Source organism: Magallana gigas, chromosome 10 (genome assembly GCF_963853765.1).
Source record: "Magallana gigas chromosome 10, xbMagGiga1.1, whole genome shotgun sequence".
NCBI classification, from domain to species: Eukaryota; Metazoa; Mollusca; class Bivalvia; order Ostreida; family Ostreidae; genus Magallana; species Magallana gigas.
The window spans coordinates 34463157-34741794 of record NC_088862.1 but is presented as its reverse complement, the minus strand read 5'-3'; the positions used below and the strand labels follow the sequence as shown (position 1 = coordinate 34741794).

General features: G+C 34.2%; 14 protein-coding genes, 1 long non-coding RNA gene and 1 pseudogene across 24 annotated transcripts; 5 read left to right on the top strand and 11 right to left on the bottom strand.

Moving 5' to 3' along the window:
• Nucleotides 1–20449: 20449 nt before the first annotated feature.
• LOC136272021 (uncharacterized) lies at nucleotides 20450–30455 on the bottom strand (annotated as a pseudogene).
• Nucleotides 30456–59578: 29123 nt separating this feature from the next.
• Nucleotides 59579–131504, top strand: LOC117684003 (uncharacterized). The gene is made up of 5 exons (XM_066073058.1): nucleotides 59579–59780; nucleotides 63836–65533; nucleotides 65939–66859; nucleotides 127723–128649; nucleotides 129147–131504. Exons 2-5 carry the CDS (start codon nucleotides 63868–63870, stop codon nucleotides 129200–129202), a joined length of 3570 nt encoding a protein of 1189 aa, XP_065929130.1. The 5' UTR covers nucleotides 59579–59780; nucleotides 63836–63867; the 3' UTR covers nucleotides 129203–131504.
• LOC117684012 (uncharacterized) lies at nucleotides 69445–72372 on the bottom strand. The gene is made up of 3 exons (XR_010710006.1): nucleotides 72301–72372; nucleotides 71730–72017; nucleotides 69445–70181 (listed from the first exon to the last, which is right to left on the bottom strand). It is a non-coding gene; the product is annotated as an uncharacterized lncRNA (long non-coding RNA).
• On the bottom strand, nucleotides 74426–76093 carry LOC117684006 (pyridoxal phosphate phosphatase PHOSPHO2). The gene is made up of 2 exons (XM_034454465.2): nucleotides 75992–76093; nucleotides 74426–75344 (listed from the first exon to the last, which is right to left on the bottom strand). Exon 2 carries the CDS (start codon nucleotides 75342–75344, stop codon nucleotides 74601–74603), a length of 744 nt encoding a protein of 247 aa, XP_034310356.2. The 5' UTR covers nucleotides 75992–76093; the 3' UTR covers nucleotides 74426–74600.
• On the bottom strand, nucleotides 109512–113016 carry LOC117683738 (tripartite motif-containing protein 2-like). 2 transcript variants are annotated; one of them, XM_066073129.1, is made up of 2 exons: nucleotides 112726–113016; nucleotides 109512–111369 (listed from the first exon to the last, which is right to left on the bottom strand). In XM_066073129.1, the coding sequence occupies exon 2, from the start codon at nucleotides 110833–110835 to the stop codon at nucleotides 109666–109668; it is 1170 nt and encodes a 389-aa protein (XP_065929201.1). In that variant the 5' UTR covers nucleotides 110836–111369; nucleotides 112726–113016; the 3' UTR covers nucleotides 109512–109665. The 2 variants fall into 2 exon arrangements, with proteins under 2 accessions (XP_065929201.1, XP_065929202.1); XM_066073130.1 differs by lacking the exon at nucleotides 112726–113016 and adding an exon at nucleotides 111978–111992.
• A 1250-nt stretch (nucleotides 131505–132754) lies between the features above and the next one.
• LOC136272099 (uncharacterized) lies at nucleotides 132755–134352 on the bottom strand. The gene is made up of 2 exons (XM_066073059.1): nucleotides 134133–134352; nucleotides 132755–133849 (listed from the first exon to the last, which is right to left on the bottom strand). Exons 1-2 carry the CDS (start codon nucleotides 134164–134166, stop codon nucleotides 133512–133514), a joined length of 372 nt encoding a protein of 123 aa, XP_065929131.1. The 5' UTR covers nucleotides 134167–134352; the 3' UTR covers nucleotides 132755–133511.
• Nucleotides 134353–136365: 2013 nt separating this feature from the next.
• Nucleotides 136366–141203, bottom strand: LOC105338198 (pyridoxal phosphate phosphatase PHOSPHO2). Of its 2 annotated transcripts, none has more exons than XM_034454472.2 (2): nucleotides 141112–141203; nucleotides 136366–137193 (listed from the first exon to the last, which is right to left on the bottom strand). In XM_034454472.2, the coding sequence occupies exon 2, from the start codon at nucleotides 137191–137193 to the stop codon at nucleotides 136450–136452; it is 744 nt and encodes a 247-aa protein (XP_034310363.2). In that variant the 5' UTR covers nucleotides 141112–141203; the 3' UTR covers nucleotides 136366–136449. The 2 variants fall into 2 exon arrangements, with proteins under 2 accessions (XP_034310363.2, XP_034310362.2); XM_034454471.2 differs by lacking the exon at nucleotides 141112–141203 and adding an exon at nucleotides 137826–137933 and having other exon boundaries at nucleotides 136369–137193.
• A 16-nt stretch (nucleotides 141204–141219) lies between these two features.
• Nucleotides 141220–147779, top strand: LOC105343541 (cilia- and flagella- associated protein 210). Its single transcript, XM_011450937.4, has 9 exons — nucleotides 141220–141376; nucleotides 142237–142490; nucleotides 142983–143156; nucleotides 143519–143724; nucleotides 144172–144382; nucleotides 145014–145099; nucleotides 145445–145637; nucleotides 146025–146189; nucleotides 146702–147779. Exons 1-9 carry the CDS (start codon nucleotides 141331–141333, stop codon nucleotides 147056–147058), a joined length of 1692 nt encoding a protein of 563 aa, XP_011449239.1. The 5' UTR covers nucleotides 141220–141330; the 3' UTR covers nucleotides 147059–147779.
• LOC105343540 (post-GPI attachment to proteins factor 3) lies at nucleotides 147466–153658 on the bottom strand. Of its 2 annotated transcripts, none has more exons than XM_011450936.4 (8): nucleotides 153522–153658; nucleotides 152317–152734; nucleotides 151534–151683; nucleotides 151032–151094; nucleotides 150470–150531; nucleotides 150217–150353; nucleotides 149637–149841; nucleotides 147466–149009 (listed from the first exon to the last, which is right to left on the bottom strand). In XM_011450936.4, the coding sequence occupies exons 2-8, from the start codon at nucleotides 152632–152634 to the stop codon at nucleotides 148949–148951; spliced, it is 996 nt and encodes a 331-aa protein (XP_011449238.3). In that variant the 5' UTR covers nucleotides 152635–152734; nucleotides 153522–153658; the 3' UTR covers nucleotides 147466–148948. The 2 variants fall into 2 exon arrangements, with proteins under 2 accessions (XP_011449238.3, XP_019929015.3); XM_020073456.3 differs by lacking the exon at nucleotides 153522–153658 and adding an exon at nucleotides 153291–153400.
• Nucleotides 153659–154061: 403 nt separating this feature from the next.
• LOC105343539 (E3 ubiquitin-protein ligase TRIM56) lies at nucleotides 154062–157504 on the top strand. The gene is made up of 2 exons (XM_011450935.4): nucleotides 154062–154386; nucleotides 156032–157504. The coding sequence occupies exon 2, from the start codon at nucleotides 156039–156041 to the stop codon at nucleotides 157368–157370; it is 1332 nt and encodes a 443-aa protein (XP_011449237.3). The 5' UTR covers nucleotides 154062–154386; nucleotides 156032–156038; the 3' UTR covers nucleotides 157371–157504.
• Nucleotides 157505–160076: 2572 nt separating this feature from the next.
• Nucleotides 160077–164502, top strand: LOC105343538 (uncharacterized). 2 transcript variants are annotated; one of them, XM_066073616.1, is made up of 6 exons: nucleotides 160077–160095; nucleotides 160644–160709; nucleotides 161316–161463; nucleotides 162585–162809; nucleotides 163694–163913; nucleotides 164283–164502. In XM_066073616.1, exons 2-6 carry the CDS (start codon nucleotides 160661–160663, stop codon nucleotides 164484–164486), a joined length of 846 nt encoding a protein of 281 aa, XP_065929688.1. In that variant the 5' UTR covers nucleotides 160077–160095; nucleotides 160644–160660; the 3' UTR covers nucleotides 164487–164502. The 2 variants fall into 2 exon arrangements, with proteins under 2 accessions (XP_065929688.1, XP_011449235.3); XM_011450933.4 differs by lacking the exon at nucleotides 160077–160095 and having other exon boundaries at nucleotides 160530–160709.
• A 1029-nt stretch (nucleotides 164503–165531) lies between these two features.
• On the bottom strand, nucleotides 165532–199491 carry LOC105343537 (uncharacterized). 4 transcript variants are annotated; one of them, XM_066073617.1, is made up of 5 exons: nucleotides 193211–193378; nucleotides 192985–193109; nucleotides 190383–190630; nucleotides 168733–168795; nucleotides 165532–168070 (listed from the first exon to the last, which is right to left on the bottom strand). In XM_066073617.1, exons 3-5 carry the CDS (start codon nucleotides 190572–190574, stop codon nucleotides 167801–167803), a joined length of 525 nt encoding a protein of 174 aa, XP_065929689.1. In that variant the 5' UTR covers nucleotides 190575–190630; nucleotides 192985–193109; nucleotides 193211–193378; the 3' UTR covers nucleotides 165532–167800. The 4 variants fall into 4 exon arrangements, with proteins under 4 accessions (XP_065929689.1, XP_034310365.2, XP_034310368.2 ...); XM_034454474.2 differs by lacking the exons at nucleotides 192985–193109; nucleotides 193211–193378 and adding an exon at nucleotides 199123–199491; XM_034454477.2 differs by lacking the exon at nucleotides 192985–193109.
• A 2994-nt stretch (nucleotides 199492–202485) lies between these two features.
• LOC105343535 (RING finger protein nhl-1-like) lies at nucleotides 202486–207897 on the top strand. The gene is made up of 3 exons (XM_011450929.4): nucleotides 202486–202741; nucleotides 204029–204099; nucleotides 204422–207897. Exon 3 carries the CDS (start codon nucleotides 204452–204454, stop codon nucleotides 207545–207547), a length of 3096 nt encoding a protein of 1031 aa, XP_011449231.3. The 5' UTR covers nucleotides 202486–202741; nucleotides 204029–204099; nucleotides 204422–204451; the 3' UTR covers nucleotides 207548–207897.
• A 3617-nt stretch (nucleotides 207898–211514) lies between these two features.
• LOC105343534 (mitochondrial ribosome-associated GTPase 1) lies at nucleotides 211515–213029 on the bottom strand. The gene has a single exon (XM_011450928.4). It carries the CDS (start codon nucleotides 212956–212958, stop codon nucleotides 211987–211989), a length of 972 nt encoding a protein of 323 aa, XP_011449230.3. The 5' UTR covers nucleotides 212959–213029; the 3' UTR covers nucleotides 211515–211986.
• Nucleotides 213030–228466: 15437 nt separating this feature from the next.
• Nucleotides 228467–249303, bottom strand: LOC136272144 (prion-like-(Q/N-rich) domain-bearing protein 25). 2 transcript variants are annotated; one of them, XM_066073229.1, is made up of 13 exons: nucleotides 249068–249303; nucleotides 247208–247268; nucleotides 245572–245660; nucleotides 244992–245198; nucleotides 244517–244642; nucleotides 243202–243333; nucleotides 242948–243082; nucleotides 241199–241330; nucleotides 240511–240645; nucleotides 239999–240142; nucleotides 239665–239791; nucleotides 239419–239464; nucleotides 228467–235423 (listed from the first exon to the last, which is right to left on the bottom strand). In XM_066073229.1, exons 1-13 carry the CDS (start codon nucleotides 249090–249092, stop codon nucleotides 235196–235198), a joined length of 1587 nt encoding a protein of 528 aa, XP_065929301.1. In that variant the 5' UTR covers nucleotides 249093–249303; the 3' UTR covers nucleotides 228467–235195. The 2 variants fall into 2 exon arrangements, with proteins under 2 accessions (XP_065929301.1, XP_065929302.1); XM_066073230.1 differs by having other exon boundaries at nucleotides 247213–247268; nucleotides 249068–249292.
• An 8862-nt stretch (nucleotides 249304–258165) lies between these two features.
• On the bottom strand, nucleotides 258166–274599 carry LOC105343533 (rh5-interacting protein). 2 transcript variants are annotated; one of them, XM_066073227.1, is made up of 14 exons: nucleotides 274476–274599; nucleotides 271326–271415; nucleotides 270741–270801; nucleotides 269561–269649; nucleotides 267908–268123; nucleotides 267411–267536; nucleotides 265627–265758; nucleotides 265397–265531; nucleotides 262034–262165; nucleotides 259930–260058; nucleotides 259420–259563; nucleotides 259095–259221; nucleotides 258849–258894; nucleotides 258166–258556 (listed from the first exon to the last, which is right to left on the bottom strand). In XM_066073227.1, the coding sequence occupies exons 2-14, from the start codon at nucleotides 271369–271371 to the stop codon at nucleotides 258329–258331; spliced, it is 1611 nt and encodes a 536-aa protein (XP_065929299.1). In that variant the 5' UTR covers nucleotides 271372–271415; nucleotides 274476–274599; the 3' UTR covers nucleotides 258166–258328. The 2 variants fall into 2 exon arrangements, with proteins under 2 accessions (XP_065929299.1, XP_065929300.1); XM_066073228.1 differs by lacking the exon at nucleotides 274476–274599 and having other exon boundaries at nucleotides 270746–270801; nucleotides 271326–271405.
• Between the last annotated feature and the right edge of the window lie 4039 nt (nucleotides 274600–278638).

The window sequence follows — 278638 nt, the reverse complement described above, 5'->3', positions numbered from 1 at the left end:
TGTCTATATTTTTTTTAACGACAATAAAATTATAAATTGACATGTACAGAAACGCAAAATATGATGGAATTAGTAATTACTGGTATTATGCATATTTACAGATTATGTTCTAAAAACCTACAAGGCTTTACGTAATTCCGTGCAGCGGTTTGCGAGGAGTTGTGTCTAGAAACTGTTCATTATGTACTATATAAATTATAAATTAATGAAGTCGAATGCTTGTGGTTATATGAACATCTTCACAGTGTTTTCTTAACACCTACAAATGTAGTGGAACCCGTTTTCAATGTGATCAATTTTACAGTGAATAAATTACAAACTCTTTTGTGCCAGTATAAACTGTTCCAGCGATCAACCTCTATTGGGAGACGGTGAAGTTCGCAATACATGACATTGTCTTGGTAATACATTCATACAGACTTTGTTTTTAAAATTTCTGTGAGACTTTTACTAGAGATGTTGATATTACTGTCATATTCTTTAAACTTTTTCTTTATGGAAGCACTTTTCATGTTGTAAATTTACCGGGTGGCAGTAAATACAAAATTTACAACATCACAATCATGTTGTAAAGAACAGGGGCGTACAAGGCGTTGCATATTCTCCACTCGGAGCACTAAAGACAAAACAATTTCAATTCAAGTTAGAATATTAATAATTGACTTTGATGATTATCAAATGCTAAAATTTTCACAAACACCCTATCCCATATATATATATATATATCCTTGCACCTCTAGCTTTATGATCATATCCTTCTTTCTGTTTTTTCCTTGGTCTGTCTGCAACATCTTTTGCTATTCTAAAAGCATCCTTCATTCTGATTTTCAAGTTCTTGACATAATTGTTTAAACCTTTAAAAAAAATTTCCACAGACATTTAAAGCTAAATCTATAGGTATTCTTGGATGACGTCCAGACATAAGAAAGTATGGTGTTTGGCCTGTACGTTCGTGTCTTGTACAATTGTAGGCTGAAACTAATGGTGCTACATATTCTATATATATTTAAAATAAATAAGTTTATTTTGATTTTTACTATTGATTTATTAAAATGGAGTCTAGACCCATAATGGGTCAAATTTGTGATTTATACCAAAAAAAAATTTTTTTTTTATGAATTATTGCCAAACAGTTAAATTTATTCAACCATACTTTAATATGTCAACGTAGCTCAGTGTGATAGGCGGAGGCTCGTAGTCCATCCTTCTCCATGGATAGGGTGTTCGAATCGTATAGACGGCGTTTTATTTTTCATTTATTTTAAAAGTAAAACGTGCTTTGCTTTTTTATTAATTATGAGAAAAATATCTAATACCATTTCTATAATGACAACAATTACGTAATGTCGGATAAAAATAGCGCTAGCACAGATATGAAATCTTGCTGCAATGCTTAGAAAGCATAGAAAAACAAAGGAGATAAGTACCAGGTACATGATTGTATTATTGTATACTTCTTATTTGTCAGAGAATGCAGTTCTATATTATAAATGTACGTGTGCTAATGCACAGTTTCAAATGTAAAGTTTTTTATAATTATGTTCATATGCCATTTCAAAATCCTTGGTATAGGGGAGATTTGTCAGGCCTTGTACGCTCTTGTCCTTTTGTATTTTCTATGGTGTTCCGTGCGAAGGTGTGAAGGCGAAGGAGCGATACTACTATCGCTCCTCCGCCTTCGCAACTTCGCACTCTCGTCTTCGCACTTTTGCCTTCGCCTTTTTTAATAGCATTCAGTTAGTCTCGGTCGATTACATAGAAGTTGGTGCTAGCACCGTATTCGCCAAGGTTTTCCGATTAATCCATGGTATTATAGCTACGCATGCAATAGGCCATTGTGCTTACTATGAGTATTTATAAATATTTTAATGTGTATATAAATGACATATATGTTTACCATTGCTGACTATTCCTATTCATTATATACTCCACATAAAATGTAATGTCCGAATGTATACATATGCACTTCCAGACTCCCGTCTGTTTACCGTGGATCAAACACAGTAACATTCTAATTTCATTATGCGACACTCCTTGCTCATGTATGGATCTAGAGGGGGAGAGGGGGTCCGTCCCCAGTAAATTCAATATTAATAACTTCACACATGCAGTAAATGAGGAGAGATGGTCTGGATCCCATCCCCCCGGAAAGTTTAATTTTATTAATTATGTAAAATAAAATCTCCAAAATATGTCCCAGAACCGACCCCCCCCCCCCCAATATAATTATCCATCGACCCCCCCCCCCCCCCTCCCCCGAAAAAGTTATGGATCTGCGCGGGCTGTTGAAAATAAATTCTAAAAAGTTCATCGTCTGCCTCAGATGTCCTTTTATACAGCTAAAATTGTCTTTAAACGATAGAGAGCTCGACAATTATAAAAAGGCAAAGGCGAAAGCGCAAAGATGCGAAGGCGTGAGTGCAAATTCGAAGGAGCGATAATGTATCACTTTTTCGCCTTCGCATCTTTGCGCTTCGCCGTCGCATCTTCGCAATTTCGCTCCTTCGCCGTCGCACCTTCGCATTTTTGCCTTTGCAACTTCGTATTCTTGCACTTCGACCTAAAGGCGAAAGTTCGAAGGTCGAAGTGGCCCCATCGTAACACCATAATTTACTGCCACCCGGTAAATTCAAAATTTACAACATGACACACTTATCTATTTAGTATGGTGTTCCATCATCTTGTCTACCAATAGTATGCAGATGAGAAAAAATCGAAACCAAATCTGGAAATTAAAATGCTTAACTAATTGTGGTCCTTAGTTAAAACACTCTAACCTGACTACCTGAACCATGTATAATATTGTTATCTATCTGAACATAATAACAGACACATGGAAACTGTCATTTTGAGAAGCGCTGTCTGGATTTCTCTCTATATCTCAATGACACCAGAAGGAATCGAGGTTCTATTGTCTGTATTGTAATATCCATGATCACTCAGTGGTTGGTTGACCACAACATATTGTTTTGCCTCGGACTAGAATGTCGCGACGTCATTGGATGAAACGCGTCACGTGGCTGCCTTACAAATTTCTTTAAAAGGCAAGCGTCAAAATCTATAGGGCAACATGGCGGACGTAACGTTATTTGAACTGATTTTCTACACAAACGTTTGTTTACATATCAAACTTTAGGTCCTCGACAAAACAAAACACAGATTAGGTTTGTTACTGACTGTTTAAAGAAATTTGTGGGGTCGGTAAGTTTAAACAGTCAGTAACAAACCTAATAAGTAATATTGTCCACACCTGATTTCCTCAGTTTCAGCCCTACTCTATTTACATCCTCATATATACACTAGTGTCTTACCTGTTTCTCTACCATTATCTCGATATCCAATGTCTCTCTCCTGATGGTCATCTGTTGTGAGGTCCCCACTACTGGTCACACCCTCACACTGACTCTGGTGTGTGCTGGTCCCCCCACAGTCCCTCTCCTGATGGTCATCTGTTGTGAGGTCCCCACTACTGGTCACACCCTCACACTGACTCTGGTGTGTGCTGGTCCCCTCACAGTCCCTCTCCTGATGGTCATCTGTTGTGAGGTCCGCACTACTGGCCACACCCTCACACTGACTCTGGTGTGTGCTGGTCCCCCTCACAGTCCCTCTACTGATGGCCATCTGTTGTGAGGTCCCCACTACTGGTCATACCCTCACACTGACTCTGGTGTGTGCTGGTCCCCTCACAGTCCCTCTCCTGATGGCCATCTGTTGTGAGGTCCCCACTACTGGTCACACCCTCACACTGACTCTGGTGTATGCTGGTCCCCTCACAGTCCCTCTCCTGATGGCCATCTGTTGTGAGGTCCTCACTTCTGGTCACACCCTGACACTAACTCTGGTGTGTGCTGGTCCCCTCACAGTCCCTCTCCTGATGGCCATCTGTTGTGAGGTCCCCACTACCGGACACACCCTTACACTGACTCTGGTGTGTGCTGGTCCCCTCACAGTCCCTCTCCTGATGGCCATCTGTTGTGTGGTCCCCACTACCGGACACACCCTTACATTGACTCTGGTGTGTGCTGGTCCCCTCACAGTCTCTCTACTGATGGCCATCTGTTGTGAGGTCCCCAAGGACCCCACTACCAGACACACCCTCACACTGACATGTGCTGGATCCTCTCACATCTGTTTATATCAATAATATATACATCGAATTATCATCACTTATCGAGTTAGGAATATGTAATTCGATTGGCGGGGGGGGGGGGGGGGGGGGGGGGGCAGGGTGGTGGTAGTTGGGGGGGGGGGGGGTTCTAAAAAGCTTTGAAAAATAAGACAAACATGCTGCTGTTTCTTGGTTAGTAGATATAAAGAAAGTTTTGTTGATGTGGGACATTTATATTTCTTTATAATGATAATCCTTATAGATATACAATACTGTCTAAAAAGTATTATGCAAGCCAATAAGATTAAAAGATAAAAAATACTTACATTTTGTGAGAAAAATTGAACAAAGTAGTCCCATTTCTTTTAAAAAGTTAAGTTGTCTGTTGCGATACAATTTTAATCTAGAAGTGGTTGTGTTCCTTACTATCTTACTATAAGGGTTAAAAGTCGGCGTTTCTTGTCCTCATATTTAATAAGTTGAATGGATTATAAAGTGTTTTAGGAAGCCCAGATCTTGTGATAACCCCCCCCCCCCCCCTCCATGAACCTTAGAACCATTTTAATTTCTAAATATAAAGTTTTTTTTTTAGTAATTCCAGTGTTCTAAAGGTAATTTATATATTTCAGAGAAGACAGTTAAGGGATTGCAAATGTATACATATGTAAAACAAACGTAATTGGAAGTATTCGTGATTTACATGTATATCCCATGGGGCCACATCGCTCACCTGAGCAACAATGGACATTCAAAAGATATTGTGCCATATGGTCCCTTGTAAAATAACAAAAAATAAATATTGTAAAGTATTTGAATTTTAAACTTATTTTTGAAGATTTTTAAAAATGCACCCCCCTTTTTCTACATTTTCAATGTTTTCTCCGCTTTGAATAAAGACCAGTCTTTCATTATGATTATATTTGCCTTTCCATAAGAATGCTTTGTGCCAAATTTGGTTGAAATTGGCCAAGCAGTTTTAGAGAAGAAGTTTAAAATGTAAAAAGTTTACAGACGGACGGACGGACAGACAGACGGACGACGGACAAAATGGAATCAGAATAGCCCACTTGAGATTTCAGCTCAGGTGAGCTAAAAAAAAAACCTCCTCCACCTAAGATGGAGCTCTGCCATTCAGCAAACTGACTGTTAACTAGTTTGTTTCTGCTGTAGTGTGAGCATTGAACATGCATGATTGGTTCAAATGGCCACTGATTAATACAGCAGCATTTGACATAATACATAGTAGGGGGAAGATTGTCCAAACCTCTAGAATATAGAATGGCATGGTAAATTTCACATTGCAAAGTTACTAACATTAAGCATTGGTATCCCCCCCCCCCCCCGAATCCTGACCCCCAAACATGGCAAACAAAATTATCAATCGAACCCACAGGCATCTATCATTAAATTTTAACGATATTTTATATTAATTAAGGTGGCTCACTACACCTTTAAATATTTTCTCAAATCAGCAAAAAATTACTTGATTATGATAGATATCATAATGTATAAGAATTATGTAAGTCAAATAAGCAAAAAATGTCAATTTTGGACGAAAAATTACAATTTCGAAAATGTTATTCAGAAAACATGAACAAAAGCTCCAGTCTGATTCGAACTCATACTATCTGCGGTCCAGAAGCCTAATACTTTAACCATTGACGATATACAACCCAATCAAACGATATTAACAGATTAACAAAACATTTAAATCTCCAACTTGTGACGTAGTGTCTTAAAAAGTAAAAGTCTAGGTGTAGTGAGGTACCTTCAGAATATTTCCTATTCTATATGTTTTATCAAAGTGCAAGAAATTATCATACTACATTTATAAAAACAAATAAGCCTGTGCTCATAACACTTTGAAAAAGTTTTGTGGATTTGGCGCATCAACACCAAAATTGTATGCAAATAAAGGGCCCCTTGACTTTTATAAACTGTGTCTGAAGTTGAAGTTTATTATGACGAAATTAAATTCAGTGATTAAGTCATTCAAAGAATTATTCCATAGAAGTTTATAAGGCTGTTGTGGATAAAATCCATGATATTCAAGGTGACTTAATTTCTATGGATGACCAGGGTTATCGTGAAATGTCAATCCACATCAAGTTATGAAACTTGATCTGTGATCCTTAATATGATAACCCTTAAAAACGTGTCCATCAACAAAAAATGTCCCAATGTATTAGCATGTGTAATCTTGGCAGCTGTCGGAACCACCCCCCCCCCCCCAACAGAAAAAAAATTCACATGCATGTAGTAATGTAAATGAAAACAGATCTTGGACCCCTCTCCATGGCAAAGACCCCCAAAGACCCCCACCCGTCCCTTGCAATATATATTACAGTATATTACAGTATTTTAAAATATGCACTTTGTAGTCACTACTATGCACCTTTATGTAATTCTTTGGACATACAGAATTGTATGTCAAATTGTACTTTCAAGTTTAGGACATTGTGAACGAAATGATGAGAGAGAGAGAGAGAGAGAGAGATTTAAAATCAATATATGATATAGTATTACATTCTTTATTTTCCTATCATATCGCAGGTTCTATGGTATCGCAGTATTTCTGTTTACGTATAGAAGCACGCGCTAAAATTAACATTTGAGGTTGGGATATTTGTAGACATAGTAAAGAAAGACACGCTAAACATCACAGAGGAATATAATAGACGAAACTCTCAATAACATTAGTTTCTAGAAATATTTCAGTATTGATAGATTTTTAGACAAAATGATTTAACTACCGCGATATCATAGGACCAATTAATAGAGATAACATACCCTTGTAGAAGCTGAAAGACTCAACAATACAACAATCCTTACAGGTACAGCCAGGACATGTACATGTATACTGTTGAACTTCGATATCACGAACACTGATATCTCAATTACAATGGAAATGTCGAAGTTAATTGTAAGTCCCAAACACTTATTTTTTAAGTATTTTACCCTCGATATCTCGAATACTCTGATATCTCGAAGTTTCTAAACAGTCCCATCTAGTTCGAGATAACGAAGTTTGATTGTACTTGTCATTATACTTTGTAAATTATTTCCATGGACAGACAAATGAATAATATTGCACAAAACCCTATTTTTTATTTCCAGTTTTTACTTTTGAGAGTTATGTTAATAACAATAATTATACATCTTTTTTTTAATTTTTTGAAATAACATTGTATCTACAATGTAAGTATAACATTGAATCACATAAGATTACTTGCACCATAACCACCAAAACCATCAATCATTAGTTGCTATCAATTCAATGTTTTCAAAAATTCTAGAATTTCTAATCCGGAAGTCCAGTTTACGACCTGAGCTTGTATTTTCAGTCCATCCTTTCCTTCCTCTGATTCAGACTTCAACTTTTGGATCTTCTTCCAGAGCCTGTAGTTAATTCTCGGACAGACCACATCTTTTTCCGACAGTCGGAGTGCGGGACAAAAGTCGTTATTTCCGTCCCCAACCAGTACGACACACTTATATTATATTCCTTCCCGCTCCCGTGTTTCTTTATGATCCACCACTATTTGACCCTTACACAGGTTGACAGTACTTAGATCACACCAGTCCTGGGTGTGGTAATACTCTATAGTCAATCTTCCATCCGCGTCATATTTGGCAGGATTTGTATACATTCGGTAAAAAGCATTTTTAAGACCGGTTTCAGTTAAACTATAATCAATAAACTCCGAATTCGCATCGGAAACAATGATACATTCATGGCCTTTTTCGGCTATGTGTTCGATGAGTTCTCACATGCCATCTGTCAGCGGAATTTCATTCATGCATTCTCGGTGCTGTTTTCTGTAACACCATGTTTGTGGAGGTAATCGAATATAAGTCCCATGTATTGGGTCCAGCCCAGGTCACTGTAGGTTTCCTCGATCTCCTGGGGAATTTTCCCGCCGGGGGCCAGTCGTTTACAATACAAGTCACTATTATCATAAATCACCGTGTGATCAACGCGGGGGTGTTAAGGAAGCATATGGGCAATTTAGCGTCTTATTTTGAATGTTATATTCAAAATCGTGAAATTAAATAACAATTTTGAATACGATCAAAAACTTAGTATTATCCTTTGAAATAGATGTCAGTGCAATAAAATCGGGTAGTACATAACTGCCACATTGGTGCATTATCACGTGACAACTATAAATAGCTTACGTATATTCCTTAACATAAAATGAGATAGAACAACACTACCCCGTGGTTTCCAAAATAAAATAAACATACTAAGTGGAGGCAAAACATCTCAGTTTAATCAAAACTGCCGCTAGAATCCTATGTTTTTTTAATTCAATAGTTATTCACCCGGTTCTCGTAAAACCTTCCAAACTTTTATAAATTTTGTACGGAAAACGGCAAGTTGCATCAAAACAACACACAACATGGGATTCTAGCAGCACTTTTCAATTTAAGCATTGATCAAACAAACGATACATATAAAATTCCAAGTTCAATATATGCGGGGTAGTGTTGTTCTAGTCGGATTTTTATATCGTAAACAACGAAAGAGGAAAGCCTGGCCGAGAAATAAAAGCAAATTTACATACCTTTTAGCGAATGATTGATAAAACTACCATCTCTCCCAGTATTCTTATGTTCCATTTTCAATAAATCACACCACAATATTTTATTAGAGTTCTTAGATTAGTTATATTTTGAATATGTTTACAATGCTTTCCGATCAAATTCACATGACATTCAACTTTTAGTCATGACGTCATCAATGTGTAAATCTACGTAATACAAACTTATTTCTGAAAAAAAATTGACTTCAGTATTTTCATTTGCTTTTGGTCTACGTTTCGTTGCTTAGATAATTGAATACGTACATAATAACTAAGATTTGTGATTTCACAATATTACATGTAACTCAGAATTCATATGCTTCCTTAACACCCCCGCGAAAGTAAAAAACAAACAGGATTTTTTCTGAAGTCATCTGAGAATGAAAAGAAAATAAAGAATATTTTCAACATTTAAAATAAATAGCTGGTATTCATTAAAATATTCAATTTTTGTACACACTCTGTAACACTTATTTTGACTGCCATGACACTTTAAACAGTTTCAAACACCTAGTAAATAAGTCTTTAACATGTTGAACATAAATAATTTGAAAATATTTCTTTCGAAAATACATGTACTAGCTACTGCATTTTATGTCAAACACAATTTTAACATTATTTTCACAGTATTGATAGAAAAAAAATCACTTCTTACATGTATAAATGTATATTTGTCTTTTTAAAGGGACTTGGACACGATTTGAGATCAAAAATTTTATTTTTATTTTTTATGTATAAAATGGTTTACTGGAGCATTTTAAATGATTGACCAAAATATTAAATATTAAAGTCAAGGTACAAGCGAGATACAGAGGTAAGAATTGATAGTTATGTAAACAAAGCTCGAGTCTTATAGTTGTTTACAAAAAATGTAATGTAGAATTTACCATTTCTTAGACAAAATGACATGTAAAAAACAATTTAAACTAATTCAATATCTTCATAAATACTATTATCAACAAAAGAAAGATACATTTGATTGAAACTTACACCAATACAACACATATGTAAAAATGACTATATTCGAGCTTTGTTTACAAAACAAAGAATTATGAACTCTGTATCTTGCTTATAACTTGATATTTGAGTTTCAAATTTTGACATAGTATTATAAACTTCTATATTTATCAGTATAAACATTGAAAATGGAAAAACAAAATTTGAAAATTTTAAGTCAAATCGTGTCCAAGTCCCTTTAAAGTACAGACAGACAAAAACAATCTGAAAGCATACTTGTAGGCGTCGGAACTGGAGGGGGATGCTAGGGGAGGCTTAGTCCCCCCACACTCCCCCCCCCTTTTTTTGCAAACTTATACATAACCATAACCAAAGAACAGGGGCGTACAAGGCGTTGCATATCCCCCACTCGGAGCAATGAAGACGAAAGAATTTCAATTCAAGTTAGAAAACTAATTTTTGACTTGTATGCATTGTTTTCATTATAAATTTCACGATGGAAGTCAACATAGTGATTGTGCTTTTATTCTAAAAACACAAATTAAGCTGCACATCGTGTTTTGCCTAAATCTTGGATCATTCACTGTTCTTAATTGCAAAATTGGGTATAAATGGGTCCTGACTCCATCCTAAAAGTACTTATATTTAAAGAATAAGTTTATTTTGATTTTTATTATTGATTTATTAAAATGTAGTTTAGACCAATAAGGGGTCAAATTTGTGATTTTCACAAAAAACATTTTACTTTCTTAATTATTGTCAAAGAGTTAAATTTATTCATCCGTACTCTAATGTGTCAACGTAGCTCAATGTGACAGGCGGAGGCACGTAGTCCATCTTTCTCCATGGAGAGGGTGTTCGAATCGTATAGACGGCGTTTTATTCTTAAATCATTTGCCTTTAAGTAAAACGTGTTTAGCTTTTTTTATTGATTATGAGAAAAATACTGATCTGATACCAACAATTACGTAATGTTATGTTCTGTACATGAATATGTTATGTCGGATACAAATAGCGCTAGCACAGATATGAAATCATGCTGTAATGCTTAGAAAGCATCACATAAAACAAAGTATCAAGTACATTTATTATTGCATATCATTTATTTGTCAAAGATATATTATACATGTATATGTACTGATGCACAGTTTCAAAGGTAAAGATTTTTTATATGTTCAAATGCCATTTCAAAATCCAAGGTACTGGGGGATTTGTCAGGCCTTGTACGCTCTTGTTCTTTATTTTTTTTTTTTTTTTTTTTGCTTGTCAAGATTTTTGATAAGTTTACACCCCCCTTTCAATTTGCTTCTGGCGTCACTGAAAAGAATGGCAAAAATGTAATATTGAAACAATTTTCATTATAATTATTGTTTTAATCCTTAACCCTACTCTTCCCTCATTTAGATCAGGCATCCCTTTTTAAACAATTTAGCTTACCTTATGAAACTTTTAGATGCTGTTGAATAATATTTAATAAAGTTGAATCTAGACACAGGCAGTGTGTCGTTATCCAGAGCCTTTACACAACTGATCAAAAAGAAAATGAACGACCTTTATAAATATAACAAAGGAGGCCCATGGGCCACATCCCTCACCTGAGAAACAATAGGTATGATAAAATCAGCTTAATGGAGTCATAATACAAACTATCTGGACAATGTACAATAAAGTACATGTAGATCCTGTATAAATACAATCCATTTCTCCCCCTAGATATTCTTATGTTTATATTCATTAGTCCCTTTTCTAACAGGATGCTTTTATAGTCATATCACATGTTGAGTATTGCAGTTCTCAAAAAGATCCTTAACGATTGTTTAAACATGTATATGGGATATAAAGCCACATCAAACTCTGAACCTTCTTGTGAGGCCAAAGAATTGTCCTAGGGGCAAAATCTTAACAATTATAAAGACTCATCTGGCTGATTAGTTTCTGAGAAGAAGACTTTTAAGATTTACTCTATATATTTCTATGTAAAACTTATACACCCAACCCCCAAAATGTGGCCCCACCCTACTCCCGGGAATCATGAGTTTCACAACTTTGAATCTACACTACCTGAAGATGCTACCACACAAGTTTCAGCTTTCCTGACTGATTAGTTTCTGAGAAGAAGATTTCTAAAGGTTTACTCTATATATTCCTATATAAAACTTCGACCTCCCCCCATTGCGGTCCCACCCTACCCCCGGGGGTCATGATTTTCACAATTTCAATCTGCACTACCTGAGAAAACTTCCACACAAGTTTCAGCTTTCCTGGCTGATTAGTTTCTGAGAAGATTTTTAAAAATTTACTCTATTTATTCCTATGTAAAACTTCGACCCCCCATTGTGGCCCCACCCTACCCCCAGGGATCATGATTTTCACAACTCTGAATCTACACTACCTAAGGATGCTTTCTCACAGCTATTCTTGCTGATCTGTTGCTGAGAAGATTTTGAAAGATTCACTATATATATTCCTATGTAAAACTTCGACCCCTCCCCCCCTAATGTGGCCCCACCCTCAGGGGGTCATGATTTTCACAACTTTGAATTTACACTCACTGAAGATGCTACCACATTTTCAGCTTTCCTAGCTTAATGGTTCTTGAGAAGAAGATTGTTTAAATGTTCCACATTTTTTCATTAATTTAGAAATATCTCCCCTTGAAGAAAGGTGTGGCCCTTAATTTTCACAACTTTTAATCACTTTTGCCTAAAGATGATTTGTGCTAAGTTTGGTTGACATTGGCCCAGTAGTTCTTGAGAAGATGTTGAAAATGTGAAACGTTTACGGACGGACAGACGAACGACAGACTAAATGTGATTAGAAAAGCTCACTTGAGCTTTCAGCTCAGGTGAGCTTATAAAAACCAAAACAGACATTTAATGAAAGTTCCAATGACACACTATGAAAGTGAAACTAGCAGTCTTTATATTATATTAGTCATTCCTTATCAGTTTTGAAACCTCATGATTGTTTTTCATGCAGTTCTAGTTTTACTTTCCTAACATCGCATGTATGAGTCAAATAAACAAGAGTGACAAAGATTGTTAAAACTTTGATTTGCTTCAGACTAAAATGATGCGATGCTATGTCATCGCATCATTTTAGTCTGAAGCAAATGATGCGATGCTATGTCATCGGATAAAAGGCCTCGCCTTCTCTGAACTTAAGCGACCAAACTGATTTCTGTGACAAACTGTGTACATGTATGTATGCTGCATTTGCAGGGTGGTCAATATTTATGTCTTGTTTAAGACTTTTCTCTAAGGTATTTAAACCCTGATAGCGGATAATGGTATACTGGATTCTGCTGAACTAAATGAATCACATCTTTTTCTTATTATGCACTGAGATCCCCATCTATATCGGTGTAAAAAGAAGAAGAAATCATCCCTGAGTAATTTAAGGTATACATCCAATTCTTTTTTTTAAATTTGTGTTAAAACAAACTTTTTTTAATTTGAAAAGTTAAAACAATTTAAAAAGATTACTAAAAAGGTAAAAAATATTTATACCGTGGCACATTTGTTCTCCTACGATGAGCTTCAGCTCACATTAATTGGTCCAAAAAAAATCAACAGCAAAATTTTAACACAATGAAGCATGATCTCATAATTTATCAATTATCAACCAAAATACATCATGTTAAGTTATATTTTAAGAAAATCTAATGATAGTCATTAAACGAAAAAGACAAGATTTAACTTATTGATTTTTTACAGAGAATATTTTAAAAAATATTACACATTCTTCACATTACCTTCTAAAAAATTCACAAAATCTTTTTGAAATTTCCCAAATCTTATATGCATGTAATATTTTTATTTAAATGTCACATAAAAGCCACACATTACTTGTTTTGATTTTATGACAATTGTAATTATCCTGTGGTGAGCCCCCTCTTTCGAAATGTTAGCTGTACAATTCACCTGTAACGAGCCTCAGCTCAATGAACCTTTAAATCAAAATCAGTCTTTGCACAGTTTGGACAACCAAGACGTCTCCTGTTTTTCTTGTAGAAGTCCTGGCACATTTTTTTCTTTCCTTTAAGCATTCATATTATATAATGCCTATGGTCCAGTTTTTCTGAGGTCTAAGTACTCCTGGTAGTTTCCTTGTGTGGTTCCACGGATATACATCGTATATATCTTTGACATTGAATGGAGCATCACCCTCCTACAGGACCGGCACCAGCAGAAGCATATCTGAAGGACATTCGCACCACAACCGCTATACTTCAGGGATCATCTATTTAATAAGCAGTGCCCTCCGCCAATTCCAGATTCATGGACGGATCATTGTGTCAATGTATTTTTATAATTCAATGTAGAAAGGAAATATAAATCATTTAATATGTAAAGTCAGTATTTTTTATCATTTGAGGGTCGGGATCTTCTATTATCCCGAGGTCACTTGGTGATTTTGTGACATTAAACATTAATATTATGAATTTTATATTCTATTAATGAAAAAAAATCGTTTATCAAAATTTTCCGACTTAATTTTTGCCTTGTAGTCTCTTGAATATGTATTTTTCACCGTATTGTTGTACAGTTGTTTATAGAGACATTGGATGAAATTGAAAATTACTTTATAGACACAATATAACAATCACTACAAGTTATGAATTCGATCAAACTATATTATACATATTAAAAATGTTGATCCCTGCTGGCAAAACCGTAGGAAAAAGTGCAGTAGCACCCTCCCCCCTTCCGTAATTTCCCCCCAAGCTTTTTGACATTCTAATGGTTTTAATCATCGTTTGAAAATATATGACCTAAGGATTTGCACTTAAGCAACCCAACCATACTTTTAGTTCAGTACTTTATATCAAATATGTCATCTAAAATACCATTGATGTGAGCAATACTATACGGGAAAATTGATCATGCATTTAATAAAAAAAGGAACCCGACATAAATGTCCCTAGAAACCTTAGAAACAACAAGGTTGATGTTAAAGTATAGGGATGAAGATCTTTTCATACATTGATTAAAATATGGGGCGCTCTCAAGTGTATTGTTCAAGAAATGTTTTTGAATGCCAAGTTGAATTAAACTCTAACTAATCAAGGAGGCAAAGGTTCCATCAAGTCTACCCTAAAGATTGACACATTATTTGTTAAGCTATAAACTATCTTTTAGCCAAGACAATTCTTTTATATTTTAGTCATTGAATCTTCATAAAAAGCCATTCTCCTAAAGGAGGTCAATGAATCTAAAAGTAACAACGATCAACAAGCTCCCGAATTTTATATATGTAGTTTAAAAGTTGAACTAGATTTATGAATTGGAAGTTTAACTATACCCTATACAATTATCTTACAAATCAATGTGATCATTGACTATTTAGATTGAACAATCAGACATCAACATAATATGGTTTCTATGATGTGATTATTATATCTAGACTATCGAAATATATAAATGTATAATATAAGATTACTCCATCGCAGATTTTATAGATGCATGTATAGTACACAAGCATGATCCGGCCAGCGTAATAATAGTGCCTATACCTCAATACAAAGAAGATGGGGGAAGATATCCTATTTGGTTTAATCGTAAAATACAATTTCAAAAATGTGTTTCCAATTAAATTTGATAATGTTATGATGCAAGTTTGCAAAAAAAAACAATTTTTACTAGGTATATTTTTTTTTACAACCGATAAGAAAAAACTTTGTCCTAAGTTTTGGTTGTATCAAACCAACAACTTAAAAATCCTAATTCTAAATGGTTACATAATGCCTGGTACTTTAACCACTGAGTTATTTCAGTCACAACAGTTTAAATGCTACATGTATATGCGACTTTTGCCACAAATTTGCGGACGTTCAGTTGTTATATTTTAAATGTATAGTGGGCCATCTCTCAGTGATGTTGTTTTTGGGTATTTTTTTTACATCGGTTTATTCTCCGTTAGACCATATTTGGACAATGACACAAATATGAAGAACAAACTCAATCAAACATGTAAAAAAGGCATTCAAGCTCTAATTAAAAATGACATTATTTAGATTCGCATAACCCAGCTTGAATAAACATACTGCAAGTATTGAACATACTTAAGGTTAACCGTTGATTATATGTTAAGTATAAATTGTTTTGAAAGATTTCTTTTTAATTATCAGATTTTTTGACATTTTCGTGTGTCAGTATAATATTTGTCCTTATATAGGCATTCTACATGAAGGTTTATTGGTCAATCATTTCGCTTCAACAAATACGTCTTTTACAAAAAAACATTATTTAAGAAATTGACATATATTACATCAAGTAAATCTTCTTTCACTTAAAGCATATAAAAAGGGATATGTACTGGTAAGATGAATTTATTCTTTTTTTCAATTTAACGTTGATATCAGACCAAGAGTGAACTATTTATTATTATTCCTAAATGAATTACTTTGACATGATTCTAATGAAAACAAGACTTTTTTTTTAGATACATACACTACATCAGCAACTCATTCTTATAATATTTTATCATAATATTCCAACACTATAAACTGAAAAAATAAACATTGGTATTATAGTGTTTTACAATACAATATATATTTTAATACATACAATAAGTTACTATTAGTAAGCTTTTTCTGTTTTGTTTAGGTACTGTTTACTAGGATATTAACTCGAGGAACTAAATTTTGCTATATTCACTGAAATAAAAATTATGCGAACTTAACATCTAGTGAATAATTACTCGAATAAAATTAAACAAATCAGATAAACTGAATCATTTATCTTATCGTGAAACACACAAAACAAAATGTTTCCGTTTTAATGACATAACAGTATAGTTGACCAAGTTTAATAAAATAGTTAATTTTTCAAGAAAAATAATGGTATTAAGCGATCTATCATAATAATCGGCCATGGCTTTTGCTAAAATTAACTTTATAATTACCAGCAGGATAAAAAGCATGATTCACAAAAGACTTCCAAATGACTGATATGCTTTCATTTTGGGGGTTTTCCTCTACATCCAGTTTTGACTAAATCTAACAAAGCATACATGAGACAAAACTTTTTAAAGAAAATTTCTTTAAATATAGAATAATGAAACAACCAACAAGAATTGTGCGAAACCTTTCTTTATTATGCACATTCCTCCTATTGCATAAACTTTAAAAATGAACTGCAGTATGTAACCAAACATGGCACTGAACAAGTACCCAAGCCACGTGCGGTGATGCATGACTAATCCTGTCTGCCCGGTGTAATTTTTCCAATATAGAAGAGGGTGCACTTAAACAAACTATTATATTAACCGAACAATAATTATAAACGGGTATTACACAAAGCAGTGTTTTTATTGAAAAGTATTACATTAGATATTACTAAAATTGTTTGTCAACAAAATACAGTTTGAAAATGAAACAAAGTTAATTCTTTTTTCAACTGTGAGATAATATGTACCATGAAGAAATAATCATAAACTGTATTTTGTAAAATTCATTCGGGTTTGAATTCTATATTTTACGAAATTGATTTTCGCGAATTCATCAGTCATGATCTGCTGCAAAATAAAAAAAACAAATTGCGATCCTTTCCGACCGCGATTTTTATCTGCTCTACAGTAATACATTAACAATAGTAATTCACGATTGGGTGGATACATGAGTATTTGTATGTTTCAAGTAAATGAGTTCGAATTCGGAGATTTAAAAAAAAATACAGCTGTGGTATTAGTGGCTTAGTCTTAGCCTGTCTTAAAAGTTGGTCAACATATCGTAACATTTTGATTTGTGAGAAAAAATAAATAAAAAACACTTTACAAAAAATATCATATATGTATCTCTTGATATATTGATTTTATTGAGCAGATAAACAATCCAAAATGTAGAATGACATCAAGACCTTCTATACGTTTTAGAGCTACCAATTATTATACCCCCGCTCCAAAGGAAAGGGGGGTATACTGTTTTACCCTTGTCTGTCTGTCTGTCTGTCTGTCTGTCTGTCTGTCTGTCTGTCTGTCTGTCTGTCTATCTGTCTGTCTGTCCGTTCGTAACAAAAATTTCTGTCGCATTTATCTCAGCAACTATTTATTGCAGGTGCTTGAAATTTTTACACAGTATTTGTACAGGATTGCCATATCGTAGGATGTATTTTTGTACCAATCAGACATCAACTTCCTGTTAAATGACGACTTTGTTTATTTTTAGCCAAAAGTTTCAAACAAATTTTTGTCAAAGATTTCTCAGCAATTATTTATCGCAGATGCTTGAAATTTGTTTTGGCATGCCATATTGTGGGATATATTTTTGTATCAATCGGACGTCAACTTCCTGTTAAATGAGTACTTTGTTTATTTTAGCCAACATTTTCAAATACATTTTCCTCAAAGATTTCTCAGCAGCTATTTATCGCAGATGCTTGAAATTTTAACACACTATTTGTTAAGGCATGCCATATTGCGGGATATATTTCTGTACCAATCGGATGCCATCTTTCTGTTAAATGTTGACTTTGCTTATTTTGCATATTCACATCAGAGCGAGGGTATCACTAGTGAGCATTGGCTCACAGATATCTTGTTTCTAATGAGAATTGTTTTATCAAAATATAGAGTGTTGGGTGAAAAAAAATAAAATAAAATAAACACTGTAAGATAAGCTTGACATATATAGATATCACCAAAAAACTCTTGTCATTCATGAAAATAAAGCGAATTGAAGCTGTCACATTGCAGAATTTATTTTATTTATGTGGGAATATTCAAGTTTGAATGAATAACATGTACAAAGATCGTATCAGTCATTAACTTTTTATCAGGAACGGATTCACAATGTAGGAATTTTCTTTCCTTTTTATTTACTGGTATGGAATGGTCCTCATGCTAACTCGCGTATTCTTATCTGTGTGGCAGATTGTATTCTGTTACCGGGATACGGTATAAGTGATTGTTGGTATGAATAAAGAGCAGCCTGGAGGTTTCCTGTGATCTGTTGACCAATCCCCAGGATCTCCCAGGAAATGTCTTTGGCTGCACCAGAAACATATAGTCCCTGATCATGGTGGACTAGGACCTGTAGCTCATCTAGAGCAAATTGTGAATATATTCTATCAATGTGTCTGTAACACACGAACTCTAGGAAGTGTAACACCACAATACTGGGATATATAATACTCCAAAATCGTTTTCTTGTTCTGGAATTAGTTCACTGATATGGCCGATTTTATTGTAAAGTATAAAATCCATTGCCATCGCTTGTCTCATCTTTGTAGACCAGGATTGACCTCCCACGGCTTTTGTATAGCTATCTTTGTCTACATGTCTCCTATACATCAGATATGGTTTTGCTAACTTGACCTTGGTCATGTTTATTACTGATGCTGCTTCCCTGTATCTATGTGTTTTGTAATAATACATGGCAATATACAACCGATCAGAAATACACCCGAATCTAACTGCCAATTTCAGTATAAGACACGATATTTTGTCGAAAATGTACAGTTGTTTGGTTACGCCTTTGTTGGAAGACACATTCTGAAGAAGAAAGGCGGTGCACTGAAAGGTGAAGACTGCAAGATTTTGTAAATTGACAACTTCATAGTGTCAAGTATGATTCTACCAAATGTTCTATTGTCTTAATGGCTTTAATGTAGTTACGTGGGTCCCTTAGAATAAGAGTAAAGTAAAACCCTAGGGCAAGATCTAAATCATTCTCAACTTCAGACATTGATAACAGTACATTTTCATCAGTGCAAATCGAAGGTTTAGGATTGTACAGGACATCTATAATGTACGACCTGATAGAAGAACTCTGTAACAGACAGGCTAGACCTTCTTTGTACAGCTCATCTAATTGTAGAAACAAATTAATCTGTATTGAACCATATCTTATTGAATTTCTAAATAAAATCACCTAAAAGATTTGATGAGTAGCTGTCACCCTCTCTGACTTCTTGGCTCCTAGTTTCTCCACTCCTTTCACTCTTTAGTTTTTGACGTTGCAACTGGGCAAAAAGAAACCTAATTGTCTAATTGTCGTCTTGTAAAGTAACAAATGAATAGATTTTAATTATGAACAATTTCTATATATCTTTACTAATGAGAAAGTTTGATCATACATATACATGAATGTCTATATGAAGTTTAATACTGTAATTAAAATATGGTATATTTTGAGGGTTTTTTGCTGTGTAAGCTGAAAGAAAATTGGTATGAAATTTTTCTATATTATTTAAGAAATTAACTCAATATCTACACAAGTTATACGAGTATAACCTGGGTTGGGGCATTTACGCTTTATAATCTGCGAAGCAGATTATAAAAAAGTGTAAATTGCTCCAACCCAGGTTATATGAGCATAACTTGGGTAGATATTGAATTTATTCCTTATAATTAATTTGCTGTATAAATTGAGTCCGTTTTACTTTTAAAAGTGATAAATTAATCAGTTCAAAATTCAAACGTAACATCAAGAGGATTAGTACGTTTTTGACGTTGGTGCATTGTGACGTGCAAACCAGGTTACACAAATTTAACTATTTTTTTCTATCCAATTAAATGCCGCGTTGTATTGGCATAGTTTTAAAACTTTTTGCGGTTTGAAGTTGTTAGCTCATGATCAGTGCGAGACAAAAAGGTATTTCTGATCTGATAATTTACTGATGACGTTCGTGGTATATTGGAGAATAATGTCCGCGGCATCTCGTTGATCTCGGCAATAACTGTAGTAGAATGTATTAAAAAGGCTTACCTTTTGTTATAATTTAACAAAAAAATATCTACAATGTTGATTTATAAAAAAAAAGCTTTTGATTAGTTCATTGAATTTATTAAATTTTTAATGTCTCTTGATTTTTTTAATGGGACTTTCTGAAACTGTTGGCTGTCTCTTCTCCCCTGTCCTCCCCGCTGTGTTGCCCTTTGGATTAATTGTCATGGCAAGGGACCTTTGAAGTTTCAGCTGGTTCTCTTGGTAGCTGAACTATTGTTAAAACAAACTAGAGTTAGTTTGCTGAATTTATGATTATAAATGGTATTTTGCTTGGTAGCGGAAATATTGTTAAAACAAACAGGAGTTAGTTTGCTGAATTTATGATTATAAATGGTTTTTAACATTGCGGCTATGACATTTTAATAATTTTTTTAAAAACCTCTAATTCCTGTTAGTTTTAGTAACTGGTAGGTGTAGAAAAACCTGAAATTTTGATGTTGATTTTTATCATCATTGGAAACTCACTATAGATTAAATTTCATTCCTCTTGACAATTAAGAAATGAACGACAATGTTAAAAGTTCACCAGGATATGAACATGGTTGGTCAAGTGATCAAATCCTGTGAAGCCCACAGGGCTTCTCAGAAGATTTGACCATGTACCAACAAAGTTCATATCCCGGTAAACTTTTTCATAATGCTGTTATTATTTATATTTGAAGAAGGCAAACCTTTAGAATTGTTAAAATAATGGAGATTTTATGTTTACAATAATCCAACTGATAAGCATGTTCTGTGATCATTGTGACATCACGAAAAAGTTAACACAAAGTTGAAAACTTTCGCTACTCTTTAGGTTCATATAATGTTCATAAAAGGAAACATATTTGCAAATGTAAATATTGGATATTAAGGGGAATTCACTCACCTGAACTGATGAACAGTGCGTTATCATGTCGAGCCCCCAGTCCCCTGTGTCTCCCGAAATGTTCCTCAAGAGGGTCTTGACAAAACACCTGGCTCAAGATGTATGGCACACCTTGTCTCAAAAGATATGTTGTACTTTCGACAAAGGCATTGACTGCAAATTAAAAATGTATTAATGAATTTTGCATTAGAATATATTTACATATATGTATGTATTATTGTTTTCATGTAAGAATAACCCACTAATTTATTATCTGTAAATTGACTAACCTGTCATGACGATTCCTTCAATTTTCTGATGTGAGAGGACCATTTTGTTTCTCTTCTGCTTTGTAAATCCTGGCCTTGCTGTGACTGAGGCTTGCCAGTTACGGAAATAATACAGGAATTCGCCTCTCAAAAACTAGAAGAAATAACAACATTATGGTTTGTGTACCATGAAATATTACTTCTCGGGCCAAAATAGGAAAAAAATCATCTTAATAATATATGATAATATTTTCATACTATTTAATGAACATTGTTTGAACCCAGAAGTATTTATAAATATCAAAGAAATTGTGCAGAATAAATATATTGGGGACCAACTATACAGTCTATGTATACTCATCATACTCATAGTGTTAGAGTGACTGTTTGTCTATATTAATACCTCAAACCTGGGATCATAAGCCTGCTTGTATGCAGCAAGGTCAGGTTTCCGTGTACGTATGGCCTCATGAGTGACCGCCCATTCAAACAATCAAAAAACCTGTCCACCAGTTGGAAGAATTTGGAGGTCTCTGCCATCTCTGGGCCATAAAAGGCAGACATTACTCTACCAACAGACCTGCTTAACACCTAGACGTTTAATATAAGATTTATTGCTTAAGATTTCTGTATGTATTAAAGATCAGTATTTGAAATGAAGCCAATGATTAATATACTATTTTCTTTTTTAGCTGCTGCTAGAGCATGTTGGGAAGTGTGTACCTGTGCTGCTAGACGTACATTCATGGTCGATGAAGGAGTTAGATAAACATGGTCATACTTAACCTTGGTCCTGTACAACTATCCTTGCATGTCATCGTTATAGACTGTCTCTACATGCGACCATAAAATGTTTGAGTTGGTATTCTAAAATAGTTTGTATTAGAAGAATGAATAACCATAGGAAGGTGATAGTTGCATAATTGTAATTTCCTTTATTATTGGACTGGACACATTTAATTCAATTGCTCATTCACAGATATTTGGTACCACCGAGACTTGTGGACATTGAATCTTTTGGTTTTAATGAGGTGTGGGACATCAGAAAATAACTAGATATTTCTGTATTCATCGGAAAAAGGATTGTCGGCAAAGAACACCACATCTTCATTCCCTGTACTGTGCAACCTGTAAAGCCTCTGATTCGGAGACGCTTTGTCGCTGGTGGATGAGATCACCTAAATGTAAATATACCAGTTTATTTTACACATCAAAAGTATGATCTCAATATGATTTAAGTGATAGTGTGATACTGTGTATAGAAACTTAAGTATTCTTTTTAGGAAAATTTGATAAATCATTTTGCAAGCTGTTTTATCTTGATCTTTCTAGGAATTGAACCTTCAATCCACAAGTTATATCAATGTAGGCCACAGCTTTCCAAAGAAGGGGGAACAACTCATCAGCAGTTGAAGATCTTGTTGGGAAATGTCCAATGCTCATCCCAATCACCATGAAAACCAAGATATGGGTGGGAATTCGTTTTGTTTCATCCTACATATAAGATTTTTTGGAAAAGGAATTAAGCAGTTTAAGTGAAAATAAGAAGATCTAAGAAGGATATGAACAGAGGAAAAGTTAAGCATTCCGTCATGATTTTATTAACATTACGTTTCACATTACGTTTACCTCATCAAAAGTCCAGGTCTCTGGGTTGGTGAACCCTATAACTTGCTCACTTCTCCTGTCATATACAAGATCCGACTTGACTTTCATTTCATCATGTAGGAGACACACATACTTCTTCTCTGATGACAAGTCCTTGGCAACTTTTTTTAATTCCTTTATCCAAATAGTTTATTAAAAGATCAATCTTAATAACACTGAGTATTTTTTCTAGGCCATTTAGAAATATTTTTTTTTACTAAAACAAAAACGATTCTATATAAGCCATTTAGAAATATTTTTTTTTTACTAAAACAAAAACGATTCTATATAAGCCAGGACATATTAATCTGAGAACGATATTCACCTGAAAAGTCTCAGCCTGAAAACCAGATCTAGATTTAGGCTGGATAAAATTAGTGTAGTCACGAAGAGTAGCTCGATTTGGTAGTCTCAGGACTCCACTTTCTTTCAATGACTCATATGCTCTGGGACTTTGGCAACGGAGATAAATGGCAAAACGGATCATGATTGGATGCCATCTCATTCCTAATAATGATTAACGGTAATAGATTGATTAAACCGAAATTGCTAATTATAACGATATTATAACTATATCTTTCCTACAAAAAATATGTGTATTGCGGACAATGATCTAGCTATTGTAAACCTTTTGGACTAGTTGTAAATGCTTTCTTTTGTTCTTCCCAGAAAAAGTCCATCAGAGCGTTGCCAGATTTATAACTTTGAAGACTTGAAAAAAGGCCCCCTCCAACATCATCAGCAACGGGAGCTGTCTCACCTTTAATAAAAGATGAAAGTAATAAATTTTCCAAATTAACTTGATTGAAACAGGCATAGGCATTATAACTTAAAAAATGTAATCGATTAATAATGGATTACATGTACATAGAGGAATTTTGCGTATTAAATCAATTACTTCATGACATGTAATCGATTAAGAAATGATTAGTTGAATTTTCCCCCACTATAATGTGAATGATTCTTCTTCTGAATATAATGTAAAAACCCTTCAAGTTCATTTGGATTAGGACTTAACAAGGCATTTCATTATGAAAATATAAGACTTCATATTTCAATCTTAATAAGATAACAGTTTATAATTTCTACAACTTATGCATGTTCAAATGTAAAATTATAAGCAATCTTTTAAATTTAAACGAGGTCATAAACTTTGCAGTTTATGAGTTAGAGTGAAATCTTGATCTTGCACCTTCAACTTTCATATTTACAGATTAAATTTATTACTGTTTCTTTATATGAATGTATATGTTTATGGTGTATGCAAAACTGATGTTCATTTTTTTTTGGTCCATAATCTATTGAACCGCTTGGTTTTTTTTTCCATTGCAGACATTATTTTACTTCAGTTGTTTGTGGGACATGTTTCAAGGGGGTTTTAGGATGAAGCATATGGGGAGAAGCATTTTCCTCTGCATTCAGTGAGGTTTCAGGCTTTGAGCAAGGACCACATAATGCGTTGCCCTGAACTCCTCCTAAGCAACCATTGGCACGAATCACACTTTTGTTGGATGGTTTTCCGTCAATGACGTGGGTTGAAAAAAAAAAAAAGCGGTATCCCTGCGAACTTTTGATAGTGACATCTGGGCTGTCTTTGATCCCAGCGCATTTAGTTATTTTGTCTACAGCCGCCAAAAATTTGTTGACTCGCATTTTCTCCACTGATTTCTCAAATCCTTGGACCACCACCTCTGTTTTTGGAAAAAATTGCTAACTTGAAGCCAGTCCTTGGCTGCGTGTTACTAAAGGATTCCGTCTTATGGCCAAATTAATGAATGCTAATTTTTTTTTTTTATTATGCTTTATTTCACTTCAACAACAATACCCATTTACAAAAGCCAGATATCCTGGGTATTAGGAAAATTGGCATCATTATAATAATAATGAGAATAACAGAACAAAACTAATTTATAACAGGTTTGTCAAACGCTTTACCATATTTTTAAACAAAGTCAGGTTTGAAAATTCTAGCATGATATCCATATCCTTAAATAAAGAATTTTTAACAAATTGTTTTAATTCTAAACTATCTTGACACTCGTTTTTTATTCTACATCCCATTTTGAATTTGTATATCTTAAAAGCTATATAAGATATAATTGTATTATAAAACAATACTTTTGGGTTAGTTTCAACATAAAAACCAATTACAACATGTTTCCATTTAACAGTAAAATTTAAAGCATTGTTCAAATTATGCCATATCTGTTTGACATTATCACAATCAGAAATAAGATGTTTAGTATCTTCATTAGAGATGTCACAATAGTCACATTTTGCATTTTGTCTTATTTTACATTTTTGAAAAAAGAATTGGTACATATATCTCCTTTCTTGAATAAAAGGGTAATAAGGGATAGGCGTTGTGAAAAGGACATTTCCTGATTATCAAATACGGATAATAATACTTCATAGAATAAGGGGCCAATATGACTCCAAAAACATATATAGAACTCGCACGGTATTCCGTCTAAACCTGGAGACTTGTTTTTTTTTCATGTTAAAAACCGCTTCTTTACATTCGTCTATTGATGGTATTGTATCAATATTTTGTTTTTCATTATCATCTAGTGTTGGGCAATGTATATTATTTAAATAATTTGATATGTTATTGTCTTCGATTAACGTACTTTTATAAAGTTTTTCATAAAAATTACACATTTCGTTCAAGATTTCAGAGTTGGAAGAAAACGTCCCATTATCATTATTTATTTCATATATTGTATTGTTTATCTGATTTTTCTTTTCCATACTGAGGAAAAAAAATTCTATTCCTTTCACCTTGTCCTATCCACTGAGCTTTCGACCTAATTTGCGCACCTTTTGCTATTTGATTGTACATATCATCTAATTCTTTTTCAAGAGTTCTTTTTTCATTCATGTTAATTAGGGCACTTGGAAGATTTTCAATTTCTTCAATTTTATCTGTAGTAAGCTTAATCCTTAGTTTTATATTATTTTTTGATTGTTTAGCGTAATATATTGAAAAGTCTCGGATTTTTACTTTAAAATGTTCCCATCTTGAGATTGAATCTAATGATTTATCTAAATCCTTAAATATATCAATAATTCCTTTTTTGTATTCATCGTGTTCAAGGTGAGAAATGTTTAATTTCCAATACCCAGAACCCCGTTCTAATTTGTTAAGATCAGCACAAGCTTTTAGATATCTATGGTCGCTCATTCTCGTGTTTTTGTTACAGTGTATGTGTACCTGGAATGCGTCTGATAATCATATTTTTCGTCAAATCTAAAATTTCGTTACTAACAAATATGTAATCTATTCTGCTCTTAGGGCAGTTATCTGCATTGCACCACGTAAAACCATTTTTATCAGGATATTTATGTTTCCAAATATCAACAAGATCCAATTTATGTAAGATTTAAGATAAGCGTTCCTGTGATTTTTCATTTTTCTTTTCAAAACTACAATTAAAATCACCACACAAAAACGCTTTACTCCCCAGAATTGTATGCGTAGATTTAAAAGACCTAAGTCTATCAAAAAATTCTATTCTCGCTTTTTCCGTGTTCGGTGCATTCACATTAATAAACGTAATTAAAGTATCGTCAATTTTTACATTTACTAGGAGTATAATCTACATTAAGTTCTTTACGAAAAAGAATAGAGACTCCTCTACTATATTGAGAGTCAGAAAATGCATGTATACAGTTACCATTCCATCTGGAATCATAATTATCCTTATATTTTTCTATAAAATGAGTTTCCTGCAACAATACTACATCAAATCTATTCTGTTCTAACCATATATAAAACTTATTTCTTTTTTCATATGAGTTCAACCCTCTGACATTTACAGATATAATATTTAAGTTATGCATAGGTAAGTTCAATTAATCATTTGTTTATGTAATAATGACATAATTATATGATAACATACCTATTATACAGTCCACGTAGTTTTAATATGCTGAAGTCACTTAAGGAAGACCGCAACAGTTTATTTCTCTTCCTCAGAGCTCTCAGAATCAGGGTTGCATCCCGAGACGTCGCTGTCGGATGCAGTTCTGAGTTCCTTCAACATCTGCACAATGTTACGCTGTCGTGATTGTTCACGGTTGTTTTGTTTCTGCTTGCGGTTTGCGCTGTCGCTTAGTTTTCGTTTTCTAACTTTTTTTGAGATTTTTTTCAAAAGAACTCCAAGGGTATTTGATCCAGGCCAGTGTTCTGGTTTCGTATTTTGAGTTCCTTTACGGTCCAAACCTGACCCCCATTCGTTGTTAAATGTCGTCTCAACAAAGGTTGTGGATTGTTTGGCAGTCCGCAGTTTTTCCTGGAAGACTGGTACTTTGACGCACTTATTTTCAAGGATTTCTTCCATAACCGCAGTTTTGGTCGACTCCCATTGTTCATTCGTTTTTATTTTTTTTTTCATGTCGAAGGGCTGAGAGTGCGTCAGTTGCGTCTTTAATGTTGTTTGCGGATTCAAGATCCCCACATCGCACAGCTTTAGTGTACTGAAAAGCGTGTTCAGCAGACTTGTGTTTAATACCACAGAAATCCAGCTCACATGGAAAAAAATTGGACAACACGTCCTCTTCTCCACAGAAAGGGGTTAACAGTTTCTGCGGTTCATAGCGAGGACATGTTTTATCACCAGGGGTATGTCCTGGTTGTTTACAGACTTTGCAACAAGTCTCGGATGTGCATCTTGATCTGGTGTGGTTAGTTTTCCAACAGTTGGTGCAGATCAAGTTTTCTGTTTTTTTAGGTTGACCATAATGAAAAACGTTGCATTGACCACCACAATGGTTAATTCTAGGTAAATATTTACCGTCGGCCAAGGGTTCAACAAACATAAAGCGAGTGCCATTGAGAATGCTGGTCATTCTTTTTGTCTCAGGATGTCGTATTTTTTCGTATAAGATCTTGTTAACTAATTTAACTCCTAGTTTTTCAAGCATTTCAAGGACTGCTGTGTCGGCTACTTACAACGGAAGACCGCATACACGTATTTTCAGTGTTTTCTGGTCAGCGGTTTTGGCACCGGAAGTGTATGGATTGGTATCATAAAACTGATAAGAGATATTACTAATTTCTATTCCCTGCACCAGTAGTTTATTTCTGTTTTCTGTGTTTTTCAAATAAACACGCCAAAAATTTCTGTCTAGTTGTACACACAGCAGGTCATCACCAATGACCCGTTTGATTGGTTCGATCAAATCATAATCAGTAAACTGTTTCCCTCCAATTGACCGCAAGTCATTGTTCTTGAGGTATAACGGTTTACATGTCCTGTCAACCGTGAGTGAGTTAAAACCCTCAACGTCGCTTTCCGTCATGATTTGATTAGTACCGTTATTACAGTCAGCACTAGTAGCACAGGTAAGCGGGTGAGAATTAATCACCAAATAAACAGATAAACTCTTTATATACACTATTTACAAAGTACTATTTACAAAACCAGAATCATCAGGATTCATACACTCACTGTCTTGGAAACACATAAGAAATCAAATAGAAACACTTCTTTCATCTGAAAATGTCCCGAATTGGAAAACATTGCCAAAAAACACAGAGCGAAGTATAACGCGACTAGCTTGTTCCATGTCACGTGACTTTCTGAATTCTAATTAATAAAGGACTATTAATTTTTTTTACAAAATATGGAATTATGAAAATCAAAATAATTGTAAATATTAGGGCGTCCTTAAAACAATTTTTGTTTGGAATTGCCACCTGGAGGTTTCTAGACCAGGAATAGAAGAAAGGAGGGAATAGAAAAAAAATATTATTCTAAATCTGAAGTTTAACTAATTAAAAATCGGTTAAAAAAATCTCCATATACATGTATTTAAAAAAGAAATCTTTATTTTTTGGTAATAAAATTTATCAGTACATGTAAGGGGTATTTGAATGAGGTGGGAGGCAAATCGAACAAACAATTTTGTTTTGGCCTTTAATTTTCGTTTTTCATAAATTTTGTTCTTTAAAGATATTTTATCAGACTGAAAATATCTACAACTTTGTCGTAAGTTCTTTTTAAAACACAGTGGTGTTATTTTCAGTAAATACATGTACTGTATAAGTTGCTTATTATTATAAGGATGACTTGACAATAACAATACCACCAAAACGGACAGTGACCTCCAGGTCATCATTAATTGTCACCAGTTTTTCCATGGTTCCCGTGGATTGGTTATACTTCCCTAGGACCAAAGCATCATCTCTAACCTTTACCGAATCATTATGATTTTTTTCAAAATCTTTTCGAACCTCTGTAAGGAAGTAGTAAACAACTCTCTCAGGGACAATAGGGGTTGGGCGAGAGGTCTTAAATAGTATCAATATCCATGTTTTATCCGACTGTTGTATATTTTTTTAGATATATTTGCAACCGGCTCTGCCAACATTTTGTGTTTGTAGTTTCTAGAGATACAATAGAAAGAGAAAAAATATGTAGATAATGATGTTAATCAATTTTACTGGGTCTGGTCTTGCTGGGGCACAAGGTGTCTCTATGCTCTTTTTTGGCAGGTTTAAAGTTGGTAAGCTTCCTGTGATGAGCTTGTATCCATTGCCTATGAATTTATAAGATTAAAATTTAAACTGAATAAGTATACAGTCATGTAGTGTACATATCAGATAATATGGTGTTTTTTTAATAAATATTTTCAAAATTTGAAATAGTTTGAACAAATTCTAATGGACTAGTGTTTGGCAAATTTACCTCATTATTGAGAATGGTATATTTGATTTATCAAAAAGGATACGGTGCACCGTATGAGTTATTCCTCAGCTGATCGAGGTTTTCAGGAGTGCTGGCAAATGGTCTGGATTGAAGTTTTAAAAAATGCAGTAAATGATACAGTAACTGAGTTGCTTGAATAAAAATACAAGTCATATTCAGTACTTATATCAGTAACCACAAAGAAATATCATGCAATAAAAACCAAAGAAGACACTGCAACGCGCAGCAATCTGGAAAATACAACTTTCTGATAAATTAAAACATTAAACAGAACTGGTAATTCATACATGTGTTGAACTTCTTAACTTATTTACGGTGAAATGATAAATGTTTGTCCTCAAAATGAACCGAACAAATATGTGCAGTGTCTGGATTGAACGCTGCATCTGCCCTTTTAACTGCTAAAATTAATTTAGCTCTCCATTCTTTGTCCTTGGGGAAAGAAAAGTAGCTTATCCGCTTTCTTTCCGATTCATGTAATTTTGTTATGAATGTTTCGAATTATGGCAACCCACGATACAACAATGTTTGCCACCCATTCAAATGAATTGCCATATTGTTTACCTGGTTTCTAGAATCGGAAGATCATTTTTCATTCGGAACTCTGTTTTCGTAATGCGATATGGAAAGACTAGATGACTCCCGAATGAGTCAGCGGTCCCCTCGCTATATGTCTATGTTGTTACACAAGTCATGAGATGATACTGATGTTCACGTGTATCCGTTTATCCGTTTTGGCTCCTTTTAAATAAGGCTTAAAAAAGTTAAAACTTAGTTGTTAAAATCTTACTTAATTGATGCGAAATTAAAAAGGGATATATTTTTATTAAGAAGAAAAACAGAAGATAACAGGTAAACAAGAAACTGCATCAAATACCATTTTCCCTTTAAATTTGGATGTGGAAGTTTGTTTTTTTATAAAAACATTCAGATCAAACTGTGTTTAAATATAGACAGAAATTACACATTAATTCCCACGTCACGGTCTTCAATTCACTTGAGACATGCAGATTAAAATTTCATTCAGATTAATTATTTCGTAAAATCACTCTGCTGAGTAGTTGTACAAAAGTGAAAAAAAGGTAAAAATTTCAACAAAAAAATATATTTTAAATGATTTGGCAAAATGGCCACAAGAACAACTTTTTTTGGTAAGGTAGATTTTTAAAAGAAATGAAAGCCTAATATCTACGATCGCTAGAGTTAACAGATCGTCTGATTATTAGGGTCTTCCGTTTTCAACGGAAGACCCTCTTGTTATTCTTCGGTTTCTTTTTATTATTATTTTTTTTCTTTTTCTTTTTTTTCTGACTCCTTTTCGGCTTCATAACTCAAAAAGTTTTCAACTTATTTTAAAGAAACTTTCAGGGATTATGTGCAATTATAATGCCTCAAAGATGTCAAAGTTTCCATGACAACGTCACTTCCGTTATGACGTTACGTCATTTTTAAACTTTAAAAAAAGTCATTTTGTCCGCGACATTTCTCAAAAACGCTTTAAGATAGATTCTTGAAATTTTCTGTGGTTATGAATTTGGCAATTTACATGTGCAATAAGGCTGGAAATAAAAATCCGTCACTTCCGGTCGAAACCGGAAGTGAAACAAATTTTTCGAAAAAATGAATTTTCTGATCAAATCAAAAATGAACATGTATTTTATAGAGCTTATCAAGTTGAATCTTACAGTGAAATCCGTTTTAAAATCGGACGATGCATTACAGAGATATCGGGGTTTAAAAATTGATTTTTCCGGAAATTTTGTTTCCGCGTCCTTGGTTTAAAAAATAGCGTAATGTTCAAAGTAAAGTTAACTCGTACCAAAAATAATTGTTAAGTCTTACTTGAACACATTCGGATTTTTTTTGTTAAGTCGTTCTTGAAATCAGGAGGGGTTTTGTTAAATCGTACTTAAAATCATTCGGATTTTGTTAAGTCGTACCAGGAATAATTCGATTTTTTCATCTTTTTATTTTAGTTACTCTTGTTATTGGTTCAAGAGCTCTGCTTCTTACAGGAACTTCTAGCTTTACTTCCGACATTAACGGAAGACCCACTCGTTGCTTTGCAACGAGCTTTGCTCTAGTTCTTCAACTTTTTCTACTTTCGCCGATGCTATGTTTTGAGTTTTTTCCCCATTGGTAAACAATTATCGTCTGTAAATCAACATGGCAGCGAACTGGAAAAATATGTGAAGGCAGAAAAACAAGTAGTGATACAGATGTCAGATGTTGGATTTTAAAATTATCAAACTGGAAGAATCATTGGAATTAACAACAAAAACTGTGAGGTTAAGTTTTTAATTCCTGAAGCCCAGATTAATGCAAAAATCGCAACTCAAAGTGACTAAATCCCAGTTTAGAGTCCCCAAACGTAACGAAAAACATGCTATAAAGAACCAAAAAGCTTGATTTACTGCAAGATCAGAGTCTATTGTGTTAAATAAACGCCCTCTATGTCGCTTTATGTTTCAATAAACATCACGACTTATAGAAACCCAACTGGTATTTTCAATTGCATCAGACATTCATTAGCCCGGGTGATAATCTTGAAACATTGTGCGAGGTATTCCGAGTGAGTTCCGAAAGGAAAAAAAATGATGTAAACATGTCCCATTATAAATCTAACTAAGAAATCTGTTTTTGTTCCAAGGAACTTTTATGAGTGAAAATTTATTATTTTTCAGTGGAGATTTCTTGAATACATTTCCTTTTATCGATTTCTACTGGGTTTTTTTCTTTCACATGTATGTGTATTTTTTTAATCAAAAAGTGATAGAAGCAAATACTTGGGACAAATTATAGAAAAGATAACACTAACTCTATGTCTAATTAGTCTGCAAAGGAAAACAATATCAACACGAGTTTGGGCATCTACAACGTTCATACATTATTATCATTACAACAAGGTAAAAATGTTGAGTACACAAGTGCAAAGGTAAAACAATGAAACCCAAATTTTTCGTGACCTGGGAAGAATATATTATTGTTGTTGACATATCGAGTAGTCTCCCTTTATATTCAATACATAGCCTGTGAAAATTGAAATCGCTTAACGAAGAAAATTATAAAATTATACCTCTCCCTAGGATATAATACAAATACCACATATGTCTGCTAAGTCATTTTTACTTCGTTGTTAGAAAGAGTTGGTACAAAATAGTCAGATGATGTCGAGACCAGAATAAACGTCGGCCTTTTTGCGAACCCTTCAATGGCCAACTACTGTAGTTAGTTCTTTCTTTAATGAGATGCTATGTGACTGTTTTTCGATCATTTGAATTTTTAATATTCACTTCAGTCCACTTATTGAAATGTGTAATTTTTTTTATCAATGCCAACGCAGAAAAAAAACCTCGTTATTGAAGTAGATATTTTTGATAATGCAGATTTGGTTGATAGCACTGTGCCAGCCAACTTAAAACTTACATTTGTATCCAGGCAATTGATACCAGCTAGCTAGTTGTTTTTTTTACGATATGTTATATAGAATACTTGAAATTTTGTAACTGGTTAAATTGTGATGAATTGATGTTATTTTATTCAACGAACATTGTAAAAGAAACAATCACTTTTCTGTTGCAGGAATGTACATCAACATCCGGTCTATAGTCATACTGTTGTGGTTGAGGAGTCTGATTAAGAGGACGTAAAACATCCACACAAACTTAGTCCGCGTAAAAGTTTGGTCAGGAAAACAATATAATTATATAATCCGGACAATGGCTGGACAATGCAACATGTGGCATTGTACCAGATTTAATCAATCATGCATCACATATTTCACACAGCCAAGAATTTATTTACGCTTGCTAAAAATATATATCAGCTATTGATAAACATGGGAGTTTGTAATATGACATTCAGACATGAAGAAACTCGCTTTGAGAGATATGATCATCTGTTAACATAAAATGTAACCTATACCTATCCTTAAGAGTTAAATTGTACTTCTGTAGAATGTATGAACTATTAAACCTATGTATACACACAAATAACTGATATTTCCATGATTTATATTTGAACACTTTTTTTGGACAATTCTCGTACGAATTTGTGGAAGGGAATGTAATGGTTTTTTCCTTATTATTATTTTTATATTATTTTGTGTGTGTGTGTGTGTGGGGGGAGGGGGGGGGGTCTACGCTGTTTTTTAAAACTCCAACACCATAATTGTTAGTTGTATTATATTAATCTGAAATTTAGTCGTTAACCCTGTTGCTCTTTAGATCTGCACCGCTGTTAAAACATATTATACAAACTAGATAAAGTTAAACAATAAATGAGGACAGCTTTGATAACGTTATTTTAATGAAGCAATATCAAAAGAATCGGTTCTATATTATTTTCTTTGTTCGTGGGGAGCCAATATTTTCGCATTTAAGCATAAATAAATAATTGTATGGCTTTATATTATGCATGGTTAAGTAATAATTTTACTGTATAAAAGTTAAAATTTCAAGAGAAATGCAAAACAAGGAGAAAGTTTTGAGATGTTGACAGTTTGTTATTGTCATTTTTCCTGCATCAAAAGATGAAATCAATTTACAGAAGCTGCATAGTTAACAAAGAAGTGCGAGGTGTAATGTGTGTGCCAATATTGAATACGCAGAATGCTTGAATCTATGCATGCAATCTCCAATAATGCAGTTCATAAATTAATTATGTTTCACTCTTAGGTCAAAGGTCAGTGCTATACGTGAAACAATGTACAAGTTTAGTGATAAAACGCTCTAAATCAAGGATAGCTACAAATATATCATCATAACATTTTTTCAATTAGAGATCTTTTCTGCAGATGTCTTAATATAAAAGCTGAAGGTTAGAGTCGGTGGAATGTGTGCAATTTTCAGGTTTTCACCTGTCCTTTAGAAACTCGTGTATATGGTTCACGCATTGCAGTACATTTTAAAAGGACATTAACTTGTAATTAGCTTAACTGTGACAGTTTGTCAACTATAGAGCAACTTTCAAACGATAAACCCTTGCAGTACCCATTGCGACCTCTTAACAGAAATAATCATATTTCATATAGGAAAACGTATTTGCAAATGTAAACATTTTGATTTGTCCTTTCCGATGATATGATTTAAGTCATAAGTGTTGATAACGATGTCCGTATCATCATTGTGTGAACGATGCCGTTTATATCAAATTTGGTCATAGACGTTTGAAGTAAACTGGTTGTTATAAGTTTGAGAAATAAATGGTAAGATGTCCACAAATACGCGATTTTTCTCAATATGAACAAAGGGAAGTTATGCTAAAGCATAAATGTAAAGAAACTCACAAAACCAGGATATTTTCAATATAAATAAAGGAACTAATAGCATAAAATTTTACCGTCAGGATAATGGTGACATCAACACCTATCACAATAATACGGAAAAGTTCAAACACGTGTGCATGAAAAGTGCATAATAAGCACTTTAGTTTTATGATTATGACCCTTCTATTTAGATAGAAAGACTTTAAATGTGTACTATGCAGAACTAATGGTTACTAAACAATATCATTGTAAGTATCAATTATGTCGTCTCATATACTAGTCAACAGCAACGTGTCACTGAATGAAATAAAAGGAATTTTTGAGAACTTGATTTACGATAGATTTAAATCCTTGTTTGAAATCAATATATGCCCTTATATTTGAATTTGTCATGCTAGGACCACCGAATTCTAATAAATTGTAGTGCACATTATCTGACCCTATCAGCTTATCAGACGGTCTGCATGTAGCATCATTATAATTCAGTTTTGTATTCAATCTTGTCCAAGGTACGTGCGCTTAAAACATATTTAAATCCCATAAAAACAAGTTAAAATCTTAATAGCTAATCAACTGCCTGGTATAAATGTTCAACTAGTTTATCTTCAGGAACAAATAAAAATGTGATTTACAAAAAATCAAAATATATTGCATCTTATCAAGCAACAATTTACTGGACATTTATACCGGTTTTAAGTGGATTTTTTTCACATGTTCATTAAACATCTGCTGACAGGAAAACGGCCGGTGTCCATTTAACAGGGGTCGACGCTTTCTTAAGGGTTTATATATATATATATATATAAAAATAAAGAGAAATTTTAAAACACCCAAAATTGAGAAGTGGTTTGTTGTAAGGGTCGCTGTTTTGAGAAGTTTCGCGTTACAATGTTTTGCAATGAAATTTTTGTATAAAGAGGTTGCTGCCGGGGATAAATAAACCGGTATTGAGATGAAGCTTGCATTAAAGGGATGCATTTATTTAGAGGCTTCACTGTATCTTAATGGGATCTTATTTAATAAATAAACTGATCTTGAGAGTTGAGCGTTATTTAAATACATGTATCTGTGATACCGTTCTTATATATCTGTGTAATTATCTGGTTGATTGATAATAAGAAACGGTCGGTGTCAATTTTACACGGATATATAGTATTCTAAGGGTTTATTTAGAAAATATTAAAAAGGAATTTTTAAATCAGCCCATATTAAAGGGCTGCTGGTTACATGTATATGGAACGCCGTTATTGGGAAGTTTCACTGTACACTGTATGGTGTTACATTGAGGTTTATGTAGAAAGAGGAAACGGCCTGTGACTTTTTTAACCGACCGGCATTGAGGGGCACTGAGTTTAGGGATTCTTTTATTGATAGGTTACACTCTACCGAAATTTTATTTTTAATAACAAACATGATTCTTGTAAATGTGTTACCTTGAATACCTGTGTATTTTTTTAGATATAGTATCAATATAACAACAAAATAACAACATTAAACTTGGGTACAAGTTAAAATAATTGTAAGATGTTTGAGAAATAAATGACAATATGCTCATAATTTCACAGTCTTCTCAATATGAATTATTGGACAGTTGCATACAACTGTCAACGTCAAGTTAGGCTATTAAAGCAACAAAATATAAACGGCAAGATAATCACTAAAACCAATATTAATGAATAATGAAACAATTAACATAAAACGTTTATCGTTTGTATACGCGAGGGATCAACAACTATTAGAACAAAATGTATGGATGGATGGATTGATGGATGGATGGATGGATGGATGAACAGGTGCATAATCAGCTCCTTGGTTTTTATAATAAGGTATCTTTATTTAGATGCAATGACTTTGAGTGTGTACTATGTCCATGTAGAACCTATGTTGATTAAACGATATCTTTGTATAAATTAATACTATTGTAGAACATTATTGTCAATAGTAAGTCATGCAAAATTTAAAGTGTACGCACGCTAACTATGCTGAGAACTCGGTTTTATATAGATTTAAATCCTTACGCTACAATTGCCTGAAATAAAAGATCAAGTTGCTCTGATATGTGTTATACTAGGACGACCCAGTTCTACTGGTTGAGGTGCACATTATCTGACCTTATCACCTCATCTCTCTCTCTCTCTTTATTCTTACAAACAAAACAGATCTTACATACAAAAGAGACCGTCTGCGTCATCATTATAATTCAGTTTGGTATCATTCAGTCAATCATGCCCACGGTACGTGCAATTAAAACAATAGTTAAAACCCTTAGAAATACAAGTTTAATTTTTTACAGACAAACCAATTGGCTGGTGTTAATGTTCAACTCGTTTTGATTTTTAAACAAATTTCCATGTGTAACCTACCTGTGTAAAGACAATTGGTTGATTTCACCTAGGAAGTTGAAGATTTGTATCATTCAAGAAATATATTAGCTTAAATCATTAGGAGGATTAGAGCAGATCCAGAGACACGGTGCATGGTAAGAACTATTCCCTTTACATCTACCAGTTTATCAGCGGTTAACAGTAATGTTTTTTACTAACACTCTGCGTAGTAAACGTAAATAAATACATGTACCAAAGTAGACAAAAAATAGATGAGCAATGTTTAAAGTGAGTGAAGGTGCCATAACACATTATTTACAAGTTATGTGTATATGGTAACATTACGAATCAATTTTGAAGCCTACACAGCAAAATGTGCCACATATGTTTTACATATGTTGTGATCAAACATACGTATAACTCTTGTGTATCATATGTAAATCATGCGTGATTTTTCAACACATGTTAAACATGAGTTCAAAAACATATGGTAAACATGTATGTATAAATGTATGTATACATACACACATGTGTATAACATATGTTACTTTTCCCATATGTTACACATATGTTATACATGTGTTATTCATGTGTTTTTTTCTATACGTATTTCATACGTTATTTTAACACATGAGATAAATGTGTGAAAATACCTTGCCATTATACATGCGCGGATCCAGAAAATTTGTCATGGGATTCGGAGGGGAGGGGGGGTATTTGCAATAATTTACTATGAAAATTTAATAAATTTTCATTTTTCAGGAGGTGGGGTTGGGCCGAGACCCCCAATCCCCCTCCCTTTAGATCCGCGCATGTTCTACATGTTTGTAAATGGCTTAAACTTTACATGTAGTAATGAATGGATGTATAACTGAATTAATAAATTAACTGAAGCCATGAACTCTCTTTATAAATTGATTTAATAACAAATCCGGATTTAATCCGGAAAAGGCTTTAGTGTAGTCGTTTACAAATATACGTCACATTTTTACGTCATGGGAGCAGCAGATCAAGCTGCAGGGCGAATTAGCTAAAGGTAAGTGTTTTCATTTACTTGCATTTTTAAATTATATCACACAATGGCCGGTGGTAATAGAGAGAACATACCGGGAAAATTCGGGTTGAAAGACGATAAACGATCGACGTACATCATTGTGGTTTTAAAAAAGATCTACTGCAGTGCAACGATAGTATTGTTTTATGTTGATAAAAAAATTAAAAGTATAACATTAGCTACAGTAAATGAAATACCAGTGAGTTAAATACAATAGTTAAATCACACATTTATAGAATATTTCAGAAAACGAACGGCCGGTTACCCAGTTATTTATAGGTCTTCCAACGTGCTCAATACTGAACATAATTTTTCCGAAAAAAAATCTCAATTCAGCAGCTAACAGGTTTCAGTTGAATTAGGCTGATCAATTCGTATAGGGAGCATAAACTATTTGTTGATCTAAAGATATATTAAAATATAAAAAGTTGAAAAATGAAAGTAGCAAAAGAACTAGAACAAAGCCTGTTGCAAACCAACAAGTAGGTCTTGACTTCCATTTGCAGCTGAGTGAACAAAAAAGTCGTCTGAATTAAGTTATAGTCTTATCAAATGCTAAAGGAATCATTTTTTTTTTAAGTTTATAGGAATGCATCAATGGGACGGATGTAGGATATCAATTATAACACAGTGACAGGTGTCTCTCTAGATTTATAAAATGTAAGTACATATATCATGGAATTTCAATTCAAACATTATTTTAAATATAATTCTTATATTCATTATACTTTATATGTATGCATAAAATATGTCATTTTTAACTGTATTATAATATGCTTTGATACATGTAACACAAATTTATTGAAATATGTAACTCATTTTGATGTACACATGTATGTATTCAGCCATTTTGTGTAATATATTTTGTAGCAAATGGACGTAATATAAGATTTGTATGGATGAAGTCTGAAGACATTGTGAAGAACAATCTAGGATCAAGACTTGAGTTCAAAGATAGCAGAACAAGCTGCACTGTGGTTGCAATAATTGTGAAAAATAATGGTAAATAAATTAAGGTTCTGACTGTATAGTTTAATGTATAGTTTAATGTCAAGAATTTTATTACATTGACTATTTGTAAGTATTTAAAATCTCACTTAACACAACTGATTCAAGCTAATTAATTGATAGAAAAAAAATTCAATTAAAAGATATATTTTTGTATCATGTTGATCTTTAAAAAATCTTGTGTCTAATTTTGAATTAACATTTTAGAAAGAAGTCCAAACATCCTTTTTAAGAAAAACATTGAAAAGTAAGAAGTTGGAGTTGGGCAGAAATCTGGCAGCGAGGAATAATATCCTCATCAGAGGTAAACGTTTTATATATGTATATAATTGTTTCACTTTTCCGACTTTTCTATATAGCCACCAACTTTAGTCTGTCTGACTGTCTGTCTCTCTCTCTTTCTCTGTGTGTGTACTCCTCTCTCTCTTGAAGACGATTTAGAAGACTGAATTTGTAATGGAGCTACTTAAAATTAAATTTAATGTGATCTGAACATGTGTGTTATTGTAGTTCTTTGTTTCATTTTTGTTTTTGTAAAATCTTACTAAGTAATTTAATGTAAAGAATTTTAGTTTATTCCTTAGTACATATAAATGGGTAGATTATAAAATATAAAATTTGGTAAGCCACACATGTTAAACATACGGAAAAAAAAAACATATGTTGAACATACGTGAAACATATGTAAAACATGTGTTCAAATACGTATGTGAAACATATAGGGTGTTTTATACGTTTCACATATGTGAAGAAAGGTATGTTAAACATATGTTTAATATATGAAAAACATATGTTGCACATTTTGCTGTGTATTGCACAAAAGTTTCATAATGGATGATCGACAATAAAAGTGTACTTTTCTTATAACTTAACCCAAAAATAGCATTGGCTGCGCTGCATACAAATACATTTGCATGGTTAGCAAGTCCTTTCGGCATTTTCTAAAGATTCTAAAACCCTTCTAGTTTTGGCCATACAACTTGACTTACTTGACTTATTCCTGTTCGCTCCTTGGGGAGCATAGGGCCGCAACCACTCCTCGCCAGCGGACTCTGTTTTGGGCTACTTTCTTTAACTGGGCCCAGGTGAAGCCTGCCTCTTTTGCCTCTGACTCTACTGATCTTCTCCAGGTTTGCCTAGGTCTCCCCACCTTTCTCTTTCCCTGTGGGTTCCAATCCAGTGCCTGTCTTGTGATGTTTTCTGGGGATTTACGTAGAGTGTGGCCTATCCATCCCCATTTTCTCCTCTTTATTTCAATGTTGATGGGATCTTGTTTGGTCTTTTCCCATAGGCTTGTGTTTGATATGGTGTCTGGCCATCTGATGTTAAGAATATGGCGGAGACATTTGTTGACAAAAGACTGGAGTTTGTTGTTTATCGTTTTTGTTACCTTCCAGGTCTCCGAGCCATACAACAGGACTGATTTTACGTTTGTATTAAAGAATCTTGTTTTGGTGTTGATGGAGAGTGCTTTTGAATTCCAAATTTGACGTAGGGTGTTGAATGCATGTTTTGCCTTGTTGGTACGACTTTTAACGTCGTTGTCAGCGCCCCCGTCCTTACTGACAATGCTCCCAAGATAGGTGAATTTGTCGGTCTCTCTGATGTTCTCTCCATTTAACTGGATTGGTGTATTCTGTTTGTTGTTTATTCTCATCACCTCTGTCTTTTTAATGTTTATTTTTAGGCCAGTCTTTTCTGCTTCTGCTGTATACAAGCCATACAAGCGTAGTCGTAATATTTCGATGTTGCTTTAATAAATCGTTTCATTACAAGTATTACTCTACTTTTTAAAAATGGAATTTGCCTCTATGGTCGACAAGAAAGTTAATTTGGTAAATAACATGAATAATATTGGCGAAGCGAATTTGATCGATTATTTATTAGAATTGTTTTTGTGTTTGTAGTCTGCGTATATTGGTCTCTATTGCACTTCAAACACGTCCAAAAGTGAATGTCCGTAAATCTCGTGCTGACATTTGAATGCGGAAGGGTTTAAAGCAGCTTTAGCATCTCGGTGAATGTGCAGGATCAGATATATATTTCAAACTATCAGATTTATTTTGGGTGATAAATACTTCAAAATGTACCGTAACTACATGTGTATAACCATGAGTAGAATATTAACCACTAAAGACTGAACTACTTTCTTTTTGCCTGGCGAACGCTTTGAAAACTTCAAACTTCAAATATGTAAGAAATAAACAACGTTATTATGAGAACATGGCGTAATGAATAACATTTGCTCTGATGGCATATATAGTTGATATTCATAACGCCATTTTCACTAGATAATCGTTGTTTATTACTTGTATTTGTATTTTACCACTTGCAAATACCCTGTATTAGCCTAGACCTTGACATTTAGCTATTGCATCAAAAACATTCAGACTGTATTCTATCTTTCTAATTTATATATATTTGTTAACAGAATTAATGATATGTTATAAAAGTAATTCCTTTAAAATGTTATGTTATTATAAGACAGGCTTTAATAATAAATTATTCAATTCTGATTGTAACGCCTCATTTTATTGGCTAAACAAATTCATATTTATCATATAACATAACTTGCCTATGTCACAATAAGACGCGCGAGCGAAACGTATTAATCCGCTTGACGTGACGTTTAAATTTTGTACAAATAAACATATTTTAACTAATGAATGGACTTTAGTATCTAATTCAAAAAGTAGAAAATTAAATTATAAGGAAATACTTTAATTTCTACCTATGTTATACGAGTATAACATAACTTGGAACAGTTTACGCTTTTTTATAAACCGCTTCGCGGTTTATGAAGCGTAAACTGCCCTAAGTTATGTTATATCGTATAACATAGGTAGAAATTAAATTCATTCCTGAAAAAATTTAATTCTGGTTGTAACACGCTTTTTGATTGGCTAGAACATTAATTCAAATCGTATAAAGAATGTTACGTCATAGTAAAACTTACGTCAAAATCGTATCAATATGCCTGACGTTACGTTTTAATATTGTACAATTTTACGTCATTTTAAAGGTCAAATGGCCGTTTTCATCTACACTAAAGATTAAAAAACTTATAAGCAATGAATTCAATATTTATTAGTTTTATACGATATAAAATGGTTTGAAACAGTTTACTCTTTTTATAAACTACTTTGCGTTTTATTAAGCGTGAACTGCCCCTAACCATTTTGTATCGTATAAAACAAATAAATATTGAATTCATTCCTTAAAGACATCAATTAAATGGAGTTGGAAAAAAACCACATGATGTATCGTATAGTATGACGCCATAGTATACAGACAGAGCAATTGCGATTTTAGAAAAAATAATTGCATTTCCTCCGTATTGATCACTTACAGTGGGAAAGAACAATAGGTATGCAAATATACCGTATTATTGATTAATACACATTTATCCACCAGTCTTGAAATTGAATTGCATAAATTATACGTTAGTGGTAGCTTTAGCAAGTTGTTAAAGATATGTTAACTTGGTTCTGTACTTTGCACTATGTATGTTGTAAAAATTGAAAAACTCTACAATAGTTGATTATAACTTATTTACAGCTTGTTATCGATCATCAAAGTTGGAGAATATATCCTTTATATTTCTGTAAAGCCAAATCTATCTACATGTAATAAATATCACAACACACACCAAAACAGTTACATGTATATATACTCCACAGTTGCTTGTGGAAACAATAGCGTAAAATCTTACACGCTCCATTGAACGCAATTCAATTATCTTGTCTTTTTGGCATAATTATTTAAATTGGGAACAAATGCTACTAAAGTAGATTATTTACGTTATTTTATATAAGGATGTCAGGTTTAAACGCAGAGACAAGCAAATAAACCGGGGGGAGGGGATGTCCTTTAAAAAAAAAACCTTTGTAACATACATCATGTCTTACATAAAAAAGTATAAAAAATTATAATAATGCACAAAAATAATAAATTTGGTTTAAAATAAATTATTTTTTTATTTTATTATCTATTAGCAAATGTCTTAAGTTTTCCTTTTTTTGTGTGACGCTTGCACATATTTGAACACGGGCTTGTGTAATAGAGTTACATATCAGTCTATAAGGTTTGGGCCATGCTAAGTCATGGTCATATCCCTTATCAACTAATAAAACCATTATTAAACTCCTGAAACAACTAGAAAAATTCATACTATGTGCTACATGAAAAAAATAGTGGTTTTGTAATGTTATTTTAGTCGTACAAACTGGAAATAATATAAATATAAGTAATAAGAAATCGTGTTTTGATATTATTAGGTAATAATTTCGGTCGGACTGTGGTCAAATTTATTATAAAGCCCGACTAAAATTGGCACCATATAATACTAAAAAAATTATTCCTAATTCCTTAAGTATTTCCATATATACATGTACATTTATTACTCTTAATTGACTGAATCAGTTACAATTCCTTATCTAAATCACTCGATAGTATCGGTAACATTTTTAAAGAATAACATTAAGAGGAGCATGTTGTGTATAATTAATTCAAATAACGCATTTAGTATTTAAAGCCCATAGTTGTTCCAGCTACCAGCTAACGCCCTACAGAATATCTCATTAATTTTGTCAACTAACTTTCTACAGACGAGAAATTACCAGCTATTTTAATGTTTAATCAGAGTTCCATGGACAAATAAATTTTCATTAGAAAATCGGTATGTTCTTTTTTTTTAACCTTATACCGTACTGTTCTCCATGTACATGCAAATGATATGTTTCATTTGATTCAATATTTCTGTTTAAAACTAAAGTTATTACTTAGTGTCATTAATATCGGACAAACCAATATGAGTATGTTTATAACAAAATAATAATTAATAAGATAACGATTTCATTGTGTATTTAAAAATTATTTTTACTTAATCCCAACAACTTCTAATCTAAAGTTTAAAGCCACCAAACCAATAAACAAAGACAGTTTAAATTGATGTCTATGACGTCAATCTTAATTAGCTTCAGAACTCCTCAGTAAAAGACACCCCATTTATGTGATACCATCTTAGTCTTACTCATAATCGATACCAATCAGTTCTGTCCAAGGGAGATAAATTGACAAAACACAATGACTGTTTTGAACGATGTAAAAGATTAAAATTCAACCTCTGCTTTACGATAAAATCTTATACAGGAAATAAATGAAGCGTAAGGCCCATATCTTGAGCGATACTATAAAAACTTGTCCTAAAACTGATTTTAGTATCAGCAGTGTTGTGTACTGGAGCTTATTGATAAAGACAAGACATTGATGACACGAAATATATGCTGCTCGTTTTATTGAAGGACAATGCAGATTATTTGTAATTGACAAGGGAGTTGAATTAATATAATACAATGACTGTTTTAAATGATGTAAAAGATTTAAATTCCTCATGCAAAAACCCTGTCTGGCGTTAAAGATCATGTCTTCTTTTGCCGCAAATAAAGCATACGGCCCATACTTTGTGCAGTATTTTATGAACTGTATCTGATTCAAAATACTTCTTGAATTTATATTTGTTTAAATTTATGGAGTAGTAAGGAGACTGCAGGAACGAAGCATTGTTTTGGAAAGTGTGGGAGGGGAACAACTAATCCAAAATCCTGACAAGCAAAAAATAAAAATAACTAGACTCTTTTTGCAAAAGCAACAAAAAGGTCTTCCGTTTTGATATACATGTATCAATTTAACTGTAAGACATTGCTTCTCTCACATAGAAAAAAAAAGCGGATCTGATAATTATTGTGAATGATATATCCAGACGTTACTTAAATGTAAAACAACGAGAATGAAAAAGAAATCAATTTTTGAAGCACTTTCTGTGACGACCGGAAGTAACGCCGAACTAAACAAAAATGTTAACCATATGTACAATCATAAGTCAATTTTTCCTAAAAGTTTGGTTGTTCACTTTTGTGCCAAATCTGATATCTCCTTGAAACAATATTTTTGTCTCGGGATCGGAATTGGACAAACGGAGGTGATTTAAAAAAACAAAAAAATGGTATTTCTCCTACATTTGCTTAGCGTACATCACTGTTCATCAGGCTAGAAAGTCAAGAAAGTCAGTTAAACTTGTTAAAACATGATTTGTTTGAACCATTCCGATAAGAACCGGAAGTGACAGTTGACAAAATTAAAACCCGTTAAACACATCGCCAATCAAATTTTTATAAATTATGAAAGCTTCGTGTCTCAATCACTTACAGTGACAAAAATCTCGCGGACATCAAATTTGTAAAAAGAAAAGCTAGATAGAGATATTTAAATATCTCACCGTTTTTGTTTGCTAATTAAACATTATATAGATGACATTTGTAAGATTGTATACTGATATTTTAATTTTATGTAAAATGAATTAAATAAGAAAATAAACAATTTTTTGAAGTGCTTCCGGTTACGACCAGAAGTTACGCCGAACAAAACAACATAGTGTAAGCACATGTACATACATAGGTTTATCATCCTACAAAGTTTGATTGTTCAAGTCGTCACCCTTTTTTAGAGCTCTAGGAATCAAGGTTTTTTGTCACGTGACAGGAAACGGACAAATGAAAGTGCTCAATGTAAATTGTATTTAATATTTTTTTTTTGTACTTGGCCTTTTTACTTAATTGTTTATCGACTTTACTACAAATATCAAAGAAAAACAGTTAAACTGATGAACAGCTCTATTTGTTTGAACTCTTCCTGTGTGGACCAGAAGTGACGAAAGATAAAACGAAACCGGTTAAATACATCTTTAATCAAATGTTTATTATTCATGAAAGTTTTGTGCTTTGATCACTTATAGTTTTTGAGATTTTGTTTGTACAAAATGTATTTAAAATAAGCTACCTGAGATATTTGAGATATCTCAGCGGAAGTATAATTTTGTTGTTGATATAACATCGCATTGATAACTTATGCATAGATTTATACTTTAATATTTATTTTATGGAAAAGGAATTTTATGTGAAAAAGTAGTTATTTTTGAAGTGCTTCCGGAGACGACCGGAAGTTACGACGAACATAACAAAATAGTTTAAACACATCTACAGCTACAGGTCTATCATTCCACAAAGTTTAGATGTTCAAGTCGTCACCGTTTTTGAGATCTCGAATGTACAAGCTTTTTCAACGCGGGACAGGAAACGGAAGACCGGAAATGATTTTTGACAAAAGGAAAAAAACCCTAGAGATATTATTGTTTTCTATAAGACCTAAAAATTTCAAGAAGATCTATCCAGCCATCTCTGAGAGATCTTGTGGACAAAAAAAGGGGAAAAAAATAACTAGACTCTTGTTGCTATAGCAACATAAAAAGTATTCCGTTCCTCATGTATTAATCTGCACACAAAATCCAGTTATCTTGTAAACAGAAAATGGATAAATATATACATTTTGTCTTTCCTCAAAGTTTGGATGTTCAAGTTTTTGTTAGTTATAATATCTCGTTGAAAAAAGGTTTTTGTCTCGGGACTGGAAACAAACAAACAGAAGTGATTTAAGGTATATCACTCCTCATGTTTTGATTTCATTGCGCAGATGTTCATTATATTTTAAATGAATGTGATTTTATTAATTTAAACCTCACAAGAAGATCATCATTTCATAATTACACAACATTCGTAAAGAAAACCCATTTGAGTTCAAGAAACGAACAAGTTTTTGGGGGAACTATTTTCTCGTGCGGAAGGTTTTTTAGTCGAAAATGACAGAAACAAGCAATTTTATGAATTTTCAATATACTTTTCTTTTTATTATACTTTATTCATTATTCTCTTTTTTAACATTTGATAGGTTTGTGACATGTTCTATAGGTTCTCTATGACTTGTACTAAACTAAATTTTGAGTGAATGATAGACGTTTAGCATAAAATCATGCAAATATATAGAAAATGTCTGATTTTTTTTAAGCAAAATTTTGCAATAATTTTACCTTTGAAGCCATGTATCTAAAATTTGAAATCACTGACCCCCATGTTTTATTATGTCAAAATGATACTGAATACATATGTAGGCAAATTGGATTAATCTTCTAAAATTCTTGATATTCAAAATGTTTTTATTTCAAATCAAATTGTAACTATTATAAAAATTGTCTATTTTAAGTGCAAAAAGGTCATACAAACATTTATGCAGCTTCATGCAAATTTTTTTTCGTAATCCCTCTATTCAGTGTGACCATTGTACATAATTAAAAACAACATTTTAAGAAAAAAGTTTGCTTAATCAAAAATTCTGACAACAAATCCTAATCATGCTGAAATCGCATTTTAGGTGCAAAAAGATCAAATTTAATTGACCATATCTCAGAGGGATGAACACTGACCTCCCATTATCTTTGTATTATTTAAGTGTGTTTTGTCTACAGATTTCAATAGAATACTTCTCAAGAAATTCTTGATACAAGAACATTGAGGAGTGGGATACCTTAAGAAATGGAAAGTAGATATGTTAGTTTATTAATTTTACCTACGGTACGTTACTGTTCATCACAGTAAGATGAGTAAAAAGTTTTTTTTACAAAAGTTAAAAGTTTAAAAAAAAGTTCTATTGCTTGAACGCTTCGAGTAAGAACCGGAAGTGACGTAGAACCAAATGAAACCCGTGAAACACATGTTCAATCAATGTCCATTATCTATATAAGTTTTGTGTCTTGATCTCTCACAGTTTCTGAGATCTTGTGGGTACTTTGTTTTAAAAAAAAGAAGGCTACCTGAGATATTTGCGATATCTCACCGGGAGGAACTTGTTTTACCATGTGTAGATGACCTTTGTATTTCTATAGCTAAAATGTTACTTCAATGCTATATAACCAAACTATTTTTTAAAAAATCAAAATTGGGTGTACTTCCTGTGACGACCGGAAGTTACGCCGGATAAAAACAAAATTGTGTTAACACATGTATATGCATAGGTCTATCATCCCACAAAGTTTGATTGTTCAAGTCGTCACCGTTTTTGAGATCTCGTCGAAAGAAGTTTTTTTGTCTCGGGACAGGAAACGGGCAAACGGAAGTGTAAATTGTATTAAATATTTTTGGTATACTTGCTCTTTGTACTGTATTGTTCATCGAACTCACTACAAATATCAAAAGACAACAGTTAAACTGATAAACAGTTCGATTTGTTTGAACTCTTCCTGTGTGGACCGTGAGTGACGGTTGTCAAAATAAAAACGGTTAAACACATTTTCTAGTAGATTTTTTATGTTTAGTTAACATCGGAAAGATGACACATGTAAGCATTTATACTTATATTTCAATTCTCCGTAAAATATATTAAATGCGTAAAAGCATAATTTTTGAAGAGCTTCCAGTGACGACCGGATGTTACGACGAACAAAACAAAATAGTTTTTAACACATCTACAACTATAGGTGTATCATTCCTTAAAGTTTGGATGTTTAAGTCTTTATCGTTTCTGAGATCTCATTGTCCATAGCGTTTTGCCGCGGGCCAGGAAACGGACGACAGGAAGTGAATTTTGAAAAAATGAAAAAAGTGCCTTAAGATATTATTATTTTCTATCAGTCCTGAAAATTTCAGGAAAATCCATCCAGCCATTTCTGAGAAATCTTGTGGACAAAAAAAGGGAAAACAAAAATAATAACTTGACTCTTGTTGCTATAGCAACAAAAAGGTCTTCCGTTTCTCATGTTTTAATCTGTACAAAAAACCATTTCTCCTGTAAGCAGAAAATGGATATATTGTATATACTGTACAGGAATTCCTAAGAAATAAACAAAAGAAAAAGACAAAAAGTAAATTTCTGAGTACTTTCTGTGACGACCGGAAGTTTCGACGGATCATACAGAACATAGTAAACATATCTTTATACATTAATTTGTCTTTCCTAAAAGTTAGGATGTTCAAGTTCTTGTTAGTTATAACATCTCGTTGAGAAAATGTTTTTGTAGGTTTTTGTCTCGGGACCGGAAACGAACAAACGGAAGTGGTTTAAGAAATTAAAAGTATATATTTAAGTGCATTTACCTACGGTTCGTTACTATTCATCAAATTGAAAAAATGTTTAAAAAATATAAAGTTAAAAAATGAAAACTTCTATTGCTTCAACGCTTCGAGTGAGAACCGGAAGTGACGTACGACCAAATAAAACCCTTAAAAGACATGCTCAATCAAATGTCCATTATCCATTTAAATTTTGTGTCTTGATCTCTCACAGTTTCTGAAATCTTGTTGGTGCTTTGTTTTTATAAAAGAAAGCTAGCTGAGATTTTTTAGATATCTTACCAGAAGTAGAACTTTTTTTTTTTTTTCATGTGCAGATGACCTTTCGTATTTCTATTGCTAAAATGTTACTTCAATGCTAAAAAACCAAACTATATTAAAAAGACAAAATTGGATGTACTTCCTGTGACGACCGGAAGTCACGCCGGATAAAAAAGAAAATAGTGTTAACACATGTACATACATAGGTCTATCATCCCACAAATTTTGGTTGTTCAAGTCGTTACCGTTTTTGAGATCTCGTTGAAATAAGGTTTTTTGTCTCCGGACAGGAAACGGACAAACGGAAAAAGCTCAATATAAATTGTAGTAAATATTTCTTGTATAATTGCTTATTGTACATTATTGTTTATTTATCTAACTAAAAATATCAAAGGAAAACAGTTAAGCTGATTAACAGCTCGATTTGTTTGAACTCTTCCGGTGTGGACCGAAGTGACGGAAGACAAAATGAAACCGGTTAAACACATCTTCAATCAAATGTATATCATCCATTAAAGTTTCGTGTCTTGATCGCTTATAGTTTCTAAGATCTCACGGGAACAAAATGTGTTTTAAAAAAGCTACCTGAGATAATTGAGATATCTCACCTATGTATAGATTTATTCTTATATATTTATTTTGTGGAAAAGGAATATAATGCGTAATAATAATTATTTTTGAAGTGCTTCCGGTGACGACCGGAAGTTACGACGAACAATACCAAATTGTTTAAACACATCTACATACACAGGTCTATCATCCTACAGAGTTTCGATGTTCAAGTATTTGCCGATTCTAAGATCTCGAGGGAACACGGTTTCTTGACGCGGGACAGGAAACGGAGCACCGGAAATAAATTTGAAAACTAGAGGTACCGTGAGCAAGCTCACAATTGAGACCACCCGCTAAGGAAAAATTATAACTCATGTATTTGTTCTATCATAGAAAATATTTGATGAATCTATTTCACCGTCCATTTTTTATAAATAACAACTGCTCTATTTTTTAAAACTCTTAATGCTATATGAGTACACAAACCAATTTCTATTCTTTAAATTCCATTTTAGTTCAAGTTATCTGTTAATGCATGAGGACATTTGCATCCTAAGCAGCCACTTAATATGAACATTTTGAATTATTGGTATACTGAGCCCGATTTTTTTAAACAATGACTTTGAACTTCCTCAATTGACCTTGGGTCAAGGTCATGATACACCCTCAGGTTATAAGCAATCTTGATGTGAATTAAGAATTTCCAATATGTGTCCATTAGAAAGATATGGACTGAACATTAATTTTGCATTTTTCTGCCAGTGAACTTGGCCTTGCCCAAATAACCTTGGGTCAAGGTCGTGACACACCCTTAGGTCATAAGGAATCTTTGTGTGAGTTGAGAACTTCCAAGGTTTCTCCATAAGAAAGATATGGACCAGACATGGATTTTGCACTTTTTCTGCCCGTGACCTTGACCTTGCCCAAATGACTTTAGGTTAAGGCCATGACACACCTTTAAGTCATAAGCAATCTTTGTGTGAGGTAAGAACTTCCAATGTTTCTCCTTTAAAAAGATATGGACCGGACATGAATTGAACAGACAGACGGACGGACGGACGGACGGACAAGGTGATTCCTATATACCCCCCAAACTTCGTTTGCGGGGGTTATAAAAATGAGAAAAATGCCTCAAGATATTATCATTCTCTATCAGTCTTGAACATTTCACGAAAATCTAACAAGCCATCTCTGAGAAATTCTGCCGACAAAAATGGGGGAAAAGAAGAAAGAAAGAAACACAGAAAGAAAAAACACTACAATCACTATAAGGTCTTCCGTTCAAAACGGAAGACCTTAAAAAGAAACATTACAATCACTATAAGATCTTCCGTTCAAAACGGAAGACCTTAATAATAAAAAAAACCACATTATAATCACTATTAGGTCTTCCGTTGGAAACGGAAGACCTTAATAATAATAAAAAAACACAATCACTATAAGGTCTTTCGTTGTAACGGAAGACCTTAAAACATTACAATCACTATAAGGTCTTCCGATGTAACGGAAGACCTTAACTAGACAACATTCTAGACAACATTGCAAGCAACGAGGAGGTCTTCAGTCCGAATTTAGAATTCGAGATTTATGTTCGATCTTGATTTTGCTATTTAACAGCTAAACATAATTTAAAACATAAAACGGGGTCTACATTCTATGGACCAGATATTATTTTGTTTCAGGTGTAAGATTTTTGTTCAACAAGTGTTTAGGAATTCGTTAATATTCTTGAGATATCTAAAAAAAAACCGGGTCAGTCCCTTATCTCCATATTAAAGCCACTAAACCAAATTTTAAAGGTTGCATGTTTTTAAGTACATCATTTTGAGCATCTTTTCTTCTATACTGCATTTCAAAATAGTTTTCCTTTTGGAGATATAGGTGATTAAAGTTTTGGATTTTTGACCCTTAAAACCCCTAATTACGTAACACATGAAAAAATCGTTATGCTTTCGGGCTTCATAACTGTAAGTTAAACATATTTGCTTCTTTAATTCAATTAAAAAATATACCTCAGTAAAGCGCTATTTTAATTTTAAAGACATTTTGCTCAACAGTTGTTAAGAAACTTGTTACCGTTTTTGAGAAATCTGAGAAAAACATTTATGGGGCCGGTCCCTTATCTCCTTATTGGGGCCGCTGAATCAAAGTTTGAAAGCTGCATGTTTTTAAGTACATCATTTTGAGCATCTTTTCTTCGAATTCTATACTGCATTTCAAAATATTTTTTTCTTTTGGAGATATAGGTGATCAAAGTTTTGGACTTTTGACCCCTTAAAACCCCTAATTACGTAACACAAGAAAAAATCGTTATGCTGTCGGGCTTTATAACTGTAAGATAAACATATTTACTTCCAAAATTTATTACAAAATATCCCTCGGTTAAGAGCTATAGATAAAATATTTTAGATCCCTCTATGTCCCTCATATAAGGGGCCAGTCCCTTTTTCTTTGTATCAAATGAAAGATCTTGTAAATTTTAACGTTTTTAACATTACGTTTTTTAACAAAATATTTTCCAGAAAAGAGATAAAGAAAGAAAAACACGAAAATTCATGACTTTTTTTAGTCTCAATTTCCGGGTCAAGGCGAGCGTCGGTTCTTTTCGAGATGAAATGATTCATATAATAAGACCTTCATGCACAACTTCAGTCTTTTGTCTACCAACTCTGAAAATTTAAACTTTATATCTGCAATAATTAAAGAAAAGTTCCACCGACAAAATACCCCTATAAAAATCATAAAATCGACGATATCTCAAAAACGGAAGTGACGTCATCAATGAAAAAAATTGTCTATGGTCTTATTCATGAGAATGTAAGAGTTTTCTGTGTTTCACTGTGTTAAATTTCTCCGTGTTTTTCTGGGTATTTTTTTATTTAAATATCAGTATACTTCATTTAAAGTGATTGCTTTATTTTGGCCTCGAAATTTGTGGAATTATCGTTACCGGGCTACAGAACAAAGCAGTTGACTATAAAATAGGAGTGTGACTATAGTTAATAGCCATTACAGTGTGCAAACTGAACATAGAAACTTATAAAATGATACAACTCTATAATGACACCAAAAACTACGGGAACTCGGAAATCGAGAGGATGTAGATACATGTAAATCATATATTTCCTCTTTCTTGTAAAATCTACTTTCGTTTTGGGAGGGTCGGGGACGAATCGCCAAATGAGTTTAATAGAATCATTCATTATTACGAGTGTGGGATAGTAAAATTCCACCGAGGGGACAAGATTCACGATCTAGGACGAGGCTTTAGTGACGAGGCTTTGCCGAGTCCTAGACCGTGAATCTTGGCCCCTCGGTGGAATTTCACTATCCCACACGAGTATATAATGAATGATTATTTTTCTCGCATTATTTTACGAACATGCCAACATAAACGGTTGACTGGTACCGCCTAATAAAATCTAAATATTGTTTCTCGAATTCTGATTAAAAAAAATAAATGCACCATCAAAGAGATCATATCTCGAAATGGCTTACACATAAGTGTAAACTTAAAAAAATCAACATATTTATCAAAATCATTTTAACAATGTAAAGACGACTCTTTTTTAAACACATGCATACATGTTAAACGGTATTTAGAGTTATCCTTCCGCGTGTGGCATATAGTGCTAAGTCATAAAAAGAACAAACAACTACGTTTTAAAGGTATATTCAAGTTTATCAATTTAAAACCTTTAAAATGAAAAATTAAAAGAAGTGAATTAATTGTATAATTGTATCAAATACTTTCTAAAAATGAATGAATGTTTATTTCAAAACTGGGTCATGTCTTCGTAGGCTATGTGTTTGTTGTGGATGCTGAATCAAGTTTAAGTTAATCGGAGTCGGAGTCAATTACACGAATTCTCTTTCTTGACTGAACTGGGTTATTTGTGATGTTGACAGTTACATTCCCATAGATCTGTCCACCGCTGAATATTGATCCCATGGAATGGGAAGCACTTGCTGAAGAGGAACACTGTGCGACCTGATTATTTTGAGTTTCAATGGCGGCATTTTCAAAGCGTGATGGAACATCTATTATTGTAGACGAGGACGTGGTTGCTGCTGATGTATCAAGCCAATGAGTATTTTGTGCAGTGTTTGAAAATGGAACCAATGAAGAAGTTTTGCATGAGGATTTGGAAAGAATGCTGCTGATTGCGAATTTCTGTGTATCGTTTATTGTGCGGTAATTGTTCAGCGATTGAATGTTTTTGTGACCCGTTACATACACCTGTAAGGTGTCTGGGACATTCGAATCGGTCATCCTTTGGACCAGCGTTTTCCGGACACTTGTGTTTGTAATTCTCTTATCATCCGGTAAGCCAACATTTTTTGACATTTATTTCATGATATCATTTAATTTGTTAACACCTATTGGGCTACTAATGAACCATCTATCCTGAATTCTCGGCCGTTTTTCATTTGCAACGACTGAAATATAAAATGGGTCATCATGCTTGGAATAACCATCTGGCCGTTTAACTCTATGCAACACATAAGTTGAGACTGGGCATTTTTCAGGGTTATCAGGGGTTGCATACATGCGAGGGGGACATGCCCGGCTGTCGGTGACATCCACACCGGTTCTTGTTTTTGTTGCCCTTTCATTGTACTCTAAATAATCAAGCTGGAGTTGTTCGTCTCTTTTGAGAACAACGTCACCCCATTTCATTTTGTGGTGTTCGATCCCCCCTCGCATGCCAAAATAGAGCGTGTTATTAAACCACAAGGTGTTTATCAAAGAGGTGGAGGTCGCTTTTCCCAATTGTTCAGTGCAATAAAGTTTTTCTATATCATCAAGTGTTAAACAATCGGATTTTTTGGGTTTGTTTCCTCTCCCCTGTGCTTTTAAATCCTTTTGTTTTGCCTATAGGGCCTCTCTGCACTGCGCAAATTCGAAGCTAGAAATTAATGAATATTGGTAGCGGTGACGTTTGAAGTGTCTTTCAAAACTTCCCAACATCTCTGGTCTCCCCTTTCAATTCAAATTACTCACGCAAAATGTTTAAATGGCCCAGTGGTTTTCTTATTGTATTCGAGTTTTCATTTGCTTCAATGAAAGTTGACGTTTCAACGGGTTTGAATCTAACACTTGCATTTGCACCCTCCATGATTTATTGTTTACGACTGCAGACGATATTTGTTTACGTTTTAAAAGTAGTACCGGTCGCGGCGCAATAATACACAGTGTAAGACAGAAAAATCTCACACTGCTGTCTCACACTGGACAAACCGATCTCACACAGGTGATAATGCGAGAAAATGTATTCTCTTTTGAGAAGTGGACAGGCATAGCCTACATCCACTTCTCTTTGCAAGCCCTCATATTAACATGTAATTGTCGGAACTGAAGACGATCTATGTTTGACCCATGTTTCGACTCAAGTTTCCCTGACTTTTCGTAACAGACCAGGGACGTATGTACGAACGGGATAGGTAGCTTCTACATTCACCATGTATACTTCCCAAACTATCACACGAGCCTTTAAACGAGTTTTTAAAATTCGTCATTTGTATTATATTTTTCATTTCCTCTAAAACCTGTTAAAAAGGATAGCTTTTTCATACATTTTTATTCGTAAGTAGTGAATTGATTTAGATATAAAGAAAATGAACATCGAATTTTACGTTATCTCCAAAATTGGACAAAACGGGTCTCTGGGGTTTCAAAACTCTGTCGTTATTATGATCAGATGAGGGTTATAAGGCAAAAATTTTTTTATGTGTGTTTCCTATTTCATCAGATTTTAAAATAGGGTAGGTAGGTCGGCTTTCTTAAATGAGCTTTTCAGTTTTTCCCCTTTCCTAGCATATGATTTTTCTATACATTAATAAAATGTATTTTACAGGTGGAACAATTGTGAATAGTGACAACTGTTACAGAATTAAAGCTTTCTTAAATCTAAGATTAATTTGGAATGTATACGAAGATTTTATTTTCATGTAAATAGAAAATATAATAAATATGACAGCCACTATATTAACTGAGTATAATGCTCGCTACCACAAATATATTATATAGTAGTTATTTGTTCTATTTTCCTGGTCAACTGACAAAACAGTATACATTAATATCTTAATTGTAGGTGTTGAATTCAGAAACAGAGGAAATTCTGGTTGATAAGACAAGACCCTTAGAATTAAATCTTTTCAATAATTAAAAAAAAAAATGAAAACATTATTAATGGTTTAAGACTAATTTTCAAAATTTCATTTGCAACTGAAATGCAGCATTTTAAAATCATATTTATAATGTGAATAATTGTTAGGCCTATTCAAAGACTTACGATGTCTGCAGTCTCCACACCAAAAATATAAAAAAAACTTTGCCTCTGCTTTTTTCATGTACATCTTTATATTAATTTTGAACAAATCACTGCCCTACATGTAAAAACTATTTATTGTATTGATAATTTAGCTAAAATAACGAAGGATAACTTTCATCCATGCTGCCAATCTGCACTTAGAAATCTTTAAAACGCTTTGATGAGTGGTGTTTTCTATTGAATTGTTACAAGCATTTTTTAAACTCTGATTTGTAAAGACTCTATTGTTTAAACCAATTACGGTTGATAATCTGGATTTGGAATAAAAAGTGTTAGGGTCGGCGCATAAAAAATAGGGTCGGTCGGGAAACCGGAACACACATATTTTTTTTTTTTTGGCCTAAAGTACAAATTACAATGATAGAATACCGGTAATTTCAAGATAGTTTTTAAAGGTGTTATATCGATATATCAGGTTACATCGTTAAAATATGAAGTTAAAAATGACCTACAAAAGCACGTACCGCGTGATTTTGGCAAGACTTGTGAGAGCTGCCTATCCCGTTGATATATACGTCCCTGTAACAGACGTATTATTTCTACATTTTAAACATTTATGCATATATATATATCATAAATAAATCAACACTAACCCACTGTCAAATCATTTTCTCAACTTCTACATTCTGGCTTTAAATGATGAGATATAGGCTTGCTATAGGTGGTTTAAAAAAGTAGAAAATTTATAGTTGAAAAAACTGGAAACATATTGTTTTGATTTATTTGTCTTATAAATCAAAGAGGTATAAAGAATGGCTTTACAGTTTAAGAAAAATTATCAAAATACAAACGATTGAATAAGTAATTGTGTCATATAAAAAAAATCATTTTAATCTTTCTAGCATGCTATATTAAAGGGACTAAGACACGATTTGACTTAATATTTTCAAATTTTATTTTTCCATTTTCAATGTTTATATTGATAAATATAGAAGTTTATTATATCATGTCAAAATTTGAAAGCCAAATATCAAGTTATAGGCAAGATACGGGGGTCATAATTCTTTGTTTTGTAAACAAAGCTTGAATATCGTCATTTTTTACATTGGTTGTATTGGCGTAAGTTTCAATCAAATGTAACTTTCTTTTGTTGATAATTTTATTTATTAAGATATTAAGTTAGTTTGAATTGTTTTTTACATGTCATTTTGTCCAAGAAATGGTAATTCTCTACATCTCATTTTTTGTAAACAGCTATAAGACTCGAGCTTTGTTTACATAACAATCAATTCTTACCTCTGTTACTCGCTTGTAACTTGACTTTAACATTCAATATGTTGGTCAAACATTTAAAATGCACCAGTAAACCATTTTATAAATAAAAAATAAAGATATTTTTTTTGATCTCAAATCGTGGTCAAGTCCCTTTAATCAATGTATGTTAATTTAATGTTGAAATACAGATGTATAGCATAATTTGTCGCCTAAAGAGATGGTTTAAAAGGGAAGAAATACCACTTTGTAATAATGTGACTCACTATTTGTTTGCACATTGTAAGATTAAGTTGATTTAGTATCATTTTCAGCATTATTGCATGTATTGTTTTAAATAAGTTTCCAATTTAATCAGAAACACAAACATTTAATCTGCGCTGACCTAGATAAACAATGTGATACAAGAACTTTAAACCGAGAATGTAGGAGTTGAGATAATGATTTGTTAGTTAAAGTTTTCAATTAATAAAAAATGATAGGATTTTCATAGAGAGGCTGATGTGCTTTCGAAAGGTTGTACATATAGTTAACACTAATTTGAACTTATAACATGTATTTATAAACAAACAATGCATTATTGTTTGTGACATATATATTATGATATATTGTTTACTTTTTAGGTGTTTTATCCTCATTCAAGGTAGAACTAACTGATCCAGTTTTGGAAAAACATGAATAACTGTGGTATAGTATGAACATTAATTTTATTTAATCTTGATACAGTAGTAATTTATTCAGCTAATAAGACTTTCACAAGGGTAGTTGTGCCGTCACAAACAGTGCATTTTCCCGTAATTTTCATAAAACTGAACAGAAGACACCAATTCCTCAGTAGTTTTTTGAATAGAAAACTATGTCCGCAGCTGTCGCCCACGATGAAACTCACATTATAACTTTGTCATGTTATGAAACATAAAATATATTAAATAAATTTTGTTGTGGGCGACAGCTGCGGACACAATTTCCTCTTAAAAAAACTATGAGAAATTGGGCCATTTTTCATCATTTTTGACTTAATCTTAGAAATTTGCCAAAATGTTAAAGTCATAATTATTTTTTGAATCAAGATAAAGGTGTATAACTTGGTATTTTATACATGCATACGTGTTCAAGATAGCATATGTGTATTTTCATGAGATTTAAACCACTTTTGAATTTTAGGGCAAATATTAAAAGAAACTGTACCTTCTTCTTTGTATACATTATGTTTAAACTGTGATTTAGATAAGAGTTGACCTTCTCTGACACTACTTTAAAAGTGGTAATATTGATTGTATAGATCTATTAACTTTTTAATCAGCTGATCCCTCTCTTTTCTTTCAATAATATTATAAAATGATGAATTGATCATGGATTATCAGTTTAAATACAAAATAATCTTGATTGACTCAGATTGAGCTAAGTTTCTGGGACACTACTGCTTTTAATTACTGTCTCACTGATCAAGAAAAGTGAAAAGGGGAATAACTGATTTTTAACATGAAAGGAGTTGTTCCCCTTTTCACCTATACTTTAAACAAGCCAAGTTTTTAATAAATGTACAATATTATTTAAATATTTGTTCTTAAATCCTTAAATTTATGTTTAATATGTTTAATGAAGCTGGAAATGCACAGAGTTATTAATAATCTTGATTATTACAAAATAGTTCCAAACACACAAGTTAGATAAAGATTAGTGTGTTAGTAATTTACTCTCTCTCTCTCTCTCTCTCTCTCCTCTCTCTCTCTCTCTCTCTCTCTCTCTCTCTCTCTCTCTCTCTCTATATATATATATATATATATCAGTACTTTTGCTTTCCTATATGTTTTAATTGAAATTTGCTGTACAATATTACTTTTTGTTATACATGTACTGGTGTGTAGAATTGTGTGGTCTCTTTATAGGTTTTAAGCGTATGATACACAGAGATACAGTGGATGAAGTCAAGAAAAACAAAATACATATGTGGTATAGTATTCATGAAATTTTAATGTATATATGAATTTATCATTAGGCAGCTAATCTTTTTGTTTCTTGGTCACTCAGAAGACCTATTGCAATCTCTCGTCTGTCGTTGTGTGTCATTCATAGACATCATAGTATACAGCTTTAAATAGGTATGAGGGCAGTAGTCATTGTGTTAGCCCTGGGGTAAGAACTGTTGTCCGAGACCATAGACCAAGGTCAGCACAAACAATGTTGAGTCACGTTATGTCCGCCGTCACGTTATGTCCGCCGTCACGATATGTCCGCCACTTTTTTGAAAAAATCGTCACGTTTTGTCCGCCATCACGAAATGTCCGCCACTTTTTTGAAAAAATCGTCACGTTATGTCCGCCATCACGAAATGTCCGCCACTTTTTTTTTTACATCGTCACATTATGTCCGCCTCCTCATAAATTTCATTATTTTTACTTTTAATCGCCATTTAAAGTTCGATGTTACGAAATATTCGTCTACCTTAAACATAAATAATCTTTATTTCCGCCGTCACTGAACATATTTGCCAATAATTTTAATCAATAAGAGCGTCACATGATGTCCGCACTGAACATACTCGCCATTAATTTTAATCAACAATAGCGTCACATTATGTCCGCACTGATGAAGGTACACTTAAAAAACTGATCATGTTTTAAAATTAAATTTGTCGGCTTTGTAATGTGTTTATTTTTACTTTAAGATTAAAAGATAAAGGTGAAAATCAATACTACTTCTTATACGCAATGTCATTCCCCATTTAGCATTTAGGATCGAGTCTTTCAGGTAATCCATATCCCTCTAAAATTAATTTTAAAATGATCACGTGAATGAATCAACCAATAGAGAACGTGCTGATTATTGCACCTGGCCGCAGGTAAACACACGCATACACTTTGACCCCTGCTGCGACCCGTGACAGGTTGAAAAGAAGAATGAAGACTATCAGGTAAGTGCCACCTTATTAATATCGTCGTGTGTAAAATAATTAAAACAATTTGTGATTATAAGAGTTTATGTTTTATTAGTAACTTGATATCTTATCTAAGATAAAGCCTCATAAAATTTCAAGCATAATGTGAATGTTTATAAGGCAACGATTTCGTAACGGATCGTGTAACTCCAACTTCACTCAATTTATCTAATTTAAAACATTGTCACAATGCTTGCAATTTATAAAACAGTCTTTCTTTAGACAACTCATGATTAAAAATATGAATATTCACTTATCTTCTAATAGAAGGGATGAATTTAACAATCATTAAGTTATTATAATGTTTAGTCTTCCAAGACGTACGCTTTAATTTTCATTGTCTGGTTTTTCTTAATTTCTGTTTTTAAGTTTTCTTTCATAATTATAGTTTTTTGGTTTTTTTTTTTTTGATTTTTTTTGCCGATTGTCCACGTTAATGATAATGTAGTAACATTTTAAGAAAATGCAGATCTAATTGTTTCAAATTTCAATAGATTATTTATATTTGAAGTTTTATATATTATGAAAATTTACTAGTTTAGAAGTGAACGTAATGGCGCTAAAATCATTAAATTTGAGGTACAATTACAATGTCTTTGATTTAAAATAGTGATATTCTCGTGTGTTTGTCGAAATTGGCTTCATTGTTTCAAAATAACAGGTGTTGCAAATATATTGTACACATCCGGTATTGCCCAGTTTTAAAACAAAAGGTGTGAATCTCTGGTGTCTGTTGAAAATGGCTTCATTGTTCTAAAAACACAGGTGTTGCAAATATATTGTACACATCCCCCTTTTACCTGAAAGGTGGTCTCTCTGTATCGTTTGATGTGATTATGACATCCCCCACCCCACCCCGTCAAACAATGCGCCATCCCATACCAAACTCTACTTGCCAAAAACAATTAAAGATATTGGAAATTTATTTATTTAATTATCAAATGAATTTTTAATACAATGTAAAAAAATGTTGAAAATAATTGTAAGTAATAAATGAAATGTACTGATATTATTAATTAGAGAGACAATTTTACAGGTTGATAAAAATTAAGATTTATAAACGAAAGCCGTAAATTTAAATTAGAAAATAAAGTAGAAGTCTTTTCATTCTTCAGTTAAATTTCCACATTTTAAAAGGTATTTTAAAAAAAAAAAAAACATTGGAGATGGGGCAAAAATTAGAAGAAATAATGCTTTCGATATGTCAAGAGCCGACCGAGAATATTATATTACATGTAACGTTATGTATCATATATATTCACTTTGCCTTAATTTGTTTTTAATTTCTTACCAAGGAATTGACAAAATAACTTTTGCCCTCATCCTTATTTAAGGTTTGTTTTGTAAAACAAGGGAAAAGTAGATTTTTCTGGTAATGTCAGGGTTGGGATATTGTCAAATTATTTTCCCAATGGACAGTCAAATACTCAGCCAGGGTAAGGGGGAAAGCCAGTCATAGCTCACTGTCAAATACTCAGCCAGGGTGGGGGAAAAAGCTAGTCATCAGCAAATTGTCAAGTGACATCAAATATAATTGATGTTCTTATTTTTGAACATATTTGATAATAAGGTGAGAGTAAGGAGAAGAACAGTACATGTATAAGAGAGTAAATATTGAGAGAGAGAGAGAGAGAGAGAGAGAGAGAGAGAGATTAAAAGAAAAGAGAGACAAGGGCAGATGTTAAGCAGAGAAGAGGAGAGAGAGAGAGACCAGTGTCATAGAGAGTGGGTACATGTTTAACAGTCACTCAATCCCTTTTCCCATTTGTTCTCTCTCTTCAGAGAAAGTGGGCATGTATGAAAGCAGAGAAAGGGATATAGAAGGAATGGGCAATAAGCTTAGCAAGAAAAGTCTGAGATATATACAGAGAGAGAAGGAGAGAGAGAGAATGAAAGAAAGGAGGCAAGGATCTATGTTAAGTTAGAAAGAGGGAGAGAAACTAAAAGAGAGATTAAGTTTAGCAATGAAACTCTCTCTCTCTCATAGAAAGCAAGCAAGCATGTATGAAAGCAAAGAAATATTGAGAAAAGGGTATAGAATGAAAGAAAGAATGAGAAATGAGCTAAGCAAGAACATTCTGAGATATATACAGAGAAAAAGAGAGAAAGCGAATGAAAGTAGGAGACAAGGATATAAGTTAAGTCAGAGAGAGAGAGAGAGAGAGAGAGAGAGAGAGAGAGAGAGAGAAAGAGTTAAGCTATGAAACTCTCTTTCTCTCTCAGAGAAAGCAACCATGTAAAAAGCAGGGAAATTTTGAGAAAGAGGGATAAAGAATGAAAGAAGGAATTAGAAACATGAGATCAAGCTAAGCAAGAAAATTCTGAGAGAGAGAGAGAGAGATTGAAAGAAAAGAATCAAAGGTACATGTTAAAACTCAGAGAGAGAGAATTCTTGTCTGGAAAATGTTCTAGAGAGTAAGAAAAGGATAGATAGGGAGATAGAAAGAGAAAACATGATTATATGTTAAGCAGAGAAGGTCTCAGAGAGAGAGAGAGTGAGATATAATTCTCTCTCTCTCTCTCTCTCTCTCTCTCTCTCTCTCTCTCTTTCAGAGAAAGCAAGCACATATGAAAGCAGAAAAATATTGAGAAGGGATATAGAATGAATTAAGGAATGAGAAATAAGCTAAGCAATAAAAGTCTGAAATATATACAGAGAGAGAGAGAAAGAGAGAGTGAAAGAAAAGAAACAAGAGTACATGTTAAGCCTGAGAGAGAGAATTCTGTCTGGAAAATTTTCTAGAAAGGGATAGAGAGATAACAAGAGAAAACAAAATAGCATGTTTACTTAATAAGAATGAGTTCTCTCTCTCTCTATCTCTTTCTCCCTCTCTCTAATGTCAATCATATTTTGGGCCATTTCCTCAACAAGTTGAGTGTTTCTGTAACCAAAGCCATATTGATGAATCATTATATATATGAATCATTATTATCTTTGTAGGAATGATATATTATTACATTAAAGAAACATACTTTAAATGAAAACATTTTATAATAAATGTGATAGTTATATGTGGAAAGAATGTGGTTGACTTCATTTAAAACTGTCACTTTATTTTTAATTAAACAGGTTGTGATTTTGAGACCTAGTTCCTCCACACAATGGAAACAGCAAGCACTCCATGTAAAGTACATCAGTGTTCTAAGTGTCCGGGGGACACAGAGTACTATTGTGTATCGTGTCCATGTGATCTGTGTCCCCAGTGTAAAGAGAACCATGTAAAAGATCTCCAAACAATAGACCATGATGTTGTGTCATACTGTGATAAAATCAACTACATCCCAACACAAGAGATCTGTGTGAGACATCATAGCCATGTTTATACAAAGTACTGTGAACCTTGTCAGGTTCCTGTGTGTTACCATTTCACACAGCATAGAAATCACCGACAATTAGCCGTTACAACATCCTATAAAACAAAGCGACAACAACACAGAGGAACCATTCACACCATCAGAAGTGAGGCTCTATTTTACAGACCTGTTCTTCTGCCACGAATCAAAACTGATTTCAAAACCTGTCGCACAGAATTCTCCCTCTATCAATCAGAGATGTTAACAAAGGCCCAGACACTGAAGCATCTCATTGACTATATACAGAAAGATTTCATGTGTAATGTGTTCTGTGACTTTGATTTCAAACACAGATGTTTAAAACAGAAGAAAGAAATGATCATACATATTGTCAGCCTACAGAGATATGTACACATATATGAACAGAGGAGAGTCATCAGACCGCTACAATTCCTCTCCTCCATAAAGACAGCCCTCCCCCAGATACATCCTACACTCCACACCAGCCAGCTCTCCATGACTGAGTCACTCAACAAGGAGGATGTGATGGAGTCACTGAGTGCAATCCAAATCACAGAGAGAGGAAACCGACGCGTAGGAAACCAGTGTCTGCTGAAACTGACGTATGCTCCTGAGCTCCATCAATCTCTCACACTGACAGGTGTTGATGGTTGTTATCACATTTCCTGTGTGACATCAGACCGGGTCTGGGTCAATGATTATAGTAACAATCTCATGTTGACAGACACAACAGGTATCCCTCTACATCGTTTGGAGGTATCATGTAGTGATTTACATTATGGTAATGGATTACACACAGTGAACAGTGAGAGTGAACTGATTTATATAGATAGGAATTATAACATCAACAAACTGTCAAAGGATATGAAAACAACAACCACATTTATAAAGAGAACAGACTCTACATGGGAACCACTGTGTGTGTACTGGTCCCCGTCCACTGGGGATATACTGGTCGGGATGTATAGAGAGGAACAATGGATAGCCAAGGTAACCCGGTACAACCAGAGTGGACAACTCACACAAACCATACACGACAACACAGGACAGGGACTGTATATACAACCTAACTATATAACAGAGAACAACAATGGGGATGTCGTGGTGTCTGACTATAACTATATCCTTAAATATGGTGCTGTAGTGGTGAAAGAGCGTGGAGGAAGACATCGTTTCTCCTACACAGGACATCCATCAGGATCAGGACTACAGCCACGTGGAATCTGTACTGACGCGCTGTCACACATCCTGGTGTGTGATCATACAACCAGCACAGTACAGATGTTGGACAAGGACGGTCAGTTCCTGTCACATCTACTGACAATATTACAAGAGATGGGTGAACCATGCAGCCTGAGTTATGATGTCAACACTCACCGTCTCTGGGTCGGATCAGGGGTCAACAACAAGGTGTGTGTCTACAGGTATATCACCAGACAGGACGCTCTGACAGGTAAGTCTGAGTCATTATCATTGATGTAGTATATATAAGTGTTGGATATCATAAACGTTTCAAGTATACCTTAGTTATTTTTGTTATATCACACAAGTCATATTAAATTGTTAATTCAGTTTATATCTGTTTCATTGTGATTGTAATTCATATATGAGTTATATATCCATGTAATTGTTATTCATTATTACATCTATGTACATGTTACCAAATGTAGTTTATTCCTCAAACTTATTTAAATAAGAAGATGCAAACATTTTCATGTTTATGAATTTAAGATATACAAGAGAAATTCATTTAAAGTATTTAAATGAGTTTGATAATTACTTTAATCAGAGTATTTAATTAACTAAATATACTCCTTGTTACAATACAGGATTAGTACTCTATGTTTGATGTTTGTAGATCAAAGTCGTGTGATGGAGTCACTGAGTGGAATCCCAACCCCAGGGACTGAAAAACCACAGCAAGGAAACCCGTGTCTGCTGAAACTGATGTCTCCCCCCGAGTTACTTCACTCTCTCACATTGACAGGTGTTGATCGTTGTTATCACATTTCCTGTGTGACATCAGACCGGGTCTGGGTCAGTGATGATAGAAACAATCTCATGTTGACAGACACAACAGGTGTCCCTCTACATCGTGTGGAGGATTCATGGAGTGGTTTATATAGAGGATCACACACAGTGAACAGTGAGAGTGAACTGATTTATATAGATAGGAAATATAACATCAATAAACTGTCAGAGGATATGAAAACAACCACCACATTTATTGAGAGAATAGACTCTACATGGTTTCCACAGTGTGTGTACTGGTCCCCGTCCACTGGGGATCTACTGGTCGGGATGGGTTATATACATACATATACAGGCAAGGTAACCCGGTACAACCAGAGTGGACAACTCACACAAACCATACAACACGACAACACAGGACGGCGACTGTATAGTGTACCTGTCTATATAACAGAGAACAACAATGGGGATGTCGTTGTGTCTAACTATAGAGCTGTAGTGGTGACAGAGCGTGGAGGAAGACATCGTTTCTCCTACACAGGACATCCATCAGGATCAGGACTAAATCCACGTGGAATCTGTACTGACGCGCTGTCACACATCATGGTGTGTGATAGGATAACCAACACAGTACAGATGTTGGACAAGGACGGTCAGTTCCTGTCACATCTACTGACAGAATCACAAGAGATGGGTGTATCACTGAGCCTGAGTTATGATGTCAACACTCAACGTCTCTGGGTCGGATCAGGGGACAACAACAAGGTGTGTGTCTACAGGTATATCACCAGACAGGACGCTCTGACAGGTAAGTCTGAGTCATTATCATTCACATTAATTAGATATAGATAACTAAGACACACAGTCCGTGTTAATTATCAGTCAATAAGATACATGTAAGACATGTTTATCTGTGTGATTGTCAATATAAACAGCTCATTGTTACAGGGTTAGCTGTATCTACCAGTCATTGGGATTCATTTTTTGTTTGTCTAAATAAAAATTGAAATTGAATGTATTTTATAATAAGATGTGCAGTCACATGTCATTCTAATTAGTTAATTAATATAACAGGTCAGTGTAATTAATAAACCACATGTTAATATAGTGACACATGTATTTGTAATTTGTTTTGTTGCGAGTACAAGTTGAATGAAATGATCTAATTAATTACATAACTATTGAAGCATGTGTCAATGTAATTAGGTTAAACTTATTTGTAGATGTAGCTCTGTCTTATATATACTGTATGATGTTGATTCATCAATTAACAGCTAATTAATCTCTTGTTGTAGATGTACGCACACCCCGTCCTAATGAGGAGGCCATGTTCAGCTCATCAGCTGTAGAATGGAGATAGCTTGGATATTGACAGGTTGTAAATGTTTCTGTACAAATCTAGTCTGCTCTCAAAACCACACATGTTGTTTGTCACTTTGTTCAACATCTGCAGCTAAAATTGACCTGTGTATAATTCACATGGACTGTAATACTGACTCCTGTTTATATCACACTTTGTGATCATCCAAACATGGCATTCTGTTGCTATAAATGGAATAAAATGTAATTGAAATGAACCGGAGATATAAATAAGATAATAATTAATTAATAATATACTAATTAAATAATAAACACTTAGTGTTTAAATTTATACTTGTGTCTTTTTTTCACCATTAGATATGAAGAATGTTATGGAATTCATACAAACATTGTGGATTCATGACCATGATTTTCCATTTAAAGTATCTAACACAGTTATTGATGTAATCGGACAAACTATTTTCTGAAGAGACGGATACCAGTATCTTATTGAGTGACGTAATGGACCGTGTGTTTATAGCTCTGCACAAACTTATTCAGTGATGTAACGGACCGTGTGTTTATAGCTATACACAAACGTATTTAGTGATGTAACGGACCGTGTGTTTATATCTTTACACAGACTTATTCAGTGATGTGACGGACCGTGTGTTTATAGCTCTACATAAACTTATTGAGTAATGTAACGGACCCTGTGTTTATATCTTTACACAGACTTATTCAGTGATGTAACGGACCGTGTGTTTATATCTTTACACAGACTTATTGAGTGAAGTAACGGACCGTGTGTTTATATCTTTACACATACTTATTCAGTGATGTGACGGACCGTGTGTTTATATCTTTACACAGACTTATTCAGTGATGTAACGGACTGTGTGTTTATATCTTTACACAGACTTATTCAGTGATGTGACGGACCGTGTGTTTATATCTTTACACAGACTTATTCAGTGATGTAACGGACCGTGTGTTTATATCTTTACACAGACTTATTCAGTGATGTAACGGACCGTGTGTTTATAGCTCTACATAAACTTATTGAGTAATGTAACGGACCGTGTGTTTATATCTTTACACAGACTTATTCAGTGATGTAACGGACCAAGTGTTTATAGCTCTACACAAACGTATTCAATGATGTAATGGACAGTGTGTTTATACCTCTAGTCTGCTTTACACAGACTTATTCAGTGATGTAACGGAAGTTTTTTTGATAGCTTTACATGAACTGTTGTTTTGGGAAAATGATTTATCAGAGAACTGGTTTTTAATGAAATTTCTCATCAATTATACATGTATCGTGGTTTTACTTACATGTTGATTCCAAAATTTTATGTCTTCTTAATACAATTATTCAACATTGTACACCCATTTTCCCCCAATACCTTTATGTCTGTCAACTAGAAGTATTTGAAAATAGTTTTTGAGAAGTTCAAATACATACACTCATTGTACATGCATAAATGTTCGATCAATGTTTTAATAATTTAAAATTGATAATTATAGCTGATAGAAACGATATTGATCATTGAACTGAGTTAACATGAAATATAGGGATGACTAGCTTTTATAGATGTACATATCTACAGAATTCCACCTTAATTTAGTCAGTAAATGGCACATTGCTAAAATCTAATTCATCTGTGGCAAAGCTTGTTTAATTTGTTTACATTTATCCTAAATATTAAAAATTGAAGTATTAAGTAAATTTAATGTTGTTCGAACTCAAGTACAAAATGTTTCTATGCCCCCCCTTTACACAATCTGATTAAAATCAGCTGTTCTGATACGCTACCGCGTTCGAAAGTGGTAGCATATCAGAACGGCTGGTTTTAATCAGATTGCCCTGTACAACAACAGTTTATTAATGACATTTCTTGACATGAGAATACTATTGATTTTAACGTCATCTTTAAAGTCAAGTTAGCTTCTTTAACATTGGTGCAGTCTTTTTTGTGTGCACATATACTGCATTTTTGCGCTTCATGTTATGTTTTTTCCCAAGTAATCTTATTTATGATTCACATTTGATGTATATGAAAGTGAATAAAATACATTTAACTACCCATATAGTTATATCTTTTTATTAGTCAGACTCTGTGCAGTTTACAAAAGAACAAGGAGACAATAATGGATCAAAATAATCATCTAAGTATTGTGAATCTACCTCAGTTTGATGGTTTATCAGGTATAAAAAGAAGGATATGTATTTTATAAACAAAGTGATTTGATTTTAAAAGAGACATAACTCCTCAAAAATCTATCATATCAAATTTTCCTGCAATCTGACATGCATGTCTATACTGGTTTTTTTTAACAACAATAAAATTATAAATTGAAATGTACAGAAACGCAAAAACTGATGGAATTAGTAATTACTGGTATTATGCACGTTCACACATTATGTCCTAATTATATATAAAAAGGTAGTCAGAAGGATTTACAAAATTCCGTGCAGCGGTTTGCGAGGAGTTGCGCTTAGAAACTGTTCATTATGTATTATATATTAAGTATAAATTAATGAAGTCGAAGGTTTTTGGTTATATGAACATCTTCACAGTGTTTTCTTAACACCTACAAAGTTTTTTGGAATTCCATTTAGCAGTTTAAGATCCAGAAGAATTTTGCTTTAAAAAGGGAATGGTCTGATAAGGATTCTCAATCTCGTCATGCTTTGGCCCACCACGGCCCTTTACGGAGACGTCACAGCCGCCCTGGTGCCCGCTACACTCGCCTGGTTTTTTACATGAACATCCTTCTACTTTGCCGTGCCTTCGTTCATTGTTCTAAGACGTAATGCAGATTTCCTGAAAAGAAAGCGTGTTTTTAAACAGTTGTTGAATTTAGGATTATTTTTCACCACGTTGGGGTAGAATTTTATCTTAAAACGCTCATTTATGGTAGAAGTTATCAACAATACAAACATTTTAACATCCCCAACACTCGGTTCTCAGATCAAATCCTTTAAGAAAATACATACATTTGAAGTTCAGACTTGAGGCGGGACCAGGCTCCTCCAACTACTAAGAGTGCTATCTTTGAAATCAATTCATTTACTCTCCCAATCCTTAGAATAAATAGTAATGGGTACAAGTCATATAAACATATTTACATATACCTGTACACAAACGGTGAAACCGTAATAGCAAGCAATGCTAGATCATTATGTTCGTGAAGAATAGACAATCTCAAAAACTTATGAATATATAGATTTTTCATAGTTGTGATTCTACAACAAATTAAAGAACTATAGAGTCTATCATTGAACATTGTCTTTTCGTGCTAAGTTTTTCGAATCGAAGATAATATGTTACATTCTAAAAGGTAGTGGAACCCGTTTTCCACAATTTTACAGTAAATAAATTACAAACTCTTTTGTGCCAGTGTTGACTGTTTCACCGACCGACCTCTATTGGGAGATTATTCGAGATTTTCTTGGTATTCGATCATACGGACTTTGTTTTTAAAATTTCTGTGAGACTTTTATCAGAGATATTGATATTACTGTCATATTCTTTAAGCATTTTATTTAGGGAAGCAGTTGTCATGTTGTAAATTTTGAATTTACCGGGTGGCAGTAAATACAAAATTTACATCACAATCATATTGTAAATTTTGTGTTTTCTATGATGTTCCGATGGGGCCACTTCGACCTTCGCACTTTCGCCTTTAGGTTGAAGATGCGAGAGTGCGAAGTTGCGAAGGCGAGAGTGCAATGGCGAAGGAGCGAGAGTGCGAAGATGTGACGACAAAGCGCGAAAATGCGATGGCGAAAGTGCAAAGGTGCGATAATAGTATAGCTTCTTCGCCTTCGCAACTTCTCACTTTCGCCTTCGCATCTTCGCGCTTCGCCGTCGCATCTTTGCACTTTCGCACCTTTGCAGTTGCACTTTCGCTCCTTCGCCGTTGAGCCTTCACACTCTTGCACCTCGACCTAAAGGCGTAAGTTCGAAGGTCAAAGTGGCCCCATCGGAACACCATAATTTGCTACCACCCGGTAAATATAAAATTTAAAACATGACACACTTATCCATTTAGTATGGTGTTCCATCATCTGAGGAGGCAGATGAGAAAAAAAAATCGAATTAAAACTCTTACCTGACTACCTGAACCTTGTATAATATTGTTATCTATCTGAACATAATAACAGACACATGGAAACTGTCATTTTGAGAAGCGCTGTCTGGATTTCTCTCTATATCTCAATGACACCAGAAGGAATCACAACATATTGTCTGTATTGTAATATCCATGATCACTCAGTGGTTGTTTGATCACAACATATTGTCCACATCTGATTTCCTCAGTTTCAGCCATACTCTATTTATATACTCATATATACACTAGTGTTTTACCTGTTTCTATACCATTATCTCGATATCCAATGTCTCTTTACTGATGGCCATCTATTGTGAGGTCACCACTACTGGTCACACACTTACACTGACTCTGGTGTGTGCTGGTCCCCTCACAGTCCCTCTCCTGATGTCCATCTGTTGTGAGGTCCCCATCATCGGACACACCCTTACACTGACTCTGATGTGTGCTGGTCCCCTCACAGTCCCTCTCCTGATGGCCATCTGTTGTGAGGTCACCATAACCGGACACACCCTCACACTGACATGTGCTGGATCCTCTCACAACTGTTTATATCAATAATATATACATCGAATTATCATCCCTTATCGAGTTAGGAACTTGTAATTCAGGGGGGGGGGGAGGCTGGGTGGTGGTAGTGGGGGTGGGGTTCTAAAGAGGTTTGAAAAATAAGACACACGTGCTGCTATTCTTGGTTAGTAGATATTAAGAAAGTTTTGTTGATATGAGACATTTCTATTTTTTTATAATGATTATCCTTATAGATATACAATACTATCTAAAAAGTATTATGTAAGCCAGTCCGATTAAAAGTTAAAAAATACTTACATTTTGTGAAAAAAATTGAACAAAGCACTCCCATTTCTTTAAAAGTTAAGTTGTCTGTTGCGATACAATTTTAATCTATTAGTGGTTGTGTTCCTTAATATCTTACTATAAGGGGTAAAAGTCGGCATTTCCTGTCCTCATATTTAAGTTGAATGCAGTAAAAAGTGCTTTAGGAAGTCGAGAACTTGTCATAATCCCCCCACCCCCTCCATGAACCTTAGAAGCATTTTAATTTCTAAATATAATTTTTTTTTTTTTAGGAATTCCAGTGTTCTAAAGGTAATTTATATATTTCAGAGAAGACAGTTAAGGGATTGCAAATGTATAATACAAACGTAATCGAAAGTATATCCATGATATACATGTACAACAGTACGATCGATACAACCCCCCCCCCCCCCCCCCACACACACACACACACACATACACAAGATCATCATCTGATGGAGCTCTGCCATTCAGCAAACTGACTGTTAACTAGTTTGTTTCTGCTGTAGTGTAAGCAGTGGTGATGCACGATTGGTTCAAATGGCCATTGATTAATATACAACAGCATTTGACATAATACAAAGTAGGGGGAAGATTGTCCAAACCTCCAGAATATAGAAAGGCATGGTAAATTTAACATTGTAAAGTTAGTAAAATTAAGCATTGGTATCCAACCCCCCCCCCCCCCACCACCACCACCAAAGCAATCAAAATTATCAATCGAACCCACAGGCACCTACCATTAAAATATTTCATACTAAGGTGGCTCACTACACCTTTAAATATTTTCTCAAATCAGCAGAAAATTACTTGATTATGATAGATATCATAATATATAAGAAGTGTTTAATAAGTCAATTAGGCAAAAAAATGTGCAATTTTGGATGAAAAATTACATTTTCGAAAATTCTATTAGTACTCATGAACGAAAGCTCCAGGCGTATTCGAACTCATCTGCGGTTCAGAAGCCCAAAACTTTAACCACTGACCTACAATGATATACAACCCAATCAAATGATATAAATAGTTTAACAAAACACTCAAATATCCATCTTGTGACATAGTGTCTTAAAAAGTATAAGTCTAGGTGTAGTGAGGTACCTTCAGAATATTTCCTATTCTATATGTTTTATCACAGCATAAGAAATTATCATACTACATTTATAAAAAGAAATAAGTCTGTGCTCATAACCCCTGGAATAAGTTTTGTGGATTTGGCGCATCAACACAAAAATTGTATGCAAATAAAGGGTCCCTTGCCTTTCAAAAACTGTGTCTGAAATTGAAGTTTATAAAGATGAAACTAAATTCAGTGATCAAGTCATTCAAAGAAATATTCAATATAACTTTATATGGCTGATGTGGATGAAATCATTGATATTCAAGGTGGCTCAATTTCTCTGAATGATCAGGGTTATCGTAAGTGCCAGCACAAAAATGTCAATCCACATCATATTATGAAACTTGATCTTTGATCCTTAATGTGAATCTATAAAATAATAAACCAATAAATCCTTAAAAACTGTCAACCAACAGAAAATTGTCAACATCCCAATGTATTAGCATGTGAGGACCTTGGCAGCGTTAGAACCCCCCCCCCCCACACCAGAAAAAAAATATCAAATTCATATGCATGTAGTAATGTTATATAATGAGAGCAGATCTTGGACCCCTCTCCATGGCAAAGAAACTTATACCCACCTGAACCCCCACCCACCCCTTACAAAGTATATTTTGGAATATGCACTTTGTTGTCACTACCATGTACCTTTGTGTAATTCTCTGGACAAATAGAATTGTATGTCAAATTGTACTTTCAAGTTTAGGAAAAACACAGAGAGAGAGAGAGAGAGAGAGAGAGAGAGAGAGAGAGAGAGAGAGAGAGAGAGAGAGAGGGGGAGAGAGAGGAGAGGGAGAGAGAGAGAGAGAGAGGGAGAGAGGAGGGGGGAGAGAGGGAGAGAGAGGGGGAGAGGGAGAGTCTGTTATAACCATTATACATTCTTTAATAGAGATGAAAAGGCCCTATAGAAGCTGAAAGACTCAACAATACAACAATCCTTACAGGTACAGCTAGGACATGTACATACTCGTAATTATACTTTGTAAATGATTTCCATGGACAGACAAATGAATACTATTGCAGAGAACTTTTAATTTCAATTTTTACTTTTGAGATTTAGGTTAATAACAATAATTATACATATCCTTTTTAATTTGTTGAAATAACATAGTATCTACAATGTAAGTATAACATTGAATCACATAAGATTACTTGCACCATAACCACCAAAACCATCAATCATTATTTGCTATCAATTCAATGTTTTCAAAAATTCTAGAATTTCTAATCCGGAAGTCCAGTTTACGACCTGAGCTTGAATTTTCTGTCCATCATTTCCTTCCTCTGATTCAGACTTCAACTTTTGGATCTTCTTCCAGAGCCTGTAGTTAATTCTCGGACAGACCACATCTTTTTCTGACAGTCGGAGCGCTGGACAAAAGTCATTATTTCCGTCCCCGACCAGCACGACACGCTTATACTGCACCCCTTCCCGCTCCCGTGTTTCTTTATGATCCACCACTATTTGACCCTTACACAAGTTGACAGTACTTAGATCACACCAGTCCTGGGTGTGGTAATACTCTATAGTCAATCTTCCCTCCGCGTCATATTTGGCAGGATTTGTATACACTCGGGAAAAAGCATTTTTAAGACCGGTTTCAGTTAAAATATAATCAATAAACTCCGAATTCGCATCAGAAACAATGATACATTCATGGCCTTTTTCGGCTACGTGTTTGATGAGTTCTCGCATGCCATCCGTCAGTGGGATTTCATTCATGCATTCTCGGTACTGTTTTTCTGTAACACCATGTTTGTGGAGGTAATCGAATATAAGTCCCATATAATGGGTCCAACCCAGGTCACTATAGGTTTCCTCGATCTCCTGGGGAATCTTCCCGCCGGGGGCCAGTCGTTTACAATACAAGTCACTATTATCATCAATCACTGTGTGATCAAAGTCAAACACAAACAGGATTTTTTCTGAAGTCATCTGAGAATGAAAAGAAAATAAAAAATATTTTCAACATTTAAAATAAATAGCTGCATGGTATTCATAAAAATATTAAATTTCCGTACACTCTCTGTAACACTTATTTTGATTGCCATGACACTTTTTAAACAGTTTCAAACACCTAGCAAATAATTAGTCTTTAATATTTTGAATATAAATAGAAAATATTTCTCTCATTAATACAATTAATACATGTACTAGCTACTGCATAATATGTCAAACAAACTTTTAACATTTTTTTCTACAGTATTGAAGGAAAAATCACTTCTCATAAGTGTATATGTATGTTTGTATTTTTGAAGTACAGGCAGACAAGAAAAATGGGAAACCTGTGGTTTATTCTGAAAAGTTTAAACATACATGTAGGCGTCGGAATCGGCAGGGGGATGCTAGTGGAGGCTTAGTCCCCCCCCCCTTACTTTTTTTGCAAAGTTATACATAACCATAACCAAATTTTTTTTTTGCTTGTTAACATTTTTGATAAGTTTACCCCCCCCCCCCTTTTCAATTTGCTTCTGACGCCACTGAAAATAATGCAAAGAAACATTATAATTTTTGTATTCCTTAACCCTACTCTTCCCTCATTCAGATCAGGCATCCCTTTTAAAACAATTTTATTAGCTTACCTTATGAAACTTTTAGATGCTGTTATATTTATATGAAATGAAGTTGAATCTAGACACAGGCAATGTGTCTTTATCCAGAGCCTTAACACAACTGATCAAAGAGAAAGTGAAGGACCTTAATAAATATAATATATAAACCAAAACAGACAGTTCCAATGACACACTATGAAAGTGAAACCAGCAGTCTTTATATTAGTCGTTCCTTACAAATTTTGAAACCTCATGATTGTTGTTCATGCAGTTCTAGTTTTACTTTCATAACATGGCATGTATGAGTCAAATAAATAAGAGTCACTAAGATTGCTAAAATTTTGATTTGCCTCAGACTAAAATGATGCAACGTACGTCATTGGATAAAAGGCCTCGCCTTCTCTAAACTTAACCAGCCCAACTGATTTCTGTATACAGTTGTCAATTGTCATCACTGGGTGAAATATCTGGTTTTAGCGCTGCGGAAACCCTTTGGAAACTCTGCGGAAACTTAAGGTTACTTTAAGTTTCCGACAGGTTTCAGCACGGAAACTTCAAGTTTCATTAAGTTTCTGCAGTGCTGAAACTTAGGCTGTCCATTAATCCAAATGGTTTCCGCAACTGAAACTTACTGAAACTTTTTATATTTTTGCTTTCACAAAAGCTGAGCAAGGTTTCTACTTTATGTAAAAACAAAACAATTTCAAACAGTTCCAAATTTATTTTGTTCAAAAATCTGAAATTGTTTCCAATAATAAATAAAATACAGCCAAGATACAATAATGGAGAAACATCAATGTGGCAATTCCCTTATTATGGACTTTTATTTAAAAAATGATAAAATTGCACAAGAAAAAAAACTCCCATAGAAATCTTTACATTTGTATTTTTTTTATCTCGATTAAATGCCTATCAAATCTATCTTTAAAAATGCAACAAAGATCTAACTTACTTTTTTAAAATGCATTATGAATGCAATTTACAAAATAACTGCACGTACATGAACAAACAAAGAAAACTTCACTGTTACATGAACATGATACACTTGTCTCAATTTGTTTTGAACTACAATGAATATGTACACCATAAAATATTTTTGAAAAGTCTAAAGTATCCATCTTAAAAAAAAATATTTGAATATGTCAATAAATTCCAAAATGAGGTCATTGTGACCCACTTACAAGTTGGGATAAACCTTTTCTTTGTTAGTAATATAATCTAATGTTTTACAATAGAACAGGATTTGATATCATTTATTTGATAATCCATTAAGTCCAAAGTGAACTTTTCATTTCCACCCATGATGTACCAACTGATCAGATTTTAATATCATAAGCCTGTCAGTATTTAATAGATGACCCAGAGGGAGATATGAAAAGCTTGTTGGCCAATAAAAAGCTAACAATGGAACAGTCTGTCAAATCATGTGCAAAAATATGATGTACACATTTAATTAATTATGCTGATTGCAACACACTTCATTCCTGATGAATATTCTTCTTTACACACGGTTTACCTTCCTACATTTCACTACTTTACCTCCATTAATATTTTTAAATCCAAGACATGAAGTAAAATATACATTGTTTATATATGACAAGTATTACTACATGTACATGTATTTGCTTTTTGTAGCATGAATGTATAAAATACAAAGTTTCACTCAGATCATTCACCTTACAATTCTCATCAATACAAGCATTTTACTTATGATATAAAAGCTAATTCCAATTATATATTAGTTACATAACACAGATTAAAATAAAACCCACATGGAAACAACTTTCCATCCCAGTAATTTTGTTATATAAAAATTGTAATACATGGGGTATATGTTGTCTTTATATATTTTCATATACGACATAATTGAATATTGTTTGGTGTATTTTATCATTTCTATGAACCATGCATTCATCTCCTAATGCAGTGTTTTTACATTTAAGATTGGTTACTTAATTTTTCATATATTGCTGCAAATAAAAACTAAGTTATCAATAAATGTTTAAACAAAGAAAATGGAAAAAATAGTAGTTAACACTTATCAACTTGGAGGTGTGAGGATATATGTTACATGGAGTCTAATATTTTATGCAATATTTGCAAATATAACAAATTATTTAAGAAAATGAAAGTTAATATCTGCAAGGTCTAATCATTGCATGACAATCATTTAATAAGTCAAAACCATGTGATTTTCTAAGATTCTAGCTTACAGACAGACATTGTTATATACTGGTATTTGATCATATAAAAAAAAAGCACTTTTATAGTTAATAGGTTTTTTGAAATGAGAATACTTTACAGTTAAAAAGTCTTGTTCTGCAGAGGTTTAGTCGGGTCGAAGAGATGTGTCCATTCGAATCAATAAGGAGTGTCATTGGCTGTTGTTGATGTAACCCGAGTCATAGTTTATGGAAATAGGCCTTTTTTGGGGACTTTCGAGCATTGTCCAGACCGGTGAAGCTCTCATATGATCACATCATGGCTACAGCAGACTTAGTAGTTCTGGACAGTGGTAGCATTAAAATTCTTCTTCTTGCAATGAACATGTTCCTTTCACTGAGCTGTGTAGTGTTTGTAATTTACATTACGTATTCTAAGAGAGATAACTCTATGCTATCCCCTACTGTGTTGTGTTGGGTTATTGCCCCTGTATTATGTGTGACGTTGTTTCCGGTTTTAATAAAGGATATATTGCAAATGGCAAAGATGGCGTCGGGCATTTGAATTATATGCAACAGGAAAAGGGATAGAGGGTGCAGCTCAGGCAAAGGCTTTGCTTCTACATACAGCAGGTATGGACGTGCAAGACATTTTCTTTACGTTACCGGAAGGTACGGGTGATTACGTTTACGCAAAAGCGCTGAACGCTTTGGACAAATATTTTAAGCCCCAAGCAAATGTTCCCTATGAGAGATCTGTTTTTCGAAGCATGGCACAGTCCTCACAGGAGACTATTTAACAGTATATAACTCGATTACGTCAGCGTGCAGAAACGTGTGAATTCGGGAACCGTGACGCAATAGACGAGAGGATACGTGACCAGATTATCGACAAGTGCGTACGTCATAACTTGCGCCGTAAACTACTTGAGAAAAGTAGAGAACTCACTCTCGACCAAGTCCGTGAAATCGCCAGAGCTATGGAAGACTCTGAGAGACAAGCCACATCAATTGAAAATCAGCCCCAAGGAGCCAGTAGCAATGTTGTCAACAAGGTTAGTGTTCAGCATAAGATACGTTTTGTGAAAAAGACTAACAGTAAATGTTACGGTTGCGGTTATGAAAGGCACTTACGGAATGATCCTAGATGTCCTGCTAAGGGGAAAAAGTGTCGTAAGTGTAATGAAGTTGGACATTTTGAACGACAGTGTAAAACCAAAAACTGGAGTGCTAAGGGGAAACACGGGAGAGTTCATACCATCACAGAGCAGCCAGATCAAGGCGATGAGGACAAAGCTTACGCATTTAGTGTCCGTAATTCTGTGTTAGATGATGGCCTCGCTGTGAATGTTTGGGGTGTTGATCTCAGTATGATTATCGACTCAGGGGCAAGTTGTAACATTATGGAGATGCCGTTATGGAACAGTCTGAAGGACAAGTGCATCGAATGTGTTTCATCCAAAGCTGACAAGCAACTCTTCGCTTATGGAAGTCAAGAGCCCCTAAAGGTAGCTGGCATATTTACAGCAACCTTGAAATACAACCAAACCGTTATACCGGATGTGGAATTCGTGGTCATCGACGGGAAGGGACAGGCCCTACTTGGTCGTGATACAGCTCTACAGTTGGGTGTTCTACAGATCGTGCGCAGTGTTAGTAATGCCGTCAACGCAGATAACCGTTCAGTGTTTGATAAGTACCCTCAGTGCTTAAAGGGGGTAGGGAAGCTGAAATCGTTTCAACTAGAAATTCCAATTGATCCAGATGTTGAGCCAGTGATTCAACCAATGAGGCGGATACCGTATAGTTTGCGTGACAAACTCGCCAACAAGCTAGATGAACTGCTCGACCTGGACATCATTGAACGCGTTGAAGAGCCGTGTTCGTGGGTGTCGCCCGTTGTGTGCGTTCCAAAACGTTCAGGTGATGACATCAGATTGTGCGTAGACATGCGCCAGGCCAATACCGCCGTCAAGAGAGTTCGTCATCCTATTCCAACTATTGATGAACTTTTGCATGAAATGAACTCTAGTACTATTTTTAGCAAACTTGATGTTACTTGGGCATGTCACCAAATTGAATTGAAACCTGAATCACGAGAAATTACAACTTTTGTAACACACAAGGGTTTATTTAGATACAAACGTCTTATGTTTGGTATTAGTTGTGCCCCTGAAATGTATCAGAAGGTCATGCAACAAGTGTTGCAAGGTTGTGAGGGTGTACACAATATTATAGATGATATCATTGTACATGCAAGTAGTCAGGTAGAACATGATAGATGTCTTGAAAATGTTGTCAAAGTGTTGTATGAGAAAGGTTTTACCCTTAATAGGGACAAATGTCAATTGAACATGTCACAGGTTGTTTTTATGGGTCATGTGCTGTCTGGTCGTGGCATAGGTCCGGCGGATGTTAAAGTCAAAGCTGTCGTCGACGCGCGCGAACCGAAAACTTCAGCAGAAGTTCGTAGCTTTCTGGGACTCGTGAATTACAGTTCTAGATTTATTCCGGATCTAGCAACAGTCGCTGCCCCATTACGCGAGTTGACGCGAAAAAATGCAATTTTTAGATGGGGAAAATCGGAACAAGAAGCATTTGATGAACTGAAGCGTCGTCTTGCGGATGCCGAAACGTTAGGCTACTATGACAAATCTGCGCCGACTAAGGTCATAGCTGATGCTAGTCCCGTTGGACTAAGGGCGGTACTTGTTCAAGAGCAAAATGGTGAATTTCGTGTTATTTCATATGCGAGCCGTAGTTTGAGCGATACGGAACGTCGTTACTCTCAGACGGAGAAAGAGGCGTTAGCTCTAGTGTGGGCATGTGAAAGATTTCATGTTTATCTGTACGGCATAGAATTTGAGCTCCTCACTGATCACAAGCCGCTTGAGTGTATTTATTCTCCAAAGTCAAAGGTTTGCGCTAGAATAGAGCGTTGGGTGTTGCGCATGCAACCGTACAATTTTAAAGTTTGGTACATTCCGGGTCCGAAGAACATAGCAGACACGCTTTCACGTCTTGTCAAAAATGACATTCCGCAGAAGTCGCACGATATTGTAGACGACTACGTTAGGTTTGTAGCTGTAGAAGCAACACCGATTGCTGAAGATTTCCTATTACATTTTACCAATACCAGAATGCCAATTCAGTTATTTCCCAGGAAGTTATTAATACATAGAAAATCCCTCAAATCTGGATGGCAGTTTCTTATTTCTTACAGGTCTACTTTGAACACCAACAGTTTCACTACTTGTATCATTGGACATACTGACAGACTCAGTACTACACTGACTTTCTGAGTTTCAACTTACATTGGTACTTGGATATGTCTCACAGTTATCATCAACTCTCTCATCCTGTTCAATCAATTTTTGTTTATTTGACAAACAATTACGCTCTCTCTCATTGAATTTCTTTAAATGTGTAACATTTCGTTTGTACTGTACACCTTCATCTGATTCAATAACTACACTATTGCCTTTCATCTCAACAACTTTAAACGGTGATGCGTTAAATGGTGTGGATAATTTGTGTTCGCCATCTTGTTTAACAAGAACTTTAGCACCCGTATGAATATCGGAATCAACCGCTCTTCGACGTTTATCGGAATACATGTTGCCCTTTTCCTTCTGTTCCGCATCGCGATCGCGTACTTCAAGATCATCAACATTGTAGTCAAAAAGTTCAGGTAACTTTGTGCGAAGCTTGCGACCAAACAATAACTGAGAAGGACTAACACCAGTCGTCGTGTGCGGCGTATTGCGATACATCACAAGAAATTTATCAAGTTCCGCTTTCCAATCTCGACCTTCAGCGTGAGCAATTCTAACACGTTTCAGTATTGATCTATTTTGGCGTTCAACCTAGTTAGTTGACATGACCTAGTCATGTTAAATTTGGAATTTTTTTATTATGTCTTTGTCAACACAAGTTAATGATATGTGCCAATGTACAAATTAGTATGGCACTGCATATGTGTTTAATTGATTATTTTATTAAGTTATTTCATTTGGTACATAGTTGTATTGCAAGAAAGGAAGGGATGTAGTGTTTGTAATTAAGGTCTTCCGTTTCCAACGGAAGACCTTGTACTGATTCTGATGGTTCTTCTTCATTATACTTTTTCTTCTTCTAGACGTTTTTTAAATCCTCAATAACTTATTTGTTTGTCATCCGATTTCCGTCAAATTTTCACGGTATATTGTAAATTAAATAAGGTTGCTAGAGCACAAAAAGAATTGATATCGCAACTTCCAGTTTTGAGTTATTTCCCTTTTTCTAAAATTTTAGGGGCATTAGTTTCCAGACAAAGGCTCCGAAATGGTCCGTAGCAAATAATTTATAGTTAAAAATCTTTATTATTGACACTTTGAATATTGTCCTCTGATTTTTGTATTTAAGTTTTTTCCAATTATTCCACTCGAATTAATCAATCGAAATCTATGTTCTAAAAATAGCAAAAATTTTCTCATGGTTTAGCTTCGTAACTTTTTAGTTTGAAATATTTCCTAAATACATATAGAACAAAAGTTGTGCAGAATTTTAAGGGCTTTCATTTGACACCAATAAAAAAGGGCTGGCCCCTTCAATTAAGGGCCAGTAGCCCTTAAAAGGTTTTGCTGAATAACTCAAAAACGGTTAGGATTTCGATATGGCTGTCGCTGGAAAAGTTGTTTGTTGGGATCTTATAAAGGTCGGTTACAATGTTATTTTGTAAGTGATTTGTGTAGTGTGAGTGTAAAAAACTTTACATGTTAACATGTACCTGTTTTCATTTGGCAACTCAACGAAAGTCTTTGTGCTTAAAACTTGCATAAAGTCACCACAGAAAGTATGCTGGTTTATACAGGAGGCTTTAATTCATGAGAAAAAAAATTAGAACACATGCTGTTTTTTATTTTTTATTTTTTAAGAATTCCGAAGTTTAAGTCTTTGTTGCTTATTTCTTATGGTGCACAGTCCTTCAAGACGAGAATCAGAAAACAAAACATTCTTTTTCTTCTCTAGTAAAACACAAAATACGTATTGAAAAAAAAATTCTATGCATTACATTTTAGTTATCATACTGCATGCATTTAAAATCCACCTTGAATCAGAGCTGTGTGCGTATTATTACGTAAGCTATCCCTCGCCCGTGGCCGAGAAATTCGGTCACCATGGTCGCGGCTGGACTACCTAGCGGTAAGCGGTTATCCAATACACGAGCGTTGCGTCTCTCATATATGAGTTAATTTAGCTTCGAACTGAAGAATTGTTTCAGTTTTGATTACGTACATGTAAAGGTTTATTCTTCAATTGGATTAAACGATAGGGTGTCAATTAAAAAATCGTTCATTTAATTAATAAAAGCAATGCCATTCTCAATCTAATGCAATATCAGACATAAAGATCAATTGTGAGTAAAAAAAAAAAAGTTTCTATTTGATAGATTTTAGTCATTAAATTGCAAACTTTTTAAATCTTCCTAGGTTCTGAGCTGTGCGTGTGTATGCGTTCAATCGATCTTTACGTAATCTATCGTTCGCGCCCGTGGCCGAGGAAATCATCCGCGGCTACACTACCTAGCGGTAAACGGCTATCTAATTAAATACACAAGATTCGCACCCGCACACTTACATGAATATGAACTTGTTTGAGTTTATATAGCCGTAAATACACTGTACACTGTTTTAATTATATGTTATAAAAGTTTGTTCATTTTGTATCTGTTTAGATTAAACATTGGAGAATGAATTAAAAAGTCGTTCTGAAAATTAATAAAAACGATATTACTCCAAATCGGAAATACTCGTCAGACATATTTGAATGGTTGGTTTGAAAGTCTTAAATGTTTTAAAAACTGTACAAATAATGTTTTCAAACAAAAAAAAAAAAAAAACCACACACACAAATATTAAAACCTTTAAATAATGATTATCACTCGCACATGGCCGAGGATATCCCGCGCAAGTGACATCTTCTACATTTACCTTATCACGCGTGCATGTTTGGTATTTTGTATGAACGCAACTATTTTTATTATGTTTTCAACTATTATATTGGTTTAAGGTAAACAGATGAATTTATGTTACTCGTACAGTTGATTTAGCATTGATTTATACGACAACGTACAAGGTAATTTAAAAATCAAATCAAATTATGATCAAAGTTCCATGTTACATGTTTGCAGTAGGTGCTGGCACGATAAAAGAATGCCCTAAATTGAGGCATTCGGTGATTATTTTAAAGAATATTCAATTGAATTTTGAAACAAGTTTTGTTTAGATTCTATCGGTCATATATAAATAACTTCTGTAGTGTTTCTACATGGTCGTTCGATCATTTCATTGTGAAAACGAACTTATTTCTGTGTTGCCCTCCCACCGCCCCGCTGCCAAGTGCTTTTTTTTAAATTCCAGATCTGTCGAAAATCATTTGATAGTGACTTATTCTTATGTTTAACATTTTCTCCTGAACGTGTTTCTCTTTCCCACCCGTTTTTTTATTCGGTCAGTCTATGTAAATTTCAACTTTCTTTATCAGTTTTTTATTGCGTAAATTCAATCGCCACGTGCTACCGAAAATATTGTGTCGCTTCAGCGCACATAGCTCAGAACATATATAGCCCCAGGTTATTTATGGCTGCAAATCATCAATTGTTATGTAATTAATCAACAGTTCGCAGGGTGCTTTCTTCAAAGTGGTCAATTATCAAATAATAAGACTTTCATTTTCACATTAAAGGTGCGAGTTCATAATCTGAGAATCTGGCTATAATAAATTGACCTGTTGAACACGCTAAACTTCTATTATATATAGTTATGAACAGAATTATATATATTATAATAAAAAGTTTTAAGTCAAAAGTAATTTGTTCTTTGGATTAGATGTTATGAAACACGACTACATTATGCTATGCAGGCGGTCGCCATAGAAATCATCAAAGTATTGCAAGTGTGGACAGATTAGTTCACTTGACTTACAGACTATAATATAGTGACATACATGTATCTGCCTCCAAAAAATATATGCACTTCTCAAAGTTACACTTCAGTGAGATGGACATGTGTTCTTGGGGATTCTTTTATTGCTAATTATATGAAAATTGATTCTTATTATATGAAAATTGATTTTAAAAAAAAGTTTTATTGAAGTTGTGTGGTATGAGGTTGTCATGCAACTTAATTTACTTACATGGTTAGCTACAGCCAGTGGAATACTAATTTTAGGTCAACAATGAATACACAATCTATTAAAATACCAGAGAAATAGAGAAGGCAAATATTGCTTGTGACGTACGTAATTTTTTATATATATCTTTATGATAAAACAGAGAAAAGCAAAAAACAAAAACAAACAAAAAACCCACAAAAAACAAACAGGGAACTTGCATCAAATTTACTTCATGTACATGTTACCCCCAAATTCCGACCGAATATGCCCCTTTGTCACCTTTAATTTAAGTGAAAATAAAAACCGTAACACCTACATTTTTTCGCTTATTTTTATTGAAGTTTATCGTTGTTTTTTTTTTTTAAATACATACGTAAATTTTCTCCGAGAGAATTACTTATGATCCGATAAAGGAGAAAAAACTGACTTAAAAATAGGTATTTTGCATATTATTGTATCGTCGAGAGAAGTAATATTCATTTCTGTAAATAATGTCATTTAATTTTAAGTTACATAACGGTGTCTCTATATCAGATGTAAAATTTAGACGCTCACTTATGCATAAATTCTCCCGATGATCTTTCATAGCTGATTATTATTTTAAATGTTCAAGTCTACTCGTATTATCAAATAATATCAGCCCTGAACACATTTTTAGAGATGCCATCAATTTTGGCTATTTACCAAATTTTGACAGCACGCAACCATTTCAATCTTGCACATAGTCTTCAAAAAAATAAGAAAGATTTAATTACAGAAGTTACGTGTTTTTTATGCATGTTTTTGCGTGCATTTCCTTACATGAATCATGAATACATGTATATATATGAATTCTTGCTACCCTTAAAAATTTAACTCGCCATTAAACTTCTCATTGTTTAAACCCCTGTCACACTGGAGCTGCGTCCTCACGGCGATCCCGCTGCGTCATTGAATAATGTAAATCGCCATGGTAAACGAACTAGAGTCTCCTACAGCGCCGTAACAATGCAACGGCATCTTCGTTCGCCGCGGTGGGATATCCTAGAACATTTTAGAACGCCGTGACAGCACATGTGCACGCAGGGCACGCTGTGAACGTGTGGTAAAAACTCCTAGCACGTCATGAGCACTCGGCGGATACCCAGCGAGAGCGCAGTCAATTGCCAAGTAGAACTCTGTGGAAACGTAGTTGGGAGCTCTGTAAGGACGCCTCAGTCGCCATCAGGATGCCGTGACATTTTCAATTGTAAATTTCCTTGCGATCTACGAATTCCATGAATTTTACAACGCCGTGAACAAGCCCTGTGAACGCAACTTGGTGTGACAGGGCTTTAAAGAGTTTTCAAAACAATTACACAAACTGTGTTCGACAAATAGTTTTCCTAAAACATTTTCTTCCTGTCTTTATACAGGCTTTCAATCACAACACGTTTTTATAACAAAAGCAGAAGTGAAATTTTAGTCATTAGTCATTATAATCGTTTGACACCAAATCATATAAATTTTCAACTCGCAGCAACAACGGAAGACCTACTCGTGGCTTTGCCACGAGCTCTGCTCTAGTTTACATTACGTATTCTAAGAGAGATAACTCTATGCTATCCCCTACTGTGTTGTGTTGGGTTATTGCCCCTGTATTATGTGTGACGTTGTTTCCGGTTTTAATAAAGGTCTTCAATGACGAACCTGTTTTATTCATTTTCTAAATCTGGTTAAATCCGTGTGTGTAGCATACAAGGACGCTACAGGCTGTACTTTATGTCTGGTCTATTTATCTTAAACATGAATAATAAAGTTTCATTTAGATTTTTAAACAATAAAAATAAGTCGTTCAGCCTAACATGTAATAAAAGCATTCTGAATAAAATTCTGAATACAGAAGCTACTATGCAGTTGTCAGTTGCTGTTTAAACTATGTCATATAATGACTACAGTAGTATCTGGTCTAAAACGTTTCATTTTTTGTTTGAAGCTATGTTATTTTTATTTTTATTCAATTATTGTTTGTTGAACAATGGAAAAACTTATCAACAATAAGTGTGTTTCACCCCCCCCCCCCCCCCCCAATCAACCTCCTTTTCAAGAACTTAGACCTGGATTTCCCAAACATTACTACAGTAAATTATAAACATCCAACACATGTATAAGTTAATGGTGAAAATAATCAATTTCAAAGCCATACCTTGCGTTCACATCGCCCAGCTGGTCAAAACATTCACCCGAATCACCGACACACAGGATGCAACTAATCACCGGAAACGTTGCCTTTGTATGATGTTAATGCTGAAAAAGAAAAACGTGAACGATTTCCTTTTCCGGATTTAATTAATAATTTTTTTTCGTTACATTTAGAGTTTGTAAATTGTTTAATGTGCGAAAGATTCATTGTTCGTCTTGTTTACTAACCAAGCATTCATATATTAGGGACGTTTATATAATTATATATGTGTATACCCTGGATAATCTTGATTATCATGCATATAAAGTTGGTTAATGGTTAACTTGGTCAAAACGTATATTCAAAAGAGATACGGTAATAAAAATTAAAACGCCGAACCAAGTTTGAAAAAATGACGCCATCTTGATTTGATGGCGCGAGATCTCGTTTACAAATGAGAGATAAATTAGAGCCTTGAAAATGTTATTGGGAGTATCTATATTGTGAATTAAGTTACCTTGACATTAGTTTTTCGTTCCTGCATTATCTCCTTGTTGTAGAGGCTATTAATGCTTCTCAATTCTCCATTTTACAACAGCACCTTCTTGTCCATTTTAACCTTCGCTCGGAATCATAAAATGCGCCAATACTGACCAATCAGAACCCGCTAAATCTTGGAAAAGTGCATCTTGGGATAGTTTAAAATTAATAATGTTTAATCAAAATTATCATTTTTTACCGAATAGTATACTTTTTACATGTATATTTATTTTAAATAAGAACTGTCGGAGTCAGTATTTCCTGGTTAAATACGACAAAGTATTGGCGTGTGTTTGTTACAATTGTATTTCTAACACGTGATTAACCAAAAAAATATGGCCGACCGTTTGTTTACAAATGTCTAATGAAATTAAACAAGTTTTAATGAGACATATGTATCAGATTTTGTCTTTTTAACTATATTTTATTTACATGCACTGATGATTTTGCCAAACTAAATATGATAGAGCCATATATAGTTTACTGACAAGTAAGTCTTGACTTGTCCAATTTTCACCGCGATTCTAAGCACGGTCATATTCTTATTCAAAATATAGAGGTGTGAAAATATTATGTTCATCACAGAGCAGGTTCTGCATGAACACACAGAAATCACAAATATAATTAGATGCCGATCAATCAACGGGGTCCAGTTAACAGCGTTCACCCGTACGGTGAATTTACAACTACGATGAATTGATGGCAATTATTTTACAGTTAAACATGTGCACTGATTGGTCACGCGATGAACAGTACGTTAAGAATACTTATGAAATTAAAATACAAACGCGTTAAACAAGCCGGGAAGTAAGACGTACACGTCGGACTGATATATAAACAAAATATAACTTTAATTATTTGGTATACTTTCTACATCAAATGTATACGAATGTATAATCAAATTTAAAAAATGGGATGAAAATCACGTGCACCACGTACATGGCTATAGTGCTGGATTTTCAGCTGATTTTGTAATATAACGTATAACTTCAGTAAAATTATAAATAATGCTTATTATATCTTATAACAGAAACATGTGCATGTTTCATAAACATGTATCAATATCTGTGTTTACAGTACAGAAAGTAAATACAAAGTATAGAAATGCACGAATCACATAGGCGTCGAACCGGGGGGGGGGGGGGGGCTGGGGGGTGGGGGTCTTAGTGCAAAGTAAGACTTAACCAATAGGCATATAGCCCCCCGCCCCCACTTTTTCTCGCCGGAAATGTAATTGTTCCTAAATTTATCTTGAAAGATTGAGAAGTTGGAGTAATAGGCATACTAGCCCCCAACCCCCCCCCCCCCAACCCCCGACACGTATAAGGAATTTCATGATTTTGGGAAAAAAAATTGGGTAGGGAAATTTATTTTCGGAAGTATATAGTATAGGTATACCCCCCCCCCCCCCCCCACGGATTAGGATTTTCATGATTTTGGGAATTAGGGTTTTTTTTCCCTCAATATTTCTGAGGATTAGTCTAGCCCCCCCCCCCCCCCCACACACACACACACACTTTCAATTTGCTTCCGACGCCAGTGAATCATGATACAGTCATACATGCAGTAAAGTCTGAAATGCATGTAAATAATTAAACAATTATTATATTAGACTCAAACTCCAAGTGGGTTTTACTTGTTATTATCAACTGTAGAATTAAAAAAAAAATCCTGTGTACATGTGTTGGCGTGATATTAAAAAAGAAATGAATTAGCTCTAAACTTCAGGTTGTACGAATATTTGAATATTTGGTACGGTTTGTAAAAATTTACAACGACTTTACCTTAATTTGTTTGCTTAATTAGTTACTGTACCTCAAGGTTTATTCAAATGATAACTTATTGATTTAAGAAGGAGTCTTACAAAATATGCATATTGATTTATTTTACTAAATAATTATAATTTATTTATCAGTTTTACTAACTCAGGTACACACAAAAAAAAAAAATTCCCGCCGGGCTCCAGTTATAAACTCACGCTTCGTACTGTGTATATGTTATGTAACAGTCTTTTGTTCACTCCTGACAGAAAAACCCTGCAATCCACACAGAATATACAGGAAAATCACAGAGGAGGTCACCTGGACAAAAAATGTATACACATGTATACACGTGCCCGAGTACCTAAGATTAATGATTTCATCATATGCATTAAACAAGATCAGACATCAGTTTTTCTTTTCAAATTCAATTAATTACTTAGTAAGGTTCTTAATCGCCTTATTTGCCACATTTGAAGATAGTTACATGTATACATATAGTTTCAGTCACGCTGAAACCTTACTATACATTTTAGTATGTACGGATTCATTATCATTAGGATAGAATTAAACTTAAACCTGTTGAAAATAAATGATATCACTATTAAACTCAAATCAATTTTAGTAATAGTTTCAGCAATGCGTAAACCATTTGGAATCTTAACTTAAAGTTTCAGCATACTGAAACCTAGCGGAAATGTTCTGAAACTGATTGATATTTCCATAATAATTTACACAACTTTTTACATGATTCAAATTTAGTTTCCGCATTGCGGAAACCATCAGGAATCTTAACTTAAAGTTTCAGCATACTGAAACCTAGCGGAAATGTTCTGAAACTGATTGATATTTCCATAATAGTTTACACAACTATTCACACGATTCAGATTTAGTTTCCGCATTGGAAATCTTAGACTAAAGTTTCTGATGACTGAAACCTAACGGATACTTGCTGAATCGATATAATGGTTTCCGTATTGCGGAAACTATACATGAAACTTCAACTTCAAGTTTCAGCAAGGTTTCCATATAGTTTCAGTTTTGCTAAAACTTGATTTTTCATCCAGTGCATGTGACTCATGTTTTCTCTAAATTGTTTACACCCTGAAAGCAGATACTGGTAAACTGGATTCTGCTGAACTAAATGAATCACACCTTTTACTTATTAGGAATTGCGATCCCCATCTATATCGCATCGTTTCAAGCCACGGGTTTTGTGCCCAACCCGTGGCTTGAGACCATGGCGACGGTGAAACTATAACCATTTCCCATATCAAAGTGGAAGGCAGTTTTTAAGCAGTTCCTTAGCCCTCCATACTTTTCTTGGCAGTTGGATTCCCCTATATGTCTCATAATGAATATAAGCAGTTCCAGGCAGTTATTTTAAGCCTTCCAGTTTTCTAGCGGTTTTAAGGCAGTTATTTTGGCCTTATTTAAATGAGTTGATGTAAACTGGTAGAAACTGTTTGAAACTGCCAGAAACTGCTTGCCCATTTCCTAATATGGTTTTCATAAATGAATATGCATGAAATATAATCAAAATGAAAACTGCTAGGAACTGCTGATATCATCTAGGGGTTATATGAATAAGTTTTAACATTTTCAGGAATAAATTATTACATAAAGACATACATTTACAATATTGTACCATATAAGCCAACTTGAAGCTGCACTGCATGTGGATACTGCACTTAGCTAGCTTTTAGCATTGTAAATATAAATATATATTATTGTAAGACTTCAAATTACAATCATGACCTTTTAAGCTTCTCCCCAAGTTGTTCTTCAGAAGTTGTTATTTAAAATGTTTTCATGTTAGATACTCTCAGACCTTTGATTGACCATTGTAGTCTCAGCCTTCCCTAAGGGTCAATTCCCATGCATACACTCAGCAATATCTGATCTTATATACCGGTAAATTAAGCGATCTAACCAGACCATTATTAAAAACTATTCAATGAAAATTTATTTGAAATATTTTATTTACCTTAAGAGAAATATATGTAATATCCTTAGGACATATTAAAATCCATAAATTTATTTGAGTTTGCCCATACAGAACATTTTCTGTGGTGAATATCACATGCACTCTTAAATGCAGCTGCCCCTCATGGTACTGATACATTCAACATTTTCAAACAAACTTCCTGTTATCTTTGACCTTGATTCTGAATGGTCAGCTTTATCTGGCAGCGGCCAGTGACCCAGATTTGTAACTGGTTGGAAATGAATGATGCAAATCCCATGTGAGGTGTGTATTGACCTGCTGCTTATACTGCAAAGACTGCTAAGAAAACTGCTTAGAATAAATGCTTATACTTTTACCTAGACAGTTTTGACATGTCACTAAACCGTTACTGCTTGGAACTGCTTGAAAACTGCCAAATAATTTGAAAACGGCTTAAGTGCTGTCTAACTACTGCTAAAATAGGCAGTTCATTTTGCCATGGGTTGTGAACAAAATCGGGGTCTGGTCAACTTGTCAAGTAGTTCTAAACCATACAAAAAGGTACATAGTCAACTTATCAAGTAGTTCTAAACCATACAAAAAGGTACACAGTCAACTTGTCAAGTAGTTCTAAACCATACAAAAAGGTACATAGTCAACTTGTCAAGTAGTACTAAACCATACAAAAAGGTACACAGTCAACTTGTCAAGTAGTTCTAAACCATACAAAAAGGTACACAGTCAACTTGTCAAGTATTTCTAAACCATACAAAAAGGTACGCAGTCAACTTGTCAAGTAGTTCTAAACCATACAAAAAGGTACACAGTCAACTTGTCAAGTATGTCTAAACCATACAAAAAGGTACACAGTCAACTTGTCAAGTAGTTCTAAACCATACAAAAAGGTACATAGTCAACTTGTCAAGTAGTTCTAAACCATACAAAAAGGTACACAGTCAACTTGTCAAGTATGTCTAAACCATACAAAAAGGTATACAGTCAACTTGTCAAGTAGTTCTAAAGTCTAAACTGTGTAAAAAGGAACATTTCAAATAATTCTAAACAGGTTCTTTAATTTTATACTAAGTTTCCTTGTTCTGAAGCGTATAAAAAGGTACCACATGGACTGGTCCTTGGTCAGCAGCTGGTCAGTACCACATGGACTGGTCCTTGGTCAGTAGGGCCAGCAGAGACTTATCCTATCAGTCTTGTTAGGCTACTGTGATTCTTGTTTCCCTGTTAGTGTTTGAACTAGTGGTTCCTGATACCAAGAGGTTATAACATCTGAAATCACCAAATGCGCCCCTTGTTTATGGGGTCCAATGTTCGTGGGTAACTCTTGCCCTCAACTTTTTACATCCCGACGAACATAAACACAACCATTTGTTCAATATTTATCAAAATTATCCCGAATACACACCAATGAAATTATGTCCCCATGAACCAGGAAAATTTTGGCTACCCCAAAAAATTGACCCCCAAAAATGATTCCACAGAATGTATCTACCGAATGCAGGTAGTATATTTATCCAACTGCATTTCCTTTGGATGTTCTGTTTAGAAATCAATTTTAAGATTTTTTGTTCCCACAGCCTCCTTCCTACCCAGAGGTTGTGATTTCCGGGGGTGGATCAAGTAGTTTGACTCACCGAGAAAATGCCAAGTCAGCATTTCTGCCCCACAATGAGACGGTGTGGAAGAGAGCACTACACGCTTGGTAATGATTCTTACTTTGATCATTTATGTGTAACAGTATTCAAGCCTAGAGAGACAGACTAACAGACAAACAGACTAAGGTCTATTACAGACTCTCTTACATGGTCTCTCAACAGAAGTTGTGATAGCGAACCGTAGCATTGTGCGTCCGTTGTTTACTTGCCTTGACTGATTGCCCATTATGACGTCACTTTGATTTGGAGTCGCAAAGATTTATTTACGTCACCGTTTACAAATTAAAAAATCAGAGGCTATTATTTTGAAGTAGAGGGAATGTTATCTAGATATTATTCCTAGCCGGTCAATATTAAAAAAATATTGACCGGTCAATATTTTTCGTACGAGCTAATATTACAATTATTGACTATTTGTCTATATAGAGTTATATAGTGAGAATATACTACTGAATATAACAAATATATGTATGACATACAAACCAATACTGTGCAAGTTGGAGAACAATAATGTACTTTTGCTGTGATGAGAACCTTTATAAAAAGCCTCTCAACATACAAATGGTTACAGTAGCCTGGGTAATGACCAAAAATCTCCAGCATGGACTGAAACTTGCTGCTCATATTTCACCGAATTCAATACAGATTACAGTATTTTTTGCTGTAGGTATGAGATGGGCTCTCCAGGTGTATTACTGTGGACTAGTGTATTTCTTGCTGTAGGTATGAGATGGGCTCTCCGGGTGTATTACTGTAGACTAGTGTATTTCTTGCTGTAGGTATGAGATGGGCTCTCCAGGTGTATTCGAGGAAATTGTCAACAGTAGCAGTGAAGGTGAGAAGTTTGAATATATTAAATTATGAATTCTTCTGAAGTTATTTTGTTCATATACTAATCAAGAAAAATATTGGGGGGAGGGTAGGGGGGTTTAATTTTTGGTAATTTTACTATCTGAGTTTGAACATTGATTAACTATTGTAAAATCCATGAAATCTAACACACACATGTATATATATATAACTAAGTTTTTCTACTTTTAATTTGATTCAGAAATTTTTTTTCGGGGGGGGGGGGGTAATTTTAAATTATTAAATTTGAATTGTCCACATTGTCCTATATGCATATTGCATTAAAACATTCTTCTGCTTACGTACATGTAAATACCACTATAAATGCACCTACCCATATATATTTTGAAATCAAAATCCAAAAATTTGTAATTTCAGAAAAATTGTTTTATGCTATGATAAATATTTGCACCTGCAGAAAAAAACCCCCAGTTGTTTATTCATAGAATCATTTTAACAAAAGCTTGGATTTGGGGTAAATATGTCAAACAGCAATGTGACGTAGGCCTGTCTATTTCATTGCTGGACACTCAGCCTTAGCTTTTTGAAATCCACACGATTTTGGCTTTTGAGCTAAGACTATGCAATCTAAGATCTATGCATGTTTTTTTCACTCGAAACCAGCCTCATTTTTAACTTGTTTTAATGCAAGAAAAGATTCAGTTACAATGTATGTCCTTTCGAAAGTCCAAGGTCTTGTTACAGAGGTTCTGCTATGAAAACTGATGTTAGCGTAGCATCCATCCTCCATTGTTTTTTTCAGTCCCTGACTGGGTCGGTGTTGCTGCCAAGAAAACCTTGACCTTTGTTCGGTGGGCCAACTCCCTCCATGGTTCTATCTTCCCCCATCTCTCTGTGAGTAAAGGACTAGAACGCGTGTAATACATGTACAGTATAGGACTAGAACACTTGTAATACATGTACAGTATAGGACTAGAACGTGTGTAATACATGTACACTAGGGAAGTCCTAGGGACCAATGGATTTACTTCATTATATCTGTAATTTGTTATATCCGTATAACGAATTCGTAATTACTATAGCGAATTCACTATATACATGTTTTCTTTCACCAGACTATAATTTTTGCTAATTAAGGCTTAGAATAAAAATACATTACTTTGATGCCTTTCATAATCGGATGGTGAATTGAAAAATTTATGTGAAAAATAATAAATTCATTCAAACTATTATGTTAAATGGTAGTGCAAACTTTTTAATTTGTAAAGAAGTTTCTTTTAAAAGTGTTAATTTCGTTATTATTCACCTCTACGGGACTCAAAATCAGTTTGTTATATCCGTAAATTCGTTATATTCAAAAGCGTTTTAACCGTAAAATTTTGCAAAGATTTAATAAGAATTTTTACCAGGGACTTAAAAAAACTCCGTTTATATCTGAGAATTTGCTATATTCGTGTTTGTATTAAACAAGTTTCATTGTAGCTAGTATGTAGTGTGTTATTACTGTTTATGTAGCCTAAACTTGTTGAAATTTGAGAAAACATCTCTCAATTCTATCATGAACTGGTTAATGTTAAAATGATTTGACTGTCTTTCATAATCTTTGTTGGAAAAGTTGATATTTAAGTTTATGACTACAGTATTTGTTCTTTTTAAAGCTATACTGTGAAAATATATACATATGCATTGCTGAATATATCCATGGTTACTGTTATATAGATGTCAAATGAAGAAATCATTACCAAGTTCTCGGACATTGTGAACTGGTAAGTCATTAACAGGCAAGGTCAATATATTATAAAAGGGCAATTTTTCAGATATTGTAAGTAGCAAGAACTGGTAGGGCCATATTGAATTAACTCAGAGTCTGCTCACGTCTATTCAAATGGTTCTGCCAGACCGGGAGTCTAATTTTATTGCCTTTTGAATAAAAAAAATAAGCTTTGAATTGATATTTTAGAAAAATTGGCATTTAAGGCTTTACTTGAAATATTGGAAGCATTGGGAAAACAAGATCAATTCAAGAACAAATTTTGTTTTATGTTAATTGGCATACGCAATAAAGATATGGACAAGATTTGCAAATGTTATGAACATGAACTTCTGTTATCATTAAATGTTTACATCTCTGTCGTTATCTAGGTCTAGGAGTCCTGTAAAAGCTTTTGCTTGGCATCCTCACACCCTCAAATTTGCTTATGCCCTTGGAGACGATTCCATCAAAGTGCATTCTGGGAAGAGTGACCTAGTGCCCACGCTCAAACACAAACTACAGAAGAACGTGGCAGACTTAGCGTGGCAGTGAGTGTTCAGAGCCTTTATCTCTGTGTTTCATGAAATTATATCTAGTTAATTAACTGATGTGCATATCTTTTACATTAGAGGATTGACAATACTATTAAAGGGGGGAATGTGACAATTTAGTAGGTTCAAAATTTCTTAATACTGAAAAATTGATATAGCTTAAAATTTCATTTTCTAGAGTGATATGGTGGGGGTTATTTTTGAAAATTTTGCCACAAGAAAACTCAAAATCTGCACACTCTTAAATTATAGTACAAAATGACTGTGTCAAATGTTTGTCAGACTTACTTCGTTTCATTTAGACTTTTGAATTTGTTTGGTTTGGTTTCGTTTCGATTGGTTTTACTTTCGTTTCATTATGTTCGGTTTTGTATCGATTTCTTTTTTTCCTGGCAGTAGCCTGTCAGTCCTGTAATGTCTGTGTTGTGTTTTTAGGCCTCAGTCTGCCTCGGTCCTGGCAGTAGCCTGTCTGTCCTGTAAAATCTGTGTTGTGTTTTTAGGCCTCAGTCTGTCTCGGTCCTGGCAGTAGCCTGTCAGTTCTGTAATGTCTGTGTTGTGTTTTTAGGCCTCAGTCTGTCTCGTTCCTGGCAGTAGCCTGTCTGTCCTGTAATGTCTGTGTTGTGTTTTTAGGCCTCAGTCTGCCTCGGTCCTGGCAGTAGCCTGTCTGTCCTGTAATGTCTGTGTTGTGTTTTTAGGCCTCAGTCTGCCTCGGTCCTGGCAGTAGCCTGGAGTGTCAGTCCTGTAATGTCTGTGTTGTGTTTTTAGGCCTCAGTCTGCCTCGGTCCTGGCAGTAGCCTGTCAGTCCTGTGTCCTCATCTGGCACGTGGAGCCCACATCACTGGCCACCAGGTACTCATATCTCACCTGTACCTAGTTAACTTAAATCTCTCCTCCTTAAATCTTACCTGTACATTTTGTACATACCTAGTATACCTATAACTCACTTCAACATACCAGATGTGTTATACCATAAATGTAAATACCAGGTATGTCTATTGAAATTATTTTTTTACCTTTCAGACCGTCTACGAGTTCCTGCCAGGTGTTGCAACAACAGAACCACGCCCCCGTCACCTGCCTGGCCTGGGACCCCAGCGGTCGCATCCTCCTGTCTGCCTCGCCGGTCGACACTTCTTTAATGGTTAGGATACAGTGTTTGTGACATTAATACTGATCTAGACAGTACATACAAGTATTTTTATCCTCCTCTCGGATGGTTAGGAAATTATGTAATATAAGTACAGTACAGTACTGACATTGTTAATGAATGTGTTTTAATGTTTAACTTTATTTAAAATTTTGAATTTAATCCCTGCTAAAACAATGCCATATTTAAAGTAGTTTTTAGTAGTGAACATTGGCAATGTAATTTTGTTTAGATACTTATGATACTTATTATTACCTATAAGGTTAGTTACTGACTCACTTCGGAAATATATTGGGTTGATCAATCTCATAGATGGCGAGGCAAAGCCGAGCCGTCTATGAGATTGATCAACCCAACATATTTCCGTAGTGCTCGCCCAATTTAACTCATTAAAACTCTTCAAAATTTTCATCCTCACCTTTCAAATACTCTTTAAAAATTTTTGCTTCACCCATGTTTACTTACAATGTTTTGTTGCTATTCAATTTTAAATGTTTCCCCCTTTCCTCTGCAGAGATTTGAGCAAATTTCGACGTTGCTATTTTGTTCTGCTCCAGACAAAACAATGTGACGTCAATATTCTAAGGGCAACTACTCTAATTTTAAAGAATTTTAAAGAGCAACTACTCCAAATACTTTAAGAACTTACAGCATGTGGTTTATGTATCAAATACTACGAAATGTTGAAATGATTAAGCGAAGCGTCGGTTAATGATGGCCATATTGCCTAATATTATTTCTCACCGCATAAACATAGAGATATATGAGGTAATCACGTGCTATGTGTAAACCAATGAAAGATTGACATTTCAGTCCAAGGGAAAACTATTATTAATAATGACCATGTGATGATTGAACAGCATATATAGTCAATATGAAATTGTTAATGTTACAGCACATATGTGATTTTGATCAAATTATAGGCAGATATTGATACTATATTACTTTAATTAACTATCAATCCACATTGTATGTTAATATTGTGATAACGTTGTAGGCTTGGGATGTCCCCATGGAGACGTGTGTTCCACTTCGGCGGTTAGGAGGGGGTGGGGTCTCCCTCATCAGGTGGTCACCAGACGGATCCAAAGTCTTCTCGGCCACGCCTTCCCAGCTGTTCAGGTATTTGATGGGAATTCGCAGTGTCTCTATTTAAGTCCTAAGTTTTCTCTACTACTTTCTCAGCTGTAACTCCAGTGGAAGGTCTAAAACTAAGGTCCTTAAAATCTAAGGGCTTCATCGCCACATCTTCTTAAATAAGTAATTGAAGGAAAGTTACTTGAAGGAAAACTAACCTTAGGCCAAATGAAAGTGCAAATGCCAGAACTTATGTCCTTATTGAAACTCAAAGTCTTGTCTGCCACTTCTTGGCTGTACAGGTAACTACAGGTACAGGTAACTGATGGGAATGCTCAGTGTCTCTATTGAAGTCCACAGTCCCTTCAGCTGTTCATGTAACTCCAGTGGAAATTCTAAAACGAAAGTCCTTTCAGCTGTTCATGTAACTCCAGTGGAAATTCTAAAACTAAAGTCCTTTAAGTCTGAGTTCTTCATTGTCACATCTTACTTTTAAGTAATTCAAGGAAAGTCTGAAGTTATTTTAGAGAAAACTTACCTTGGGCCAACAATGTTATACATGTAAGTGCTAATGCCAGAACTAAAGTCCGTATTTTAATATTGAAACCAAAAGTCTTTCCTGTCACAACTTGTGGGCTGACCAGGTTATATCCCAGTGAGATTCCTTGGTGATGAAAGATGAAACTTAAACTTTTTATGTAAGACAGTACTGTATAATATATATACACAAGGACGAATAAACTACAAACAGATTTGTGATATTTTTTTTATAAATAGGGGTTGGTACGTGATCAAATCTTCCATAAAGCCCTTCAGGGCCGAAGGGCGTTATGGGATTTGATCATGTGACGAACCCGTACTTATATCCCAATGCACAACCAAAAATGATACCTTATTTCTTCTACTGATTAAAACTACTAACTAAAAATATATTTTAAATCCAGTATATTTCATATTGAAACAGACATTTCTCCTTTATACTGGTTATATTGAATTTCAGGGTGTGGGAAACCAAACAATGGACGTGTGAGGTCTGGACCAAATGTACAAGTCGTTGTAAGGTAGGGTACAAGTCATTGTAAGATAGTGTACAAGTCGTTTTAAGGTAGTGTACATTGGTACAAGTCATTGTAAGGTACAGTACAAGTTTTTTTTAAAGGGACTTGGACACGATTTGAGATCAAAAATTTTATTTTTATTTTTTATGTATAAAATGGTTTACTGGTGCATTTTAAATGATTGACCAAAATACTGAATGTTAAAGTCAAGTTACAAGCGAGATACAGAGGTAAGAATTGGTTGTAATGTAAACAAAGCTCGAGTCGTATAGTTGTTTACAAAAAATGTATTGTAGAGAATTACCATTTCTTAGACAAAATGACATGTAAAAACAATTTAAACTAATTCAGTATCTTCATAAATACCATTATAAACAAAAGAAAGATACATTTGATTGAAACTTACACCAATACAACACATATGTAAAAATGACAATATTCAAGCTTTGTTTACAAAACAAAGAATTATGAACTCTGTAACTTGCTTATAACTTGATATTTGACTCTCAAATTTTGACATAGCATTATAAACTTATATATTTATCAGTATAAACATTGAAAATGAAAAAATAAAATTTGGAAATTTTTACTCAAATCGTGTCCAAGTCCCTTTAAGTAGTGTACAAGTCGTAACGTTATTTTAAACAACAAATGGAAGAGAAATGCTAAGGGGAGGAGAATCAGGTGAGCAAATTAAAGAGACAGGGTGAGAATCTATTCTCTCTCAGTTGCTTTGTACCATAAAGGCACAGTGGTATAGGAGTCCGCTATAGGTAGGGGCATTATCAGTATTTACTCTAATCATGCCAAGTATGAAGTTGATCAAGGAGGCTGGATGCCCAACAAATTAACCATCAGATATACCCCTTTATTTTAGATTTTAGTGAGCAGTCCGCTGTATAATTTTTTTTTAAAGAAAAAATCCAGATATCTCTATACAGAGCTTTATGGAGATAGATATAGTAAAACATTGGCCATGACTGTTTAGCCCTGTTAGAAATATGCAATTTTCCCCACAGTGCAAAGTGAGCTCAATTTAACTGCATAATGCATCGGGCTACTAATTACTAATTACAAAATTAATGAGTATAAATATGTATTCAAGAATTATAACCCTAATGAAATGCATGTACATGTAACTCGCTTTCTCTCACAGGCGGCTTGTTGGAGTCCTTTATTTTACAGAGATAGTTATAGTCTAAGATCGCCATGACTATCCAGCTCTATTAGCATGATTAGAAATATGTTATTTACTACACAGTGCAAAGTGAGCTCTGTTTTACCTGAATCATGCATATGGCTGCTAGTGAAATGCATGCACATGTACATGTAACTCTCTCTTTTGTTTTCTTTGACAGGCGGCGTGTTGGAGTCCTGATGGTAGAACCTTGCTGTTTGCAACAGAATCTGAACCAATCATATACTCTCTTACATTTTCCACCAGCATTGATGATACGAGCACTGTGATTGGTGGATCTCAGTCAGCTGTTGTGTCTGTCAGCTTGGCAGAGGTGGATCTAGTTACAGAGGATGGGAACATTGTAAGGTAAGAACAGTAACTCTTCCTTAGTCCCAGCAGAATCTCTGAGTTTTATCATAATGGCAAACATATAGAATTTGGAAACATTTTCCAGTCATATATGGCATATTTTAGGGGGGGGGGGGTAATATTTTGCAGCAAAATATTGAACCTGAGTTTTGAAAATTGCATGTTGTTTTGAACCCAGATTCAAAATTTTGCGGAATCAAAGTTTTATATGACTCCCATCTAGGAGGTTTCAATGATTCTCATCCCTTCATAACCAAATCGAGGATAAGCAGCGACCCTATGCGATATTGGCTGGGAGAAGAATTAACTTTAATACCATTCTGATTGTCACAAATAACTGAGAGTAATTTTCATCTGTTGCTGATTGTGACATCATTGGTTGTTTTTTTTTCAGGGTCGGGGGACTAGTGCAGAGCATGGTGATGGACCGACACGGAGAGAGACTGGCGGTCACACTACACGGTATGGTACAGAACCTTTTTACACTGGAGGTCATACTACAGTACAGCTCACGAGTATCCCGACAAAAACACCGACCACCGTGTTCAAAAGTCCACGCTGAGCGTGGAAGTGTCGGTACCTTTGTTCTATTGTTCTCTGTTACGGCCACGAAACGAGAAAAAACACGGTGCGACACGGTGCAACGCGATGCAACACGGACAGTTACACGGTGTAACACGCGGTATTTACCTGTGAAAAAAGGAGGATTTAGGAATAAAACTTATAAAGAATAAAATATTTATTGATGTACGTAAGAGAATTAGAGAAAAAGACAAAGAAATAGAAATAAATAAATAAATAAATTTTTTAGGCACGCAATTTTCAGACGTATGCGATTGTTACGGTTGATATTTGTTGTTATTAAGAAGTTCTTAATTTGAATTTTAAAAAGGAAAATAAAGTGTTAGTGTTTTATTTGATCAAACCTTTATGTTGGCGATATCGATTTTTTTGTTCGTAATAAGAACAAAAAAAAATCGATATCGCCAACATAAAGGTTTGATCAAATAAAACACTAACACTTTATTTTCCTTTTTAAAATTCAAATACACTGTTCCATAAGTTTTTGTTTTTGTGTCAGTCCGTTTTTAAACGTAGTAGTAATCGTAGTTGCTGTAGATTGGCAGTTTCAATAGTGCATAGAATCATAACTGTGATCTTCTCTCACTTATACTCTATTCAACGATAACAAATCTAACGGGTTGTTGAAAACAACTGTACTTTCTCTAAATAATATAATTATACAGCTTTATATTTTTCAAATTTTCTTTCTTTTATACATATGTGTCATAGGCGTCGGAACCGGGGGGGGGCTAGGGGGGGGGGGGGGCTTAGCCCCCCCCCCCCCCACTTTTTTTGCAAAGTTATACCTAACCATTAGAAACATAGCATGATAGAGGGTTCAGCCCCCCCCCCCCCACTTTTTCTCGCAGGAAAGATTATTGTTCCTAAATTTACCTTGAAAGATTGAGAGGTTAGATTCAGAAGCATACTACCCCCCCCCCCCCCCCTCCCCCCACGGATTAGTAATTTCATTATTTTGGAGAAAAAAATTTTGGTAAGTAATTTTTTTTTGGAAGTATAGGTATACTCCCCCCCCCCCCCCCCCCCCCCCCCCCCCCCCACGGATTAGGATTTCCATGATTTTGGGAATTACCTTTTTCTCAATATTTCTGAGGATTAGTCTAGCCCCCCCCCCCCCCACTTTCAATTTGCTTCCGACGCCTATGTGTGTGATGTACTTGTCCATGTAGTACCGCACGGTACATATTCATAGCGCTTAGATTCCGTGGATCGGTACTTGATAATTTTTTATTTCATCTTTATAAGCAACTTGAGTTTAGAAATTATTTGTGTTCCAACAAACTACTCAGTATTGCAATAATTATGTTTGATTGTTTAATTATAGTCATATGAGAGAGAGAGAGAGAGAGAGAGAGAGAGAGAGAGAGAGAGAGAGAGAATACTGGTATGAGTTTAATTTTAAGTACATTTCACTTGTAATTCAGTGTAATAAGTTAGATTTATAGTTTCCCTTATATTGAACCATTTTCCCTAAAACTGCGATAGAATCTATGCAGTCAGAGTCCACGTGCTATCCCTGTCAATCAATTCAGCCCGCGAGATAGACCATGTGCTCCTTCCATGATAAGGAATAAATGTCGTTGTATTGTTTTTTTAAGTCCGCAAAATAGAAAAATATTTAACGATGAAGTATTTAGTGTTTGAAATGTTTAGTTTTTCATTCTTATACTGCATGGATGAGGGTTCGAATATTGCGCTGTAAAATCTCTCTCTCTCTCTCTCTCTCTCTCTCTCTCTCTCTGTACTTTTGTCTTTTGTGCAATCATTTTAGAATTATAAGAGTTCTATTTGTATGAATTTAATTCATTTATTTTAGATCCATGGTTTTAATAACGATTTCAACACAATGACTAGAAGTTTGTAAAGTATAGGATGTAATAAGATTTTTCGTTAAAATTTCGACGCTAGTTCACATCACACATATTAGATGGTTATAAAGTAAATAAAGTTGTGTTTGTTATAAATGCTTGCAAAAAGTTACCGATATTATCTCATTCATCTTTTTAATCAATCAGGTTTTTTTGTTATACATGTATGTGTACCCGGTAAATAATTTCTTATCGCAAGTTAATACTTTGTGAAATTCCCGCATTTATAGAGTTGCTGAATTCGGAATTGTTCTCCGGATCCACGCGCCGATAGTCTTACGTGTAGTAGTTTGTGTACACATCTACAGACAATTTTGTTGTTTGTTAGAGATTAGGAAAAATCATGGAACTAACAAAGTAGAAGTAAAATATATTCAGACCATACACACGACGGGTTGTGATGAGTTACCAAACAGGTGTCCGTGGAAAGGTGTGAATAACGGCATCTCGAGTACACCTGTTCAGACGTCCAAATATACACACAGTTTGTTGTAAATTACAATGACACCTAACAAGACAGACAATAACACCTGTTGTGTATAGAACCCAAGATGAAAGACAATGTTGTGTATCTGATCAGCTTCCGTACAGGTGTATCGCACGAGTGATTTTTTCATGGGAAATCACGGCGCCATTACCAGCTGTACGGAAATAAAGTTGAAAGTAATTTTATGAAATGCGGGTATATTTTTAGTACATGTACAATGCTTGAATATAATTTAACAAGAGTATGTACATGTATTTATCTATAATCTAAAATATAAAAGAGATTTTTTGTTTATTTATTGCTACATAAATAGCTGAAGTCCAAATTATTCGAGTCACCGGTAATATGGGGTTGTTAAAATTTACTACAGCACATCAACATGTTTTTAAAAAAACAAGATCTGAAATGTTTTCATTTCTCATTTTTAATTGGTTTAAAGTAAGGCTGTAAATTAATTAATTAATCAGAAAGCGTTTTCAGATATAACAGAAAAGTAAGACGTTTAAGCTCCCGATATTTTAATCGGATCGTCAGTTTCAACATCAAGCGTGTTTAGAAAAAAAACACGATGAATTAAATTGATTTGAATTTTGATTATATATCAATTGATTATTAAATATATTTGGTGAATTTATTTCAATTTATTTAAGAACAAATGAATTAAAAGGTACCCATTTACGTCGAGGTTTCAAATCACAAAAAAATAACTTCACGTTGACAGCCCCGACAATTTTCTGGGTCCGTGCAACTTAAGTCGACATTCATTTTTTTTTTAAATATGAAAAGGATATATATGTTTCAACCCTTGTTTAGCCATAATTTATTTATTTCTAAACAAACGCTATTTCTATCAACGTCTCAGGTAACGATACCCACGGAGTAACACAGTGGCCACGGAGTTACACGGGCGGCCACCGTGCGACACGGTGCTTTTTCTTGAATTTTCCAATACACATACACGGTGTCACACCGTGTACACGGTGCGACACAGACCGTTTTCCACCGTGTTTTTTACACGGTGGGTGTCGGGATACTCGTGAGCTGTACTGTAGGTTTAAAACTTAAAGACCATGAATAAAAGCACCGTCTTTAAATTTACCTCATCAGTGTACCCCTCTCAATCAACTGAGTTGAGGCCCTAGATTGGATGTTAGAAAATAATTTATAATTGTTCACTTGTCCTGTGTATACCATGTCTAGCGCTCGTGACGATCGTGCAATTTACTTCTGTCTTTTCATCCATACCTTGACGGTAAAATCCAATGTCTATTAGCACAATTTATATAATTCATTGTACAATCAACAATTTGTTTTTCCTTGTACATATACATATTTAAACAATAAAATGCTTTCTTTGGTGATTCATTCGGGATATGAAGGTAGCGACATTGCAGAAAAAATACATAACCCGCGTTAGTGGGTTATGTAAATTTTTTCTGCAATGATCGCTACCTTCATTACCCAAATGAATCATCAAAGAAAGCATTTTATTGTTTCTATTAACATCTTTCTTTAAGCCAATTGATAAATTGATTATGAAAATTAAGTAAAATTCACTAAATTACCGTTAATGTACGCAAGTACGTTAACTAAAAGAAACAGCCAAATCGCCTCCTGTGAGACTGAGAGTCTGCCGTCGTCATGATTATTTCGTGCAGTCCGTGATTTTTCCTAGGTACCATAGTTGTAGGACTCGACCAATCGATAAACTTGGCGTGTCAAGTTTGGTCCTGTCACTTTCTTGTCAGTTTCAGCCGCTGTAGATTTCGACCAATCAATAAACGGGGCGTGTAGATTTCAATCTGGCTGTTTCTATAGAGCTATGAATTAACTATAAGTTTCCGTAAGAAATAGATTGAATAATACTTGGTAGATGTAAATATATAAATATGATAGTTTTCAAGATCATCAGAAAAACTATAATAAGAGCGTTTTAACATCCCATGCATATAGACATGTATACACAGGCGAGCGTGTTTTCCCTTGGGGCTCCACCCCCCACCTGAACTGACCTGAGGTTAACCGACCAGTTGAAAACCCCGGTCTTTAAACAAGATATTTTCACTTGTTCTCATCAGAGTGTAAAAGAGAAGACCACGTGCAATTTACAACAAATTGATGGTCTGATTTGCAGCTAAATTCTTTGTTCACATAAAACATGTGTATAAGTACGCTGGTAGAGCTTGCAATGCTTCACTGATGTAGCTGTTGATATAAAAGTATTGTTGACATCATGGACACCATAGGAGTGGGTTACAAATGTTATAATGTATTGATGTCCTTGTTAATCTGTTTGTAGACGACAAGGAACAAGTGTTGCCGTACGTCGCCCTCTTCAGAACTCGAATTAACCCAATGCTGGAAATCACACCTTGGTGAGACCTCACAAATCTTTTCAAAAATTTATTATCTTTAATATCTCCCTCTCCCCCCCCAAGGAAAATGTTTCTTTTCTTACCAGGTTCAGTGGCATTCATTTCATTACGTCAAATTCTGTCACAATGTTGAATTTTACTGCCATTTTGATATCAAAAAATTGAAATGACTTTAGTGGTTTAAAAAATTGAGTCATTTTCATATTATCTGGTACAATCTTCCATTGGAAAAGAATTTTGAATTTTTCAGCTTGAAAATAAAATAAAATGTTTTGTCTTATGATTTATTTTACAAATGTGGGTGTATTTCTAAGTCGCAGTTTGTTGCTTTGTCTTTCAGTGGCTTGATTCAGGGAGAGTCTGGGGAATACCCGCTACATGTGTCATTCCAACCCAGTTTTGACAAAGGGGCTCTCCTGTCCATTGTGAGTGTAAATTACAGGTTTAAATCATGTAAATTAGAAATGTCTTGATTAATATGCAATTCTATAAAAAAAATTACAAACTTTACTCTGAGTTTCAAATTACTAAAAGTAGATATTTTAATAATTTGCACAAATTCATACTTGTGACATTAGTAACCATTCACTTTGTGCTTCGTTTGCACTCTGCATTCACTCACTATTCATAAGCGCCAACCAGATTCCATTCAGCATGCGCCCACAGTGTGCTCACCATTCACTCAGAACGTTTCAGGGACTGATCCTCAGTACATGTATTTTGATTCTGATTATTTTAGATCTGGAGTTCTGGCGTGGTACGATACATCCCTCTTTACTTCATTCCTAGTGAGGAGATTCAGAATATTCAGCACAGACACGTAGCCCCTCCCTCCCTCAACGGACAGATCCTCTCTCCCATACCCTCACACTGACAGCGTCCAGTACAGAAACCCACCCTTAAGGAACAGATCCTTTATCCCATACCCTCACACTGATTACAGAGATTATATAGAATACTAGTGATAAAAACAGACAAAATTCTTCCCTGTGTCATTTTACTGATACCGCTTGTCAAAAAGACTTATTGTATCCACCATATCCAACCATTGACCATGGATACTACTGCACAGCTTGTCTCTTCTATTCCCATAGTGCAAGAACCGCAAGTTATTGCCATACAGTAGGTTGATTTATGACTAGAACATTAGAACATACAAATCATGGTTCAAAACATGAAAAGAGAGACCCAGTTTTTGTACACGATGTCCCTGCCTGAGGCCCCCCACTTATACTTCCCCTCCTTGGCCACGTCATTACCCCCCGTCCACCAAGATCCCCATGCACCTGAAAAAAACATGCAGGTGCGACTTTTAACATTATTACATGTTCTTTAAAAGATCTGTATTTAAGGTTTGAATTTAATTAAAAGAGAGAGAGAGAGACAGAGAGAGAGAGAGTCCATTGTGTTACTCTCATAGTGAAACAAGCTCGGGCCTATTTTGTATCCTTGTGACTTCTGGGTTTATATTCTCATCAAGCACATCAGACTGTATTCAACATGTCAGTAATTGAAGCAGTGGCATTTATTAACGAAAAAGATGTTCTGATATTTATGCACTTTGTTCTAAATATTCAACAATTTGCAGCAATATGATTCACATTATAATTCTTTATTACATACTTAGTAATTAAAACAGTTTTTTTGCATATGTGATAAAGATGACATCCCAAAACTCATATCGGCCTCCGGGGCTGATACAGGTTATCAGCCCTAGGGCTGTCATACGGATCCGTATCTCACCCCTTGCCTTTTTTCCGTTTCGGCATTTGTGGATGTTTACAGAAGGAAACTAAAACATTTTTTACGTCGACATTTTTAAATGCAGTTGAACACTTCAGTTTTGGAGCAGTTAATTTTATACAACACTAGGAAATTCCGGTTCAGTAGCTAAATGTTTGGTAAAACAACAAGATCTCATATTTTATTTAATACATGTACAGACTACTTTCAAATAATATTTAAAATCAATTTGTTCAAGTTGATGCCTTTTTAATTTTTTTATAACTAAGTATGTAATAAATTTAATAATAAATACCCTTTTCAATATCAAAGCCTGTATCAGCCCTCGACAAATATCATCCCTCGGGCCTTTGGCCCTCTGGCTGATATTGGAGTCTTGGGCTGTTACTGGCTGTGATATGGAAAAGGGTATGTATTATTCTCTATTTATATTGTGGAAATTTGTTTTTCTTTATAAATCAGTTTCATATTTAGTTTGTATTGAATACATGTATATCTGATAGGTACAAAAAGTTTGTTATAGAAATAAAAAATAAATCAAATTCGTTTTAATGAATGACTGCATGGGGTTTAATTTTTTTCAAGATCTTCATAATTATATCAGACCATTGGACGAAAGATGAGGGTTCCCCAATGGTAGCAAAATTTGGAAGTGCACAAGTCTACAAAGTTACCAAGTTTGATAAAATCAGATTGATGAAAAGATACTGTTGCAGTACTGGTTAACTGAACAATTTATTCTGTAGACACTTAATGGTTTATTTTTCACATTTAATAAATTAAAAAAAAAGTTGGTCCATCTATACCCAGTAATATTTACATCTACCAAGTATTTCCTCTAGTTCTTACGGAAACTTAGATAATTCATAGCTTTATAGAAACAGATTGGTTGAAATCTACAGCAGTTGAAATTGACAAGAAACTGACAGGACAGAAATCGACACGCCCTGTTTATTGATTGGTCGAAGCCTACAGCAACCCAAGAAAAATAACGGACTGCACGAAATATTCATGATGATGTCAGACTAAAAGTCTCACAAGAGACGTTTCTTTTAGCTAACATACTTTTGTACATTAACAATAATTAAGTGAATTTTTCATACTCAATAATCAATATACAGTATTAGTTAAATATAAACAAAGACAGCATTTTATTGTTTAAATAACTGAAAAAGAGTTTATTAACATTTATTACAGGTTAATAGTCAGACAGTCAGTAGTGTTGGTATAACATGTATAAGGTATATACACTTATTCACACACAGAGTCACTTTGTCACTGTTTAGAGATTGACATGTATTTCATTACATATTATTTAAAGTTTGTTTACATGCAATATTGGATTTTTTTCACGTTTCCCGTTGCTATCTCACCCACAAAGAGGTTGTCTCTGGTGTCCACACATAAAGCATATGGACCCTGTAAGCGAAAGTTGTCAATGTAGCGGAGGAACTGTCCGTCCTGATCCAGGATGTGGATACGGTGGTTGTGAAAGTCTGCTGTCAGGATCCGACCCTGGCTGTCTGTTGTGATGCCGCCTGGACCAAATGATTCCTTGGTAGTAGAGGGAGGACCAGTGTAGGTAAACCGGAGTTTTCCGGCCTGGTTGACCACCACTACTGCACGGGCTTTTAAGTCTGACACACAGATATCTAGGTTCCTGTTTTCACTGATGTAATAACCAGACGAATAGAGAGGCCGTCCATTGTCATTGAATTGAATACATAGTTTCTCTGTGGAGCCAGAGTAACGCACAACTTTTGATTGTTTATCATCAGTGTTCATGACAACCAGGAGGTCACCAGAGGAGGTACTACAGACACCGCGAGGGTTCCAACCCTGTAGTCTGATCACTGTCTGTATCTGCGTATTCTTCACTATGTTCACAGTTCCATCAAAGTAATCAGTATAAACTAGATCCCCACTCCTTGTCACTGCTATGTCCTGTGGACCGTTCCCTGACTTGGTTTGGATTGACTTCACTGGTTTTCCCAAGAGATTATAGAGTCTTATAATATGATCATTACCACCAGTCCATATATCTTCATCACTCAGACAGGTCACACTAGTTATTGGGTTTTTTCCATTAGGGTATCCCTTAAACTCGGTGCTGATTTCCGTAATTATCCGTGGTACATCAATGAGCGGTCTGTTCGGAAGAGAGGACTCAGTACCGGGGGATTCCATGGTGTAGCCTTGTTCTTCTGTTTCGATAGATAACGCAGACAGAGAACCAAACTGTTGATAAAGCTGTTCTTTGTTTATCTTCTGAGGGGTAAAACTTGGTAAGGAAACTGTGAGTTTTGGAGGCAATCTTTTGAATTCATCATTCCTGGATTTATAGGCAGAGATAATGCTGACATCATTGGAGTTTAGTAGTATCTTTAGTTCAGCAATGCTCGTGGTGATTTCAGAAATGGTGCGTTTGATTTCATCCTCTTGTTTATTTAGGACAGCCAGGTGTTTGGAGTCCATTTCACCAAGATCTGATTTCATTTTCTGGATAACGATGTCTATTTCTCTGTGCAAGTCTTCTCCATGTTTGTCAAAAGCTGTTGTTATTTTCCTAGAGTTTTGAGACAGATCAGCTCTCTGAACTGGGAAGCTAACGGCTATTTCTTGATATTTAGGATAAATTGATTTCTCTAATTCTTGTAAATCTTTCTCTAAGACTTTCTTTTGAAGTTCTAGTGATTTGGCAATGTCAACAAATTCATGACCTTTGTGTTCTTTAGAAGAAGCACACTGCACACAGATAGGAATGTCACATTGTTCACAGTAAAGTACACTTATGTTTGAAGGGTGTTTTGGACATTTTGCAGTAGATCCACGCTTTTCAAATGGCACAACTTTGTGTTCTTTTGATAAATCTTAGAGATGTTCCCCCACACAGGCTTTACACAGATGTATGTGACAAATGTCACAGTACATAGGGGGGCCCGGGGTCTCACATAAACGACACCGTAGCACATCCTGGGCCCAAGTTCGTGTGGCCATAATCAGTCACCCGGAAGCGTTTCTAAGAAAGTTCTGCAATTTAAAAAAAATGAACACCTGAATGAATTGAGTCAACACAAAAAAATTCACTAGTTGAAGCGATAAATACATTTAGGTTTAGATTAGTCACACATATAGGTCTTGGCCTGTTTCTATTACGAAAAAACATTATGCAAAATCTATTGCTTCCTATTTAAAAAAATGATCAAAATCTAACATTTATTTATATTTAAGCAAGTTTTCCAGAAATATCCTGTTTGGAAGAATATTAATAGTCTCTCAAAAGATCCAACAAAGATTAATCATCTTATCAAATGTTTATTAAATGCGCAGATCTTGATGTAGGTTTGGTGTCCTTTATACACCATTTTCCTTCTGGGAAATTAAAATTTCTTCAATTTACAGAATAAAATTTCAATAAATATGCCTAGGAACCCCAACCCCTCCCCCCGGGAAAACGTAAATTATATCAATTGCGCGCTTTTATTAAATTATAACCAAAACCAATAAGGTCAAGAATATATTGGCGATATTACGGATAATTTCAGTTGTTTTAAACGTATACATTTAATAACAATTATAAAAACTTGTCCTTTCCACATAAACTTCAGTTAATGATACAAAAAACTATGAGAACAAACCTTTCAATCGCAACTAGATTTACCGAAATACCCGTGATTTACCGAAATGCCCGGTGAAAACACCGAAATACCCTTCAAAAATACCAAAATGCCTCATTTGAGCACAAATATTTAACATCATAGTTTGAATCTAAGTGTTTATATGTATTTCCCCAATTTTCAGTTTGATAATGTAAGTAATTTGACATAAATAGCGATTTTTAACATGATTGTGTAGACATTGGGTTAACATGGTTAAGAACGATAACTCTTGCATGAATTGCTTTTCAATCAAATAGAGGGGTGTAATTTTATTCCCAGAATAAAATAACTAAGAATTAAAAATAACAGTTTATCAGCTTTTATTTTTTAATATCATATAATAATTTGACATGATAATATGAAAATTTAATGAAAGACTTGTCTTTCTTGGAACAATTGCATTTTAATCAATAACCACGAAAATCGGCTGATTTATTCAAAAAATTAACTTTATATACAATAACTATCTATATAAAATACTAAACATACACTCTTTTTGGCGTAATAATGGGCATTTTGGTGTTTTCACCGGGTATTTCGGTGTTTTCACCGGGTATTTCGGTAAATCCCGGGTATTTCGGTAATTCTATGTACCGGGTCAAGAATATATTGGCGATATTACGGATAATTTCAGTTGTTTTAAACGTATACATTTAATAACAATTATAAAAACTTGTCCTTTCCACATAAACTTCAGTTAATGATACAAAAAACTATGAGAACAAACCTTTCAATCGCAACTTCTCGGTCATTTCCTGCAAGCTCGGAAAAAACACCTCGAATGTATTACCTAGGCGTCCATGACAACCCCCTTTTTTGTAAAACTTGAAATAGAACACATTTTACGATCTGTTGAGATGTGAGCTATACTTCATTAAAGTAAACGATACACACTAAAATATAATACATAAGCGACATACAAGACTGTCTAGTCGATACTTATTTTAATGAGAAGCGACTCCATTTGTATAAAATTCTGTATAACATCCGGTGTTTTTTAAAGTACATTCTTGGTGTTTTTCCGCGGTGCGTCGATTTACCCAAATGGACCCAAATAGAACGTAAATTACCCAAATGGAAACAAATGGAAATTGAATGGCATAATTGAAGATTTTAATTAATAATTTCAATCATTATTTTAAATATAATGAGTTTTTTTAATGTAAAAATTTCAAATAAAACAACAATTTCTGACCAAATGGAAAACGAATTTGATAATGTAGTCTTATCAATTATTTTCATGATTTAAATACATGATTTAAATTTTTTTTTCGAATTTATTTATTGGATTGTTAGCCGTTATAAGTAGTATAACGTTGTCTAGCTCTTGCCACGTTGAGGCCATCCTAATAGATATTTAAAGCCAAAAGAATAAATTGAAAAATTAAACATAAAAATTATAATTTCCGAGCAAAAAAAGATTTTTATGTTTTAAAAATAAAATATGTATTTTCAAATAATTATAATTGTTACTTAAAATTTCAAATGACCTTAAAAAATTTTTCAGTCCAAACATCGATTTATTTTAGAAATCAAAAAGTAATTCAAAATTTGATGCATGGAAAATGAACCACATACTGTACAAGTATAAGCGAACAAAAACTAACTTATATACATCTGTATTTAGAAGACAACTAAGGTACTTTATTTTCCAATATCGAAAATAATTATTTGAATTATATTGTTATGATTAAAAAGGTATCTCAAAATGATTATATATCAACAGTTATATTGTAGTGGAACCAAGGATTATCTTTCTTGATCTTGTATTGTACAGTCTGCGAGCGGTGCGTCGATTTTCCCAATTGGACCAAATGGAACTTAAAATGACCCAAATGGAAACAAATGGAAATTGAATGGCATAATTCAAGACTTTTTTTTAATAATTTCAATCATTATTTTAAATATAATGAGTTTTTTTTAATTGAAAAGTTTCAAAGAAAACATAAAACAACAATTTCTGACCAACTGGAAAAAGTATTGTCGTATATCCACGCAATGGTTGTTTTCTCTCACATCAACGTAAACGTTGTATTCCAGATGCAAACTTTGCGCTTCGTTCTTGAGAGTGGTTTCTTAAACGGAGTCTATTGCCGATGGCAGTGATTTGAGCTGAATTGATTTCTGACAAAAACCTTTTTTTGATTTGTCGTTCGTGCCTCTTTACTGAATGCGTTGTTACAACGCACTTTGAAAAATTACGCACTTTGAAAAAAATTTTCAAAGTGCGTTAATTTTGGGACTAAGTCATAGGGATGGGACGATCCACCGATGCACCGGTGCATCGCGGTATTTATTTTGACGATATTTGGATCGATACATTTACCATTAATACAACGATACCTTACCGAACTTTTTTTATTTTTCAAAAATATCCGAGCTTCATATATCCGCTATTTTTAGTCCGCGCCCCTAATATGAAAGTACAAAGATGGAGGAAAACCTCGTAAAGTTGTCAAAACTGTTAGGAAGCTAAATATGGAGTGTGGAAAACTTTTGGAGTACTTGTTTATGAAAAACTAGTGTACACGAGACTAAAGTAATTTGTAAATTTTGCAACGCTCATTATGAATATAACAAAATAACTTTGGACATGCGGTAATACATCGGCAGGTTGAATAAATTTTAAACTTTTATTCATGTTTTCTTTTAATTGCAAGGTATCGTGATATGTATCGTATCGCATCTCATGTATCGTGATACGTACCGAATCGGCTCAGTACAGTATCGTCCCAGCCCTACTAAGTCAACGCACTTTGAAAAAAATATTTTTTTTTCAAAGTGCGTTGATATCGTCGATATTAACGCACTTTGAAAAAATCGTCGATATTAACGCAGTTTGAAAAAAAAAATGTTCATGGTTTAGTGAAAATAGTTGATAGTTTTATAGACACGTAAAATAAATTATTGTTTTAACCTTGTTTAGCTTAATGTGATATATTTCACAAAAAAGAACTTAATGCATTCTCAGGAAACTTGAATTGATAAACAGTTTCTAGATGAGAATTTTTTTCTTTTCCCATAAGACAATAATTATCGCAGAAAAAAAAACAAAATTCGGGAGGTTTGAATTATCCAATATGACATAAACTTCATCGCCTAGCAATTGCATTTTCCTTTTTTGAGTATGCAGCAAATTTACCTTTTATCTAGTATGTTGGAATATGCCCGAACGAATATGATTTATATATATGAATAATAGAGATCAATGTACAATAAATTTCAATTAGCTTATTACAAATATGATGTGAAAAAAGAATACCTTAGTTATGTTTTTCAAAAACAATATGATCTTTTAGAAGACCAGTGCGAGAAAATTAACCCACATCCTTATGCTTGTTTTTAATTTTATAATAATTTAATGTTCGTTAATGTTAATATCCTTTTATTGAAGTGATTAATTTGATTAGAATACGAAAAGAGGGTTACAGTAACTGTTGAAACACATAGATTCTTTAACATACCAACGGAGAAGTTTTTGTTCGACCAGCACGTTTTTTTCAATAACACTGCTTGTACTTATACAGAGCATATTTCTTTTTCCAAACTTAAATGTTTACCCAAAGTTGCTGAATATCATATGTTTTGGAAGGAAAAATGAGGGGTGGGTGACCCTTATCCTGTAATCAATTAGATGATGCACTTGTATTTGACCTGTATCTTTGGTTAACCCTCACCCCCATCATCGTTCTAAAAACGTTAAGTGAGATTCACGAGTGTTAACAAATCATCATAAAATAAAAAAATTTAGAAATTCAGTTCCAGAATTTGTGATAAAATATTTGTTCAAAGTGCGTTAAGAGTGTCGATACTAAAAAATGTTGATGTACCTTCATAACGCACTTTGAATTTTTTTTTCAAAGTGGGTTAACTTGGTCCAAAATTTAACGCACTTTGAAAAAAAAATTCAAAGTGCGTTGATTTTGTCAAAAATTTGAATTTTTTTTTTCAAAGTGCGTAATTTTTTCAAAGTGCGTTGCCACAATGCGTCCTTTTCCTTTAGATGTTGATGGATGTATGGAAGACAATATTCTTTCTTTTTGTTTCATACCCGTCCTGAGAGGAATATGGGTCTCGTTTTTATGCATGGATTCTTAAAATTTCAGTAGGGCTCTCACAAAAATTCGTTTTTAAAGGCTTACTGGTAGACATCGAAAACTGCCTTCCGGAATTGAAAAACTTAAAATGTTGTTCAGAACGCGATGATCATCAAAATCAATTGGGAATGCTACAATGCATTTGCAACCCTAACGATTTCGCAAAGTTGTAAAAAAAAAAAAACAGTGATGAAAAAACACTTTTGAAAAAAAATTGTTTGTAATTTACAACACTTTTTTCTCCAAGCTTTATCATTTATCATGTTCTACTTTATTTTCTCCGTGCCATTTGAATTTCATGTAGAAACTGCATATGTATATGTATAATTTAGTGCATTTTTTTATCAGAATAAATTGATAGAAAATTACACGTTTTTTAACTTCGTTTTTAAAGCCTGAAAAACATCAAAATCAAATATAAAAAAAAGTCATAAATAGTTTCGCATCAAACATATAAACGCGTTTGCGTAAAAAAGCCCCGATTAAATTCGTCTTTAAACTATTTCGTCTATATGGTTGTGTACTTACTTTAACTAACCACGTGTGTATACATTTTTGGGAGTTGATTTTAATCAACTCTCCTATGCAGTTACTCAGACAAACCGAAAGTGAAACAGTGTTTGGACCTCAGCACAAATCATTGCTGCTTACAAGACTTAGTTCTTGAAAATGATTGATGAATTCGATGTATATATATAAATTCATATATCAAAAGAAATTCATTAACAACACAAGAAAATTGTTGTTTTAGAATTCATATCTATTTATTCTTCATCATATAATTGAAATTATTGAATAAAATCTTAAATTATGCCATTTAATTTCCATTTGTTTTCATGCGGGTCTTTTTGTTTCCATTTGGGCTCCATTTGGCTTAATTTGGGTCCATTTGGGTCATTTTACGTTCCATTTTGGTCCATTTGGGCAAATCGACGCACCCTGGCGTCGGCCTTTACAGGTATCACAACACTATTTCTCTGAAGGTTCACGTCAAAACATGGCGGACAGAATATAGAACCCAGTTTTTTCCTTTGATTTGAGGGTTTTTCCTAAGAGGTGGGTGCCCAATTTTTTTATGAGGTGTAAATTCAAGTATTTTGCTTCAGATGATATGCTTAAAAAAAATTGAGGAGGCCAAGAAATATTTTTAATTTTTTTTCATACAGAGTGGGGTGATTTGGCTCCAGGCATGGTTTTCAAGCACCTGGTTGACTTGGATGTAAACAAAGTCTCACGCCTTTGTGGATGGGTAGGTATTTTTTGGTACTGAAATGTACAGTAAGAATAGTACTTTAACATGTGAAAGGGAAACGTCTGGGAAGTTTGTTGTACCTGAGTGAGAGCAGTCTAAAGGTGAGTGGGTTTGGTAAGATTATATAGGGGAATTTAATAGTGTTGTGCAACCTTTACCTGACCCTAAAACGAAGTGAAAATGCAGGAGCGGGGGCGGGTACCAGACTAGTAGACTGGCGATAGAGACAGAGGACCAGTCTACCAGACTAGCAGATCGTCTGATTCAAGATAATGTAAGAGTTTTCTGTGTTTCTCCGTTTTTTTCTTGGTATTTATTTTATTTACATATCAGTATACTTCATTTAAAGTGATCGCTTTATTTTGGCCTCGAAATTTGTGGAATTATCGTTACCGGGCTACAAAACAAAGTAGTTGACTATAAAAAAGGAGTGTAGTTAGCCATTGCATGTGCAAACTGAACATGTAAACTTTTAAAATGATACCACTTTATAATAACACCACAAACTACTGGAACTCAGAAATCGAGAGGATGTAGATAAATCATATATTTCCTTTTTCTTGTAAAATCTACTTTCGTTTTGGGAGGGTTTGGGACGAATCGCCAAATGAAATGAGTTAAGGTATTCTCTTCTGAGAAATTGACAGGCATAGCCTATGTAACAGGTTTATCCGTTGATGTAAAGAAGAAATCAACACTCCTGTTAGGGTTCGAATAACGGGCTTTTATTATCATCACCAGTTATATAAATAGATAGATTTGACCCTGTAAAAACAATATAATTTAATTCTGGTTGTAACACGCTTTCTGATTGGCTAAAAAATTATTTTATATCGTATAAAGAATGTTGCCTACGTCATAATAAAACTAACGTCAAAAACGTATCAATACGCCTGACGTTACGTTTGAATTTTGTACAAATGTACGTCATTTTAAAGGTCAATTGACCGTTTTTATCTACAATGAAGAGTAAAAAAATTAAATTATAAGCAATGAATTCAATATCTATTAGTTTTATACGATATAAAATGGTTTGAAACAGTTAACGCTTTTTTATAAACCGCTTCGCGGTTTATAAAGCGTAAACTGCCCAAACCATTTTATATCGTATAAAACAAATAAATATTGAATTCATTCCTTAAATAACAAGTATGAATATACGACATAAAACACATAAACTTCAAGTAATTACGTATTGATGTACAATCAATATATTGAAGTAATTTAACTTTATAAAGGGAAATAACTCATATAAGTAAACTACAATTTACATAGTATCTCCTTTATATCAATTTACATGCATTTACATTTCAGTTATAAAACCATTGCTATAATTGTGTAATGCATATAATACATTAATGATATTGTAAGCATATGAACATACACATACCATTCTATGGGAATAGGCCCCATGTACAAGTTGAACCAAGTTCAATGCGACTCAATTGCAAGGTATATGTGCATTCTGTAATTAATTATACATTTATTACACCATCATAAAAGTAGTTTTAATTAAAACACATCTAAGGAGACTTCAGTTGTTATAACTATTTTAACTTTAACTTAATATTATTTCAAAAGTCTCTCTCTCACTATTCATTCAATCAGAGAAAGTGCAAAAGAATTATAAATATGATTAAATACTGATTTGACATTTAGTAGGAATATTATAAATGATATTAATATTAGTAATATTAGATTAACTTACCAAGAAGAGATGTAATTTGTCAAAAACGTCTGTACACCTTTATTACAGCCCGCTCTCTTCAAACTCTTGACAAAGATTAAACTAAAACCCAAAGAACTTTTGAAGGGAAATCGACCAACCAATAGACAAAGAAGAAACAAACTAAAACACCAATGAGATTAAGAGACACAACTTAACTTTGACCAAAATATAATTACTGCCCTAAAGGCAACTCTGGACCTTTCTACAAATTAAGTTGTCATGAATGAATGCACACTAATGTATTTTAAGATCAATAAAATAATTATAGAATCCAATATATATGCATTCAAAAAATCGTGAAAATATCAAAATGAAATGATGCATATGTAATATAGATGTACTTGTAATTAAATCATAGAATATGAGACTGCTACACCTACATCCACTTCTCTTTGCAAGCCCTCATATTAACGTGTAATTGTCGGAACTGAAGACGGTCTATGCTTTGACCCATGCTTCGACTCAAGTTTCCCTGAATTTTCTTAACAGACCGGGGACTTATATACTAACGGGATAGGCAACTTCTACATTACCCCATCTTCGCTAGCCAAGGGTTTTCGGTCCACTCACTCAGCTCCCCATAAACCCAAGGGTTTATGGGGAGCAAAGTCCACTCACTCAGCTCCCCATAAACCCAAGGGTTTATGGGGAGCAAAGTGGACCGAAAACCCTTGGCTAGCGAAGATGACATTACCCATGTCTACTTCCCAAACTATCACACGAGCCTTGACAAGCTTTTAAAAATTTTGTCATTTTTTATTAGATTTTTCATTTTCTTAAAAACTTGTTCAAAAGGATAGCTTTTTCAGACATTTTTAATCGTATGTAGTGAATTAATGTAGATATTAAGAAAATAAACATCGATTTTTACGTTATCTCCAAAATGGGACAAAAATGGGTCTCTTGGTTTTAAGAACTCTGTCGTTATTATGATCAAATAAGGGTTATAAAGTACAAATAACAATTATGGAATAATTTCAAGATAATTTCAAGATAGTTTTTTAAAGGTTTTATATCGATATATCAGGTAACATCATAAAAGTTAAAAATGACCTACAAAATCACGTACCGCATGATTTCGGCAAGACCTGTGAGAGCTGCCTATCCCGTTAGTATATACCGGTATATACGTCCCTGTAACAGACGTTTTATTTCTACATTTTAAACATTTATGCATGCATATATCATAAATGAATCAACACTAACCCACTGTCAAATCATTTTTTCAACTTCTACATTCTGGCTTTAAATTATGAGATAGCTCGCTTTATGTGGTTTAAAAAAGTAGAAAATTTATAATTGAAAAAAAACCTGGAAAAATATTGTTTTGATTTATTTTTCTTATAATTTAAAGATCGAGGTATAAAGAATTGTTTTACAGTTTAAGAATAATTAGCATACAAAAGAATGAATAAGTAATTGTGTCGTATAAAAAAAACCAAAAATCATTTTAATCTTTCTAGCATGCTATATTAATCAATGTATGTTTAATGTTGAAAAACAGATGTATAGCATAATTTGTCGCCTAAAGAGATGGTTTAAATAGAAGAAATACCACTTTGTAATAATGTGACTCACTATTTGTTTGCACATTGTAAGATTAAGTTGATTTCGTAACATTTACAGCATTATTGCATGTATTGTTTTAAATACGTTTCCAGTTTTATCAGAAACACAAACATTTAATCTGTGCTGACCTAAAAAAAACAATGTGATACAAGAACTTTAAACCAAGAATGTAGGAGTTGAGAAAATGATTTGTTAGTTTTCAATAAATAAAAAATGATAGAATTTTCATAGATAGGCTGATGTTTTTTCGAAAGGTTACATATAGTTAACACTAATTTGAACATGTATAAAGCAAACCATGTACCAGCATTAATGTTTGTGACATATATATTATGATATATTGTTTACTTTTTAGGTGTTTTATCCTCATTCAAAGTAGAACTAACTGATCCAGTTTTGGAAAAAAAATATTAATAACTGTGGTATAGTATGAACATTTATTTCCAATTATGATACAACAGTCATTTATTCAGCTATTAGATCTCTCATTATTTTCCCAACAATGGTATAAGTTGGATGAATTGATTGATATAAAGAACTAGGTACAGTTTCAGTCATATGTTGCCCTGTTTTAGAGTAATTTTTAAGAATATCACAAAAAATGGAAATGTAACATTTATCTACACAATAATATTCATAAACTAAGAATCTATAAATAGTTTACTGATAAGACTTTCACAAGGGTAATTGTGCCGTCACAAACAGTGCATTTTCCCGTAATTTTCATAAAACTGAACAGAAGACACCAATTCCTCAGTAGTTTTTTGAATAGAAAACTATGTCCGCAGCTGTCGCCCACGATGAAACTCACATTATAACTTTGTCATGTTATGAAACATAAAATATATTAAATAAATTTTGTTGTGGGCGACAGCTGCGGACACAATTTCCTCTTCAAAAAACTATGAGAAATTAGGCCATTTTTCATCATTTTTGACTTAATCTTAGAAATTTGCCAAAATGTTAAAGTCATAATTATTTTTTGAATCAAGATAAAAGTGTATAACTTGGTATTTTATACATGCATACATGTTCAAGATAGCATATGTGTATTTTCATGAGATTTAAACCGCTTTTGAATTTTAGGGCAAATATTAAAAGAAACTGTACCTTCTTCTTTGTATACATTATGTTTAAACTGTGATTTAGATAAGAGGTAACCTTCTCTGACACTACTTTAAAAGTGGTAATATTGATTGTATAGATCTATTAACTTTTTAATCAGCTGATCCCTCTCTTTTCTTTCAATAATATTATAAATTGATGAATTGATCATGGATTATCAGTTTAAATACAAAATAATCTTGATTGACTCAGATTGAGCTAAGTTTCTGGGACACTACTGCTTTTAATTAAACACTGTCTCACTGATCAAGAAAAGTGAAAAGGGGAATAACTGATTTTTAACATGAAAGGAGTTGTTCCCCTTTTCACCTATACTTTAAACAAGCCAAGTTTTTAATAAATGTACAATATTATTTATATTTCTGTTCTTAAATCCTTAAATTTATGTTTAATAGGTTTAATGAAGCTGGAAATGCACAGAGTAATTAATAATCTTGATTATTACAAAATAGTTCCAAACACACAAGTTAGATAAAGATTAGTGTGTTAGTAATTTACTCTCTCTCTCTCTCTCTCTCTCTCTCTCTCTCTCTCAGTACTTTTGCTTTCCTATATGTTTTAATTGAAATTTGCTGTACAATATTACTTTGTGTTATACATGTACTGGTGTGTAGAATTGTGTGGTCTCTTTATAGGTTTTAAGCGTATAATACACGGAGGTACAGTGGATGAAGTCAAGAAAAACAAAATACATATGTGGTATAGTATTCATGAATTTTTAATGTATATGAATTTATCATTAGGCAGCTAATCTTTTTGTTTCTTGGTCACTCAGAAGACCTATTGCAATCTCTCGCCTGTCGTTGTGTGTCATTCATAGACATCATAGCATACAGCTCTTAAATAGGTATGAGGGCAGTAGTCATTGTGTTAGCCCTGGGGTAAGATTGTTGTCCGAGAGGATAGGCCAAGGTCAACATCAATTTCTTACCAAGGTATTGACAAATTAACTATTGCCCTCATCCTTATTTAAGGTTTGTTTTGTCAAACAATGGAAAAGTATATTTTTCTGGTAATGTCAGGGTTGGGGTATTGTCAAATTATCTTCCCCAGGGACAGTCAAATACTCAGCCAGGGTAAGGGGGAAAGCCAGTCATAGTCAACAGTCAAATACTCAGCCAGGGTAAAGGGGAAAGCCAGTCATAGGCCACAGTCAAACACTCAGCCAGGGTAAGGGGAAAAGCTGGTCATAGGCCACAGTCAAATACTCAGCCAGGGTAAGGGGGAAAGCCAGTCATAGGCCACAGTCAAATACTCAGCCAGGGTAAGGGGGAAAGTCAAATACTCAGTCAGGGTGGGGGAAAAAGCTAGTCATAGACCATCAGCAAATTGTCAAGTGACATCAAATATAATTGATGTGTTGCTATTTTTGAACATATTTGATAATTAGGTGAGAGAAGGAGAAGAACAGTACATGTATGAGAGAGTAAATATTGAGAGAGAGAGAGAGAGAGAGAGAGAGAGAGAGAGAGAGAGAGCAGTGTCAGAGAGTGGATACTTGTTTAGCAGTCTCTCAATCCCTTTTCCCATTTGTTTTTTCTCTATCTCTCTCTCTCTCCAGAGAAAGCAAGCATGTATAAAAACAGAGAAAGGGATATAGAATGAATTAAGGAATGGGCAATAAGCTTAGCAAGAAATGTCTGAGATATATACAGAGAGAAAGAAAGAGAAAAAATGAAAGACAGGACACAAGGATCTATGTTTAGTCAGAAAGAGGGAGAGAAAGAGAGATTAAGTTAAGCAATTAAACTCTCTTTCTCGCTCTCAGAATAAGCAACTGTGTTAAAATCCGAGAAATTTTGAGAAATTGAGAATGAAAGAAGGAATGAAAAACATGAGTTCAAGTTAAACAAGTTGCTGTCCTTTAAAAAAGGACTACAATACGTGGACCATTTGCATGTGTTTCCAACGAAAACGTGAAAGCCTTAAGATTATCAGAGTTTCCACCGACTCTAGCCCTCTGCTTTTAACCACTAAATTTGTACGTTGTATTACGTATACATGTACCGGTATGTATAGCCCTGACTTTTTATCTCAGAATTATAGGGTTCATACTTCTAAAATAATTATGATCTATCTATGAATGAAGTTTGTGTGTATAGTATCAGGCATTCGGTGAATTCTACTATTTGCGCACACTTTACGATTCGCACTACTTTGTTAACTAGTATGCAGTGACAGCTTTGTGTAAATTAAAAATTTCATATTTTAATGCATTTTTCTTGAGATTTAAACTTTTCTACAGTGACATATTTATTCAATCATACTTAAATGCTTAAAAAATTTAATCGTGAAGTTCTCTAGCCTTGCCTACTATAAAAGTAAAGTTAAGTTACATGTGTATTCGGAAAACAACAAAACATTCATGATTGCAAATTATGCTATTTGATGCATGTTGTAGTTTCAGCATAACATTAACTTATAAAAAAATACTGATAGTTCATATCACATGCCAATCATTTCTTTAAACGTATACTTTGTTTCTATACTGTTTACCGACAACTTTACAATTACAGCGCCTTTGAACTTATGTGTGCATATGGCACGGAATCCTGATCCCGATTCAGATAAACGTGTGCTAGCCTGGTTCCCTGAGCTACCCATTAGGCACAGGAACCAGGCTAGCTCATGCGCAGGCTGAATTTTCCCCATAGCATGCGGTTTAACTTTGCTTATATATTTTCTGCGTGGACCTCAGGGTCCACGCAGCAAAAAAAATTTAAGGGATATACAGAGAGAGAGAGAAAAGAGAAGTTTCTCTCCTCTCTCTCTCTCTCATAGAAAGCAAGCATGTATGAAAGCAAAGAAATATTGAGAAAAGGATATAGAATGAAAGAAAGAATGAGAAATGAGCTAAGCAAGACAATTCTGAGATATATACTGAGAGAGAGAGAGAGAGAGAGAGAGATAAAGTTAAGCTATGAAGCTCCTTTTCTCTCTCAGAGAAAGCAACCATGTAAAAAGCAGGGAAATTTTGAGAAAGAGGGATAAAGAATGAAAGAAGGAATTAGAAACATGAGATCAAGCTAAGCAAGAAAATTATGAGGGATATACAGAGAAATAGAGAGAGAGAGAAAAGAGAGAGAGATTGAAAGAAAAGAATCAAGGGTACATGTTAAGCCTCAGAGAGAGAGAGAGAGAGAGAATTCTTGTCTTGAAAATGTTTTAGAGAGTAAGAAAAGGATAGATAGAGAGATAGAAAGAGAAAACAAGATTACACAGAGGTCTCAGAGAGAGAGAGAGAGAGAATTCTCTTTCTCTCTCGCTCTCTATCTCTCTCTCTCTCAGAGAAAGCAAGCACGTATGAAAGCAGAAAAATATTGAGAAGGGATATAGAATGAATTAAGGAATGAGAAATAAGCTAAGCAATAAAAGTCTGAGATATATACAGAGAGAGAGAGAAAGAGAGAGTGAAAGAAAAGAAACAAGAGTACATGTTAAGCCTGAGAGAGAGAATTCTGTCTGGAAAATGTTCTAGAAAGGGATAGAGAGATAACAAGAGAAAACAAAATAGCATGTTTACTTACCGGTAATAAGAATAAGAGTTCTCTCTCTCTCTCTATCTCTTTCTCCCTCTCTCTAATGTCAATCATATTTTGGGCATTTCCTCAACAAGTTGAGTGTTTCTGTAACCAAAGCCATATTGATGAATCATTATATTTATGAATCATTATTATCTTTGTAGGAATGATATATTATTACATTAAAGAAACATACTTTAAATGAAAACATTTTATAATAAATGTGATAGTTATATGTGGAAAGAATGTGGTTGACTTCTTTTAAAACTGTCACTTTATTTTTAATTAAACAGGTTGTGATTTTGAGACCTAGTTCCTCCACACAATGGAAACAGCAAGCACTCCATGTAAAGTACATCAGTGTTCTAAGTGTCCGGGGGACACAGAGTACCATTGTGTATCGTGTCCATGTGATCTGTGTCCCCAGTGTAAAGAGAACCATGTAAAAGATCTCCAAACAATAGACCATGATGTTGTGTCACACCGTGATAAAATCAACTACATCCCAACACAAGAGATCTGTGTGAGACATTCTAGCCATGTTTATATAAAGTACTGTGAACCGTGTCAAGTTCCTGTATGTTACCATTGCACACAGCATAGAAATCACCGACAGTTAGTTATTACAATATCCTATAACACAAAACGACAACAACACAGAGGAACCATTCACACCATCAGAAGTGACGCTCTCTTTTACAGACCTGTTCTCCTGCCACGAATCAAAACTGATTTCAAAACCTGTCGCACAGAATTCTCCCTCTATCAATCAGAGATGTTAACAAAGGCCCAGACATTGAAGAATCTCATTGACTATATAAAAAACGATTTCATGTGTAATGTGTTCTGTGACTTTGATTTCAAACACAGATGTTTAAAACAGAAGAAAGAAATGATCATACATATCGTCAGCCTACAGAGATATGTATACATATATGAACAGAGGAGAGTAATCAAACCGCTACAATTCCTCTCCTCCATAAAGACAGCCCTCCCCCAGATACATCCTTCACTCCACACCAGCCAGCTCTCCATGACTGAGTCACTCAACAAGGAGGATGTGATGGAGTCACTGAGTGCAATCCAAATCACAGAGAGAGGAAACCGACGCGTAGGAAACCAGTGTCTGCTGAAACTGACGTCTGTTCCTGAGCTCCATCAATCTCTCACACTGACAGGTGTTGGTCGTTGTTATCACATTTCCTGTGTGACATCAGACCGGGTCTGGGTCAGTGAATATAGAAACAATCTCATGTTGACAGACACAACAGGTGTCCCTCTATATCGTGTGGAGAATTCATGGAGTGGTTTATATGATGGTAATGGATTACACACAGTGAACAGTGAGAGTGAACTGATTTATATAGATAGGAAATATAACATCAACAAACTGTCAATGGATATGAAAACAACCACCACATTTATAGAGAGAACAGACTCTTCATGGAAACCACGGTGTGTGTACTGGTCCCCGTCCACTGGGGATCTACTGGTCGGGATGCATTATATACAGATATATAGAGGCTATATAGGACATGCAAGGACAGGCAAGGTAACCCGGTACAACCAGAGCGGACAACTGACACAAACCATACAACATAACAACAACATTAGGGGACTGTATAGTGATCCTATCTATATAACAGAGAACAACAATGGGGATGTCGTGGTGTCTGACATTATAGACTATGTGTCTGATGCTGTAGTGGTGACAGAGCGTGGAGGAAGACATCGTTTCTCCTACACAGGACATCCATCAAGATCAGGACTATGGCCACGTGGAATCTGTACTGACGCGCTGTCACACATCCTGGTGTGTGATGGTAATACCAAAACAGTACAAATGTTGGACAAGGACGGTCAGTTCCTGTCACATCTACTGACAAAATCACAAGAGATGGGTGAACCACATTGCCTGAGTTATGATGTCAACACTCACCGTCTGTGGGTCGGATCAGAGGACAACAACGACGTGTGTGTCTACAGGTATATCACCAGACAGGACGCTCTGACAGGTAAGTCTGAGTCATTATCATTGATGTAGTATATATGTGTCAGGTATCATACAGGTTTCAATAAGATCTAAGTATACTTTAGTTATTTTTGTTATATCACACAAGTCATGTTAAATTGTTAATTCAGTTTATATCTATTTCATTGTGATTGTAATTCATATATTAGTTATATATAATCCATGTAATTGTTATTCATTATTACATCTATGTACATGTTACCAAATGTAGTTTATTCCTCAAACTTATTTAAATAAGAAAATGCAAACATTTTCATGTTTACGAATTTAAGATATGCAAGAGAAATTCATTTAAAGTATTTAAATGAGTTTGATAATTACTTTAATAAGAGTATTTAATTAACTAAATATACTCCTTGTTACAATACAGGATTAGTACTCTATGTTTGATGTTTGTAGATCAAAGTCGTGTGATGGAGTCACTGAGTGGAATCCCAACCCCAGGGACAGAAAAACCACAGCAAGGAAACCAGTGTCTGCTGAAACTGATGTCTCCCCCCGAGTTACTTCACTCTCTCACAGTGACAGATGTTGGTCATTGTTTACACATTTCCCGTGTGACATCAGACCGGGTCTGGGTCAGTGAATATAGAAACAATCTCACCTTGACAGACACAACAGGCGTCCCTCTATATCGTGTGGAGGATTCATGTAGTTCTTTTTATGATGGTAATGGATTACACACAGTGAACAGTGAGAGTGAACTGATTTATATAGATAGGAAATATAACATCAATAAACTGTCAAAGGATATGAAAACAACCACCACATTTATTGAGAGAACAGACTCTTCATGGATACCACGGTGTGTGTACTGGTCCCCGTCCACTGGGGATCTACTGGTCGGGATGTGTTATAGACATACAGACACAGGCAAGGTAACCCGGTACAACCAGAGCGGACAACTGACACAGACCATACAACACGACAACACAGGACGGCGACTGTATAGTGTACCTATCTATAAAACAGAGAACAACAATGGGGATGTCGTGGTGTCTGACCGTTGTGCTGTAGTGGTGACAGAGCGTGGAGGAAGACATCGTTTCTCCTACACAGGACATCCATCAGGATCAGGACTATGGCCACGTGGAATCTGTACTGACGCGCTGTCACACATCCTGGTGTGTGATAATAGAACCAACACAGTACAGATGTTGGACAAGGACGGTCAGTTCCTGTCACATCTACTGACAGAATCACAAGAGATGGGTGAACCATGGAGCCTGAGTTATGATGTCAGCACTCACCGTCTCTGGGTCGGATCAGGGTTACACAACAAGGTGTGTGTCTACAGGTATATCACCAGACAGGACGCTCTGACAGGTAAGTCTGAGTCATTATCATTCACATTAATTAGATATAGATAACTAAGACACACAGTCCGTGTTAATTATCAGTCAATAAGATACATGTAAGACATGTTTATCTGTGTGATTGTTTTTCAAACTTAATATAAACAGCTCATTGTTACAGGGTTAGCTGTATCTACCATTCACTGGAATTCATTTTTTGTTTGTCTAAATAAAAATTGAAATTGAATGTATTTTATAATAAGATGTGCAGTCACATGTCATTCTAATTAGTTAATTAATATAACAGGTCAGTGTAATTAATAAACCAGATGTTAATATAGTGACACATGTATTTGTAATTTGTTTTGTTGCGAGTACAAGTTGAATGAAATGATTTAATTAATTACATAACTATTAAAGCATGTGTCAATGTAATTAGGTTAAACTTATTTGTAGATGTAGCTCTGTCTTATATATACTGTATGATGTTGATTCATCAATTAACAGCTAATTAATCTCTTGTTGTAGATGAACGCACACCCCGTCCTAATGAGGAGGCCATGTTCAGCTCATCAGCCGTATAATGAAGATATTGACAGGTTGTAAATGTTTCTGTACAAATCTAGTCTGCTCTCAAAACCACACATGTTGTTTGTCACTTTGTTCAACATCTGCAGCTGAAATTGACCTGTGTATAATTCACATGGACTGTAATACTGACTCCTGTTTATTTCACACTTTGTGATCATCCAAACATGGCTGTCTGTTGCTATATATGGAATAAAATGTAATTGAAATGGACTGGAGATATAAATAAGATAATAATTAATTAATTACATACTAATTAAATAATAAACACTTAGTGTTTAGATTTATACCTGTGTCTTTTTTCACCATTAGATATGAAGAATGTTATGGAATTCATACAAACATTGAGGATTCCTGACCATGGTTTTCTATTTAAAATATCCAACACAGTTATTGATGTAATCGGACAAAATATTTTCTGAAGAGACGGATACCAGTATCTTATTGAGTGATTTAACAGACCGTGTGTTTATAGCTCTACACACACTTATTCAGTGATGTAACAGACCATGTGTTTATTGCTCTACACAGACTTATTGAGTGATGTAACGGACCGTGTGTTTATAACTATACACAAACTTATTCAGTGATGTAACGGACCGTGTGTTTATAGCTCTACACAAACTTATTCTGTGATGTAACGGACCGTGTGTTTATAGCTATACACAAACTTATTGAGTGATGTAACGGACCATGTGTTTATAGCTCTACACAAACTTATTCAGTGATGTAACGGACCGTGTGTTTATAGCTCTACACAAACTTATTCAGTGATGTAACGGACCGTGTGTTTATAGCTCTACACAAACTTATTCAGTGATGTAACGGACCGTGTGTTTATAGTTCTACACAAACTTATTCAGTGATGTAACGGACCGTGTGTTTATAGCTCTACACAAACTTATTGAGTGATGTAACGGACCGTGTGTTTATAGTTCTACACAAACTTATTCAGTGATGTAACGGACCGTGTGTTTATACCTCTAGTCTGCTCTAAACAGACGTATTCAGTGATGTAGCGGAAGTTTTTTTTATAGCTTTACATGAACTGTTGTTTTGGGTAAATGATTTCTCAGAGAACTGGTTTTTAAAATGAAATTTCTCATCAATTTTACATGTATCTTGGTTTTACTTACATATTGATTTAAAAATTCTATGTCTTCTTAAGGCCTAAGAAAAAAAATTGTTCGTTTCCGCTTTCCTGATCGACCCTAGCTTTTACCCCCCGACTCAAAACTTTTTTAAAGGATTTTTGATGGAAAATCGTTTATTTTTGTTTTTATCCGATTTGAAAAAAAAATTACTCAAAATTTTGGTCACAAAAACGCTTGAAGCAGTTACTCTTCTCAAATCAGTGTAATTCAAACGTTTTTTATGTTTCCATGTGTTGTAGATTTTAATAATGCTCTCATCGTTGGCAGAGGAAGTATCTTATATATAATATCATTTTTGTGTTTTCTTTAGACCAGCTTATTAGTCAGGAATCATATTAAAAGTATTTCTCATTTTATACCATTCAGCAGTGCCAGTATCTAACCGGCATGTATGGATACTGCAATATTAAAGGGAAAAAAATATTTGAAAAAATAAAAAAAAATTCTGACGACCGACCCTACTTTTTTTCAGCATCAAAGCGGAAACAAACTATTTTATTTTTTGTTAGGCCTAAATACAATTATTCAATATTGTACACCCATGTCTTTTTCCTTTATCTTTATGTCTGTCAACTTGAAGTTTTTAAAAGTATTATTTGAGAAGATCAAATACATGCAACCATAGTACATGCATAAATGTTTGATCAATGTTTTAATAATTTAAAATTAATAATTATAGCTGATAGAAATGATATTGATCATTGAACTGAGTTAACATGAAATATAGGGATGACTAGCTTTTATAGATGTACTTTTATACAGAAATCCACCTTAATTTAGTCAGTTAAATGGCACATTGCTAAAATCTAATCCATCTGGGACAAAGCTTGTTTAATATATTTAAATTTATCCTAAATATTAAAAATTGAAATATTAAGTTAATTTAATGTTGTCCGAACTGAAGTACAAAATCTTTCTATGCCCCCTGTACAACAACAGTTTATTAATGACATTTCTAGATATGAGAATACTATTGATTTTAACGTCATCTCTGAACTGAAAGTCAGCTTCTTTTACAGTGGTGCTGTTTTTTGTGTGCACAGATACTGCATTTTTGCGCTTCATGTTATGTTTTTTCCCAAGTAATCTCATTTATGATTCACATTTGATGTATATGAAAGTGAATAAAATACATTTAACTATCCATATAGTTATATCTTTTTATTAGTCAGACTCTGTGCAGTTTACAAAGAACAAGGAGACAATAATGGATCAAAATAATCATCTAAGTATTGTGAATCTACCTCAGTATGGTGGTTTATCAGGTATAAAAAGCAGGATATGTATTTTATAAACAAAGTGATTTGATTTTAAAAGGGACATAACTCCTCAAAAATCTATCGTATCAAATTTTCCTGCAATCTGACATGCATGTCTATACTGTTTTTTTTTAACAACAATAAAATTATAAATTGAAATGTACAGAAACGCAAAAAATGATGGAATTAGTAATTACGCACGTATTATGTCATATTATGCCATTACGGTTTCACCGTTTGTATACAGGTAAATATGTTTATAAATATGACTTGTACCCATTACTATTTATTCTAAGGATTGGGAGAGTAAATGAATTGATTTCAAAGATAGCACTTTTAGTTGTTGGAGGAGCCTGGTCCCGCCTCAAGTCTGAACTTCAAATGTATGTATTTTCTTAAAGGATTTGATCTGAGAACCGAGTGTTGGGGATGTTAAAATGTTTGAATTGTTGATAACTTCTACCATAAATGAGCGTTTTAAAATAAAATTCTACCCCAACGTGGTGAAAAATAATCCTAAATTCAACAACTGTTTAATAACATGCTTTCCTTAATTATCAGGAAATCTGCATTACGTCCTAGGACGATGATGAAGGCACGACAAAGTAGGTGGATGTTCATGTAAAAAACAAGCGAGTGTAGCGGGCACCAGGGCCCCCACCCAGAGCGGCTGGGACGTCTCCGTAAAGGGCCGTGGTGGACCAAAGCATGACGAGATTGAGAATCCTTATCAGACCATTCCCTTTTTAAAGCAAAATTCTTCTAGATCTTAAACCGCTAAATTGAATTCCAAAAAACTTTGTAGGTGTTAAGAAAACACTGTGAAGATGTTCATATAACCAAAAACCTTCGACTTCATTCATTTATACTGAATATATAGTACATAATGAACAGTTTCTAAGCGCAACTCCTCGCAAACCGCTGCATGGAATTTTGTAAATCCTTCTAGCTTTTTATATATAATTAGGACATAATGTGTGAACGTGCATATACTGTCATATTATTTAAGCATTTTATTTATGGAAGCACTTGTCATGTTGTAAATTTTGAATTTACCGGGTGGCAGTAAATACAAAATCTACATCATCATGCACAATCATGTTGTAAATTTTGTGTTTTCTATGGTGTTCCGATAGGGCCTTCGACCTTCGCACTTTCGCCTTTAGGTTAAAGATGCAAAGTTGCGAAGGCAAGAGTGCGAAGGTGAAGGAGCGAGAGTGTGAAGATGTGACGGCGAAGCGTGAAAATGCGATGGCGAAAGTGCAAAGGTGCAATAATAGTATACATAGCTTCTTCGCCTTCGCGACTTCTCACTTTCGCCTTTGCATCTTCGCGCTTTGCCGTTGCATTTTGCACTTTCGCTCCTTCGCCGTTGCACTTTCACTCCTTCGCCGTTGCGCCTTCACACTCTTGCACCTCGACCTAAAGGCGTAAGTTCGAAGGTCAAAGTGGCCCCATCGGAACACCATAATTTGCTACCACCCGGTAAATATAAAATTTACAACATGACACACTTATCCATTTAGTATGGTGTTCCATCATCTTGTCTACCAATGAGGAGGCAGATGAGAAAAAAAAATCGAATTAAAACTCTTACCTGACTACCTGAACCTTGTATAATATTGTTATCTATCTGAACATAATAACAGACACATGGAAACTGTCATTTTGAGAAGCGCTGTCTGGATTTCTCTCTATATCTTAATGACATCAGAAGGAATCAAGGTTGCATTGTCTGTATTGTAATATCCATGATCACTCAGTGGTTGGTTGACCACAACATATTGTCCACACCTGATTTCCTCAGTTTCAGCCCTACTCTATTTATATACTCATATATACACTAGTGTTTTACCTGTTTCTATACCATTATCTCGATATCCAATGTCTCTTTACTGATGGCCATCTATTGTGAGGTCACCACTACTGGTCACACACTTACACTGACTCTGGTGTGTGCTGGTCCCCTCACAGTCCCTCTCCTGATGTCCATCTGTTGTGAGGTCCCCACCATCGGACACACCCTTACACTGACTCTGGTGTGTGCTGGTCCCCTCACAGTCCCTCTCCTGATGTCCATCTGTTGTGAGGTCCCCACCATCGGACACACCCTTACACTGACTCTGGTGTGTGCTGGTCCCCTCACAGTCCCTCTCCTGATGGCCATCTGTTGTGAGGTCACCATAACCGGACACACCCTCACACTGACATGTGCTGGATCCTCTCACATCTGTTTATATCAATAATATATACATCGAATTCTCATCCCTTATCGAGTTAGGAACTTGTAATTCAGGGGGGGGGGGAGGCTGGGTGGTGGTAGTGGGGGTGGGGTTCTAAAGAGGTTTGAAAAATAAGACACACGTGCTGCTATTCTTGGTTAGTAGATATTAAGAAAGTTTTGATGATATGAGACATTTCTATTTTTTTATAATGATAATCCTTATAGATATACAATACTATCTAAAAAGTATTATGTAAGCCAGTCCGATTAAAAGTTAAAAAATACTTACATTTTGTGAAAAAAATTGAACAAAGCACTCCCATTTCTTTAAAAGTTAAGTTGTCTGTTGCGATACAATTTTAATCTATAAGTGGTTGTGTTCCTTAATATCTTACTATAAGGGTTAAAAGTCGGCGTTTCCTGTCCTCATATTTAAGTTGAATGCAGTATAAAGTGCTTTAGGAAGTCCAGAACTTGTCATAATCCCCCCATCCCCTCCATGAACCTTAGAAGCATTTTAATTTTTAAATATAAAGGTTTTTTTAAGGAATTCCAATGTTCTAAAGGTAATTTATATATTTCCGAGAAGACAGTTAAGGGATTGCAAATGTATTATAATAATACAAATGTAATCGAAAGTATATCCATGATATACATGTACAACAGTACGACCGATACAATAACAGTACGATTGATACAACCTCCCCCCCCTTATACACACAAGATGTACGATTGATACAACCCCCTTCTCCCCCCCCCCCTACACACAAGATGGAGCTCTGCCATTCAGCAAACTGACTGTTAACTAGTTTGTTTCTGCTGTAGTGTAAGCAGTGGTGATGCACGATTGGTTCAAATGGCCATTGATTAATATACAACAGCATTTGACATAATACAAAGTAGGGGGAAGATTGTCCAAACCTCCAGAATATAGAAAGGCATGGTAAATTTAACATTGTAAAGTTAGTAAAATTAAGCATTGGTATCCAACCCCCCTCCTAACCAAAGCAAACAAAATTATCAATCAAACCCACAGGCACCTACCATTAAAAATATTTCATACTAAGGTGGCTCACTACACCTTTAAATAGTTTCTCAAATCAGCAGAAAATTACTTGATTATGATAGATATCATAATATATAAGAAGTGTTTAATAATTCAATTAGGCAAAAAAATGTGCAATTTTGGATGAAAAATTACATTTTCGAAAATTTTATTTAGTATTCATGAACGAAAGCTCCAGGCGTATTCGAACTCATCTGCGGTTCAGAAGCCCAATACTTTAACCACTGACCTACGATGATATACAACCGTATCAAATGATATAAATAGTTTAACAAAACACTCAAATATCCATCTTGTGACGTAGTGTCTTAAAAAGTATAAGTCTATGTGTAGTGAGGTACCTTCAAATATTTCCTATTCTATATGTTTTATCACAGCACAAGAAATTATCATACTACATTTATAAAAAGAAATAAGCCTGTGCTCATAACCCCTGGAATAAGTTTTGTGGATTTGGCGCATCAACACAAAAATTGTATGCAAATAAAGGGCCCCTTGCCTTTCAAAAACTGTGTCTGAAATTGAAGTTTATAAAGATGAAACTAAATTCAGTGATCAAGTCATTCAAAGAATTATTCCATGACTTTTTATGGCTGATGTGGATGAAATCATTGATATTCAAGGTGGCTCAATTTCTCTGAATGATCAGGGTTATCGTAAGTGCCAGCACAAAAATGTCAATCCACATCAAATTATGAAACTTGATCTTTGATCCTTAATGTGAATCTATAATATAATATACCAATAAATCCTTAAAAACTGTCAACCAACAGAAAATTGTCACCATCCCAATGTATTAGCATGTGAGGACCTTGGCAGCGACAGAAACCATGCAACCCCCCCCCCCCCAACACCAGAAAAAAAATATTATCAAATTCACATGCATGTAGTAATGTTATATAATGAGAGCAGATCTTGGACCCCTCTCCATGGCAAAGAAACTTATCCCCACCTGAACCCCCACCCACCCCTTACAAAGTATATTTTGGAATATGCACTTTGTTGTCACTACTATGTACCTTTGTGTAATTCTCTGGACAAATAGAATTGTATGTCAAATTGTACTTTCAAGTTTAGGAAAAACAGAGAGAGAGAGAGAGAGAGAGAGAGAGAGAGAGAGAGAGAGAGAGAGAGAGAGAGGGGAGAGGGAGAGAGAGGGGGGAGAGGGAGAGAGAGAGGGGGGAGAGAGGGAGAGAGAGAGTCTGTTATAACCATTATACATTCTTTAATAGAGATGAAAAGGCCCTATAGAAGCTGAAAGACTCAACAATACATCAATCCTTACAGGTACTGCCGGGACATGTACATACTCTTAATTATACTTTGTAAATGATTTCCATGGACAAACAAATGAATACTATTGCAGAGAACTTTTTATTTCAATTTTTACTTTTGAGATTTTAATTAGGTTAATAACAATAATTATACATCTTTTTTTTAATTTTTTGAAATAACATTGTATCTACAATGTAAGTATAACATTGAATCACATAAGATTACTTGCACCATAACCACCAAAACCATCAATCATTAGTTGCTATCAATTCAATGTTTTCAAAAATTCTAGAATTTCTAATCCGGAAGTCCAGTTTACGACCTGAGCTTGAATTTTCAGTCCATCCTTTCCTTCCTCTGATTCAGACTTCAACTTTTGGATCTTCTTCCAGAGCCTGTAGTTAATTCTCGGACAGACCACATCTTTTTCCGACAGTCGGAGTGCGGGACAAAAGTCGTTATTTCCGTCCCCAACCAGTACGACACACTTATATTGTGTTCCTTCCCGCTCCCGTGTTTCTTTATGATCCACCACTATTTGACCCTTACACAGGTTGACAGTACTTAGATCACACCAGTCCTGGGTGTGGTAATACTCTATAGTCAATCTTCCCTCTGCGTCATATTTGGCAGGATTTGTATACACTCGGGAAAAAGCATTTTTAAGACCGGTTTCAGTTAAAATATAATCAATAAACTCCGAATTCGCATCGGAAACAATGATACATTCATGGCCTTTTTCGGCTACGTGTTCGATGAGTTCTCGCATGCCATCCGTCAGAGGAATTTCGTTCATGCATTCTCGGTACTGTTTAGCTGTAACGCCATGTTTGTGGAGGTAATCAAATATAAGTCCCATATAATGGGTCCAACCCAGGTCACTATAGGTTTCCTCGATCTCCTGGGGAATCTTCCCGCCGGGGGCCAGTCGTTTACAATACAAGTCACTATTATCATCAATCACCGTGTGATCAAAGTCAAACACAAACAGGATTTTTTCTGAAGTCATCTGAGAATGAAAAGAAAATAAAGAATAGTTTCACCTACTATAAATAACTGGTATTCATTAAAATATTAAATTTCTGTACACTCTCTGTAACACTTATTTTGATTGCCATGACACTTTTTAAACAGTTTCAAACACCTAGTAAATAATTAGTCTTTAACATTTTAAATATAAATAATTTGAAAATATTTCTTTAAAAAATACATGTACTTATATAGCTACTGCATAATATGTCAAACAAACTTTTAACATTTTTTTCTACAGTATTGAAGGAAAAAATCACTTCTCATAAGTGTATGTTTGTATTTTTGAAGTACAGGCAGACAAGAAAAATGGGTAGCCTGTGTTTTATTCTGAAAACATACATGTAGGTGTCGGAATCGGCAGGGGGATGCTAGCGGAGGCTTAGTCCCCCCCGGACCCTTACTTTTTTTGCAAAGTTATACATAACCATAACCAAATTTTTTTTTTTGCTTGTTAACATTTTTGATAAGTTTACCCCCCCCCCCCTTTTCAATTTGCTTCTGACGCCACTGAAAATAATGCAAAGAAACATTATGATTTTTTTATTCCTTAACCCTACTCTTCCCTCATTCAGATCAGGCATCCCTTTTTAAACAATTTTATTAGCTTACCTTATGAAACTTTTAGATGCTGTTATATAATATGAAATGAAGACTTTGAATCTAGACACAGGCAATGTGTCTTTATCAAGAGCCTTAACACAACTGATCAAAGAGAAAATGAAGGACCTTTATAAATATAATATAAAAACCAAAACAGACACCTAATGATAGTTCCAATGACACACTATGAAAGTGAAACCAGCAGTCTTTATATTAGTCGTTCTTTATAAATTTTGAAACCTCATGATTGTTGTTCATGCAGTTCTAGTTTTACTTTCATAACATGGCATGTATGAGTCAAATAAATAAGAGTCACTAAGATTGTTAAAACTTTGATTTGCCTCAGACTTAAATGATGCAATGTACGCTATTGGCTAAAAAGCCTCGCCTTCTTTGAACTTTACCGACCCAACTCATTTCTGTGACAAACCTAATATGTAATTGTGTACATGAATGTATACTGCATTATCATGGTGGTCAATTCTCATGTCTTATTTAAGACTTTTCTCTAAACTATTTACACCCTGATAGCATATACTGGTATACTAGATTCTGCTGACTTAAATGAATCACGATTTTTTTCTTATAAGGCACTCCCCATCTAGAAAAATGAAACACAATAACTAATAAGTACTAGTATAAAAAATTTTAATTATATTCGCATTGATTAACATTTACATTAACACCTAATATTGTGTGCTAGCCTTTCAAAGTATGGTAAATAATTGCCATTCGCGACCTGTTCTCTGAATGTTGAAACGATCTAGTAAATCTTTTTGTTTTTTGTGATTTCTTTTTTCCGTGGCCCATCTCTGTATAATTTAAGGTAATACATCCAATTCTTTTTTTTTTAACTTGTGTTAAAACAAATCGTTTAATTTGAACAGTTAAAACAATTTAAAAGATTACTAAAAAGGTCAAAATATTTATACCTTTGCACATTTGTTTACCTATGATGAGCTTCAGCTCACATTGGTCAAAAAATTCAACAGCAAAATTTTAACGCAATGAAGCATGATCTCATAATTTATCAATTATCCACCAAAATGCATCGTGTTAGGTGTGACGGTCAGACCGGTTCGAATACCGGCGCCAGATAGCTCAGTTGGTAGAGCACTTGACTAGAGATTCAGGGGGCCCGGGTTCGAAACCCTGTCTGGTCTGTCATTATTTCTCCCATCCCGTTACATAGCTACCGTAATACTAAGAAAATCTAATTATAGTCATTGATATTCTACAGAAAATATTTTGAAAAATATTACACATTCTTTACACTAGTACTACCTTCTAAAAAATTCACAAAGTTGCATATCCTTTTTTGAAATTTCTCAAAACTTATATGTTTACATGCATGTAATATTTTTATTTAAACATTTAATACAATGAATTATATGTTCTATTAAGTTTATCAAAATTTTTTAACTTAATTTTTTGCGTGTTTTCTTTTGAACATGTATTATACCCCCATATTGTTGTACAGTTGTTAATGCAGACATTGGAAAAGTACTATATAGACACAATATACCGGTAACAGTCACCAAAAATTATGCCCTCAATCAAACTATGCAAGTGCAGTAGCACCCCCCCCCCCCCCTCTTTCCGTAGTTTCCCCACAAGCTTTTTGACAAATTTATGGTTTTCATCATTTTTTGAAAATATGATCTAAATATTTGCAATAAAGCCACTGAACCATACTTCTAGTACAGTACCGGTACTTTAAATCAAATATGTCATCTGAAATACAATTGATGTTATGTGATCAATAGTCTAAGATATTCTATTAAGGAAAAATTAATCATTTTAAAAAAGGAACCTGACATAAATGCCCCTGAAAACCTTAGAAACAACAAGGTTGATGTTATAGCATAGGGATGAAGATTTTTCATACCTTGATTTAAATATGGGGCGCTATCGAGTTTATTGTGCAAGAAATGCTTCTGAATGTCTGGTCCACCCTATCACTTTTAAGAAAAGCCCTATGAAGACATTAGCTCACTGCTCTTTAAAGCACCCTTATCATAAATATTTATATAATCAAATACTTATATAATTTTTAACTGGAACACTGTCTTCATAGTCATTATTAACTACTTTAAGCCTTAAATGTTTCAATTTGTCTTAAGGAAGGAGTCTTTTCTGTTTTTCGACTTGTCAAACGTAAATTTGATTAATTGTTCATTAAATCAAGATGAAAGGAAATTAAAATAGTATATTTTTCTTTCTTTTTTACTATCATACAACTTGGCATAGAAAAATGTAATCAATGTTTAGAATGGAACAAGGACTATATTTTTGGCGTAATATTGGCGTAGGAAAATATCACATGTTGCGCAATTCAGAATTGCTGCAGATTATATTTATATAATGAGTCTGTTTTAGCATTTTAAAAACAATAACAATAATGTTGGATTTTTTTTTACTAATGTGAACTAATAATATGATACTTGGGTTTTAGAATATGTTTTTAAAATATGATTTGCCTATCAAATAACATTTTTATAAGCTTTTTAAAGCGCCCATTCTATACATTGATTTTTGTGGAAAAATCACTAAAATCAGTTTTTCTCTCTTTTGAAACGGTCAATATATTAGCTTTTCTGTCAATTTATATCTTTAAATAAAGTCTTCATAATACATAAAAAATAGAAATATTTTATTATTGGAAGCATAAAAAAATAATCAAAATTTCTTCAAAATTTAAGAAAATTAGAGGAAATGCGGGCTAAGCAATATCAATTTTAGTATAAATATTTATTCCAATTTAGTAGTATAAGCTGATAGACACTCTCATGGTCTATGATTTCATTGAAGATTTGAATCTTCAAATCTTAAACAAATGTCTACAGAACTATAAAGAGCTACACTTATTTTTATCACTCTTTACGTTGACGAAAAAGGTAGTGACCTTGACCTGACCTTTATCCGAAAACAAAAAGGTCAAATTTAATCAAACTGATAGAATCATTAAGTAATATGATCCGTTTGACTGTGTCAAAATTTCATGCATTTCTTATTATAAGAAGTATGTTTGATAATTAAAAGACTCCTTCCTTAAGTTAATCTGTACCTTATCACAGGTACATGTAGATACAAAGTACCTAGGTCTTTAAGATTTTTTATTAGTTTTGGGAGATTCTCGAAAGTTCAGAGAAGATATCAGTTCACACACCAAGTATGCATGTGCATGATATGCAAAAGAAATATTACTTTTTTTAACCTAAATAGCACACATTTAAATTTAACATATGATATCTTGAAAGTTACAAAGAAATAAAAAATAATTCCAAAGACTCACTCTGATAACCCAGTTCTCTGACGTGTCACTGGCGTTCAGTGGAACCGAATTTTTGTGTAAAGTAAAAGTTGCGTAACATATCAATAACCGGAAGTTTATTTATTGTACTTTCAATTTAAAGCGGAACCGGAAATATGCGCTGGGTTACATGGCGTTGTTTGCTTGACAACAGTCATTGATCAGACATTTGCTGTCATTCTATTTCGCTTAGCGTAGATCATGGCAGCAACAGTGTTACACGGGAGGCGAAGGGGCAAAGAAAGAAGTATGTATTCACCCGTAAACCACATATTTTCATACTTTTCTTGCCAGAATGTTGTTGCTTTTGATTTCGCACTCTGTGATCGAAAGGGGGGGGGGGTGTTGTTATGCTAAGTACTGTGTAGGTATTCTAAAGTAATACTCTAAGTGTTTTAGCAATCTAACGATCAAAAGTGAATATGTTGACCGATATATCTTTTGTTACTTTTGGCGTTTCTTAAATATTCATGAACTATTACATATCTATAGCCCCAATAGCAGGTGCATGTAAAATTGTTATTTAAACAAATATACATCCTACTTTATATGCTTGGTTGTAATTTGTATGCTATAGTCTGTCACAGATCAGTCTTTCTACCTTGATCTTCGAGTTGACTTTATAGATGTCACAGTTCATATAATGGGAGGCATATTCAACTTCATTGACATTAATTCTACATATGTGTATATACTTTATGAGGACTCAGTATTGTTTCAAATAGAGGTTGTCTTTAAATGAGCAATGAAATTTTGGTCATCAAACTTTATATAATCTTCATGAAAAGAACAACTTAATTTGTGCTATTTCATATTGCATTTTATAAATTTGATAATGATATTTTTTCAAACATTTTTTTTTCATGAGATTACCGGCGTGCAAACAATTTAATATTCTTCATAAACAATTTGGCCATTCTAAGGCCTCACCATACATGTATATAAAAAAAAGAAGGTATTTAACTGTCCAAGCTGCATGTCAGTTGTTAATTTTCATAATCTTTAACCACCAAAAAATTCGATAAAATTGTGTTGTAAATATAAACATGGAATGCTTAACAGTCAATGCAATGTTTGGTAAAAATAACCATATCAAATATAACACAGGTACACCAGAGATGCCCTTTCCGCCCGATATGCAGATGCAAGGCACGAAAATGGGTCAGAGTGGGATGATCCTACCCAACGGTACGGACATCAGGGACGTCACGATCCTATCAAAGAGCGAGTGGAACCGGATTCAACAGGAACTCCACAAGCGACAGATTGAGGAGGAGAGAATGCGGAGGCTGCGGGAAGAGAAGGAAAACCGCAAACAGATGTCCAAGGAGATGGTCCAACACTGGGGAAACACCATCGCTGTAAGTCTCGCTTAATTACACCGTAAATGTTTGAAAATGTAAAAAATAAATTGCCTGAAACTAATCTAATTAATTGTCTAAGGTGATGATCCATGATGATGCTGTAAGTCTCACCTTGCAGTTTTTTGAAAACTTAAAAATTTTGAATTTTGATTGTAACAAATCTTACAAAAATTACTTGTGGATCAATGTATGATCTGCTCCCTAACTTGTGTAGCGAGGAAGCAAGCAGATCCAGCATGTTTAGTAACTTTTACTTAGATTTTTTTATGATTAGGTTTTTAAAAATGAATAAATCAGCTAGAAAATTGCTATGCAGATACATCTTAAATTTATAGAGTACGATCTATTTCAACCAATTTATATGTTAAGTTGGTTAATGTATTGTGATAATTCTAAATGGATGGAGGAAAGCAGGTCAGGAAGAAATCTTGGTAGCTGTGAATTGGGTACTTGTAGATAAGAATGCTGACAATTTTTTTATCATTACAGGGAACACGCACCAGGAAGTTAGAGGCGAGGAAACTCCGTGAACAGAAAGAGGAGGAGGAGAAGCAGGCCATTGATCTGGAGGAGGCCAAGTACCAGGCCCAGAAAAGGAAGGAGGCCATCGAGAAAGCCAAGACCCAGCAGTATTACCAGACAGACCGCGTCAAAAACTTCCACGTAAGCAAGTCATTGTCAACATATATCATCATGTCATAAAAATTATTGAAAGCTCCCAGTCCTTATCAATTAAGTTAACAGAGTAATTAAAATAGTCAAAACTTCCATGTAAGACAGTCTCTGTTAATTGTGACACCAGATAACTATAACAGCATAAAAAAATTCCATGAAAAGCAGTTTCTATCAATACAGTTACCTCCCACTTGAAACAAATAAAAACATAAAAAACTGTCCTAACCAATGCCAATAAAATTGTTCGTCATTATAAAAGTGTCATACACACTAGCTGTCATAAATGCCAGATAACTATAATAATTAATTTGACTAAAACCATAATAAATCTCTGTGTCTTGTATTGACAGAGTGCACTGATGCTGACGGAGGTCCTCAAAGAGAGAGAGGCTCAGATCGAACTGAAGAAACTCCAGGAGAAAGCGAACGAAGGCAAGGACGCAGAATGGCTTCAGCTGGCCAAGAGAGAGCATGAGAATGCGATACTCCAGGATCAGGAGAAGGCCCGGCAGAGAATCCACGCGACCAAGGACAACCAGCGATTCCTGTCCGCACAGTAAGGCAGCTCTAAATATAGTGACCCTTCAGTCTTGAGGAATGCAGATCAATATAGATAGGCACAATAAATATGTGCTTTCTAACTTGAAAGTTAGTTTAAATCCAGAGTTATTACCCTAGGTCTCTAAGAGTGCAAATAAAGTACGGTATTCCCATTTTGGGATTGTGGCAATAAAATTGCAGATCAAGTGAATATAATTTTAATGCCTACTCCTTCTTGGGATCATAAAGCCATTGACTTCCAAAAATGCCTACTCCTACTGTAGGAGCCAGAAGCAAATAAAGGAGAAGCATGAATAGCTATATCTTTATACATACAATAAATTTTAATGCAGCTATACTCCTGCCCTATCACAGATTAAGACATTAATATAATGCCTATTCCCATTCACAATTTTATGTAATGCATACTCCTATTCAAAATATTATATGTCTGATCCTGTAGGATCCAGGAACACATGAAGGAGAAACAGGAGGAGGTTGAGGAGGACCATAAGGAGGGCGACGAGCTTCAGAGACTGGCTCTCCAGTTCCACACCGAGAAAGAGCGCCTCGACCAAATCAAGCGCGACGAGAAGCTGCAGATGATGCGCGACAATGTGGCACAGATCAACGACCGCCGCGTCATCAAGAAAGTCATGGAGCAGCAGGAGGACGTAAGTGTCGCCATTGACATATCAATAAAATAATGTCACTCTCAATGTACCATAACACATACTGTATACAAGGAAATATTTGCCCCTTTCGCCCTTGTTGTCAGCAGACGAATTTAAGACTTAGCAAATTATAATGTCTCATATTATTATAAAATCAGACATCTATTAGACTAAAAATGGTAGGATCGGGCCATTTTTGTAGGTTAGGTCGGATTACCCGAAAAATTATTTCTCTTTAAATATACTAGATAAAATATCCACATAAAATATTTATATTTATAAAATATACTAGACTTTGACCCCTGCATGCAAAATAGATACATCAAATTTGCAAACCATGTTGACATTCAGAATACACGGAATTTTTCATATTAAACGCACTGAGTTAGAGTTATCTCCCGTATTTTCTTTATATAGCATCAAAAAAAAAAATGTCACTCTCAATGTACCATAACACATACTGTATACAGCAGGCAAATTTAAGTCGGGGCAAATTCAAATGTCTCATTTCATCTAGATAAAATATATACTAGCTGGTTAGAAAGTTCTCTTTGAGCACACACATTTTTTAAAAATGCTTCTGAAAATTACCCATGAAAGGTATAACAAAAATGTGCACTCTCTACTACAGGAGGAGGATGAAGAATGTCGCATTTTTGCTGCAGCGAAGAGGAAGATGATGAAGCTGAGGGCAGAAAAAGAACAACAGATTCACGAGTAAGTCAGCTAAACAGTGTGTCTTATACAGATCGGCAAAGTCAGTACCTATTGATTAACTGACACACAGTCTGCACCTGAAAAGAAGGTGACACACACACACTGAACGATGTAGCAGGAGCAGAGTTATGCCCCTTTAGTCAAGAAATATTTCATTCTGCTTTAAAACTTTGATCATGGTACTTCTATTTTTAGTAAATTATTAGAGTAATAAAATGTAACGATATGTAGTTAATATTAGTTCTACTAATATGGGTAGAGTAAAATTAATATTTTTGTACGAATTCTACGGGGGAAAAATAAAGAACATCTACATAATTATACATGATCAAAATCTTTTTATAGAGAGAAGCAGAGAAACCTACAGAAAATCCGCGAGAAACTGGCCGCTCAACTCCAGCAGAAAGTGAGCGACGAGGATGAACGAATCCGTAAAGCCGTGGAAGAGGCCGAGGAGAAGAGGGCGAAGGAAGAGGCGGAGAAGGAAGCGAAGATGTTAAAGGGGATGGAGGAGAGTGCTAAACATAGGAACAAGCAGGTCAGTCCGTCGTCTTGGCAACCATTACCTTCCTGATCTGGGAATCTTTTGATATATCACATCAAGTTACTGTAGATTCTTTATTTTACACGAGTACTTAATTCTATGATTCACCTGTTTTCCACTAAACTGCGAGATCATAAAATCGTGAATGTCAAGTTTTGATCTTAGTTTCATGTACCGTTAGTTTAAATACAGGATCTGAAAAATAAAAGCGAGATTTTAAAATTCGCGAGATGTTAACAGTGTTAATTTTTTGCTATTCAGTATTTAGAAAAAAAAGTACCTTTACTGTTCATCTTATTATAACTGTGCAACTTAGTCTGATACGCAGCTAAGGTCTGGTTTGAAAGTGAGCAAAGTAATTACTTGTCATGTTTTTTGAAGATGAGGGAAGCTGAGCAGAAGAAGAAGGAAGAGCGAAGACAGGAGCTGGAGATGGTGAGGATCAGACAGGCTGCAGACGAGATCTTCCGTCGTAACGAAGAAGAGAAACACCAGAGACGGAGGGAAGACGCTGTGGGTTTGAAGAACTTCCATCAGGAGCAAGTGGTAGGTGGATGATCCACACTCACAAAACTAATATACTGCAGATTACTATTTAAATGCAAAGATCCGATATCCACATAAAAATGCAAGATTTTTAAACAGCATACAGCTTTTATTATTTTAACAGTTGTGAACGATATGAAATTGTTACAAAATTTGGTGCTAGAACATTTTTATCTCCCAATTTGACACAAAATGGCAGAATCCCAAAATTAAGTGCTTGCGCAAAATACCGGTAACTAATCTATAGTACCCCTATTACTGGGTGGTTATTAAAGTTGAAGATCCATTGAAGCTTTTAACACTCTGATTTCAATTCAAATTATGTATTGGTTCTTAGATGATCAGCTTGTTTACAGAAGGATTAATTGAATATTTCAAAGAATTAAAGTTACAATTTTGAGCCATTAATTGGTAGAAAATTTTTCATGTATTTTCATAAAATAAAATGTCCACTTCCACAGACCTTTAAGATTATTTGTGCTTAATTTTTTTTTTACTATTCTTAACTTCAGAACTTGAGGAAACAGAAGGAAGCAGAGGCAATTCAGGAGAAGCTAGCCCTGGATCAGGCTAATCAGGCTCTACTGGCGGTGGAGGAGGAACAATTCCAGGAGTACGCGGGCCGAGTCATCGATCACTGCGAGAAGGGCGGGCGTAACGTGTACCCCCTCAGGAAGGCGGCCAAAAACGGTGCCGGGGGAGGGAAAGGGCCAGTATTTGAGGGTAAGGGAGGAATCCGACCCAGTTACATGGTCAATGATAAATCGGGAAAACAGATGCCCCACTACCAGCGGGACTCGACGGAGGAGACCAAGGAAAGCATCTACGGGCCGGCCAAGTCCAAAAAGAGGCTAGGGTTCGTGTGGTAGAGGACCAGTTTATGTGTTTTGTTAATGATTGCTAAAAGAGGAGGGGTTTTTTGGCTACATTGAGTGGAATGTGATGGATAATTGGAGAGAGAAAAAAAAAATGAACATTATAAAAATTGCACAACTTTTCAGACATATGTCATGCAAACTGCTGCATTTGTATCGTTTAATTAAGATCTGTGTGAAATTGTTCCCATATCGACATTTATAATTCTTTGTTGTTTTTTATGAGATTGTCTTAATAAGCTAGAATTGCAGCTTCTTGAATGGAACAAACAATTAGAAATGTCTTTAATATATCTATTACGATCAGATAAAATTAATACTCTGCATATTACAATGTATGTAGATACCCTAAAGGGAATAAAAGTTTTAACATAATGAAATTCCCTCAGGTCCTTGTCTGGTTTGTTGATCATAAGGATCGAATCTGTGATATATTTTCTATATAAGTTCATGATTTCGTATTTTAATATGAAGTAAACCGTCCATAATATGAATGTGCTAAAATGTAAAAGCTAGCTGTCAACAGGTACAAGTGGATTTATGAATCCCTGCAGTTATTTGTTGTCGGTAGACTTAACATGGATTCCAATGTCAAATGTCTGTGGCATTATTCACTAACTAATGACAAGCGCTATGTTACCTTTTATTTGTACATGTGTTTTATGATACATATTTGTGAAGTTTTTAAAGAATAAAACATACTATAATTTGTTGAGTACTGGTGTTGGTTTTTTTAAATGCATTAAAGAAATGCATTACCTTTTGCAAATTCATTTTTCCATAAAATGTTTCCGGTTACATGCAGTCATTGGGGCACCATATTAGTTGATCATTTTGGATCAAAGTAAAGTACCGGTACATGTACATCATACTCAAAATGTAATCACTGTTTAAACAAACCCAGATTGTACATCATGACTTGAAGATCAAAAGCTCTAACTTAAGCACTACAAAAATTGTGAAAGAAAAATACACTGTAAATTCATTATTAAATGTGAGAAATTAATATCTGCATAAAATTGTGAGAAACAATTCTCACTGATTTTAAAATATCACTTTTATATTTCAGACAATGTTAAACTGTTAAAATAATATGAAATCATTACAAAAAATTGGTGCTCCAGATTTAATATTTTCGCTATTTGATACAAGTACTCATGTAAACTAAGGAATTTACTCGGATACAAAAAGAATACAGCATTAAATTTCCATGTTTACTTCAAAAGATTAAGTACATCGCAATATGGAGTTATATCCCATACCTCCTTCAATTCTCAAAACAGTAGGAAAAGTCAATGAACATAAAATAACATGTACACTTCATGGAAAATAAATGATACTTAAAAATGTAAAACAAAAAACTAATATGATCACAAAGTTGAAATGTTCATCATAAATTATTAGTGAACAACAAGTACCGTACTTCTTTAAGTAAGATGTGCACAGATTGTAACACTAATCCTAATCACAGCATGGAACATATCCCTCACATACTATAGTTATACTATACTTAACAGTTAGATAAATTAAATCCTTTCCACGTTACATGATCGAAAGTGATACTCTAAGTGCATAAAATACATGTATTAATAATATCAAATTGGCACACTACTTCATATAAAAGTAACTTCACCAATAAACTTCAGTAAAATAGAACAATTTGCTATAGTTATAACACATGAACATTGTTTGGGTTGAGATATGAAAGTCTGCTGTTAAGTACTTTAAAAAAATTTACAAATTCAATACAAATAGGAAAGTGTCTCTGTTTCCAGTTAAAGCTACATTAGAAAGCTCCCTTTGTTTAAAGGTATAGCTGTCCAACATTCTCGGACCACTTTTCTGAGCTGATATGATTGAATAATGATACAGTATGATATATCTTCAGGGAAGTTTCTTTGAATTTTCCTGTTTAGCCAGGTATATTCCATCATCAATGATAAAACTGAAGATATAAAAAAAAAAAACCTCACATCAGATAAAACCTGAATGAAATAGAAACCTTTGGTGTTAGATATAATATATTTTTTTATTACTCCTGTGAGGGCATTGAGTATATAATACAGATAAAAAGTTCGAATCATTAATTTTGCCTTTGAGATATGAATATGGGAAACATATGTTAAAATCTAAAGTACTGTATTACCACATTTATCTGAGCACTAGCTCGAGTCAGTAAGATATAAAGATAACATTTTTCACAGTAGATGTGATTGTGGTTTTGTTCTCCCCTACTTTATGTGGCCCATTACGAAACTAAATACGATAACTGATAAATTAAAATTTTTAGTCTCTCTCTCTCCATCTCTCTCTCATTCTCATTCATTCTCTCTCTCCATCTCTCTCTCCTCTCTCTCTCTCTCTCTCTCTCTCTCTCTCTCTCTCTCTCTCTCTCTCTCTCTCTCTCTCTCTCTCTCTCTCTCTCTCTCCTGCCATTGATACAGTAAAGCATCCACTGACCATCCACGAAACTAAATGCGATAATTGATAAATTAAAATTTTTAGTCTCTCTCTTTCTCTCTCTCTCTCTCTCTCCTGCCACACTGATACAGTACATGAAGCATCCACTGACCTGTACCACAGAACTCCGAGTGGAACCGTCCCAGCATGCCACAGGCTGTGGGCATCAAACGTCCACCATATCGGGGGGAAGTCGAGGACCTCGAGGAGAAGGAGGACGTTCATCCCAACCATGACGGCCAGACACTTCCTGGTGTGGGGGAGGGTCTTCCAGTGTCGCCAGCACCATAGCAACCAGCCCAACAGGTTCACGAACCCTGCAGACAATACAAAAAATACTGATCCAAGCAGACAAATATAAGAAACCTATAAGAAAAAAGAAATTAAAACCTGCCCAAAAAAGTTGACACCAACCAAGTAAAGGTAGGTATAATGAATAAAGATAATAACTTTAATATTTTTGAAGAATTTTAATTCATTGGTAGGAGGTACATGTACCAAAATTGATTCACAGTTAGTATCTTTCTGAAAAATCAAATTCACATATACATTTAAACCTAACCAAATGTATATATTCAACAGAAATTAATAATATCAACACAATCATTTCCCACAGACAAGTACAGAAAACATGCCCACCACCAATACATACATACATACATATGTATGAGTTGTTGTCTATGTGTGCTTACCGACGCCGATGTTGATCTTCATGTTGTAGCCATAGTCAAACTTGATGGCGGCCAGGTAGTAGATGTGTTGTAGATAGAACAGGAGAAGAGTCAGCAGGACGAAGGCCAGGCGAGTAACATTCCTCGTACCGAGCACCCTGGTAATTCAGTTACAGGATTTATACTCAGAAAAAACATGGGATATTTACATGTTCAAATAATGGTAATTTTTTCAAATACCCGGTAACCCCCAAAAATTAAACTGCCCTCTTACCTGCATATTAAGGAACCTAAATTGGCAAGCACTAATGAGAATGCACAGAAATAATCCATTTTCTGAAAGAAGATATATTGACAATTCAAAACTTGCTACTGTGAAGAGACTAAGTAAGCTGACATAACAATTACCGGTAATTCTAGTACATGTAATTAGATTGGAAAGAACGCATTTTTACTGTAAAAACCTCTATAGGATGTCATCATTGTGAACAGGAAATTGAGCATATAATTATGTACCAGTGTTTTTAATGTTTCAAATGAATGGTGTATTTGCAGACTCAGAATACTGGTTTATAACTTCAGAAAATAATTTACATGCAATTATCTGAGAAATTCAAGCATATCAAAATTGTAACAATTGTCGGATATTTTGTGGATTTTTATGTTTAATAAATAATAATTGAACTATTCTGATTATTGATAGAGGGAAGTATTTTCTTATTTAAAATTGATATTGCTCATGAATTTTGTACGATTCAGTAAAAAATATAGGCCCCTATGAACATGCATGCAAATTTATTTACAATTCAGTTTGAAAAAACATGAAGAAAACTGACCTCTGTGAAGGGGAAGTCCCTGGAATGGAAAATAGTGGACCAGGTCCAGGCATGGAGGCCTATCTGATAAAACAAAAATCACCGCATAATTAACTACTGTGGAATCATAAGATTTCGTGGTGGCTCAATTTTCGTGGAATTTGTGGTTGCCTCTCATCCACAAATAAACATCCTCCACGAATTATTGAATATGGGTTATAAAGTCATATATCCTTTTGTAGGTATAAGATAATACACAAAATTACGTCCACACTTACATGTAAAACTTGAGCAATCCACGAAAATTGCACCCCACGAAATTTAATGATTCCACAGTATATGCACAAGTTTTTTAAAAGGCCACAACGCCTCTTTTGACACAATGTGAGGGTAGCCCAGATTCTACACATTAACTGATAACTGACAGCAACTGATAATACTTTCTGTGCTTGTAGTCAGACACTTGCTGACAGCATAATGGACTGTACGTTAAAGACTACCTACAATGTTGTGATACACTTACCAACGCCACCACATGCCAGACATAGTACAGTGGTGTGGAGCTGGGGACAGCCTTCCTGTAGGACAATATCCGGAGATGACAGAGGCCGTTCAATACGGAGAAGATGACGGACGCCGGCTCCTGTATACCAAACACACGCATAAAGGGCCACTGTGGAAAATAATTGTATTTCATACAATGTTGAATTTATACATCATTAAAATAAAAGTAATTATAGAAGCTATCAGGAATGTTGTATACATGCAGTCTAACTTGCTTTTTCCGCATGGTTTTATGTTTAATAGTGAAATACTGAAGTTTTCTCTCAAACGCCAAAAAATTCAATAGCCTAAAAAATTTCTTTAATTTTATATATTGTACGTGTCATCAGTTCAGCTGAAAAAAAAGTTACATTGCAATGACTCTGGCTTTTTAAGAAGAATTTAGAACTGTGAACCATTACCGGTATATGTAATATAAATGTATTGTAAAAATACTAAGATATATAGATTATTACATGGCAATTTTTATATCGCATAATTTTGCGCCAGCTGTTTGTATACTAGGTTGACGTCAACGTAACTTTTTGACGTCATACTCGGGGATCAGAGTTGAACGACGCATACCGAACTCTACGTCATAATAGCCGATGATTAACGGAAAGGGGTGTGATATAACATCCGAAGATTGCCGGAGAGGGGTGTGATATAAATCTTATATCACACCCCTAGGGTATATTTAATTTTCTTTAAGTATACGATATATAGAATTACAATATTTTCCTCTTGAAATATCTTAGCCTACCTTTCCATGAAACTGTGGAATAGCTATGTCGTCCTTTTGGAAAGCCTCCACAGTCTTCCACATGCACTGATACTCGCATTCATTTTCACAGCTCCATTGTAACTGTCCCTCAATCCAAGACTGCGTCTCCTGAAAGTGTTGGAGAGATGCCGTTTTCGTACAATTCTCATTCCGACAGGACCTAAGGCATCTCTGATAAATGTAGGATCGGTCGCCTAGTGACCCCTCAGTGAGATCCACATTTCCTAGAAACCACAACAATATCCATGGCAACATCCCAAGGGCATTCTGGGATATCTTCTTTCCAAGTTGAGCCATGGGTTGGTTCTAGGTTTCATTAAAGACATTCTTCTAAATATTACAAGGCATCATTTTAATTTCAGATTCTGTAATTTGAGGTTTTTCCACTGTTTGTTCACTGAAAAAAAATATTGGAATTTTTATTGCATTTGTGATAGCGTGTTTATGAAGGCTCAGTACTGCCGTGCTCCTAACCTCAGCAAGATTTGTTCAGACTGAAAAATTATGACAGACGTCTCATCTGAGACATCCATTAAAATTTTTCAGTCTTGACAAATCTTGCTCAGATTACCATGATCCTAATAGGACTAGTTAGTGGGTTAACCTTTAGCTCAGTCGGTAGAGCATTGGTTTTTAAACTGAAGGGCCCTGGATTCATGATTACCTGGGGTCATTCCACCTCTTCTGTTACACATTCACACATACTGTACAAGATTATAAATTAAACTGTCATCTCTAAGAATGTAGCCAATTCATATCCCCATTTCACCTCAGGTATTGACACTTCAGATTTGATTAATGATTCATTAAAAACGTTTAATTAAACGGTGAAACAGATCATTGAATACATAATCAAACAGAAAAACACGATAGAAGCAAAACATTTCAGAGACATTTGCATAAAAACTTATGGTTCCCATATAGCGCAAACTTGTATACATTATTCCAAATACCTGAATACAGTGGATCTTGCATGTCAATGTCTCGAAATCTCATTTCCTTTGGATTGCATTTTTTCAAGTGTAAAATGTTTATGGGAGTCTTAGTCCGAATTATCCCCTCATAACTTTGGTAAGATATTGTATAAGTTTCAAACTGAATAATTTTTATCCACATATTTGATTTGATGAGAACTTATATGGCTATTTTATCATAGTATATTACGCTGTAATAGTATGTCTCACCATGAAATCGCCAGTATTTTATGTAAAACGTGGGTTTTCAGTCGGCTTTCTGTATTAATATTAGAGTGACGTCCCTTGCAAACTCTTTAGAAAAAGAGAGTACAAACGCTGTATGAAACCAGAGGTTCGGAATACTGATACTTCTGATTTTTACATTATTTACAGATCAAAATTCAGGAGAAACTCGAGTAAATCGATAGGTCACCAAGGGTATTTTGTTTACTATCAAAATGAACACACTGACTGAGAAACAGACAATATGGATATGGAATCTTATCTTGTAATATTTACAAACCAAGATAAACCATGTAAACTGCTGTCAACTAAATATGACAATACTGTAAACGAAAACTTTTTATCACGCAACTTCATGTTCAAAACATTTTTTTATGTCTCTGATGTCAGTTGCAATAATCAAAAATGTGCTGATGCATGTGATGTAGATTGAAAGAATGTTCATGAAAGTTTAGGCATTCAAAATCATACACGTTATCTAGGGTGTATAATTTATATATTTTTTTTTTGAATTAAAAAAATCGTACACATCCCCTTAGGGTACCCCACTGTGAATTTCTCCCACGGCATGGGCCAGGGCTAAGGACGGGAGACTTTCACAAATGTTTCGCTTTAAAGTGATTTCTCGTTAGTGAGTCATTTCTGTTGGAGTAAGAGCCAAATGGAGAATCAGTGGTTAAGATAAGGATTGGCGAAAAAAAAATAACGTCTGAAAACAAAGGAATGTGCAATATGGAATAACATTATACATAGTGTATTGGGGTGTTGATGTGTATTGAGACGTACGTACATACGTACAATGTGTATTGAGACCTACTGTGTGAATTCAACGGTAGTCTACAGTTCAAAGGTAATTCAATCGAGATGTGGAAACAAGTTAAAAGATACATTGGGTTTTTAATTAATATGTAAATTTATGCAAGTTTCTGCAATGTTTACCTGCCGTTAACATGGTAGAGGATATAGTTTCCAGTCTTTTTTTATATTGATTTTAAGACAAAAAGATATTATACTTTTCAAAGATAGAGAGAGAGGGAGAGGAGAGAGCTGTTCATAAATCTGTCAGAGTCCAGTGTTTGGGGGCACATTAGAACACCTGATTCACAATATGTCAAGATGAGAAAAAAAACCACATGTATAAAAAGGGCGATTTATTTCCAGCCAAAACCATGCGTTGACATAAATATTTTTTGGATAAAAAATCGAACGTTTAACGGATGTTTTATAGGTGATATTTCTGAATGAGACATTTAGTTTAATGCGTTTATTGATTTTGTGCCTTAACATGCAAGTGTATGGGACACATGTGCAGGGCTTACTCGACTAACTACTGGAACGTTATTTGTACATATTCAGAGAAATTATATATATGCATATGCGGTTCCAGATAAGATTTTTTTTCCGGGGTTTGGGGATGGGTGGGGTTCCGAGGAGTATGTATATGTTTGTCAGGGAGTAAATTAACAATAAGAGATTAATAAGTTTGAATTTCTCAGGGTGTCCGGACCCCAACCCCCTTCTAAGTCCGCTCATCAATAATTATATTATATGAGACACACCTTATTACGGTATACATGTGCATGTATATATTACGACCAAAATTGCGCAAGGATTACAGCATGCAATGAAACACAAGAATTCTGGTCTTCAGAGCTATAATGCCACCTTTTGATATATTTGCTTTGAAAAATGGCTAGCACTGGATTTAAAGTTCATGGAACTTCTCGATGATAGACAGTCGAAATATTTTTATTGCGGGACTTGAATCTAATTGGAATTGGCCAGATAAGAATTTAAATCAACCGAGGCATACTTCAGTGGCTTTGAACTCCCTATAAACTACATTAGATGTGATTTATAAGATAAAGTACGGAACCATCATGCCTTTTACCCAAGTTAACCTAATAAATTGTGGCATGTCAATATGTACAAAACAAATCAGAAAACTATCATGACAATGTACAAGTCTGAAAGTTTTAGAGCTCGCCTTCACTTGCAGTATGGTTTAAAGAAATTTGATACTTCAATGCCACCTGTATCAGATACCCACGTTTTAGTAAAGGTAGTCAGGGGTTTTCGTATTTAAAGTTTTTCTAACTTAATGATAAACATTGTGATGACAACAAATGATGAAACTGTTCAACACTATTTCATTCCCAAAGATTGTAAAAGTGTCCCATTATTATTTAATCTTAATTGATATCATTTTCTTGTTGAAAACTTACGATATTGTCTGCATGATATAGCCTATGTAAATGGTATATTGTTTCAACATAGAAATGTTTTCTTTTCATCAATGACATTGTTATTTTTTCTGAAATTAATCAGTATTAATTAAAAAAAGTTATTAAATAACTGTTTTAACAGTAAACGCTTTTATCTAAATAATAAAACTGTTTGAAAATTATTTCTGAATGGCATTTAAATAGTTACAAATATTAATATTAGATTGATGAATATTAGATAATGTAGATTTTATTTTTATCAAATTTCAGGAGCGTGATGGAGGACGAGAAGATAGAACGTCTAAGGGAGAGAATTCTGCAGTGTCCGATTTGTATCGACGAATACAAAGACCCGCGAATTCTGCCCTGTCACCACACAGTGTGTTTGAACTGCCTCCTTGATTACGTCAGACATTCGTCATCATCGGGCCGTCTGTTCCGCTGCCCACAGTGTCGATCCGACATCTGTGTGCCACGCGGAGGGGTCAAAGATTTCCCGCCAAATTTCTACGTCAATTGCATTCAGGATGAATTAGGGTCACGACCTTATTTTGGGATCTGTGATATTTGCGAGCGAGACTGGCTCATTTCTCAGTACAGATGTGTGGACTGTGATCTTGATATTTGTAGGTTCTGCATTCACGAACATAAACTTTTCAAACACGGAGCCGGAAGGGAAGTCATGATCATGCGTATAGAAACTGGCAATATTGCGTCATTTATGGCGTCGGAGAAAGGCTGCGAGGTTCATTCTGGAGAGACATTACAAATGTTTTGTTGCACGTGTGAGACCGCCGTCTGCGTAACTTGCGTGTGCGAAGTCCACAAGAAACACGAAACAATGCCACTGGTAAAGAAATTGATGGCATCTCAAAAGGAACTTCAGTTTGACCTGGACGATTTAAAAGCCGAAGTGAAATCAACGCAAGATTCTTTAACCGAGTTACGCCAGCTGCGATCAAAAATCCACGAGAGTTCAGAGAGCACGATGTCCTCAATACGTCAACGGGCACGAGAAATTTCGATGGAGATGGATAAAGTCGCGGATGAAAAAGTAGAGAGGATCCGAACGACAACAGGCACAGTTCTACAAGAGATTGATGGTTACCTCAAAGAGATGGAGGGCCTTCACGACCAGGCAAAGAAAGGGTGTGGATTCCTGGAGGACCTACAGGAAGATGACGTCAGCTTGGAGTTGTTCGCTAGCTTTACCAAGTATAAGAAGGGTCTAGAAGTGGTCCGGAAGTCGGTGCAAAATAAATTGATAGTTACACAAACACCCGTTTTTGAACCAGGAAAATTAAAACAATTTTTTGGATTTCACTTGTTTCGCTTTGGAGACCTCCAGTTTCGAAAACAAAAATCGTTGTTTTTAAAACAAGACATAAACTTAAGTTTTTCGAGGTCTTCCAAATCTAAAAAGTTATGTTGCGTGATGAAAAAGTTGTTATACTTTTTATTTTTTGCACTTGTGGCTTCTGGACTGATAATTTTGACCAATGATATCCGGACATCAGATCACGTGTGTCTCGCGCAGTGGATTGGTTGGCTGTTCTTCTTGCACCTGACTGTTACCGGTGGTTTCGCTTTCTACAAATCAAGAAGATAACTAATAGCAATAATAAATAGCTAGTGCACATAATTATGCTTGTAAGAAAAACTTCCATTTGCAGGATTACTTCTGTATCTGATTATTTATTCTAGAATGAGATGATATATATTGCAATAAAATGTTTTATAATATTTTTTGATTAAAGCTATACACGCTATAATTTGCGTCAATTTTGAATAAAGGGGAAAATCTATGTGTTTGATTACTAATAAAAGTTACCTTTATGCTGTTAATTATAATGCTCAATTCGATCACGTAACAAATATATCAAATATTAAACAGTAAAAAATATTTATTTTCCTGCCAGGAAAGTAATGCCTCCTCGTGAATATCAATCTATCACGTGATATCGACAGCTAAATTTAGCCTATCATACCAAAACTGGTGAAGGGTCAACATCTTCATAATTGTGATAGTTTCACAAAGGAAAGGATATTTTCAGTAAAGCATAAATTTGTCCGATATACGAGTACAAAAAAAAAAAAAAAATACAAGCCTGTGAGTAGATGTGAATACTTACTTTAAAAAATGACGTAGACCTGTGTTTTCCCCCTATGTGCTATTTATAGATCCTATAAGTGTTAATGCAGAAGTAAGGGTATCGTGAATGACAAACGTATTTTACTCATTATACATGTATGTATTTCAAATTAACAACTGTTAAGCATATTAAAAATAACGTTAGATATTTAATTAGGCAAACAATAACGACCACCTAGTTCTCCGCGGACATGCGCAATGAGGTCGGTTTGCTCTTCCTTCATCAATATTCATGAAAAGGTATATTTTCCTGGCAGGAAAATAAACAATTAAAAATCTATATCTTTGTAACGAGATGGAATTCACCATTGTAATTTACAGATTAAGGATAACTTTTATAAGTAGACAAACACATGCGTTTTCACTGTCATTCAAAATTGACGTAAATTATAGCGTGTATAGCTTTAAGATTTATTAAAATGTCACAAATGATATAATTTTACCCCTTTGCCCCGAAAACTGCTGAACCACACTGAAAACAGTTATATCCCCCTTCCGGAAACAGTTAATGATACAGGGAATAGATAAATTTCCTGCCCTTAATTGTAAATCACCCTCACGTGCAATTATTCTGCATATTCATGTGCAAGACTTTGTGTTAAGTGTTTCACAATAGTGGCTGCAATTTCCCTTGAATCATAAGGGAATTTCAACAAGGAAATTGCAATGGCTGCGCGATGATTGTGAAAACTTATCGTTACGATATCGTATTACATTGAACCCGTCCTTTCATGCATCGTATATTTGTTGAAAATATTCTACAAACATGATGACTGGTCTAATTACTTCATTAAAATGAAACCGATACATGTGGTCTTATAAGAATTGATTGATTATCCATCCAGATTTTCTTTTAGAAAAGATTTAAGAATTTGTTTTAATAATCAGTCTGTATTTAAGGCTGGGGCATCGGGGCTAATAATTATGCTTTCTGTGATTATGTGTATAAACAATTATAATCATTGTAAAGTATAGATTAAAATTCCTTTATTTTAGAACTGTCAAGTAGAAAACTCCGAATAACACTTTACCAATGTTTTACTTTAAGTTATTGTAAGTGACAATTTCTTTCGCTGATTTCTCAACATTAGTATAATAGACCATCTGGGATATTTTTGTCCAACGTAGCTACATGTATATACCAATCCGTGACTACGACATTATTTGTTAAACCTGTATATATGGACATATATTTTGTGTACCACGCCCTACAACTGTCGTGAGGCTTTCCACTGAGCGTGTCTAGGTGAACAGAGAGGTTTGTGAACATTTCTTTACTGCTAAAAAATATATATATATATTTATAAGCATATTTTTCTTTAAAACCAAATTATAGAAATTTACTTGCTGAATAAAATATGTATTGATGGTATTCATGCAGGAATCATTTGGGGTGGTTATCAGAGTCATGACCCCTGGAAAACTAACACTCATTAATCCCAAACAGTTCATTTACCGAAAATAGAACCCCATCCCCTCCCTCGGCAAGCACAATTAATTCTCCATCGACACACCTCTTGAGAAAACTGTCCATTGATATATTGTTCTTGTATATATAGTGGTGTAGTTAGGGCCGCCCTGTACACGGTGACCAGTCATCTGTCCGATATCACTTGTGCGGAGGCACATATTCTCTTCCCTTTGCCCAATCTGGCTCATAATTTGCCTACAGAGTATATGTACATTTGGTTAAAGGGTATGCAGTGACCTTGAACCCAGTTTCTATTTCTAAGGTTAAGGTCATAGCAAATTTCTTTAAAAAGTCCTTCTCTTGATCACATCTTCTCTCCCCTTGGTCCAATCTGACCCATCCACAGAGTGCATTTGGACAAAGAGTGTGCAGTGACCTTGAATAATGTTTCTAGGACAAGAGTCAATATCATATCCGACCACGCGAAAAAAATGTAGAATATATTTACTCTCCTTTGGCTCATACTTCACATTAACAGGGCTTTGGAGGTAATCTTTAACCAAGTTTCAAGGTCAAATGTGAAGGCATTAGCAGATCTCTTAGAATCCAGTATTAGACCACATATTATTTGGCATTGTCTTAATCAAGCTATATTAAAGGGGCGTGGTCACGATTATGTACGGTTTACATGGAATTTAATTAGAGTTATCTTTCTTTGTACCACTGAAAGAACCACCAAGAACCAAGGACACACTGTCATATAATTACCGGTATGTATCAATATGTAAGCAATTTAAGATAAGCTCTTATATTTAAATTTCTGCTATTAAAAACAGAATTTTGAGCAAACTGATCCCACTATAATGATAACTTAAGAGATATGAGGCAACACTCAGTCCCCAACATGTAGTAGGTTCTTTTCAATAGGTCTGCCATACCCCTTTCCCTCCTATCTAAATCGATGCTGCATGTATGTATCTATAAATGTAAAAACTAAGAGCAAATCACATTTGCTTCATATTATAAAACTCTTTTTTAGCTTTTATTTCTCAATAAATAATCTTATTCAACCCTGTTGACTTGGGCGTAACAATAAACGATCTTGAAACTCTGTGAAATTATGAATAAAGAATGAATAAAGAAAACGTAAGTACAAGACTTAGTTCATTATTGAGATCAACGTTATAGATAAGTACTACGAGAGATAGCACCTGACAGTGGTCTGTACAGAATAAGGTCACCTATAAAACCTTTGTTATATCAGGTTTTGTATTGGGCCAACTTTGCCGGACTTCATTAGACCGTTATTTGTTGCCGGTGTTTCGTTTCGGTAACCATGAGGATCATTTTACTGACAGTTTTCCTGTTTGGTCCACTGGTGCATGGTAAGCCCGTAGTCTTTATATAGTTAATAGTATGTATGATCTGATTCGTTTTAATAATGCCGTATTATATTTTTACAGACAAGACTTTTACAGCTACGGTTACTGCATGCGCACAAGTTTATTTTGTAAAGTTATAGTGTTTGAATACTTTTTGGTTGACCTTGCCATTAAGTAGGAAAATACAAATCTGTACTTAGGCGCACTGTGAAGATCTGTCTTTTAATCAGGCCCCAGGGCCATAAAACGTAGACGAGCTCACTTTTGATCTCAGTCTCACTTTTCCACTATATGTTCCTTTTGTAAAAGTGAGACTTAGATCATAAGTAAGCTCGTCTAAGTTTTATGGCCCCGGGGCCAGATTGGTTAGAAAATGACTGAAATTTGACTGAAATATGACTGAATAGCAGATATATGCTATTAAAATTAAGTTAACTCAATAGCAAACCTTCACCCCCTTGACTTACATACATGTAATACTATAGTATTATATGCCATCTTGAGACTGAAATTTCGTAAACTATGATGTCTTGCATCAAGATCTTTCGTTTTCAATTATGCATTCCTGTTTAATTATATAGACCTAGAACTAACTTCTGATTTTAACAGCTGCAAACTTTGATGGAGGTCACCATGCTGGAACTGTAACCAGTCACCTGATTACTGAAGCTTCCGGTATATGCGCGAGCAGGACCCATCGTGACGTCCTCTACACCCACAATGACTCTGGAGACACACATCGGATCTTTGCCATCAGGTAAAGTCACAATGTGCACTCATAGGACTTAAATAATTTTCAGAAATTGTACGATTAAAAATATTAAAATATTGTCATATTTATTGATTTTCATTTCCTTTAATAATGCAAAGCTCGTTTGAATTTATTGGTCTATAGTTATGGTCTATAGCACATAACATAATCCCCCCCCCCCCCCCCCGTTGGCCAGATACATGTAAATTATAGTTACGGGTACTGTATAACGCTTGTAACCGTCTTCCTTGGAAGACGGTATAAAGAGTTGAAATAAGGTACAGTCTTGCACTTCCTCTTCTTTGTGATTGGTAGAAAACACATGATGTGAAAATTTACATTTATTTCATTGGTTGAAATACTGTACGGCGAAAGGGAGATAATTTTCCTGATGATCTTTTACACGTACGACTTAAAAATTTCGTAGATTTCAAATCTTCAAAAGTGAGAAAACGAAAAAGCTATACAAATTGCTAACAATGAAATTCAGCCTTCGATTTCTAGGTCCAACAAGTTAAAAGTAATATTCTATAATATTTATTGAAATTATTAGTCTGTCTTTTAGTATTGTTAATCAAATATTGATACAAAGAATGTAATTTGATGTAGTGTGGCTAATATCGGTATAGTTATTTGCACCTTAGATAGGTAATTTAAAAACTAATATCAGTTAAACAAGATGCTGAATGCAGTGGTATAACCTTGATTTTATCAAAATAATACGAGTCTACGACCCTTCCTAAGATCTCTTTTACCCTACTATAGCCATTCTCAACTTACTAGCTGGGTACACATTTCTTAATTTTAGACACGCTGGCTTAAAAGACACATAATGAAATAAAAAAAAAACCACTCGCCATGGTATGTAGATGAAGGTGACATTTATATAAAAAAGAATGAAACTGTCTTTAATATATAAATGTTGTTTTGGAATTGCTCCAAAGATTGTAAGCTTTTTTTTTTTTTAAAAAGCTAAACTTGTATGATGATTAACCATTCAACCCTTGGCACCACTTCTGGTGCCTGCCCAAGTCGCCTTTAATATTATTTTTAGCGCTACATTCTCCCTTTAATCGAGATGAATTATTCCCATACACTACAGTATTAGATATAATGGTCATTCACAGCGCTACTTCCGGCGCCCGCCTGGGCACGATCTACATTAACGGGGCCCACAGTCAGGACTGGGAGGACATCGCCTGCGGACCGTGCACCGGGGGGTCAGGAAACTGTGTTTACATCGGCGACACTGGGGGCAACGCCGGCGGGGACGCCAATACTATTTATAGAATCAGGGAACCCTCCAGTATCCATGACCAGAGCGTTAACGTTGACGGAGTATTAGAGTTCAGGTACGGCGTTAATTTGGTGCTAAGATGTGTTTATGTTCCTTTCTAAATTAAGAAAACAGCAAAACGTAGCTAAAGAGTTGCGAGGCTATTCCTAGTGCACAAATAAGTCAACCAATTAATATTTGTTAATCAAAAATGAATATATAAGGCTTACTAACCATGCTAATGCAAGTGATATCTCGTAGCATCGAGGACGGATGGTGCAATGGATTTGTTCAGTGACATTTATCTTGCAAGACAAAATGCCCCACAGCCTTTAAATTGGCCTATCAACTTTGAAAACAATGTTACGTTCCAGTGTTGTAACGTCCACCTAACATGTAACACCTGTGTGATGTCCACTTAACGTGTAACACCTGTGTGACGTCAATATAACGTGTATCACCTGCATGATTTCCACTATACGTGTAACACCTGTGTGACGTCCACCTAACGTGTTACATCTGTGTGATGTCCACTTAACGTGTAACACAAGTGTAACGTCCACCCAACGTGTAACACCTTTGGGACGTCAAAAAAAACAACCCGTTTAACACTTATGTGATATCCACCTAACAGACCCTGTAACAGCTTTGTAAAGTTTATCAAATGTTTTGCACCTCTGGGACGTCCACCAACCTAATCTGTTACACCTGAGTGACGTCCACCCAACGTGTAACGCCTGTGTGACATCCACTTATTTCGTAACACCAGTGTGACTTTCACCTAACGTATATAACACTTGTGTGATGTCCACCTAACGTGTAACACCTGTATGATGTCCACCTAACGTGAAACACCTGTGTGATGTCCACATAACATTTAACACTTGTGTGTACGTTCATCTAACATGTAATGCCTGTTTCCGTCTAACGTGAAACACCTATTTATACCTTGTCTTATAGCTGGGATCAGCACGATTGTGAGACGCTGTTGGTTGACCCCAGGGGCGAAGTGTACGTCGTCTCAAAGGTAGGCCCGGGGCACCACGGGAAGTTCGTGCATCTTCCCGCCAGTGCGTGGAACCAGCACCATCACGTGTGGGTGAATGACGGGGTGTATCTACCAATCACAGCCAGCAGTAACAGCCCGGTGGGCGGGGACATCTCACCCTCGGGGACAGAGGTAAGGTTCATAGTCACATGAAATACTGTAACAGTTAAAATAAAGTTGTTTATATATTCTTGTTTACGTAATACGAAAACTTTTTATAGCTTGCACGCTGTCAAAATTTATTCCCTAAAGTTGTAATGTTTTCGAAACTTTTAAAGATTTATAAAATAAAACCCAAATCTGTTAACAATCTGTGTAACTTTACAAATAATTCACAACTAGCTAACTGAAATTAAATTTTGCTATTTTATTAATGTTTGAAATATACAAGTTTAATAAGTCTAATATTCATAGAAATTAAAACTATATGACTTTTTGATTACGCCATCAGAGATGAAATTGTTTGTACACGTCACAGACTTCCTATTGTTTGTTGTCCAGCTCCTGTTGAAGACATACGGTCACGTGTATTACTGGTCCATCCCCGACCAGAACTACGAGGCCCACATCCACAACTACCCCCAGAGCCTGCCCTACCACGCGGAGAGACAGGGCGAGGCGGTGTGCTGGAAGGTGGACGGTAGCGGGTTCTACACGCTCTCCGAGGGCGCAAACTCCGTACTCTACTTCCACAGGAGGCTTTAGTTAAACCCCCCCCCCCTCCCAAAAAATAAATAAATAAATGATACTTTTATATACGAATTTGCAAGAGTTGCTGTCCATACTCTTCTTTACAACTCAAAGGTTGTAGGAAAGTGGAGCAGATAGTAAAGTCATGAAGCTGGTGAAGATGGATAAATAACAAATTATCCACGGTAGCAAAAATATATTTTAAATTTGTAATTGAATATTAAATGTTTAATGGAATTAAAATATATATTATATAATGTACATGTATCATCGTCACCTCGTAACAGTACCAGATTAAACGAAGTGTAACTGCATATAGTAAGGTAGTCCTGTTTTTCTGGATCATTTTTTAACAAATGCAATAACTATAAACTGAAGTTACGTTTTTTTTTTCTCACTAAAATGATATAAATATATGAATAACATTGATTGTTTTTAACCACAGGGTTTTTTTTTTAAATATCACAATACTTGAACGTTAAGCAGAGATATCATGGAATCAAAGGGAGTACGATTAAAAATAAACGGCTGCATTTGTAACAGACCTACGTCATCTGCATTCAGTACTTTCAGTACTTTGATTAACAATAAGGTGGAATAACATATCATCACAAAATAGCTGACCTCTGATCTAAACGACTTTTCGTTTATTTAAAAAATTTATCGACGTACTCCATAGCCGAATGGATAAAGTGTCGGGCTTGTCATCAGTACATCCCGCGCTCGAATCCCGCATGGGATTTTGTTCTTTCTTACTGAATTGTTTTGTTTTAGATATTCATTTTTTTATTCGCAAACTGCAATTTTTTCGTTTATTTGACATATTGCAGTTTATTTATCATTATATCTATCATAATCAAATCATTTACTGTTAATTTGAGTGACTTTTTCCAGGTGTGTTATCCACCTTAACATGCGGGGTTTGTTTTTTTGTGTCCATCCTTTACATAAATGAATATTCAATTACTTAAAATATAATTAAACCATATTAGTCATGATTTATTTCTCATTACAGGCAAAAATATAATTTTAATGCGATTCACAGGAAAGAACAAAGAAGCAGTTAAGCAAAGATATATTTTTTATTCTACAATCGTGCATATTGATTGACAAATTAATATTCATGGGGCGCATTTATGAAAAACGTGCAACTCATATAATATCATGAAATAAGTATCATATCGCATACGCATACATCAAATGATATGCATTTATTATGACAAAATGTACCATCAAATTGGATTTGACAGTAAACAAAATACAGTTCTATTACAATATTTCACCAAAAGATTACAATGTGCGTCATAATTATCCTTGTGTATTACATACTTCAATAATGTCCAAAATATATATTGTTTCATATCTCAATTAGTAAGTTAGAAAAAAACCCAGACTAGTATAACATAACTAAAGGAATTAACCCTATTACATTGGTAAAATGTTAAACGTTACCTTATTTATCACTGTAACACTGTTACATATTATCACATCAAATGGTTTATTGTAATTTTATTACAATATATTACACAACAACGCAGTGTAATCCTTTGGCATAGTGATACGTTTTATCTTCATATGTTGGTACGCTAGTACAACATTGCTACATGCAAGTACATTATTACATTAAAGCGTTTTATCGTTACCTGTCACATTGGTAGAAAAACAGAGTAGTTCGATCATCACATTAGTTCTATTTCTTCTGTACATGAAGTATTTTAACTTTATTCTTAGATTAAAAAGCAGTAATTCACTTGAAACTATTATAAATTCATCTTTTTTAGCTTTTCACAAAATTAAAGAATTCTTCCAAAAAGGGGGCACAACACGATTACACTGACATCCAGTGTATACTGTTATGATTTGTTACATTGTTATACATTGTAAGAATATAACATTACATACTCGTGTAATTATTGATGTAATATGTTACAGTTCATCTTTCTAAATACATCCGTTACATACGGTCAATAACAGTAAAAAAAAAAGAAAGAAATGATTTGAGACTGCTTGAAAACGGTTACCATAGCATAGTATTGCATGCACATATCTGGAATATAATTACAAGAGTATCACATTGTTTCGGATTCAAATTGTTTTAAAATTGTATATTTTGGCTAATTTTTTTTTTTGGACAACTTTGATTAAAAGTAAAAAAGTTTCTCTTAATCGCATAACATTGATTTGAATTATTTTACATCGCCTTTTTCGGGACTTTAACTTCTCAGACTATATATTCCCAGCATTACCTGGAAATCAATTTTGTACAAAATGTAAAACAAAACCAAATACTTGGTAATAAAATTGTTTTGAAAAATATATGTAAAAAGGTGGTATACGTGCAATTCAATAAGATATAAGAAGCCTAAGGACAGTTTCCTTTAATCTTCGTCTAAAATTTCCTTTTGAAATAACTCATTATTAGGATTTCAACCCCCCCCCCCTCCCTTTCAAAAACAGAAAGAAAAAGACCAGATTCTGAGACCCCCATACAATCAACAGACGTAAAATATAACTGTATACCATATATTGACTGATTTATGTATGCATGTTATGTATGAGTTCATTAATTTTGTAAAAATTAAATAAAGCGGGTAGCGAAAATAACGGGGCTCTACTTCTAAAATATCTACCTATACACATATTTTGGCAGCTGAAAAGCTATTTATATTGATTTGTATAAAATCCATAATTTTTTAGTATCTCCCTCTACCTCACCCCCCCCCCCTCTTTTCACCCAACCTTGATTGATGCTGGGTGGCTCCCGTCCTAAGGACCTCAAGTCTCTTTGTCTGCCACATGGCAGTGGGTGAAGCAAACTAAAGTAAAGCCCCACTGCGCGCGCATCTCTGAGCTTATTCCTCACCAGGAACATAATCAATGTATTAAAGTCTCTTTTCAAGTTCATAGATTGGAGGTGCGATATGGGTAATGTTTCCCTTCCCACACTTCCTTTCAAACGTAATGTCCGGTCGTCACTTAATGATCACATGTCGAGGGCATTTATAAGCGGAGTTTAGTTTTTTGAGTATCAAACTGTACAAAAATATACTCCTTTCACTAAATTTTCGTATAAACATCCATGTACCTGTCCTGCTGTTTTGTGTACTTCCTGTAATGTACAGCTAATGACGAGAATGATGGAATGTGAATAAACTGAGTCAGTTTAACTACAATATATAGATAATATATCTACAAAACTAGACTCTCTACTGGTTTTGATATGATGCTGTTAAATAACACAACGTACGCTACAAGGTATCCTCTCCCACAATCCCCTGCGCGCTGTGCTCTGGGATTTGGAAGAACGGTGACGTAGACTCGTCATGACGTCACTTTACGCGCACGGCAGATTTTTTGGATTTAACCTTGCAGAGGAATCTTGATGCGTGCGACGCCGGACTTTGGAGTTTCTTTGATTTGTGCTGAGTGGTCGTCTGCCGGACTTTCAAGATGGCCGACCGGCAAATCACACACCTGAGCGGAAGACAGCGCTGAGATACCGCCACCTGGATGGTCTTTATAAAACACTTCCGGCAGACGATTTTGTGGCCACATGGGAAGGTTTGCATAGTGGCCTTTGCTGATAAACACACGACGCACTGAAATGATACAAGGTGTTCCTTACTTTAAAGTCAGGATTTTATTTACCTCTTTTCTAAAGACATTTAAGGATATGTATCATATTTCAAATAGAATTCTTTGGAATTCCTTCTCGATCAAACAACACAGTAAGGAAAATAATAATCGTTTTCTGCTGAAATTGATGAAAGACCTAATATACATGTATATAAAGATGAAGCAAAATCAGTTCCACAAGTCGTCGCCATAGGAATTTTACGCATATATACATGTGTAGCTAGGAATAAGTTATTTATTTCATTATATGATTCATTAATTCCTAGCTAGCTTTCTGATTGGCTCATATCCAATTTTGAAAAAAAAACCCAGAACGTTATCAATATAACATTTAGAATAGAAATAGATCGTCCAATGAAATATCGCGTTTCTCAATTTGCATTGTTCGGCTATTGTTTCAACCTAAAAAAAAGTTTTGACATTTCAGTATTAATTCGTCACTGAATCATATAATACACGATAAACAATTATTGCTGATTTTTTATCAAGACGATGATTTAGCTACCCTCAACGTACAATATTCACCTCGCCTCCAGCTCGGTGAATACAATATTGTACTTCTCGTTTAGCTAAATCATCGTATTGACCCCAAAAAACAGCCATAATTGTTTAATGTGTGACAGACCTCTTCTTCGGCTGCCTGGGTGTGCTCCAAGTCGCTGTCGTCCAGCTTGGCTAGAAGTTTATCCTGAAAAATACCAACAAATGTGCAGCGTAAAGTAACTGTGTTAAGCATATCGTAGTAAATGTGTGTTAATTCAAGCACCTGATAGTAACTGTATGTTGCTGCATTTATTTGGTAGTAACAACATGCCACTGCAAGTATTATCTGATAGATTATCTGATGGAAACTGTGTGTTACTCTCTTCTCATTGTAACTGAGTGGCAACTCATAGTTATCGAGCTTTACTGATATTATAATTATATAGTAACTGTGTGGTTTCTTAAAACATTCTTAATTTATATGACAACTATTTAATACTTCAAGCATATAAAAATACCTGACGAGTGTGTATTTTAAGCATATATATAAACATTACTATATATATTACATTGTTATACTTTCATGTTAAATACTGAAATCTGATTGGTTAAGACGCAGTTAATAATATTTACTATTACCCTCAGCGTTAGCAACGCACTTGGCAACGGGTAACATTAAAAAATGTTACATGCGCGAAAATTATGTGCGTACGGTTCGCTGTAGAATTCACGTTATTCCTATATAAAAGCAGTAAAATTTTCTTAAAATTTTTTAAAAAGACATTCAGTATAACAAAATAAATAGTGCCTGTTTGGGAGGATAACAGTTGAAATTGACACCCCTCGAAAACCATTGTCAACCTCCGCTTCGCGTCGGTTGACAATGGTTTTCTCGGGGTGTCAATTTCAACTGTTACCCTCCCAAACAGGCACTATTTATATACTATAAGCGTCTAATAGTAACTGCGTGTATAACAAGCATTATGATACATGTACATGTTTTATTACAGTTACACATGTAGTAAGATTAGGCTGGCATTTATATATTGTTATATTTTTCTGTCAAAATATGATATTGGTACCGCACCAATTGGACAGACCAGACTACATTAAGTCAATATGTCTCTTACTGTACAGTGAATGTAAATGTTTGGGGTTAGAGAACTTTTTTCTTCAGGGAATTATGGGATATATGACGGCTTAGACCCGAGGACTGAAGAATAACAGGATATCCCAGAAGTATTGAGAGCCACTGGACGTATCGTGTTTATTCTTCCCAACTAATAAACAACGAAATATCTGTTTGCCAAAAGAACTGGAAAACAAAACGTATAATGATTTTGTTGGTCATATAATGGTTGAATCCCAAATGCAGCGCATGTCTGGAATAATGAAAAGGAATGTGTTGACTAGACGTAAGAAAACAAAACATGGATTTTTTTTTTATCCCTTCTACTCGATCCATCTTACAAAAGAGAAAACTCAGAGAAAATGTAATTAATAACATCATACATGCATGTACCTCGTGGAATCGTTGGACAATTATCAAGTCGATTGCAGATCTAGAGGCCATCCTATTATTTCCTTCCCAGAAATATTTATGTACCGTAGAGAGGTATTGTCATTTTATGGTTTAAATCAAAACGCTTCGTACATGCTTGTTGACAAAAATATTGTATTTACGAGACGTTAGAAAAACAAAACATGGAATCTTCCCTTCTACTAAATCTTACAGATGAGAATTTTCAGAGAAAAACGTCTAGAGGACCATCATTAAATTCATCATGCAATCATGAGGCTATAAAGTCAATGGTGGGGGCCTTGCTGTATTTTCTCTTCCCAAACATTTAGGCACCGTAAATTACGGTTTACACCTAAACGCGCCTCAAATGGTTGGCAACATGTATTCACGAGACGTTAGCAGGACAAAACATCACTTAGGATTTCTCTCTACTACTCAATCTTTTTAATGAGAATTTTCAAAGAAAATCAGATAGAAAATTGTAATAGAATAACATTACTAAGGTGGAATAACTTATCGTTACAAAATGGGTGACCTCTGACCGAAACGACATTTCGTTTTATTAAAAAGATTTTATCAACTGCAACATGTAACTTACTCCTCGGGCTTGTGACCCGTACATCCTGGGGCTTTTGTTGTTAGGTACAGATTTGAATTTTTTAGATATCAATTTTTAATCCACAAACTAGAAATTTTCCGCTTATTTGACATACGTACAGTTTATTTTACCATTGTATCTTTCATAATCAGATAATTTACTGTTAATTTGGGTGACTTTTTCCATGTGTATTATTCCACCTTAAACACATCATGCAAGTCAATAGTTGGTGATATGTACTCTCTTCCAAGACATTTATGCAACGCAGATTATGGTCTACACCCATTACTTCATTACGCGTCGTATTTGACGCTCCGTTATTGTATATCCATGCATGCAAACATGTATTTACAAGACGTTAGAAAGCAAAACATATTTCCCGCGTCTATTCAATCTCACAAATGAGAAAATTCAGAGAGAGAAAATGAGAGAGAGAGAGAGAGAGAGAGAGAGAGAGAGAGAGAGAGAAATGCTTAGAAGAACATCTTTAAATACATTATGCAATGGTTAGACTATATGACCAGTAGCGGCTGCTATTTATCTTTATCCCTGACCTTGTTTATGAAGTGATCTGCACATTACTGTCTCTGGATAGATGATCTTGTCTCCTCCCAGACAATAGAACTCCATGTTTATAGGTTGTTAACTCAAGTAACTGTCGCTGGCAACAGACCCAGGCGTTTTATGGGAAGAAAAAGGGGATACTTTTATTTCGATGGAAAACTTGGTCTTAAAGTGCTATTTTATTCTTGTTTTAACATGTTTTTTCGGTCAACTAGCGCTTATTATGACGTCAGATGACAACATGTTGGGAATTACAAAAATGTTTGATGCATTAACAAAGTCAGATAAGTCTGCCCAGAGCATATCATAGACATAGCTCCATTACTACAATTGCTTGAGCGGCAGACTTGAATAAAATGAATATGGACGTGTTCTTCTTTTATTCACATTCTCGCTAAGTCGCGCTCTGACCACTTTTAATATCTTGCTTTTTAATCAGAATAAATCACCAGTTTATCTTTTGACCTTTTAGGTTTTTGATTTAATTACCAATAGACTACAGTTGTATGCGTTGGCATTATTCGCCTGAGTTATGAATTTCCATGGAAACCAAAACAACTTACACGGTTAAGTGCTCACATCCATGTTTTATACTCTCCGGTAATTTTTCAAAGTATCAATGACCTTGGAAGCGGCCACAAATTGCCCCTAGCTCTCTACGACGGCGGAGTAATATGGCTCTATTTTTCTGAGCGCATGTAACGTTAATAGCTTTTTCTTGGTTCTATCCGTCTTCCGACATCGATTCATCATTTCCTGATCCACGCGGAGATGAATGACTCTCAGTATCTGAGCTGATTTAATTTTAGGAAAACTTATAACGCAATTGCCCCATTCATCATTAATTCCCAAAGCAGCCATTTCACTAGTTTCCAACATGTATAGCGCCAAAACATTTTGCCGAAAGCGGCAAAGTTTAAGTTGTGTTGTTTTGTTGTAACAGTTTATTTTATTTTTTTTATAAATAGTAAAATAATATTATCGCTTGCCCGCATATATTGAGCAGAAATAAAATTTGATAGATTTAATTAGGCAAAAAATAAAATAAACAGAAAGGTTAACATTCATATTTCAAACATTAAAAAGAGAACAGAGAAAGGAAGGTCAGATTGGAATATCGATATCTAGATGACGCGTCAAATATGCATTGATCAACTGAAACGTCAATGCTTTGTTAAATGCGCTCAAAAAGAAATTTTATTTCCTATGGGGATAAATATTTTAATGTTTCGTGTGGATTGAAATAATGTTACAGATCGCAGTATATTTTTAAAGGGGAAAGCCCAAATAATTCTGTATTGATTTTTGAACGGCAAATCTAGAGCGGACCGTCCACACTCTCTGTAATTGATTCTATAAAGGGGGAAAATGAACATCCATCGTACCCCCAAAATGGTCAAGAATGAAGTTAATCCCACGCGATGTTGATCGAGCGTCATAACTCTTCTGGTGCATTCTTTGATTACGGGCCTATATCTTTTTGTCTCCTGGCAATGCTCGTTGCAAACAAATTGGCACGGAATGAAATGAATCGGGATCGAGAATCAATGAATCACGCTGCATTTCTACAGATTTAAACATTAATTTTCTGTGTTTCTTCCGGTTTGTTTACACTTGAATTGAAATGTAAAACAGCTTTGCCAAAAATAGTAACGCAAAGACAACGTCTGCGGATTTTGTAATCACATCAATTCAATGGAAGTTGGACAGTTGTTCTTTGATAGAAAATAACTTGCTTATCAACCATTCGTACTCTTGCATTTCATCGGATCATTTTTAACATTATTCCTGTTGTTAACTTTGCAGATCCCATGTTCCCACAACTTATTTTTAAAATCTAGATATCATAAACATGTATATTTATGGAAACACTTCAAAATTAATGTAACTTTCCGACAAGAAAAAAAGAACATTCCCAAATGTATCAATTGGTATTGCATGTACATATCAAGGCATCCCAGACAACTTCCCTATGCATGTGCATAACGATAGAAATTACCTATAGTCTGTCCATAGTTATTGCTTCCATCACTTTTAGATGATTTTTAATAAAAATACACATACCTGTGAAAGAGATACAGCTAAAATCGATGAAATGGAAAATATCCAAGACATCTTCATTGACAAATTATCACTTTTCACTTATTAAAGTTACAGGAACGAAAACAAATTTCTTACGGAGATTTATAATGGGAAATGTTTTCATCTTTTCTCCATTCGGAAGTACCGGGAAACCTCGCGCAATTTTTTAAACGTTATCATTCGGGCATATTAATGGCTGATGCAATGCAAAATCCCCGTAAACTTTCTATTTTAGGATGTGTATGGAAACCTGAAGAGGTAGAGGGTGCGTTTCAAAACAGATAATCTGGACATTTTTCATATAGTAGATGAACGTAGTTTGAGCACAAATTTAATTATTATCATCAAAATATCAAGCGAAAAGTGGTGGAAGCAAAAACTCGGGACAGAGTTTAGTAACCTAGGACATTCTATCGTCTGTTTAAATTTAAGCTACTCTTATTTAAATCTAAAGTTATGACTCAAAAGATAAAAAAGACATTTAATTAACTAAGTCTTTAACAAGTACTTCAATTAATTTAATCCGCAGAGAAGCGACTATAAAATTAAAAAAATATATATATCTTAAGTTTAAAAAAAAAATCAATTCAAACAATTGGCGAAGTTCTTGCCTTTGGTGAGTATTTTGGGACTCTGTAGGAAAGGCTCGGGAACTTGGCATTGGTAAACGTTGCTGAGCATTAATTCAAAATGAAGAAACATAATCATAAGCCCACAAAAAATAATTAATACACATATGCACATGTGTAAAATGTATCCATATAATTATTGAAATGTTCTTTTGACAAAATTTGTGATTCAGTTCTGATATTTTTCTCCTGTAAACCAATTTAATGGAAAAAGGAAAACTGTTTGAATCCTTACAAATTTCCATCAGGGTTCGATTGATCTCAGCTTTTGATATTTCTGATAAATTGTTACCCTTTTCCTGTAAGTTTTTTAAATAATAACATTTCCTACAAATTTAATATTTAAATCTTTCAAATGTTTTGTTTTAGCTTGAAAGTTCAACGCGTTTCTTTGTTATAGAATTTTTTACAATGTTGGGTCAATACCTTGTTGACGAAAACTTGCTAAAATGAACTGCTGTAAAGCAGGTCAAACTTAGAGGCTTTCTAGTGTGGGATAGGCGCTGCAGTTATACCTACTACTTATAAATATACTGTGGTGTACAAATGTATATGTAGTGACGAAAGCTTTGAGTTCTATATTTCTTTACAAACTTTTGTTTACGTAAAAGAGTTTCCAATACTAATAGTTCAGACTTTTGTTTACGTAAAAGAGTTTCCAATACTAGTAGTTCAGACTTTTGTTTACGTAAAAGAGTTTCCAATACTAATAGTTCAGACTTTTGTTTACGTAAAAGAGATTCCATTAATTCATAAAGAAACAACAAACAGCCCATTAAGTTGATTAAACTTTCGAGCCAGTAATTAGTCCTGCTTTCTGTTTCAACTTTTTCGTGCCGGCTTTTGATTAACTTCTTACCATTCGCATATGTTTATTTGACATTTCACACTAGCTAATTTTCGGCAAGCAATCAGGTTCATGGTTTTCTGCATCTACAATCGCTCCAAGATTGATGAGCGCTCAACTCCAATCCCAGAAACCCCACAAAACGTGGAGAAAATTGGTATTTTGAGGATTTGGAAATTACCCACGTGGTTTCGGGGAAATTGCTGTAAGACAATTTCTTACCATAACAGGGAACATCAAATTTAGCAAGTTGCTTAAGGATTATAAGTAATTGACTCTTCTCGACCACCATGATAGCAATGTGTCCCTTTTTTTGCTGAAGATTAACTTCCAGGAATGAATTTAATAGTCCCTGACTAATTACTGTAAAAATAATTAGGACTTTTTGAGCTTTGAGGGACTGGGCACTTGCGTCCATTTTTAGAACATATGTAGTATTTATTCTCCGTTCATGAAGATAAAGAAAATTATTCCAATTTTAAGGCTGTTATAAAATTTTGAGGTGGATCTAACGGGTACTGAGTAATATGGTGACCACCCAGGTACCTTAAACCATCCAGCAACCTTAAACCACCCAACAACCTTAAACCACCCAGCAACCTTAAACCATGTTAAAGCACCCAGCAACTTTAAACCACCCAGCAACCTTAAACCACCCAGCGACCTTTAACCACGTTAAAGCACCCAGCAACCTTAAACCATCCAGCAAACTTAATCCACGTTAAACCACCCAGCAACCTTAAACCATATGACAACCTTAAACCACCCAGCTACCTTAAACCCTCAAAGTGATTTTAAAAAATGCGTAAACTTACATGAATATCTTAAAACTGATTATTCTATAGAATGGTGATTAAATAAATAATAAATCATAATAAATCAGTTATGTATCAAATCATAAATTTAAGAGAAACGTGCTTCTTAACGAAAAACGATAACTAAATATTCAGACGTAATATTTCATCGCGGAGTTTAAGCCTATCAAACTGAACGTTACAAATAGTAATTGAAATTCTTTTCCTGTTTTGGGCGTTTTAAGGTTGCTCACTACACCTTGAAATAGTTTCTCAAATCAGCAGAAAATTACTTCATTGAGATAGATACATGTAGCTTGATTAAAAAAAGAAGTATATAAGTCAAATAGGCGAAAACAAAATGTGGAATTTTAAATAAAAAAATAACGGTGTATATTTTCAAAAATTTAATTCAGTAAACATGAGCAAAAGCCCCAAGCGGATTCGAACTCATGATCTGCGTTTCACAAGTCCGTTACTTAAACCACTGAGCTATGACGATAAATTCAGCCAAATCGATTGACACAAACGGTTTAACAAAACTTTAAATCGCAAACTTGCGACGTAGTGTCTTAAAGGGGCATGGTCACGATTTTGGTCAAATTCAGTTTTACTATTTTTATTATTTAGAATGCTTTAGGAATGATATTCTAATGATCAAGTGAAATTTGAAAGTCAGGCGTAGAGTTAAGAGCAAGATACATGGGTCACAACACGTTGCCATGTAAACAAGGCTCGTGCCCTGTTTTTGTTTACATAGGGTCAATATACCATTAAAAAATCTTTTTCCAGCTGATTTCTCCATCTCATTATTCATTATAAGCATAAATAAACAGTTTTTAACATTTAACTTCCTCATTTTAAGTCTAAAACTGGAATTTTTACTTCAGCATCCAAAATGAAAACAAAGGATTTGTTTATACATGTATAACAAAGAATTGTAAGGTAAGCTCTGTAACTCGCTTAAAACTCAGCAAATAATGCTCAAATTTTGGTTGCCTATAAAAGATGTCTTACTGAAGCATTGTAAACATAAAAATCGGAAAATTAATTTTTGACCAAAATCGTGACCATGCCCCTTTAAAAAATTATAGATCTATTGTAGTGAGGTTTCTACAAAAACTTCTAAAAGGTGTTTTTGGTACTTATTTTTTGCATGAATCCAGCCCTAGGTTCTTACAAATAAGACACCCATACACTACATATCAATCTTCAGTGACCAGTGGATGAGTCACTTCCGGTATCAAAAACAGAATTTCAAATGCAAAGTTTTTCTTTCCAATAGAGGTTCTCAAATAACTATCAACAGAGAATATAAAGCCATTCAAACTCTATGAGGCCAGTTATGAAATAGAATAATTCTGAAGACGTCAGAATGGATGACTAATATTAATTTACAGTTTGTTCACTGCACGCCAGTTCTGTTAGGGACCGGAACAAGATGCAATAAAATATGGTAAAATAGATAATCTATACGTGAATGGGCGAGGATCTTCGGGCTATTAAGCTATTATATGAATACTGTTGCATCTTCTGAACAATTTCCGTTGCAACCCGAATCAGAATTCAAACTTTTAAAAATAACTTTTTTTTTCAATTGGCACATTACGTGGACTTCCGAATCTAATGCGTAATCAAAGTACTAAAAGTACTGAAAGTGTTGAAAGCAGATTTAATTCAAAGTATCAATTTTTTAAGTTACGTCATTAAAAAATCAGAAATATATCCAATAATTGCACTATTCTTAATTTTTAAGAAAGCATTATTCAAAGTTCTTTGTAGTTGCAGAAATGTAGCCCGATGGGTAAGTATTGGCTGAAAGGCCATACAGCTATATAGGCACAGTGACGTAATGTATTAACAAATGGCTCTGCTAGTTTTGAACTTCTTAATCTAATTTTCTGCGAATGAATTTCATGTCAATCAATTCATTAAACGTACAAATAGTTTGATAGTAAAACCAAAGCTTAGCGAATTTTTCAGGAGAGCTGACGTCATTGGTGCAAAATGCATCAACATGTTGTTCTTGTGGTGATACCACTTACAACCCCTGATAAGCTTTTATTGCATGACATCGCTTTAGTGCAACGAAGATTTTTCATTTAACATTTTTTTTTTGCAGTTCTCTCAAACAAGAAATTGTTCATGACATCACCAAGTTTCTCATCCGATTGCCATGCGATATAAAAATGAAGATCGATCGATCCGCGGCTCATTAGAAGTCCCCAGATGTCTTTCATTGATGTAAAAGAAATTTTCAATATGAAGGAGATGCATTGCAGCTGCAGCCAGCGTTTCTTGGTCACGCTTATGTTAAGATGTTGCAACTTCTTTCAGTGTTACGTAATGACAGTCTCTTAATTTCTGATCGGGGCGTTGAAGTTAATCTTTTTTTACGACAATCGAGAGGGATTGTGTTGCCATTCTAAAATCAAGAGATGATGAGCAGACGTACTCTATAGCTTCGGTGTTCGGTGTTTTTTGTTTTTCTGATCCTCAGTGTCTTCCTTCTCTCGTTATTCAACGAAATCCTAATCGATTATCTCAACTTATTTTCTAAGAAATTATCTATCCCCCATCCCCGCACAAAGATTTAAATTCAGGTAATTTCAGTTTCTTGTTGTCCGTCCGTTTCTCTCTCTCTCTCTCTCTCTCTCTCTCTCTCTCTCTCTCTCTCTCTCTTTTCTCTCACACACACACACTCTCTCTCTCTCTCTCTCTCTCTCTCTCTCTCTCTCTCTCTCTCTCTCTCTCTCTCTCTCTCTCTCTCTCTCTCTCTCTCTCTCTCTCTCTCTCTCTCTCTCTCGTTTCTCCCTGATCTTCTAAGCTCCTTTACACCTTCAGCGAATGATATTTGAAAAAAAATAATAATCAGAAACTACCATCAACAATTCGTAGATTACCCTTTTATAAATATAATGTACTGCTCAATAGACCTTGGGAATAATGTATTTACTAATTTATGACTTAAATAATTACAGAATTTATAAATTTGGTCGGGAGAGCTTGAATTTGTACAACCCAAAGCAGCTTATAACAGTCAAAATGTTACTTCTGGCGTAGGGCTTATAAATTTGAATATAAATTTATTATACAAACAAAACGTTCTACATACAAAATGAATACAACATTATAACATGTACATGTAATGCCACAAAAACATTATGATATGAATTGTTATTAATTCTCCGTTAATGCAAAATCTGTGTCACGCATGGCAACGAAGCATTCAATATTTCCAAAATTGATTTTATTTCCAAATGAATTGTTACTATGGGACACCGTTGTCATGGTAACAGATGCTTAAAAATAAATGACAATTTCAATATTTGAAAACACTTTGCAACAAAGACATTACGTAATTATCAAAATAAAAAAAAAACACGTGGTTATTGAAAGAAGGTAGAAAACAAATGAAATATGATCATTACGAGGCATGCAACATGAGGACTTTCAAACAATATGTTTGGGACTGACTTTTAACAGAAATAATTATCTAGTCGTTGCTATGGAGTTTTCAAATGTAAGAAGTTCTAAATTATTTTCTATGATACATACACTGTACGGCTATATCACAACGACATTCAAATTATTGAATGAATATTTCAAGGCAAGTTTGCACGAATAATAACAAAAAGAAGTGCATGTACATGTATCTATTTGAAGACGATGGCAACGGGTTTTCCCGGTTTGTCTGTTTTTGGTTTTTGTTTTTTTGGGGGTTTTTTTTACATATATTTTAATAACTATTTAACATGTCTATCTACATGTATGATACGTACTTTTGAAAAAAGGAAGGGTTCTTGAATTTCCATAGAAATATTTTTGAATAGGCAAAAATTGAATAAATCACAATTTTAAAATTTTCAGAATACCATACTTCCTATTTTAATTTCTACGTTATACAGAAATTGACAAAATAACAATTCTTACATAATTGTAATAAACTTTACCCTTTATAGCTTATATCTGCTTACTTTAAATTTCTTCTTGCTTCTTTTAACCTCATGCTATATAATACAATTGTTCATTTAACATTTGAGGAGCTTTTGATTTAAAATTGATATAAACTTCATTTGGGGGTGGGGGGTGGGGGGTGGGGGGTTGCATTTCTTTATAAATCACTTTTCATTAAAAAAAAAAAGTTAATTAACCATTTACGTATTTTTGGATATGCTCTTAACCATTTCCGTACTATTATTGATAATATCAATTTGATTTAAAGGAGAGCTCTTTAATTTTAAGGTGTTTTATAAACGTTCAAAATCTAAATTAAAAAAATTTAGACTTTTTTAAATGGTTAAAGGGTATACATATAATATCCGAAATTTTAGCGCAAATCTGCTGGTTAATATAATTTGCTGACCATCCAGTCTCCTGAAGGAGGCGGGGCGGTGAACAAATTAACCATCAGATCTACCTTAAAAACTGAAAAAAACTGAACTTTATTTATTTTACAACGATTGATAAGCAAGTTCTACAACTTATATTTATTTTAATATCTCTCGTTGGCACGGATATACCTTAATTGTTTATACAGGTTTCCTTTTGCTATAAATTACTATTTGGGAAAGAAAAAAATCCAACCAAATAATTAAGCCTTTAAATTTAGACATTTACTATATCTTATACAGCGCTCTTCTTCTAAAGGAGATAAATAAGGTCTAAAAATTGCCATGACTACCCAGCCCTTTTAACATAAGCAACTGTTCTTACCTAGTATCACCTGACCAGCAGTGCCTGTGACAATACACAGGACAATTATCGCGCGATTATTGACCCTTACTGAGTTATTAGCAACCGCCGATTGTCCATTTGTTCACGTAACACGTAGTTTGGCAGGTTTCTATTATCACTTTATTAGATACTTTGCGATATTCAATGTAGGAATCGCAATCAGCAAAAAAATAGGGTAAATACTATTTATATCTGATTATATCCAAAAAGAGTCGATTTTTTGTTTGTTGTTTGGTGGGTTCTGGTTGAGGAATTTATTACACTTTTCTCGGACTATCGCGGTTTCTTTTTGAATATATCACTTATCATACAATTACAATATAGCCTAACTCGCAAAACCTATACATGTATGTAGCAATTTTAAGACATACACACAGACCGAATTATAGAATTAACGCACTGACACACAGCACTATTCCAAACTTAATGTTACTATATACATACTTAAAGTGTGTGCAAATGCACGTACTTTCGTCGGTTTGTCTTTATGAATGTAAGTCTTACTGGCAAGGCTAAGACCATTATTTTCTTTAGATTGGTAAACTGGAACACAACTATTGTACCCTGCAAAACACTTGTACCTCAATCAGAATAAAGATACTTCAACCAGCACCGAAACGCGTTGAAGGTTATAATTTATTTAATTTTCAAATGATGCTTTAGGGCTTTTGGAAGCGTAAGTTATGTGGTACGTACAATTCTGTGATGGATATTCTCAAAATCCCTCTCCGTAATGGCTCCATGGTACGGTACCCGTCCTCGTCCGGTCTGATCCTTCTTGCTACTCTTAGAATAGGAATTCACAGAGGTCACAGAGTTTCCCGCCTTTTGTGGGAGTGTCGTCTGCTTTATCGTTACTTGTTTCCGTTCCTTGTGAAACATTGTCACCTTGCGCAGAACTCCGAGAAAAGAACTCATTCTCTCACCTGTGTCTTTTTTTGTCTCTTATATACAAGGTTCCAAAGAGGCCGCGGCACATCACAAAACCCCTCGACACCACGTGGTCTCCTCTGAGCGGTCGCTGTCCAATGCGGCCATGGTTTGGGTTTTTCGGAGCTAAACACTTGTTATATATATAAAGTAAAACAGTATTGATCCCCGATCATCCCCGGAGAGACAGAGAGATGCCGGCTCCAGAAGACGTGCTCGGTTCCACCAATATATTGCCTAATTTCACGTCTGCAGACTTTGTTCTTCTTCTTGTTTTTTTTCCAAAGGTACAGTAGTTATTCCGGCGGCGAGGGTTGCTGAGGTTGGGGTCTGTTTGATAAAGTTATCTATACGCCGTTGATTGGGTCGGTGATTTGTTTGTACACCGCGCGGGACCCGATCAATCACTGCTCATCGCTTGACTCCGCGGTCTCCCGATGATGAGGACTCCTAGAGCGGGGGACTCTTTTCATTAAGAGCTCCCCTTGACGTTGATTTTGCCCGAATGAAGCAGACGTGGCGAATTATTATGTAAATGAAACAAAATTTTCTTTGAGCGGACGACAAACATGGAAGTTTTGATAAACAGCTGTTGATCGGAGAAAGGCAGCCCTGCGCGAGTTCATTAAAGGAAGACTCCAGAAAAAAAATGGATGTAACTGCTGCCCTGTTTAGATTTTTTGAATGCATTGTCCTGTATGTCTGTCATCTTCATTGAATTGTTGTGTACTTTATGTTTTACAAATATAAAAGAAAGCAGAAAAGGCGAAACCGGGATTCCAAGGAAAAGTTATGCAGCTGATTTACATGGAATATTACATTTAAAGATATACATTTTGAGAAATACACGTATGTCCCGGATTATTAATAAATAAATCGAACATGGGAATGCGATCGGGTTGATACACTTTGCAAAACATAGTATTTATACAATTATCAACTAGATTAGATATATATTCTGAAATCCCGATTTTTCTTTTCTGTTGATAAAGTACATGAAAAATACATGTAGTATCCCCCACTTGTTTTCTATTGATTTTCTACATAACTTAATTCGTGATCAAAAATGTAACTACCGAAATAACAATTTCTACATTGTTTTTCCTGCCATCATTTACCGTGCAATATTTTATTACAAATATTACAAACAATTTTGAGAATAAGTACACAAAGATGATATATTGTCTAAAACTCGATCTTAGCCAGATATAGCGGCATCGGGAATAAAATGACTGGACCGTTTTGGGTTTTAGCAAAATAACAGGGGAAGTTTTCCCTCGGGATATTAAGGAGGCTCGATAACCATTAAGAAGGCCCTAACACAGTCTGGTTAACTCGTACTATGTAAACAAGTCTCTCGTAAAGGATACTATAGAAGTCAAGAGGAAAACAAAGAGTCTGTGTGTACTTGAATCAGAGCCCCGTTTTCACGTCATTACATCCGGCGTTACGTCTAATTGACACGGACAAAGTGTTAGACAAAAACAGCCGTAATTTCTGTCGATAGTTATTGGCCAATTGGACCGTATCCAGGGACACACTGCAGATGAAGGAAACGAGCTTCTTAATTCCGTTAGACGGGGTATAATTGATAGCCCTGCCCCACGGGATTTCTGTGTCTGAGTAACTTCAGTGGTCGACAAACGGCTTTTATAGAAAACCAATACTGTTTCTGTTTTGAGTAAAAACTTTAAGATAATTACGTTACTGGCCGTAGTTGGTAAGGAGGAAAGGAGGGGGGGGGGTCTAGTTTCACTGATCTGGATGCATTATAAATCGAGTTTGTTCTTCTGAATACAATTTAAAGGTTAACCGAATTTGGTCCTCGCTAGAAATGTGACTATACAATTAACTTTGCGTGCATATGAAGTTATTGAGAAAATTGAAAAAAAAAGAAAATAATGAAGAAGAATAATTGCAAACGCAGGCGCAAAACTGTTAACTCGGGAATATCCCAGGCCTGAACGAGAGACAGACGCCATCAGGGAGTTAATGAATTTGAAAACAGAGAAATATCTCCACGATCGCAGCTAGAATCTTGAGGCAACACATGACTGCATAAGATCAAATATTCAGATTTGGACTTTTTGGAAGATTTTAAGATAACAGAACTTTATCAAAACATTTAGTGAGAAAAATATGAAGAGCATGCGCAATGCCCGACAGTAAACAACAAGGACAAGAACAAAACACAATCCGTCCATTAACAGCCATGTATCAAACTTCTTTAATGAGAAAACAATCTAAATCATGTATTTATAATTATTAATACACTCGGTCTTTTATTAAATCAAATTAGAAATACATACAATTAGAATATGATCGTCTTTTTTTCTCACAATGCCGTTCAATTAAGTGTAAATGTCCATTAGGTATAGACAGACACAAGCAGGGATACAGTAGCTCTTATCGTGTTTTTGAGTTTATATTGTATATTTTGAAAAAAAAATAGCTATACATGTATAAACAAATATATGACAAACTTCGCGTGTAAGTTTCAATGTACACGCATTATAAAATGTTGATAAATTTATACACTTACTGTCATAAAATAAACACAACATGACTAATTAACATATTTACAAATAAATCTAAATTGCTCTGAAATTACTAAGGCGTACAGTTCATGTCCGATTTCAATTCCACCATTTTTTGCCTATCGCTCTAGCGGCCACTGAGTTTGATTTCTGAATTTTAATGACAATGTTTCGTGTCTAAATTCAACCAAATTACGGCGGATTTTTAAAGCTCGCAATCGTGTATGACTCGACAAGGTCAGGGTAATTACAACAACTAAAATGATTTGCGGCAATTTTACGACACTATTTTCCGGTCTTTTGAAGACATTACGGAAGTCGTTTAGGGACGACCAGGAGATGTAGCCCGCGTTTAATTGTGGATAATGAATTATATCAGTCCTTATGCAACCTTAATTGTACACGTATGGGAAATGAAGTCTATTCAGCCGTTTCGTGTAAAGTGGATTGATTTTTTACAACAGGCTCCCCTCCCCCACCCCCTCCCCGGCACATACACACACAGACACTTTTTTAACTCATATACTTGCGTTTGAATGTTTTAACCAAATAGCACAATTGCTAATGTCCATTCTGTGAAGGTCTTACAAATGTATCTTTTCTGTCATATTAAGGATATCTAAAAACCTCATTCGCGTAATTTTTTTTAAAGAACAATGTACATCTATATATGAAAATTGTGTTGCAACAAAGAAACGTTACAATTAAACTAAATACTGTAATATACATGTTAATAACTAATTCTAATATCAAACCATTAATCACAACCATTGACTATATTTAAAACGTCTCTTAAAGATGACTTCAATCCAGAATCTGCACAGAAAACTGAAATTTGAACCCTCATTTCAACAAGACTTCTGATCCATTGAGTTAACTGAAGTCCATTTTCGCCCCTTGGAGAATAAGGCGCCTCAATTTGGGAGAGGATTATATTAATTTTCTTAGAGTTATTACATTATTAAAAACTGGAGCCGAACGAAATCAAATTAAGACGGCGGTTTGTGTTCGGTCCTTTTTGAGAGTGTTCAGAGCACAGCCAGCAATTACCCATAATTCAGCACAAATTACCCATAATTCAATGGAGTACGCATTAGAGATCTAATAAAGAAAAAGTTATGAGCAGAAAATGAACTGGACGGAATCAATAAGTTTAGGTAGCTTAAGCTTGCTTCGTGTTCCCTCTAATTTAGTCGGGTTGACCAGCCACAACTTTCTTAATCAACGTAAAAAGAAGTAAGTATTACTTATAAAAAATTCACGTCAACACTTCAACATTAGTTAGATAGCACACGATTCATTTCCGTTAGCTACATCGAGCGTAAAACTGCGGGTAATTCCCAGAGTCTCGCTCTCCCCAGACCGCCTCGTTCTGGAGAGTCAAGGCAAAGTCTCGAGAGTCAAGTCTCGAGAGCGAGATTCTGTGGAAAGCGAGACCATTACAATACGTGTTGGCACAGTTTTCCTGGATTTGTTTGGGTCCCTTTCACAACCTAGAACCAGATTAACATTCGCGACGAATTTTTATCATAGGGAAAGTACTAATCACAAAGCAAATTACAGAAGTCAACAAAGTCACATTCCTGTACCTTTTTTAAAAATGACAATTCATAGAAATTGTCCCCGCAAAAAAATTACGAATCAACAGATGTGTATTTATGCATGCATAATCTAAACAAGTTAAAGAAATTCTTATGATTAAGGAAGCTGGCTGGTTAAGTTTATCAATCACATTCCTTTAAAGTTTTTAATATGAATTGATCAGATATAAACTATATAATTATCTTATTTAAAAAAAGTCATATTTTTCAGCTTTTGAGTTCGGGTATTTTCCTATATTTTTATACATAACTCTTCTTTCAAAGGAGATCAATACAGTCTAAAAATTACCATCCAGCCGTCTTTAATGATTCAAAAACTTTGCAGTAGTGCCAAAAATTCTATAAAAATAAATAAAAATAATAGTGCTATCACCGCAATCCTGTACACCGTTCTTAATTAATATTTGGACCGGGCCCTAACAGTCTAGGAACAATTTCACTAATAAACCGATAGACGGCGCTGATTCGGAAGAGTCTGAGCAATGAGATGAAATATTAGTCTGTGACGTGTGCGCTCTGATTTCAGCGTCTTTGGGATGCATGTGATTGATACATGCAACATACACATATTCAAAGATTTTAAAAAAAATCGACAAAATTTATATAGAAGGGTGCGTTATATGGGGAATGACGCTGTATCCTTATATATTCTTATTAAATCTCTAAAATACAAGCAGAGTAGAAAAAAACTCAGAATGGTACTAGTCTTTTGCTATCATATTTCTGCAGATTTTAAAAAATTATCTCACTCTATTTCATGGAAATGCACACGCCACATATCATGAGAGCTCTAACATGCAATGATCTGCCAGACCGGGACCAGAACTTTTTGGAGTTGGGCATCGTTCAGCGACATTCTGGGGGTTACGTTCTGTTTCCATCTAACGCCGCCAGGTCAATCAGAAACAATGGTGGTCAGTTAAACAGATCTAGACTGAATGATTGTGACCATTTTTAGAACCAAATCAATCTCTTTGAGAAGAAGAGCGACATGAAAAAAAATATTTAAAAATATCCTGATTTTTTTCTAAAAAATACAAATACTTTATGACTTAAGTTATTATCTCTAATTATATCTGTTGGCCTCCCTGTTTCCTTTAAGCCGACAGACAAGATAACTGACATATCTCAAAATTAAAACTGTAATGAGAGTATATTAAACTCGTATGTGACCCAATTACAAAATGACCCCAAAAAATAAAGGCGTCAAAATCAATGAGGATGAGACCACCAGTGAGGGTCTTCCTTATTAACGAGTTGTTGTCCCAGAAGGTCATCTATTTAACCAAACAAGTTTCTGGTCACTTTCAGTCTCGCGTGTCTTCAACAGTGCCAATAAAACAGCGACGCTCCGCGGTGAAGACCCCAGGGATTCAATTATCAGACGACAATATTTTATGATTCCCTCCTTCCGTTTTAATCCGATTTTTTTCCTGATTGCCGTGTAATTGTCAGTTACATGAAGTCGCCCACTGATGGAGGGTCGTCAGGAAATTATATATCTGTGTGGATCGATGGGGCGTGGGGAACTGTCGATACGTCAACTCAATTAAGGCGGCTGGATGGCCGTGGTCTTTTTAAAGACAATATCTATCTCCTTCAGAAGGAGAGCTTTATATAAAAAGATAGGAAAATATTAAACATTTTAAATATAAAGTAAATTGTATATCTGTGCGGTTCGATTGGGCGTGTGTATGTCGATACGGCAACTCAATTAAGGCGGCTGGATGGCCGTGCTCTTTTTTAAGACTATATCTATCTCCTTTAGAAGGAGAACATAATATAAACAGATGGGAAAATATTTAAAGTTTCATATATAAAGTAAATCAAAATTTTGATCATTGTTAAGGCTAACGCTAAAACAATCATAACTTAAAAATTTTGGTCGATCTGATAGGTAATTTGTTGACTATTAGGCCTCTTTAATGCTAGGGATCAAACAGTTGTAGCTTCAAAAAAAAATGGCCATAGAATTAACGTTGTTGATAATCTGGTGTAATTAGTCAAGTTAGACGCGAGAGAGAGAGAGAGAGAGAGAGAGAGAGAGAGAGAGAGAGAGAGAGAGAGAGAGAGAGAGAGAGAGAGAGAGCTATGACTCAGAGAGGGAGAAAGAGCTTTCAATTACGGCAACAATTAAAGAAAGTTGTGGAATTTGCCAGGATAGCAGCATTTAATAGAGAACAGTTATCAACTCTGTTGTCACTAAAATGTATAACACAGTAATTTTTTAACATTTTTTTTTTAAATGTTGCTTAAGACATGAACACATTCGAGTTATCTCTCTTTAGTTAGTTGTCTAGTCCTATCCCATTCATCTGGGGATTTATCGGTTGATAGGAAATTGTTGCAGTGCTGTGTTGTCAATAACCGTTTTACCAAACTAGATTAATATTAATCATGTAAATTCTTATATATTGGGATTTAGCGGTACATGTAATTACAGATCTGATTTTTTTTTTGGAGGGGGGGGGGGTTGTATAGGATAACATGTAAATACATGCAGTTGTTTTGTTCCATATAATGCTTTGATTGACAGTAAATAGATAGTCATTTTTTATTTTGTTCACTCACAGACATGCAGTTTCATAATCCGGTTTTTCTATTCAAACATCGCGTCATACAAAAATGCCAATACCATAACAGTCCATGAATCTATCTACTGATGTACACTGTATGAATTATACATTCGTGAGATGCTGGTCTACAAGATCTAATTTCTTTATACATGTTGATAAAGACAAGTGCATTCAGCTTTTTCTTCCATTGGTTTTCGAATGCTGTTTATGAAATCAATATAAATATAAACAGGTCCGTTACTCCAATTTCACCATGAAATACTTAAAGATAGTTTGTGAGTGGCCCCCGTACTTTTGTATTACATCCGCCCCCCCCCCCCCCCAACTCACCCCCACCCCCTTCTATTCCCGCTACTCATCTTATCTACAATTGTAGTAGCTGTAGATCTAGATTTTGGATCTTGGAGAATCATATCTAATCATCTTATCGTGTGTATGGAGTAATAGGAAAAGTGATCTCTACAGAATCAATACGAGCAAGCACCTGCTCCGTGGTTCATAGAACAAAACTGGTAGAAATTAAATAAGAAAATTGTATTCTAATTTTGGGCATAGAAAACATAACAAATTGCATGATATGTTAGAAGTCCTAAATGAACAATTAATAAATTACCATTTCTTGTATTAAATTGTAATAAATTACCTTTCGGAGAGGATTTATATAGGCAATGCCTGCTATCCCATCCGTTTATGTGATGTATTGCATAATAAAATATTGTTTAAATTAAATTAAAATAAATCACCATGCCTTATACCCGTGTGTGTAGAAACAGAAGATGTGCAGTACGCGAACGTGAATGCATGTATACGTATTGCTTGTTCACTGCACAGTATACGTGTACATCTGAGTAACTGTCTGTTTTATCACCATTGCTGTGGTTATAAAACGGTAATTAAGGCCTTGACTAAATTATTCAGGCAAGTAAGATAGGAAGCTTATAAAACAAGCACCTGTTCGTGAGCAAGTAAATAGAGAATACGTCAATAAATACAACTTTTTATAGATACATTAAAGCATAGCGGAAGTTTACCATAAAATAGTGCAATCTGACACCTCTCCCCCCCCCCCCCTCTCTCTCTCTTTCTCTCTCTCTCTCTCTCTCTCTCTCTCTGCTTTGTTTTGGTTTGACGATTGCATGCTCTAACTAGTTTGACACGGATCGATGACACTGTCACAATATCACTATAAGGTGGGGGAGTTACAGTTAAGTGATTCACCCAGTCGAACAAACTCAATAATTTATATTTCTATGCATACTCAAGTTCATTTTTAGGTTGAGTTAGAAAATAAACGAGTTCGTTCGCATGAGACAAACAATTTGCCGTAACTGCTCGGTTAATATCCAGGGCACACCTACATACAAATAATATTTTTTTTCTTTTCAGATTTATGAGTAACACTCGTTTTTATTCATCAATAATTATAATATCGATCGATTACTTTATTTTTTTTCAATAGGTTTTTCTTAGTTAATACAATGACAGTCATAATGATGAGATGTGTGATAAATAAAATCTAATGTTCTCTACAGTCCGACTAACATTGAACGCCTCCACGCTAGTTCCCTAGTTTTCACTGTATTTCGTTTTACACGGGTATCCGGAAAATTCAGTTTAAAAAAGAAACAACAGTAAACAACAACCAAGGTAATAGCTTGACATGTCACGTGTTAAAAACCGGGAAACTTATCGGGCTTCTCAGAAGATTTAGTTTAATGGGACTGGGAATAAAAACATTTTGTAATTAAGGGCTACAAAGACAGTGGTGTTAATTAGGTCCGCGAAGTGTTAGATTTCTTGAATCAAAACGTGTATTTCCTGTCATAATCTATACATGTAATACACTGAACGACAAGGCGATTTATATTCTACGCGGGTTTTCTTACTTTAATTACATTGTGTTTAGTGAAAAAAAAGACATGGAAAATTAATAGATGTCGTTTCATTAATACAACAAAAACTGCTGCTATCATTTCAGATTATAACCCTTTAATCTGCTTCATCTTGTAATGTTTTCCTCATTTTTACGTTATATTTACCTAGATACTCGCATATCATTAATGACCATCAAAGAACGAATTATATTTTAGGTAAATAGTTCCACAGTGTACTCCCGATTCATTAGAATTGGTGGTGGCTTAATTTTCGTCATACATATATTCGTGGGTGGCCCTTCCCCACAAATTTACATCCTCAACACATACAAATTTAGAGACTTCTAGTTATTTTTTAATAAACTGAAAAGCTATGCATCCACGAAATAAGATCCCAACAAACAGGTTAAAATCCACGAAAATTGGACCCCACGAATTCAAATGATTCCACGGTGTATGAAAAGTTGTTATTGTTTTATTTTAAATTAAAACTCTACTCACGATTCGTTTGTTAAGGTGCTCCAGCTCTTTCTCCGTGTTAGGTTTTCGAACAAAAACCGGGTCTCTTTTGCTACTCTCATGGAATTTGTAAAATAGATACATAACAGGCGCGGCCAGCACCGAGAGGGTCCGAAATGCTGTCGTTCGGAAATCATTTCCGGAATCTAACTTCCGGTATTTCGCTTGACTCATGCTGTGTCTTTTAGAAACGTATCACTCCCAATTACGGTAACATGAAGATAAGCATTCTGAAATTTTAAAGAAATGTTTCAGACAAGGTGTTAGAGTTAAACATGTAGGAAAATCTACTATATATATAAAATAGACGTAGGTGTTGTAAAATAGTACTTCGCAAAAATGGAATGCTAAAACAAAGTATAACAACTTTTTTATCGTTAAAGCATCTCTTCTGAAATATGAGTTCGTTGTTCAAAGGCCAGTGTTTAATTTCCAATCAAAAAACAATTCCATTTTCCCAGAGAATATAGAAATTATATTGAAATACAATCCAAAACTTTTGTTCGTCTGAACGGTTAAATCATATTTCAAAATGGATACTATAAAAATCGATTAGATAAAATGTTGGTCTTAAATTCCAACTTAATAATAAAGCCTAGCTTTCCATAAATTGCCAACTGCAGAAGTCTGCACATAAATAATTGTATTTCGCGACAGGGAAACAAGTGTCATCTCTGCCAACATTTCCATTCTCGGAAAGTTCTTTATCAAGAGAGCGACCCTTGTTTGAATTAATTTTGATTCTGCAAGGTACAGTTTGACCACAGTATGGGTTGAGACAAGCAGGCAGACGGATAGACAGATCGACAGACGGACAGACAGACATTTGGATAGACAGACAGACATAACTATAGATGAGGAAGGACCTGAATCCACCATCGTCGTTACATTTGAATAGGTTTCATATTGTAAATTTTGAATTTACTGGTTGGGTGCATGTAAATACAAAGCTGTCAAATTGTAGATTTTGTATTTGCACCAAACAATACAAATTTTACAATATGACAACTAACTGCATATTGTAAATATATTTAAAACCCACCCAGTAAATTCAAAATTTATAATATGACATGAGATTCGGCGGGGTTACGGTGGGTGGAATCGGGGTATGGGTTGTACATATAGGTTGTGAGTGAAAAAAATCTCTTATACTTATATATAAAAGAAATTTCTAGGCTGTAAATCAAATTCAAATCATATATTGAATTTTCATGTTGATTTTTTTTTCATTTACACCCACGCAGTAATTCAAAATGTATGATATGACACAATTAATTGAAGAATATTCATAAAATAACGGGTGTCAAATGGCCCAAGTCTCTCTGAAAAATTCTGACAAATCATTATACATGTAAAAGTATATTGATTGTTTTGAGAAATACGTAGTTTGAAAGATAGATTTATTTCAAAATTGTTAAGGCTGTATTCCAACAAACGCAATGCATAAGGTGCAGCTGCATAGAATGACAGGGTAAAAGTACACTGCTTATTTAATTTGTAAACATTTTAACTCCCTTTTTGTTTTCAAGTACATGACGTCAATTTGCGACGCAAGAATCGTAGATGTTTCAGGCATCAAATCAAATTTTAAAATTACTTTAAAACAAAGGTAAAGAAAATGTCATCATTCGATTCGACGAAGAAAATGTACACTGTAGTATTTTATGTACATGTACATGTATAATCACCTAATTAATTTAAACACAAAGGAAAAATAAAATCATTCGATTTGATCAAAAACATTACAAAATAATATTACATAGTTATGCATTTAATCAAGATTTGTAAAATACTTTGGAATTCATTCAAGTCGGATTTTACGTTGCATACAGCCAGATAATCTTTGCTAAACGGTTATCAATAACCATTAAAATTCATGAACTCTAACACCTTCATGCCTCCATTGTGCTTTTGAGGTTGCAAAAATAACCGTTTAATTGCCCAAAATAGAAAGCCTGGTCCCCTGATCAATATTCCATGAGTCGGCGACGTGTTTCTCCGTTTATCGGTGAATCATATCTTTGATGAATTGCTTTTAGCTGTGACTGAAGTATAGATGTTCTCTTTATGAATCATAGCTGTTATATTTATTGATCTGCACCACCCATTCCGACCAACCCCAACCCTCAACCACTACCCAACCCAACACCCTCTCTCCCTCTGAAAAAATTGTTCAACTCTCCATCACTATCCCTCAGACAGCAGGCTTTTATTAAATTGATACATGTATTTTATCAGTAAATCAAATCTTTGATGAATTAATTTTAGCTCAGACCTTTGAATCACTGGTCACGGTATGACCCATGGCTCTTACATTCCGTCATCTTTACCGCTACTTCCGACCCATCAACCCCCCCCCCCCCCACTCCCACCCACCCACATCATGCACATCACTCATTTATACTGCCCCCCCCCCCTAAAAAAATTCAACTCTCAACAAAATTCAGACATTAAAATTTCCTTAAAACAGATCCGCTCCGTGCCAACAACAATGACATATTTTAAGTTTAAGAGTTAAAATTGTTTGAAATATTTTGTATATCATTTCAATATAAGAAAACATAAAAATGTCGCTATGTCTTACCGGGGAAATGATCCAAACAACACTATGGAACCTAACATACGGGACACTGGCCACACACTCATTAAGAGCGCTGGACGATCGTGGCTGTTTCAGACTATATTAATTTCCTTAAGATGGAGAGCTTTCTATACAAAATATAGGTAAACATTCATATATTGAACCTATAATAAATTTTCCAAAAAAAATGTACAAAGTAAACGATTATGGCTAAAAAAAAATATCATACCTAAATTTTAAGGTAGATCGGTTAATGTGTTGATCGTCTCGCATCCTAAAGCCCCAGTAACCTTGTTCACTGACCATTCTACTCTGGTGACTATCTGTTCATTCCCGTGCCTGGGTTAATTGGTAAGTAAACAGGAAGATTGAATCTATACATGTAATTACACCATGCTTTACTGGGACGAATTTAACAGTGAATTATCTTTTTTTTTTAAATTCATTTGAGAGCCAGTGTGTGTTAGCTATAGTTTCTAGAATCGATCGAAAGTTAAGCTCACTAGAATCAGGAGAGACCCTCTGGAAAATAATGCCCGCTTAAAAATATTTCATCTCCGATACTTATAGCACCAACCCTCCGGGGAATTTCGCAAGAGCTAGAGAATTGATGAAAAAACGTTACTTAATACTTGGCGGTGCTTTTCTGTGATTTTTTTTCGAAGAAATCTAAAATGGGTTTTTTACTATGTGTCACGTGATCAGTGTTTATCGACCACTCATTAAACCTGAGCGTGAGGAGCGATCTGAAAAGATGAAATCTTAGCCGTCGCTCTCTGTAATAATGGCGGGTAGAAAGAGCGAGTGGATGCATCACTTGACTAGCGTGCTGCTCATCATCTCGGGATGAGTTTTATGATTCATATACTGTTGCATTAACTGGGACCTGTTAGGTAACTGTAGCCTTAGGAGACAGTACATTGCGAAAAGATCAACTTTCACAATGCGTTTATACAAGATAAATTGCTCGGGGAGGAATTTGTCATATCCGATGTAACTGTCACTAATCATGTTTCTAGAGTTTGTGGACCTAAATTGATTAGATTTGATAAACAAAAACAGCGTTTGTTCGTTAAAAAAGATATGTAATGAGAAAAATTTTGGTTAAGAAAAACAGTCACAGCAAAAAAAAAGAAGGAGAAAATAGTCATAAGAAGTGACAAGATTTCATCAAATGAACTTCATGAAAAAGATCGACCCTGGACGGTATCTCCAAAATGAGGAACGACCGAGAAATCAATGTCTTGTTTCTAGAATGTTGACTGTACACAAGAGAGTGAAATATAGGTCAATGTTTGTTTAGTGGAGCCATGCAACTACTTGGTTGATGTAATCGCCAATATCAAAGCGAGCAGAGTGACCACAATCCTTGATACAAGAGGATTGTAACCATGCATGCTGTTTCATAGGAAGGTTTAGACAAAGGGATATAACCTACTGTGAAATCATTAGATGGTTCAATTTTCGAGGAATTCGTGGGTACCTCTAATCCACGAAATAACATTCTCCGCGAATTAATAAATAAGGGTTATAAAGTCATATTTCCTTTCGTAGGTTTAAGATAATACACAAAATTACGTCCCCACGAACCTGTAAAATTTAAGCAATCCACGAAAATTCGCCCCCACAAATTTTAATGATTCCACAGTATTAACTATAGTCCTCTAAACTAAAAATGTAACAAGTAACGTGCAATAGCTGGGATAGAGGAAAGTAACCAACTGAATTGTATGTACATGGACATATACATGTTGGCAGAGAAATGTTCCCTGTTAAAATCAGGGGCTGTAATCAGAAAATGTAATCAGAAAAGAACAGGAGTGTAGAGAAAGTAATGTAATCAGTAACGAACAGGAGTGTAGAGTGAGTAATGTAATCAGAGACAAACAGAGGTGTAGGGAGAGGAATGTAATCAGAAAAGAACAGGGGTGTAAAGAGAAAGATGTAATCGAAACGAACAGGAGTGTAAAAATGGTAATGTAATCAGTAATGAACAGGGATGTGAGAGAGTAATGTTATCAGTAACAAACAGGAGTGAAGAGAGAAAAATGCAATCAGAAAAGAATAGGGGTGTAGAAAGAGCAATGTAATCAGAAACGAACAGAGGTGTAGAGAGAGTAATAGAGTAATGTAATCAGTAACGAACAGGGGTGTAGAGAGAGTAATGTAATCAGTAACGAACAGGGGTGTAGAGAGAGTAATGAAATCAGTAACAAACAGGAGTTTAGAAGAGTAATTTTATCAGAAAAGAATAGGGGTGTAGAAAGAGTAATGTAATCAGAAACGATCAGAGGTGTAGAGAGAAGAATGTAATCAGTAACAAACGGGAGTGTAGAGAGAATAATGTAATAAGTAATAAACAGGGGTGTAGATAGATTAATGTAATCAGAAAAGAATAGGGTTGTAGAAAGAGTAATGTAATCAAAAACGAACAGAGGTGTAGAGATAGTAATAGAGTAATGTAATCAGTAACGAAAAGGGGTGTAGAGAGAGTAATGTAATCAGTAACGTACAGGGCTGTAGAGAGAGAGAGAGAGAGAGAGAGAGAGAGAGAGAGAGAGAGAGAGAGAGAGAGAGAGAAAGAGAAAGAGTTAAATAATCAGTAACAAACAGGGGTAAAAAGAGAATAATGTAATCAGAAATGAGCAGGGATGTAGAAAGGGTTATGTTATCAGAAATGAACAAGGATATAGAGAAAGTAATATAATCAGTAACAAACAGGGGTGTAGAGAGAGTAATGTAATCAGTAACAAACAAGGGTGTAGAGAGAGTAATGTAATCAGAAATGAACAGGAGTGAAGAGAGAGTAATGTAATCAGTAACAAAGAGGGGTGTAAAGAGAGTAATGTAATCAGAAATGAACAGGGATGTAGAAAGGGAAATGTAATCAGAAATGAACATGAGTGTAGATAGAGTAATGTAATCAGTAACAAAGAGGGGTGTAGAGAGAGTAATGTAATCAGAAATGAACAGGGATGTAGAAAGGGAAATGTAATCAGAAATGAACAGGGATGTAGAGATAGTAATGTAATCAGTAACAGACAGGGGTGTAGAGAGAATAATGTAATCAGAAATTAACAGGGGTGTAGATAGATTAATGTAATCAGAAATGAATAGGAATGTAGAGTGAGTAATGTAATCATAAAATAACAGGGGTGTAGAGAGAGGAAGAGAGAGGAATGTAATCAGAATCTAACAGCAGTGTAGAGAGAGAGTGTAATTTAATTAGTAACGAACAGGGGTGTAGCGAGAGTAATGTAATCAGAAACAAACAGGGGAGTAGAGTGAGTAATGTAATCATAAAATAACAGGGGTGTAGAGAGAGGAATGTAATCAGTAACAAACAGTGGTGTAGAGAGAGGAATGTAATCAGTAACAAAATACATGTTGCTAGAAAGAACATATCAGGTCCCGGGGCCATAAAAGACGAACTTACTTTTGATCTCAGTCTCACTTTTTTACTATATATTCCTTTGGTGAGACAGATATCAAAACTAAGCTCGTCTAACTTTTATGGCCGCGGGGCCAAAGACTATGTACAGCGTGCTGAAGGTTGTAACAGCTTACATGACACCTCACCCACTGCTCATTTTTCTCTAAGTGGCAAATAATACACAGAGCATAATACAGGACTGTATACCTTACATTTATTTTGATTGCACTAAAATTGATGAGAGTGCCCGATTGTCGTGGCTATTTTTGGACTATATTAATATCCTTAAGAGGAAGAGGTCTATGTAAAAGTATAGAAAACATTCAAATTTCAAAGCTAAAATATTTGCAACTTTTCTTTACTAAATGATGGTATATAGCTAAAATATATCGTATATAGAAAACTTAAGGTAGGACTGATGGATGAGTTATTGACCACACAGCCTCCTTAATTGTGTTTGCTTTTATTACAAAATGAACGAAGTCTAGAAATAAATATACATGTATTTACATGTACGTGTATTTGTACATTGGAATACATGTAAATGCATGCTGTTCAGCGCTTCTTCCACAACAATTTTGACTATTATCATAAAAAAATTATGTTCGTTTGAGTCCAACAAATAAGAACAGTTCAAATTATAGGTAACAAACAAGACATCGTACGAAACAACCCTAACAGTAACACACTTATCCTTTATTACATATGATTTTGATTATACTGAAAAAGTTATATATCATACCATGACCATTTAAATATATAATAGAAAAAAAATATAGATATTTCATGACAGAAACTGATCAGATATAACCTGCACAAGTACTTCAAATTAAACATGGGTCATGAAGAAATCTAATACTGGAGGTAGACACCTGTATTACTGAGTTTTTGCAGGTAAATATTCCGCTGTGATTCTCAAAAACACGAGTGGCGTGCGGAATAAAACTGTAGTATAACTTATCGTACATCCATCCATGCCTTCTGTTTCATAATTAGGAAACATCTGTTTTAATTAATAATATTTCCGCGCATGTGGCGGCAAAACCTACCAAAATTTGAGAGAAATCAATGAATGGGCCCGCGGGGGAAATGTTTGGCGTTAAGATTCACGCGTCATAAGACGGGCAAACCTTAAAGCTCGTCAATAATGCATGGTGAGGGCTATACTCTATCGTAAACTGAACAATAGACATGATACAGAAACCAAGTCACAGACCCGGAGGGGGGGGGGGGGGCTATACTCTATCGTATACTGTACGGTGGCCGTGTACAGATACCAAGTCACAGACCGGGAGGGGGGGGGGGGCGGGGGGGGGGGGCTATACTCTATCGTATACTGTACGGTGGCCATGTACAGATACCAAGTCACAGACCCGGAGGGGGGGGGGCGGGGGGGGGGCTATACTCTATCGTATACTGTACGGTGGCCATGTACAGATACCAAGTCACAGACCGGGGGGGGGGGGGCAAAACTCTATCGTATTCTGAACAGTAGCAATGTATATATACCAATTCACAGACCGGGGGGGGGGGGGGGCAAAACTCTATCGTATACTGAACGGTGGCCATGTACAGATACCAAGTCACAGACCGGGGGGGGGGGGGGCAAAACTCTATCGTATTCTGAACAGTAGCAATGTATATATACCAATTCACAGACCGAGGGGGGGGGGGGGGGGGGCAAAACTCTATCGTATTCTGAACAGTAGCAATGTATATATACCAATTCACAGACCGAGGGGGGGGGGGGCAAAACTCTATCGTATTCTGAACAGTAGCAATGTATATATACCAATTCACAGACCGAGGGGGGGGAGGGGGCAAAACTCTATCGTATTCTGAACAGTAGCCATGTACAGATACCAAGTCACAGACCGGGGGGGGGGGGGGCATTTTCGATACAACATACACTGAATAGTGACCATGTACAGACCGGGGGTGTTATATTCCATCATATACTGAAAACCGACCGTGACACAGAAACCAATTCAAAGAACTGGGAGGATCCAGGGAGTGTTGGGCATGGGGATTTTATGGAAGAATTATGTTAGGTCGGAGTAGGTTATAGAGCGTTCAAGGTTTATGACTGTTTAACTTTTTGTTTGAAATTTAGCCCAAATTTTGATTTTCACACGTAAGGGGGGGGGGGGACATGTCCCATAGTCTGTAGGGTAGGGATGCGGCCCAGGGCCATAAAAGTTAGACGAGCTCATCTTCGATCTCAATCTTACTTTTACAACAGGAATAGTGAGACTGATGAGATTAAAAGTGAGTTGCAGTTCGTCCAGCTTTTATGGCTACGGGATCAGGACAGGGGCGGCATCAAATAAACGTGGAACGAGTTATTTAATATAGGGGTATGATAAGTGCTTTTTTGCTAAAGGGGGGGGGGCATGACCAGTTTTATATATTATTACTCATTCTAAAGGATAAAGGCATGGCTTCAAATGTATCAAAGTTGTTCCATAAAAACACTACTAAGGTCTAAGGGTACTAGAGGTATAATACCTAATCAATAATACGCACCCCTTAAACCCCCCCCCCCCCTATGCATCTTTCTCAATCCCCTCCACTATGCATCCCCTTACCCCCCTCCCACCCCAATCTACCTTCATCTCTCTCATTTTAAACTTTCCTTGACTCATACATGTACCATCTCTACATCGATTTGAGAATCCAAGGAAAAGATTGAACGAATAAACACTCACCTTTACCGACTTAACAAATATCCTGCGATACAGTTCGCTGCCAAAAAACCATACGCTGTATAAAGTGATATTTCTGTAGCAATACGGAACGATAACAGTTTGGTCAATTACAAGTTCCAAGATGATCCCGATATTTCCCGACTGCTCCGCAAATCCAGAATAAAGGGAGAAAAAATACTTCTTTGATAGAAATATCAGTTTCACAAAGATGGCAGAAGTTTAGAACACCGGAAACATATTGATGGAAGCAGACGACAGTGAGAAAGTTCCCGCGGCTTTGATTGATTGAAAATTACAAGAACATTTGATCAGAACAGCTTCTGGTGCGGTTCGGCGCTTCTAGCGGGAAATTTCATCGGATCGATCCGCGGGATCATTTAAAGAAGTCGGAAACGGTTAGGGCAGAGGTTGAGGTTTTTTCTGACACGTAGGTTTCGAAGACGTGAAGAAATATACGTTCAAAGAAATTACGCTTGGTAAATATGGAAAAGAGGCGGGATTTTCAGTACACGTATCACCTTGATATTATGGAATTATCGCCTTTAAATTATTTAACGGAAAATTAAAGGGGGGGGGGGGGGGGGGGTATCACAGCCACTAAGTTAAAGCATGTCGCGTAATAAGTTCTTTCAAAGTTTTTGTAGAGCATGGATGCCATGGGAAATATTGGGTAAAACAAAAGATTCATGAACATTTTTGTAAGTTCAGGCCCTGCATTGCATGAAGAGATTCCAATTAAGTTGTTCTGAGTTTGAAAGAAACCTGCAGACATGGACACATTACATAACTGGGTCCCTGCATTTTTCATTCTGTCCCGAACTGCTTTTGTTCGCATGCGTTTTACGCAGTTGGTATGTCAAAGTTGATGATAGTTATATTAACATTAAAGCATACAGCTGCCGTATTAATTGCAGAGGTATGAAGGGATGGTTTGGTTAATTAAGATATAATTATTAACCCCGGTGTACGAATTCCGAAACGAAACACTGAAAAATCTCAAAGGGTTTACAGTTTTTATAGGTAATGAACCTTAACTTACACGGTAGGCTTAAATAAGGTTTTTATCTTTAAAATTAACAATCAAACTCAATTATGAAAAGAATTTCAACTATAGCTGTTCTCTTCTTTGTATGCACATGTAGTTAATGAGTATTAGCACATGATAAGAAATTTATTGAATAATTTAAAATATTCATTTTGTAAATAAATATACAACAAATAGCAGATAGGTTTAGCTTATATAATCATATAACATTGAACTATAAAGAACTGATCAACTCCTTGACAAAATTTGACATGTAAAAGTCAATGTAGAAGATCAACTCCCCGATGAAAAAATATCAAAATATTTAAGGAACGATAACTCCGACTTCAAAATTTAGCAAAACAGCATTGCTATCATGTGTGGATCAACTCTTATAGAAGCACTGTGTGATTCAGATTCATGGGGGTCAGACTCCTGCGGGCGTTTTTATCACTGTAATTGTATGAACGGATCTTCACCTAACATTTATATCTGTGAAGCTGTTTAGCAATTAATTAATGATCCATTGTTACAATGTGCGTACTTTCTTTTGAATTACGTAATACAATAAACCAATTAAGATTGTGACGTAATTTCTTTCCGATTTTTATTATAAAATAAATCATAATTTTTTAAAACAGCCCTCTTTTGATTTCTTGATAATCATGTGTTAACAGCAACGTGCAAATAATTATAAGACTTTGCTGCTGATTTAATAGTCGTCAAATATTGCACAATTCGACAAATTTACATTCATGTGTGGTTATATATTGCATGAAATGTACATTGCTCCAGTGATTCAACGTGTCCCATACAACACATGCACGGATCTCTAACTATTTTATATAGAGAAGAGGGAGGGGGTGCCAATGGATAAAACTATAATTTTGTCGGTAACTTCACTAAATGATTGACATAATGATTGTAATTGGCTGAAGTATTTTTGCGCCATATACAGATAATCTTTTTGTGCTTATTAAAAAAAACAAAAAAACAAAATAGACTTAATTCAGACCCAAATTTCCATAATAAATGTAATTACTTTCCCATTTCAAAAAAAAAATAAATGCATGTCTGTACATTCAGATTTTTTTTTCTTCCAGCTACAGATTGAGTAAAATCGCGACAAGAAATCAGAAAGTTATTCAAACATTATTTAGCAAAAACTCACAAGCATATTTGTGTATGTACAACATTGGCATTGTAGTGAAGTGTTAAAAGCACAGCATCTGTGTAGAACTGAAGTGAGAGTGAGAGGTGGAAAAAGACAGGAGGGGGGGGGGATAAACAAAAAATTAAAACTGGTTTCTTACTTTTACATTTGTATATTTAACACATAATTCAGGATATTTGTAGAACGTCTTGAACCTATATGTCTTTATAGATACATGTATACATATTCATTCTAGATTTCCATTTTCTAATAGTACAAAATGCATAAAGTGTATTGATAGAAAAAAGCTTGATTGTAAAAAAGTATGTCTTACCTCTAAAATATCATCTCTCCATGACTTTATAAACAAAGTCAATGATTAATGAATTAACTTCTGATCGGGATTAACAGTGGATTAACACGATGCCTTTTCTTAAGATCTGTATTCCTTGGATTAAGGCTGGAGTATTTAATAGGTTTTGCAGACTGAAGCAGATCGCCGTAAGAATGAAAGAAAGACAACTCGTGTTATTAGCATGTAACCCGACATAAAAATAATAATTATTAAATGGAAAGAAAAAAAATAGAAATCAACGCATACAATTAGAAAATTTCATCAGAAAATCGTAAAAAGAACTAAAGAATGCTGAGTACAAAACAATGTCTGATATATTTTAGATTCAATTAAAACATTTACTACGCATTACATTGTGGGTTAGCAAGCATCAGTCCTACTCACGGTTAAAGCGCTATCAAAATATATGGGAAAATAAAAATATTAATGCATTTATAGATAATTCGATTCTTTCGAAATATGTTTATTCTAACATATTTCATCAATGACATCTACAGAATAAACAAATGAAACTTCAAAGACGGATTAACAGGTGTTACATGTGATGCTTATTGACAAGTACATTGGAATATGTGTAAATCATAAAAATGTATGATTTGAAACATTACCTTTTTATTTTATTGTCGAAGCAATAAAACTAGGATAATTTGAAAGACTAGTTCTCTCTCTCTCTCTCTCTCTCTCTCTCTCTCTCTCTCTCTCTCTCTCTCTCTCATAGATATAGAAATGAAAAAAAATGCATAAAAATTCTGATCTACGAACTCGAAATGCACCGAGTCTAAAAATAACCCTCACATCAGGAGCATTCCTTCGAGTTCATATATCTATCTACTACAATGTAAAAACAAAACAATCCAAAACTCCCAGCCAAGCTTCCGGACACCAATCTCGACTGTCCCGCAGTTAAACATACGTACATCATGCACTGAGCCAACGGAAGAGCACAGACAAAAACAAATTGAAATTCAGGGGATATATTTTCTCAACACTCGATCGCGGTATCTGGGAGGATTCCAGCGAACTGCATCGTGTCCGTTTTGGGAGATTCACTGGTGAAGGCTGAGAGAAGGATTCAACACCAACAAAGGTTTGAGATTTCTCCTCTTTTTTTGAGCAATGAATCATTTTCATTATTTATTATTTAGATATCATCAATTTGTTACAAGCACTTGATTTTAGAAGCTCACGTACAGATATAAGCACGTGCAAGAGTGGCTGGTGAACTAAAAAAAAATATCTCAAGCGTATGTCCTATATCAGCCACCAGCCACCGTGCATACGAGCACTGTAGGTTAAATTTAGGAGTTTTTTTTTTGTTTTAGTGCAGCTGCTTTTCATTTTGTAAGATACATGTTTAAACCAAAGAAATGACAATATACGTTTCCAATTGTACTGGGTCAGTTTGCTTCACTCAGAGAGCATAGATTAATTTGGACAGCTCCATTTACACGCATACATATGTTCATAGGAACAGAATATAATTCTGACGACGTCTTAATACACTATAAAGATTTTAGGCTAGAGGGCGATTACGGGAAAGTGTGTGGGGGGGGGGGGGGTGTCAGTGAATTTACAGCCTCCAGTATCATTTAGATATAAGATATCTTAAAAAAACATTGTTATGTTTTGGACACCTCTCGCCCAGGAAATAAAAGTTATAGCAGGATCCGCCCCTATCAGTGTATTACGTAATCATCCTCTAGTATCATTTAGACATGTGATATGGAAAAAAAGTTTTGGACACCCCTCACAAAAGAAAATAAAATTTCCAAGATCCACCCCCTGCGATCGTGAGTCGGCGTCAGAAAAAGCTCCACAATACACGCTGTCTGGTGCTCAGGTGACAGGGATATACCCTCTATCTAACGCAGGATCTCCGCTCCTGATATTTGACGTGCATGTCACGAGCATATAAGTGATGAATGCACGTACAAATCAAACAAGACATAGTTAAGGCTATTTTAACAACTAGCATGTAAAGTAATTCCGCCATCAAGGCATGAACGATGGTTTTTTCTGTATAAATATATATATATTTAAAATGTATTCTTCAATATATTGCGAATTTTGTATTAAGCTCCCCATCGTTGCAAACCAAACCCCTCCCTCTGTAAACATTTGGGTCGCTGTAGGCCTCTGCCAACTTTCAAACAAAAATACAACAGGCACTAACCACCCACAACAAAGGGATGACGTCACAGAGCGCTCGTCAATGTCTGTGGCCTGTGCTGTGGTGATGTCTGGCAATATATAATGGAAGTCACAAACTGCGCTTAAATGAGAACAAAAACTATCTCCGATTTCATTTATGTAATTATGTAAAGATCTTAATGATGTTTCAAAAATTGTTTACATGCATTATTTTATTTTTCAGATAGCAACTAGATATTTACTTTTTACATGGATTTCAATCTTGGGTCAATAATTAAAAACAGACACAATCAGGTAAATGTTCAGGAGGGCTTGATGGCCGTGCTCATTTTTAGACTATATTAATCTCCCTAAAAATAAGAGCTTTGCATAAAGATATAAAAAATAGTCAAATTTCAACGCAAATACTTTACTAAATGATAGTTTATGCTTATATACATGCTTATATACATGTAATACTTTATTATTAAAAATTTAGAAATATCTAATGGCGAATTTGTTTGCACCAAGTCTCCTTAAATCTGCCTTTTAATAAAATAATTTAAGTGCAAGAAGAAAATATAACAAAGACAGAATCTTCATAATGTAATATTTGTCTTTCTGTTCTTTTATCCAGATGAATATTTCTATATAGCAATCCGTCAAGATGGCGGAGGGCCACGCCTATTCGGCTCACCGGATAGACGAGCTGCTCAGGTGTGCTATATGTCTGGACAGGTACAACAACCCTAAACTACTCCCATGTCAACACACCTTCTGTGAATCCCCCTGTTTAGAAGGCTTGGTGAGGGGGCTTACTAGAACCCTGAAATGTCCCGAGTGTCGTGCGGAACACATCGTTCCTTATCGTGGTGTGTCCTCGTACCCAAATAACCTGACTATACAGAATTTCCTCGACCTTCGTCCAATCGATCCTGACGTCAGACCACCGGAAGTAGCTGGTGCAAACGAAGCAAGTGGTGATGATGCTTTTTTCTTTATCCCCAACGGGGCATGCTGCGCAGCAGCGGAAGAGGAAGAAGATGAACTGGAGGAGGAAGAAGAGGTGGTCCTGTCGAGATATCCCCGATTTCAAAATCGTATATCACACGCACCACAGGCGCCGCGGAGGCGGTGTCCGATTTGCTCCCGTGAAGTGGACATTATGCGGTGCTCTCACTGCGACCAGATAATCTGCGCCAACTGTAAAGACTCTCACATGGAACAAATTCATCGCGAGGTTTCTCTTGTTCTGGGACAGTTAAAACGAGGTGCGCCCCGACTAACAGATATAGCTGGTAATCTGGAACGTAAGATGGACGCGATTAGACAGAGAGTTGATTCCGTCAAATCGGATATAACCGAAGCTATCGAACGTTACATCATTGATTTGAGATCGAGGCAGCGTTTGCTGCATAACGAGGCTGAGACATTTCTTCAGGGAGAAATTCGAACTTTGACTTTGCAGAAAGATAATGTCGAAGTTGAAATGGCAATGTTAGCGTCTTTCGTTGAAACAAACGAATCACTTTTTAGGAGACGTTTCTTAGTTTTGCCAGATGATGACGTAATGGATTTGAAGCGACAGAGCGAAAATCTACTGGAAAAACTTCGGAGCTACAATGCAGACCGTTACCGCCTTCCGCAAGACAGATCGATCGAATTCAACACAGATGGGACTCGAATTTCAAACTTCATATCCAATTTTGGTGAAATAAACACATCCCCGCCGAGATTTTCGATGACGGATGAATCATCCAGTGATTCCTCTATTGAAAACACGCTCCCCGTGACGTCAGAAGCGACGAACTTTCGACCTTCCTCCAACCAATCCCAGATTCCGTTGACTCTCCCGCCATTATCTTCCACCCAATCAGCAGCTTCCTATCAACTCCCGACGGTTTCGTCAACGACAGCCGTCACAACGCAGTCCTCCCCTCACGCTGCGTCACTATATCAACAACAGTCCCTTCTAGTGGACGAGGAACTGCCATTCTTTGTCAACCAGGACGACCTCCCCGTTCAGTATTCAGACCCACCTTCCTTCGAACTTGAATATTCCCCGATATCTTCTCCACTTCCGGTGACAAATCAACCTATGTTCTTTAACTCTACGTCTTCATACCCCCGTCCCATGCACGGCTCCACCAGCAGTCAAGTGAGAACGTCCGGCACAACTTACTCTCAGTCGCCTCGTTTTGGACTAGACTCTACCTACCCTACGTGGACAACCTTGACAACATCCACAACAAGGCCGACGTCTTCAACGACACGATCAACGACAAACCCATCAGTTTACACGAGCGCGGCGTCCTCTGTCCCCGTGTCGTCTGCTTACGCCGGGGGCTCTGATACCTGGAGACTTCCATATTATGCAAGAGACTTTGACACTGATTCAGAAACAAGTAGCGAGGGAGTCAGATCTGCACGACGTTCACTGTCTCTACAAGAGAGAAGACGTCACAATCTGTCCGACACGAGGTTAGCCACGCTTCTTGGCGGCGCAACCCCCTCCTACAACAGCCACCACCCTCTCTCTGCTTCAGAAAGGCGGTTCAGAAGTCTAAGCACAGGGGCCTCGGCGTATAGACTGAACGAGGCCCGAGCACTGATCGCGTCCACGCGACAAGCTACAGCCGATCGTATCAGATCGATCGTAGAGGAATCGCACGATTCAACCTCTCCCAGTAGAATAGACAGGGGCAGTCCAGTGGAAAGGAACAGCAGTCCGACAAGAATAAGGTCCCTTAGTTCCAGTCCACGATCGCGCCCCCCTGTACGGTTCAATATTCACTATGATGATGGAGACGATTCAGACTCGTCCACTTCCGGTGAATTGTTGCTTGTGCGGCCGTCGGTGACTTTTTACGAAAACGAAAGCACTGTCGTTGCAAGTTCGCTTATAAGATACACGGACAAAGGAAGAGCGATATTTCAGGTTGGATCACGTGGAACCGAGCACTCTGAATTTACCTGGCCAAGGGGGGTAGCAACGACGTCCAGGGACAATCAAATCCTGGTGGCTGACAGCCATAACAACCGAGTACAGGTGTTTGACAACAGGGGACAGTTTGTGAGGTCGATCGGGAACTACGGGACAGGGGACGCGGAGTTTGACTCAGTGACTGGTATCGCTGTCAACAGCTTCGGACAGATCGTGGTGACGGACAGAATGAACCACAGGATACAAATCTTCGACCACAACTGGAACTTCCAGCTGACCTTTGGAGAGGAGGGTGTGGAACCGGGGCAGCTACTGTACCCGTGGGGTGTGGCCAGCGACAACATGGGCTTTATTTACGTGTGTGATAAAGAGAACCACCGGGTCCAAGTGTTCCAGTCCAACGGTCGGTTCGTCCGTGAGTTTGGCAGTATGGGACACAGGTTGGGATGTTTTGATAACCCCCATTACCTGGCGATAAGTCCGGACAACCGTGTGTACGTGACGGACAGCAACAACCACCGTATCCAGGTGTTCAGTATGTACGGCGACTTCCTGTACTGTTTCGGCTCCCATGGTTCACTCCAAGGAGAGATGAAACTCCCGAAAGGCATTGCGATAGATGGTCAGGGGTTCGTCCTGGTAGCGGACAGCGGGAACAACCGTATCCAAGTGTTCCATGGCGACGGGCGGTTCTACTGTATGTTTGGTTGCTATGGCAGCGAGAGCGGACAGTTCCGTGGTCTGGAGGGGATCGGTATCCTTGGTAACGGTGACGTTGTTGTGAGTGACAGGGAAAACCACAGGATTCAAATGTTCTAAAATGAAAAGTTTTTTTCGCGACCAAAAAAGTTGGTAATATTTTTTTTTCGTAAAATTATGTAATGGTTTCGATGCCAGCTTTCTAGCACTTTGATTAAGGTGCTTCAATGTGAATTTATTTTCACGGTCATGAATACATTGACAATGTATATGGATTCTAAGTGTGCCAAAATTTGATGTGTTGATGTGTAGTCTCAGGTCGCATTGTACCAGACAAGCTCAGTGAATGAAAGTCCGGTAAATTGTTTGCTTTGAATTTTAATTGGACTTTAAGATGGCTGGATGGCAACGTTAAGTTTGTGAGCTTTGTGTAAAAATATAGAATAATATTTACTTATTAAGTTTTAACGTTAAAATATTTAATTTTTTTCTTACTAAATGATAGTTGTCTCTGTTGATAGCTTCAATGATCATGTCCAAAAATTTAAAGTTGACCAGATGGTTAAGTCTCCTTAAATGGGGATTTTGTTTATGTCGGGAAAAGGGGGGAGGGGTGTCATGCATTTAATTTGTTTGAATAATACCGCTACACAGAAAATATATGAAATTAGATCATATAATTTTAAAAACATAAATGCAATAATTATTTTCATATATTTAAAACGAAATTTTCTAAAAGGAACGAGACTAAAACATATTATCCAAAGACTAAATGAAATCTGTGTTTTTATTCCACGATCATAAATGAATATATATTTTTGTATGTATGAATGGCATATACTTCAAGGGTTATAAATGATATACGCTATTTTACAGCGATGCATATTGGAGCCAGATTCCGTTTTCGGAGTCCCGACTAGACTGTTTATAAGTGGAATCAGATTGGCGTGAATTGTGATATTAATGGTCACGCTAATGTTACAAACAATTATTTTTGGGGATTGTTTTCATAATATGTAATCAGTTATATAAGTTTTTGAAAACAACAAGTAAAAGATGTTAGAATTGAAATAAAAAGACCTGCAGTTTTCACTTGGCATTCATTGTTGTGTTAACAATGGTTTATCTAATGAAATATAGAGAACAGATGCTTAACCGCATGCATTTTTTTCTGAATTTCATTCCTTGTTCAACATTTCTTTAATTTGATTTTTACTTTAAAATCTCATTTTGATATCTCTAGTTAAAACGGTGCAAAAATTAAAGAACTAGTGGATTTTATACCGATTCAGTACAAATATTTCACAGCCGTATGTTATCTTATCAAAAAGATGATATTAAAATTTTTTTTTTACATTTTGAAGATCATATGGCATCATGGTATTTCATTTTATATAAGTAATAAGAGAGAGAGAGAGAGAGAGAGAGAGAGAGAGAGAGAGAGCACTCTACACTATCATATTGGGTTTTAATGCTGTTTTAATATACATTTGTTTCTTTTCGCAGCATCACCGAGCAGTTTGTTGTCATTAACAGTGAAGTGAGGGTACTTTAGTTATAATCAAAAATGTTGCCTGTGTTCATTTTTGTGCATACTTCAGAAAGGATTGTTTATTTTTCAAATCATGTGTATATTAAACATACCTGTATGCATATCTATACCTGGTATGTACATTGTTAAATATACTCATCCAATAAAAGAGCATAACGAATTCGAAATTTGGTTTTAATTTTAGGTTTTAAAAAATCTTGGGGTGTAAGAATGTATATACCGGTATTAAAAACAAGTTAGATAGTATATTGAATAAATGAAAAAACATATACAAGTATACCCGATTGATTTTAGAAATACTGGATCAAACAGAAAAAAACACCCTTCTCCCTAAGTAGAATCCTTTTAGGTACATTTTCTTTGGAAGTTGCTATTTCCTTTCTCTTTTACCGAAACAAGACTAGTATAGAAAAATGATGTTTTGTTAATGTAAAGTTAAAACTTGAGATTTTTCGGTAAAATAATAATTTCTTATATATGTCAACATCAGATAATAAAACCCTTTTATCACAAAATTGCATGGAATTTTATCAACAAAAAAAATGTCACCTACAGGTATGCATTGTATTTGTTGATTCTGTACAAAAAGGTTAGAATCTGGCGGGGAACAAAGAAAGAGATACACCACCAATTTGTGTCAGGAAAATGACGCACTTCCTCTACTGCTGGTAAATACCAGGCATATACCGCATAAACAGATCTGACCTCTGACCTTTTTAATCAGGTTTCTCGCATCGATGCCAACAATTTCGTCGTGCCATCCACACCTGAATGAAAGAAAAGAGGTTATCTACTGCATCACCTAGCGACGGGCTGCATCTGCCTTCTGTGTCTGAGATTGAGGTCACATTCTTAATGAGTTTGTCGTTTACGGCCTCTGTCTAATTAGATCACTATTAATATGTTTATGCATCGTCTTTATAGATGACTACATTCTTGTGCAAGTACTTTCAATACTTTGATTTACTGTGTTATTGGTTTTTCAATAACTAATTCAAATTTGAATTTTCAAAACTAATCATATATACCTTATTTACTTATGTTGTAAACCATGGATGTCCAAGGATCATAGGGACCTACTTAAAAGTTCAATATTAAGTTATACATGTATATGCAAAATTCAGTAAAATGGCTGCATGGGGTAATCTTTATGAATTCATTTATCCTAGTCAAAATAGTATCTTGTTCTTTTCTACACTTAATTTATTTCATAGAAAATAATTCAAATTTAAAAGATTTTATTTTTGTTATTTTTAGAAAAAATGTCTCCCCCACTAAAAAAAAAATGGGGGGGGGGGGGGAGGAATTTGCAGTTCATAAAAATTCAGACCATTTCAGCTAAGAAAAATATTCATACTTAAGGTAACAATATTATATCAAACACAGACCTTCACCTATAACATTTTTAAAAAATTATTTCAGGTGAAGGAATTTTTATACAGAATTTTGAGATAAAAATAATTTTTTTTCTTTAAATTGAATACATCTATTACTTTTTAAACAATTATTTTGATATTACATTTAAATGTAAATTATGGTTAATATTTAACTTGATCATGAGTTTTAGGTCAGGCTTATCTATACATTGAACAAATTCAAAGGAAAATAAATCCCCATTCATATACACATTCAATGTAGAATGTTCAATTACTGTACAGTTACCATGAATGTATATACTATTTAATGTAATGGTCATTATCTTCATTTGACTAAATCTAATGATATTGAATTTTTACTCAATCCATAGTATAATGAGCCACAGGAAAATGTTAACAAATATAAACCTGACATCACTTCTTCTCAGGATAAAGTTTAAGAAAGATAGTTTTTGAGGAAATAAACAGCAAGTTGAAAATTTCACCGGAATATGAACTTGGTTTGTCACACGATCAAATCCTGTGATCAAATCTGTAATAAAATTCTCAGATGATTGATCACATACCAACCATATTCTGATATCCTGGTGAACTTTGTAACATTGCTGTTTATTACCTATGTTAACCTTTATAAAAGGTAAAACATTCAGAATTATTAATGTTTTTAAGTTTACAATAATGCAACCTTTAAAGGATAAGCACTTGTTCTTATAATTGTGACATTATTAAAATGTTCACACAGATTTGAACTTTTTCACTATTCTATTGGTTCATATTTAACAGGAAACTTGGTTGCAAATGTAAATATTTCAGATTATATGGTCATTGCTAAAAAATCTAAATGTATATGTGAGAGGAAACAACATTTAACTCAACTAGTATATGTAGTAAACATTAGAAGATTTCGCAAGGTGTCTTCATACTCAAAGCCAAGTTGAAAAAACCCCCATTACCTTGAAGAAAAGACTGTTTCAAGTATATTACATGGATAGACTTTTTTAAGATTGTTAACATTGTGACCATCTTAAAGTGTCTGACATAGAGCATATATGAGGAAATGAATATCAGCATTGGATTCTTTACACACTAATATTCATGTTGATATGCCCTTAACATCAACTAATGAATTTTAAATAAAATCTGTTCAAAATACAAAATTTATTTTTCTCAACCTCTTGTGCCAAAAAACATTGCAAAAACATAATCAAATATTTGTCATCAGTCAGGGGAATGCCTCTACATATTTTCTTCAGAAACATGAGCACTGCTTGTGTCCTGTCTTAAATCAATGTGATTATTATGTTAGAATCCTAGATGCAAATATATAATTATTACAAATCATAAGAAATGAATATATAATTTTGTAACACACAATTTAGGGCAGCAGCATAAGGAATCCTCAAATAACACTGGTGCTTTACTAGATCACTTAGATTAACACGGCAGATGTTAATAAATATTTAAACATATAAATCATGAACTTTTTCATTAAAACACTTAAAGCAGGGGCACTGCCCGGCCATGACAAAATTCTCCAATAACATGAATAACACAGGTCATGTACTAGATCATCTAAATTATCATGTCAGATGCATACAGGTATTTGTTTAGCAACACATGACAGACTTGGCTCAGCGGACACAGAAATCTTCCAGTAACACAGGTCCGAGCCCTCCCTCTCTGAACTGTTTTAACACTAGTGTGGCTGCTGCAACGTAATCGGGAAAAAACTGATGTTCCCTAGAGTCCGGCGATTTTATTCGTTTCACTAACTGATTCTCCTTTGCTACATGGTTAAGGAGAACTTTAACATTGTCAGTAGGTTCAGGTAGACCGAAATGTTCCACGTATCTAAAGTCACTGATTTTGTTAAACCAAAACAACATATAATCAGCGATAAGGTCCTCACCCACAACATGGTCGGGGAAACACCCACAGAGGGCCAACTTCATCCCCTCTTCTAGGTCGGAAACCTGTGGGGTCAGAATTCCAGGAGTGTCCATGAGAAAAACCGGGGGATTAAAATTGGCTCGGATTTTTCCTGACAGCACCTTTGTCACACCTGCAACAGCCCCGACCCGCAGACTCTTTTTCTTGATGGTTGTATGCGAGCGTCTTACATAGTTTATGAATGTGGATTTTCCTACATTAGGTACACCAATCACTGCCATTTCGTAGTCCTCCGCTGTCTCTCTGTTATATCGAGGCTTACTGTGGATAGCCTCAACCACTAATGGAAACAACTGATGCTTTATGATTTTAGAATTCGCCGCTGTTAGGTTAGTAAACAACACTTTATCCACCCCTTCTCCCTGTAATTTCTTCACGATATCTGGTTTCCTGCTCAGGTCTGCTAAATCACATTTATTCAGAAGTAACACGTGTGCTTTCATTTTCATCATGTCTTTGAACAAAGGTGTCCGCCCAGAGAACGGAATCCTCGCATCGTGAATCTCCAGCACACAATCAATCGATCTCAGACGCGCCAAAAGCTGCGCGATGCCCTTCTGCATGTGCCCGGGGAACCATTGTACTCTGTGTCCCTCTGGAAGTGCGAATGTCTTCCTAAAATTTCCAGAAAACGTCAAGAATTTGCTTGACATTTCCTTCACATTTTTCCCAACATGGGCGCAGCCATTAATCGAGTGCCCGGATAAACAAGACGGTACCGAGTGGTTTCGTGACTACCACTTGTTTGGTCTGGAAAAATTTCGCGCTATATCACAAAATAACACGATATAGTGTAAGTGTGTTTAGCGTTTTGGATTTACTGATTCATAAACAATTAATAATATTGTTTTTAAAAGGATGTACTGTAGTCCAGTTTCAAATAAATCAGCGAATACTTGACCACATGTGCTTAATTGTTGACATATACTATTGTTTCTATTTAGATGGGTATGGTTTTCATATTAAGATGTTTGTTTGGGGTAATTTCTCTTAGTGAAAGTATGAATTAGATCAGAAATATGTCATTAAAGGATAACTTATTGAAAAAAGGGGCAAAGACTCTGTTGGGGTCTACACTTGGGGTGGGTGATGGAAGGAGGGTGGGTTGATCTTGTCATCAAGCACCTGTGTATTTGACCACTGTAAACTAAAGTACCTTTCGGCTATTCTTAAGCCTCCTTTTTTTCGACTGGGCTATCCGAGCTGATTTGACATCGCTCCATAAAATGCCTGAACCCCCGCTTGGTCACGTAATGGCGACTTCTCCGCTCTGAGTTGAGGGACCTCGGATATGGTTTTACGCAAGCTGTGTGGTTTTCAGTACTAAAGTACTTTGTTTAAGAGAATATTCTCACCTTTAAACATTTTTTTTTTAAAACTATAGCTAACTTAATTGTTTACAATCCTCTCGCATGTGTAACTGCTCCTCCGCTGACACAATTTAGCTGTTAACACTAAATGAATTCAGTTTTAAAATGAATGCATTACATTACGATAAATCAATACAAGAAATTTTGATAAATGGTTTTTGAATGTTATTTCGTAAATTCATTCTGCATTGCATTATTGCGTATCAAATTAACTGTAGAGCAATTTAAAAGGAAACACTATGGTAATGTATCTACACGTGATTGCATCAATAATTACAGTCCATAAATCAATTTGAAAAATAACTCAATTATTAATGTAACAGTAACTGTTCTAAGATAGAGCATTTGTACGATAAGTCGTGTATATGATGCGACCCATGGCCTGATGGACTTCGATTTTATTTAAGGACTAAGGAATCATTCTTTGAGTATCATGAGGTGATAATTTCGGTCGGGGCGTGGTCAAATCTATCACTTCATAATATTCAAAGAATGATTCCTTATTACTTATATTTATATAATTTTAAGCCATTGTACGATTAAATATTTAAATATGAATTAGCAAACCCCGCTGGCGCCCCAATTATACGACATTTGAAGTTATGGATTTTATATAGTACACAATTGATACGTAGTGTTATCACAGGCAAAGACACTGGAAAATGTAAATATATAATTTTATGTATCTACAAAACCCTCTGTATTGCTCCAAATACTCAGTAATAGATTCTTAGCAAACTCTTACTGGTATGCAATCATTCTGTAAATTTAATGCATGTATGAAACAACCCCCTTATAATCAGGTACAGTGACGATAGAACCATTTAACAAGGCTTTGGACTTTCAGTAGAGTGTATAACTCTATTTCTTGTGTCAAAACAAGTTAAAATGACACTGGTTTCGAGCGAAATATACACCGATTGCGTAGTCTTTGCTCAAAAGCCAGACAAATCTTGTTGATTCCAAGGAAACATGGCTGAGTGGCCAGCAATGAAAAAGACATGCCAAGTCACACTGCCATTTTGACACAGCTTTGGGTGCTTGGGTGTAAAAACAATTTATAAATTTTGTATCAAGGTGAGTTTAACTAAAGAGCCATTTTGCATTTGATTAGTTTTATGGCTATCGTATCGACAAAATGAAATATGGAAGTTACAAACTAGACTTACAAATGATTTTTTTTTTCAAATCGATATGAATATTGATGGTTTTATATTCATATTTCATATTTGTCCCTGTGGATTAACAACGAACATTAATGCAAATGGCCTCAACAGACTATCGCTGTACAACGATTTTCAGAATTTCGGAGTGTAACAAAGATCCGATTTCAATCAGATTTAACCCGCCATTGAACATAAGGTTTGAATAAACTCAACTCAGAATTGAATTGTAAACATATTGAATATAGAGAAATTGAACACATGTATATATTTGTGTTAATGTATCTAAATTTGCCGAAAAAATTTGCCGAAAAAATCCAACACTATTAATGAAATTAAAAAGAAGAGATGTCGGATATATTTTATTGACGCAGTAAATGTTTCAACAAATCAACGTTTCTAAAATATGTGAATCAATAATTTGTTAACAAATACAGAAATGTATAGAAAAATATTTCTGATCACAGCTTAAAGTAAATGCAAACAATTTTGTAACAATGAACAATTAACAGGGACTTATAAAAACATCGGATGTACAAAATAATTCAAATAAGGCATCATCACAGTTAAAGTCTCGTTTTATATGCACTATATTGAGGATCACAGTTAAATAAAGAAGTAAAATTTCTCTTCCTCTCTCTCTTTAGATAAATTTCGATTATACATGTAAGTTGAGGTCAAAGAAAACAAGATAAAGGGAAACAAATGATTCACAATTTTGTTTTTAAAACAACATGTCCACACGCATAGCTCCGCGGTGATTGGGTCGGTGGACCTTCTTTCTCTGTCCGACATTTTCCAGCGTCGTTACTCTGTCCCTCAGAAAGGAAGTGGTGTAGCTATTCTCTGAGCATAGGCACTTGATGACCACAACCAACATGACGACGATTCCCGCGGAAAACAGGAAGCCGAGCCCGAGCCCAATAAGCATCTCCCTGCTCCCATCGAACGTGGAACCAGACGGCATCTGTATTGTAAAAGTAGGTCTTCTGATATCGAATCAATAGATACTACATATACATGTTACTTCTAATCAATATTATATAAATAGTGCCTGTTTGGGAGGATAACAGTTGAAATTGACACCCCGAGAAAACCATTGTCAACCGACGCGAAGCGGAGGTTGACAATGGTTTTCGAGGGGTGTCAATTTCAACTGTTATCCTCCCAAACAGGCACTATTTATTTTGTTATACTGAATGTCTTTTTTAAAATTTTTAAGAAAATTTTACTGCTTTTATATAGGAATAACGTGAATTCTACAGCGAACCGTACGCGCATAATTTTCGCGCATGTAACATTTTTTAATGTTACCCGTTGCCAGGTGCGTTGCTAACGCTGAGGGTAATAGTAAATATTATTAACTGCGTCTTAACCAATCAGATTTCAGTATTTAACATGAAAGTATAACAATATATAAATAGTGCCTGTTTGGGAGGGTAACAGTTGAAATTGACACCCCGAGAAAACCATTGTCAACCGACGCGAAGCGGAGGTTGACAATGGTTTTCGAGGGGTGTCAATTTCAACTGTTATCCTCCCAAACAGGCACTATTTATTTTGTTATACTGAATGGCTTTTTTAAAATTTTTAAGAAAATTTTACTGCTTTTATATAGGAATAACGTGAATTCTACAGCGAACCGTACGCGCATAATTTTCGCGCATGTAACATTTTTTAATGTTACCCGTTGCCAAGTGCGTTGCTAACGCTGAGGGTAATAGTAAATATTATTAACTGCGTCTTAACCAATCAGATTTCAGTATTTAACATGAAAGTATAACAAATCAATATATTAAAATCAGTTTTCTGTTATTTCTACAAAAATCAACACAATATTCTGTCGCATGCACGTGAGATATCTATTTAGCATAAAGTGGTATGAGACACCTCCATACATCCTAACCAAATAAACAATAAAATCAAGTAAGATTTTATAATTCTGTTCTTTCTCAAAATTTTTACCTAATAGCGTAGTGCAATAGGTTTAAACGTTAGTTACAAATCTGTCAGCCGCGAGTATCCTGCTTGGCTTTTTTAATTTTTTTTCCTTTCGAAAAAAATTAAAATGCATTTTTTTAGTCAAATATAAAATTTTGAAACTCTGAACCAGCAAAAGCATTTTGTTTACATTGTATATTTACGTTTATCCACATTAATATCGACAAGTGTCCCAAACCACCTTAATTTACTCCTTCACAATTTGATACAATATTTCTCTATTTCAAGTTGGATCCTTTTATACTACACGATGCCAAATTACATGTGATATTTTTTCTTTCATACTTATTGAAACCTAGTAGTCATACATGTATTATTTTGAACGAAATTTAAAGCACGTGAATTCTAATTTAGTCTTCTAGTATTTTATATTAAAGAGAATTGCTAGTAATTTCTACTGGAATCTCACTTGAAATATTACAAAAATATCGTATGAAATTGTAAAGGACTGGAAGACTGAATTAGAATTATTAATTACATGTATAAGGTGTATATTTTCATAGATTAGATCGATATAACATGGAAGTTACTATACATGTGAATACGCGTGGTCTAAATTTCGTTTAAAACATTACACGTATGACTCCTTGTTTTCAATATGTATGAAACTAAAATATTTTGTATCGTGTATTATAAGAGGATCATTAATATGATATATATACATGTAACAATTAAAAGATCAAAATACATGGTGTTTTTTTCTACTCCTTTAAAATTTTTTCAACATTGTTGATGTTATCCTCAGTCTTTACATCTGCTGCAGTATTTGTAACTGTTACATGTATAACTGGCGGATGTTATCCGACCACAGACATAATCAGAAATATTTACATACACCAATAATCATTTTCCTCTATTTCTTACGAAAATTGATTGTTGTTCATGGCTCATTAGAAATATCTTGATATTGCAGATAGACTTCAACCAAATAATGGTTCAATTCGATCTACAATATCAAATTATTTGAAATTGGTAATCCCGAGAAAACCATTGTCAACCGACGCGAATATTTATTTTTATAAATATACCGATTGTCATCATAATAAAGAACTTAACTGACTTCTTTAGGAATGACGTGAATTCTACGGCGAACCGTACGCGCATAATTTACGGGCATGGAAAAAAAAATTCGGCTTGTTACTCGTTGCCAAGTGTGTTGCTAACACTGAGGGTGAAAGAACGGAGTATAAACTGCGTCTAAACTGAGTCTAATCATTTCACTTTTTAACTCGAAAGTATGAAAAATGAGATTGTGGCATTTGCATCTTTTATGTCTTGTGCTTATGATAATTTTATATAATACCGGTTACTCAATTTAATTACTGAAATTGAAAAAAAAAGCATTTGAAATATTATTACCCAATAAAATGATTAACAAAAACACATTGCCATTCATTAGGGAGAGCGAGGAGGGTACCTTGTTGTGCTTTCTATCAGCACGGAGGTTGCAAACAACTAAAACATGTTATTGTATATTAAACAACATCCTCGCTAGCCTAGGTTCAACTATCTACTCTGCCCCTCGATTAAACAATAGTTATATTCAACAACCGGTAAACACACAATTAAAAAAAATAAGTTGGTGTCAAATAAGGTTTATGAAACAGGTTGATGAAATCCTAAGACAAAGTTTGGTAGAGATCAAAGTTATTTGATAGATTTGTTGAACTGGATTCTGGAGATAAAAACTTTAATAATAATGAATTATATAAATAGAATATAAACTCAAAATGAATATACATGTAAATGCAATGCTTTTATTAGGATGTATTTGCATTTTAATTCCATCAGCATCGACGATAATATAAATATTTAATGAAATATAGATTTTCGCCTAGTAATTAAAGAGTACTGATGTACACAAGCATAAGAAAAAATGCAATTTCACAAGTTATAATGCATTCGATAACTCCTATATATAGTGAACATGGTGTTTTACATGTACATATGTAATCTGCAACAAATCTGTCTTGACACGCATTGGAAAACTATGATAATTATGTATGCCAGTAAAGCGATTTCAGTTCGTTTAATCAATATGTACAATGAATTCTTTGAAGGTATATAAAATATTGAAGAAAAAAAGTTTTGAAGAGTTGAATGCAATTGGTTGTTTCAAAGGGCAGGAACAAAAAATGAACAAAAATTTGTTAAAGTTTTTTTTATATCCATATAGACGTAAACTTTACTAATATCCACACTGTTTTGTAAATTTTGTTAATAATCTTCATCAGAATGTGTTTAGAACGTTAGTACAAAGACCAGAAATTTACATTTAGAAATTTTTGGTCAAAACCGAACTAGCTACAGAATCGTTCATTAAAAAGGTGAAGTTAGGTTTCAGTGGAATATATGATTTGGTTGAAACGTGATCAAATCTTCTCAAACACGAAACGGAATTTTTTTTTTGCAAATTATTTTCAGTCAAACAGTTTTTTGAAGAACATTTTTCATTTCAGAAGCGATTTTAACAAGTGATCTGTGTCCAATATACTCTACATTTTTTTTTTGGATCATACACCTGAATTGAATTGAAACTTGGAAACCTGTCGTTATGTATCCTTGGAAATAGTTATTTTTTTGTTTTTTGAAAGCATGATTTTTTTATAGCAAACATAGCCTTTATATAGACCAAATTTGAATATGCACGGAAAGTCACAGGTATAAGTTAGAAAAGCCAAATATTATATGCTGAATTGTTATATGTTTTTATTCAAATTTAAGGAACGTAGATTACATAAATATTAGAATAAAAATCACAGGATGGATAATTTTTGTAGCAAAAAATGATACTTTATCTAACCACCAAAAACAGAAACGACCTTAAGGTACCTCACTACACCTTCACTTATACTTCTTAAGACACTACGTCACAAGATGGCGATTTAAACGTTTTGTTAAACTGTTCATATCGTCCGATTGTGTTGTACGACGTCGTAGCTCAGTGGTTAAAGTACTGAGCTTCTGAACCGCAGATCATGAGTTCGAATTCGCATGGAGTTTTTGTTCATGTTTACTGGATTAAATTTTTGAAAATGTCATTTTTCATCCAAAATTGCGCATTTTTTTGCCTATTGGTCTGAAATATTTCTTATCAATTATGATATCTATCTTAATCAAGTGATTTTCTGCTGATTTAAGAAAATATTTCAAGGTGTAGTGAGCCACCTTAATTGAAAGCTTCCAATACACGGGTATTTTCCCTGTAAACGTCTGTTTACATGTGCTGGCGCCCACTGAATTGACTTGTTTTTCGCCATTTTGTTTGCAGGGACATAATAATCATAAATACAAACCCACAACTACGTGGTTATTTGAAACGAAAAAAACACCCCAAAAGATTTGAGTAATTGCGTCTGTTTTGTGAACAATATTATTAATAGTAACAATTTATTTCTACTTTTGCTAACGCGAGCATTGCAAAATGTCAAAAAGAATAATATAGTACTAAATGATGAATTACAAATTAATTTCTGACTTATTTTATTTAAAAGTAAAGAAAATGTAAAACACAAGCAAGGATGAATCCATAGATTCTTCAATAAAAATGTATCTTTTTGTCCAGACAACTATAAAAACAACCTACACTTTTAAAAATAAACTTATTAACGTTTAACAAACGTATATTTCTTTAAAAAAGAAATGTTCGCAATATGATCAGAGAACTCGAAATTCAATTCTTTATGGATAGCTTTACATGTATGAACAAACAACAAAAATACCAACAGGTATATTGGTTTTGAAATGTATTGTTTTGTGGACTCATAAATTCATGTAGCAGCATTTTGATCTTGAATTTATCAATGGTTTATTTAATACAGATATTTATCATATTTGCTCTTTTTCAAGGTCGTTGTCATCAATTGAAGTGTACATATGTTGAAAGAAAAGAAACATAGATGAAGTGAAACGCTGAACCAGACCCTCAGTTACTGTTAATATATAGTAATAGTTTAATGTCTTTTTGTTGTTGTCATAATTCATTCTGTTAACTAAACTTAGTTTGTTATTACCAAACATATATTGCATTAAATTGCTCGCTTTGTTTTCAATAAAAAAAGTGAATAACCTTTTATGTACGAAAATATTGGCACCTTTGATATAAATATGTTTCATGAATATCTAATTATTAATGAGAAAATAAATTGATGAATATGGAGATTGTGTCTTAATCACTTTCATTTGTGATAAGCTATGATAGTAGCCCCAAACAAACAAAATAATATTTGAAAAAAATACCCCCTCCCTCCCCTACCCAAAACGGATAAATCAAACAACCAAAAATAATGATTGTTAGAAGATTTAAAACTTTCATTCTATTTAACAATCATATTGTCACATTATATGATTTTATTAGTTTTCATAACACTATTGTTTAATTGGATAAAAACGCGTTTCACAGGGACAAAGTAATTGAACGTTTATTCTATCATATCTATTTGAAGAATTCAAATGTTATGATATAAAAATGCCTGTGCTATAGTTAAAAGTTGTATAAGTCTCACCAACCTTTTTATTCCGTCGTTGATTTCCAAGACAGCACTTGGGAGTTTATAACCGAGGGGTTGACCAGGTTAAGCAAGTCTTCTCTCGATTTGGAAATGAAAAAGCACACTATATGCAGCATAGAACATTAGCAAAGACCCAATTAAATTTTCTATTTGATTTTTTTTCTAAAAAAAAAAACAACTCTTGTCGACTGCATCCTAAACCGATATGTAGATTCAGTTGAGCAGCTGCATTGCAGCACAGTTAATAATTGATGCGAACTTTCAAGTATACTTTCTGCATTGTTGATTTAGGATATTTGGTTGACAATTTTGAATAAAAGGATTAAAATGAAATAAAATTCACCAACATCAAAGAAAAACCTTTCGCTATTCTGATGCACTTCAGCATAACTCCAGTTAAGGTATCCGATCCATAATAACCCCGGATTTAATGAATAAAGATGCAATATGTATATATGGGCTAAATACTCTGTATACTTGGACATCATTTTCATGTTTAAGTATCAGTATGTAAGAGTGTTAGTCTCCTAGTAAGTGACCTTTTCCTGTTCTTGAAGCGTTGCCCATCCCCCTCCCCTTTTGCTTTTAATCTATAAAAATCAATTCTTAAAAAATCTTTTCAGCTCAAAAATGTTTCAATAGATTTCTAAATTGTAGTGATTAAATACATCTTTCCACCAAAGCTTTTATTGATAATATTAGTCTTTAATTTTTCAATTTCAAAAATTTGCTTGTCCCCATAGACCTTGATTCAATCTTCATTAATTAATTACTGCTTATGGCTTAGGTTATAACATTTTTGGAATTTCTCTTGAAAAATCCTTTCAACTCTAATATGATTCTAATCAATATCAGCGTATTCAATATATGATGGATATTCAACGTTAGAAAATTAGGTCCTAGTATGGATTGGATTAATTAACTCATTTTATGACAGTTATAATAACGTAAGCAGTGAGGCTAGGACACGATTTAAGCTCAAAAGTTTTAAATTTTGTTTTTCCATATTCAAAATCTAGAATGGTAAATATATGGAGTTTTAATGATTTGTCAAAGAATGAATTCAAAGTAAAATATTGAGTTTCAAGCAAGATACAGATTTTGAGTATTCTTTGTTATGTAAACAAAGCTTGAGTCTGGTTATTGTTCACCTATGTGCAATATTAGTTAGACTTAATCAAATGGTGCTTTTTTGTCGATAATATAATTTATGAACACATTAAATCAGTTTATCTTGTTTGGAACCAATTGTTTTGTCAGAGAAAGGGTTATTTCTGTACTCTGCATTATCTGTAAACAAATAATGTAGTAGAGCTATATTTACATAACAATGCTTTCTTACTTCTGTGTCTCGCTTGTAACTAGATTTCTATAATTCATGCTTTTGTCTATTATTAAAATTGTTTAAAATTGCACAGGTAAACAATTTTAAACAAAAAAAGATGTTAATAAAAAAATTTCAGTCAACGGATTGTTACATGAACTCAATAGAAATGTGAATGAGTTACAAACCTATGTCAATCAGTCATTTAAAGTTCCTTTTTCGACATTTTCAATTTAAAAAATTGCAAATATTGAACCTGTAAACTCAGTTTGCTTGAATTAAAAATGGCACACTGTCTATGTATTGACCTATGTATCAATGTATCATGGTACCATTACAGTTTTAAGGGACTATTGAGACCTTTTTAACATCAGTTAACACAAACCGGATGAAAGAGTCGTTATTTACATGAACATTTTTCTTCCTTTTCACGTTTCAAATTGATTCTAGCTGCTTCTTCGGTAAGTAGCTTGAAATTGACGTTGCATTTTCAATCAGAGTAGTTTTTGTTATGGTAGCAAAAATGGAGTTTGTTTCTGATGAAACGACAACCCTCCTCATCGACCACCGGCAAACTTTACAAGAATGTAAACTGCTAAAGTGAATAGTTAATAAAAGTTTCTTCTTCATGTATAATTGATAAGCAAATAACAACTCACAGCGCTCTCTCTCTCTCTCTCTCTCTCTCTCTCTCTCTCTCTCTCTCTCTCTCTCTCTCTCTCTCTCTATATATATATATAAATCAAGGGCTTTAGAAAATCAATTTGAACTCTTGAAAATTAGTTCATGCCTATTTTCTATGTATTAAATAAATGTAACCACCAGACTACATAGTATTTGAGAGTTAGACCTTTCGTAAAACAGATAAAGGTATGTCTGTGATAAGTTGGGGATATATTTAGACAAGAAAAGTATTGATTGCGACTTTAAAACATTACTACGCACAGGGAGCTATTCCCTATAAGGAAAATGAAAGCGGGTATGCATGTCTTTATGTGAAGCTTTTAACTCTTATTTTTTCATATATATATATATTTTAACTCACAACATCTAAAAAATACAATTAGATTGATAGAAAATGAAGAACAACTTTTCCAGTGACAGAAATATCGTAGCATGTATCGTTTTTTAGTTATACAGCAAGACTTTCCGGGCGCCTAGATCCCCTATTTAACGGGACAACACCTTTTTTTCTGGTCTCACGTGAAATTTCTTTAATTTATGCTCACTTTTTGTTCTATATGCATTAAGAAAATAATTCAAACTAAAAAACATACGAAGCAAATACATGAGTAAAAATTAGCAATTTTTAAAACATAGATTTCGATCATATAACTAAAGTGGTACAATTGGAAAAATCTAAAATACAAAAATCAGAGTACAACATTCAAAGTGTCAATATTAAAGATTTCTAAATTTGGAAATATTTGCCACAGACCATTCGGAGCCTTTGTCCGGAAACGAATACCCCTAAACAAATTTAAAAAGAGAAATAACTCGAACCCAGAAGTTACGATTTCTCATTTTTTGTTACTTAAAAACTAAATCTAATTAACAATACACCCTGAAAATTTGAATGAAATCGGATGACAACCAAAAAAGTTATTAAGGTTTAAAAAATGTCTAGAGGAAGAATAACAATCATGAAGAATTACCGTCAGAATCAGTACAAGGTCTTCCTTTGGAAACGGAAGACCCTAATGGGAAAAGAAAAATAGTGAAATATTTGTTATCAGAATGTAAATTTTTTTGCAATTTTCGCTACCTTCATAACCTGCATGATAAATGAAAAAGAAAAGATTTTGTATGTATATTTACATCTTCCTATCACCAAATTGATAAATTGGTTGTAAAAAGTAAGAAAAATTCACTAAATACTGTTAATGTACATCAATACATTAGCTAAAAGACAAACAAATCGTCCTTAATGGGAATTTGAGTCTGACATCAAACTGATTATTTCGTGCAGTCCGCGAATGTAGGTCGCTGTAGGTCTCAACCGATTGATAAACGGGAAGTGCAGATTTCAGTCTGGCTGTTTCTTTAGAGCAATGCATTAACTTAAATTTTCCATAAGAAATAGAGGAAATCATACTCCGTAGATGCAATTATAAATAGTTCGTTAACAAAAGATAAGATTCAGTAGTGACTTCACAGAAATGTATGTCTATGCCCTGGAGTTCTTTTAATTAAAAAAAACCCCAATGAAATGCAGAAAATAGTTGACTTAATGATATAAAGTAGTTTAAAAATAGATGAAGAAGACTTCAGTTGCCTTCTCTAGTTTTGAATAGTCATTACGCTGACTACATCCTGTGCAGTTACTTTGAACATCTCATCAAATATTAGTAAAGAAAAGATCAAACGATGTGTTTTGCATTCAATACATATTTTAGCAATGGGAACTATACTGGCGTGCGACCGGTTCTCGCCGAGTACCATTTCTCGCCAGTAAATTGTAACGTCATTTTTCGTCTAAAATTTTATGTGTTGATAAAATGACGTCACAATGTACTGGCGAGAAATGGTACTCGGCGAGAACTGGTCGCACGCCAGTAAATGTATTTAAATTCAGACCAAAATGTTATTTTAAAATTTCCCCAAGAATGACAAATAATTTGGTCCATTACAAGTACAATACGATATGGTCCATCTCTGAAATAAACAAAAGTGTTATCGATCCGTCTCAAGACCTTTATCAATAGCAATCGTCATGCGTATCGACAGCAGGCAGTCAGCGTGACGGAGATCAAAAGAGCACCTGTAAATGTGTATCAAATCACTGAGCTTTACTCAAGCGACAAATTGTTTCAACATTTGAACATTTTACTATTTAATGTAAACATTTTAAAAACACATTAAGAAAATCTGAGATACACAGGTTTAGGAGTTCAAATATCTTTTGTTTCTTGTTTCTTGGAAGTTCACAGTACAACTAGGCAGTGATCTTAAAATCAATAAATGCCACTACCAAACAATCCTCATGGGCAATGTATCAAGTTATTCTTGTACAACATTTAAACAGGTAGTTTAAGGTAATATAATACTCTATTAATCATATTTGGATTTAAATTATGTACTCGCTATCTGTTATGTAAACATTCTTCAGTTTAGGGTATTTCTGATCACATATGTACACAATGGCCGCAGCAGAATAAATGGGCGTTTACCACAAACATTTATTGCATTATATATTTTATAACCAATAATTTGAACGTTAAATAATTAACAACATTGCTACTGGTTCTCTACCTGTCATTCGTGTTCCTACAGACTTTGTAAATTGACAACCAATTAAAGGTGTCATAAACTGTATGATAGTCAAAGCCAATAAACTGAATATTTTGATTGTAATTAAATAATGCGAAGTAATTTATTACATATAATACATTATGGTTGTCAATCTGTTATTTTTGTCATTGTCATCTTCATTTAAAAACACAGAAGTGACCTGTAATGCTTTAACTTTTGTGTCAAACATTTTCATAGTTGTTGTGTTATTTTTAAATTTTACTCCAATAACTTTTTAACACAATCAACGTACTGACACTTCTTCAAAAAGTCATGACTTTGTTTGTTTCAAAATCTGAAAACAAAGAAACCAACAGGTTATCTCTCCCAACTATTGAAACAACAACCGGATGTTCTCATGATTGCTTTGACATTTTATCTTCCCGGAAAAATGAACTGAATATAGTATATTTTTTCAGATAGGTAAAGTTAGCTACTAGTAACTGGCTACTAGTAACTGGCTACAAGAAATAAGAAAACCTAGCTACTGGTAGCTGGCTACGAGATAAAATCAAAGTTGGCTACTCGTAACTGGCTACTAGTAACTGGCCACGAGATGAAAGAAACTTGGCTTCTAGTTACTTGTTACTGTCCATGTGAGATTTCTATTTGTGTTTTTAAGATGTACATTGCACTATATCACTGACAATTGTCAGCTACTTGTGCATTTCATTACAAATATCTTCATTTCTTGGCGGTTTTGTGAATATATCTAAAGTAGCTGAATATATAGATTGAAAATATATGCCAGACATGCTAATATCAACATTCTGTCAAGTCATCCACATAATATAACCACACAGTTACTCAGATATCTCTCTTTATGTAGTCAGCTACTTGTGCATTTCATTACAAATTTCTTCATTTCTTGGCGGTTTTGTGAATATATCTCAAGCAGCTGAATATACAGATTGAAGATATATGCCAGACATGCTAATATAAACATTCTGTCAAGTCATCTACATAATATGATCACGCAATTACTCAGATATCTCTCTTTATGTAATCAGCTACTTGTGCATTTCGTTACAAATATCATTCTTTTTTCATGTCTGGCATATATCTTCAATCTGTATATTCAGCTACTTGAAATATATTGACAAACCGCCAAAAAATAAATATATTTATAACAAAATGCACTAATAGCTGACTACATAAAGAGAGATATCTGAGTAATTGTGTCGTAATATTATGTGGATGACTTGACAGAATGTTGATATTAGCATGCCTTGCATATATCTTTAATCTATATATACAGCTACTTGAGATATATTCACAAAACCGCCAAGAAATGAAGATATTTGTAATGAAATGCACAAGTAGCTGACTACATAAAGAGAGATATCTGAGTAACTGTGTCGAAATATTATGTGGATGACTTGACAGAATGTTGATATTAGCATGTCTGGCATATATCTTCAATCAATATATACAGCTATTTGAGATATATTCACAAAACCGCCAAGAAATAAAGATATTTGTAACGAAACGCACATGTAGCTGACTACATAAAGAGAGATATCTGAGTAATTGTGTGGTAATATTATGTGGATGACTCGACAGAATGATGATATTAGCAAGTCGGGCATATATCTTCAGTCTATATATACAGCTACTTGAGATATATTGACAATTGACAGTGATATAGTGCAATGTACATCTTAAGAACAAAAATAGAAATCCTTGGTATGTGTTCTCCCATGGACAGTTAGAAGTAACTAGAAGCCAAGTTTCTTTCATCTCGTAGCCAGTTACTAGTAGCTAGCTTTTCGTACTTCTCGTAGCCAGTTACTAGTAGCCAGTTACTAGTAGCTAACTTTTATTTAATCTCGTAGCCAGTTACTAGTAGCTAGCTTTTTAAACTTCTCGTAGCCAGTTACTAGTAGCCAGTTACTAGTAGCTAACTTTACCTATCTTATTTTTTCATTAACTTTATATAATTTCTTATATTTAGATTCATTGTTTTTCTCTCAAAGTCAAATTTACATACACATTAAAAAAAGAAAAGGTATATCTATTTTTTTCTTAACTAACGTTTGGTTCTTCATATAAAACGTTCAATTATGTGACTTTTAAGCGGAAACAACTTTTACTTGAGATCTAAACTATTTTCGAAGCTTGTTACTAAGAGTACTTCTGTGTAACCGGAATTTGAATAAAAAGTTAAAATCGTTAATACTATTGTTGACACAGCGGTAGAGTTCATCACTTCCTATGTCATCTCCGCTTATCTCAGTACAAATCAATGCCATTTTGTATAGTTCAATAAAATTGAAACTATCTTTTGATAGAATTGTCCAATTAAATATGACTAAAACAACCTAATCATATCAGCATGTTCAAAGTTCGGAGTCATTGTTTTACCCATAACTCAGGACAACATGTGGCTAAGACTGAGTTAAAAACTGATTTAAAGTGAATTTGTATCAAACGATAAATTTAGATTGAGACAAACTGGGTAAAACTCGTTAAGACAGTTCTACAAAAAAAATTAACAAAACTATAGGTCAGATTTTAATTTAAATTTGAGCAAGAAAATACCAAAAGTTTGGAAACAATTTTAATAAAGCTTGACAAAGGTTTTAAATTTGAAAAGTAATAAAAAAGATAATCAAAAGAACCATGGGCATATATAATAACCATACCTGGTAAAGTAAAGCAAATCGTTGATGTAATGACTTTATCATAAATGAAATGTGGTGATAACAATCAGTATTCAAAATCAAAGTTAGAGGGGAAAATGATTCAAAAATACCCCTTCCTTTGCAATTTCTCCTACCCACAATTTCGCCTTTCCCTCCCACTTTCTTGAAAACAACGCGCAATATATGCAACCTATTTTGGTATATTACCTGTAATGCATCGTTGTAAATTGAAACATTTGAAAATACTGATGATATATTTTTTACAATAAAAAATTCAATGAAATATTTGACAAACAAAATAAAATTATAAAACACAAATTGATTGCGCCCATGAGAAAAGGGTGCTTATGACATTTTTTGCACATTTTTAGATTTTTACATAATTGAATTAAACACGTCTTAAAGTTGTCAAATATAAAATTTCATGGCTATACGCTTATTCTAAGTAGAGTGTTTTGCCCATTAACAGTGATGTTATTTCAATAGGAAAATCACGACGTCGTGTTTCACATTCGCAACGTCAGCAGTTTTTTGAAGTAAATGTCATCAATCATTACTGTGAATTATCCTTTTAATAAAGTTAACGTAAAATACAGCACTTTTTATCAGTATCTTATCACATTGTTACATATAGTTGCATGCTTGCATATAGCTATTCATTTATTTCAGAAACAAAGGTTTGTTATTACTAGTATTGTTTTTTTTAAAACCATAAATGTTTTTTCTAAGACAGCGCAGTTGTCTACCAGTGAAAAGTGATGATTAAAAAAAAAGAAAGAAATGGCGGTTGCTTAGTTTCAGTTTATTTTGGGATATCAGCGAGTAACCAAGTAAAGGAGTATTCTATGTGAACATATTTCATTTACATATACACTGTCTTTTCCTTATAAACAATCAATAGCTAAAATATATTAGTAGCTTTTCTTCTTAAACAACATATGCGATTTTCGTGACATGATTAAATATGTTATATTTCATTCTTGAACTTTGAAAACAATATCAGAAGTAACATATTATACAATTTTGTTAAATCATGATCCATTAATGATGCAATAATAGTAGCAGCACTGAACTATTCTTTTGAAATTTAATAATAGTTTCAGAAGTAACAAGACTTTAACCTGTGCGCTCACAGATAAACATAATGAGAAAAAATATGGGAAAGAGTGCCCCTTACCTGGATCAGATGATATTCACCCATTCCAATATTGATAAATTTCACATAATTCTAAATGGTATTTTTCTTAGTGTATGTAGGATATTTTTACTTTCCAATCGCTTCTAGACACATTTTTTCAAACTACTATGATTGTTTTTCTACATGTACAATTGCTAAGCCCCCCCCCCCCCCAAATGCCTTTGCTTACACATTTCAGGCGGGCCCACACCTGAAAAACAACATCCAGACACTTATCGTCGGTGTGTGACTATTCCATAGCAAACATATATGTTTAGTATTATAGAGAAACATGCAGTATGCAGAGATTGATTCCGTGTTTTGAATGTATATTTTACCATCAGCTTCGGATAACTCTCAACTGTCCTTACCTATAATCCAAAGCTTATGCATGCATCTAAATACACCGTCAGTGCGCTGTCTTCAAGCTGTATAGTCTTTATATATCCTACATTCCAAAATCATTTGTAAATCTTACACACTTCATTAAAGCAGTAAATAATTTTATGAATCCGCTCCATCGACTAAAATAAATGTGAAAATAAAGCTTAGGTTCGGACGGGATCGTGAACTGTCTGAATTCTCAAGTTCTTTAGTAACGACCACAAGAGAATGAACAAGTATTAAGATTGGTCTTGACGATTACAAGGTTATTGATTAATTAACGCTAATCGAATTAAAAAATAAAATCTGATTAAAAAAACAAAAAAAAAACATGAGGTAGGTTCAACGTTTAAAATATTAAACAGTTTTTTCAATCATGATTTATCGGTATTAAAACAGAAAATAGCGAGTCAGTAATTTTATATATGGTAGTAAAAATACGAGCTGTAATTATGTTTATGTCAAACATTTTTTGCAAAAATTTATCACTAACTACTCATGTTTGGAAAAATATTCCGAACCTTTGTGACACCGTAGGTACTGGCACGATAACAGTTCCTCACTTTTAAGCATACTGCATGCGACTTAAAGAATCTTGTATTTAAAAAAAAATGCAAGAACACAATGTACAATTTTGTTTATCGTCTAATTTTTGTTTGTTACGTATATTTAGAAATCGGGTCAATGTATAATTAGTTTTGAGTTAACCTGCAATAGGAATTACTTTTTCCTTTTATCTCTTTCGCACTATTCCATGGCCATTTTGTTGATCTGGCTCTTTGTTTGAATATATAACTTGAAATAGGAAGTTTTGGTTTAAAAAAAAGATAAGATCGAGTATGATTACATCATTTCTGAATCATTCTCAGGAACCAACATCCAGATAGTGACTTTCTGCATATTTAAATTCACTCGTGTTCATTACCAGGAATCGGACCACTAATCAAGAATTTGACTGTGTATCACCTTTAAAAAAATGCAACAGTATTAAAAACAAAATCGACATCATAAGGAAAGTATTAAAAAATCAAAATAAAAATTTTCAATACAAAATAGATAAACGATTTTAACAAAATCACAGCCGACAGGAACGTGAAATAATGTTTTGATTAAGTCGTACATTGAGTTAACTTCTTTGTTTATATTCACATCAACCAAGTATGATTCCCTCTATTTCCAAAGAAAATAATTCATAGCTCTGTAGAAACTGACAGGACTGAAATCTACACGCTTTGTTTATCGATTGGTCGAAACATTAATCGACCTAGCTAAGAAAAAGTTATCCTCGACTGCACGAAAGAATCATGATGATGTCAGACTCAACCTCCCATTTAAGACGACATAGCCTTTCCGTTTATTTAACATTTTGATGTACATTAAAAATGTTTTAGTTAATTTTACCTACTCTTTTCGACCAATTCATTAATTTGTTAAAATAAAGATGTTAATAGATTATTTGAAATTAAATACAATGTACGTTCATTGATGATTCACGCGGGCTATGACGGTATCGATCAATGCAGAAAAAATTACATAATCCGCTTGGGCGTGTTTTGTTAATTTTTATTTATTCATGTATTTATTTATTTCAATGTTGCCACCTTCATATCGTGCATGAATCAGAGAGAGCATTTAATTAAGCATTTTTAGTTTCGCTTATTATACACACCCATTTTTGCCCCTCTAATTCATAAAAAACCAGGTGTGAATCATACACATGTAGCTCCATAGATACTGACAGAGCTGAAACCCTCACTATCCAGGTCTAAACATTAAATCGATTGGTCTAAAAAAATAATGGGCAGAGATACAAAAAATATGCGGAAAAAGTGAGATTTAGCGCATTTTCAACAAATTCCCATAGGGCCTTCTTAAAAAAAAAATTATAACATTCAAGACTGCATAGGAAATCGGGGTCGCTAATTTTTTTTATCTTAAAACAATTGATATATCAGTAAATCTTCATGCAAAAAAATTCATCAACATATATAAGGTAGAAATAATTAGACTCGGCCTCGTTAAGAATAAAAACAAGGAATTGTTTTTGTGTTTTTTTGGGGTTTTTTTCCCGGGCATATTTCATTCATTTTGTACATGTAAATGCAGTGTTAAGTTTTACTCAACATAAGGATTGTGTGAGGAAACACAAACACTTGTTAGCTAAACTGAAGAGAAAATTAACAATACAAGTATTCACCGGATCAGTGAGAAGTGTGCAGAACTGCAGACTTTCACCTGTCTTATTTTTAAATAGATTTTTATTGCGTTCTTTCAGCTTGTTCAACCAGAAATATTTCTAGTTACTGCATTTTTTGTAATTTATAAGAAAATTATTTAGGAAAAGATGTTTAAAGTTAAAAAATACCGGCAATGGTACTTGCTGAATAAAGACGATACAAGTACATGTATTTGTTAGGTTCTTTTTTTTTTTTTTGCTTTCTTAATCCACGCACTATTAGCGTAGATTCCTATTTAAAGGCGAGGAACTAATATCTGCGTAAAATGGTGAAAACATCTCGCGAATTGTAAAATCTCACTTTTATTTCTTGACATATGTTACCTACATTAAACCTAAGCTATGATATAAAAATTCGGCATTCGCATTTTTATGTTCTCGCGATTTGATGGAAAATCGCTGCGTCGTGATATTAATTACTGGCGTAAAATAAGGAATCTACAGTATGTGGTCTGAATAATGATATACTAACTTTGAAATAAGATTATTTTTTTATTTGTGATGTAAATATGTTAATATTAATGCTCTGTAAAAAAAAAAAGATGAAGCAGACACCTAAAATTTATTGCAAAATATTTCTATAAAACGTCTCCAAATCATAGCCAATTTTGAGCATTAAGCTAATATCGAGAAAAACAGAAATACATGTAGATAATCAGATATGTGTGCAAATAAAGTATAATTTGAGATTATTTTTAAAAAATGTGAAAATCAAATTTAAAAAAAAGGTATAAAAACTATACGCAATGAAAATGACACGTTATATATTTTACACTTTTCAGACGACGCTATGACGTAACGTCATGTTTGTGACGTTATTACGGGCCGCCGGAAGGCGGTCCGTTATTTGATACACATTTAAATATTGTTACTGCGTTTCTGCGGGATAGTTCTTTTTTAATAGAATTAATACTATGCTTATTTTTATGAATTTAAAGTAAATTTGCATGTAGAAATATGTTTTATGCCTTTTAGAAAATATCACGTATTTTTTGTTTTACTCGTAAATGAAAAGTATGTCATACTTAGTAGATTGTCGTATTTGGCGCGTTTTTATCGAGACTATAATCTATTCGGAAAATTTCGGAGTTCTTCATTCTTTTCAAAACAATGCATCAGGATCGGTAAGCGGGACATACTAAAGACCTGAAATACTAAAGACCTGAATGTCATTAAATTTTATATAAATGATATTTTTGAATTTCTATGTGCCGTGTCAAATAAAATGACTTTGCGTGTGTATTTATTATATTTCCATGTAAAATGTTGTAGAAAATATCATGAAATGACATTTAATTTTATATCAATTATTTACGCAAGAATATGACAGAACTGAAAATTTGAATTGACTGGAATTTGAACTAATCCATTTTTATTTTATTATGAGGTCCCTTAAAATCATATGTTAAACTAATGCATTAAGTTTTCATTCAATACAATGCAACAACGAAAAAACCAAAATGGTTTGAAATACATAATCTCTAAGAGAAATATGATGAGTTGAACTTTGTATCAGAGTAATGTACAAATCATGCAATGTGTTCTCCATTACTTCATACTATGGCAATGATCATACAATTTCCGTTAGAAATGCTTACAGTAACGAAATCAATTCTTTATGATAATAGTAAAATGTTAAACTCTTCAAAACAAGTTGCTGAAAGTATATTAAAATTTACCATAAAGATTAGTACAACCAACTCTTATTTTCTTCTTTGTGGTGTGTTTTTATGTTAACAACCAATGATTCATACAACAATTATATTTTTGCGGCCCATTTGACGCTTGCGTCAATTTGATTTCTTGTTTCTCTGTTTTGTCAAAAATGTCATAAGCACCCTTTTCCCATGGGCGCAATCATTAATAGAATCCATACAATAGCAACGAATAAAAAAGGTACAAAAATATATAATATAGATGAAAATTAAAACAAATAGATAAAATCTTTAAATCAAATAGATTTGATTAAATTTTGCAATGTTGATGTGTCATATACAATATACCTGTAACTTTGTTTATGGGTTAAATGTCATATTACAAATGTAGATGCAGTAATCGTACCAAGAGGTTTACATGTACATGTACTATAGCTTGTAAGATGTCTCATTTTTGTATTTTAAGTTTCATTTTGGGGCATAAACCTGAATTCAAAATTGATGATGATTATTATTTTTTTTTAAAGATTGATTTGTGGTGGTGGTAGTGGTGGTAGGAAGGAAAGAATCGGAGGAATCTCAGATTTTATATATCCTAGCACCAGGTGCCACAAGTTGAAAACTTTTTGTAAATAGAAACCTACAGGTCTTTAATGGTCAATCTTTTATAATATTTAGATTTATTTATAAAGCACACGACATGCATACAGTCAGTTTATTTTTACATCACTTAACACGCAGAAAATTTAAGTAGATTTTCTAAAATATGATAACAATTGCTTACCTGAATGAATCAAGGGACTAAAAAAACTACATGTTCAATATACGGCCACATTTGCTGTACCCTACCCCTAAAAAAGCCTCAACCCCTGACCCATAGCCAGTAAATTTCACAATCTATGCACAGTTCAACTGTCCGATGCTAGGTCTCAGTTTTTCACCGTAGCCTTTTTAGAAACAATAGATTTTTTGACAGACAATAGTGCCTTTGAAAATTCGAGCTGATTAAGCGTTACTTTTCTGTATTTTTTTTTTGTTTATGTGTTTTCTTGGTACTCTCTACTTATCGGGCATTTTAAAAAATGATGTACAACTCTCTTTGGCTGTTGTTTTAGAGCGATCGTTAACTCCTTTCAACTGGCTTCTCCATAGTAGTCAGATTCCAGTCCCGGAGTTTTGTTGCATGTGTTCATATGACTGTAATCATCCTCCGCTGTCATTTGCTGAGGGGCGTGGTCATAGTCCGACTGTACATCGACCTCAAAAGGGTCTTGGTGAAGATGAATGTAGACATCATTCCCTTCTTCCTTGTCTCTGATATCGTTGTTGTAAACAAGTCGAGAATTCATTTGCTGCGAGACCTGTAAAAACACACACAACTGCACTGTCAGTTTATGTTTGTACTGACACCTTAAATAGCTTGGGGATAATCTAATATGAATAGCAATCAAATAGCAAAAAGAAAAAAGCGGGGTATGTACTGTGGTTTCATTAATATTCAAGGGTATCAATTTTCGTGGATAAAGTGAAAATCACAGTTTCAAATATATGTAAATTCGTGGCCAATGACCCTATCAATACAAAATGTTAATAGATATTGTACTTCAATGAACATTAAATTTCGTGGATCAACTTAACCACGAAATCCACGAAAATTGATATTCAAAGAATATTGATGAAACCACAGTATCTGTTTTAAAAACGGTAGTTATTAAGGTCTTCCGTTTCCAACGGAAGACCTTATAGTTTTCGTACTGTTTCTTCTCATTAAGGTCTTCCGTTTCCAACGGAAGACCTTATAGTTTTCGTACTGTTTATTACTTTTTTTTCTCCAAATTTTGTGCATGAGATTTCTCGAAAACAGTTCAACCGATTTCAACTATTTTTTTCACGGAAGATGGGACTTGATGTATACTTAATACATTTTTGAGATTTTTCCTGTCGTCACTTCCGGTATTGATTTATCGGCCATTTTTTTTTTTTTTACATTTTTACGACCTATTTTGTGCAGAGCTGATCACAGAAACTATCAGAGATATGACTATGAAATTTTCAGGATAGGTAGTCTATAGTTTGAAGTTGTGCACTATTATGTTGTTTTACGCCATTGGCGCCATTTATAGGAGCTCGCCTGGGCACGAAAATTGGGTACAAATTTTTATTCAAAATTTTCATAGGTTTTGATCTGTATCTTTTACTCAGTTGATATTTTGTTAAGACAAATATAACAAAAGTAGTAGATAGTCAATAGTTCTTACCAACAAAATCAAGAAAAAAAGGCTGGCCCCTTTTTTTAGGGGCCAAGACATTTGTAAACTCTATTACAAATAACTTAAAAACGATAAAAATGTTGTAATGCATTATCGCAGCAAAGTTGTTGATCGTAACAATATCTATCAGAAAAAATCATTGCCACGCCCATTTATTACGTAATTAGGGATTTTAAGAGGCCAAAGTACTTAAAATTTGACGCAATATATCTAGAAAAGGAGACATATTTTGTTAAGCATTGTAGAATAGAAAATGTTTGCATTAATGATTCTAATCGATTCCATTAATCAGAGCACCAATGTCTGTCCCCCTTAAGGATATAGAGGGCTGGCCCCTAAAATATTCAATCATCTGTATCTATAAAATGAACAACATTTCTAGATAAGTGTAAGAACAAAAAATGTTAGTATCCGTGAGATCTTTCGAATGAACTCAAGAAAAAGGGGCTGGTCCCTTAAAGAAGGGGCCAAGACACTCGTAAGGTCTATTACACATACCTTAAAAACGATCAAGATTTTGTAATGCATTACAGAAACAAAGTTGTTGGTCGTAGCAATATCAGTTTGTAAAACTCATTGCCAAACCAATTGATGACGTAATTAGGGATTTTAAGGGACTAAAATCTTAAATTTTTAATGTGCTGTATGTGAAAAAGCAAAACTCTTTGTTAAACATTTCAAGGGATATTGACAATCGTATGCATTATCTGTAATGGAGTGGTTGAGGGGGAAAATTTGAAATTTCATTGATATCTTAATCGTATCGTTTAAAAACTGAACGGAAGACCTACTCGTTACTCGTAACGAGATCGTATCTAGTTATTATTATTATTTTTTTCCAAATTCTGTGCACGTGATTTCTCACAAACTATTCAACAAATTTCAATCATTTTTTCACAGATGATGAAACGTGACTTGAGTTTTATATGTTTTTTTTTAAATTGTGGACGTCGTTACTTCCGGTACCGATTTACGGCCGATTTTGTAGTTTTTACGACCTATTTTGTGCAGAGATGATCTGAAACTATCAGAGATATGAATTTGAAACTTTCAGGATTTGTAGAGTATAGCTTGAAGTTAGGCCTTATTAAGTTTAAAGCCAGTGGCTGTATTCCGTGGAGCTCACTGAGGCACGAAATTTGGGTACGAATTTTCATTCAAAATTTTCATAGGTTTTGATTTGTATCTTTTTATAAGTTGATATTTTGTTAAGACATATATAACAAAAGTAGTAGATAATCAAAAGTTCTTTCCAACAAAATCAAGGAAAAGGGGCTGGCCCCTTTTTTTAGGGGTCAAGACATTTGTATACTCTAACACAAATAAATTAAAAACAATACAGATATTGTAAACAATTATAGAAGCAAAGTTGTTGATCGTAACAATATCTATCAGAAAAAATCATTGAAACGCCCATTTATTACATAATTAGGGATTTTTAGGGGCCAAAGTACTTAAACTTTGACGCAATATATCTAAAAAAGGACACGGTTATTGTTAAGCTTTGTAGAAGAGAAAATGCTTGCATTGATAATTCTCATCGATTCCATTAATCAAAACACCAATATCTGTCCCCATTAAGGATCTAGAGGGCTGGCCCCTGAAATATTCAATCATTTGTATCTCAAAAATGAACAACAGTTTTAGATGGGTGTAAGAACAAGATACGTTAGTATTCGTGAGACCTTTTGAATAAACTCTAGGGAAAGGGGCTAACCCCTAAAATTAGGGGCCAAAACAGTTGTAATTAATATTACAGATAACTTAAAATTAATCAAGATTCTGTAATGCATTGTAGAAGCAAAGTTTTTGATCGTAACGATATCTATAAGAAAAAAATCATTGCCACGCCCATGTATTACGTAATTAGGGATTTTTAGGGGCCAGAGTACGTAAACTTTGATGCAATATATCTAGAGAAGGAGACATATTTTGTTAAGCAATGTAAAAGAGAAAATGTTAGCATTGATGATTTTAATCGATTCCACTAATCAAAAGACTAATGTCTGTCGCCATTAAGGATCTAGAGGCCTGGCCCCTAAAATATTTAATCATTTGTATCTCAAAAATGATCAACAATTTTAGGTGGGTGTAAGAACAAAAAAAGTTTGTATTCTTAAGACCTTTTTAAAGAAATCAAGAAAAAGGGGCTGGCCCCTTCAATTAAGGGCCAAGACACTCGTAAACTCTATTACAAATAACACATTTTATAATGCATTATCGAAGCAAAGTTGTTGATCGTAACAATATCTCTCAGAAAAAATCAATGCCACGCCCATTTATAGCGTAATAAGGGTTTTTTAGGGGCCAAAGTACTTAAACTTGGACGTAATATATCTAGAAAAGGAGACATATTTTGTTAATCATTGTAGAAGAGAAAATATTTGCATTGATGATTCTAGTCGATTCCATTTATCAAAGCACCAATGTCTGTCCCCATTAAGGATCTAGAAAACTGGCCTCTAAAATATTCAATCATTTGTATCTAAAAAATGAAAAACCATTTTAGGTGGTTGTAAGAACAAAAAATGTTAGTATTTGTGGGACCTTTTGAATGAACTCTAGGGAAAGGGGCTGGCCCTTTAAACTAGGGGCCAAGAGACACGTAAAGTCTCTTACAAATACCTTAAAAACGATAAAGACTTCGTAAAGCATTATAGAAGCAAAGTTGTTGATCGCAACAATATTAGTTTAAAAAACTCATTGCCACACCCACTAATGACGTCACTAGGGATTTTAGGGGACTAGAATCTTAAATCTTTAATGTGCTGTATGTGAAAAATCAAACCTCTTTGTCAAGCATTTGAAAGGATATTGACAATCGTATATATTATCAGAAAGGGAGGGGTTGAGTGGACATTCTGAAATTTCATTGATAATTTAATCGTATCATTTAAAAAATTGAGCGGAAGACCTACTCGTTACTCGTAACGAGATCGTATCTAGTTTCTCATACATGTTGTAGCGTAGGAAAATGACGTATAAGCCATTTTGTTTTCTTAATCAATTTTCTTGACCTTTCACTCCAAAAAATGATGTAAAGTGGTAAATGAATTTAAGAATAAATAAATAGTTGATATAAATACCTGGACAGACAATTGCTCCGTAGTGTCATCACTGGGTGTTTTAGATCTGGTGATGAAAATGAATACATAATGTTATATTCATTTGGTTAGTTTTAAGAAATGAACAAGGGTACAAACACGTGGTTTTGTGCCATTAAATCGTGCAGAGTTTTATAATCACAATATCTAAAATAAGATTTTAATAATTTTATGCTTTTGTTTCGATAGATAGATAGATAGATAGATAGATAGATAGATAGAATTTACCTTAGTTTAGTTTTCCTTATATTCCGAGTAATGATAAAGTAAACTAATCCACCTATAGCAGCTCCTAATATGAAACAGGCCGTTCCAATACCGATAACAAGACCAGAGTTATCGTTCTTTTCACTCTCTGTATTCAAGATGTTGTAAATAGCTGTTTACAAACTGATGCAGAGTAATGTCTACTTGTGCAATCTTTAGGTATCCGCAAATATTGTGACAAAAAAACCAACGAAAATACTTGAGACCTCAGATCTGTGCTTTTTATCAATCATAATCTTGTGATTTTAAAACAAATTAGATTTAACGGAAGTAAAATAATAACACAAAAACCCACCGTAGATTTTATCTTTTTCCTTGTGTCTTAACGGTGTATTAGTGATACTGGTGCACACTCTCTCAAATTCACTTTGTTCGCAGCCACCAGAGGAATTAGAACAGCTCCCGTTGTTTTTAGAAATACTGTCTATCAAAATCTGAACTGAAATGGTAGAACAATTCCTACCATATAAAAAAGCAAATTTCTGCAAATATCTTTCTCACTGATTTAACTTATAGACAGAGAAAAATACAAGATAGGGTAGTTCAGAGTTTTTCACACGTATTCGATTTTGAGAATATTGGAAACGCAAAAAAAATTCATCGATGGTGACTTTCTTACCGACTTATTACATTTTGATACTTAATTCATAACAAATCAAAATTATATGAAAACAACTTCATCATGAACAAAACTGTATTAAGCTCATATGGCCTTTGGATATTGCACAGTTATTGTAGTTAGATGTAAATAAAATAATTAAAATAAATAAAGGTAATTAAGGATGCGATTTAACAAATCAAACATACCACTTAAACAAGTGTTTGATATTTGAAGATGACCTTCGATACACTGGCAGACCCCGGTCTTATTGTTACACGTTGAGTTAGCGGTGGTTTCTGAACACTGGATGGGTGAATCGCACGATTCCTTCAGTCTACGAACTACATAAAACAATACAAGCATAATAAATTGTGAACTTAATCACTGTTCGTGTTTAATTCCAATCATCATCATCATCATCATCATCATCATAATCATCATCATCAGTAAAAAAAAAACCAGATGTGAAAGTTAAAGTAGTAGTAATTGAAGTATTTATGCTTGTGGAAATGGAATAAAAAGTGTTCGCAGTAGTGGTAGTAATATTAGTAGTAGTAATTTTAAGTACATAAAAGTAGTACATGTAGTAGTGTTAGTAGTAGTAGTACTAGCAGCAGCAATAGTAGTAGTAGTGGTAGTAGTAGTAGTAGTAGCAGTAGTAGTAATGGTTAATGTTTAAGATTAGTAATAAGAGAAGTAATGTTAGTAGTATGAGTAGTAATAGTAGCAGTAGTAGTACTAGACAAAGATCCTTGAAAAAAATGACACGGGTTGAATAGTCTATACTTTAGTCAAAAGTCAAACATACAGCGGGTTATAAAGCTCGGTCTCCTTTAAACAAGTTAAAATTAATAATATGTACCGTGACTATCAAATTTGTTTTACTTCACATACCAGGCACACAACAATCATTCACTTCTACGTAGCCTTGCTGACATCTGCATTCGTTGTTTTTGTTGCACATTGAATATTTGGTTGCTGCCTGGCATTGTGTGTAGTCCTCACATTGTTCTCCCAGTCCTCGTGCTTAGGAAAAAAACATGGGCAACTTAGTTGATATTGATCAATAATCAGATTGTTTCTTACGAAATCTACATTATTTCATTGTATTTTGTTACATACAGGGTGTCAATTTTAGTTCTTAGAGCCCTTTTCACAATTGGCGCACGAGCACATTACAACACTTTGCGATCGGATTTTTTTGGCTTCGCACGAGCTTTTGCATCCGTTGCAGGCGTTTTATGGTCGCTTTAAGTCTCCTCAGAATAGTGGAATGCACAGTATTAAGACGCGGCCAAATGCGATCCAAATTTTTGCAAAGAAAAGTTAGAACGAACGTAAGAATGTTTTACAACTTTTTGTGTACTCGCAAGAGATTTTTAAAATTGTAAGATAAATTGCAGCTGTTTATGCGTGTGTTGTGCAACCAGGAGACTGACTGTTTTTTTAACGTGACTCATGTAATCTTGCAACGTATTACTATCATTGCAAGATTTATCGGTTTCAGTTTCTATGCATTGCCATTAGTATTAATGGATACAGGGTTATTTTCGCCGCGTGATATTTTCGCCTTAACCTAAGATTTTGCCTCGTCTTGATTTCGCCCCAACAATGTTGACAGATAATATGAGACAAGTATAAATCCACTTACTGACAAAAAAAGCGAAATGAGCGAACAATAAAACGGGGGCGAATTGTTACTTTATACAGTATACACTATTTAAGCATATTTAAGCATATCTGTTTCAGGTCATAATGGCCTTGACTTTGGCTGTTGCTTTTGTCATCTTTTTGGGCGGTACCTTCTCTTGCGTTCAACTATTTCTACTGACGAGCTTCGGAAACAGGCGGTATATATATACCCCCTCTGAATCGTACGAACATTCCTACGATGAAACGCATGGCGCACGTTCAATCGTCCTATCATCTGGTCTTTCGCGAGATCATATTGCATTATCTTACCAAACTTGCTTTCATTGTACAACAGTCGCATATAGATGCAAGACGTATTGCAAGATTCAATGCGTTTTCATTGCACAACGGTCGTTCTGAATTGTGCGAGTTTCGTATAAGTACTTTGTAACATACGATTTTTTTGGCAACAATTTAGCAACTATGTCGAATTTTTTTGGTCGCACGAATATTTTGTCGCTTCTGCTCGTTCGCCAATTGTGAAAAGCGCTTTACTTTAATGTTAAAATGGAATCTATATACTAAATTAAAAACAAATAACATAAGCTATTTAACATAGTGGGATGACAATATCATGTAAATATAAAATATCGTGTGTGTACGATCTTTGTCGGAAATAGGTTCTAAACAAGTTTAGTATTGATTTGAACTGGCATATATCTGAATATATATGTTTATATACACATATGAATAACATTAAGAGTTGCACTTGATTGAATGGAAGATGCTTTATACATAAGATACAGCCAAGTGTTTCCAGAATCATATTAAAGAATCACATTTTTAGTCGCATGCTCTTAATAGATAAAATTCCTTATCATTGGACCATTTAAACTTGCCTAGCGATCTCTACAGATGAAGATCAAAACAACAGTTAACGTTGTTCATCGTGCTGTTTCATTGTGCTTTCTGAAATGAAAATTGTTTGAATCAATCAAGCATGAAGTTTACCATTGATGCATCTGCTTGATATAGCCAGGTGACCTTCTGTACACTCACAAACACCTGACCCTTGATCGCAGGTGGCGTTTGGGTTGATTGCTGAACATTGTATGGAATCGTCACATGTATCGTTGAGTTGTCGCCCTTATGAAAAATGGTGGTATATTTACATACAAGGTGAAAGTAATCATCAAAGGTGTAAAATTCAAGAAAATATAAGATGAACAGAATAGGCACTAAGTTTCGATAAATTAATGGAATACCTGGTGAGCAAGAATCATTTAGTGCTAGGTATCCTTGTTCACATCTACATCTTTTATCGGTGTCACAAGTGGAATACGGCGTCTTTGCTTCACATTGAATCGAATTGTTGCAGGATTCTGCTATTCCCCGTGCTGTGTATATTATTCAATCATTGAATCAATTTGAAAGGTAAAAAGGTACAAGAGGTGTGCAAAGTAATTGAGTAAATCAAAGCGCCAAAGCGCTTTACTTGTAAGGCGCAACACCTGAGGCAAAACCAGTTATTGAATTATTTTCTAAATAAGGCAAAATAATGGCATGGTTATTTGTCAAAGTCTATCCTTCAAGAAAAAAATTCTACATTCATTTATTCAATAAAAATCAACGTACAGTATATTTTGATCATTTTAAAAACTAACTTTGAATGGTGTTATGGTGTTTCTTGACAGTTATGCAATTTAGCATTCTATAGTTTAAAATGTCATTTGTGTTCCATTTATAGTAAAGACTATGGCCAGTGTTTAGACTCCAAGAAAATAACATTTCATGGTCAGATCGAATAATCCAAGAAAAATATGATGAAATCCAGTAGGACTTGTTTAAACTCATGTCACACTGGCATCAATTTAAACCATAATTCATTTGAAACATACAGTGACACATTATTTTATTATATCTTATACCTTATAATATCTTAATAAGGGGATCATCGAAAGCATATTTGTAATTCTTTTCGACTTCAAACAATATAATTTCATTCAAAAATGTTTGTCTTAAAAGGCTATTCATAAATCCTACTACGTTATATATTTTCAGTATTACTTTAAATTAAAGGAACATGTTGGCATCTCTTTTGTTTAATCAACTTATCTTTTTTTTATTTACTACGTTGCACTTAAACATCAAACGATTTGTGACGTCAATGTAAATCTCATAATTGAACTTTTGTCCCCCCCCCATCTTTTTGTTGTTATTTGAATGCCTTGTCTTATTAACTCTTTACAATTTTAATAGATGTTGCCTGTAAAATCAAATAATTTTCCCTACATGTATATTTTATTATTGAGATCACCTTTGTTATTGAAGAAGTATCTATCAGTACCAATCAACATTGCCTTCAACAATAATATTAAAAAAATTGCAAAAGGTAAATATTGAAAAAACGGTTAGATGATTGTATCTTAAACCAAACATAATTTTAAAAAATCTGAATCACAATAGGAAAGTTTGCATTCCCATGACGTATATAAATTTGTATAATGTGTAGAAAAACTTAGAAAACAAAAAGTATTAAGCCCAAGTGGCTGTATATGCAAGGTGAATATTAAATTCTACCTGGAGCACAGGTATTCGTCTCCCAGAGATGCAGGTACATTGCCTTACATTGACATAGTCCAGTTGTCTTGTTACACATGGAATGAGTCATTTCAGCACATTGATTGTCATCATTACATCCCTTATCTATTGCACGTTTTATAAAAAATTAAGAAACAGGTAACGATTGCAATTGATAATTATTCTAAAAAACATACAAAGAATAATAAATTACATGCCTTTAATAATTGTGCTAAAAAATAGGTTTTTATTATTTCTTATTAATTATCACAATAAGAAAAAAAGAAGAAAGAATGAAAAGAGCTATTTTGTTATGTCTTTTCCAATTGGTTTCTCTCAAAATTTAAAAATATATTTATCAGATACGTAAAACAAAAATAAAATAAAATACTTGCTTTAAATATTAACCCAAATTATTACTTATTCACGTTTATAATTTGGTATTCATAAGAATGATGCAAAAATTAGTACGTACTCTGTTGTTTTCGTTGCCTACACGTTAAAATAATCTTCATATCCACTGTAAAATAAGACGTCAAACACCTATTCCCAAGAAAAACTGTTCTTGGATGTGTTGTTGAAATAAAATGAATCGTCATTTCCGTCACTTCATGTTCCCACCATATCATATAATGTGGTTGTGCATAAACGGAACAATCAATCTGACACAACTCAGTACCATCTACAAAAATGAACGGTATAGTCCGATTATAAAAAGGAAACTGGTTTTTTTTGTTATGCATGATAGAATGAACTTATCCAATTATTTTTATGTAAATTAAACGTACATTTAAGAAATAAACAACGTTATTTAGTGAACATGGCGTTATGAATAGCAATTGCTTTGTTGGCATATTCCATGATGCGTGCTATTATTTTAATATAGTAGTATAGGTATTCATTTTTTATCCCAAAACTGCAAATGTTTCGCTTATTTGACATTTGTACAGTTTATTAATATATCTTTCATATTCAAAAAAGTTCCTGTTAATAGTTTGAGTGACTTATTCCAGGTGTGTTATTCCACCTTATGAATGATTCAGCATTATAAATACCCATAAAAACATTGTTAAAATCTCTCCAGTAAAATCCACAAGCTCTGTCACTGCCATAAAAGGATAATGCATGAGGTAGACAAACAGACCTAAATAAAGAAAGGTTCATTACTGGGTTAATCATATACGTGAAAATAATGCTACATGGTCGAAATTTAAAGCATACTTGTCAAAAGACAGTTTTTTTTGTTTTTTTTTTTTTACAAATTTGTATTGGATTTAAATAAAGAGCTGCATATTATGAATATAACTCATGGCTTTAAAGAAACATTTTTTGTTTCCTTTTATTTAAACTGTTTGCGTAAGTTATGTTAACAAAGGTCTGATTGTCGCCGATTTAAAATTCATATCGCATCAACGAACAGAAGAAAAACATCGAAATGTAGTTGTTAAAACATAAAGGAAAAAAGGCGTCTTGATAAGGTTGACATTGTGTTCGAATCGGTTTTCTTTTGTCCGGGATAAATATCTGATAACCGTATAAAGCAAGTACACTAACTCCTATTTGAGCATTTTTATACGATATAAATCTCCTTAAAAAGAAGAGCTCTGTATAAAAATGTCGGAAAATAATCAAACTGTTTCTTCGCATTTGAAAAGCTTAAATATCAATTTTAAAAAATTTAAGGTAGATCTGATGGTTAAATTTGAAGACCTCCCAGCCTTCTGAGAGATCTTACATGCTATTTATTTGCACTTACATTGCCTGAATAGCTTTGAATTGTGAGTTATACATGTCACTAGAAAATATAGTTATTGGTTACAGTATAACTTTTAAACACTGCTCATTTGATTTATGAACAATAATTCAAATTTATATAAATGAAAACCATTTTAATATGAAGCTTCAACTTATCAATTAAGTCATTGTCAGTTACAAACGTAGTGTTGGCTTTTAACATGTTGCAAACCTTGAATTTGACGTGATGATATATTTGGATAATTTGCGGTTTTGACAAGTGCATAAAATAAATGCTGCCTGATCAAATCATTCTAATCATATAATGTAAAAGAATAGTATTAGTATTACATGTTTATTTCATTTCACATTGCAGAAGCCCTACTTATAATCAAAATAGAATACAAATGAAAAGATGCACCAACTTGTAATCAACCTACAGAATTAAACCACTTGAAATTATTTCATTTCTAGTTAAAGAGATACATGCAGTGATTGTTTTGCTAAACGAATATTTATCTCAAAGTTAAAAAGAGTGTTAATTGGTTGTTTATATATTCAAAAGTGATGTTCAGTTGATTGATCTCGGACTTTCCTGTTTAAACTACTGCCTTAAGAATGTACATTTGTTTTCGAAAACCATATTGTGGTGAAGACATTGGGTGTATATAAGATACATAATGCATAAGTATAAAACATGATATCATACAACAGTTTACTGCAAGTGGAATCTTAAATGCATGAGTAAACATATAAAGACGCATAACGTGTGGTGCGTCGGAAACACAAAAATAGACTATGAGGAAAGTAGAATAAGTGAGGCTCATATTATCCAAAGCTAAGGACCATTAATGGAAGAGATTATACGATATCAAAAAGAAAAAAAATGTCTTTGTGCATGTGCTTTGTGCATTGATGGACAAAAGACCATTAATAATGTTAGAAAGCAAGCACTACCTTACTGTCACAATCATCTGAACCAAAACTGCTATAGCTAGTATAATGATGCGGGGAACACCTGAAATACAAATAAAAAAAAATTGAAATGCAAGTATCGTTTTAATTGCATTATTACAAAAATACGAAAATACATTAAACTCAATGACTAAAGTTAATATAAAAGATAACAATAGGCCAATAGGCCACGTTTCTCACATGAGTAAGGACAGCAGCAATGATAAAATCAGCTTTATAGAGTCATAATATCCAAACAATTTAGTAAAATAGATCCTGTATTACACATTTTCAACATTTCTTCAAATAATCGTATGCTAAACATTTAGCCCCTTTTGTGCCTGGGTGATTTCATAGTTATATTGCATACTGAGCATTGACGTAAAAACAAGATAAAGAAGATCTCAAGAAGATCAACTATTCATAAAAAAAATGAAAATAAAAATATTTATTTCTGAAAAAAATCCCCCCCCCGCTAAAATGTGGCCTCAATCTACTAACGGGAATCATGATTTGAACAAACTTTAACTTATAAAGCCTTATTGTCCAGATGTCAAATTAGAATCAACAAATGTCAAGATGCTTGCATATAAGAGTTACACTATTCTATAACATTTGAGTTTTTCAGGTTAATCAAATTCAATTTCAGTTTATACCCCCTCCCCGCCCAATTGTGGCGTCAGTCTACCAACGGAAATCATGATTTTGACAAACTCGAATTTATTCAATCTAAGCATGCTTTCACACAAGTTACAGCTTGGCAAGCCAAATGTTTTTTAAGAAAAAGATTTCTAATGATTTTTCTCTATATATTTCTAATATGTAAAATCTAGAACACCCCCCCCCCCCAATTGTTGCCTCACTTTACCCATGACATGAGAACCATAATTGAACAAACTTGAATCTACACTGCCTGAGAATGCTTCAACACATGGTACAGCTCGTCTGGCGAATTTGTTTTTAAATAAGACGATATCTAAAGATTTTTTCTCTACATGTATGTAATTTAAAAATTCGACCTTTCTTATTGTGACACCACCCTAACCTTTGGGATCATGTTGGAAAAAATGAATCTACACCCATTTAGGATGCTCTTACACAATTTACAGCTTTTCTGGTCAATTTAATTTATAGAAAATGAGTTTAAAAGATTTTTCACTTTAACTCTATTTAAAAATTCGCCCCGCTTCGTGGCTCACCCTTACCCCCCGGGGGTCAAGACTTTGACAAACTTAAATTAACACTATCTGATGATTCTTCAACAGAAGTTAAAGCTTGTCTGGCGAATTGGTTTTTGAGAAGAAGATATTAGAAAAATACTAACAAATTTTTAATAATTCTAAATCATCTCTCCTGTAAAGGGGACTTTGCCTTTCATTTAAAAAAGATAAAAGTCCTTCTCCAAAGCGTGATTTGTGGCAAGTTTGGTTGAAATTGACCCAGTGGTTCTGGGGAAGAAGATGAACATTTTAAAAATCTTTACGTTAACACCAGCAACAACGCAAACAACAACGACGCCAATGACAGACAACGGAGAAATCTTGATCAGAAAAGCTAACTTCGGCCTTCGGCTTAGGTGAGCCAAAAATGATATGATCATCACATGCATATCTAGGATAGATAAGGTAAAGCGGATATACATTCGTCTTAAATGTTGAACAAGATGTAAGTTGTTATCTCCACAGAGTTATCCAGAATGTATATGTGCCAATAAAGCGCTCGTATACTGCAATAATGTTAATTATTTCAAGCAAAGCATCTACAATTTTGCAAAGGCACGCATCATTCAAAAAAATCAAGTTAAGTATAATATATTAGCTACGATATGATTAATATGCATAAAAAATAAATGTTTGTACTTACACAAACGCATGTACAGTGTTGCCATTTTCTCGTTTAACAACAAACCATTTCTACAGGTTTTTAACACATGTTAAAAAAGGGTTCGACAGATGGAAACTCACATTGTCTTCATTTACACGTTCAACAGTCCTTATCATTGCTTCCTAAATATATACGGAAGTAAAAATTATATCTATAAAACTACAGTGTCGAGTAATACTTTAACCCTTAAATACCAACTGCCCCTTTTGGACGTATTTTGATAATGCATGTATTAAAAGTTTAATTAATTGCTTACTTTATATAGTACGATAAAGAACAGAGGAAACTACAAATCTTAAGAATACACGAGCACTTAAACGCTTTAGTTTGAGTGGGCGTTGTCGGGCAGGAATTGCTGTTATATCATAAAATCATCAGTTTTTGCTATAAGTTCCACGTTAATAATTAGTTAGAAAGGCATCTTTTGATTTTATTTGGTACATGTTTCATGAAATGTTTTACACAAATTTTTATGTATTGTTTAGCATGTGTAGACCTCGTTAGTTGCTAGAACTTGTGTCCTAACAATTTGTATATGTATGCTATATACATATGCAATAAAATATGTTCAAATCAAATAGAAAATAGCCTTTTTTATAAACACGCGGCATATTGGGTTACATAGACATTAAAACTAGAAGTAACTCAACTGGTTACTGCTTCTTGTAGTCATATATATTTTAGTCAAACTTTTATAAAATTGATTATCTCAAATAGTATGCGGAAGCAGATATTCTGTTTCCTGTGATAGGGGTAGATTAAATGTCCATTTTTAGTAATTTTTACAATGTGGATTATAAAACTTTCAATTTTCCAAAAGGCGGGCGGATGAGGGCTGAAAGTGGACACCTCAACCCCTGATCAAGATTCGCACAGGAGCACTACACATCTTTGCATACATATTTTATAACATTTGAGACTTTATAAAAGCAAAACACTTATCAACATGACAAGAAAAAAATCAAGAAGATATACACAAAACAAGGAAATCTCAAAGTATAGAAAAAGGAATGATAAGGTACATGTCATGATGTTTGGCCCTTGCTCTTATTCTATATGCTTAAACGTCACAAGTAAGCATCATGCTTGTAGGATTTCAAGCCCCTTTATTTAGTATGTATAGATTTGCCCATAGTATGATTCTCAATTTTTTATAGGTACAACAGACGCTATTATGCACAGTTGTACAATACAGGAAACCAGTAGGGTGCGGTTTAAAGAAATTTGAATATTTATCACCTTTGTGCAGGTCATTTTTCTTTTTGGAAACCTTGTATTTCCTAAGTGAGTACACGATACAGTTAAGGTAGCACTTTATGGACATTGTAACTAATTAAATTATGGTTTATTAATATTCATTGATCTTTGTAGATTTGATTAAACATGAATCAACGTACATGTATACAGTAATGAAACTAAATGCTAATTTTTTTCCACGTGTGATCATGGTGTGGGGAGTTTTATCAAAACGGTATATTGGCGCTATATTTGTGTAAATAAGAAAAATATTGATTTGTTATGTACCGTGAATGATACGAAACCTTTATTTACGTGTAGATATAAATTAGATTGAAGCAAGTGGATACACAAATAAAAACAATTTGGTCCATCAGTAAGGGATCAGATCGCAAAACACTTGCGCAAGCCATTGAGGTGTTAAAATCAGGTATTCTTCGACAAAAAAAAATGAATTGATGTTAAAATGTCTGTCTTTAAATATGCAGGCGAAATGACTTTTTCTGATTGAAAAATGATTTCAATGAGTTTCTGCACTAAACATTTTCTTCGGAGAGAATTGTGCCTTAATTGTGTTCTGATGAAATATAAAACTTTAGTACATTGCAAATATTTCTCTACTAATATTTCTATACTACATGTACATATATATTGGCAAAAATGCAAAGCGATGACAGAAGTTTCAATCACAGATCGGAAGTGTAAAAAAAATTATGTGTCACTTGCGAAGAAGGTGGTTGACCCATCCATTTCTCCCCATTTTTGGGAAAACATTAGGTTTATATTTACCTATCCTGCTATAGCTGTTCGAGACTGAAGTTAGATGGGTAAAAGTAAAATTTATTTTTGTAAAATGTTTAGATAAGATGTTCAGCTGATTATAAAATTCGATAGATGCCTTACTGTATTTGAAATGGCTAAACTTATAAAATGATTTTTTTTTCTTCATTTTATTTATTACAATCTGAAATATAGTTCTATATCTTTTTTTAAAAACTCAAATATTTCACTTCTGTTCTTTTTCTCCACACTTTTGAACTCCGTGTATGGTTGTTAGACTGCAATGGCAAACAGGAAAGGATTTCCCTCACAGCTGAAGGACCCACGCTTTCCGGAAAGTAGATGCTAAACAAATTCAGCATAATAACTTTTGTGCCACTGTATGGAACGATGCTAAAGGCAGTATGTAAGACTTTTCAACAGCCGGAGGAACTAGAATTGAGACCTACCCCCCATAAAAGAACATGGGAGATGGGCAGTTATCAAACTTACACTATTCTAATGCTTTTTAAAATTGCAAGACGTATTCATATATATATATATATATATATATATATATATATATATATATATATATATATATATATATATATATATATATATATATACATATATATATATATATATATATATATATATATATATATATATATATATATATATATATATATATATATATATATATATATATATATATATATATATATAATTATATATATAGATAATTGAGATAAAGGTCAGTTTGATAGCCCATCCCCCTTTCCTTGCTTCTAAATAGTACCTGACTGTTAATCTATTCCGTTGTCATGCACGTTATACTGTGTTTTGATATATACTATTGTTATGAAAGACAACAACAGGGCAAACAAAATATAATTATTCATTATATTTTTTCTTCGTCTCTAGACATCGTTTTAAAAGCTTAAATCCGGTTAAATATCATTATTACACGTCAGATTTATAATGCAGGCGAAACACATGACTAATAATTAACGACATTACTCTATGCACAAATACATGCACTATGTTAAAATGATAATCAGAAAACAATCGACTCATCAAAACTTATGATGAACTATGCTTTACACATATTGGTTAATATTTCAATCACTTAAAATACCAAAGCAACCAAAACATACAACTTGTAGATACAAGAGGTAGGGTAAAAATTATTTGCTTCAAAAACCCGTTAAGATGCATTAAATGAGAAAATTATATGCTACAACGCGCACTGATGAAGTTTTCGGTCAATTTTTCCTTCCTTTGATACGTTGATAAACTAAAAAAATTAACTTCCTCTCTTAAAATAAAGTATTTGATGTTAACATAACACAATTACAAATATTTTATATTTAATAATGCATGTTACTGTTGTGTTTGCAACTTAAGTAATTATTTAAAAGTTAGAACTGATATAAAATGAACGTTAAAAACTATACTGGCGTTCGACCAGTTCTCGTGTGACGTCATTTTATCAACACACAAAATTATAATATACGAAAAATGACGTCACAATGTACTAGAAAGAAATGGTACTCGGAGAGAACTGGTTTAACGCTAGTATAGTTTTTAACGTTCATTTCATATCATTTCTAACGTTGAAATAATTACTTTTGTTGTGGTGAAAAATGTGTATGAATACACGAATTCACTGTTTATGTATATGAAGCTTTAAGTGTAAAATTGAAGCTTACAAAACGTGTTTAGAAGTGGTACTTAGTAAACGCAAAAATAGATAAACAAGGAAGTGCACAGATATAAGTTAAGTGATGTTCCTATCGCGCAAAAACAAGATGATCCACAAGATGAGTATATTTCAGACATACACAACGTTAATTAGATATAAGTGAACATGACGTTATGAAGGCCAACGGGCCTCGTGCAATAGATCATTATGAGCTGTTTCCTGCACCAAGGGAACAAATTTGGGTCTATTGACTGTTCAGACATCAAATAACTTTTTTAATACCTTATTCTGTTTTTAGTATTTTGTGTTCACAATTATAAATTACAGAAGGTTTTCATATCATTATGCATTCAGGTCATTGTTAATAAATACTAAGATGATTTAAAAGATAAATTTTAAGAACAATAGTAAAATAAACATAATTAGTTATCGTTTAATCTTGTAGGAATTAAACTTTTTCTAAAAAAAAGTTGCAGATAGATCGCAGTCTATTGACAGGCGATCTAAAAGATCACGGTCTATTGACCAGCACTCTTATAGATCGAAGTCTATTGAACAGCAGTTCAATAGACCACTTTCAAACCTATATATATATATATATATATATATATATATATATATATATATATATATATATATATATATATATATATATATATATATATATATATATATATATATATAAACACTTTAAAAAGGTGGCCTTTTATTCTAGTGCATGGCTGACACCCCCCCCCCCCAACCCACACACACACACTTAAAATATTAACAGACAATACAATACTGGCACAGCGCTAGTATAATGATACAAGGAACACTTGAAACAGAATAAATCACAAACAGGAACTTAAGAAAGCACGTTCATATTAAGTATAAAAAGAAAATTAACGCTTTATCTTGTATAAAGAACTTGCGGAAATACTCTTCATGTTGAACACGATACAGTCAGTTTTTAAGGGCATCAAGAGACTGTATTCATACAAATAACACTCTCATATATTACAGATACATTATGCGGATATTTAAGAAATATAAGAAATGATCCTATCAAATCTTGTGAAGCCTAAAGGGCTTCTTAGAAGATTTTATCACGTACCAACCAAGTTCATATTCCGGTGAACGTTTTAACATTACTGTTTATTACTCATATTTATAATTGAAAAAGGTAAATTGTTCAGAATTGTTAAGATTGCCGAGATTTTATATTTACAATAATTCAAGCGATAAGCGTTTTGAATGATAATTGTGAGGACAAAAAGTTCAATGACATACAGAATTAGACGCTTTCGTTATTCTTTAAGTTTATTAAAGGAAACATATTTGCAAATGTAAATGTAAATATTGCGCTTTATCGATATCTTTTCATGGTATCAACTTATCAATGCTCTCAATTTGTTTTGCCTGTCAATCTTAGAAACTGTTTCGCATTATGCCATTTTCTTTAAATGTTACAGTTTTTTTTATATTAGTCATGCATGATTTAGATTAGTCCATATGTCCAATAGATACATGTACCATAAAACTGAGTTTAAAAGTCTTTTTCTGTGAAATGAAGATTCTTGAAAATTAGGAAACATAATTTTATATCGCCGGCGAGCGGAGCGAGCTCTAAGAACCAGGGTGCGCGGGAAAAAGAACGAGCAAAACCTACAGTTCATCAAAACAAATTTTTTTGTCTACGTCCCATAATGCTCTCTAATGTTTTCACCCGTGGTGCTATGCCAAAAATGGCGGACTTTTAACTCGTGATTTACGGTGTCTTAAAGTTTGAAGACACGTTTTAAGTACCGCATATGCTTTGGCGAGACTCAAAAGATTTGTTACATGCTTCCATACCTTCGATTTGAGTCGAGATACGTAAACAAAGACGATCAAAGTCATGGATGACGTCACAGTGATCACGCGCTATATTTCCCGCGATAAATTTAGAGGTGGATCAAACATCTGCAATGAGTGTACTAGCTATTTCAGTATAGACTGCGATACATGTCTCATTGACATATGATTTGTTTTTAATTTTTTTTAAATATATTGATTATATAAATATATACCAGCAAGAGCCATACTGTACTGTCATATCGATCCATTTTTAACTTAATTGTGCATGCATGTACAGTAGGCAGGCAAGTAACGTTATATGAGTAGGGAGGAAATACACAATAGGACATTTTGAACTAAATAAAAAGGAATAAAATGAAAAAATAAAAATTCTGTAGATACTGCATATAGTCAGGCCATTAAATTTAAAAGTGGGAAATTACACACCAACAAGCAGGGACCGTGGGCTCTCTCTCTCTCTCTCTCTCTCTCTCTCTCTCTCTCTCTCTCTCTCTCTCTCTCTCTCTCTCTCTCTCCTTTCTCTCTCTGGGTAGGGGGTTGGGCTGTATGTTTAATAATAATTAAAATAACTACCTTTGACATACTTATTGTAGAACAATACTCTCTACTCTCTCAAAAATTCTTTGACGTTCTTTGATACCCAAATAACCCTAGGTTGACAATGATGCAAGGTATGTGTAATTCTTGCTGCGCTCGCCAGAACGGTGGCACCGTAAAACATATTATACTTTCAAAATAAAAATCGTTGTCCATTAACACGGTAAAAGCAAAATGCCCACAATTTTACGTAACTTTCATAATACAAACGTACGTTCTAGCTGTCGTATGATAAATGGGCATTATTAAAAAAACAATTTTACTAACACAAAGGCATGTTCTGTGCCATTTTTTCGTTTAACAGTGAACAGTTTCTGCTGGTTTCAAACAGGTGTTATATTAAAAAAAATAAAAGGAAGCACAAAGGTCTGAATACCCACACTGTCTTCCCGAACACGTTTAGAAGTTTTTAACTGCTGTTTTATATTTATAGGTATCGTTACCTCTTGGTTACTTCCTGGTCTTATAAGGAAGTTAAAGTTCTATCTATATAAACCGACAGTGTTTAATACTTCCCTGGTTTTACAGCACAAACTTGTCAGGAAGAATTGTTAATAAACTTTTACATCATTCGAGATTCAAATTAAAAATATAAATATATTTGTCCACATTTATTAAGTTCCAAACAAATAACGTTCGAATTCCAAACTTTTTGTTTTATGTGTCATAACATATTAGTTTTTTTTTGCCTATGCCTCGCCGTCTTCAATATTTTGATCCACCTGATATATCTCTGTAGTCAGTCAGTAGTAAACAAAAAAGCTATAGTAGCAATGGCTGTTTTAAAACTATATTTTCAAGGTAGACCACCTAACGTTCTCATTTAGATTTAATTCCCTTTTTAAAATCGACCAGTGTAATCTGTGCTACTCTGTTTACTCCAATCCGTTAGAGATTAGTTTTTGAATTTGAATAGTGAAATTAAGTGCAGTTTTGATAAATATCTATCCCATACGTCAAAGATATATAATCTTGATGAATCATGTTTCTTATTTCTTAACATTTCTATAATTATATTAAAGTTTATGTATATAAGGAATAAGGAATCATTCTTTGAGTATTATTAGGTGATAATTTCGGTCGGGGTGTGATCAAATCCAATAAAGCCCGAACGGCTTTATGATAGATTTGATCACGTCCCGACCGAAGTTAACACCTCAAAATGCTCAAAGAATGATTCCTTATTACTTATATTTATATATTTTCAGCCTTTGTACGATTAATATTTAAATATAAATAAGCAAACCCCGCTGGCGCCTCAATTTTGCGTCATTTGAAGTTATGGGTTTTATAGTACAAAATCGACACGTAGTGTTATCACACGCAAAGACACCTGAAGAAGTAAATTTATATGAAAAACATGAGAAAAGATTTGCCCAATTGAAAAACTATTCGTGATAATAAGTTGCAATTTACAGTGCACAAAAAATTGCGCTAATTTTCGACTGATTAATATTATTTTCACAAAGATATTTTGGAAAATTTAATCAAGTACCATTAAATTCTTCAGAATTGTTGTTAACCTATGGTCGACGTATTATACGATCCAGTCTAAATACCAAGTCACCTCTTCAATGCACTGACACAGATGTGATGAGATGTGATTAAGTATATATGCGCCGTACAGGACGTATAGGTTGTCCTGAAGTTTAAGATTTAATAATTAAATAAACATAAATAAATAAGGACCAGCCGAGTTCATACAATCTAAAGGATTTAAGTCCGATTGCGATATGCAAAATCGTTACATCATATTTTTTTTTGACAAATCGATTCGTGTTTGTTTAGAAACTGTAACAATTTAAAAGTAAAAGAGCGTATAAAGTGATGAGAACACATCCATGCTTGTAATTTTATATTTACTTTAATTAATGATTGGAATCGTATATAAACCGCGATGCTTGAATTAAAATTATCCTTTATATGTTCAAAAGATTTTCAAAATTAAAGTTTTGCTTTGGAAAAAAAAACCAAAGCATTGTTTGAATATCTTATATATACCGCAAGGCTTGAATTAATATTATCCTTTAAATGTTTAAAAGATTTTCAAAATTCAAGTTTTGTTTTGGAAAAAAAAACAAAGCAGTATTTGAATATCGTTAATAACAGTGTTTGTTCCTGAACGCACTTCCGAAACAAAACAGACACATTTTAATAATAAGCTGAAATAAAGGATGATGATATAAATAATGCACGTACAAACTACTTGTGTATTTGAAGCATTATCGAAAACAAAATTGAAAGACTCAGTACTGTTTATTCTTTTGCTTATACAATTTTTCGGGAGTTAATAATGTAAGGAAAATCACAAGGATGATGACACAAAATTGACCCCCCCCCCCCGACTAAGATTTACAAAAGCGTTAGTTGCCCTATCTTAATCTTTCAATATGTACGCCAGATGTCATTTTGTTTTGCATGGTTTGGTGTCTACTATAAAATCATATCAATACTTGAGAAAACAAATCATCAAAAAAAAAAAAATTATTCTAAAAAGCAATGAAGAATATCTATAGAATGATTCTGGCAATTGAAAATAAATTTTAAGGTACTCCTCGTAACGTTTTTACACATTTTATTCTTATTTATTTTATTTTTTTATTCAGACACAGGGGATAGAAGGTCAAAAGGTAACCAATCAGATCCACTTAAGGACCAATGATTCTTTTTAGAAATAAACTTTAGAAATTCTGAGTTCTACAATATTTAAACTAGAAAATGAAAACTTCCCTTTCCTTCTTCGTCTCAACCAAACACACAACCCAACCAGACATCCCTATCTTTCGTAAATAACATCTATTGTTTGAGGTCAATTTCTTGCTATGTTTGTATAATATCATAATAATAGATAAATAATATATTAACATATCTATTTTTTTTTACTATCTCTCGGACTCTTTCTCTCATTCTTTAATTTTAAAAACACACATAGTTCACATGAAAATTTGTCATTGCTTTACTTAGTCAAAGGAATGAAAAGCCAAACAATGAATAAAGAAATAAAAATCCTGCAAATCTAAGAGTGAATACATGGTAAAATCTTCCAACTGCGGTTTATTTGTTAAAAAGCCAGTTGCCCTACGGCAGGCTTGAATTTTGTTTTAATTAAGCTCGCCATAATCGTCAGGTTCCTGTACGAGAGTTTTGTTGCATGTGTTCATATGACTGTAATCATCCTCCGCTGTCATTTGTTGAGGGGCGTGGTCATAGTCTGACTGTACATCGACCTCAAAAGGGTCTTGGTGAAGGTGAATGTAGACATCATTTCCTTCTTCGTTGTCTCTGATATCGTCGTTGTAAACGTGTCGAGAGTTCATATGCTGTGAGACCTTCAAAAACACATCCAATCGCATTGCTAGTTTATGTTTGTACTGACACATTAATTGGCTTGAGGATAATTTAATCTAAGTATAAATAGCAATCACGCAGCAACAAGAAGAGGGCAGGGGTATATAACTGTTTTAAAAAAGGTGTTTGTTTTTAAATACTTTTTTTAATACTTTAATTTTTAATAAGGTATAAGCCATTGTGTTCCCTCTATTAATTTTCTGGACCTTTCACTTAAAAAAGATGTAAGGTAGTAACTGAATATAAGAATAAATAAGTAGTTGATATGGATACCTGGACAGACAGTTGCTCCGTAGCGTCATTGCTGGGTATTTTAGATCTGGCGATAAAAATAAAAGAATACATATTGCAATATACATTGTATTCATTTCATTAGTTAGGGTACAAACACGTGGTTTTGTGCCACGGAATTGAGCACAGATTTATAATCACATACTTTTTTTTCCCATTAACATTAAAGATAGATAGATAGATAGATAGATAGATAGATAGATAGATAGATAGATAATCAGAATTCACCTGAGTTTAGTTTTCCTTATATTTCGAGTAATGATAAAGTAAACTAATCCACTTATAGCAGCTCCTAATAAAAAACAGGCCGTTCCAATACCGATAACAAGATCAGAGTTATCGTTCTTTTCACTCTCTGTATTCAAGAAAATGTAAATAGCTGATGCAGTGTAATGTCTACCTGTGCAATATTCAGGTATCCGCGTATTTTGTGACAAAAGAAAAAAGAAAATAGTTGAGGCTTTAGATCTGTGTTTTTTGATCAATATTATTTTTGTGATTAAAACCAAATTAGAAATTTAACGTTAGTGAAATAATAACACAAACTACTTACCGTAGAGTTCATCTTTTTCCTGGTGTCTTAACGGTGTATCAGTGTTATCGATACATACTGTCTTAATTTCATTTTGTTCGCAGCCACCAGCAGAATGCGAAGAGTTCTCGTAGTTTTTACAAATTTCTTTTAACAAAATCTGAACTGAAATTGTAAAATAATTGATATCGCTGTACAAAAGCTTTCTTCAACTTTCTCAGTCATCAATTTATTTATAGACAGACGGATTTATGCATGAGAAAGATAAAGTCGTTCAAAAATTTTCACGTAAACTTGTTTTTGAGAATCTTGAAAAAGCAAAATAATTTTTCTATGGTCATCTCCTACTGTCTTTCTATATTTAACACTTTATTCAAAACGAAAAAGAAAAATTATATAAAAACGCATTAACCAAAAAGTATTAACCTTATATAGCCTTTCTCTATTGCACAGTCACTGTTTTTAGATGTTTATAAAATTTTCAAAATAAATAAATGGTAATAAGCATGCGATTAAACAAATTTATCATACCACTTAAACAAGTGTTAGATATCTCAAGGTAACCTTCGATACACTCGCAGACCCCAGTCTTGTTGTTACATGTTGAATTAGGGGTGGAACACTGGATGGGTGCATCGCACGATTCATTCAGTCTGCGTACTATAACAACAAAATAAACATGATATACTGTAAACTTAATCACTGTTTGTGTTTTATTCTTGTAATAAAAATAATATTATTAATAATCATCATCATAATCATCATCAGTAAAAGCCGGATGTAAAAGTTAAAGAAGTAAAAGTGGAATAAAAAGTGATTGCAGTAGTAGTAGTAGTAATAGCAGTAGTATAAGTAGTATAAGCAGCAGTATAGGAACTTAGTAGTGTTCATATAGGAGCGTTAGTAGTAGTAGTACCAACAGTAGAAGTAATAGAAGTAGTAGAAGTAGTAGTAGTAGTAGTAATAATAGAAGTAGTAGTAGTAGTAGAAGTAGTAGTAGTACCAACAGTAGAAGTAATAGAAGTAGTAGTAGTAGTAGAAGTAGTAGTAGTAGTAGAAGTAGTAGTAGTACCAACAGTAGAAGTAATAGAAGTAGTAGTAGTAATAGAAGTAGTAGTAGTAGTAGAAGTAGTAGTAGTAGTAGAAGTAGTAGTAGTACCAACAGTAGAAGTAATAGAAGTAGTAGTAGTAATAGAAGTAGTAGTAGTAGTAGAAGTAGTAGTAGTAGTAGAAGTAGTAGTAGTACCAACAGTAGAAGTAATAGAAGTAGTAGTAGTAGTAGTAATGAAATTAGTTATAATAGTAGAATTAATCGTAGTAGCAGCAATAGTAGCGGTAGAGGTAATAGTAGTTGTAGACAAAGATCCCATAAAAAATCTTAAACTTTCAAAAAATTTGTAAAGAATGAAAAAATCAACAGTTTTGTACAGTAGTATTTCTCTAAACACAAATGGGTGGAATTTAAGAAATGAAGATAATAATTTTCTATTGATCGACGTATCAAAGAAAAAATTGACCGGAAAACTTCATCAATGCGTAGATACGTCGATCAATAGAAGAATAATAATCTTCATTTCTTATCATTTAATAAAACATTTTCAAATCAAAAAATGTGAAGTGTCATTGATCAAAAATGTAAATAATGTAAATGAAGCGGGGCGTATGAATACGAAATAACAACAGCAACAATATTCAAAATTCAAAATGGATGCGCCTTCAGCTGATGCAGAGCTATTGAACTGAATTTAATGGATTAAACACAACTAGTGAGTTAAAATCTGAACCGGTTGAATTGAAAACGAAAGGAAAATACATGCGATAGCTTGTGATATTATTCACTGATAAGAAAAATTCGTAATAACACTAGTTTTCATGTGAGATAGATGGAAAATGCAACTGGACGTAACCATCCAAGGAGAGGCGATCGTGGACGAAACTAGTTGATAAGTCGACAAAGAATAGTATGTATTAGCGACTTTTGTAAACATTGTGGTAACTATATAGCCAGTGATGTACTTAAATGGTATACTATAGTATCTGCCGCTTGGAATGCGCTGAAGGAGTTGATGCATTGTACTCAAAACGATGCTTATTCTGAATTTCTAATGACCGATCATGTAGGGTACTGTGTAAGTTTAAAAATCATCGTTACCAAGTTTGAACAGCAGTGTTACCGTGAAAGTGTATGGGCCTATATGTTCGTTATGATTATTCTGGAAAAGGAACAGCCAGACTCGCAGTAATGTTGATTGATCTGAAGCAGACGAAATCGTGAGAAGACGCTTAATTTTCTATTTCGTGAATAAGATATTGTGTTTTGTTTATTTTTGAATGTTAGACTTTCAAGTTTTTATGTTTATAAAGTTGTATTTTGTTTGCTGACAATAAAACAGACACAACTTTACACTTTGTTGACAGTGTTTATTTTGGAAATTCCCGTTCTATAAATAGTGTTAGATCAGAACAGTTGAGAAAAGTAGATCCGGCGAAAATTTTATTGATGCAGGTATCAAAGAAATTTTTCGACTAATCACAAGCGCCGATATCTCATCAAACGAATAAATATTAAATGATAGTATCATATTTCAATAAGATTGAATTATGTAACGTGACTATCATGTTTGTTTTAACTTACCAGGCACACAGGAATCATTTACTTCTATGTAGCCTTGCTGACATCTGCATTTCTTGTTTCCATTACACATGGAGTGTTGGGTTGCTGCATTGCATTGTATGTGGTCCTCACATTGTTCACCCAAACGTCGATCTTTAGAAATTAAAACGTGCATAACTTAATTGATAGATAAATAATCATATTGTTTCTTACGAATTCTACATTATTTCATTGCATTTTGTCACATACAGGAGGCCAATATTTTTTTTCAAATATTGTGAAGTAATCATTCCTTAGCTTAAATGCTAAAACGGAATCTAATCATACTTAATTAGAAAAAAACTACTTTAGCTATTTAACGGAGTTGAATAACAATATCCTATAAATGAATATGTCGAATGTGTACGATCTTTGGCGAAAATTAGTTTTAACCCATGTTAGCATGTAACTGAACTAGCCTATATTTATATACACATCTGAATGACAGTTAGCGTTGCACTTGAGTGAAAGCTGCTTTCTGCCAACGATACAGCCAAGTGTTTGCAGGATTTAATTAAGAAACACAGGGCGAAAAACCATCTTTAAGCAAGTCCTTAAAGGTGGCTTAAAGGTGACTTAAAGGAGCTTAAAGGCTATACAACCTTTAAGCCGCCTTTAAGTCACCTTTAAGCAAGTGCTTATAGGTCCTTAATGTCCAAACTTCTTTAAGCCACCTTTAAGCCACCTTTAAGCATCTTTAAGTGGCATTTACGCTCTCTTTACACTGCCTTTACACTGTCTTTAAGTGTCCTTTAAGTCAATATTGATCAAGCTGAACAATAAAAACATATTAAATGCAAAAGCTCTTTTATAGAGATGGGAGGGGGTCATCCGAGTGATAATATAATTTCCAAGGAAAGGGGGGGGGTGTTCCAGGCGGTTTTAATCGTCGCTCCATTTAACGCAGATCGCTATCATCAGCACCGCTCCGATGGACACAGATTGCCGTTATAAAATTCTTTATAATTTTTTTTTTTGGGGGGGGGGTTTCAAAATTATTGTAGGGATGAGCGCAGTCTCTGTATCTTAATATGTGCATAAAACTAATTAAAGTATGTTTGTTTTCTATTATAAATTAATCGGTGAAAAATCTCTCTCTCTCTCTCTCTCTCTCTCTCTCTCTCTCTCTCAGTTCATCCGGTTATTAAACAAAATAAAGATAATGAACCAAAATGCATGATTTAATTTGTTCATCGGTTTAAGGTTTGTATTTTTTTATTTCAATTTTCATTATTTCTAACTCTAGATCTGCTAGATACATGTTAAAGATGAAAAGACTCTCAACTGCCTTTGTTATATCGGGCAGGATATTACTGCTTTGTTTGTCTAGACATAGTTTTGTTCGTTTGTGTATATCTAATTAGAGTCTTTTGTTTGTCCAACTTAAGAAAACCCCTGGAACTAACACAGAATATACAAGATATACACAACAGTTGTGTCGTGTGCCCAGGTGCATGTTTGTGTATATCTAATTAAAGTCTATTGTTTGTCCAACTTAAGAAAACCCCTGGAACTAACACAGAATATACAAGATATACACAACAGGTGTGTCGTGTGCCCAGGTGCACGTCAGGGTTTCTAAAGGCGTTGAATCTTAGTATGTACGAGTATACGATAAGTCTAGTGAATAAAAGTTAATTTACATTTGTAATTCATTTTCAAAGTATTATTTCCTAGCTCTGGGTTTCAAAGATGTTACGTCTACAAATTAACGATACATGTATGTAAGAGTAAAATCTTGAGGCTCATTAATTAATGTACCGGTGATCATAAATAGGGGTTGATTATTTAAATATATGTATAAGGGTAAATATGTCAAATATACCCGGCCTGGCACATCATACAATTGTATGTACAAGTCATTTGCAATTGCCACATGCAGTAAATACGTCACCGGTAATTGGTAATTTTGTTTGTTATAGAATTGATAGTTTATAAATCATGTACATACAATTACATGTAAATATTTAAACATATTGGAACGGCGCCGTGATCATGAAAACCGGGAAACTGAGGGAAATTGAACAAATACCGTAATAGTATCAATGCATTTAATAAAAGAAATGATTTCATTTTCTTTCTTACATTTTTATAGCTATAAATAAGATGAACGTATATCTACTCGGTTTAAATTTATTAACTACATGTAAGAAAGCCTACTATAGTGAACCTAACGGTTTCCATTTAGGTATAATATATTTTTTTTGTTCACTGAAGACCAAGTTCCGTATTTCATTCTAAATACATGCATGCATGCATGTAATTTATAAATTAGATATAAGTGATTGTTACAAACTGAATGGTTTGTCAAAATCTTTTCAAGTAAACACATTCAATACAGTGATTCAATATCCACTGATATATAGGATATAAAAACGCTCTTATATATGTAAGTTGCCGTGGCGCAGAGGATGTGTGGTGATGCAAATAAAAGATAAAAAAAAATGTGTGGTGATGCTAGTAAACTAAGGGTCCCGGGTTCAATGCTCGCCGAGACCGGTTTTTTTTTGTGGTTTTTTTTTTCATTTTTCTTTCTAGAACAAAAACCGTTTTAATACCTTTTCTTTCATAAAGTTAATACATTTTGTCGGAAATTAAGCACAATATTGAATTAATTTTTTTTTTAATGGCTTAAAGGTGGCTTAAAGGTAGCTTAAAGGTGGCTTAAAGGTGGCTTAAAGGTGGCTTAAAGAAGTTTGGACTTTAAGGACCTATAAGTTGTCCTTAAAGGTGGCTTAAAGGTGGCTTAAAGATAGTCTTTAAGCTGCCTTTAAGCCATCTTTACGCTTTCTTTAAGCCACCTTTAAGCAATACATATAGCTTAAAGGTAGCTTAAAGGTGGCTTAAAGATCGTCTTTAAGCTACCTTTAAACACCTTTAAGCTATCTTTAAGGAGGACTTAAAGATGGTCATTCATCCTGTGAAAACACATCTTTAGTCGCATTGTCGAAACTGATAAAATATCTTATCAATGGACCATTTAAACTTGCTTAGTGATCTATATAGATTAAGATCTATGCAACATTTTTAACAGTATACAATGGTTGACTGGGGTCGACCTTAGTGAACAACTGTTTTGTTATACCCAATCTTATCAATAACTCGTTTTCGCGCGGGATGTGACGTCAAAGGTCAACAGTCTTTTTAACAGTCAATTTAAACAGTTCCTATGGAACAGTTTCAGTCCAACAGTCAAAATGCTGGACTTGTTATTTCGTACATAGTAGTAAAGTGACTGTTTTACAAGGGTATAACAATTATCGTTGTTCACAATGCTGATATTGTGCTCTCAAGAAAAAAAAAGATTAATGAAAATTGTATGAATCAAACAAGCATGACGTTTACCATTTATACATCTGTTTGATATTGCTAGGAGACCTTCCGTACACTCACAAGCTCCAGACTTTTTTCCGCACGTAGCGTTCGGGTTGATTGCTGAACATTGAATGGAATCATGACATGACTCATTTAGTTGTCGCCCTAATGAAAGATGGTAAAACATTTACATTCAAGATGTAGGTAAACATCAAAGGCATAAGATATACAGAACGTGCCTCGATAAATAAATATTATACCTGGTGAGCAGGACTTATTGAGCTCTAGGTATCCTTGTTCACATCTACATCTTTTATCGGTTTCACAAGTGGAATACGGTGTCTTTGCTTCACATTGAATTGAATTGCTGCAGAGTTCCCCTATTCCCCGTGCTATGTAAAAGATAGCATTCAATTATTGAATTAATTTGATTGGTGAATTACTGCAAGGAGTGAGCAAACTAATTGAATAAATGGACTTTACATAAGGTAGTGTAAAACACCTCACTTAAAATTACAGACATGATTTGAAATATTTTTTTTTCATTACCTAACACACATTTGTTAATGTTTTTCTTTTTTTTTTAAGAAAAATTCCTTAAAAAATATACTTTTCAAGCAAAATTAAAATCAAGGTATGGCGTATTTTAATAATTTGGAAACCTAGATTTGAATGGTGCTATTGTGATTTGGTGCCCGTTATGCAGTTAAGCATTCTATAGTTAAATGTCACTTGTGATCCTTTTATAGTAAAAACTTTCACTAGTGTTTAGACTTTAAGCAGGTCGTATCAAATAATAAGGGGTTAAGCATAATAACATCAACTGAAATTTTCGCCTCTGACATATTTTTAAACCATAATTAATTTATAACCTACCTTGAGACATTATTTTTATATATCTTAATAAAGACCTCATCAAGAATAATACTGTAAAAATTACTTTACTTTAAACAATAAAATTTCTGTTGAAAGGCAGTTTAATTTTGCAAATTTTCATCTTTAAAAATAATTTACAAACCCTGTTACACTTAATGTTTTCATTATTTATATGAAATATTTGGAACATTTTAGTAATGTATATCGAATATTTATTTTTTTGATTAACTAAAGTGCATTAAGGGTTCCAAGATTTGTGAAGTCAAGTTAAAACTCATAATATAAGCTTTGTTCTGGTTGTTTGAATGCCCTGTCTTCTAACCCACTTTACATTTGAACGATGATTATCAAAAAAACAATTTGAATAGTTTATCGTTTAGATGAGCCCCCCAAAACTATTAGTGTTTCCTGTCCTCTGACCCAAAAAATTGAGGTAGGTAGGTAGAAAAAATAATTATTTTTTAAAACTTAGAGCATGTGTGTAATAATGAGGGAAAGAAGTATATTCACAGTTTACGATACGTTTATGACGATTTAAAATTTACAAAGGTCTTTGTATTATTGATTCATGTAACGTATTAAAGCCAACAACCAAGATAGAAAAAAAGAAAGATTTTTTTAAAAATCTTATTTGCAAAATTAAATCCACATGTGTATGAATATGTTTATGCTTTTATGGATAAATAATTCTTTATTGTGTTAGCTTAATGAACATATTTATTAAATCAGTCTCTTTACTTCTGTGTATTCGGGGTATTAGTCCAACCCTCTGACCCACTTACTACCGTTATGTAGAGGATCTGTTTCTATCACAAGATAATGTAGAATACAGATCTCGCCTCATGGGGTTGTGCATCTTGTACATTTGAGGGCAGAAACAAGCCAGTTCAAGAAATGTTTACATTCTTATCTTCAAATGAACAAGATGGCCGCAAAACCCCTTTGAACATGTTCTAAACAATGACAATTACACATGAGTTAACTTTCCAATTTTATGCAAAACTAGTCACTCTTAGAACCACATATTTTCGTCCACATTTAATAGAAAAAAATGAATCAAAAAAGAAAATTTTGTCATGACATTATTCTGTGTCACGAAGAGAAAATATGAATATGCACACTTATATACTCATTTAGTGTACATTCTCTGAAAACAATTCAAATTTACCTGTAACACAGGTGTTTGTTTCCCACAGATGGAAGTACCCTGTCTCACACTGACATAGTCTGTTTGTCTTGTTACATATGAAATGAGTCATATCAGCACATTGGATGTCATCATCACATCGCTTATCTTTAACACAGTATGAAAATTGGGAAACAAAATAAAGATTGAAACTGATCTGATTAATCATTCCAGAAAAAAACCACCAAATAATAATTAATAAATTGTCTAATGATTATGATAGATAGATAGATAGATAGATAGATAGATAGATAGATAGATAGATAGATAGATAGATAGATAGATAGATAGATAGATAGATAGATCATATTTCAGTCTTTTAATATCTTTGTTTCACTTATTTCAAAATGTATAAGATATGTAAATCAAAATTACATGAAATATTTGCTTTAAAGATTATCACACATTTTTTACTTGTTCACCTGTGTACTTTGGACTTCATAAAGTAAATGATTAATCAGCAAAGAATTAGTACGTACTTTGCCTTTCTTGTTGCTTGCAGGTGATATAAATCTTCGTAGAAGTTGTGAATAAAGAAGGGAAACACCATTTACTAAGAAAAACCGATCTTTGATGTGTTGTTGAAAGAAATTGAATCTTCATATTCGCTAGTTTATATTCCCACGGTAAAAACATAAACTCATATGATGGTTGGGAATCAACGGAACAATCAATGGAGCATCTCTCATTACTATCTACGAAAATAAACAGCAATGTCAGATTTAAGGAGTTAATTATATAATAAAGATTCACCTTTGAAATTAAAAAAAGAAATGGTTATATTAATACATTTATCATATGTTGAAGTTAACATTGATGGCAGCCTCATTATAGCTTTAAAATACGTATTTGATGAAGTTTAGATTTATCAAAATTGTCAAATTCGCCTTAGTTTTGGATGGACTATTTAAAAAACGTAACAAGGTTATTTGGTACATGACAGAAAGACCTAGTCCAAATATTTTGATGTAAAATAAATGTATCACAGCAACGTTAGTTTTTTTTCTTCACAAATTAATATTCTTGTTCATCAAAGACAATGCTTATTCTTCGGTAAAACGCAACTTTACACAACAAGACGTCGCGCTAACACACAACACGCCGTCGCGCTAACACAACTTTGCACAGCATGCCGTCGCGTAAACACAACTTTGCACAACACGCCGTCGCGCAAACACAACTTTGCACAACACGCCGTCGCGCTAACACAACTTTGCACAACACGCCGTCGCACTAACGCAACTTTGCAAGTTTCACAGTCTAGTAGGAAGTCGTGTCCGGAAATATTAGACTGCGCATGCTGAAATTTGTAGGCCTGCATGCAATGGATGAAAAATAAATAGTAACACACTAGTAACTTTATTTTTATTCATATGCATTGATAATAAATAAAAATAATATATATATATCAAAGTACATTATTTATTTTTCATCCATGCTTGCGTGCAGGCCTACATATTTCAGCATGCGCAGTCTGATATTTCCGGACACGACTTCCTACTAGACTGTGAAACTTGCAAAGTTGCGTTAGCGCGACAGCGTGTTGTGCAACGTTGTGTTAGCGAAACGGCGTGTTGTGCAAAGTTGTGTTAGCGCGACGGCGTTTTTTGTGTTGGCACGATAGCGTGTTGTGTGTTAGCGCGACGGCGTGTTGTGCAAAGTTGCATTAGCGCGACGGCGTGTTGTGCAAAGTTGCGTAAGCGCAACGGCGTGTTATGTGTTAGCGCGACGGCGTGTTGTATGTTAGCACGACGTCGTATTGTGCAAAGTTGCATTAGCGCAACGGCGTGTTGTGTGTTAGCGCGACGGTGTGTTGTGCAAAGTTGCGTTACCGCTACGGCGTGTTGGCAAAGTTGCGTTAGCGCGACGGCGTGTTGTGCATTAGCGCGATGTCTTGTTTATCTGAACGCGATGTCGCGCTAACGCAAATGGCCCTATCCGGACACCATATATATCAGCTAAAAACCTGGCATGTATTATGAAAAAGCAAATTTTAATGTTAATTTAGTTTTATAGAGAAGATTTTGTTTGTCAGTCTCATAATCATGTATAATTCAAAACAAAAATTGATGATATTCTTAATACATCAGCATTGAAGAGTGAGGTACTTTGAGAGTAAGCACAATAAATACCTATAAAAACTTTGGCAAAATCTGTTTTTTTGAATCCACAAGCGTTGTCACCATGATAGAATGATAATGCATCAGAAAGGCAAACAGACCTAAATATAGAATGTTTCGTTACTAGTTTAATCATTTATATGTAGATATTGAAATAGAGAATATGCCTAAAACTACTAAAAAACAAATCGGGCGCAGATAATTAATTATCATATATATATATAAGAGCAACATGTTACAAACATCTAAACATTGGTGCATATTGGGTTTAAACATTTTAGGATCGACCTAAATATATACTGGACATAAACGTCTGTAATTACTTTTAAACACTGCTCATTTGATGTATAAACAATAATTCTAAATAAAAATCAAACATTCTGATTTGAGGCTTATCAACTGAGTCAATGTCATTTTCAAAGATAGTGCTGGATTTGAACAGTCTACAAACCTTGATCTAAACAAGATAAGTACATCAAATTTAATTCCTTATGCTCGCATGCAACCCCTTTACGTGTTACATTTTCAAAGACACGACATAAATGATGCCAATCAAATCGTTTCAGGCATGTGCTATAAAACATTGGTTTTATTGAATGCATGTTTTTACAGACCATTGCACAATGAAGGCGCCTTTCTAACAATTTAAGAAGAGTATAAGAGAAAAGATGTACCTGTTGTAATAACACCACAGAATTAACTACTACTTGAGAGAAATTCATAAAGATCTAAAGAGATACATGTAGTGATTGTTTTATTTACTTTTGGATGGGTATAAACTTATTTGTTCATATATTCAATATTGGTGTTCAATGTTTTGATTTATAGCTTTTGAAATAATAAGTCTGATATAATAAAGCACATCTGTAATCGAGAAATTATAATGTGGTGAAGAAATGTAGTGTATATAAGATACAAAATACATAAATTTAACACCTACTATCAAACAACAACTTCCTGTATGTGGAGTCCTAAGTGCATTACTACAACCTTTAAAGACACATTATGTGTAGTGCGTCGGGAGTACAGAAATAGATTATGGAGGACACAGAATAAGTGATGCTCCTATGCAAAACTAAGGACATATAAAGCCGAGTTAATACAATGAAAACAAGGAAATAAGAGGAACTTTTTTTTAAGTGCATGGCTGGACGAGAAGAGTAAGATATAATGGGTAGGAAACAAACTCTACCTTACTGTCACAATCATGTGTATTAAAACCCAGATAGCAAGTATTGTGATACTGGGAGCACCTGCAATGGAATAAAGAAACATGGCTGTAGAACATGATAACACTCAATGACAGTAGTAACATTTACAGCTACAAGATAAAAAGGTTTTACATGTACCTCCATAAATAGCATAAAAGAAGTCATGCTGATAATACTTTCGGCGTCAATGTTGAACAAGATGTGGGATTTGTTTTACAAAATTAACGAGACCATATTTAAAGAAATACAAATTCTTATACACTGTATATGAATTATATTAATATTTTTCTTATTGTATCACATTTTAACACAAAGAGCAATAGGTTTTCACATTTAGGTTTTTGTCTTTTCTGTTATATTTGATTGTAATCCTTTATTGGTGTAAGACTTGCAGTTTCTACAACTCAGAAATAGTACCATGGCCTGCAAGTTTGATATTGCAATTTCAAATCGTTGATGCATAAATTCAATATTGTATAATGGTTTTTCAAAATAAATTAAACTAAAAGTTAAAATAAATAACAATCGGATGATAAATATGTATCAACGATAGATGGTTTACTTACACAAACGCATGTGCTGTGCTGCCATTTGGTCGTTGAACACTGCCATTTTGTCGTCAATCACTGCTGTTGCATATAAAGAGCTTAACCTTCCTGGTTATGAAAGGAAGTTGAATTTTTTTAAATTAAACAACAGTGACGAATACTACTTTACTTGTGTACTTAAGAATATGTGTTCAGAAAAACATCCTAGGTTTTATATCAAAAACTTATACAGAGGAATCGTTCATAAAGTTAATTTGGGAATTATTATTTGATAAATATCTTTCAAAATTCAAATTATAAAATAAATAGAGTTCAGACTTGATATCATTCTTCTGTTATAACATAATATCGAGCGCAGCTCACTGGCGCCCAGTGCCTGCGAGCGATGCGAGCTCTACAGGCAAAGCGAGTGCAAATAGAACATTCGAAATATCTGCACATTCGTTCAACGGATTTTTGGCGCCAGTTACTAGGACCAGTTATGCCCTGTTTTTATCGGACTAGCCGTTCCTTATAAATATGGTTTACCATTTCACACACTCACGAAAACAAGCAAGATAAAACTAATAAAAGAATATACATGTACAATGTACTGCTTACATGTAACGTACACGGATATGCAACATCCAACTTTTTAACATCTGTACAGTTTTAAATACAACTGAGTGACGACACAATAGTTTTCTTGCACATTGTTTTTGCGTCAGTAAATTTTGACCCACAATGCAATTCCAAGCATGACATATGACGTTCTCACGTTCTCGTGAACAGCAAGACGTCACTCAAAGGACGTGAACTCTGACGCTACACTCATATTAAATAAGGGGAAATAACTCTTTCTGTAATTTCTGTAAATTGAATAACTAAAAAGTTAAATCTTCTAAAAGTCTTTCAAAGGTTAACAAATTAGGGCTTTTCTTTAGATATATGAATCAATTGTAACTTGCAGGCCGCCAGGTCATTTTAATGCTCACATTTGATTAATTGAGTTTGAGAGGATTCCGTTGATTTCTGCAAATTTTGGATATGATAAATTAGGCCTACCAGATAACACTTTAAATCTAAATTGCCAAAAAGAACTGACGTTTGAATCACTTTCAAAAAGAAAAAAACTCTGCATTGAACGTTATGTTGAAACTTGATTACTTAGATTCCTAAATCAACGCGAGGCATTCGCGAATTTTTCTTCTCGCGATTATAGATGGAAAACAGTTGAATCGTGGAATTAAGTACTCGCGTAAAATAAGGAAATTACAGTACTCAACGACTTTAATCCTAGATAAAATTAATTCTATAGTACTCATAAAATCATAAATCAATAAGAAATTTGGCTTATATACTGTTGTGTAAAAATCATGACTACTGAAAAGAAGATAGGTTGTATTTTTATTTGTATTCAAATTCATTTCCGGTTTTTTTTTTCATCCATAAGTAGATCCATACTATTTCTGAATTCATTTTTTATATTAATACGTATTTACATACTTAATCATAAGCTGTGCTCGCCCTAACGGTCACGCCGTAAAACATATCAAATCATACATCCCAATATTCATATCAAATATTCTTTGAGGATTTAAATTTGTTATTTTGACAGTTTAAGTCAACGAAATCAAATCAATGACGAAATTTTACCCAACATAAAAAATACAGAGGTGATACCCATAAATTAAAGAGATTATGATATGACGAAATTAATTGCTAACAGAAATGTATTTGGCTTAAAAACAACGATATTTTAACCCATCGAAAATATGTGTTTCTACAGTATTTTGTGCTTACCAAAACTAGAAAGGGTCTTTAAAAAAGTGGTAATCTGTCCTTAAAGATTACAAATCAGTAGCAAGTCATACGGGAATGAAAAATGTTGCTACATACACATAAATAACAGATTAACAAACAACATTAAATATATATCCACAATAGCTGGGCACCGAATACATGTACTAACATGTATTTGTATATTTTACTGTAAATGATTTATCAAATAAAGATGACTTTTTTGGAATATTTATCAAATTTCTAGTAACAGCGATGCCTACAGCTCTGAGAACGATGACAAATATTATCATCGTAGCAGTATGAAAGAACCAATTAAAAAGTTAATGTGTTGAATTAGTTTTTTGAATAATTTAGAAAATAATTACGCATTTGCCAACCTGAGAGACCACGAACTGAAGGAGTATACAATCTTTGTTTCCTTTTTCTGCACTCAGTTTTGTTGCAAGTATTTTATATTTCATTAAATGAATTTCCAAAGATGAGAATTGATATGGATACTTAAATGTTATGCAAGAGCATAATCTACACACGACTTATTTTTATTTAAACTACGCAAGCTTATAGCAAACAAGTTGTTAGAGCAACAATATCAGGAACTTCGATTAAAATCATCTTTACGGAAGTTCTATACAATGACCTTGTCAGCAAGTACAATGTTTCATTAAGACACATGCTGACTTACATCTCTCATACTTGTTAGATCATATTTTATGCACCGGATTGACTACGGTTTCTCTCGTTTTTCACGATCTTGACAATGAGCACATGACGGGTGCGACTGGTGGGCAGGGGATGCTCACACCTCATATGCACTGGATCCCACCTCTATTTTTTTTAGAGGTACTGGTTGCTCTGCTTTGAGTTTGTATTTTCACTATAAGGATTTTTGAGATGGTTGACAGTTTGTTATTGTCATTTTTAATGGACTTTTTTATTTACATTATGGCAGGCTCACGTTCATCTTGTAACTTGGTAAGGATGGTAATAAAGAGAAGTTTGTTTAATTGTAAACTTTTGCATAAATCATTATGATCCTTAATAAAAATATGGATCGATTCGTAACAAGTGTTTTCAATTAGCTCGAACTTGAAATAAAGTTGATGTGATTTTGAAATAATTTTAAATGTTTCGTAAAGTGTGAACATTTGTTTCACAATGCGATATTATTAATTTCTAAAGTGTTCCGCTATTATGAAGAAATGGACTTACACCAAGAAAACTGACTGTTTGAGACCTACTTTAAAAAACTTCTTTGGTGTCTAGAGACGTATGAAAACTACTAAATCAAGGCTTTTCATTTCATATTACTACCATAAGAATGCACATTTGTTGTCAAAACCTATACTGTGATGAAGACTTAGCGTACATGTTAACATAACAGCATACCTCAGATTATTGTATGTGGAGGTCTAAATGCATTATCCGTGCCCATGAATACAAATTCGACAAGTGCGTTGGAAGGATAAAAACATGAAATGAAGAAAATACATTAAGTGTTATTCATATCAGGCAAAGCAAATAGCACAGAGGTTAATACAATAAAAACAAGGAAATCAGATAAACGTGTTTTTAAGTGCATGGCTGGACGAGAAGAGTCATATGTAATTGCAGGAAACAAACACTTCCTTACTGTCACTGTCATGTGTATTAAAACCGAAATCGTTAGTATAATGATACGGAGAATACCTGAAATTGAATAGTAAAACGTGGCTGTAACACATGATGACACTTAGAACTCAATGACAACACAATTTAAGAACATATCAAGATAAAAATGCTACACCCGCTATACATGTATATAGCATAGAAGAAGTCATGCATATAATACTTACGGCACTCATGTTGGCTAGGATGTGAACATTATTTCATTCACAAGATTAACGAGACTATATTTGTACCAGTTACATGACCAATGCATATAATAGTACTGCATATAAATTAAGTTGATTTTGTCATATTTAAAAATATTTTAATCCAGAGAGCAATATATTGTCTTAATATAAATTGATTAATTTTATAAATGTGCAAACTAGTTTCGTCCCGTCTGTTTTATTCGGACATATATATAACATTACTATTAGTAATGTAAGACTTTCAGTTTCTTCAACTAAGACAGTCTAAAATATTGATCCATCAGTTATAGTCGCCCATGCATGGATCCAAAGATGTACCTATATATGCCAATTAATATGCTTGAAAAGATAACTACTGCATGATACATATGCATTAATAATACATTTTTTACTTATATAAATGCAAGTGCTGTGTTGCTAGTAATTTAGTTTTCATTTAACCAGTTTTTACCGGTTTCTGACACGTATTGTAAGAGAAGAATGAAAGAACAAAAAAAATCCTCATTGTCTTCCTTTAATTTTTACAAACTCAAATACTTGTACTGGTCGCCATTTTCTCGTTTAACAATGACTATTTTTTTCTAATACGTAATTGAAGATGGAAGAATAACAAACTTGCTAATAACAAACAATGTTTTACGTTGCTTATTAAGAAAATTGAAAAGGAGAGTGGCACATTCTTCTCTTTTCCCTTGAGTTTAGCATTACAAACATGTAAAGCAAGTATGTAGTGATTTGTCCAGACCATCCTAGCTCTTAGCACACCCACTCACGCACGCATAAACATATATATTTTCTATCTTAAATGTAGACACACGTTTATGTGCAATGATTAATAACGACATTTATCAACCGTGTAAATACACATAAATAATAAAGCGTGTATGGGTAAATTGCAATTAATGTGAACTTTTTCTGATTATTTTGCATGGTAACATTCTTAAAACCTAACATTGTCTGCCTTAAGATAGGGCAAATTTTCCAGTTCGCCCGGGGAACACAAATTCAACGGTTAAGTATATAATATGATTCTACAAAATCCAACACTAAGTGTTTACCGTTCAAAACTATATTACCGAACGTTGTTGCGCAAAAAAAACAACTTATTACACGTATACACTTTCAGACTCCAGACCTCAAACGCTAGAAACATCATACAACTGGAAAACACGCAATACGTTTGCTGATTCATTAAATCTCTTAATTTTGTATTCACTCTGAATGGACATTACATAACCTCCAACAGAAGACTTTGCATAAGCAATGAGTGATAGCTCAGCCATGCCTTAAATCATATATATTTACATTTTCCAGTGTCTTTCCCTCTCATTATCCACAAATCGATTTTGTAATGCATAGTCTAATACATTTCACCAATAACGAAAATTTGGATATAAAATCGTATACTTGCTGAAAACGAATCATACTTTGAATATCTTTAAATTCTTTGAATATAACGAATAATTCTGGAAATATTATGAGGTAATCAAACAAAATAAATATTGATGCTATATCATTATTACTGTGTATAATAGATTGATATTAAATTTCTAAAAATATTATGTGGAGTGTTCTTACAATATACATAGTTATACATTTATGCCAATTGCCGGGTATAATAGTAGAATAACTATTTTAACGGTAACTATATTTTCAAATATTGAGCATTTATCATTTTGGTTAAACACTTTCACTACTATATTTATTTTACAATTACTTTGTATGTTGAATTGTTTAATAAATATCTGCTTTAAGATTTCAGATGGAAAGTGATTTGTAAAACTGTCTTTTTTTCCCAACTCTTCTATCAATAGAGTCCACTTCAGCCTATATCGTTTTCATTACATAATTTACAGGTGCTTGAAAAGACTTGCCACAAAAATTATGCAAATTGTAAAATTTCATAAAGTGGCAAGAACTATGCACATAATACAATTCTTTAACATAGCGTCACTGTACATGTACACTCCATCTGCTGATATCCCTAGTCTCATGCAAGATAATTGCATACTTTTTTACCATAAAAATTTAGAGACGTTTCAATTTGTTAACACAATACGAAAGATGTATTCCACCCCTGCGAAGATGTATATTAAAGTTGCATCCTGCGTAAAGAAAATTACAATGTTATGGCATAAATGACAACATTTATGTCCTCATATCCATAAAATTATATTGTGCCCTCTTACCCACTTAATATCTGTATGACATGCAGCTACGCCGTGATGTCTACATATGCAGATAACGAACTGAATTACCAGCAGTTCAAATACTAATATATTTTACGGTAATAAATATAAAAAAGAAAAAATCGAAATGTATGGCATACTTTACAGGGCTATGATCATTTCTTTTCAAAATTTATTTTCATTTTTAATGTTAATTATGAGTAATCAGTAAGGCTTTCTTATTAGTCAACCAACAATTTGAGTGTCAGTCGTTTAGTTATAAATGAGATACAAAGCTCACAATTCTTTCTGTTAGCAAAGCTCAGGTCATGTTTTTGTTTACGTTTTGGTTGTTGAAAAAAAAACTTCCGGGTTTAGACCTTAAATGAATAAACTATATCAAACGTTAGTAACCGTTTATTTTTGTTTAAAACGAATACGTAGACAGAAAAAAATCAGCTTATAATAGAACTGTTATATGGTGTACTACTGGTAAAACGAACCAATATAAACATAACTTTGTTTACCTTACAAAAATTGTGTGCAGTACTTGTACTTATAAATCTACGAATGACACACCAGTTTTGGTTAATCATTAGACATGCGTTACTACCGCATTATGAACAATAAAAATAGGAAAAATACATTTGACGAAAAAAGTGACCATGCCCCATTAAGTATAAAACAAAAAGTACAAACAAATGTTGTTTCTTTTTTGGATCATGTTCAGCTGTAGTTGGTACATTTATTAAGAATTGATGTTTGTTAGCATGCAGGCGTGATTTGTTTGAATCGTTAATATTTAAGTCAGCTGTATTTGTTGACTATTTTTGTAAAGCGAATTCTTAATAATCTTTGATGTTTATTTTGAATGTTTTTGGTTTCCAATTTATTGATAAACGCAAATCTTTGACTAGATTTTTGGAATTTATTTTTAGATTATTTGTTATATTTCAAATATCTGTGGACGTTCCCTGTTAATCATTATAAATAATTTTGTGTTTTATCATTTTATTTGTTTTCCTTTGAAGGTTTAATAAATCTGTCAATGCTTGACGCTGTTTTATATTCAATTCGATCGTAAACAAAACTCCCGAAATCTTCTTCATTTCCCATCCCGAATCTGTGGTTTCTTCTTACCAAGTGTCCTTGGCAAACAATTCTACGAAAGATCTATTAAGTAAGTACTCTTGAGTGCCTCAGTGTTCTGTTGGTTGTTAGTTTAAAGAAGTTTTTTTTCTTTGCATTTAGTTTCCAAAGTTAATTGTTTTATATGATAGATTTCATGATAAAACAGTTTGTAAAAATGTTTTGAGAAATGACTTTATTTCAATTCAACAAGCACTCGTCAGTGCCTTCATTATGAATTAAATCATCCATCATAATGCTTTTTTCTTCTTTTCTTTGGTGGATTATTTTTGCAATGCATACTTTTTGTAACATTCAGACTACGGTTGACCGCACGATGCAATAAATATTACAGTATAGATATACCAAGAGAATTTTCTTGTCCGCACGATTAACAAAA

Excerpts from the sequence above, each read along its gene's own strand:
- LOC117684003 (XM_066073058.1), top strand. The coding sequence starts at position 63,868 with ATGGAAACAGCAAGCACTCCATGTAAAGTACATCAGTGTTCTAAGTGT. Across the intron at positions 65,534-65,938 it reads CAGACAGGACGCTCTGACAG|ATCAAAGTCGTGTGATGGAG; the intron begins GTAAGTCTGAGT and ends TGATGTTTGTAG. Across the intron at positions 128,650-129,146 it reads CAGACAGGACGCTCTGACAG|ATGAACGCACACCCCGTCCT; the intron begins GTAAGTCTGAGT and ends CTCTTGTTGTAG.
- LOC117684006 (XM_034454465.2), bottom strand. The coding sequence starts at position 75,344 with ATGACTTCAGAAAAAATCCTGTTTGTGTTTGACTTTGATCACACAGTG.
- LOC117683738 (XM_066073129.1), bottom strand. The coding sequence starts at position 110,835 with ATGAAATCAGATCTTGGTGAAATGGACTCCAAACACCTGGCTGTCCTA.
- LOC136272099 (XM_066073059.1), bottom strand. The coding sequence starts at position 134,166 with ATGGGAGTGCTTTGTTCAATTTTTTTCACAAAAT. Across the intron at positions 133,850-134,132 it reads TTCAATTTTTTTCACAAAAT|ATGTGAGAGGATCCAGCACA; the intron begins GTAAGTATTTTT and ends TGATATAAACAG.
- LOC105338198 (XM_034454472.2), bottom strand. The coding sequence starts at position 137,193 with ATGACTTCAGAAAAAATCCTGTTTGTGTTTGACTTTGATCACACGGTG.
- LOC105343541 (XM_011450937.4), top strand. The coding sequence starts at position 141,331 with ATGGCAGCAACAGTGTTACACGGGAGGCGAAGGGGCAAAGAAAGAA. Across the intron at positions 143,157-143,518 it reads ACCGCGTCAAAAACTTCCAC|AGTGCACTGATGCTGACGGA; the intron begins GTAAGCAAGTCA and ends TTGTATTGACAG. Across the intron at positions 143,725-144,171 it reads CAGCGATTCCTGTCCGCACA|GATCCAGGAACACATGAAGG; the intron begins GTAAGGCAGCTC and ends CTGATCCTGTAG.
- LOC105343540 (XM_011450936.4), bottom strand. The coding sequence starts at position 152,634 with ATGGCTCAACTTGGAAAGAAGATATCCCAGAATGCCCTTGGGATGTTG. Across the intron at positions 151,684-152,316 it reads TTCCACAGTTTCATGGAAAG|TGGCCCTTTATGCGTGTGTT; the intron begins GTAGGCTAAGAT and ends TATTTTCCACAG. Across the intron at positions 151,095-151,533 it reads TCTGGCATGTGGTGGCGTTG|ATAGGCCTCCATGCCTGGAC; the intron begins GTAAGTGTATCA and ends TTGTTTTATCAG.
- LOC105343539 (XM_011450935.4), top strand. The coding sequence starts at position 156,039 with ATGGAGGACGAGAAGATAGAACGTCTAAGGGAGAGAATTCTGCAGTGT.
- LOC105343538 (XM_066073616.1), top strand. The coding sequence starts at position 160,661 with ATGAGGATCATTTTACTGACAGTTTTCCTGTTTGGTCCACTGGTGCAT. Across the intron at positions 162,810-163,693 it reads GACGGAGTATTAGAGTTCAG|CTGGGATCAGCACGATTGTG; the intron begins GTACGGCGTTAA and ends CTTGTCTTATAG. Across the intron at positions 163,914-164,282 it reads TCTCACCCTCGGGGACAGAG|CTCCTGTTGAAGACATACGG; the intron begins GTAAGGTTCATA and ends TTTGTTGTCCAG.
- LOC105343537 (XM_034454473.2), bottom strand. The coding sequence starts at position 181,281 with ATGAGTTCTTTTCTCGGAGTTCTGCGCAAGGTGACAATGTTTCACAAG. Across the intron at positions 168,796-181,059 it reads AGAATATCCATCACAGAATT|GATAAACTTCTAGCCAAGCT; the intron begins GTACGTACCACA and ends GGTATTTTTCAG. Across the intron at positions 168,071-168,732 it reads CCCAGGCAGCCGAAGAAGAG|TGCGTCGTGTGTTTATCAGC; the intron begins GTCTGTCACACA and ends GTATCATTTCAG.
- LOC105343535 (XM_011450929.4), top strand. The coding sequence starts at position 204,452 with ATGGCGGAGGGCCACGCCTATTCGGCTCACCGGATAGACGAGCTGCTC.
- LOC105343534 (XM_011450928.4), bottom strand. The coding sequence starts at position 212,958 with ATGTCAAGCAAATTCTTGACGTTTTCTGGAAATTTTAGGAAGACATTC.
- LOC136272144 (XM_066073229.1), bottom strand. The coding sequence starts at position 249,092 with ATGGCAACACTGTACATGCGTTTGT. Across the intron at positions 247,269-249,067 it reads AACACTGTACATGCGTTTGT|GTGTTCCCCGCATCATTATA; the intron begins GTAAGTACAAAC and ends TTTGTATTTCAG. Across the intron at positions 243,083-243,201 it reads AAATGATTCTTGCTCACCAG|GGCGACAACTCAACGATACA; the intron begins GTATTCCATTAA and ends ATTTTTCATAAG.
- LOC105343533 (XM_066073227.1), bottom strand. The coding sequence starts at position 271,371 with ATGGCAGTGTTCAACGACCAAATGGCAGCACAGCACATGCGTTTGT. Across the intron at positions 260,059-262,033 it reads AAATGATTCCTGTGTGCCTG|TACGCAGACTGAATGAATCG; the intron begins GTAAGTTAAAAC and ends TTGTTGTTATAG. Across the intron at positions 258,557-258,848 it reads CGGAGCAACTGTCTGTCCAG|GTCTCACAGCATATGAACTC; the intron begins GTATCCATATCA and ends GTGTTTTTGAAG.